At 40.5% G+C, this 288,358-nt stretch overlaps 18 protein-coding genes and 1 pseudogene across 24 annotated transcripts; 9 read left to right on the top strand and 10 right to left on the bottom strand.

The window, feature by feature from the left end:
- Nucleotides 1-15,467: 15,467 nt before the first annotated feature.
- LOC310949093 (N-acetyllactosaminide beta-1,3-N-acetylglucosaminyltransferase 2-like) lies at nt 15,468-16,357 on the top strand (annotated as a pseudogene). Its single transcript has one exon. The product of its transcript is annotated as an N-acetyllactosaminide beta-1,3-N-acetylglucosaminyltransferase 2-like (transcript).
- Nucleotides 16,358-36,490: 20,133 nt separating this feature from the next.
- Nucleotides 36,491-56,148, top strand: otud7a (OTU deubiquitinase 7A; the record flags this gene model as incomplete). The annotated part of the gene is made up of 12 exons (XM_083917021.1): nt 36,491-36,560; nt 39,400-39,553; nt 41,988-42,173; nt 42,281-42,499; nt 44,619-44,720; nt 45,211-45,338; nt 46,121-46,233; nt 47,632-47,759; nt 47,840-47,989; nt 53,458-53,572; nt 54,197-54,281; nt 54,604-56,148. The coding sequence occupies exons 2-12, from the start codon at nt 39,469-39,471 to the stop codon at nt 56,146-56,148; spliced, it is 2,856 nt and encodes a 951-aa protein (XP_083773147.1). The 5' UTR covers nt 36,491-36,560; nt 39,400-39,468.
- A 14,371-nt stretch (nt 56,149-70,519) lies between these two features.
- Nucleotides 70,520-84,223, bottom strand: klf13 (Kruppel like factor 13). The gene is made up of 2 exons (XM_083916871.1): nt 83,456-84,223; nt 70,520-72,460 (listed from the first exon to the last, which is right to left on the bottom strand). The coding sequence occupies exons 1-2, from the start codon at nt 83,934-83,936 to the stop codon at nt 72,144-72,146; spliced, it is 798 nt and encodes a 265-aa protein (XP_083772997.1). The 5' UTR covers nt 83,937-84,223; the 3' UTR covers nt 70,520-72,143.
- Nucleotides 84,224-99,277: 15,054 nt separating this feature from the next.
- Nucleotides 99,278-113,636, top strand: LOC310948733 (transient receptor potential cation channel subfamily M member 1-like). The gene is made up of 8 exons (XM_083915959.1): nt 99,278-99,410; nt 110,842-110,918; nt 111,695-111,890; nt 111,982-112,195; nt 112,504-112,628; nt 112,706-112,877; nt 113,223-113,397; nt 113,482-113,636. The coding sequence occupies exons 1-8, from the start codon at nt 99,408-99,410 to the stop codon at nt 113,621-113,623; spliced, it is 1,104 nt and encodes a 367-aa protein (XP_083772085.1). The 5' UTR covers nt 99,278-99,407; the 3' UTR covers nt 113,624-113,636.
- Nucleotides 113,637-116,617: 2,981 nt separating this feature from the next.
- Nucleotides 116,618-122,501, top strand: LOC310949094 (transient receptor potential cation channel subfamily M member 1-like; the record flags this gene model as incomplete). The annotated part of the gene is made up of 15 exons (XM_083916427.1): nt 116,618-116,776; nt 116,893-117,027; nt 117,159-117,209; nt 117,310-117,450; nt 117,654-117,946; nt 118,187-118,415; nt 118,574-118,705; nt 118,797-118,928; nt 119,023-119,151; nt 119,253-119,504; nt 119,597-119,771; nt 120,402-120,546; nt 120,643-120,848; nt 120,949-121,081; nt 121,175-122,501. 15 exons carry the CDS (start codon nt 116,618-116,620, stop codon nt 122,499-122,501), a joined length of 3,639 nt encoding a protein of 1,212 aa, XP_083772553.1.
- A 1,095-nt stretch (nt 122,502-123,596) lies between these two features.
- On the bottom strand, nt 123,597-126,035 carry LOC310949697 (ras-related protein Rab-8B). Its single transcript, XM_083917210.1, has 8 exons — nt 125,884-126,035; nt 125,245-125,305; nt 125,096-125,156; nt 124,933-125,010; nt 124,710-124,799; nt 124,549-124,614; nt 124,404-124,454; nt 123,597-123,910 (listed from the first exon to the last, which is right to left on the bottom strand). Exons 1-8 carry the CDS (start codon nt 126,005-126,007, stop codon nt 123,821-123,823), a joined length of 621 nt encoding a protein of 206 aa, XP_083773336.1. The 5' UTR covers nt 126,008-126,035; the 3' UTR covers nt 123,597-123,820.
- Nucleotides 126,036-126,999: 964 nt separating this feature from the next.
- rps27l (ribosomal protein S27 like) lies at nt 127,000-130,279 on the top strand. Its single transcript, XM_083916915.1, has 4 exons — nt 127,000-127,119; nt 127,759-127,867; nt 129,768-129,878; nt 130,018-130,279. Exons 1-4 carry the CDS (start codon nt 127,024-127,026, stop codon nt 130,044-130,046), a joined length of 345 nt encoding a protein of 114 aa, XP_083773041.1. The 5' UTR covers nt 127,000-127,023; the 3' UTR covers nt 130,047-130,279.
- A 3-nt stretch (nt 130,280-130,282) lies between these two features.
- dnaja (DnaJ heat shock protein family (Hsp40) member A) lies at nt 130,283-133,992 on the bottom strand. 2 transcript variants are annotated; one of them, XM_083916913.1, is made up of 8 exons: nt 133,866-133,992; nt 133,417-133,557; nt 132,050-132,224; nt 131,846-131,950; nt 131,526-131,753; nt 131,202-131,432; nt 131,005-131,105; nt 130,283-130,900 (listed from the first exon to the last, which is right to left on the bottom strand). In XM_083916913.1, the coding sequence occupies exons 2-8, from the start codon at nt 133,546-133,548 to the stop codon at nt 130,688-130,690; spliced, it is 1,185 nt and encodes a 394-aa protein (XP_083773039.1). In that variant the 5' UTR covers nt 133,549-133,557; nt 133,866-133,992; the 3' UTR covers nt 130,283-130,687. The 2 variants fall into 2 exon arrangements, with proteins under 2 accessions (XP_083773039.1, XP_083773040.1); XM_083916914.1 differs by having other exon boundaries at nt 133,843-133,979.
- Nucleotides 133,993-136,974: 2,982 nt separating this feature from the next.
- acsbg1 (acyl-CoA synthetase bubblegum family member 1) lies at nt 136,975-141,512 on the top strand (the record flags this gene model as incomplete). The annotated part of the gene is made up of 13 exons (XM_083916428.1): nt 136,975-137,008; nt 137,838-138,106; nt 138,207-138,295; nt 138,457-138,577; nt 138,658-138,738; nt 138,822-138,971; nt 139,115-139,291; nt 139,610-139,791; nt 139,925-140,158; nt 140,276-140,493; nt 140,644-140,783; nt 141,063-141,309; nt 141,436-141,512. The coding sequence occupies 13 exons, from the start codon at nt 136,975-136,977 to the stop codon at nt 141,510-141,512; spliced, it is 2,019 nt and encodes a 672-aa protein (XP_083772554.1).
- Nucleotides 141,513-142,144: 632 nt separating this feature from the next.
- On the bottom strand, nt 142,145-147,190 carry idh3a (isocitrate dehydrogenase (NAD(+)) 3 catalytic subunit alpha). 2 transcript variants are annotated; one of them, XM_083917302.1, is made up of 12 exons: nt 147,104-147,152; nt 146,732-146,797; nt 145,776-145,838; nt 145,556-145,639; nt 145,227-145,341; nt 144,831-145,018; nt 144,469-144,602; nt 144,281-144,383; nt 144,075-144,139; nt 143,174-143,258; nt 142,818-142,970; nt 142,145-142,732 (listed from the first exon to the last, which is right to left on the bottom strand). In XM_083917302.1, the coding sequence occupies exons 1-12, from the start codon at nt 147,128-147,130 to the stop codon at nt 142,649-142,651; spliced, it is 1,167 nt and encodes a 388-aa protein (XP_083773428.1). In that variant the 5' UTR covers nt 147,131-147,152; the 3' UTR covers nt 142,145-142,648. The 2 variants fall into 2 exon arrangements, with proteins under 2 accessions (XP_083773428.1, XP_083773429.1); XM_083917303.1 differs by lacking the exon at nt 146,732-146,797 and having other exon boundaries at nt 147,104-147,190.
- A 1,438-nt stretch (nt 147,191-148,628) lies between these two features.
- On the bottom strand, nt 148,629-151,544 carry lrrc61 (leucine rich repeat containing 61; the record flags this gene model as incomplete). The annotated part of the gene is made up of 9 exons (XM_083917152.1): nt 148,629-148,735; nt 148,879-149,004; nt 149,178-149,246; nt 149,336-149,401; nt 149,486-149,571; nt 149,782-149,842; nt 149,966-150,112; nt 150,200-150,295; nt 151,517-151,544. 9 exons carry the CDS (start codon nt 151,542-151,544, stop codon nt 148,629-148,631), a joined length of 786 nt encoding a protein of 261 aa, XP_083773278.1.
- A 1,851-nt stretch (nt 151,545-153,395) lies between these two features.
- On the top strand, nt 153,396-160,479 carry cib2 (calcium and integrin binding family member 2; the record flags this gene model as incomplete). Of its 2 annotated transcripts, XM_083917313.1 has the most annotated exons (6): nt 153,396-153,446; nt 154,875-154,909; nt 158,286-158,397; nt 159,603-159,750; nt 159,855-160,050; nt 160,458-160,479. In XM_083917313.1, the coding sequence occupies 6 exons, from the start codon at nt 153,396-153,398 to the stop codon at nt 160,477-160,479; spliced, it is 564 nt and encodes a 187-aa protein (XP_083773439.1). The 2 variants fall into 2 exon arrangements, with proteins under 2 accessions (XP_083773439.1, XP_083773440.1); XM_083917314.1 differs by lacking the exons at nt 154,875-154,909; nt 158,286-158,397.
- A 3,478-nt stretch (nt 160,480-163,957) lies between these two features.
- LOC310948949 (uncharacterized protein) lies at nt 163,958-168,919 on the bottom strand. Its single transcript, XM_083916257.1, has 8 exons — nt 168,806-168,919; nt 168,584-168,720; nt 167,958-168,124; nt 166,657-166,746; nt 166,047-166,212; nt 164,981-165,127; nt 164,190-164,894; nt 163,958-164,095 (listed from the first exon to the last, which is right to left on the bottom strand). The coding sequence occupies exons 1-8, from the start codon at nt 168,840-168,842 to the stop codon at nt 164,048-164,050; spliced, it is 1,497 nt and encodes a 498-aa protein (XP_083772383.1). The 5' UTR covers nt 168,843-168,919; the 3' UTR covers nt 163,958-164,047.
- Nucleotides 168,920-171,988: 3,069 nt separating this feature from the next.
- On the top strand, nt 171,989-186,463 carry tbc1d2b (TBC1 domain family, member 2B). The gene is made up of 13 exons (XM_083917178.1): nt 171,989-172,357; nt 173,084-173,234; nt 175,040-175,214; nt 176,346-176,500; nt 176,719-176,969; nt 178,822-179,244; nt 179,330-179,440; nt 180,081-180,277; nt 180,831-181,325; nt 181,409-181,526; nt 181,947-182,132; nt 183,585-183,706; nt 184,144-186,463. Exons 1-13 carry the CDS (start codon nt 172,016-172,018, stop codon nt 184,337-184,339), a joined length of 2,922 nt encoding a protein of 973 aa, XP_083773304.1. The 5' UTR covers nt 171,989-172,015; the 3' UTR covers nt 184,340-186,463.
- Nucleotides 186,464-186,825: 362 nt separating this feature from the next.
- Nucleotides 186,826-201,793, top strand: dapk2b (death-associated protein kinase 2b). 3 transcript variants are annotated; one of them, XM_083917525.1, is made up of 12 exons: nt 186,826-186,933; nt 187,499-187,656; nt 193,877-194,098; nt 194,742-194,880; nt 196,174-196,303; nt 196,414-196,462; nt 196,555-196,581; nt 196,680-196,832; nt 197,293-197,338; nt 200,166-200,255; nt 200,387-200,467; nt 200,970-201,793. In XM_083917525.1, the coding sequence occupies exons 2-12, from the start codon at nt 187,580-187,582 to the stop codon at nt 201,045-201,047; spliced, it is 1,092 nt and encodes a 363-aa protein (XP_083773651.1). In that variant the 5' UTR covers nt 186,826-186,933; nt 187,499-187,579; the 3' UTR covers nt 201,048-201,793. The 3 variants fall into 3 exon arrangements, with proteins under 3 accessions (XP_083773651.1, XP_083773653.1, XP_083773652.1); XM_083917526.1 differs by having other exon boundaries at nt 186,828-186,933; nt 187,496-187,656; XM_083917527.1 differs by lacking the exons at nt 200,387-200,467; nt 200,970-201,793 and having other exon boundaries at nt 198,030-200,182.
- An 8,251-nt stretch (nt 201,794-210,044) lies between these two features.
- Nucleotides 210,045-218,821, bottom strand: ciartb (circadian associated repressor of transcription b). The gene is made up of 6 exons (XM_083916912.1): nt 218,650-218,821; nt 215,965-216,415; nt 215,587-215,662; nt 214,833-214,911; nt 212,884-213,010; nt 210,045-211,648 (listed from the first exon to the last, which is right to left on the bottom strand). Exons 2-6 carry the CDS (start codon nt 216,373-216,375, stop codon nt 211,265-211,267), a joined length of 1,077 nt encoding a protein of 358 aa, XP_083773038.1. The 5' UTR covers nt 216,376-216,415; nt 218,650-218,821; the 3' UTR covers nt 210,045-211,264.
- Nucleotides 218,822-245,846: 27,025 nt separating this feature from the next.
- On the bottom strand, nt 245,847-251,374 carry fbxl22 (F-box and leucine-rich repeat protein 22; the record flags this gene model as incomplete). The annotated part of the gene is given in 3 exon segments (XM_083916167.1): nt 245,847-246,545; nt 250,801-251,327; nt 251,330-251,374. Coding segments are annotated over 3 exon segments (921 nt in total). The 3' UTR covers nt 245,847-246,196.
- Nucleotides 251,375-253,895: 2,521 nt separating this feature from the next.
- usp3 (ubiquitin specific peptidase 3) lies at nt 253,896-264,523 on the bottom strand. The gene is made up of 15 exons (XM_083917193.1): nt 264,230-264,523; nt 263,661-263,721; nt 262,372-262,509; nt 261,880-261,963; nt 261,560-261,641; nt 261,198-261,277; nt 259,792-259,905; nt 259,433-259,546; nt 259,109-259,258; nt 258,549-258,655; nt 258,336-258,416; nt 258,101-258,219; nt 257,868-257,981; nt 255,535-255,602; nt 253,896-254,951 (listed from the first exon to the last, which is right to left on the bottom strand). The coding sequence occupies exons 1-15, from the start codon at nt 264,318-264,320 to the stop codon at nt 254,510-254,512; spliced, it is 1,845 nt and encodes a 614-aa protein (XP_083773319.1). The 5' UTR covers nt 264,321-264,523; the 3' UTR covers nt 253,896-254,509.
- A 2,713-nt stretch (nt 264,524-267,236) lies between these two features.
- LOC310949096 (inter-alpha-trypsin inhibitor) lies at nt 267,237-270,016 on the bottom strand (the record flags this gene model as incomplete). Its single annotated transcript, XM_083916429.1, has 6 exons — nt 267,237-267,327; nt 267,443-267,521; nt 267,665-267,709; nt 267,844-268,020; nt 268,677-268,868; nt 269,950-270,016. 6 exons carry the CDS (start codon nt 270,014-270,016, stop codon nt 267,237-267,239), a joined length of 651 nt encoding a protein of 216 aa, XP_083772555.1.
- Nucleotides 270,017-288,358: the final 18,342 nt, after the last annotated feature.

Genomic DNA, 288,358 nt, shown 5'->3' on the forward strand with positions numbered 1-288,358 from the left:
GGCCCTTTTTTTTTTTTTTTTTTACCTAATTATGAATTTAAAATGCATAAAAAGGACATCAGCAGCATCTCAGTTGTGTATAAACCACAGTGCAGCCATTAAAGCTATGCATGGTTTGACACTGATTTATTGAGAAATTAAATGTGACTGATTTGCACTTTGTGTTAGATGACAGCATTTATCTTTTGACTTTAAATATCATGATTATAATAATTAAACCAATATTGTACATGGCTCGTAGATATGAGCGCACCTTTTCTGAAAAGTATCTCCCCTCCTCACAACGTGGGTAGCAGACTTTATCCTTTAAAGTGCTGCCCCAGTCGCACGTCATACATCCCTGAGGCGAGGCGTCTGCAAACACACATACTCAGGATCTGAGAACTTGCTCAACAATAAGTGTTCAATATTGACACATTGGAAGTAGGTGAGTAATTTATTGTAGGTATTGTAGTTCTAGCTTATTTATCTGTACCTGTGCATGTCTGACAGCTGGTGTGGCACTGTTTGCAAATGTCGTTAACCCGATAGAAGCGGTGTGGGCAGAGCTCAACACAGAGCTTGGTACCACGCAGCTCCAGAAGAGGAGGTGGACAGACCCTGCAGGACTCAGGCCCCGGTCCTGTACACAGCTCACAGGACTGGTCACATTTCTCACAGTGGGAGCCCTCTTTGTAATACCTGAATAAATGCATGAAATCATCAATATTAACAAATCAGACATAGATCTTTTTTTATTCTTGCGGACGTTATTTAGGATTTCTAAGGAAGTCTCTGTCTACTGAATTGAGAAGGGAGGAAGAAGGAAAGAAATGCCATGCACTTTGTTCAGTCACATTGGATTAAGGGTGGGGAGAAAGTCAACAGATCATTAACCGAGTTTATGTTTTATCACAGAGTAAATACTCTCCAAACAATGACAGAGCCCTCAGCTTTTACCCTGTTGGACAATTGGTGACACAGAGTTGAAGGAGACGCAGGTATCCTGGAGAGCAAGTGAGACAATCTTTATGTGAAGCTCCGGTGCAGGTGGAACAGGCATGATCACAAAGCAAACACAGTCCCAACGCTGTTCCTCCAGCATCCTGCTTTGTGTCGTATGTACCAGCCGGACACTCACTCACACAGGTACTGTCTGGAAGATAGCACACAGACAAGAAGTTACATTCCATATTTGTTAGTACACACTCAAGCACTCAATTCCAGTTCTTTATTTTTCCGTCCTGTTCATCTGGACTGGCACCTCCTAACTAGTAGGGGTGAGGGGAGAACTGACTCACATCAGAATCGTTGTTCTTATCTTCAATGATTTTGACCTGATCCATGCCAAACAATTATTTTTGTAAGCAGTTGAACATTAGTGGAAAATGCTTACTATGAAGGTACTTGGGGATGGCACAGGTCTGGCATTCATCGTTGCCCGGCCCCTTGCAAGAGTAACAGTGCTGGTGGCAACCCATGCAGGTGAACTGGTCGTCGTGTAGGTAGGTCCTTGGTGGGCAGTCTGTATCACCTGTAACGCCACACAACAATGTGTTTGGATCCAGCACGAGTCCCTTTTCGCAGTGGGTGCACTGGTTTGCCTCTGGGCCAGAGCAGCTCATACAAGTCTGGTGGCACTCTGCAAATAGTCAAACAAATTCCACTGTGTACAATAGATGTCATACAAATGTACTGTATATACAAAAGACGGTGTGATCACAGGTGTCATATTAATGTATTAATAAAAGAAGGTGTGATCACCGACATGTTTTAGAGGTAAAGGATTATTATCCTATCCACTAAGCCAGGATATCCCTTACTGATACTTTAATACATGTTGCTGTTCTAGATACTATCTACTTAATATTGTAAATATTGTCTTTGTCAAAGGTGGTTTTTTAACCAGTTACCTTAAACCTTTACAAGCCAACGCACAATATTTATGCTGGATTCCAATTCAACCAAACTGTTTGCCAAAATCTCAGTGTGCTTTCCTTTAATATGTATCAGTTCAGATACTGTTTATTTAAAGACATTTCTCTTTCAGCACTTTTGCAACTTTAACACTATCCAGGATCTGAACTGTGGGCCACAACCCTGATGGATATATTTTGTACAACAATATGTTTGTGTTAATTTTGTTATGAGCCAAAAACACTTTCTATGTCTCAAAAGGGTGATACATAATGACTCATTTAATAAAGTTATAGGTGAGGTGCCCTGTACATAAACAATGTACAGGGCTAACATTTAAAAGGGTAGTGCCAGATAGTACATGATCAGAAAACTATTTTACCCTGCATATTTAATACTAAGGGGAAACACTACAGGGAAATAGGGTGCAATTCTTAACTTATATTTATCTGGATTAAACTTCCTCAGTTGATTACTTACATTCAGAAATATAAATTTTTTTGTATTACAAGTTTTCGTAAATGTTGTGTTTAAATGGACAAATGAGTGACTAACTTATGAAATATTTGCTAATTTACATACATTTCCAGAACAGAAATCTGAACACTGGTTCAAAAGTATTGTTTCATTATGTTGACATATTAGAGTCAGAGGGTTTTACATAGGGCATTTTGGATTTTCTTTTTTTATCACTTATTCACTCACATAAATCAGAAAATGCTGGCAAAAGCCTTTAAAAAGTACATTTTCGAGATTTCTGGCTCAGAACATGAGAAAAACGCATTTTGCGAAAACAGTTTTAAAGATTTGTTCTCTAAAATGACATAAATTTTGCAAAACACTACAGGTGAACTGGGTAAAAAAAATGAACTACTAAGATATCACCATGAAACTTCCCCAGTTCATTACTGACATTAAGACAAAATAAATAAATATTTTGTATTACATGTTTTCTGAAATGTTATGTTTCATTATCATTAGGCATTATCTGATGCTACCATTTGGTGAATTTAGGAGAAATCTACAGATGCAAATAGACAATGTGTAGTCAAATAAAAAGGTAAAGCAAAATAAAAATGAACATCAAGCCACGTCTATGCAGCGAGAGCCTCACCTTGACATTCCATAGCTTCATTTTCATAGTAAGTACCAGTGGGGCAGTCTTTGGAGCATACACCCTTAAAGAGTTTGGGGCTAAATGTCGAGCAGGTCTCACAGTCATCTGCCAGGGGCCCTGAGCAGCTGTCACAGGTCGGGTGGCACTGAGCACAGCGGCCCTCCTCCATGTCCTCATAGTAGCCCATGGGACAACTAGCCTTACACACACCGTTCAGCATCAGGTAAAGGAAACTGCATTCTGAAATATATAGAGAAGGGGTCATCAAGTTGTAACAAGATTTCAGGATGGGATAAAATGTCTTACAATTAATTTTAAAATTCCTTCCGATCGGAATATTTTTACTCTTAAAGCGTAGCTGCCCAAACAGCCAGTAACTCACTGAAACAGGTCCTGTCATCTGAGCAAACGTCACAGTGGGGAGAACATCGTCTGCAGGTACCATCATCTGCAGGGTATGTCCCCAGTGAGCAGTTGAGTCTACACATACCACTCTCCAAGTAGTGGCCATCAATGCAGGACAGACACTGGGACTTGATCCCATCACAAGACAAACAGGTGGTATCACAGGCTTCACATGACCCCTCTGCGGTCTCAAAGTAACCTCTGAAATTAGTCAGGAGATTTGTTAAGGCATAAAGAGGGAAATGCAGAGTCATTACAAAGTTCGTCTTTGTCTCATTCTATTACTTAGCTTATCCAACTGCTTACTCTGGGCAATTTGACCAGCACCTCCCCTGGTGGAGAAAAAGTTTATAGCTGCCTTTGTAACAGCTGATGCAGTTATCACTGGTGTCCACGCAGGCCTCACAGTTTGGCGAGCAGTCCTCACACAACTGACTGGCAGAGTTTGCATAGGAGCCAGATGGACACTGCACTACACAAGCACTGTCCTGCCCCAAAAAATATCCTGCAACACACAAACGTACTCACACAAAAGCACGAAAATAGCTGGGAGAATGTTTCAGCATATTTTGTTGACCTAAGACAGTAAATATTTGTACCTTTGAAACAAGAAGAACAATCCAGAGCTTGTGGGCCAAAGCAGGTCTTACAGGATGCATCACATGTGTTGCATTCACTATATTTCCCTAGAATTAAAACAATTAACAGAGTCATCATATTTCATACTAGACCAAATCCTGCTAAACTGAGCACTTGAGCCCATAAGAATGAGAACTGTCTGCTAAACCTACCGTTACCACAAGAGGGAAGCATAATAAGCTGAAAGTATAGTATAGTGTTGCTGAGACACAAATGATGGATGTGGTTGGTGTGTATGAAACCTGCAACATGATACCTGCTATTGTAGGAGTCTAACATCTCTTGGACTACTGTTACAACAAGTTAAAAGTGAAGTTTATTGTGAGAAATGTTTAATGTTTAATTTTCTAATGGCCATTTACATACATTTTGGAGAATTTACTGCTGAAGTAAGAACATTGTTCACAATGGGGAAGCCCCTGAGTGTTCCATTATTGCACGTAACTATTCATGCTTAAATGTAATTAACGCCCTGCATATGGCTAAAACTATATTCAGGGTATAAGGATTGCATGTAAGGCATGATCAAGCTTTCAAAACATACTCTGTATTGCAAATAAATGTAAACGATCTGCCTGATTGCCCTGTATGGTTGATAACAATGCTGTTGACACAGACGCCAAAGGGGAAGCAGTTGAAAAGCCTGGTGCTTGAGGCAGAGAAGCCTTTTGAAATAGCTCCACTAAAATGCCTCTTGAATGAAAGGTGAGGTAGTACATGTGTGGCAGGGTGACACACTGAGTTGTCCTTCAGCAGGGTTCAAGCCCCTGTCTAAGCGACAAGCATCCGCCGTGCTAATGTGTCCTTGAGCAAGATACTGAATTCCTCCAAACTCCTGGGACACTATACTGACATCCGCTCTAACCTCCCATAGGAGAAAAGAAATTGTTTCTATCTGGGAATCCACCAATCAAATATCATGTTATTCAGTATGATCACTGACTCCACTGTCACCTGATACTCATGTCATTCTGTCACTTAATCATTTCCTTTCACCTTGTCTTATCTCTGATAAGTTAAAGACAGTCCTTTTGAAAAAGATCACAAACATTAACAGCTTAAAAATGAGGCCTTATTATGGTTGTTCCTCTTACCGTCAAAGTATTGTCCCAATGGGCAGTTAACCAGAGGGCACTGCCCATGTAGAGCAGTGTTCCCACCAAGACACACGTCGCAGTCTGTTGACCGAGGTCCATGGCAGGTCTGGCAGGAGCTGTGGCAAGACTGGCAGAGCCATCCACTGGAGTCACTGAAGGTTTGTGGAGGGCACTGTTTAATACAATCACCTCCTGACAGGGCAGAGCAGTACAGAGAGGGAAAAAACATTATTTTTAGTTCAGCACATCAATTGCATCTGCATCAGCAAATAGTAGCAGAGACAATATAGCACGGCGATTGTCAAAGAGGGGTCTGTGGCGCTCCTCCAAGGGGTTTTCCTTCATTCAGATTATCATGATATAAAACGGGTTATGTACATTTGTAAGTATCTAATTCAAATGTTTACAAAAGGCTTCATAGTTCAACAAATATTATACTTTTTAAATCTATAATAGTTCATATAGATTACTTCTTATACTCCTAAGTTAAAGTGGACATTTGTGCCACATTTGAAGAAAATTCCTTTAGGGGTTCCTGAGATATAAGACAGACACAGGGACAACCTGAAAACATAAGGCCTCCAGTCACGGCTGTCAACAGGGCCAATAAAAACTAGCAAAGTGCTAGTGGCTCTGATGTGGTCTCAGGAAAGAGCTGCTCAACTCTTTAATTTAGTCCACAACTGTTTAAACTGGACCTTGTAGGTTCTGTCTGACACAATATACAATACCCATGAAATAAATACCTGTAAATGTTAAAATCATGTCGATAGCGTGGTTGTGTGCTTACTAATCTTTTGTTTAACACCACTGCCGGGTGGTTTTCACCCGAGCAAATAAATGTATGTGATTTTCATTATGCTGCGTTAATCTGAGTGTCATGGGTCTCTGGGTAGCTTCAGCATTGTCTTTGACATCTTTGATGGCATAGGTGTCTTCCTAATCCAAAACACACTTTTTCCTACAGGCACAGGTTTGTGTGATTTTCACCCAGCAATAGTGATAGAAGGTGAAGTAGGTTTTCGGTGGATTCTACCCAGGGAACGTGTTATTTGTGTGCCAAGGGCACTGAGCTTTCACCAGGAATGGGTGGACCAAAAAAACAAGTTTCCAAATTCTTTTTTTTTTTTTTTAGGATTTTTTTTGCTCCCAAATTCCTAATTTTCCAGTAATTTTGGAGCATTTTTATATGGTCCCCTCATGATGCTGTTCTTTCATTTTTTTTTAGACAAGACACAGTTTAAATTAAAAGAACACTTCTCAAATTTTTCAGATATTGTCATGTTTTGATATATTTTGATGACAAGTACTTTTTATTGGGTGTATTATTGGGTAAAAATCACCCGGCGTTAGTAATGGCGTTTTGAATTTGAGCGACAGTGTTCTAGGGTTAACTTCATCTACAGGCTTTACTTAAACTTTAAAAATCCCTACATATATATATATATATATATATATATATATATATATATATATATACACACACACAGAGAGAGAGAGAGAGAGAGAGTGTGAGAGAGAGAGAGAGAGAGAGAGGGAGGGAGAGAGAGAACACAATCTAACAACACAACCCTTATTCCTTGTTTGCATAAACCATGTTTGCATAGCTCATGTTACAGATTTGCTGACACGGACATGATTTGCAATTCAAATGAAGACTCAAGAGTGCCATCATTTGTCCTCAAGAAGAATGATTTAAATCACATGTGTATGTGGGAGTGATTAGAGGATATGAAATCAAAACTCTACTAGTACTGTGTTGGACAAAAGGGTCACCTGCATCTTTTAGTAAACAAACTACACACAGGGATGGTAATTCTTTGCTACTGGTACCATTAAGGAAGTAACCCGGCTGGCAGGCAAGGCAGCGCGTGTTACTCCTGCAATCTGTGCATGGTGCTGGACAGGACAGACACACACCCCTGCCCCAGTCCTCATAGGTGCTCCGGGGGCAATGCATGCGACACTGGTGTCTGAAACTGTGAAAGAAAAGGTTCATTAAAAACTAAAATCCAATACCATTTAAAGTATTCACTTATAATCAATTAACAAACCATTTGTCTAAAACTAGCATTGGTCAATGTGTTTGAAAGCGGCCAATAAATGTTTGACTAAATCTGTCGTCACAGCTGTTGAACAAAAGGAGGCTCTTTTTTTCTAAAGCAAACATGAAGAATAATGCTTTTGAAATATCAAAGACCTGATGAAAACTATTGTGATTTGATGGCACCTTCAAAGCCATACAGTTCATGAAGAATGATGTTGTTGCAGGCAGGTTTTGCTCACATGGAGGAGAACTGAAACTGGAGACACAACACGCACACCACATGCAAGAGGCAATCATGCACTGTGTCAGTCCACAGCACACCTGCAGCTGTATTGTTGACTTCAATAGTCCTCGGTCAAAAAGGTGCACTCAATCAAACATCAGTAAGGAAGGCAAACAGAGACCAAAACATAATGTAGGCTGCTTTTCTCCAAGCTTATCGTGGTTCTATTCTCTTCTTAAGTTAATTGGTGTTTTATTTGTAGCCCAGAGGCATGGGGAGATTTCTTTCATTAACCCGTCCTATGAACCCTCTGGGGCTTAACTGAGCTATTAAACATGAGACGGCTGTCCTCAAAAAATCTAGCCTTAAGGAGCTGAGATATTGAGTTGCAAAGATGTCACACATAATAGATTAAAGCAAGAATAACCTCTACTTTACGGACTTTACACTCTTAAGTAAATGAAAGAACCTAAACAGCAATAAGTCACCAACGTATAGAGCACATCCAGAGCAAAACATCCTCTTCTGCCTCTTCTGCCGCCTCCCTACATGAGAGAATCTGACCGCTGACAGCCTGAGCTGCACTTCCTGCTGCGTTGCCTTGGATGTGGTGCTAAGATGTGGTGGTTGTTTGAGAAGGAACAGCTGGAGGCGCCACACTGCATCCATCAACTCACTCACAATAGCAGCCGGTGCAGACCGGGCCCTGTCCCTGGCCTGGAAACAGTACACTACTTAAGAATCTGCTGGATGTTTAAGAAACCCTCTGTGCAAATATTAGACTATCCATTCCAGGACAGCACATCAGCATTTCCACGGCAACTTTTGTTTAGAGATTTTACTCCTTAAATTAGTTAGGAAAAGGTAAAAATCTGCTGCTGGTAGCCCCTTAAGTTAAGGAAGCTTGAGTGAATAAAGAGAAAAATCTATATTGACATTTGAAAGTGAACCACAGCAATTTATTGGTATAGCTGCACTTAGTTCCATAAAGAAGAAGATAAATGTCACTAAATACCAAGCATCCATCATGCTGTGACTCATTTCAATACGCAGTGTTTTATAGGAGAATAACATTGGCTACAAAGAGAGCCTTCTATATTTGTCATTACTACCAGCAAAAACCTCAGTAGTTAAATGTGTTTAAATGCTGAAAACTGTCACCATCTATCACAGGGAGGCTCTTCCTGCAGTTCATGTTCACCCCATTCTAAATGGAGTTTATTTTATGGGTGTTTGCCTCACACAACATGGTAGATGTGGTAGATGACTGAGACGACCTGTTGCCCTAAATCTCCTAAAACCGTTACTGTTAAAGTAAAAAGTCTGGATATCTCACTGAACCTATGTAACAGCAATAACAGGAGGAGAGTGCAGTGAAGTGGTGAATTTTCCTTCAACCCTCCTCCGCTGTGATTCACAGGAGCAGTCAATGAAGTCAAGATGGTGGACCCTATATAATCACCTGCACTATGCTTTCCACTCGTACTTGCTCTCTTTTTCTCTCTCCCTCTCCTTCACACACATAACATAAAAACACACTATTGAGTATCTCTGTGAAGAAGACCAGTCTTCTGTGCTCAAATCCAGGCTCAGGTAACAGTGTATGACTCGGAATGGAAGGTAACCCGACTCACACAATACCAGGAGGCCTAAACACAGGGGAGAAGTAGGAACACAATAGGAGGTCTGTTCTACCCCTGTAACCTGGTGTAAACAGATATACAGGTGAAATGTAGTTTCTCGTGGCGTGAAGAATAATTAACAGAATTTATGGAAAGGTATGGTATATCAACCCGCATACTGCATATTGATCTACCGACTCTTAATGTAGCATAGCAAAGGCAATGCAGATAGAAGTCAATTCCAAGGTCATTTTGGGGTTAATTATTCTTGTTGGAATATTTAATGTCCATCATTTAAAACCACTGAAAGAATGTATGAATAAATCATGGCATCATGCAAAATTATGTCAATGTTATGTCAAAAGGCAATGATGATTGATTTTACTGTATTAAATAGTACAGAAATGATAAGTTGTTCAATAAAATGGTTGTCTTAGTCTTTAATGATTGTTAAATTGAATATGTTTGGATTTTCGACTGAGGGTCAGACAAAACAAGTGATTTAAGTATACCAAATTAGGCTCTCGGACATTTCAATGAACATCTTTTAAAAACTATTTTTGGAAGATTTAGGATTCGCTGATTAATCAAAAACAATCATTAGTGGCAGCCTTGTATCAAATGTTAGTTATCTAAAAATAATACCTGAGAACGCATTTGATATTATAGCAGAAAATATGGGAGGACAGAAAAGTCCACTTATTAAAAGATAATCATAGAGCGAGAAAAAAAACTCACAGAAAGTAACCTTTCACACAGCTGTTGCAGATCTCAGGGTCCTCTGTGTTAGAAAAATTAGAAACGGAAATCTATTAGAATTCATAGGGAGAAGCAAATTGCATTTTGCACCGGTATAACCAGGGGTTGTTAAAACAAATCGTCAACCCACCTAACAGTAGGGAAGGAGCTGTATGGTGTTGTTAGCCTGATACAGCATACAGGTGTGACTTACCAGTAGAACATGTTTTGCAGCCCATCTCACAGTCAATGCACTCTCCTGTGTCAAGGTCCTGCACCTGCCCTGAAAAACAGACATCGGCATAATGAGACTTTCTCTTAAGCTGCAGCCAACTCAGAAACTCTGCTATACATTTACCTATCTCACAGGATGCCACTTGGCAGACCCCATTCTGGAGTTTGTAGTGCTCCCGACATTTGGCACATATGTTGCCATCTGTGCAGAGTTCACAATTGGCTATGCAGGGCAGACAGGAATAGTGACCCCTGTCCGGATAGAGTCCCCGGGGACAGTGTGTCCGACAGCGACCTTGGTGAAGGAAACGCTCCTGTCCATCTTCATCTGACGAGGGGGAGAAGGACACAGGGGACTTGTTAACATAAATCCCACATTTTCTCCTCTGATCAAAATGCCATTAGCCGTTCAGAACTCCTGCCAGGAAACACATTTTTTCAAAAAATCTAGGCTCTTCCGAAAGTGAAAATCAATGAGCTTCTCCTGATAAAAATAGAGAGCCAAATGGGCCCAACAATTACATGTGATAAAGGGAAAATGAAAGGGCATGTTGCCAACTGTGTAAAAAGTTCAGCACATTACTTCGTTAATACATATGGCAGGAATGAAAACTGAAAGGAGAGAGATGTCATGTGGCTTAACGAGTGAATTAGCGGCAACTGTGGAGGAAGTGAGGATTCATACATTTCAACATGCATGTATATTTAATAAAAACTGAAAACAGAGGCTGAACAAATGGATGTCAAAGCCACAAACAACATCATGGAGTGATGGCTGCAGCCCAGGATGTTGACTATAGGCCTGCAAATAACAGATCAGTCTGAGATCACTTCATGACTGATGATGCTCCAACTAATGTAAACAAGGGCAATCAGAGGCAGAGGAGAGATCAGAGCTGTGGGCAGTGACAGTGTCTTCTGTTGGCCCTAATGATGAATACTCTGCCACCTGCCACTAGCCTGTGGCACCTGAGGCATCTCTGAAAGCATCTGAGTTACAGCACTGTCTCATCTGCTCAGTGCTGCACAGAAGACGTGTGAGACAGGGAGAGGAGGGGCCACGAACTGCTGCTGCCTTTCCACTTACCACAGACTCAACCTTCATATACACAGAGAAATGTGACTTCAACAAGCCACAGAGCATGACGAGAGGAGTTTTGGCTTCTGGTGTTTGTTCAGAGAGAACAGCACATATATATACACACTAGGATTAAAGGCTAACTACTTAATACTAAATGTACACAACAAAAACATCATACAGAAATGTGCATTTAAATACGGCTGGTAAAATCTGAAATATTGTGGCGATTGCCAAAAGGCATTTATCAAAAGTCAGGGGTGTTTGTGAGGTTATGAGAAAGAGAGACTTGCAGATTTTGCAGGTTAGGCCTAGTGATCTGTAACAGAAATACTTCTAGCCCAAGGGGATATTTTTTTCCATTCCCTCTGATTAACAAAGGCCCCATTCTGACATGATCAAATTACACTGTGAAAGCTCAGGAGAAAAATGATCACACCTTTATTTTCTTACCTATTTCAAAGGCACCCCTGAGACAAAAAAAAGTTCTCCTACTTCTGTTAAACAAGGTTAAATGGTAAACCAGAGCTCAATGCTCCTCCTCTAATTCAAACGCCTTTAAACAACTTTGCTTTGGTAACCATTAAATAGTGCTGCATTGAAAAGGAAAACTCCACCTCCCCTTCAGATGGAGATTAAGGTGCCTGTGACATGGCTTTGTTTTTAATCAGGCATCTGTAGAGCCACATAAAAAAAAGTATCAGAATCAGATCAGAATCAGAGGAAACAAAAAAACTATTTAGGCTACTGATCATATTTGCACAGCTCATGTAGAAATTATGAGGAATGCCGACGTGAAATGTGTCATATTATAACAACTTCGGTGAAGCCTTTGTTTAGCTGGTAGGGATTTATTGTTGTTCTTGCAGAACTAGGTATTACAAAACAATACATTATATTATGAGGAAACCCCATAGGGAAAAACATATATACATATATTTTAAAGTAAAATGTAAGACATAAATAATTCGCCTCTTTCATTTGGAAATGGCATCCATTACTGTATGCTTGGTTAAGAGCAGGTGTAGGCTACAGGGGAATTCACTTACCAACTCCACAGGTAGTGCATTCAAACAGCTCATGCCCGTCGCACTCAGAGCAGGTGGGATGACAGAGGACACACTGATTCTTCAGCATGAACTGTCCGCTCGGACAGGGCGACGAGGGATTGCATCCAATAAATCCGGCACTGTAGAGAAAGATCAGAAACGCGGCTGCGAACGACCACATGGCTGTTCCCGAGGTCTCTGACTGGAAGTGAGAGAAACAACAACCAGTCGGGAGTGTATCCAAAGACGCAGTGTCCGTGCGGCAGCAGGTACGCTATCGATACGGAGGACCAGTTCGCGCAAGTGAAGCACTGGACAATGAACGTTGACTGCAGTCAGCATTTAGTGGATCCTAAACTGAAAGAGAGAGAGAGAGAAATAAACCCAGCCTAGATATAGCCTACTACGGTGAATTAGTAAAGCATCACACATAAATTATTCCACAAAATAAATGTTTTTGGAATTGAGTGTTGGTCTGTTTGCCTGAGTTAGGAGCTTTTTTCGGCTGAAGGGTGAAATTAAGCTAAGAAGAAAAAGGAAAACAATTCATATACACTTTTGTAGTTAAAGGCATTTTTTATATATGCCTTAGATTTATTATTCTTTATTTTTCTGAAGAATAACGTTAGTTTCAACATCAATATAGTTTAAAATTCATTGCATAGCCCTAAATGTGAATTGCAGTAGGCCCTAACTACAAATAATCTATAACAATGGCTTTGTTTAGTGTCCCAACAAATGAATAGTTGGCACATTTATAATGAGTTACTAGTTTTCCATGATGTCGTTTTTATCCAAATCGATCCTAACCTCCATACTTTCAGGTCCAAAACTGTACAGCACTCATGTGATCGGTGATTTTGTAGTTACTGTACTTAGGCTTTGTAGGGCATAGTTATTAACTTTATGTAAAACAACATTTACATGACACAGTTTGTCCTGCTGGTGGGTGGAGCTGGGTTCGGCTTGACTTGACAGCTAAACAGTACACTAAAATATGTTTCTGAAAACACTTTACGTGAGGAATAGGCAATACGGTGACTTCATTTTGATTTAGATTTTTTTCAGTGATGCCTAGTTTCTCAGTTTCTATTTTTATTTCTTTACAAATTCCAATTGTTTTCATTGCTTCACTATTTTTAAGTCCATGTAATGTTTGAATATAATGTCCAAATTGTTTTTTAAATTGTTGTATTTGTGGTTTATTTTTTAGTACATTTGTAAAGGATGAATGTTCCATAAAAAATAAATAGGTTGACATTTTTTTTTCTACAATCAAAGTCATTCTTATATTATCAATTACAATATCTCTTTAAAATATTCCATAACTAACCAAAATAATTTAACACAAACATTCATAAAATAAGTGGCATATAGTCTCAATTTCAGTAATGACAAACACTTGTCGGACTTTAGAGCAGTCAGGTTATGGGGGCTTCTCATCAATGAATCCACCAGTCGGATTCATGATTATACAAACGGTGACTACACAATGGTTTCAGGATTTCAAGCTCTGGAGTCGCCCTCTCACACTCCCTGCTCAGTGTATGGCTTAGGGGGATGAGACAGAGAAATCACTGCCAGTCTCACCTGTCAGCAGGCCAGATGACTTTAGGCTTGACAAGGGAACGAATCTTGACTCACCGTTAAAGTGACTTTCTGGATCATATAATCTGAGAGAGCTTCTTTATTTTTTCTGTGAAATAAGCTGAAAATAGGGCCATCGGATAACTAGCTTTGCTCATCAAAACAGATGAGTCTCCACTTATAACAGGTAGGGAAAGAAAGCTGCTCACTCTTTATATTTCAGCGCTATAGACCTTTTAAAAAAAAACATAAACATTTTAAATGTGTCCTAGTTTATTTTATGTCCCAGTGTATGTGAATGACAACAGCTGACAGGAAGGTAACAAGGACCAAGGCTGTTGCCTAGCAATGGAATCTCATTAAAAAGGTCTATAAGAGATGATCTCTTCTCTTCAAATGATTTAGTGTAAATAAGTAACATATTGGTCATAACTTCAAGTAGCAATATCATACAGTAAGATTATTATTATCAACATGCAGGTTTTGTTGACTGCAGTGATTGCTTTATAATTCATCATTTGAAAATGTATTCTTGGCCGTCAGAGCAGTAGTTGACGAGAAGATATAAGATTTTATTTAAAACTGTGATAAAAACACACACAATAAGTTGATTGTTGTGAATTTCCGTTATTGGGGTAATTGGGAACATCATGAAAATCTTCACAGGTGCCTTTACCAGTGAATTACAATTGGTTTTTTTTTCAAATCAAAACATTAATTGGGTCACAACCCATAAGAAAATGTTCAAATCAAGTAGAATTCATTTTATTTTACAGAAAATCCATCGTCTCAGTTCATGAAGCCTATTAAAAAAGGTGTAGAAAGTAAAAGTGTTTGTTACATGTACGACGTACAGTACATTGCTGTGTTTGTATTTGTCATCATCAACAACAACAACAACAACAAATGTAGGTTTGATTATTGAATAGGCTGCATGCATGTAGAAATTACCATTCATTTTTACTGTGTTTCTCTGTGAATACTTTCTGTTATCACTGCAAGTTTTCCATGACATATTATATTATGGCTTCTTTATTTTTTAATAACAGAGCCCTTTGATTTATGATTTCCTACCGTAGACATTATGGTTATGGTTATTCATCAGATTATATTTCATCCTATTTTTTTATAAGTTACATATTTAATCTCAATTTATCTCTACAGTGAGATGTATCTTATCTTCCACTCAGATCACCTCACTTCCTGAAAGTAGCCCCCACGCTGTTCTCATTGCTTTCTTTTTCTTCACTCTTGCCTGTATTCTTTCTCCCTCATACACTTTGTTTTACGCTCTGTCCATGTCATTTACTCTGGGCTTTCATGGTACGTTTACTATATTTTGACAGATTTAAAATTTTTCCAAACTGACATTCTGTTTGTGTTTTTGCAGTTGAATGGTGTGGTGCTGCCGTTGCAGTCGTGTCAATCTGTGCGTGCACAGCATTCATCTCTGTGGCCCTGCTGGTCAGTTACATTTCTGCCATATTGAGTGTGACCATGAATAGCCCATCAGTGCAGGGAACAGAAGTCCACAACCAGCAAACTGTTCGCTTCGCCCCACACACTAAAAAATTCTCTGAGCTCTTCCTACCTGAAAGCCCCCTTTGGAACTGCAGTTGACCATTGACTAGCATTTAAACACTATCCTGAACCCCAACACCATCAAGAGATAATTTCAGTATTGTACTTTTAATGATAATCAACAAGGTTTCTCTGAAGTAACTAACTTGACAGCATGAGAAGATTTGACAAACTACCACAGCAGATGCAAGACTTTATAAACCCCGTGCAAACAATAGACTGACCGATCCTCCTCCAGCCAAATGGAGTATGTGGAGCTGGGGCAAAGGATGAGAGAGAGCCCCCTCTCCTTCTCCTGGCCATCAAGCCATTCGACAGACCTGGGGCCAGACGGGATGGGTAGCAGGACAGACGTCCAAGAGCAATGTCGTAGGAGAAGTTGGAGGATACGTCCGCAGGGTGTTCCTGCTAGGCAAAGAAGAAGATTGTGAGTTACTGCAGATGGAGGGTAATACGGAGACATTCTGCAGTGGGACTTCAGGGACACATATTTCAACCTCACCTTGAAAAATGTGCTCTTTTGGAGCTGGTTCTCAAGCTTGTGCAGCCGGACTCGCTTCGTCTTTAAGGGAGACGATGGCATCCTTGTCAACACCCCAAAAATGAACACCTACCCTTATAGAACAGCTGAAGAAGTGACAGGCAAACATGACCATAAAAGACTTCATAGTTGGAAATGTCTTAAATGCAGTTGGACCGTTCCGAGAAAAAGATTCCAAGTACTACATCCCATACAGCTTCTACAGGGGCCTCTATCCGATGGGTGCTAGCGGTGAAGGGATGATGTACTCTGGCCTGTTGACCAAACGCCTGTACAATGTGTCTAAAAGGGTTAAACTTTTCCCCTTCGAGGACATTTATCTGGGGATGTGTTTGTTTAGACGTAACACTCAACCGGTCCACCACCCTGGCTTTCTCATGTTTGACTCTCCCAGCAAGGTGGAGCTGTGTTCATATCATAAAATCCTGATGGTCCACAAACGAAGCCCCGAACAGATAGTTCAACTGTGGGCTGACACGGAAAAGACAGAGGAACAGTGTTAGGATGTGCCCCAGAGGTAAAAAGATGAACTAAAAGACTAATCAAAGTTTCTCTAGTGAACGATTTTACCAGCCGAATTTGGTGGCACTATATTAACTATACTGTATATACTAGGGTGAGGGGTGGATTAGGGTAATGTGGTACACTTAGCTCCAGTGTATTTATCTATTTTTCTACAACATGAACATAATTAGCGTTGAATCAAAGAAGGGGGGGTCATGTAGTTGACGTCACATGACTTTGCAGATGAGATGTCGCAGTTGTGGGCGGGAAAATCGTCAACCAGGAAGTACCTCTTGTGAAGTCCCTTCTCTTAATAGAGGGCTGCAGGGATGATGTATGTGAAGTTGATTGTATTTTGGATCAATGCATTAAATAAACTCTGTGACCAACGGATGTTTATAATACTTAATCCCACAAATGACGCTTGTAGTCTCATTTAGCTTCTTAGCAACTGCCTTTCTAACGACATGTAGCAGCTTCAAATTCACAAGTGACTCATAAGCGGATGTATTTTATCTTGTAGAACGAAAGGCTTAAATCTCTCAAGCCTGTTTTAACGGAACTGTACTGAAAATGTTGCCACCACATTGCCAGCCTGTCAGATATGCAACTGGAAAATATTGGCTGCAGGCATATGTGCAGATCCCGGGGGGAACTGGGGAGCTAGTCCCATACACTGGGAGAAAAGGAAGATAGTGAGAAGAATGGGGGTGAGTAGACATTAAATGCAAGAGACCCTTAAAATTTTGATTTACTAATATAACAGTTAAGTAATCAGTGATACGCTCTGTTGGCTGTTAAGGACAAATAAACAAGAAAAGTAAGGACAGTAAATGATTCCATGTGCAGTACTTTTTGTTAAAACTAGGTGCAGTAAGATGAAAAGTGCCACAGGAAGGGGAAGTTACAGAGTAGGGAGTGTTCTTTCTACAGGAACTGGCGGTTCATTGGAGGAACTGTGTGACCAGGGGGCAGAGGATTCAACTCGGGAACGAAAGAGAGCCTGTCTGAGAGTGAAACATATTCCAAAGTTTCAACCAGGGACTGTTTCAGCAACATTCTGAACCAATCACAACAACCCGGTGAACTTTATTGCTGTATAAATGCTTTGTGAAGGGAGGGCTCAGCGCCTTTTCTGGCTCATTGGTTGCAGCAACAGCTTGACTAAAAGCCAGGATGACTGCAATTTCTGACCCCAGAGAGAACCCTTCTGTCAAGCAGAAAAATATTTGGTGTTTTTATAATAAACTTTTTATACCTTAAGTAGTAGTACGGCTTTCCGTATAAAAAGAACACAACACATGGTATGAGTTGCATATGGGGAAAAAATCCCCAAAGCAATTTCAGTCAAAAGCAACTGGACTTGGTTATTTGTCTAGGAAGACGTTTCACCTCTCATCCAAGAGGCTTCATCAGATCATGTACGCATCTGACCAGGCTGGGACTGGTACAACTATCTGGTGTGGTGATCCAGGTATTTAACCTTTCACAAGGCCGATGATGTCACTGGAACCCTCTGTGCTCCAAGTGCCAACGACCGTGGTTGGAGTGACAGTTGTTGGTGGGAAGTTGGTTTCGACTTTGTTAGTGCTCTACTTGGTCTTAACGACAGTCGTTGGAGTCATAGGAGGCCATTTGTGATAAGTTGTTCTTTGAGGTTAGATTAAATACCTGGATCTGCACGCCAGATAGTTGGACCGGTCCCAGCCTGGTCAGATGCGTACATGAACTGATGAAGCCTCTTGGATGAGAGGGGAAACGTCTTCCTAGACAAATAACCAAGTCCAGTTGCTTTTGATTGAAATTGCTCTGGGACAAATGAGAATATTTACAGGCATAAAAAAAAAAAAATCACTGTTGTCCCCCCCAATACTGGCATCAGATCTGCGCCCCTGTGTCATTGACTTCAGAGACTAGCTTGGCTGTGATTGGTTGTTTCTCTTGGGGCGGTGGAAGGTAGCAGATGTCATTAGTAGAACACAGAGAGGGCTCTGGGAGCAGACAGGAACAGGAGGTGGAGTATATAAATACAATACCTTTTCTTTGTAATGTCTGTCTCATTGTGCTGTCAGGAGCAAATATAACAAAATAAATAACTGAAGCTTTAAAATGTATAAATATATAGTGTTAAGCCATAGGACACCATATATGACTCAGACCAGGGGTGCCCAATCCTGCTCCTGGAGAGCCAGTGCCCTGCATGTTTTAGGTTTCTCCCTGCTCCAACACACCTTACTCTGGGGCGGTAGTAGTGGTGGCTGGAGAGGTGCCAGTTCATCTCCTGGGCACTGCCGAAGTGCTGTTGAGCAAGGCACCGAACCCCCAACTGCTCGGGGCGCCGGTCACTGGCAGCCCCCTCGCTCTAACATCTCTCCATTGGTTGCATGTATATAGGTCTATAGGTGTGTGTGTAAAATGAAAAATAATAGAGTGAAAATTGAATTTCCCCATTCGTGGGACTAATAAAGGAATTCTTCTTCTAATGATTATCAAACCTGTGACAAGCTTCAGCTGCTGTCTTCGACGAGCACATCAATAGACTCAGGTGTGTTAGAGCAGGGAGAAACCTAAAACATGCAGGGCAGTGGCTCTCCAGGAGCAGGATTGGGCACCCCTGACTCAGACTTTGGTAGAAAATCTCATCCGAAGTGACTTGTTTTTGTTAAGGCACAGCGGCCTCTCGTGGCTGCCTCCCGGATGTGTATCCGAGGGCGTGAGCGTCGACTGTACACGTCACGCGCGGCAGCGGCTGTCGGAGGAGGCGTGGCTTTGTTCTGCTGCAGCGGAGAAATATGACATGGGGATGAGCGAGGGAGAGAGGGAGAGTGAGACAGCCTGATAGGAATTAACGGTTCGTCAGAGGTCTGGACGGAAAACCTGAGGATGGGGAGTAATGACTGAAATCAGAACGGTAAGAGACAGACCTGTTTTTTGTTTTTATTTCCCACATATAGCGCGACAGGACGAGCCACGGCTCATTTGATAGTGAACACAATAGGCTACCACTGCAGACAGGTGCACCTGCCTTTATGTGAGTACGTGCTTCGATGCATTCAACTTCAGGTTTCGTGCTAATACCTTTTTATTTTAGGTCGGAGGCATATGCATTGAGGCCACACATCTCATCGACGGTTCGGGTTGCGATGTTAGCAGGGGTCTGAGAGGTAAATGCTGTAAACATGGATGTGGTGGTAAATCTGTATGCTTAGTCACAGACCTTTGTGATGTAGGAACATACAGTAGCTATGTAATATATATAAATATCTGAGACAGCTGAGTGTATTTTAGGATGGTGGCTTATCCTAAAATAGATAGCCTATTGTTTTTTTTTGATGGTTCTTTTTACAGACATGGTATAGCAATCATCACAGTGTATTTAGGGCCAGATGGCTTAAAAATGTACTAGATTGTAATGAAATACATAACAGCTTAATGTTGCATATAGTAAATCACATCAGTTTCACTCTTGGCTATCTGTTTATGTTAAAGAAAAATAGGAAAACTTACACTAACTGCAAATACTACTGTCTGTCTTACCCATTTACTGTACGTTTATTTTACTGTTGGCCTGATTCACAACATCTACCAACTACGCTAGCCTGTAAAGACAAGGCCTCTAATTCATTGCTGTGGTATTTCTAAAACTATGTACATGTCCCCTGACAAAGACCTACATAATAAGACCTTTAATCTATCAGATTATTATTTAAGCCGGGTACAACACTAGTGAAATTAACTCTGCCACAGTTTGCTCCTGGTCATTCGGAAGATCATGATTGACATCAAATTAACTTGTTTGCTGTTCTACCGTTAGGCTACAACTTAGTCTGCCACCTATTAACCCTGTCCCAAGGCTTCACTTGGGCATGTGAGATGGGCAGTTGACACTAGTCGAGTCTGATTTGGAGACAGCTTGAATAGATGGGGCAGAGATACAAAGCAGGGCCCGTAGCTGCCAGGCCAAGCCGTGCCATGCCAGCCCCACAGAGGGCTTCGGTGCAGCAGGGCACTAGGGAGAGGGCGCTTGGCACCTGATCAGTTACCACAGTGAATTCTGTTCCTGTCACTGGCATTTAGCTACAAAAAAGCAGAGCAGAGATGACGGTTGTTGTTGAACCCAGTTGGGCTTTCATGTCACTGTGGCACGGCTGCTTTATCAAAGCGCTTCTTGACTGATACAAAATGACATTCCTTTGCAAACATCTGTGCCAGCTGCCCACTTCCTACTTCAAACACCTAGGATGAAAACACTTCATGTAAAAAAAAAACTAAAAAAAACACTGGTTGCAGTCTTAGAATAACACTTCAAGTTTCAATTTATATGTATTTTGCACCAGATGTGAGCAGTGATGGTGTGTTTTTCCCCTGGTGTCGTTAGGCAGGAATCTAAAAGAACGATCAAAATAAAAACACCTGCAGAGGGGACTTTAATCTCCTGTTTCCTTTGAGAAAAAAAATTCATGTCTCCATGCCTGATTCCCCCAAAGTTTAGTCCTTCAGAGGACATGAAATGAGTCAAGTGCCTATGGTAATCATGGCCCAATCACTGCACAGCTTTGAAGTGGGCCCTGTTCTTCAGACATCTCTACAGGTGGGGTAGCAATGTTAAGTGTTTTGTCTGCAGGCAGAGAGAGGTCAGCTAGAGGCCATGGAGGCAGGCACAGGGGCTCCTCTCACACATGAAACTAGGAGAGGCAGGACGACCACTCGAGTACCTGATACTTTTGTCTCCAACCCTTTCTCAAATGTGTTTGTGAATATATGGAAACACATAATATACTTCTAAATCGCAGGCAAATAAAATCGTAAGCCTTGTGCCATCAAGCTGTAATAAATCATTACACCACAATTCCCTGACATTTCTGTGGTAAAGGTGTCAGCCACATAAGTGTTGTAATAACTTCGGTACACACCATTCAACCAGGATTTGTGAGCTTCAAAAGGGGGTACTATGGGGTACTTAGGAGGTACATAGGATGTTTGGAATCCTGGAGTTTAGCCTGTTTTCATACTGGAGCCAGAAAATACAAATTTGAGCCAAGCAAATGTTTCATTTGCTCTTGCAGATATGCCCGTTTAGACAAATTTCCAGCCAACCTGGCCCTGTGCAGACCAATCACGACTGTTAATCTCATGTGGGTCGGGTTTAAGACTATGGCTGGCAGTTGTCAGATATGGTTACTGAAGATCAGATCAAACTGTGAAACTCGGTGGTGCTGATCAAATATGAAAGAGGATTCTGTTACTGTATTGCCTATGTTTCGCCTAAAATGTTTACAGCAACACATTTTAGTGTAGTGTTTAAGTTACTTGTTTGTGTTCAAGTTGATTTGAGAATGTTTGTGACTCGGTGACCTTTTTTTTTCCTGCTTCAAAACAGACATGGCACAAAGTTTTGAGTAGAGCTGGTATTTAATAATTTTTACACTTGCACACGTTTGTCTGAGATTGAACTATCATCACCAATGAGATGTAAGCAAGACAAGAGTGACACCGTCAGACAGAAAGAGACCACCGTTTGTGTGTTTACGTGTGACTAACAGAGCTTGTCTTTATTCAAATGTGACACAGGCAGAAACAGGAGTTGGATGTTTTGCCAGGAAGATGTCCTCTGTGACAGACATAGCTTGTGTATGTGTGCATATACACGTGTACGTCTGTGCCTCCTGCAGCTAATTGCATTTGTGTGGCTTCACTTGTCTGGTGCTGAGTATGGGAGCAGGCTGGCTGCTGGAAACGTCTGTCATTGTAACATTCTCCCCACAAGGCCCGAAGGGCACAGCCATCCTCTGTCCTGCCTTCAATCAGCAAGGGAGCAGTTTCTAAATCAAACAGAACACTGTTGCACAGGATACCCTTGGTGACTCGATTTAGATTCATGCAGGCCCACAGCGTAGGTCATTTTCATTCATTCAGAAAAAGAGGTCAGGCCTCTCCAACCCAGCTGCATGCGTTTGAAAATTAGTGTATCTCCATTTTGTCTTATTTCCAGTAAAGGAGATATTAAAAGGGAAATGCAGGTTTGATTCCACCCTGAGAAAAGAAGAACAGTTGCACTCTTTTTTTTCCTGACATAAAGAAAAACATGTCTGCTCTCTGTCAGTGTCTCTGCCCCTGCTTTCACTTTTACTCAATGAGATGCAGCACAACTCATCAAATGTTTAACATTTGATGATATTTCATTTCACAGTTGCACATACTGTACATACATTCTGAGTTGCGTTGTTTCCTCATAAATATGTTGTGGGATGTCTCCTTTGTGATAATTTACCCCGCAGCTACTTTCCTCCCACTGCTTTTTCTCTCCCACACACCCTCATAAGCTTATTGGTCATCCCCAAACCCACATGTAGGCTACTTCCTCAACTGTGGGGTCTGGACTTCCTGTGAGGTCACTTGACATGTAAATCCGGTTATTGGAAATGTCTTAACTTGACTTGTTATTTGTTATAAGGATGTTATTATTATTATTATTATTATTATTATTATTGTTGTTGTTATGCAATCTATTTGCATCCCCATGATGCTTTTTGGCATAGAATGCATGTGTGCCATCTTCAGCACCACAAATCTGTAGCTTAATGTTTTGGTAACTTAACATAAGTTCCGGTCGATTTAGAGACACCAATGGTTACTAATAACAGTATTTTGGTTAGTACTACAGGTCCCAGAATTTTGGAGGCTGCCCATATTCCTTGAGCACCTGTAATGGCTGATTCTGCCACTAACAGTAAAACTACGAGAGTTGTAATTACAGAATGTAAAGACAATGAATGTTTATTGCTGGAAAAACTTCTACCCATTAATAGTGTCAAAAGCAGGGGTTGATTTTATGAAAATCTGAAAACTTCTGTTTTGGGGGCTGAATGAGGTTTAGCTATAAGAAGGTAACATGTGTTTAGCGGTTTAGGGTTTGTTTGACAACTAAACAATGATTGTTTAATGTCATATCAAGTTATTCCAATCAAATAGCTAGAAAATAAACAAAAAGCAGGATAATATCTGAAATTATAAAATGATCAATAATCCAAAATGTGCCATATGTTACACTTTTGGCTAGCTCATTAAACCCAAGATGCTTTAAACTAGCCAATTAAAGGTGTATATTGAATAACAAAAATCATCTTCAAAATCAGACCATTGGCCATACCAGTTAACTTAAAAAACATCTCTGTTGGTTCGACAATACTTTGCTTTTTGTGAAAAACCATTTAAACTATACAAGCGAAAACTCATTTTGCATTTCATCATCAGTCTCTACAACATAATAAAGATCAGTTACTGATGCTGGCTTTAGTATGACACATCTTTTCTCTGCAATGCACCCACACCCACTGAATGCCCTCTCTGTGGGTGCACTTGAGGACAGTTTTGAGAACAAACACAAGACAAAATTACTAAATCCAAGATTTTATTTTCAAGAGGCAAATGTAAAAGTTTAGATCAAAGATTTTGTGGAGCAGGCTTAGATCCAGTCACATTTCATTGATAATTTAGGTTTTTCACTTCTTTTTGGGGACTCAAAGTCAATCTTGGTCCGAATGGGAGTTAATGCCACATGCATCAGATTCATCGTTCCATTAACTGTTGTCTTGTGCTCTGGTCAAGTATTCACAGTCGGCATAATTTGGGTGTCAGATAAATATGCATGTTGCAGTTAGCATCAGTTCCATTTGGATAGCTAATTGTTGTTCCTTCAGCCAAACAATAAAGTACTGAAAGCATTTGGGGCCCTGTAGTTGAATTCAGGGTCACATCTAGCTTAATTTAACAGGTTTACAAATGTCAGACCATAAGAGTAAATAGTGCGTTCAGTCCTGTTCCTCTTCGTTGGTAAAACACAGATTTATATTGTAGCGCAGTGCTCAGATCATCATTCAAATTCAATTCTATCTGTCTGAGCAAAGTTTAATTTACTGACTAGATTGTTCGAGTCTTAACAATTCCTAGCTTCAGAGCATTTTTCTATTTCCTTTGATTAAAATACTCTTACCATAGTTAGATCCAAATTATGTGTTGTAGGTCAGATTCTTGAATACTCACAGGTTTCTGGTGGTGCAATTTAAGCTTCTTTTACTGTATATGTATAATGCATTTAGCAGGAATGTTGTCTAACCTTTAGTCAAAGTGCACAACTGTGCAACCGTGCATGCCTAATAAACCCAGGGGCAGTGTCAAACGGCCAGTGGTCTGCATGAAACAATTCAATGGATGTTAAAATTGTTTCCTTAGGCATTTCTTTTCAGAATTGCAAATAGATTTTTCTCTTTAGCCAGTAAACATGCATCTCCCAAAACATGAGGAAAAACTTTAGCGTGCAATGATTCATTGACATTGTACATTAAACAAAGAATGGCTAAAATTGGCTTCTCTCATACACTTCCAGCCCACCACTGACAAGAGCCTGATCAAATCACAAATAGTCAGGCATTCCAGTTAGGAAAAGAGGCTTGACAGGGTGTGTATGCATATGTGTGTGGTTTAATTCAATGGATGCACACATAGTGCTGGGCAATATGGCCAAAACCTATGCCAATATCATTTCATATCTTTATAACAATCACTATATAACATGTTTTTGAGTAATTAAATAAATAAATAGTCTTTATGAAATAACCACATAGAAAATACTTTTTTGTATACTGTGTGAATTAAACAGTTGACAAATGAAAAGCAGCAGAGTATTTTATCTTTAACAACTTTAGTGCAAAATGAACATTTGCAAAAAACTTAAAGTTTTGTGCAATTCATGTAAACATAACATGCCATAATGCATTTCAGTCACTGTTTTTTCATCATCATCATGGCCTCATCAAGAAATGATTTAGAAAAATATATTCAATAGACATTTTTATATCGTTTTAATGATATATCGTCATATGGTCAAGCCCGAGATGCACACAACAGTCAAAAGCAAAGCAATGACATCAATATTGGAACCATAGACTGTATATTTCATTTATACAGTCTATGATTTGATCTTTATTTCCTCAATACTAACTCAGAAACTGATTAGCTAAGAAATTCTTCGTCAACTAACAATTATACGATTTTGTCAACTAACCTTAGTCAGATCTTCAGATCTTTAAATCTGAGTTCCACAAAGAATCATGCGAAAGCTCCACCCAAAGAAGTAATCAAAGGTTTGTTGGAAACAAGTCTTCAGCATGAAAACAGCATAAAAATGAACTTAATCGTCTAGAGAAATCTTTGTTCAACCAAAACGACCAATCAGTCGACTAAGCGGTGTCAGCTATAGTGTGGTTGTATTTTGGTTTGGCTGAGGTAACCTTGACCATACATTTTAACAATGCCACAATAATACTGACAATTGATTATTTTGGTCACTATAATAATAATATTATCATAACATGTTCATACTGTTTCATCTCTACTATTGAGTATCTGTCTTAATTGGTAACTAGGTCAAAAGTGGTGAAAGATCACCACAATATTCTTGTGGAATAGCCACAAAACACTTCTTTTTATCCAGGAACCTATGGATTTATTGATTTTCATGTCTTCCTCTTTAGATACTAAATTAAGAACAAGGTTATGTGATATGCCCTCTCCACCTACTTGAGGACACCCACGCACACAGTCAATTCAACACTGTACAATACAGGTATTGTGAGAGATGTAGAGTCTGAGCTATAACAGGTGTCTAAGCTATATATATATAAAATATTTGATAACTATTTGATAACCATCTCTAGTGTTTCTTTTTTTTTACTGGATCTGTGGAGATTATGCACAGGATTATATGGAAATTTCATGTCACGATTATCCTGGCCAAAACAATTGTGATTCATGATATTATCCCGATAATCAGAAAAATATGCTTAAAACTCTTGCAATGCCACTTAAACACACTGGAATCACTTTTCCGTACATTTTGCTAAACAGATATTTTTTATTGCTTCACAGATAGGACAGTGAACATCATTTTTAGTGCTTATTCAATTTAGTCTTATTTATAGTGTCACATCTGAACAATTTTCTTGTTTTTTTTTTAAATAAAAAAGAAAGGTACCTTTTTTAAATAAGGTAATCATACATCAAGATGTCCCCTGATTAGAAATGTAATAAAACAGTCACAGTAGGCCTATTTTTTAAAAGACTGCCGTGGAACGGCCTATTAAGTGATCTAACTTGCATTTGTTGCTATTGTGGTCGGTAAATACATGCACTGCGATGTTAATTGTATGCCATTTCTTTTAAAAGGTTACATCAAGCGAGAAGATGGAATTTCTGTAAAATAAATTCTCCTTGAATGGAACTGTTACTTATGGGCTGTGGCCAAGTTAATGTTACAGTTAAAAGAAAAATTGTCTATTCACTGGGAAAGTAACTATGCTATAATATTCATAATTGTCCCTGTTATGGAATAATGGAATGGGATTGTCTCATCCCTAGTGAAGATCATGAAATTCTTTTATCTGGGGGAAATGCATTTAGTTCCTTGGTATCTCTGTGCATCTCAGATGCTTGTTTAAAAAAAAAAAAACAGCTGTTAGTGATATAACCAACCTGACAGTGTGCTCTGCTGCCTTGCAGTAAATGCTGTTTTTTTCATGGTACCAAAATGAAATAATCAGGTTGACAAGAGAACATTAAGTACTCTGTGTGCGTGTGCGTGTGCGTGTGCGTGTGCGTGTGCGTGTGTGTGTGTGTGTGTGTGTGTGTGTGTGTGTGTGTGTGTGCGTGCGTCAATTCTGAAATAGAAAATGTGGATTCTGAGGAGACATCATTCATCCTGATACCGTATACATCCTTTGGGCTTAGATGCAAAAATATATATTGTACTGTGATACACCCTTAATTATGACTGTTAATAATAAACATCTCTACAGACTGAGCCTATCTATTTACTATTGTACAGATATCTTCAAGCGACATATAGGTCTTTGAGCTGGTGAGGCCAGTGGAAGCAAACAAAAGATTCTGTGAGAGGACACCCTCTTTCAGCACAAACTCAAATAGGAAAGACCAGCTGGCTTCAGCTAGTTGGTCTGTTTATCTGACGTGGGACTAGAAGATAAGTATTGAGATAGCAAGCAGTTCTTTATGTCTCCTCTGTGTATATGTAATGTCCTACAGCTTCCATCCAGCTTGAAACCCCCTTTTCCTTCATATCATTAATACACCTGACACTGGTTAAGTGTGTGATTTATATCCACAGCAAGCTTTTTCCTTTTCTATGGCGTCTTTTCAAAGTAACAGAAAGGCTTCTTCTTTGGTGAGCCTTTGGTCTCTAGTCACAGCTGTCTGCTTGTGGCATTCTGTTGTAAAGGGCCCGGTCGGGAAAATAGGTATTGGTTGCTGTGGTTGGAGGGCTGGAGGGACTGACATTTTAAGGGGTTACAATCTTGTTCTGTGCCCCTCAGCAACCAGCTCTTTGTTTGGGTGCATGCTGCTGCACACACAGCTGAGCTGCGGATCTGCTGGAACTGATGGTTTGACTTAACTGTAAGGTCAGCTAGAAGAATGATCAGTTGATTTGTTACATCGATTTACTGCGTGTAATGTAATATTGAACATTGCTTATAGAAAATACGATCTGTTTTATATCTGGAAATAATCAAAAATGTATACTTTTGATGGCAAATTCATTGCATGAGCATTTAAACGTTTGGTCTTTCTAGATTTGGCTTTTCTAGGAACACTTAGTCCCTCAGGTATGTACACAGTGAAGTGTTCATGCTGTCCACTGCAGCATTAATCAAAATGAACCTCTAATATTAATGCGATGATGCGTTTAGTGCAAATTGACAACAACTCTCCCCCCATGCATATGCTGTGCTGGCAGTGTGCAGCGCAGCAATGAGATGCAAAGTGACATTATTGCTTCCAGCAGCATCTTTCTCGCAGCATGTGAGGGGCCGCTGCACAGACGTCTGGCTTTTCTTTAAGTTTTGAGAAGAATTAAGAAAGAAGGTTTTAGTGTGAGTGTTTGTGCATGGCTTTAATACAAACTGTGTCTAGAGGTCAGAACTTTGGAGTGTTATGCTCTCTTTCTACCTCATCAAGGGGGTGGTTAGTGTGACTGACATGCAACCGAGTCTGTCCCTCCACCCTCTTGTCTTTCTTGCTGTTGGTCTCTTCATCTTCTTTCCATCAGAAACTGGGCAGCAGCTGATTTCTTAGGGTGTCAGAGGGCTCTGAGGTAGGGCAGGGCGATCTAGCCAAAATCTTCTATCCCGATTTAGGTAATTTTATATTTTGATAACAATAAATATCACCTCAAAAAATGTTTTTTCCGGTAAAGTCATGAATAAATAGTTTATATGAAACCACATAGTAAAGCCTATTTTTTATACTGATTTAAATACAAAATGAAAAACCCTCATTAAAAACTTGAGTCCAAAATAACCATTTTTTAAATTTCAGGTGAAATGATTCCAGCTATACACTATGTTTACATGCATGACAATAGTGTGAGTGTGTAATCTTCAAGTGCCTCTTATTTTCTGAGAAATTTGAGTTAGTATGTGCTATTGTTATTGTTATTATCCATTTAAATGACATATTGCATATCACAATATCTCAATATATGATTTCATCATCATACGATTCCATTAAAAGACAATAAATTATGATTTTGAATTATTGCCCAGCCCTACTCAGAGGTCAAAGCAAATAAATGCCGTCTGTGGATCCTGAAGGCAGGGGAAGTCCAGCTAGTGAATCGAGCATAATGAAGTAATAAGGAGGGACTCTACTGCTCACCCCCAGGTAGTGACTGGAGAGAAAGACGGACATAGATGAAGCTCTCACAAATCAAGGCTTAGCTTCATGAGCTAGTGCAGGGTAAGAGCCTTCCCTTAAATATGTCGTCCCAGGCACTGACTGAAACGCGTCATACATTCCACTATGATATCTTCTAGATGGCAGCATATAAGTATGTACATGCTAGGGCTGCACAATATAAGGGTAATATGCAATAACACTATTAATAACTTGTGCTGCAGTTATAGATTATAAATCTGTAGCGCACATTGATAACGCAATGAGGATAAAAAAATGTATTGTTCAACCCTGGTACATGCACACGTTTGCTGCCCTGAGCACTGGTGGGGCACATACACAATCACAAGTGCCAGGAGGAGGAGGAGGAGGAGGAGGAGGAGGAGGAGGAGGAGACTGACTGACTGACTGACTGACTGACTGACTGACTGACTGACTGACTGATATGAAGGCTGAATAGCAAGTGGTGCTTCCAGTCTGCATTGAAATTTACTGATTGAATCTTGTGCTCTCAAGCAAGGACTTTGAAATAGTGGAAGTGCTTAGTTTGTAGTTTGGTGAGACATTATAATATCCCATTACATGAATTTTCCATGCCAGTTAAGTGTGCTGTGTTACGAAGCATGCTAATGGATTGTGTTGATTATTCAGTAGTGATGCAAGGTGGAAATGATCTGTTTCCCTGGAATTGGGCTCATTTGTTTCTCCAACATACAGTTACCCCAAGTCTGATGTAACAGTGTTTTACATTGCTCTATTTCTGCCTTCATGCATTGACTGACATCAATAATAGCTGTGCAACAACAACAACACCAATTTAAGACTGTGGTTTTAATGCTTCCATCTTGTAGAATATTAAAATAGCAAATAGCCATTGTTTTAGGAAAAAAACTGACATTTTTCTTCTGACCATAACTGAGAGGGCAGCTTGACATTTTGCTGTGCACAGGCATGTGAATAAGTACTGGATAAGAATGAATGCCATCTTTTATTAGCTGTCTTCTGTGTTTTGGCAGCCCTTTGGGGAAGCACTTGCTCTGTTTGCTTTGAGATTGGTAAACAGTAACACACCAAGGGCACCATGAGTAGCAAACATGCATTAGTGTTTTTGCACACAGGCGTACTCACACACTCATGCACTCTAGAGACGGGGATCATAGGGTGTTTATCTACCAGTGTTGAGCACAGCAGTTTGAGCCTGTTGGTGCTTGGCCCTGCTAACTGCAGCTCAGCTCACACACTGGTGATGAAGCCACAGTTGGCCCGACAGAGCCCTGTTTCTGAGCCAGAATGTAAGATTTTGTTCCCTGCCTGCCTTGAAGAATCCAAAATATTCTGTCCAACAGAGGAGGGATAGGACTCACTTGAGGTTTGAGTAACTTAATTTGTGTTTAACCAACAAGCCCACATCGTATGTCCAATCCTTGCCGGACAGGTCTCTTGGCACTATTTTGTAGATCCTGCTCAGGTTTCAGGTTTCAAAGGCTTTTTGACTCTCTGGATTAATGCCAACTACTATACTGTGGAGTGAGCTAGTCCTCTGCAAGAAGGATGCATCGAACCAGTCACTCAAATCAACTGTCTCATTCATAAATGTCATTTGATATTGTTTGATTTTTATGGGTCAAAGACCCGTCCTACGTGTTGTATTCTACAGACTTAAGAAAGATTATTTTTTAGGCCCTAACAAAAATTAGAATACGACCATTTAAATATATATCTCAATGAAAATGAGAATAACAACGCAAAATTATTATTCTCAAATATCGTGAATCATATCGCAATGGCAACATCAGTCGAAATAACTGCAGTTAGATATTTTCCTCATATCGTGAACCCCTAACCTGAAGTTCAACAAATTGTTTCTTTCACACAGATCAATTAACTCAACAAAGACATAGGGCTAAAAGACTGAATGAAGAATGATTAAAACATGTTTGTTTTATGTGAAAAATGCCTATTACTAGCTGCTCCTCCATAAATTGGTCATTTAATTAGGTCACAGAGCCCCACTTGATAATATTTCACTTCAGGGATCTCCATCTGAAGACATTTTGGTTGTCAGATATGATTAAGACCAGAATTCTATAACAATATCAATATTTGTTTACAGAAACTGCTGGGCAGAAAACCCTAGCGTCCTGTACAAACCATTCAACTGTGCTGTTACAACTACATATTCTCATCTCTAAAGTATATGTTTTATGCCTTATAAAGAAGTGAAACCTGTGATTAGAATAATCTTATGACTTATGACTGAGGCTTATGAGTCTTACTCACACTTGGCTCACTTCTTAAATAGTGAAAATGAACTATTCCCTATTTTTCCGGGGTTTCCCTGGAACTCCCTCGAGGACCTCAGGGGTCCAAAGACCCTTGGTGCAGTACCACTTCCCTAGATGATGTCTTGAAAACCCAAAGCTATCCAATATCCAATTATATGGAGAGAAAGAGAAAGAAGAGAATGTTTATTTTGCAGATCAGTTTTTAAGAATGATAAAAATCTGGAGAACCCTCAGAGACTGACACCAGATGTTCTGCCACTGGCAGGTTCGGCAGCAGCTCGTCAATGTGTGACATCCGGCCTTTTATAAAAAGGTGCAATTCATCTTCACTCATCCCACCAAACAATTCAGGCTGGTCTCGCAGCAGGGTAGGGGATGATGACAAGGCTTACTTTGTGTTCAGTCCATTTTGTTTGTTTGGTAATATACATTTACAGATATTTCTTTAGGCTAAACCTTTCAATGTTTCAATTTTCAAGTGATTGTGAGTTTCAGTGTGCCAGACTTCATTTTTCTTATTGGCTGATTGAGTAACTGCAGTAACTACGGACGTTTGTCCTCTGTGGTAATGTACAAAGGAATTTTTTTATTTATTGTTGATTTTATTTGAGATTGTTTCCCAACTTTCTCAAGGTATCTCGTGCTACACTGTATGTCAGAATTCGAAAACCCTCATTGCATTTTATAAATTACAATTACATTTCACCTTTTACAACAAGGGTTGTAAAATTATACGTTAGAAGAACTTTATCTACCCCAGGGGGTAAATTGGTCTCCATCACTTTGTAATTTAAAGGAAAAGGCTCTTCAGCAACTAATCCTAAGTATTGGTTGATGTCATGATGGAGACCTGTCCTTGAAAGAAGACATTGACATCCAACACTTAAACACTAAACAGCTTATATTGATTAAATATCTTGCATTAATGGGCCTGTTTCTATTCAGTGTTCAGGAAATCAGAAATCTAAGTAGAAGCAGACAAGGTAGGTATGTGGAAATTGGAATCGAAGCTTATTATAAGACTCTTGGAATGCAATGAGCATGAAAGAATGATACCTAACAGTGTGTAAAGAATGGATTTTTCTTTGACAGCATCAGTATTAAATACTGTATTATACAGTCCTACTTATCTGAGAGGGAGGGAGTGGGGGAATTTACTATCTGAAATTTATTCAAAATGGGATTTTACACATACAGATTCTAAAAAAAGGTGTACATCTATGTAAACTCTGATTTGCAAACTATAACATCTGTAAAATAGAAGCTGCCTTTTAAAAGCTTATTTAAGAGAATAACTGATCTAAAAACATAAACAAATGTATGCACACTGGTGTGCATGTGTAGGGTTTGCAGCCAGACCATATTCCAGTTACAGAGGAGATGCATAGAGTATAAGTGTGTGTACAGTATGTTCACCTCCCACCTGATGTGTATCTGCCTTGCATGTGGGCGATCATGGCTCACTATGGAGACAATTATCTCAGTTATAACTCATCCTGTTACTGTAAAATGACTGACTATGTGTGGAAAAGTAGCCTGTTGCACATTTGCATGTAGCAGTGGATGTTATGGAAAAGAAAAATCTGTTTTAAATGACAAACAAGTGTGGGATGATGGAAACCAATCATGCATCATTTTCCCTGTGTATCGTCTGTATCGTACTCTGAAGCATTCACGGAGTAAAGGCTCCAAGTTTTCATTGTTGAGTTCTGTAGATCCACTCACAGTAAGTCTTTTTACACCCTCTAATCAGCCAGTTGATTTACTGTATGTTTTAGTGATGCGTCAAATAATGTTAAACATAAAACAGGGGAGTAGTGGGTGGGGATCTGTTGTACAGCATTAAAATGCAAAGTGTAGGCTGTTTTTGCATTTAATTATTCAAGTCAAAAGCAGCTTTTTAAAAAATGGTTTTACAAGTTTCACAAGAGATCTCTGAGTAAAGGTCAATTAGATTCAAACACCCTGCAGCAGATGATTCACACCGGTAGGTTCATTGTCTTGTGGCGTAAAGTGTAGCCTACTTATAAAACCTGATTGACTGTTGCTAATGATTGATTTATTGTGGTGGTAATAGTTGACTTGTCTCTCGGTCCTTAAATTCTAAACATCAGTGGCGTAGGGCTCTTAGCGGGGTACATCCAACAGCTCCTCCAGGGTCTCATTTTTTATAGTCGGTTCTGCTTTTGTGCTTGTATCCAAATTATGGCTGTTATTTATGAAAACATGTATTTGAGCTGCATGTGTTAAGTAGGTGTTTCAATTAAGTCATGTCTGATGCTTAAGGCTTCATCCGACTGAAATATGGCGGGGCTGCGGCTAGAATGCCCAAATGTCAGTGGGCCATAAAATATATAGTGTGTGTGACTGCTGTTGTGAATACAATAAGGAGAATACACACCTTGACTCTGCTCTAGCAGTAGCTGGTGGCAAGGCCACACTTTTCCTCCCGTGGTCTAAAACGAAAGTGTTTGTATTGACACCATAAGATCAAAGCACTCAATAGTGAACATTGTTCATGTCCGGCCCAAATGTATTAGCATACACACTCTGAATAATTGTGGACTGTGGAAATATACCGTGTGTATTCTCAGTATTATCACTGAGCAGCAGTGATGGGAGTAAGTGATCATACCTTTATATATAATAAAGATTATTATTTAAATACATTTTAAGTCACTATCTATTGCTATCACCCACTGATGAAAGTATTGCAATATTTATATATCTGCGTTATTATGAACTCGGACTGTGGTGACATTACCTGGGGGAAAAACATCTGTATTACAGTCTTTCTCTTGCCTGGGTCCAGAGTGACCTTTGAATCCACCAGTAAATAATGAAATTACAGTATGCACACAATTCTGAAAGCTCATGTATCAACAGCAAGACTCCAGATTGCTAAACTCTGAGCACAAGAATATTATTTTCTCTCAATGAAGAATTCCAAATCACACGGTATAAAATACTTTATTAGACTAGTATTGCATTAAAAACTTCCCTCAAGTACATTTACAAAGGGTAAAGCAATAAAATGTATTGAAAGGAGTCCGTTTTTTTAATCATCTTACTGGATAAGTATGAGTATAATCTATAGCAATTATCTGTATTTTGTAATTGGATCACATGTTTTACATTTTAAATCTAAAAAGTAACTACAACTGTTAGATACATGCATTCATTCATTCATCTTCAACCGCTTATCCCGGGGGCCGGGGTCGCGGGGGGGCTGGAGCCGATCCCAGCTGACATCGGGCGTGAGGCGGAGTAGACCCTGGACAGGACGCCAGTCTATCATAGTACATACATGCAGTGGAGTAAAAAGTACAAGTTTTCTCTCTGAAATATAGTGAAGTAAAAGTATAAACAAACATTAAACATTAAATGGAAATAGTCAAGTAAAGTACAAGTGCTTCAGGGGTGTTCTCAAGTACAATACTTAGGTAAATGTACTTAAATACTTTCCATCAATGAAAGAAGTACATAGAAGCTGGCAGTATAGTTATTATGACACAATGAGGAGAATTTGAGGTCATACGGGTGGCAGTCATTCAGCCATTAACCGTAAGGTTTGTGGTCTGATCCCCAGCTCCTCCTCATGTGTTCAAGTGTCCTGAGCAATAACAAAAAGTCCCTCTGCCAGGTGTAATAAGACATAATAACTGTTACCCAGACAAGCTTTCCTTTTTGAACTTCTGCTTGAGTATTTTTTAACACAAATAATCCCACTCTGTATTGCTGGCAATACTGAGTTAAGTAACCTTTGCTTGGGTGGAATATTCTGGTATTATCTCCAGCTCTGCTAATTACATTATTTATAGCCATCACACATGGTGGCGTAGCATCAGTGGTTGAAGTAGTTGTAGTTGTTCTTCCATTTCAAACTAAATAAGATAATATCAACAATAAATCCATGAGATTCTAGTTCAAACTCCATATATCTCATAGATAAGAGTCAGCGTCCACTGTTGTGAAATTTACACTATTGTTTGCACGACCTGCTGTCATTTTAAGTGAGGAGTTGCTCTGATTTCAAAGGTAGCAGCGCTGTAAAGTTGTTAAAGTTGCTGTGATAGATTGCACCAACAAACAGAGGACACATAGAGTATATGAACATTTTTACTGTTCATGTGAATTATGCATGACACTGAAGGATATTTCAGTACCACTTAAGAGGGCTTTAACGCTAAGTCCTCAGCACTTTCCAATGTTCTGCTGAAAGGGATGAGAGAGGCGTCGGCCGGTGGGATCCACCAGGGACAGTGGCAGAATATCCTCTGAGTCTCCACTGTTGCTCTGTGTGGCTGCTCTCACACTCCTCTATCACTGTTTCCATGCTTGTTTGTCTCTCTGTGCACTTTATCATGCAGGATCATCCTGGAACACAACAACACCAACAGTGACCTTCTCCAACTTTACCAGCATCAGCATGTTTGCGTTAAGTTACATAAAAGCAAAGATTGGGGCTAGCGCTGCACTTTCTTTACCACGTCGGTGTTGTTGTCACATAAACACCTGCATCTTCGTGTGAGAAGCTAAAAATGTGATTACGGTGGGGTCTTAGAAAAAAACGGCGCTGCGTTTAAGAGCTGCTGATATCGAAGCTTCAAGCTGTTTGAGCGGAAATGTTAATGAAGAAGAAAAGAAACAGAATATAGCTGACAGGTGTAGTTACACACATCACAAGGCAGATTAAAAGTATTCAAGCATGACATCAAGTGATGTAATTTCACATTTTAGTAAAAAGGATGTGAAAATAAGAAACAAGTCTTTAATTTTCAATCAATCATTTAATGTTGGCCGGCTGTTCAAGGGAAATACTCGGTCAGTTTGATGAATAGTCAGTAGACCAAGTGTTTTCTTAATGACACGTGATAAAAGTAATGGCTTGAGTGGTAATTTTACATATTAACACTGATGTCAAAGGTGTGTTTCGGTCGGGTGTTTTACAGCAGCTTCAAATTGAACTCAGTTAATCAGAACTAAGGGCCGCAACTTTCTGTTTCAGGGTGATCACTTTCAATCCGTATGTGTTTGTTTCAGGGTTCTCTGCATCCCCGGCGTCTTCCTCTCCTCTGCTGCCTCCTCTGAAGCCATGGACTAGAGCTGGTTCTGACAGTCCCGTGGTCATCAGATGGCTTCTCAACAAACCTCAGCAAAAATACAGAAAGTATGTGCAATAGCTAACAGAAGGAAGCTGAATCATCCACATTGTCGATGGCAGCTGCTAAATCATTTTAAAAGGATAAGGCTGTTCTGTATTTTTCTTATTGAAAACAAATCAAATGAAAGGACCAAAACAATTATCTTACTATATACTGAAGTTAAAAAATTCTCCAAATGCACTGAAAGTATAAAGAGTAAAAGTTTTTGTTATGCAGACAAGCGGTCCCTGTGATTGTTATGCTGTTAAACACAGTATTACATTATTGGATTATTGTTAATAATGCATTAATATAATCGCATTTTACTGCTGTACTGTAGTTGGTCAAGCTGGAGGTAATTTGAACTACATTTTATACTGTTAGGTTGTTGTATATGCCTTGTGTCTATATTATATTAATCAGCTAAATATGTAGTAGCATAGCTGTCGACAATAAATGTAGTGTGCGTATTGCCCTCCAAAATATAGTGGAGCAAAAGTATAAACTCTTACACAATGACAATAAAGTAAAGTACAAGTGTCTGTGTATATAAGTACAGCACTTGATAAATACTCTTAGTTTTATTCCACTGCCCCTGGTGCCAGGAATATTCACTACGTACATGTCTATTAATTCACAATTGCAGATTTTACTCCTATTTTGATAATATGTGTGGAAAACTACATTTCCCAGTTGTTTTAGGAGATAATTTAACCCCAAAAATATATATTAAAGAAAGAATTAATATATTTTTTAAAAGATATATAAAGATTTACTTTCATTTGGAACAAAGATTTGTTAAAGATAAGGAAAATAAAGACAATTGGCCAGCCTTTTTCTTCAAATGAGATCTGTTTCCAGTTCACGGTGGTGCTATAATGGCTTCATATGTTGCAGAAGCTTGATACATCATCTGTGGGACAAATATGCAAATTGTTATTATTATTCAAGGGAAGCTGGGCAGTCCCAGGCTTTATGTCAGGTTAAAAAAAACATGCATTGCACATTAGGGTTTTCTGAGTCATAACTACCTCCCACATAGAAAGTGATCTGAAAATGGCCGGTCTTAAGGGGAAAGATGAGGTCATGCCTTTATAATATTTAGCTATTTATGTGTCTCACTCAACACCACTTCACACTCAAGGCTTTTTTATCGCCCTGCAAAGCAATACTGTGATTCTCACTTGATGGGCAGCCTATTATTCTGTACTGAGTTAAGTGTCTTCCTCTAGAGAATGTAATTATATGCACATATGTTGTCTCTGGGGTCCTCAGAGGAGACGAAATACATCACAGGCTGACTTTCAAGCGTTTTGAATTTCTAGTAAGAGGTGTTGGCTCACCTTTTGGTATCATAAACATCTAGTCGATGTCTAAGAAAGAAGTGCCAACCGAAATGACCTTCTCCCCCAACTATACATTTTAGGTCACCTTCTTTCTGATAACATAATGCACCGTTAACTGTAATCTTGTGATCCCTGACAAACCTTTGGCTGTTACTGTTACTGCTGACCATCCTGTGTTTCCTGTAGTTTACATGCAACGTGCTTTGATTCTCACAGTAAAATAATGCACATGCTACACAATGCAAATGGCTGACAGTAAGTAGGTCAGCTAAACTACAGCTTAAGTGCAGCTTTGACTCATTAATAATGCATATGATAAAGACTAAAGTTGCTGGGTCTTGAACAAAGATATTTTTCTCTCCGATACCAACAATCAAGCAGTTCTCAGCTGTCTTTGTTTTTTTCAAGCTTTTTTTTTATTTTCACGTGATGATAAGACTGGCTGGGAGGATGTTTCTAAGATTGCTCTGTCATGGTCAGTTAAAGATATGCCATGACGTTCCTACCCACTAATATTACTCAGCCTCAGAAGCAGTAAACAACAGCATTTGTTTTGCATCAGCTCCATTTCCAGATCAGGGTGACAGTCTGTTGGTTCCTAGCACCGAGCCAAGACCTGATGGACGCTCATGCTATGTGGCACGCTGAGAGTTGGAGCCTCTGCTTACTGCTCAGAGGCGTTGGCAGAGTATCTGAATGTCTTCAGCGTGCTCTCACTCCTCGTTAGGTCAGAGCCCCAGACCTGAGCAGCCTTCAAACCTCCAGTCCGCGCACACAGAGGCCCCATGTCAGTGCTGCAAACCTGTGGGCGTTTGTTTCTTCACTGACAATGCTCTGAACTCTGTTCCTCAGTCACCCACACATCCTCAAGTGGAATGAAAGCTATGCACGGGCTCATTTATTCCAATGGGCCGAGGGAGTGAACACTTGTGCGTCTTAGAAGTGTTGTTTATGACTTAACAAGGCAACTGCTTGTTTATCATTAGAGCTGTGATGTTGACATGTCCCACCAACTATGATCTTATTAAATAACATCACACTGAATCGCTCCACAAACAATCGCGAAGGCATCCTTCCTTGCTGTCCAGCTCAGATATGGTATAAGATACTGGATCATACCCAGAAACCCCTAGTTGACACTCAGTGGCAGGAAGAGTGTTGTTATGATCATGGGCGTCGGGCCAAAGGCTTTGGAGATAGGCAGGTGTGTCCTGGATACGACCGCTGGCTGTGTTGTTGATATTACATCTGTGCTGCTGAATATCATGTTATGACTGTTAGCAAGAGCTGGGAGGAGCACTGGGAGTGGAGAGCTGTTCCCAGTTCTATGAAGTAACATCTCTATGAAGCATTGCACGTCAGTACAAGCAGGCTGACACTGCTGGCTGGGTTTAGAAAAAGAGAGAGGGGCCTCACAGTATATGTTTTCTCCTAGGGGTCAGTGAGTGATGTTTTTTTTTTTTTGTTTTAAATGTGTCGCTCAGATGGATTTACGTGTAAAAATGGTGTGTTATTCCAGATGAGAACGTGAAGGCTGGCGTCCACCAAGGCCACCGCTGCACCGTGGGCAGCGCACACGCATGATCACATGACTCTGGACATGGACGCGGTCCTGTCAGACTTTGTTCGGTCCACAGGGGCAGAACCGGGTCTGGCAAGAGACCTGCTGGAAGGTAAGTGACCGACACTTTCCTGCACCTAGAGGTCATCAATCAAACTATTTTTATATATATATGTAGAAGATCCAGTGCGTGGGAATTTGTGTTTTGGTCAGCTGCTCCCTGTTGTGCTGTGTTTGCACTGGAGCGAGCAGAGGAGAGGGAAGGAGGCAGGAGGAGAGGAAATGAAGGGAAGGAAAAGAAAGGAAACAAAGGTGGGGAGGAGATGAGTGGGGCCTGCAACAGTGAGCCAGCTTGCTGATTTAGAGGCCAGTGTGACGGTTTTACGAGTGCACTCCCCAGAGAGATCTTTGTGCCCATTCATTGAAACTCATTGAAGAGCAGAGTGCTACTGGCACTTGTATGGCTTACATACAGGGCCAGGGAAGAAAGAGCAAAGGTGCACACGGCAACAGAAAGCTGGTCGATGGTCAGTTGAATTGGCTTTTATATCTGCAGACAGTAAAAAGTTGTGCTTGTGTGTTTATTTTTGTGTGTTTAAATATGTAGCAATTTCAGTCTCAGACAATTTCACGTTGCAGTCCAGCAGCTGGTCAAGTTGCAGTAAAGAAATGCTGAACGCTAAATGCAGACAGAGTTTTGTCTACTTTACAGGAATAAAAGCATGCTCCACAAAAATCAGCCTTCCATTAAGGGATGAAATTCTTGTAGAGTGTGTTCCGCAAATGTCTTTTTTTTGTCTCTGCATGTGTATTATGCAGCTGGTGCCTAGTCTGATAAAAGAATTAAAGTGTTGTGTGTCTATCTCTCCCTTCCCCTCAGTCCCTTTTTCCTGATTCTGCTTTGGAACAGAGCCACAGGGGTATACTTGTGACACTAACAGACAGCAAACAAGACACTGCACTCAGACTAGACAGACGTGGGCCTAGATGTCCTATTTCAGTGTCACGACTTTTAAGCCTTCCAGACCTGCACCAATCAGCTGCTCTGTGACCCTCTGGTCTGAGTCAGTGTGAGGAGCAGAAATATGACAGTGCCATATGTGGTGCTTCCCCCTAGAGGCTGGTTTATATACTGAGGAATTTGTTCTGACCTTTGTTGAGTTCTGGGGTGAGTTTTTTTTAATTGTCACAAAATAAGAAAAGAGGTAAACCTAATTTTGTTGGTTTTGTTTAAATATAGAAACCAGTTAGATACTAAAGTTTGCCCATAAAAATCTTCTTCTAAGTTCTCTGTAGTGTATGGGAAATCTTACTATGCACCTGGTTTAATTCAAAGTCCTTTAATGAGAAAAAAAAGGAGTGCAGTGAAGCTGCTGTGTTTTTAATAGATGGGGATCATGCATGTTCATACTGCAGAGGAATTTTTCAGTGTTCCTTTTGCTGACGACAGCCATTACAAATGAAGGAGTTGAAACGATACCTTCCATGCCACAGGAATAGTAGGTTAATGTGGAAGCCAAAAGACCATGCATTAGTTGCTAAGTGGCTGTGCTCCTAGACCTTAAGTTATATTCCTGGATTTGTGCAGACCAGTGAAGTAGAATCAGTTTTGCATTGATCGGCATGTGAGACAGTGATTAGTGGTGCCAGGTCTCATGTTCAGAGTGCCGAGAATCATCATGTCTGGATGTCAGGAAGAGGACAACTTCCTCCAGGTCTTTTACACAGGGAGTCCATGAATGGACCCTGTCTCGCAAACATGCTCAGATTACATGCAGGCACCCTCTGAATGTTTGCAATTGTCTGGAGTTTTATAATGACTGTTTTGCAGAAAATTCCTGTGGCATCACAACAAGGCACACTGAGTTAATAGGAGTGAGGCTGGACTTGTGTTTCTTAAACCTGGAAGGGATTTCTGTTAGACAGACAGGACCCAGAGGAGACGTGCGTGTGTGTGTGTGTGCGTGTGTGCGTGTGCGTGTGTGTTCGTGTGCGCGTGTGTGTGTGTGTGTGTGTGTGTGTGTGTGTGTGTGCGTGTGCGTGTGTGCGCGTGTGCGTGTTTGTGTGTGTGCGCGTGTGTGTGTGTGTGTGTGTGTGTGTGTGTGTGTGTGTGTGTGTGTGTGTGTGTGTGTGTGTGTGTGTGTGTGCATGTGCGTGTGTGTGTGCATACACCATTATTGTTGGGGCTCATTATTTAAACTCAGAATTTTGTATGTATTTTTTTCAAATGTTAGAAAAGTCAGAAATCACATAATCTGCAGATGCAAAGATCTTTTGCATTTGGTAGCATAATATGTGGTATTCACCATGACATAACCTTGTTTACTGTAAACTGCAGTAAACAGTGTCCTGTTGCACTAGAGGAACAACTGTTTTATGCGTGGGAACATAATATTGGTGTTCAGAAATTCTGGATATCTTCAAGTGAAAATCTGAAAAAATCAAGACGACACCCTTTAATTATTGTACACTGGTTTTTACTTGATATTTATAATCAGTGTTTATTTGCAGTCAACCAGACCTTTCTTCTTCTTTGTGTCCCGTAGGTAAAAACTGGGACCTCAGTGCTGCTCTAAATGATTATGAGGAGCTCAGGCAGGTCCATACTGCCAACCTGCCGCAGGTCTTCAACGAGGGCCGTTACTACAAGCAGCCAGAGACACGTGACACGCCCACCCATGTCAACAAGATCGACAGGCCGTGTGCACAGAAGCAGGAAGACAATGCACAAGGTATGCCTCAGCACCGTATTGCCACCGCTTATGATCTCACCAGGTTTTGTCTTTCTTCACTTGCTTCCCACTCATCCAGTCAATTCTCGCTTCTTCTCCCCTTCTAGAGAAGCGTCTGTCCCGCGGGATCTCCCATGCCAGCTCTGCTATCGTCTCCTTGGCACGGCTGCAGGTGGCCAATGAGTGTACCAACGAGCAGTTCCCTCTTGAGATGCCCATTTACACATTCCAGCTACCAGACCTCAGTGTGTACAGCGAGGATTTCAGGAGCTTCATAGAGAGAGACCTGATTGAGCAGTCCACCATGATGGCGCTCGAGCAGGCCGGTGAGTACTACAGGGTATATTATGATACATTCTTGTATTGTGCTTCTTGTACTATGGATATGAGATATGTACATATGCATTTCAGTGTATTCATTATTTAGATTACGCTGAAATGCAGGAAGCCCACAAAGCAGCAGAAATGATAAATGCCAGTGGAAGTCAATAAGACAGAGACGTTGAGGGTGAGACTGAGAGTTGAGAGACAGAGCAGATCAGAGACGCAGCATCATCTGGGAGCAAGACGACAACAACTAATTCAAAGCATCCGGGATCCCAACGGATTCATCTCCCAGCTGTAGCTTTGAACTAACGGAGAGAAAGTAGTTAGTGAAGTTTCAAATCTTCCTGCAGATTTTCCCACACAGAGGCTGCAGAGATAGGAAAGCCTTTCTCACCTAATTCTTTTCAAAAACTGGGAACAGTCACCGGAGAAGAACATTTGGATAATTAAATGTATTGACCTTCATATTTCTGTATTTAAATAGTTAGTGATAATTGAAGGATTTATCTCAGCACTGTCACAAATACAATCCAAACTATATGCATGACAAATCGTCCTATAAAATATGCATCCCTGCATTAAGAAAAGGTACAACAACCAGCTGTGTATTAGCTTCACTCTAATGTTGATTATTTTATGAATAATTATTGGCTATAACAACATGTAATAGTATTAGTCCTTGTTTCCAGAAAATGAACCTCAATATCTAACAAGTAATAATAAAAAAAAAAAAGGAAACATTTCAAAAACATCTGCATTTTGAGCCCATCCACACTGAGGGGTAAATCATTCATAGCCTCTTCTGTGTTTACTGTTGTTAAATAAATGATGCAGTCAGATCACCCCAGGCTCAGAGCGGTGAGGCTGCCTGCAGTAAAGCAGTGTGCCTTGCCCAGGGCTGTGAAGCAGTCGTCTCTCCCTCAGGGACACTGGCAGGGCGGTGATGGAGCAAAAACTGGAGATACTGTTAAAGTCAGGCTGAGGAGGAAGGTATTCTTTTTGAAAGATTGCTGGGTAATTGAGGCTGTGTACAAAGCATATGGTCAGTGCTAATCATTGCCTTCAGATTGCAGCTATTGAAGCTTTTTGGCCAATTTTTCTCAACGGGTACCTGCTTCAGGAGTACTGTGAGATGGGAAGACAATAAGTTACCTTTGAATGTCATGATGACAAACAGTTAAGACACACAACTGAATTCTTCTGCCAATATCTGTCAGAGTAGTGGTGACATTTCTAATAATAATAACAGATGTTTTTTTGTTTTTTTTACTGAATCTGATGGATAATGAGTCATGATTTAACATCACAGAAAGCAGGGGGGGTTGTCTTTCCATAAGATGTTTTGTCTAAAATAATAAAATTAGGACATAAACTAAACTCAAAATGACACTTGCTTTATTATAAATAAAGTCACACCTAAGAAAATAACAAAAAAATAGAAAATTAAGAAATAATGTTGAATAGAGCTTTTTCATGGACTTATTCATGACTTGGATTTACCTGAGACTTATCTATACAGAGTTATTCTATTGCTCTTATAGCCTCACTATAATCTATTGTTGTTGTATTTCTATTGTTGATAAATATACAGTTTTGATTTATTTTGCCTTTTACCCCACCTATGGTTCCCAACACTCGTAGAATAAACATCTCTCTTTGAAATGCCCCTCCCAATGTACATTGTATTCTCCTCTTCACAGATGTTGGGCTGGCTGAGGAATAAATGTTACTGTCAGCCAATGAGACATTATATTGGACTATGCAAATAAATTTGACTCGGGATCTGCTCACCGTGTGTGTGTGTGTGTGTGTGTGTGTGTGTGTGTGTGTGTGTGTGTGTGTGTGTGTGTGTGTGTGTGTGTGTGTGTGTGTGTGTGTGTGTGTGTGTGTGTGTGTGTGTGTGTGTGTGTGTGTGTGTGTGTGTGTGTGTGTGTGTGTGTGTGTGTGTGTGCGTGCGTGCGTGCGTGCGTGCGTGCGTGAATTTGATTAAATCAAGAGTACATTGAATTAAAAATGGATTGAAACCAAAAACTCTGACTCCCTTCTGTTGGTTAGTTTTGTACAGAATTCATATATAAAGTATGTATATATAAAGATATATATCATACGTCTGTGCAGGTCGTCTGAACTGGTGGTCCACCATGTGCACCAGCTGTAAGAAGCTGCTCCCTCTAGCCACCACAGGGGACGGGAACTGCCTTCTGCACGCTGCCTCTTTAGGTGAGCTACTAATGTACACCACAGCATATCTAACATATGATGTGACCATATCATCCATGACAACTGTGTAAGCTGGTGTCTGTTATTAAAAGTGTCAGTGCTGCGTCACAGCTACTGAATGGAGAGGAGGGAGGGAATGAGTGAATGAAGCAAGGAAGGGAGGGAGATGACTGACCTATACGTTGCTGGAAACTGTCAGCTGCAGGGTTCAGGGGGTTGACAGCGTACTCAAGTCTGTGCCGAAGGAAATTGTTGACTCCCCAGTGTGAGGACTGCTGGAGCAGGAGCTGTCGGGGTTAGAGGCACCAGAGCTAATTTAATCTACACTGACAACTAAGGCCTTTTGATGAGTGATGGAATACATTTTTAGACAGGAAGTTAAAAGCTAAAGTTACCTCAGAATGATTATGTAGCTTGGTATAATGGCTGTGTTGTTTGAAGTCCTCAGTTTTAACTGACAGTAACAGTGTTGTGCGTCTTTGTTGGTCAGGGATGTGGGGCTTCCACGACAGAGACCTGATGCTGAGGAAATCCCTGTATACCATGATGAAGAGCGGAGCGGAAAGAGACGCTCTGAAGAGGAGATGGAGGTGGCAGCAAACCCAACAGAACAAGGAGGTCGGTAGAGTAAATGCATCACATCCTCTTTCATAAATGACACATTAAAAGCAATCCATACGAGCGCGCGAAGGGATGAGCCTCCCATAAACCTCTGTTAATAAGCGCTGATTTGAACTTCCTCGCTGGGTCGCACATTTGGATTTTTATGCTGCGAGGAAAATAGTTTTTCTATAATACCGAGTGTGCATTAGTAGCAGTGTTAATACTGTCAAATCCTCTGCACTTCCTCTCCCTTCTCTTGATGTTCATGGATTAAAGTATTTGCCAATCTATTAGAAAAATTGTGTCACCAAAGATAGCTCAGGCAAAGAAGTAGTCCAGATGCTCATGTTTTAAAAATACCTGGGGCGTCCTGGTGGCCCAGTGATGTAAGACGCATCCCAAGTAAACGCAGCACTCTGGTTTGTTGCATGACAGCCACCTTTCTCTAATTACCCATGACCCTGTCAGTTTCTTTTACCAAATCATCCATAACCAGTGAAAAAATGGCAATAAATATCTATGTGTATGTGCATAAAGCTTCAGGAGACAACCTTGTAGATGCAGATGAAAATAGTGAAAATGAATAATAATGAATGATTGTGTGGGTGTGCATCAGCACTTGCTCATCAGAATTTGTGTGTGTGTGTGTGTGTGTGTGTGTGTGTGTGTGTGTGTGTGTGTGTGTGTGTGTGTGTGTGTGTGTGTGTGTGTGTGTGTGTGTGTGTGTGTGTGTGTGTGTGTGTGTGTGTGTGTGTGTGTGTGTGTGTGTGTGTGTGTGTGTGTGTGTGTGCGTGCAGTCGGGACTGGTGTACACTGAGGAGGAGTGGGAGAGAGAGTGGAACGAGCTGCTGAAGTTGGCCTCCAGTGAGCCTCGCACTCACCTCAGCAAAAACGGCAACTGCAGTGGAGGGTAAGCCTGCAACCATACACACTTTGAAATCCCAAGACGCCAACGCATATTACATTCTTTACACCAGAACCCAGCAATGTTTGCTCCGTAGTATAAGACGGAGAATGGAACAAAACAGAGCGCTGCAAGTTGTTGTTGCTCCCCTGCTGTGTTTGAATGCCTTTTTTTGCATCGTTGAAACACTGCAGGAGGGCCCACAGTTAAAGCAAAAGTGACCTTCTCACTGAGATGGATTTGTCAGGGAAGCTCATTGTCCCCACTCGCACTCGTTACTCTTTTCAAATTGCTTCCTTGATTTAATAATAACATTGCTGAAGCTCTTGGGTGAGACTGTGCCATCTACTGGCTGCTATCAGTATTTATTACTTCTGCTGAAACAGCCTCCCCTGAGCTGTGAGTTGCTTTAAGCTGCAGCAGGTGATGTGATTCGTGCACCGCCACTCCCCCCACCCCCCACCCCCACCCCGCCCATTGCATAAACAAGCGTAAGAGTGGGTTTATCTCAGGCTACAGAGGCAGATTGGAATCTAACTCTAGTTTCCTCCTCCTACGCATAGAAACCTTGTGGTTCTGCGTTCTCTTGTTTCCATTTTCACTGAAATAAACATACGTAGTTTCTCATGTACATGCAGCTGATCTGATGGAGAGAAAAAAAAAGAACAGAAACAACTCATTAAGGTGTCTTCTGTTGATTAATAGTAGATGAAAAGCAGGTTGTGGTTGTCTGTGCCCAGTGCTGAGGTAGATAAATGTAAAAACCGTGCAGATACCGTTTCCATGACAGCAGCATCTGAAAACAACAGCGTCTCCCTGCATTGTCTTTTTACGTTCATCCACACCAGTGTCGTCCAGTATGAAGCCCTCTATCACTGAAAATATCCCATTAAAGAGCCTAAATTACTCACTTACTATGGTGGTTTGAAACCTCTCATTGAGTTTGACTGTAATACACTAATCAGGTTAGGAATGTTTGATGGTCCTAGTGTGAGAAGCGCCCCTAAATAGGATGAGTGGGATTCACATATTAAGAGGCTCTTTATTAGAGTGAATTTGGCAGCGTGGCTGTTTGTGTGGCTGACAACTTAATTGTTACACATCCTCCGGTTCCCTGGTGGTTGCATGCCTGAGAGCTGTGCCTCTGCTTTTTCTCTCTGTCTCGCCCTCCCTCCTGCTCTCTCTTTCATTCAAACACATGTACGAACAGATGGATCTTTGAACATGTCTATTAAAGGTAGCCAGAGGGCAAAAGATTAGATTAGATTACGCGGGCACATGATTAGCACCAACATTTACTGTTCTGGCAGATGTTTGATGATGTCAGTCAATACCAATTCAGGATTGTTATAGTATCCCATGATCCCACTGTGGTACATGTGTTATTTCATTTTTTTTTTGCAGGGTGGATAACTCTGAGGATCCGGTCTATGAGAGTCTGGAGGAGTTCCATGTGTTTGTGCTTGCCCATGTGTTACGCAGGCCTATTGTTGTGGTGGCTGACACTATGCTCAGAGACTCAGGAGGAGAAGGTAGGCTGACCGCATCTTGCCATGATCATCTACAATTCAGTAGCACAAGCAGTGGCCTGATGCTAGATATGGTGTTCCAGCGTTTGCTCCCATCCCATTTGGAGGGCTCTATCTGCCTCTGGAGGTGCCTCCGAGCCGCTGTCACTGCTCCCCTCTGGTCTTAGCCTACGATCAGGCTCACTTCTCTGCACTGGTGTCCATGGAGCAGAGAGACCAGCAGCGAGAGCAAGGTAAGCAATGGTTCATCATCACAAAACCACTTTCATACTCTGGACGCAAAAACATGGTGGCATCCGCAGATTGAGGTGTGGAATACCGACCTTTTCTTAACTTTTTGTTCTTAAAAATCCAAAGTGTTGCCTGCTGTAATGTGCATTAGTTGAGTTAACTTTTAAGTGGGTAGATTACGAGAATGAGGGCAAGTGGTCTGCCTGTCCCACTAGAGGTGAATAATATATGAGACAGCAGTCTAATTACCTGTGATCCATTATTAAAACAGGCCAGTTGGCTGCAGGAACCAGGGCGTGGCCAACATGGAGGGAACAAGGACAGCAGGCCCTTCTTCAGACTTATGTTAGCCTGTATGTTTTGTATGTCTACTTTTCTCTCTCTGAAGTCACTATTTAAATTGAGGTTGTTACAGTGGGTGTGTCTGTTTATGCGTTTGCCTCTTTCACAGGAATCTGTGATGTGGTGCTGAGTAGAGTGTATTGATTGTGTTATGTTTTGGCGAGGCAGTGTTGATTTTCCGTTTTGTTTGAGTGACGCTTGCTTTTGTATTGTTTTGCTTGTTCAGATGCCAGTGCTCCCACCCCGGAAGGGGGGTTTTCGAGGTCAGAGTAGTCCTCACGCGGAGTTCCTTTAATTGACAAATAGAGTGGATCTCCTTGACAACCAGTCTTAGTAGTCACGGCACTCTTCTGTATCTGACTCAGTGGGTGGAACTCACTTGTCATTTGCGTGGGCTTCCGGCCAACTCCGTCTCTCTGACTCTTTTTCTCACCCTCAAACACAGATACACTTGACACAAACTGTGTCTTTCTTCCTCTCTGTCTTCCTCCTTCACTTGTGCTTTTCTGAGCATTGAAGCTTCCTATTCTCGGCATGTTAACACCAACCTAGTTATTAGGTCTGGGTACGACCACTGCAGACTTAGCAGACAGACATGATTACTAACCTGCAATCCCTGCCCTGAAGTCATTGCCTTCAATGCCAGCAGCACATCAAAGCCAGCCTCCTCCACAGCACATAACTATTCAGCACTCTCTCTTTGATTGGGGTGTTTTAAGTCTCTGTAGTGCAGAGGGGCTTCTCTTTTCGTCCACCAGATGGTGCATATGTCCAAAGAACCCACTGTAGCTCCATCACAACACCACTGCATGACTCTACTTTTTCATTCTGGTACACTGTGTCCTGTGATACGATCAGAGTGCGTTTTGTCTGCAGTCTCTCTCACCAGGATGTTATGAAAACACTTGTACGCTTAGCTTGGTGCATTTATACGTCATGGGGTGAATCATATTTTACATCATTGATATAAATGTTTTTCCTGCATTGTAATGTACATTGGAGGTATAGTTGTATGCTCTTGTATAATATTATTAGTAATGGGTGTTTCCATTTTCTTATAATTTCTGCATTTTAAGAAATGTTACAATGCTGCCCTACTGGCTTATATCTCTGAACAGATGCCAGACAGACAGGCGGAGGGTCAGACAGACAGACAGGCAGACCTAATCTTCCATTGCCAATTAGGGCAGAGTAGCCCCAGCAAGCCCCTAAGCCCTCACTGCATCACCACATATGGGCAGGGTCCCGGGCTGGGGCCCTAACTAACCAATCCTCTCTCCTGACAGACAGTCAGGCCAATGTGTGGACATCTCAGGTGGAGTGTTGGTCTCAGTTTTCCCCAGCACAGGGAAGAGTATCTGAGAGGCAGTTGGCTCTGTGTGTGTTCAGGTGCCAGAGGCTGAGCTAGAATACTGGCTCTTTTCTTCAGCCGTCTGTATGGAAGGTTATAGTAGAGCCCTCCCCTCCCCTCAGTAACCTGATTCTAAATCACACTGACACAGCACGCTACTGACCCTTTTATGGCCTGCTTGCACGGCTGCTGGGGCTATATTGATGGTGAATAGTGAAAATAACAACAACAAGGGAGGGGGGGACTGAAGGTCAGAGGTTATTGCTAAGTATCGAAACTTTCTTTTATTTATTTCTTTTTCTTCTCTGAGCACATCCCAAAAGAGCAGTCAAGTTTTTTTTTCTGAGTAAGGTAGTCATGTGAACTCAGAGTCCTGTGCACATGGGTATGTTTTCTATCCGCCCACTGCTGCTCACCTGCTGTGTGATAATGACTGGCTCCTCAGAAGGTGCTGTTGGCCACGTCTTTTATCAGCTTGTTTGTGCTCCTGTGGTTAAACTATGTATGAATGGAACTGGCCCTCCAAAAAACTCTGGAGCTATTTCAAGCTCTGGTCCCAGTACCAAAACACTTCCAGGTTTTCTTTGGCATCCCATCATCAACCCCCTAACACCCAAATGAATGAAGTAAATGGTCGTCTTTTACACAAAGACCACCTACATAACAGTTCGGTGTAACCATTCAGCTCTGGCCAGGTTTCACCTCTCTTTCTATTAAAGAAACCCAGTGTATTAGTCCCTCTGCAGTCTGTGTAACTAAATCAATACTGCAGTCAGAATTAAAATGCCATTTGTTGTGGTTTTAAGTGATGCTCTTGTAATTGTCACCATGGTTCCACTGTTAAAATCTGTAGCACATAAAGCACAGGCTTGTTTATATGCATGACTGCTGTTTACTCTGGTGAATTGGGCCCTTTAAATCTGCAGCTGTGCAGAGTGACCAAAGTCAAGAATTCAAATTTGTGCATTTTCCAGTGAGTACAAATTGTTCTTGAATTGCAAACAGAGGAAACATTGGCTCCATTGGCTCAGTGTCAGTGCTGTGAAGGAAAACTTGTAATGGGTGACTTTGTCCTTTTGACGGGGTAAAAGAGCAGAAGGAATCCTCTCTCTTTCTGCTCAAGTGACACACAGCATGCTATACTTGATGTGTTCAATTATACACGGACTAAAAAAAGACAATGCAAAAATGTTTATGTCCAATCGAATCATGTGAATTCATGCTTATAAAGGTTATCTGCCCCATTTCAAACAACTGTTTCCTCACAGTCTACACCCAAGTTTCCTCCACATTCTCCCTGTCTGTATCCCCCCTGAATCAAAGATGCAAACTGAGCAAGGCGAGGCAGGCTAGCAGCTTTGTTGCTGAGTGCACAGCATCACCTTCCACAGAGGGCTATGACGTCACCCATGCACAAGCTATGGGAATCGGTCATTCAAGGACAACATAGCGGCACAGAGGCTGCCAGCGGATATAGTAAATACATTACAGCACACTTTAGTCCCCCAGAGCTCAATTGGCAGTGCTCAATCTCTGAATCTGGACCAGGCCCAAGCGGGAACAACAGCACACACAGCACATTGGAATGGTGAGAACAGGGGGACAGCTGCATCGTGGGAGCCAGGACGTCACCTTACAGACCTCCGCTAACTGCTGCATGACCTGAGTGGGAACTGAGTGGGAGCTGGTCCACTGCCTTCTGTCTGTCTGTGTGTGTTTGTGATTATGACAGGATTTTTTCTGGGCAAGAGTGTTCTAGGAAAGACCCTTCTTTAAGAAAACCACTTGTTTTTTTTCCCAGTTTTCAGTGCTGCCATGCCACTACTCTCATTACTGTTACTGTCTCTGTGGCTACAGGCAGTATTAGTCATGGCTGTGTATTTGTAAGGTAGACTGTGTAAAAATACACTGTAATTTGCAGGTATGATGCAAAGGCAACCATGACATTTTAGCACAGGTCTCTGGCATCCCTAGTTCGTCAGCAGCGCTATTAGTGGTGCATTTACTCAGCTGATGGAATTTGTTTGCTTTGCGACTAATGGTGCCGGATATAAATAAATGATCATGTTCACAGTGTTAAGTCCTGTGTCATGGGTGTGGCCACATCACATCTTTTTCAAGAACTTAAAGCATCATCACTATGCATGTTCTCCACTGTTCTGACACGTTGTGGTTCGTAATGAGACACAAGGGGGAAAGAGTTTTTGACCTGGAGTTCCATCGGGGACACGGGAGGGGCCGATTTTGGCGGTGTCTGCGTCTCTATGAAGCATGCAGCGTAGAGCAGCCCATTGGCAGTGGAAGAACTGATGAGGCAGGGAGGAGACTGTGTCTTCAATCTGGAGCTAACAGTGAAGGCTGGAATGTCCTCGGCCTGAACAGCCTGCCTCACTCTGCTGTCGTGTGGTCAACAGCCCCCACACTAAGCAGCCTGAGGAGAGCTGTCATGTGGGCCAGTGGGGTCTAGCTAGTCCTCCTCACACTTTTGTTTTTGAAAGGCAGCCATGCACTCACACACAAACATGTGCACGTCTGTACACTGTGCACATGCTGAAAGCACACCTCCCACGAGAGGAAGCCCAGGTGGGTGTCTGTTTTATGTGCTGTGTCCAGTGATTAATGTTGAAAACCTCTCCCTGCTTGTAAGTAGCTGATCATATCAGTGGGGTATGAATGAAATTATTTCAGCACTCCTTGTTTTCTGGTGTTTGATTGAGCTCTATTATTAAACTAAATCATGCTGTACAGTTGTGATCAACTGTAGAGCAACTTGGTTCAGTGTAAATCCTAGCAGCAGTTTCATCACGCCATGGTCAGACTACCATGTCCTCTAGTATTAGCTAAGGAATGGTTCTAGTTTGTCACAACCTGGGTCCTATTTTCTAGGGCTGCACCCTCTAAACTTTTGTTTGCACCAAACAGTCCAGTTCAGTTCAATTCGTTTGGATTTACTTTCAAATAAAATGATTTATACAGAATAATCTGGCTAAACAGTTGGTGTGTTTACAACCTGTCATTTTGTTTAAATGTTAATTTATGTTTCCCCATTGGACTTCATGTAGCAATGTCGCTGTGACAACAGATCTCACTAATATCTCTGGAGAGTGCAGTGTTATTATTGCTAGTAAAGATAGTAAAGATAGTAAAGATAGTAAAGATAGTAAAGATGGCCATGAAAATAAGGCCCACTTTGACAATTAATAATTAATTCTTGACCTTGAAAACAGTACTTCAAAACAGTCCCACCGCATATGTCCAGTTGTAATATTTTTGTAATTTATTTTTTTTATACTTTAAGGACATTTCATAGACGTTCAAAAGTTAGGATAGAAAGTTCATTCCGCACCTTAGAAACAAAACAATTAAAAAAGATTAAAAAAGATTTTTCCTTTAAAGTTCTTTCTAATGGAAAAGCTAGATAGACTGGTTACACTAAACTAGAAGGGCCAAAACAGTAGCGCAGAGAACCAGGATGGGGGCCAGTCTGTGTTATAAGAGGAGCAACCAATAGAAATTAAAGAAGCTGAGTCAGCGTGAATGACACTTACTGGTCATGGTCACTTCTCTGCCTAAAAAATGGATGGCAGATAGTATGCATCCCATAGTATACTTTACCCCAGGCTGACAGGCAACTGGATAATTAACACGGTGTGTCATTATGGTGTCACTCTAGCTCTGACACCACGGTGGCCTTGTGAAAGAATGGGTTGCGTGCGATGTAGTCTCCGGTGGTAAAGCTAGACCAAACTAACCTTCTGATAATCTCTTCTCTTCCAGCTGTTATTCCTCTGACTGACTCGGAGCACAAGCTGCTGGCACTCCATTTTGCCGTGGACCCTGGCAGGGACTGGGAGTGGGGGAGGGACGACAATGATAATACCAAGCTAGCCAAGTAAGTCTAGTATAGTATATCACAGGGTGTTGATGCTTATCAACAAAGCACACAGAGGCGCTGACTACGAAAGCAGTCCCATGAAGGGTGAGAGAGTAAAAACTGCAGGCCAAGCCAGTTCTGTTAGTCTACCCGCAAGTCTGTATGTGGGGGATTTAACTCTGGCTATGGGCTCCGGGATCAGGTCACTTCAAAGAGTGAGCAGAGAGAGAACAAATTGTGAGTCACGTCAGTCATCCATAGGGTTTCCCAGGAATGGCCTCACTAAAGCAGCAACACCCTCTCTGAGTTTAGCAAAGAGTTTATGTAAGGGTTTCTGTTTCACATTCCTGCCAGTCAGGGGGTTAGCTTATCCATAAAATAAGCTGCAGTATCAACAATGCAGATATATACAGAGAAAGGATGCTCAAACCACTTCCTAATACTGCCTCTTTATATTAACCTGCATTAAATGCATTGCTGACATTCATAGAGTTTTTAAATTCAGTAGCTTGTTAAAGTGTCATACTCAGACCCATAAATATGCTATATATGCCATTAGGTTCTAGTAAAGAAATGCTTGTCAAATGTCAGCTGTGTTATAACACTGCTTGTTGTTAACTGTGGATACATGTTCTCCTACAGTCTCATCTTGTCTCTTGAGGCCAAACTCAACCTGCTGCACAACTACATGAATGTAACATGGATCCGAATTCCATCTGAAACAAGGGTAACTTTTCTCACATGTGTTTCTGGTTCGTCGTGGATAATTTAGCTCTAGAGAGAGGCTCCTCTGTACCAGATGTTCTTAAAACCACATAGTTCAATCAATCAGTTTTATTTACTGTCAGAATGCAATAATCTCAAGCATCCATCAAGCATCCATGTGTTTATACTGATTATGAATCACTGCAAGCATGCAACAAAGTCATTTTTTAATACTTTTTCAGGCAATTTGTCTAGAATACATTCGTCCCTGTGAAATCATTGCTTGTGTTAGGTTCTATGTTTTCTTCATTGCTGTGTGTTTGTGTGCATTTCTGTGTGTGCAGGCTCCCCTGGCTCAGCCAGAGTCTCCCACAGCCTCCGCAGGTGAGGATGTCCAGTCTCTAGCCGAGTCCATGGACTCTGACCGCGAGTCTGTCGGCAGCAACTCTAACGTCAACAACGGCAAGCCCAGCAAGGAGAAGGACAAAGACAAGCAGCGCAAGGACAAAGACAAGAGCCGGGCTGATTCTGTAGCCAACAAGCTGGGTAGCTTCAGCAAAACCTTGGGAATCAAGCTGAAGAAGAACATGGGAGGTCTGGGTGGCCTTGTGCATGGCAAAATGAACAAATCTAACTCTGGCTCAGGTCGTAGTGGGGAGAACGGAGGGGAAAAGGCAAAGAAGAAGGAGTCTAAAACAACTAAGGGAAACAAGGAGGAGTCGGGCCAGTCAGCCAGCTCCACTTCTTCTGAGAAGGCCACAAGTCCATCCCCCACAGACAGACCCACCAGCTCCTCCCCCACCGAGAGACAGGACAGTGCAGGGAGAGACAAGACCCTAGAAAACTGGAAATACAGCACTGATGTCAAGCTTAGCCTCAACATTCTGCGGGCTGCCATGCAGGGGGAGCGCAAGTTCATTTTTGCAGGCCTCCTGCTCACAAGCCATCGGCACCAGTTTCACGAGGAGATGATCAGCTATTACCTGACCAACGCCCAGGAGCGCTTCAGCCAGGAGCAGGAGCAGAAGAGGAAAGAGGCAGAGAAGAAGCCGCCCGAGGTGGCCGTGAAGAAGCCTGAGCATGAGAGTGTCTTCCAGAGGGAGAGGTCGGACAGCTCACCTCCAGAGAGCTGCTCTCCCGTCCTGCCCCACCACACCCACACCTACAACCACAACTCACAGCCCCCACTGGGACTCAAGATGCAGGGCAGGAACAGTCCCACTCCTGCAGCCCCTCTTGTCTCTGTCCCAGTCACTCCTCTCACCCCGCCAACAGCCTCCCACCATGTCTCCCACCCAGCCCCAGCCCCTGCGCCTTACTCCTCCCCCAGTATTGGTGCTAAGAGACCTGGGCCCGTTCCTGTGTCTGCCCACTACAGCCATACACCGCCCATCCAGAGGCACAGCGTGATTCACTTACAAGATGTCAACATGCAATCCTCCATCTTCCAAGATGACCCCTATAAGCCTGTGGTGGGCACCCTAAAGACATGCGCCACCTACCCCCAGCAGAACCGCACACTCTCATCCCAGAGTTACAGCCCTGCTCGGCTGTCAGGGGTCCGCACTGTTAACACCATAGAGACCATGTCCTACAACATGCCTGGCGAACACAAGTCCCACACCTACACCAATGGATTCAATGCGGGAGACATTCAGGACTGCCTGGAGTTTGCTGATGAGGACAACTCATCTCATACCTGGCTCAACCAAGACAAAACCAAAGGGCGGAGCTCTGGAAGCCCTTTGTACTGCTTTCAGCAGCGCCGCTGCAAGAGGGAGAACTGCTCCTTCTATGGCAGGCCAGAGACAGACAACTACTGCTCCTACTGCTACAGGGAGGAGCTGAAACGCAGGGATAGAGAGAGTAAAGTGCAGAGGCCTGCATAGCCATCACAGCCACTTCAGCCACTTGTCAGCAAGGCCACAGGAGACTTGAGGGAATGACACCATCTGCACTCTGCATTTAGAATAACATGATGGCAAACATTTTCCTATTTTGTTGAAGAATGCTCTTGTATTCCTGTCACCCTTCCCTTGTTAGTAAAGATGATTACTTTATGATGGGGGAAGCAGAACTTGAAACAGTGAGCAGCTTTGGCCAGAAATTGTGCTATTTTGTTTTGGGTTGGTTTTTCTGTCTCATTGAAGTTAGTCTTTTACTTGTTTTAGAGTAAAAGTCATCTCTTTGTGATGTAACTTTCTGTATGTGAGGGAAAGGTCTTTATTTGTCAAAGTACAAAAGATTTGCATTTCATCAGGAGGGAACATTTAGCTATTTTAATCAGTTTGAATGCAATACCTCTGCTTGGTTCTTCAAAAATCTCTGTGGACAATTTGTAGTTGTTTTGCAATCAAAATAAATTTAATGGGAGATAATTATTAGACTTTCAAGCAATAAATTGGTGATTTTTGCTACACCCTCTCCCAATTTTGTCTATGCACCAATACTATAGTTACTGTAGGTTAACTGTGTCTTGTAAATTGTAAAGGATTGTCACAGTGTGCTTTTGTAAACAAATTTGAACTACAGGAATTAAAATGTGTAAGCATTATAGATTGTAATGTTGGATTAGGATGAAAATGTAAACCTATCTCATTTGTTGAGTGTACCTTTGTTCTTATCACAGTGCAAGGGTTTCCTGTGTCAGAATCAGACTCAAAATAATGTGTAAGATATCATTTCGCATATTTGCCCGTAGTCGACCTCCTTAATACCACAAGCACTGCCAAACTGGCTTCCTTCAAGAAAAAAAAATGATTCAAATTTTCAATTGTTGTCTGTGGCAAACACCAAACAATGTGCATAGGTTGAATTGCTTCTCAAATATGCAGTGTTTATGGTGTGTTTCTCTCAGTCGCCTGTTAACTACTCTATTCGGTCAGTGTGTTAGATGAGAAGCATTGTTGGTAGTGAGAGCAGGCCGATGCGTATTTGTCTGAAGTGTGATTACGTGTCTCTTCCCCTCTTCACACACAACACAATGTGCAATCATGCTATTAGCACTATTAGACCTGCAGTATAGACGTGTCACCGGTCCAGTGTGAGATTGTTTGTTCTTCTTCCATATCTAGAGGCCGTTAAAAGAAGCACCTGCTGCTAAGAGCACCTCAAGCCTTTGTGATCATCAGTGCTTTAACCAATCAGTGGGTTTGTAAAACCCCGGGCCTCCAAGTGCTTTCTGCTCATTCAACATGACAACTGTAAAGACGCAGTGTTTGTGTTTTGCTGTTTGTTCTGGTGATGCTTGGATAATGTACCATGCTGTCCTTAACTTAAGTGTGTCCTGGCCAAGGATGTCCACTGCTCCCTGGGTTCGCTTCTGTGTGTGTGTGAGTCTCTCTCTCTCTCTCTCTCTCTCTCTCTCTCTCTCTCTCTCTCTCTCTCTCTCTTGCTCTCTCTCCTGTACACACTGCAGTGTCGCTCCTCTTTGTTTCTATGTGACAAGTTCATGGACTCTCACCATGTTAGGACTGTAAGATATGATTTTGTATTCCTTTAAGAGTTTTACACTACTTTAAATTATTAATTTGCACATTAGGTACAGATGTAAATATGAAAAAAATAGTTTATTGTTACAAACATGGTGTGTCTGAGTCATTTTTGTTTTTCTTTAAGGAGGTAATCCTGAAACATTTAGAGAATATAGATTTAATTTTTAGGCTGATGATTTCTTTTTCAATCAATACTATGTTTTGACAGTTTTAAGTTCCATTATAAGAAACTGTGGAGATCATGTTGTTCAGGTTTCTCTTGATCCACATGCACTATAATACACTTTTTGTTGCTATCTATTTGATTTTCTGTTTGCTAGTGCGGTCCAAAAAACAGACGATAACAGGTTTTACACAATGACTACTGAGGCTGATTATTTTAACCGCCCCACTTTTTCCTGAAAAGTGTAATTGGTGATTAGCAGAGTTTAGCATCATTAAAGGAGTACTAAAGCAGTTTAACATTGCTCTTTCAGTTAAAATGAATGCAGCAGAGACCGTAAACATCTTGACTATTTTGATGTGAGTGTGGGTCAAGTTAAAAATAGACTGGATCCATATGATTCCCATGATGCAACTCGACAGTTACCATAATAAAACCCTTATGCCTTCTGTAGTCTTTTAAACTCCGTGCCCCAAAATTGTTGACCGATTTACCTTTTTTTTTTTTAAAGTTGGAAGTCTTCCAGCTGAAGCTGAGATGACCCTGATGATTCTCCCAGAGCTTTAGGAGACATACAACTGTACAGTACTCCCCCGTGAACTCCATATGTAAAATCAGTGCAGTGCCCTTAAGAGGATATTTGAGTTTCTAGAACTTTCCATGTCTATTTAGAGACTCAGCATTCATGGAAAAAGTTAATCTTGTGTCTGCTTTTTGAATTATTCAAACAAAACAGAATGAGAGGTAAATTTCTACCAGAATCAGTCTGAGGTTGCAATTCTGAGAGTCTTAGGAGCGAACTCAAGTAGGGCAGCACTCCAGACTGAGATCTGTCACTGTGCCTCGTTGCTCCAGAGATGCTCCTACATTGGCAGGAAGGTCGGTGCCACACAGCGAAACAGGCATTCGAAAAGCAGCAAAAAATCTGCAAGTGCATTCATGTGAGAATGTCCTCCAAGCCTGCCATGGTTAAATCTGGTGAGGGCCTGTTGCAAGTGAGCATTAGTCACACACATCAAGACAAATGGTATCAAACAGACAAAAAAAATCACTCAGAGGAAATTCAAAGAGATGATTAATAATGTATTTGTCATTGTAGATATGTAAGGATGAATTTAATTACAGCTTAATTTAATCTTTAAATGCAGAGAAAAGCAGCTTGTGAAAATGAGGGTTTTATTCTAGCAAGTAAAAAGCTGCGACCAAAGGCTTCCAGTCCGATTATCATTGGATTTACTCAAGCAGACGTGATTAAGAAAATATAGAATATATGTAGGGTTGTTTTGTTTTTAGATTTCAATCTATGCTAGACTTAAATATCTCAGCTACTGAATATATTATATATCATGAATAATAATTGTGAATTTTGTACAGACGGTCCCCAAAGGATGCATTCTTATTACTTTAGTGAGCCTTTGACTTTACATCTAGCGCTAGCAGGTCAGAGATTTCACTTATCTCAATATTTCAATATCTCAAAATCTACCGGATGGATTGGTACGAAAAAAGTACAGGGCAATATTAAGGAAACATCCCCAGAGGATATATTTCCTTTCAATGGTTTTTCATAAAATGTGACACAGATATTCATTTCCCCCTCGGGATGAAATGTAGTAACTTTGATGTTCCCTTAACTTCTCTTCTAGCACCATAATCAGGTCAAAATACTAATTTGTCCAACACTTTGCTTTTTGTCTAAATTACGGCAAAACCAATGACATTTCCATCAGCATCAGCTGTACTTGCATAAGTTGCTAATTAGCACATTAGCAAGCTAATCTAAGCTGATGAACCAGGTAAACATTTTAGCATGTTAGCATTGAGCTCAAAGTAATACTGTGCTAAGTAGAGCCTCACAAAATTGCTGGCATGGCTGAAGACTCTTAGGTATCATTAAATTAAATTATAATCCCCCAACAGAGAAACAACCTGTAGGAGAGAGCGGGGTAAGTTGAGCCCTTTTTTACTTGAGACGTCTTTAAAGTGGGGACATAGTCATGTCTCCAACTAAAATATAAACATTTTTCAGGATGTTGTGCATATCTGGGGATCATCATAGTTTTCAAAATATGACTTTCCAAAAACAAATAGTGGTCTCTTGGTTCGTGTCACGTCGAGCCACATGGTGAATCGTGCCAAGGAAGCTTAAAGCAAATGCAGAATTAGTCCGTTTATGTTGTAAGCCTAGTCCTTTTGTGGATCCTTCTCTACATGCTAGCCAAGGTGATGGTAGGCATTTCCTAGGAGAATAATTATTAAAGCTGAATTCGGCAAGACTTTTTTAATCATATTCACTGAAACCGAGCATATGCTTCTATAGATCAACAAAATCCAGTTATCAGTCATCCAGTTAAAAAAAAAAAAAGCACCATAAACTGTAAAAAAAAAAAAAAAAAAAAAAAATGGACTGCCCGGGATCCATTCTCTGAACTTGATCCAATCGGACTCGCCTCAGGGAGTTTCCATCTTGTCAGACTTTGACTCCGCCTCATTTCCTCTTACCAAAAAAGGGAATTGATGTGACGTTGGGGAAAGGGAGATACGCCCATCTGGCTGACGTATACTGAATTAGCCACATAAGCTTCAACGCCCGGGGGCTAGGCTAAAAGAACACGCTGCTAGATAAACTGGAGTGGGAGTCAGTGTTGAGATTTATTTTTTTATTTTGTAATTTTTAATTTTTAATTTTTTTTGTAAAAAATTTTTTAAGGGTAAAGACTGACACGGTACTCTGTGTCTCGAGCAAAGATTACAGCGGCTCAGCGAGTCGAGTGCAGGCACTCCCGTGTCAGTCTAGTGGAAACGACACCAGCTCTGGGAGTGAAGTGCAGGCAGCCAGCATGTATGATATATGATTTAAACTGATATTCAACACAGTACCATGACCATAGACTGTAAAACACCAACCCTCACGGCCCGAATCCCCCCGATGCTCCAGATTAGCATCTAGTGACTTAGCCATAGATAGTAGGCTATATTCAAGTCATGGTTTGAGTGCGGTTATTAAATTAGCATAACAGAGCGAATCAGCTTGTCACTTATGGTAAGACCAAAACAAAAATGACCGCAGTCCAGGTCGAGATGACGGAGTTAGCATGCTAATCCTGACATCTAGGTGAGGTGAGGGCCAGTGGCTAACTGTCACTCAAGAGGCTGTGCCCCTAATTCATAAACTTTGACCTACAATAAAATAAAAACTAGCCTGGTACAAAAAAATCAACCAGTGTTGTCACGGAGATATGACCTAAACATACAGACTAGAATGTTTTTTTGTACAAGGCCTTAGATAGGTTCAATTATGCTGTGAAAATGGCCTGTTTAACATGGGGGTCAATGAGACACTGCTCTATTGTGCAAACTACTCCTAGTGGACACTCGATGAACTGCAGTTTTTGGCACTTCCGTATTGGATCAACTAGGAAGTCGCTGTGGTGGGGGGCTTGGCCTCTACATGCACCCAGAGCCTGTTATTTGTTTTACAAAAATCAACCGCCCCCATATCCTCCTTTCCACTCAGCGCAGGGCTGTGTGAGAGCTCACTGTCAGTCACATTTCATGCACATGGCAAAGATCCCCCCACTTCCCTCATGCATGTTATAATATCACATGCACACGCCTCAAGCTAGGCATAAGCTAAATGACGTAAGCAACTGCTATCTATGAGTAAGTTAGCCAGCCGACCTCTGTGTAGCGTGAGACGATGGGAGACACTCGACGGGAGGGAGCCTAGTAGCTTGTTATTAGTGGGGGAGGGGCATGAGAGTTGTAAACATTTAAAATTTCACTGAGTTAACTCGATCTGCCAGACTTGCCAACTGCAGCTTTAATATTCCCTATTTAAAGCTTAGACGAGACTGCTTTAGCTGTCTGCTCCAGCTTACATGTTGGTTTTAGTCTACAATTCATATCAATCATCAGTATCACATCATTTCAGTGATACAATTTAATGTAATAATGCAATGTAGAAATACAGTAAAGCAATACTTCAATAATAATTATATTCAATTGAGCCGTTAAACTTCCCCCAGGCATTTTGGCTGAAATTATCCCACCCCACCATTTTAATGAACTTGTGTCATCCAGCAGGTTAAAGCCAATGTCAAGCTAAGAGTATAGCCTCATGTTTTAACTTCATAAAGCACAAACACACGTGAGATGTTTGTCAAACATGTCTGTAAATGTTCAGGCACAAGAATTGTGACTCCTTGAACATAAAAAATAACTTTGACAAAAGACTTTGGCTGAAATTTACTCACCACTTATTCTATGGGCATCTCTCCATCACAGGTTGAGTAAAATTGATGACTCTTCAAAAATGTGTGGTGTCACCAATTTTGTGTATGTTTGCCTAGAAGCAAGGGGTGGCTCATCTTCCCCACAGGTTCACATCACCCTGCTCTCCCCTACAGCAACTAGAAATGGACAGAGTAAAAAATAAATCACTGGACCACCTCAAATGCTCAAAGCTCTTGACGTTTTTTTAAAAATCTTTTTCAATAAAAAACAGTCGGCACAGTGGCAGCTGGTTGGTTGAGGTGGACTGAGGGTGACGAGAAGCAGCCTTTAATGTGTGGGATGAATTGCATACTTCTGGCTCAGCGTAGTTAAAGTCTCGTGACTGGGTGGCTAAAGACAACGCTGTGGGTTAGACTCACTTCCCCAACTGTTTCCCCGTGCTTCAGGTCACGTCTGTGGCCTGCAGCTGCTAATAATACTGAATGACTTGTTAAGTTTTGAAGATGAATTACATCTCCACGTGATGTCTAATGTTTGTCACACAATGGCACACGAGGGCTCCTTTCTTCCCAGCAATGCATCCCGAGCCCTTGAATCCTGCATCCTCCAAAACAAGTACTGAATGAGACAGAATGCATTGTCTTCCTTCTTGGATCTCCTTTTCTCAGAATTTCCTTTGAATTTGCATGAGGGACCTTCCTTTGCTCTATCAGGCATAGAGCAGTCGTTTGGCAGGCCTCTCATCCTCTCATCACAGCCTCCATGTTGTCACTTTCTCTCAACTCATTTTAAACCAAGACTCATAGAAAAACACCATAATGCTGACCTGCCTTTTATAGCCCTTTCAGATGCAGCCATCTCCTTCCTTCATTCCTTACATATAGGAACCCATTAGAGACTTTAATACAATAGCCCATAAATATTGATTTTCATGGTAAGCTGATGTCTCATTAAGATGGTGAAAATGAAAATGTGGGACAATTACGTGTATACTGAGATCCTCCCCTGCACTATTCTCATTAACTAGATTATAAGGCTCTACCTGACAGTATTTACAGTGCTGTTGTGTTTTAGCAGGTTGGTGCCTTTGATGCCTCTGCTGCAGTGAGTGGTAATGCCAACCCCCCACCCCCATCCCCACCCCACCTCCCATAGCTAAGCCTTGTTCTCAGCCAGTGCCAGCCTCCAATATCTGAGCTCATCCCACCCGCTCTGCAGGATCTAGCGCCAGCCCTGCCATGCACTGCACTCGAGAGTGGGTGGCATCACATGGCCCTTCAGCCTGCCTTCTGGGTCTTGGCATGGAGGAAGAAGGACGTATACACACACACATTAAGACCACTGCTGCTGCTACTGTTGACCACATCTCTCCCTCTTTTTCTGTGGAGTAATTCGTCTGAGTGTCAAAGTCACCGATACCCACACACCTCAGTGGAGCATAGACCCTATCAAGCCCACAAAGCCTCCCACGCTCTAGACTTTAGAGTGTGTCTACGTTGGGTCCACCAATCAGCAGCGGGTAACACCACCCACCCACCTACCTACCCCCTCATCCTTATCTTCCATCTCTAGCACACAATGTGCTGTACTCAGACAATGCATTCAAAATAAGTCATGGATGAGGTTCTCGCAATACTGTAAAATACCTGAGTTTATTCTGCATGCAGAATTCCACCTGGAGACTGGGTGCTCAGGAGCTGATAATCCAAAGAAAAAGGTGTGACTGAAGAGATAAATCAGTCAAACTGAAACCACCTTCGCCCCCACATCCTATCTTGCAGGGTGATACCAGCAGAGATGTGCTCTCACTGCTCATAGAACTGTCTGTACTTTGCCCTGCATCCACAGCAATATAACTCACTACAGAGGAGAAAATGTGTCATCCTGAGAATAAACACGTGATTGAAAGATGTGCAGCACAGAGAAAATGTGCCTCACCCACACAACCAGCAAAACCTGAGATATTTCTTGTAATACAGCAAGATATGTGTGAACAAGCTCAGTCAGCGGCCTGCAGAGGGACTGTATAGTGAGACTCTGCTGTTGCATGACCAGAACCTCCACTATCACACCGAAGAAATATACAAGATTTGTATATTTTACGAGCTGAATTTTCCTTAGCAACAGCTCCCTGCCAAGATTCAAAGCTTAAGAAGACAATGAAAAAATGAGATGAATATAAACACATGAAAACGAACTATGCAGAAGTCCCATATGTTGGCAAACCAAAATCAAGCTCTGGGAACATGCTGGCTGTGATGGCACACCAAGTTGTGTGGTGGTGCCAGGGGTGGCAGCTTGTCTGTTCGTGTAGCATGGTGTGTTGGTAGCTCCAACCTGCCTGGAGACAGGAGGTGTACAGAGAACACCAGGCTCTTCATCGAGAATTTTAATGGCTTCGTTCTTTCTTTTCCTCCCTGTCTCGCTCCACATGGCATGATTCGTTGTGGAGCAGGAGAGGCCATCTCTGCCGGCGTTGGTGGGCACGCTATGCTTAAGAGAGAGATAAAGGCATGTTAGCTGGGATTTTGCAGAGCAGCAAATGCAGATGGAGTGAGAAACTCTTCCTTTGTGTGTCACATGGAGTTAAAAGTAAACATTGCTCAAGGGGGCGGTTGCAGTTTGTAGTGAATCATCCGTTCCTCTGGAGTTGTAAGTGCACTGTGTATAAAGGAAATATCACACAATTAATCAGTCTATACAGCTTAAAAAAACAATGAGGAAGGAAGGAGTCCCCAGCTCTTGGTGCCCCACCCATTGTTGATACCCCAAGCAGTTACTGTAAATATTTGCATGGGTGAAATGAAGGAACAAGGTGTACTTCCTGTTGCAAGAATAATGTTGCAGCACATAACACGCTTGTGAGGAAAGGCTGTCTAACCGGGGAATATCACTCAACTCATTTCTACAGTTCTCTGCTGTAATTCTGCTTTAAAATACTTTACAGTGATAAATTAGATACTTAGGACTGATACAGATCTGACATTTAAGAGAATCTTTATAACTTAAAAAAAAAAGAAAAACACACCCTTCACACTCTATTGCTTCACTTGGTATAGGGAGGCAAAGTCTCACCCCTTCAAGTGTCCTCCATGGAAACATATTCAACAAATTGATGTAATTCATGGCACAATTTCGGGATATTTTTGGTACTCGCTGTTGAGTACCATACACATTTTTCAGAAAGAATTTATTTGTTATTTTAATTCTATTATAATAATTCTACTATTTTAATTCTTTACCATTATATAATATGCTAGTCAATAACATTCTGTGTCACTGTTTTAGTCGATACTCTCTTGTAACTATGGAGTGAGAGCATGAGTACGAGCAACAGGATGCTGACTGCAGTTCACTTAATGGCCACCATTGTCGCATATAACAAGGGTTTTCTGAAAGCCTGAAAGGTCACAAAATCTGCCTACCAGCAACTCTGAAGCTCACCAATTGACATGTATGTTGTATCTTGTTCTTCCGTGCAACATGTTTTAATGACTCTTCTCTTTTTATACTACTAGCCTATATCATAATGCCATAACGGGTTAATTGTGGCCACGTGGCCGTGATCACAGGGTCACTTTAACAGAAAAGAAAAATGAGCACAAAACCATTGGTAGCTGCTTATTTTATGAATTTATTTCCAAATGTAAACTTCACTATTTCATGCATACAAGTTATGACAACATACATTATTCAACAATCTGTTATTTTTCATATTTGCATAGGACATGGTCACAATATATTGTCTAACATGTAAAAAATAATGCCATAAAAAGGTACAGCAGAGCAGCTAAGACCAGCACATTAAATGTGTGTGTAGAATCCGAGGAACTGTACAACTGTAATACTTGAATGTAGTGATTTTGGTTTGCTGAGAGAAAAAAAAAATGACACCTGAAGGTAAGAGCGAGGTCATAAGAGAATGTACTGGCCATAGCTGAGTCGAGAGTTATTTACAGATTAGATTATACTGGTGCTGAAAGGGAAAACAGCACCATGGACTCACTACAACAGGCAACTGATGGTGATGGGCAGAGGAGAAACACACAGAGGTAACCAGAGAGCAACATTACACTGAGGAGGTACACTGAGGACAAACAAGTACAGGGGACAGAACCAAAAGGCTGGTGAGAGGCTCTCTCTTTGTACTTAAAGGGAGTTAATTTAAAGCAGTGTGTGCTGCATAACTGGGCAAACAAGAATCCTTTAAGGGCAAAAATATCAAGAACTTAGGCAAAAGACATTTCATCAGCGTGCATTTCTGCAGTAAAAAGCAAATGCCACACAGTTTCAGTTCAGGCAGTCAAGCAAGACCACATGGTCAGTGAAGGGTACAGACAGATGTGGTCTGCTACTCTGAACGCTCCTACTCACTCAGTGTCTCTTGTTTCTCGTCAAAATTAGTTTACTCGTATAATTAAACAGGGTTTTGTTCATTCAAGTGATTTTCAAAAGGAAAACAAAGTTTCTTATTTGAGATGTAGAAAAAGGTCCATATCAAGCGCAACATCCGCGGATCAACACTTACAGCATATAAAGTTGAACCCAGGGGTCAATTGGGTTCAAAGTTACTGCAACATTCATCTTTCCCTTCAAAGCCTTTGGTAACAACTTGTAACTGTGGAGCTTCTGACAAGCTCCTCACTGCTCAAGAGCCACTCTCTCCTGTCATGGCTGCCTCTTAAAACATCATCCCCCAAGCCTCAGGCCTTTGTCATGAGGGCACATGCTTTGAATGTCCTTAACTTTTAAATATTATGTATTATAATACTTTAAAAATATTGCATGTATGTTGTTCATTACAATTGGCTTAGCCTAAACAAAGAGCCTGCAGAGGAGAGATTTAACCTGGGAAATGTTGACAATGAGAACGTACCTTGTGCACAACTCACAACGTGTAAAACCTCACAGTCAAGACAGACTTCTATTCATAACCTACAAAAATGCATTGGGTCCATGTAAGCAGCACATTTATAGCAAATGCAATGTTCAATCCTTTGGAATGGTCGGGCGTTCATCATCATTAAGATTGTTTATGTCAAAAAATACCTGTAATAAGCCATTATACATTACTTGAGTATTTGTACAGCAAAAAAAATGAAAAAGAAGTAAAAATTAAATAACAAATGAAAACAAAGCTACACAATCAAAAATGTTTACATAAAGCAGAAAAGAAATATTTAATTTAGAGCACTTGCATATCAAATATGCAGTTGCTTCATTAAATCCTGTACATTACATAAAAACATGTTGCACTTTATAAAACTGTACACGTTTGTTAAATGTATGATCTAGGTTTTTTTTTTTTTTTTTTTACTTTTGTATCTTTATGAAGTTACCATTATAGTTTTGGCACACAACTGCATCGATCATGCTTGTACGCTGAGACCATGAAGATGAGACGTCTGATCAGTGATATATTCATGTAATTAATGATTAATCTTTTTTTTAAATAAGATGTTAGTTCTTTACATACTAAGCAACAACCAATTCACTTTAATATATTTTTACAATTAGCAGAAAAAAAAATATTAACTACACTGTTAGCATCTTGTAGAAACCTTGTATTTCCATTTTGTCAAGTCCTTTTTTTTCTCTGACAGATGTCAAAAACTGTAATCTCACCGGGATTACAATCGTACAGTTGGATTTAAAAAATGCTGAAGTGGAGTTTCATAGTAATTTACAGCTGACATCATCTCTCACATAGAAAATGCTTAAACTAAGATAAATATATGGAGCTCAGTAGAGAAGGGGTGCTTTAAATATTTCTGTAACATAAAACAATGAAAATAAGGTTGTATTATTTCCTGAAAATATTACTTTTTCAATCTACAAGGATGTGCAGAACCCTGACGACATGGTGTAATTAAATAAAAGTAGCCTATTGATTTCTGTTGTTTCTTTCTTTCTTCATTCAAGAAGGGACAAATAAAAGAACTCCAGTTATTTGTGCTACTCATCAAGCAAACATAAGCTACATGATGGATGTTTCTGAAAAGATATGAAGGTACAACAAAAGTCAAATATTTCAAGAGGTATGATTTTTGAAAAATATACAAGTATTTCATATGAGACAAAAAAAGCAATAATAAAAATCATGACTACATTGCTAACTCACAATGCTGTGGTCTCTATTCTTATGGAAAACGTTTAAAGTAATCTAAATAATGAAAGAAAATGAGCACTCTTTCTGAAATTGTCAGTTGAACATAGAGGTTAGGAGGTTTCCTTTTCTTATCACCGCCCCCAAACAATCCTTTTGTTGTCTGACTTGAAGGAGTTCGTGGATAACAGGCTAACTGCAAAAAACCCGCATCCTGACATCAACAGACTATTAAGTGTTTCTGAATAAAGGGGTGAACCTCATTAACAGGGATGACATTATGCTTTTAAACAAAAATATGGTGCCTTTAAACAGCCCGACAAAAACAGTCAACCTTGATGCTGTGATATATTCAAAAGAGTTGCTGAAATGACCTGAAGACAATGGAAAATCTAGAGAAAAACTAAATAAAATCAAACAGACCATACACCTTTCTCCATAAAAGTTCATAATTATTTGACAACAAACACAAGTACAGTAAAAATGGACATGTACAAAACTGTGTTCAATGGCCTTTTGTGTTGAATTATTCAAGTAGATTTGGTACAGTGAGAATAAAAGTTATGAGACACCCATGCCTGTGAAGGCCTATATGTCACTGGAGCAGTCTGGATGGATGGATGGATAGACTGGGATTGTTTACACTGTCACAGTCAAATGGTAGGAGCTTCCTGTTGCCTACTGTAAGTCCACTGACACTAAGGGTCAAAGGTGTTTAAAGGGGCGTTTCACTTAAAAGAGCTCCAGAGTGCCCAGTGCTTACTAAGGCGCATGGCAGAACTGCAGGATGTTATGAAGACTTTATAGGCGGGAGGGCCCCGTACGGAGGTGTTCCTGTGTTTCCAGTGTGGTCGGACACTGACCAGCAGTGAGCACAGAGCACCCAGGAACACAGGTGGGTTGGGGGGGGCTGGCAGACATTTCTGTGCAGCAACTGATGTCATAACAAAAACCACAAACTGTTCTTTAACTGCTTTGCAGATGTAGACCCTGAGGTAAATGTGCAGATTATGGATTATGAAGTGATTCGTGAAAACCTTCTTGAGGGTGAGCTACTCAAATGTTTTTGCAAGACAAAGGTTACACCAAGTCAAAAATGTAATATAATAATGATTAAAAAAAAGTATGAGAGTAAGGATAGTTACCACAAAAGGCTGCTCAACAGCCATTTGAAGAATTTGTTTGTGAAAAGTGTCGTTTTTCTTCAGAAATGGTAATGTAAAACCCTTTCAGTGCTTCTTTCACGAAGAGCTGCTGATCAGTGGCATTCAAAGTGTCATCTCGCAGCCTGGAAACTATTTTAACATTTTACAGAGGATTGTTTTTGTTTTTAAATTTAAAAAAAACGTGGTGTTTTGAGGAAAGTACTGCCTTTAATCTAAATAAGGGATGGTTTCTCTCTGGAGGATGTGACAGAGCTGATTCTTCACAACTTTAAAAAGAGAGATGGCTGCTGTGGAGAGTGAGGGACAAGGACGGCCATTCATGATCTTACACCTGCCAGACCGCCTCAAAAAACCCTCCGCGCTTCCAAGGCGCACTTGTTAACATGCTCACAGTGTGAAGCACGGGACTGCAGGGCAAGAGCCGTTGGTGGAATGAAGCGAGCACATGCGATTCATGATGACAACAGTCCGGTGGGGTCTGACAGGGAGTAAATTCATGGATGTAAGCCGTAGTGCTGAAGCATTCAAAGAAAAATGTAGGCATAACACAGACTGGCGGGGCTGCAGCAGTTTTGATAGTGGTGCCCGCTTCCATGGAAGGTTTACTGTGCCTTTTGCCTGACTTATTGAGGCATGTCTGTCTAGAAACACAAGTCAGCTTTCTCACAGGACATCTGAGCTTCACAGGGAGGACGACGTGAGGCTGGTGAGCACTGCACTTTGCTGATATGTTCGTTTTGGTTCAAATGTTTTTACAACAGTTTAAAAGCCCCTCTACCCTCTTGGTCGTGAGAGAGAAGTTTGAAAGCAGCTGTTTGTTTGAGCTCTGAGTTTAATCAGTACAAATTTGGAGAGACATTTTCCTTGGCATTGTGAAATTTGACTCTCCAGCAGTAGTAGAGGATTTCTCCCTGTGCTTACGATGGAGTTGAGTACGTCCCACCCACACTGCTAGGTAGTATGTTGTTCATACATTTCTCTTTCTGCTCTTATCCTACAGGTTGGATCAACCCACTAATTACAGCCATTCGTCTGCTCATGATTTCTACGGTTGGAGGGAAGGAAGAGGAGGTGTGTGTGTGTGTGTGTGTGTGGGGGGGGGGGGGGGTCTGCGACTGGGTGTCTCCTCCTCTGTGCTGCTCAACTCATGATAAACCTCTCTTCTTTTATCAGGACCTGCGCTCTCTTGGCTGTCTTATGCAGATAGCTGCATCGTTTGCTCTGTGCTCCACCATGTCACAGCCCAACACTCTTGACTACATTTGACCCCCCCCTCCCGCCGAATTAGGCCACCTCATGCAATTTGGCAGAGTAGAAACTCTCTCTGACAGGACAGGTAGAGCCAGATGGGTGAGGGAGGACTCCCCAGGACTGGCATGTTAGCACTCCTCCTGTGGGCTGTGAATAGCTTCTTCTGGGATGCAGCTGTTTCCTCAAGGGAGGCCACAAAAAGGCAGAGCCAGGAGGAGGGAAGTGAGCGGGCTGTCTAGTTCTACCTGTGATACTGCCAAACACCAGCCCCAAGGCCTCAATGAAGGGCGGCTTACAAGACTGAGTAGAAAGCTTTCATTCACTCTTGTCTTTGGTACTGTTTCCTATGTGCTTCAGAGAGGGATAAACATTGTTTCAACTAAAGTCCCTTTGTGTCCATTTTGTGTGAAATACTAGCTGATGATACAGCACTTTAAAAAAAAAACAGCTGCTTTGAAACTTAAACGTCTCCATTTAAAGGTTCTAAAGTTTCTTCGACTGAGTATACTTATAAAAATTGTTAACCTAGTATAATCCTGATCCTCCTGCAGTGCAGATTTACACAGTATATACTGCACACCGCTTTTTAATAAAATACATACTGTATTTAACCCAGTGTAATGGCAACTGAACATTAACGTTGCAGTGGAGGAGCTGATGTATTTTGTTTACTGAGGTGATGGTTTGGGGCTTGGTTTGTCAACACACAACATTACATATGAACCCAACCGAATACACGAGTTCTGTGTGCAACGGCCGTGTGATGGCCGGGCTAGTTTCCTCGACATGTGAAAACCAACAAAAAAACAAAGAGTGCAAATTGTGTTGAGTGTAAGGCTGCTATATACTGTATGTACTGTATGTTTCTCTTCACCGTGGTCATTCTTTCAAGCTAACAAGGCCATCCCTGAGCAGGGCGTAAAATTCAACCTCTGTTGAATTTCAGAGTAAAGTGATGAGTATATTGTGCAGTCAATGTGAGTACTGTGAAGTACTGTGGTAATCCAGAAATAGCAACTGTCTTCAATCCTGAGGTGTGTATGTGTGTGTGTGTATGTGTTTGAGTGTACGCCTTCTCCTCACCCGTTCAAAAAAACAACAAAGAAAACCCCATTTTGATAAGACTTGTCAGGGTGTCTGTTTTTTTTCTTCTTCTTCTAAATCTTGTTTAGCCAACTGCGAACATACATTGGACAACTAGCCATGATCAGAAGCTAAAAAAATACAGACATATGGTACAGAATGTAAATATTGCCATCTGGGAAAGGCATTACCTTCTTTTAGGATCACACAAGTAATTGCACTACAATAAGCAGTTATGTACAGTATGGTACACCACAGCAAGCGCAGGAATAGCAAAGGGGGTGGGGGTGGGGGGGGGATGTTGCTGACAACTGTGCAACAAACGTGTTATGAGAAAAACACAGGCCTCGCAGGTCAGAGGCAGAAAGTGCGACTGGATTTCAGTTTAAGGCGAGTTGGCGGGGCTGAGGGCAGGGCTGAGGGTGGGGCTGGAGGCGTCTGAACGGCTGTAGTCGCTGAGGGAGCTGGGACGTGTGATGCTGCCGCCGCTGCCGCCATGGGGCCTCTTCAGCATGCCCGGCTGGAAGTCTGAGTGACGCCGAGCGTGCTTCATGAGGTGGTCGCTGCGCATGAAGCGCTTGTCACAAAGAGGGCACCCGAACTTCTTCTCCCCCGTGTGGGTGCGATAGTGGCGGGCCAGCTCATCAGAGCGGGCGAACTTCTTACTGCAGTCGGGCCAGGTACATGGGAACGGTCGTTCTCCTGTCACACACAGGGAGAAGAAGAAATGCCATTGGTAAATCACACAAGAAGATGGCAACATGGCATTTAGAACAATAGCTTATTTAGTTTTTACCATTTACTCATTGTTGACCATTTTCCATGTACAGGAAGAATGGAAGGGGCCTGGTGTGATCCCATTGCAAGATGCTTTCTAGTTTTCACATCTTTAATATAATTTTTAACCCTAATTGATGAAATTTTTAGTCTTGCATAATTTTAGGTGTATATTATGTGTTTTTATTTATTCATTTTGTTGTGGCTATGTTTGTATGAAAGATGCTATATTTGAGTTGAGGTAAAATCTATTTTTTAAACCGTTCTTGGTGGAATGGTGAGCAGGAATGTAAAATATGTCTTAATTGGAGTAAATGGACCAATACGGGTGAAATACACCCTTAAATGCTTTAGGTTGTAGGACGGTGTACAGTCACTTATATACAATGAGCCTTTGTGAGATAACTTTTGTTATGATTTGGCACTATAAATAAAATTGAATTGAATTGAATTGAAGAGTGAGTGTAAAATGAAACATGATGCACCCTGGTGCTCACCAATGATCTGAATGGCTCACCACGGTGAGAGTAGTGACTCATTGTAAGGTGTTTACAGGTGAACAAGTCCAAAAGACTGTCTAGCAAAGCTAACAGCCCCTTTTTCAGGCCTGCTGAACAAATATGTGTTGTTTTAGACAATGATTCATTAAGGAATAATGATCACAAGGTTATTGCTAGGTCTGATGAGTCAGTAAAGGAAAAGACATCAAAACCACCCATGAGATCTTCAAAATGTAAAAAGCTGTAGTAAGAAGTGGGACTTTGGGGTAAATCACCTAAAAAATGGCACAATGCTGGAGGAGCAGACAAATAATTATCTAAGCTCCAGATGCTAATCACTCTCACAATGGTTACCCAGCCCATTTTCCAACATGCAACTATCTGTGACTCGGCACATGGGAAATTACACCCTTCCCCCCTACATCAGGCAATAAAAGTGGGCTTTGACACAAATCTACTCAAAGCCAGATGGTACTATATATCTTGTGGTTTCCTTCCATTCTGATGTGGAAACCGTGCGTATGGAGCCTAAATGCAGCATTGTGCATCTACTGGCCAATATCTCTAATACTGTATTCCATTTAGTTCCATTTCAGTGAGTTTCTGCCTGACAATAGCTACATCCAGCATTCTAATTTTACCACCGCGACCTTGCAGTACTGTGGTGAAGGGCAGCATGTCTTTTAATGTTATGCTCCTTTCCTGAGAATAATATTCAGTCATCATGTACACGCCTATGACGGGGATTTGAGGTTTGACAATGAATAGACATGAGATGCGAGAGTGTTTATAGGTGGCACGATAAATGCGTACATAAGAACAGGCCTACCAAATGCTTTCTTTGTTCTGTGGGTTCCCTCAGGGCACAGTGCTGTTGAGCATCAAACACTCATATGCTACCTGATGCCAGTGAGTCTCAAAAACAAGAACTTGGTGCACTACTAGTCTGGGTCCCTCCCCCCTATACTGCATGGTTACAAAACATGCAGACAGACAGAGCAAGTCTAGACAGCCCCGTCTGTGTTCCTGCCCCTGACGCCTCACCTCAGCTCCAGACAAAACTAAGTCAGCCCTGCCCACTACATTTCCTGCAGGTATGTAAACTCTGTAACTGACATATTTGCATATGGACACACTAGCGCACAGCCATGTCTCATTTTCTCTAAAAACGTCAATAGCATTCTCAAGCTGCTGCAAGAGTTAACACAAAGAAACACTCCATCTGCCCTACATTAGTTACAAATCGTAAAAACAAGGAGGCTGTGGTTGTGGTGTGGCCCTATTTACACATCCTGGGTTAAACCCTGGAGAAAAGGACGCGGTTTAACTTTTAAGAAACTAATCTGGTTGAAGAGACTCATGATTTTATACCTTTTTAGCAAGAGAAGCAGCCTGTGCTGCCACCTGGCACTGCAAAATGAGTTATTGGCTAAAAAGTAGAGCTAAGCTCTGCGGGCTGCTTAAGGCTCAATAACCAGTGTAACGGATCCAACTGCATTAATATTTAACCAGACACCAGAGAGCTAGGCTGAGATATCCAGTCTAACTGCCTTGATACAGTAATGCGGTCATAGTCGAAGCATCAGGTATCCATCAGCAACTCACGTGCATTTGTGCATCAAATTATTTAGGGCTCCATGACTTCTTAGAAAATGCAGAAATAAAAGTTACAGTGCCCATTTTCACTGTACGCCAAATTGCTTTTGAAATTTAGGTCAACAATATGAATATGCATGAAAATTCCACATTAATGTCAGCCTTGAAAGGTTCATATACTTAAAAAACATGCAATGCCCCAATGAATTGCGCCTTTTCATAACATGAGGATTGAAATTTCCACTAGGGCAGTAAAAGCCAATTTTCTGATAACAATGAGGAGGTTTAGGGAACAATGGCTTTGAATCAGAGTGGAAACGATGATAGGGGTTATTACCCTGTGTGATAGGACGATGTCCCTCTCCAAGATAGTTCAAGACACTGCAGATATTACTCAGCATCTCTTTTGACAGAAGAATGCTGCAAGCTACTCCCCTTAACCTGTTCTCATCCTCATCTAGTCCCAGTGTTCTCACAGCAGGGCACCGTTGCTAGCGTGACGCCAGGTCCCACCAATTGGTTATTCCATCCCTGGCATATCCACATCCAGGGTGTGGTTTGTATTTCTCAGAATGTGTCAGTTGCAGAGGGCAAAAGGGGGGGTAATGAGGGACGCGTTTCCCTAACGAACACAATGACCCGGTTACCCATAAAGTGAGTTACATCATGCACGCACACAGTATCTCTACTAAGCGCTTGTGTCCCCCCTCCAAGGCGATGCAATTATGTCACAGGTACTGTTGTTATATAACTGTTCTCTCTGAGGCCACTAGGTCAGTAAATAAACAGTTCATCTCTGCTTCTCTCCTCCTATCTTTCTCTCATTCATATCCAAGAATCTTTGGCTCCTTGTTTTCTGCATAAATGTCAAAGAGAAATGGAATCTGAGTTTCCCAGGGATGCTGTCTGCAAAAGGCGTAATCAAATCTCTTTTTGACGTGAGCAACGGCGCAAGAACCCAACTCTGTCACCTGCTCCAACAACAGCTACCAGCATTTCAAGCAAGAGTAGATAACATTCCTGGTGTGTGCTCAGGCATGGGCCAAACTCCAAAGTGTACAGCTGAAACCTTCATGTGAGCCTGCCATAAGAGAGTTAGAGTAAATAGCTCTGCAGGGTGGGGGGGGGGGGGGGGGGGGGGGTAGTTCCTGTGGATACATCAGCGATCACCTTGAAGTTGACTTTGTTCTGCCTGCACAGTAAGAATTAGAACAGCAAATATCTTTAACAGCACTCAGACCAAAAAACAAGGGCCCCGCTAAACCAGCCTGGACTTTTTTACAAGCAAACACAGAAAGTAAAACTGTGGATCACAGCTCATTAGAGGTGGAGCTATACCTCAGTTTGGACTTAGTGGCACAGTCAGCTTGGCAGAATAAGATTTGAGGAACACCACTGACTCCAGTGGTAGGTCTCATTACGGTCCTATAATTCGGCTGCATGTTCACAACAGACTATGACCTGTAACCAACCAGAAGCCAGCAGAGAACCATCCATGGGATTATGGGTAACTAATAAGTATGGGTAAAATGACTACGGAGTCCCTCATCAGCATAAACAACTGGAGAAGACAGGGTTAACCCAACTGTACCCAGCGTCTCCCGTGACCCTCGGCATGACGTGCCAAGATGATCTGAACAAACATGTGCAAAACTATGAATTTACATTGAGGCTTTTGCAGCTCCTCTTTTCCTTGTTCACACAGAAGTATACACAGGGTTTGCGTGTGCAAAAATAACAACAAAGACTTACAAAGTTCTGCGGTCTGTCAAAGGGGTGGGGGCGGGAGGGTGCTTGATTTGAAACATATCTGAGATCTGAAGTGTTTTTGTGGCTGCTCGTCTCTGAAAAATGTCCTCAGTTACAAAGAAAATCACTCGGTCAAAACATGTTTTCTCAGGAGCTCCATTCAGAGTTTGAGGCAACCAGCGTAAGTCGTCTCTGCAGGAGGAATAAACACGCCTTGGGTGGGTCAGGTGCGTGTGAGGAGAAGCTCAGAAAAACAGGGAGGTTTTGATCTATTATCATCTTTTGTCTTTATTGAGAGGGAACCTTGCTTGTCGTTCAATAGCATGCCTCCCCTTGTGGGCCTATGGCTGTCAGGTTGTGAACAATAGCAGCAGCACTGCTCCCAGCAGGAGAGCCACTCCTGTAATGTATTTCAATCAGACAGGCTGTGCGTAGTAACCATAACTCACTCCCCTTGGTCTGCACTGCACAGGGCTATCGACATTCACCCAGAGACATGCGGCGGGGTCGTGTGTGACCGTCTGATTCCTGCACACACTTAGTGATACATTACTTCATCCCCTTAACTCTTTAAGGGAAAGGTAGGGGAAGCTCGCCTGCATTGACCAGCTCATCACATTTGCCTCAATTAGTCAGAGTGGGCACTCTCTTTCAGCCTTGAGTGCATGCTAAAACAACTTGCAACCTTGACGTGTTGCAAGCAGTCTCCTTATCTTTTAAATCCCAGTTAACTAAGGACAAACAGCTGCAGACATTAATGGGTGTTTAGAGTTGGTCTGCAGAAGCAGGTGGGAGCAGAGATGACCCATCATCCGTGACTCTCACTCACGCAACAGTACAATGCCAGCTCATTCAACTGATGTAGTCTGTCACTATAGCTCAAATGTGATGGACATCCCTACTAACCAGCACCAAACAAAGAGCCATAGCCCTGCTAGATCGTGAGAGGCCTCACCACACTGCAAATAGATAGTGGATGGAGGATGGAGAGGATGTAGATTGAGCCAATTGTCCAATGTCATATCTGTGAGTGGGAAAGAAACAGTTTTGTGTCTCACAGACAAAATGATTATGCCTTCCTTCCCCCAAGACTCCACAAAATACTCATCATCTGGTGCCGTGGGCCACACCCCTGTGTGTCGTGGTCTGCCACAGTCTGATTTATCATGCAGAGAAAGGAGACACACCTTACATACTGTAGGGAACATAAACGGCCCCAGCCAGTGAAAACACTACATCTGACATTAGCTCCACGGCTATGCCTCTCTTATTCAAGCTAAGCTGTACGCAATACAGTGGATACAGTCAGAGTCAAACTCTCAGATGGGACCCTGGAAGTGCTGGGCTGACAGGGGGTATTCTCTGCTGCAGAGGTCATAGCCCTTCAAACGTTAATCAGATTAGCTGCAGATGCAGCTGAATAAATGACCTACATCAATGGAGGGCATTGACAGTGAATATCCTGGTGTCTAACCCCACCCCCACCCTGCCTGCTGCACTGTATATTCTCCGTCTTTGTACTGCAGATCCCTCCCTTGCATGCAAGATGCGGTTGGCGGTTTTTGAACAGGAGCGGTGAAAAAATGCAGTGTTCTACAGGTCTGTATCCCTCTCTTCCTGCTGCTGGTAATCAACACCACGCCACAAGCCGTGGCCAGGGCTCGGCCTCGCAACACAACACGCTTCAGCACCTATTTTGCTTTGCAGAATAGAGAAGGGTGGGAGGGGCTGGTGGGGGAATAGACAGAGCAGCTTTTATAGAACTGCTCCTGAGCTGACTAAAGAATACATGAACCCTGTGGGTCACTGAAAGCAACGCAGCCGGGGAACTGCCTGACAGGGGCCTTTCAGTATTAGGAGTATCCACCATGCATGCATGGCTGCTTAATCAAAGTTAAATCAGCTTTACATTCCAACATTAGTGAGGAACTAACCTACTGTGAGCTTTATGTGTCCATATAGGATAGAATAAGGACAGTATGTGCACAAGCACATGCCTCAGAAATGTCTTTCATGGAGTAGGAACACTGCACCAGAGGATTAGAACAGGCAAGATGGTGGCTCCACTCTGGTTTTATTTACACCCCGAGGATCAAGTGGATTTAACTAATACCGTGTTTCCACTGGACACATACTGTACCGCTACAAGTTACCTTCACACGCCAACTGGATTTCATTCACAAGGAAAAGGCCTTATCTCACAGCAGTAGACAACGCTTCAGTAAATTAATAACCACACAAAGAGCCTACAGTCATACTCACAGTTCTGTGGGGGTGCTTTGGGATGAATGCTAATGTCAGCATGCTAACATGCTCACAGTGACAATGTTTACATGCTGGTGTGTAGCAGGAAATGCTTGACACATTAACCATTTTAGGTTAGCATGTTTGCGTGCTACAATTTGCTAATTAACGCTGAATACAAAGTAAAGTTGAGGTTGTTGGGAATGTCATTAGTCATAAACCAAAGTACTGGGCAAATTTACATTTTGACCTGATGGTGGTGCTAGATGAAAAAGTCAGGGGGATCCCCCAAGTTATTACAATTCAGCCAGAAGGGGACATGTACAAACTTTTATAGCATTCCATCAATTAGTTGTTGAGACATTTCTCTTATGTCAACCTCAAAGTCATTAGGATTTATAATCTGTGAACCATGGATGGCTGTACCCAAATTTGGTCATAATTCATCTATTAGGTGTTGAGATAATTCACTGGGTATCCGAAAACTAGCGTGCTAGTGGTGCTAGTAGAAAAGTCAGGTGATCACCAAAGTTAATGAGATCCATCCTCTGTGGATCATAAATGTCTGTACAAAATGTATTAAAAATACAAGACAGCTGCAGCCTGGACCACAATGGTGGACTCAACGACCGACACATCGTTAGCATGGCTAATAGCAAGTCACCAGAACAGACACAGATGGAAAATGTGAGCATCTGACAGAGGAGTCGTCATTTTATTACACACAGGAGAAATGTGGCTCAACTGGGTGGGATTGTGGAAATCCTGCCGTGTGGCAGGTAGACAGACTGACCTCTTGTGCCCCAGTGGAATTTGTACCCATAGCTGTGCCAAGGTCAGGCTCAAGCAAGAGCAGGAAAACCCCATCTCCACCCTGCTACCTCGTCATTGCCACCAGCCACACAGGAACACTGTGCTCTGTGTAGCAGTAAAGCCAAATATAAAACCACTGGCAGTGATGCAGTATATATAATCAGAGACTCCCGCTTTTTTTTCCAAGTGGAATTTGGAATAATTTCACGTTTTAAAAAGTGTCATTAACCACACTTATCCAGCTGAAAATAGAAAGCATGCTTGAGTAACTGGGTCTGCATGGCAGTGGAACTGAGCGGCCAGGTGGTGCCACTTATTTTTCAGACAGAAGAGGGGTTTACAGCCATCTCGCAGTATTAGAGGTACCCCCAGCAGAACACAAAAGAGGTCCAGACAAAATGTCAAACCAACTGTAAAATATGTCATTAGGGCTCTTTGTCTTTGTGAAATATTGACCCGCTTCGTCCTGGTGATTCAAATAGTTTTCAAATAGGTCCTGGACACTGACAAGATGGCCTTTTGTGAGGCCTAGCCGTGGGGGGCACAGAAGGCCCAGGCTGTTCTTTCTGAAGAAGACATGACTTGTAATGAGCTTGTCAGGGGCCATATCTCCTTAAGAGATGGCAGTATGAATGGCACGACCGCAGCAGAGTAATGAGGCTTCACAGAGAACACCGTGTACTTCATGACCACGAGACACCTCTTGAGAAAGTGGGTCTTCATCGTTAGTGTCGGTTATGCTCCTTAAGACAAAGCGTTGACAAAGAATGAATGACAAAAAAAGGCTGGTGCTGAGAAAAATACTCAAAAAGTTCCATTTATATGTCTTTCATTCAATCCATTGAAAACTTAGTTGATATACGTTACATGACTGCATTTTTAATAGTGCAAGATAAGTATATGTGTCAGGAAAAAAGCCCCACCTCCCACACCAGGAGCTCAGACAAAAGCTGTCTGGTAACCTTAGACCCCTAAACTGTGGAGGATTCCTCGCCATCAAACTCAATGCAGTATAATGAGTGATTTAAATTCAGCGTGTTCCCTCATGTCTGCTACATCCTGGTCTCCCTCTTACACTGAAGAAGACAAGTGTGAAAACACTTTAAATGAAACAACTTAGTCTCCACTAAAAGGTGTACCTAAAACAGGAACAGTTTAATACCTTTAAAAGAGACAGTTCTCAGTTACTCTGGATAATACACATTATCATATTTTTATTATTAGAATCACATCTAGTTCCTTTTTTTCAAATGAAAGGTATTTGCAGTGTCAGGAAAAAACTGGTACTGGCCAGACAACAAATTAAGCTGAAACTTTCCTCATGGCTAAGGTCATTTGTAATTTAGAAGAACTGACCCCTTTAAAAATATTTCAGTGTTGTGCAAAAATGATACAACTGATACTGATTCTGAATCTGACAAAACACCCTCCTTGATATCGAATGTCACCAAACAGCAACATAACAAACTAAAAAAAACATTCTTGCAAGAAGGCTAAAAACTGTCATTTTGATGCCTCTCATAAGACATTTCTAGTGGGTGAAGCTAATTTTGAGCTAGTAACAGGATTGATGTTCATATGTGCTCCTATGTGCATTGCATAAAAAAATACAGTGTAGCTCAGGTTTCAACTCCCCTTACACTCAAATCACATACACAACAATTGCAGAGGCTGGGATGATGAGGCTCTGGGCGTCACAGAAGTCAAGTGAGGATGCCTTGTCCCTGGCTCTTTGTTTAGAGTCTATAATAGCCCCCCCAATTAGATAGCAGTGTTTGGCTGGGCTGAAATCTATGCTCTCCTGATTCTGCTAGTAGGGGCTGAAGGGAAGCACACTGCGAGAGTCTGGCTATGTGAAAGCACTGCAAGGTTGGCTGAGGCAGCCCGGCTGAACTCAGATGACCCACATTCTGGGACTATCCAATCAAATAAGCTGAAAGAGCCACTATTATCAGAATTTATGGGACACAAACCAATAGTGAAGCCAGACGCCGGAGCATATCCAAGCAGAAGGCAGGAGAAAGGAAACGCTTAACAGGCAAAGAGACAAGGGCAGGGCTTATACGGAGCAATAAAACTGCACTGAAAACACATGGTCAGGGCTGAAGGGGAGCACAGTGAGAGCTGGAGGCTGGCTCTCTGAGAGAAAGAGAGAGAGAGAGAGACCACTGCTGCAAGACGAGGCAGCTGAACTGAGATGACTCACGTTCTGTGACTATCCAATGAAATAAGCAGAACCTGTCGTTATTTTCCGAAATTACAGAACATAAACCAAACACAAAGCCAGACACAGGAGTGTATCCCAAAAGAAAGGAACTAGGCAAAGACACCAGTACGGGGATGATAGACAGTAATAAAACTGTAGGAGACACAGAGATTTAATTCCCTTTAGGATGCCATTTAAGTAATGATGCTGGAATATTATGGACCTCTATTTTATGTACATGCATAAGTCAAATCAGTGTCTCATCCCTGTTGTTGACTGATTATGCATCACTGCACCAAACTGCAGCTGATGAAAAAAGGCAATGTGTATTTAATTCTCAATAAAAATGCATTAACTTTGACTAAAATACAACAATACCAATACAGGATTATCCACCATCTATAAGGAAAATCCCCATATAAAAGTCTATGGTCTCTGATTGTGTGTACTTAGTTTTATAGTTATGCTTTGTTTTCCTTTCTTAACCACACATGGCATCCATACGAAAGTCTTCTAGAGGATAAAAAATCTAGTGATATGAGGACACACACCAATCACCATGCAAGCAAATGGAGTGTATCTTGATACAAAAGACAGGCGCATAGGAAAAGAACAGGCAATGAGACAAGAATTCAACCCTGTAAGGATGGGTCACAGATTTTTAATATTGAGACAAATGAGGTGCGATGTCAAGAAGACATCTCCTGTATTTATTAACTATGTGTGTTTTTCTTGCACATGTTTTATTTCACGTGACTCAAATATGGGTCAAGTTCACATGAGGTGATTCTTATGTGATCCAGGGAGATGTGTCTGCGTGTAGAATGGAGGATAGCGGTGGGAAGGGGGAGTGTGAGCTGCAGTCTACAGAACAGCAGAGGGAAGGAGAGGCTCCTCAGTCGAGGCTCTGCTAGCTGAGTCTGTTGCTGGCCAGATCAGCTGGCAGTCTGTCTAGCGGGGGTGTGGCACATCACAACAAAGGGCTTTGGGTAGACAGGCGACTGCACAGCTCTTATCAACCCCCTCAATTTGAGTCGATCTACATCTTAACCCCCCACAGTCAATAGCCTATCCTGTGGAATGCAAAGAGCAAATACGGAGGTACGGTGGTCCTTCAGGGAAAGACAAACGCAGCTGATCTGGAGCGCGTTTAGCCCCTCCACTGTGCGGGGGGGCGATTCGCAAACTTTTTGCATGCCCATGCATAGGCTAAGTGGCTTATTTCCATGATTTACGCATTAACATCTTGTTGTTTTTCTTTCTCCTGTCGCCAAAGTTGATTTTAATTAACGCGCGCATGAAGGAATCATGGAACCTGATCTGTGTAATGTAATTTTGCGCTGCATTTTCACTGCAGTTACGGTTTGCAGGCTACATACTGTCCAATGGGGGGGGGGGGGGGGCGCTTAAGAGGAGGAAAGCAGTGACAAAGCTCGGAGACTTGAGTGGGAGTGGCACTATTTTTGACTCGCTCCCTCCCTCCACTGAAATTAAAAGGACATTTCGGAAAGTCCACACAACTTAAAGGAACAATGCAATCATAAACTATGCACCAAATGCTGCCTTTTTAACCGTGCTTTGTCCCGATTATTCCCATAATAGGGTGGATCCGTGAATGTTTACACATATGCCTGAAGGAAACGCGTCAGTCAAATCACCCTCCTCTGCACAAACCTCGGGCTGAACGCAAGAGAAACCACACTTCTTATCAGTATTCTCAGTTTTAATCACCCATTCTCATAAAGGCAAAAGGCACGAGCCTACAGCAAGTCATGTTCACAGCAACAAACATTTGCATCCAACGAAACTGACCTGTATGTGTCCTTAGATGGGCTTTGAGGTGGGATGATTTGCCATAAACTTTTTCACAACCTGAATAGTGGCATTTGTGCTTTTTCTGAGGTGATTCTTGCTCGGTTCGACCTCGCGATCTTTTGCCTCTTTGTTTGAGCGAAGGATCGGAGATGGTGGTAGGTGTGGCAGAGTTTCCATCATCTATGAGGTTCGGCATGCTCTCATCCTTTATTTTTGCCTGCTCGGCAACATTGTTGGGAGCCGTCTGCTGGTTAAAATCCGCCAGAATCCGCGCCACCACAAAAAGCGAGGAGTTATCTTTCACCAAAGGTTCTTTCATTTCCTCTCCGTTCTTGGAGGAGGACGGGATCTCTGGTTTAATCTCCCTATTCCCTTTAGGAGCGTGAACAATTGCACGACTGGACATTGAAACAAGGCACTCTGCTGCAAAGTGATCCATTTTGTCTTTGAAACAGCCCCCTCTGCTTCTTAATGACATTCAAAAAATAAAACCGATGGCGTGAGAAAAACTTGTTCCGTGGTTCCCTTTGTGTGGCTGTGGTGGTGTGGAGGCGGAGGTCGTTCTCATCAGTGAGAACTGACTTTATGATCTTACCCGGCTTTCCAATATCATCAACATCCTGTGAGAGAAACGCCTCGGACAAAATGCAGACAAGCCCCCTCAGATAGAAAAAAAAATGAAACAAACCGAAAGTCTTTGTTTAGTGCAACGACGCTGGTGACAGGACCTCTACAAACTTGGATGTGTTAACTCCCATCGCGCCTTCAAACACTCTCCAGCATAGTGAGTGTGTCTCCTGAGCGCCTGTTCCTGCTGGTTGTATCCATGCTGGGGGCGTGTCGACCGGCAGCATCGTCAGAGTAGCCGCTCATCTATTGGGTGCAGCGTGTCCCTAAATGCACCGAACAACACGAGTTACTTGGAAGTTTCACCACAGGTTGCCTCCATGCATTCAGATGATGTATCTCACAGGCGACATGGTTATGCGCTGCAGAGACCTTTAGGAATAACACATGCAATATTATAGGAGTTGTGGGTGGGGCGGATCATTCTGCAGCATCCTGTCCAAGCCTGCATGCATGCACCGAAATCATCTCCATCAACTTATAGTTACTGTACAATGATGTTTATAAACTTAAAAAGCAAGCAAGTTTGCTTTCTATTATGATGTGATATGATTGTGATATTATTTGATGAAAAATAGAATAGAGTTTCTTCTTTCTAAGCTGAATGTGCAAAAGGTTTCCCGTAAAATGTGAATCTCAATAAAAAGTCCTTATGCCATATTGACTTCACCTGTTCCATATAGCAACGCAACACGGGAAATAATGTAAAGCACAGAGGCAAGTGAGTTGTTGCAAAAATGGTCATCAGCAGTTCATCATCAGCAAGAGCTCCCAGATACTTTGCATATTATTGTGTCACCTTCTTGGAGCTATCAGCACACTCTGGGGCCTCTTACCAACGAGTCCATGCAGCAGCAAACATTTCAACTGCCAAATTATTAGTTTAGCCTGCTCCACAAAGGCCAAAAAAACCCTAAATGTTCTTCACAATCTCTCGAGGGCTTTTGATTCTAATGAAGGGATAGTAGTGAAAACATGGCTAGTTGACACAATGGTCCAAATCCCCTTCTTGTTAATTGACGCCTCTACATTTGCTTGTATTGCAGTCTACGTGAGTGCAATTTTGTTTTGTAATGCTCAATTATTTTTGATTGAATACATATATAACAAGAGAAATAAAAAAGTAACATCATATTTGACAACTGAGAAATATTCTGCTCAATGTAACATTAACATTGTACATTCAAAAAAACAAAGATGGCTGCTTCCTTTCAGCGAACTAGCAGTTACCTCAAAACCCTCCTCTGAGTAACTCTGTGGTCTCTGCCAATTGAAAACCGGCCAGCCACCACAGGCAATGTCTTCTTCAATTTATCCTCCTGCAAGAGACAAGTGACACCATTGTGGGAAGGAAAGAGTCAAAACTGTGTGATATGGAGGTTTTGTCAATATTAGACAATCATTGATTTCGTAGTGTGAGTTTTACAGCTGGTTTTGTGTGAAAACACCTGGAATTAAATCCAATAACAAAGTCAACTTTTCGGGGGTGTAAAATAGCACGTCACCAGCTACAAAGTCCCAGCAGAAAACAAACCAGCTGATGCTATTGATTATTAGCAAAGGACACACTTTAATGTCCCTGTTAACCCCATGCACTCAAATTGACCTCACTGTTTCCAGGAAAAAACAAGATACATTGTCTCAGATTAGAACATAACAAATTATTACAATGTACATAATGTTTTCCGTGATCAATCTCTACTTATTTATCCAGATCGAAGTCCAATTAACAATAAAAAGCACATTTACTAAGAATAAGAATAAACTTGCACTCTACAGAATCAGACCTGCTTTCCTGCTGCAGCTGATACTCTCCTGTGAGAATGAATGCACACTTTCAGCAGTGTGCAGTGTGCACAAAAGCCCGCACTAGAAAGTTCCCAGTGTTCAGTGTGAGCAAGGCGATGTGGCATTCAGGAGGCCATCTGGCTGTATTATTTTACATATTCTTTCACCACAAAAATGTGGTGTTCTTGTGTTTCATGTCGTGCTTTGGCGATCTTTTCTAACAAGAGCACGACAAGAGGGCACGGTTCCTCTTTCAGGGTTATTTCCCAGAGCTGTGTAGAAACTGCGAGTGTTTATCAACTCCCATTGGGTGTCAAGCACAAGAAGGCCAAAAGAGACCTTGAGGAAATCAGCTGCAGCTTATACAACTGAACGTCTCCAAAGGTAATAAGCAGCTGGAGAAAAGAAATCTCACTCAGAGGGAAATGGTGAAATGTCTCTCTAGCTGCAGCAACAATGTGATGATTCAAGAGACCTTTTGTATGTTCCTAAATCCCAGCACCAACCCCCAGTGCACAGTGTCCAAACAGTACACTGTCTGCCACTGACATAACGTTCTCAGGCAGGAACAGTGCTGTGATTGGCCTCTTCACTTCTGTTTGTAATGGGAGAAATCCTCTTTAAGAACAGGGCAGCCTGACCACTATAACAATCTGGCTGGGATGTTGTGTCAAGGCCAGGCTCTCAAGGCAGAGAAGAAAACAAAATAAAGAATTATAAAAGCATGAAACATAAATTGTTGACAGAGTTTTCTGTTCTCTGAAACAGGTGGTGGTGTTCAGACCTCTGGTTTATGACCTGAGCTTGACCCCCACATTTGGCTAGAGCATTGTTAACTTTAGGCAGTTTATTGTTGTTGCAGACTTCCTTTCATATTCAAAACAAAATGGTGCATATTTTAACAAGACTTTAGCCATGACGCTTTACTGAGGCAGAGTGGTGCTTTGAGCTAAATGCTAACATCAGCATGCTAACATGCTCACAGAAACAATGCTAACATGCTGATATTTATATTACCGTGTTCATCAGAGTTTAGTGTATTAGCATGCTAACATTTGCTAAAATTCACTCAACACAAAGTACATCTCATTATATGTCATTAGTTTTGCTGGTCAAATGCGATACGACGTGATAACAGTGATATTTGGATGTGTTGGCAGGCATATTTTATATACTTCTGGACAGATCCAGGCTCATGGTTTCCAGTCTTTGTGCTAACCTCTGCGCTTGCTGCTGTAGGTTACCTTCATATTTACTGTACAGACATTAGAGTGGTATTTTTTCTCATCTAGTTCTTGGGAGGAAAGCATTTAAGGTTATGGTGTTAAGAAGTGTATTCCCCAAAATGTGGAACTATTTTTTCAAGTAGCTATGACAAAAAGCAGTTTCCAAGCACATATTTTCATCCTTAACTATTTTCACGTACATTTGTAAAAACTTTTTAGTGTGTTCTTGTGAAAGTTTGTTCCCTGCTGCAGAATATTGGTGTGGTGGGAAAAATATTCAGACGGACCTTGATTCCAGTAGATTTCCGCCTGCGTTAATATTTGTTTGACCACTGAATCAAACAGTCAATGTTTTGATAAGACTAATGTTATAGACATGCTAGCGAGCTTTATTTAGGCAAAAAGTGATTTGAGCTAAATGCTAACATGGTCACAATGACAATGCAACATGCTGACATCAAACATGTTTAATGTTTCCCATCATCTTATTTAGGTGTGTTAGCATGCTTTTGCTAATTAGCACTAAACACAAAGTAGCCTACAGCTGAGTTTGAAGGGAGCATATCCTTGTTCCCAGGGTCCTATATCGTCTCCAGTGCAATATCCTTTTAATATGACACATTAAGGAGATCTTTCCAAAGGTTTTATGTTCTCAACGTTTTTTGCCTAGGTCAAATGTTCAGTGTATGTTCCCCAGGGTCAATGAAACCACCCACCTACAATTTATAGCTTATTGATGACTCGTTGAAACCATTTACTGTTAAAAACCTATGCACTCAAATTTGCGGACCGGCAGTTTTCGTGACTTCAAACATTGATATCTCCACAGTAGCAGAATGGATTTTTACCAATTAAAACTACATTTGAAACATTCATATCCATTCAATCTTTTGCAATTGAACTGTGAAGAAAAATTAAAGCTCTTAATATGTTAGTTTATATCAAGTTTTTTGCAGGTAGTTGGTCATTACCTATTATTGAACAAACTGAAATTTGGACCTCATGATAGCTCTTGCTTAAATTTTAAAGGATTACCATTAGCAATGGAAAAAAAATGCAACTTTACTCATAAACCAAGCTCATTTATTGACTAAGAACTTTCTTGTGGGATTAATCTAGTGCTGACATTGCAAGGGCACTCCGACTTGTTAAACTTCCCTGAAACGAAAATGAACCAACGCTTATCAGAATAGAAGAAGTAATAAACCAGTTCAGGGTGTTTTACTTGAAATGTCACGTGTCCTATCTGTTATTGAATTATGAGAGAATAATACGGATTGAATTTGTGGTTTCATAAAAATCAGATACACATTCACTGATTAAAATCAACTCAATTCATTTGAGTGGTACCAACCGAGAGAATAAATGGTGCTATAGTGTGGTCCCTTATCAGTAGTATGGTGTGTCTTTTTGTTGTTGATCTACAAATCTTACTCATCCTCAGTGACACATCAACAGTTGGACCCCATGACTAATGATGACGAAACCGTTTGCAGTTTCACCTGTATAGAAAAAGAGGATTCGTCAGACTGAAGACGTTGTACAGGTGTTAAAGAGAAAACGTGTCTGTCTAACGCCTACTCTCTTTAACAATGTGGCTCACATGTTCTGGTGTTTCAATAGGCCTCAGGTCAAATAGTGTTCCTTGTTTCTTTGCTTTGACTGAAGAGGGAAAAGAACAAGTACAGCATGCAGTAATCACATAAGGTCAATGAGTCAGTCAGGCGTAGCTGAGACGGGTAAACAAGTCCAAACTACCTGTTATTGTAACAAAGTGTGACCTGGCTGCTGCTGAGCAGGATATACTTGTTACAGTGTTATTCGGTCCTTATCATCAGGACTCTACTGTGATAACATTTCTGACATACAGAGTGCAAATATGAAATATAGAATACTGGCTGCTCAGGATATGAGTGAGAGCCAAGTATAATTACCTGGCACATGAACAGATAAGATCACATGTCCCTGCTCCTGCTCCATGCTAGTCTCAAACTGTAAAAAAATTTTGTTTGATATTTGGTTTTAGCCAAAAAAGGACAGGGTGTTGTTTTTTAGATGAAGGACACGATCTCGCACAGAAAAGATACACCATGATGCATTGAACAGGAACGTTCCCTTTCTAGTTTGATTCCCAGAGATGTGGACTTGTTTTGATGACTTGCAACTTGACTTGACTTGGACTTAGAAGTTAAAGACTTGTGACATGATATGAAACATGATGACTCAAATGGTTTATCTGTGTTTTATGGTTTCAGTTGAGATATTAAACGTTGTCAATGTTTACGTTAAAGTAGTCTGATGCTAACGTTAGCCAGATACAATTTTTTCCCTCATGACTCCGTAGCTAGTTTACTTTAGCCTGATAACAATTGATATTACTAATCAACTGCCAGAATAAAACATTTACTGTAAAAGAAATTAAGAAATAATAAGTTTAGGATTTTTGTTTGATTACTTCTAATCTGGCTGTTTTCACCATTTAAGTGATGGTGGGTGGGGGTATTTTTAAGGTGACTAAGAAATAAATAAACTTGTCTACAGTGATTTGTTTTTGTTTGATTACATGTATTTACTTGAATATTAATAATTCTAATACAAATTTAATTAATTGTCATACTTTTTGAACAGGTTAGATAAACTGTCCAGTATTATTATTATACAGGTACTAATACCTTGTCTTTTCTCTTTAAAAAGACAAGGTATTGCAGTCTGAGCGCTGACTTGGGCCTTGATTTGACATAATCAATCAGTCAATAAGATGACTAGACTTGCCCTAGAAAAAACTTGCTTGTGACTTACCATCAAAAAAGTGCTGTTTGCTGAACAATTCAGCCATGAGGTTTTTGAGAGGAGCCTTACATTTAAAATAAATGTTTGACATTTTAGGACAGATGTTTAATGTCTTTCTTGCTGTGAGCTAGATAAGGAGATCAGGGCAGTTTGTACATCTGCATGGTAAATACACGGCTATAGCCAGGAGCTACCTCTAGTGAGAAACTTTACACCGATCCTTCGAGTCAGTATAGTCTAGGTCAAACAGTTTAGGGGACTTAAAACACACATTTTTAAGTGGACGGGATCTTTAACAGACACATATGGGAGTGGCATTGGGAGTTTGTATAGATGGTGTCATGCAGGTGTCCTTCTTCAGCAATGTAAATTTAGACTCAAAGAAAGACTGATGTCCCAAAAGAGCCCTAAAAGGTGCTCTGTGTGGCACCTTGCATGAAGGGAGTGGATGCTGAAAGGGGGAGTCCCTGCATCAGTTCACGGAAGGGTGGGAGGTTTTGTTTAAGCTTGAGTTCAATTTGGTCGTCATCCTCCCTCTGCCTGTGCCTCCAGGCTGTCCATGTTCAGCCTCACAACAGAGGCAGTCTTTTTTCACCAGTATGTTAATCCTGCCTGCCACCCCCGCCTTGGTGCTGCCTCTCCAGCACACCACCACCACCAACACCACCACAGAACAGAGCGCTGCCCAGCTCTCATTGATGGAACATGTTGAATTGTTGCATAATTTGAAAGCATTAGATCCTTCTCAAGACAGCTCCTCTATCCTGTGACGTTAAAGTGACGACCATCATGCATGCAGAGATGAGTACATAATCACAAGCTAAAATCAGTGTCACTCACTTGACCTTAGAGTGACGCTGAGCCATGACTATGTACTGCCATCATTGTTCTTTCACATCACAGCATGGTGGCTTTGTCCTCTCCGCACAATACAGCTCAAAAGAGCAAAGTGAAGCGGACACCGTTTTGTGTTTGCACCCATTTGCTGGTCAGTAGTGGCCCTATTCAGAATGCATTGATCAGTGCAGTGGCTGGGGAGGGTTGTGCCTCGCATGCAGTGGTGAGGGGACCTGACTCTCAAATACACCATTCAGCTGGGCGGTGTGTCCGCAGGCGCTGCATTAACTTGCCATGCTGACGCTATAGAGATGAGGGTCTATTTTCTAAGGTCATTCACCGGAGGCACTTCTATGGCACGTCATCCACGAGGAATAAATCGGCACCATGCTCGAGTGAGTCTATGCAACACCGAGCAACAACACATTGAAAATTCATTGAGACATTGTTATAATTACATCAACTTGAAACATAAGTGCTGCAACAGATTCTTATTTTCTCGATTATTCGTTTTAGTCAATACAATGTCAAAAAATGAAATGAATGAAATGCATAACATTATTTCCCTGAACCCAAGCTTATTTCTTCACAGAACTCCATTTTTTTCAATATAAAACAATAAAACTAAGTAGGTCCTCATATTGGAGAAGCTGAAATCTTTTGCTTGGGAAATGACTGGAATCATCGATTGATTATAGAAGCCAATTAAGTTAGTGTGTTGATCAACTCATTGATTAAAGGACTAATTGTTTGGAATCACCAAAGCATGCCATATACAGTAGACACAAATCCACTATACAGACAGTCTGACCTCCATTGCTAAAAACTGCTTGGTCTTCTGGGAAAATGCGTCACTATGAGTCTGTACTTTATGCTAGACTACCAATTAGTCCATGGCTGACAAAATAAATATGCATGCATGACTTTTTGTGTTGGATTTGTCCTTACTCAACCTTTGCAAGTTATTTTCCCCCCACTGACTTGTGCACATCGAAGTGTTTGATGCAAATCCTGACATTTCCACATCGGTTTTGGTTCAATTTTTTCGATTGCATTGACAAACTGTAATTTGGGTACTGTCTACTTAAATCCTATGCGGTGCAGAGAGAGTTCAAAAAGGAAAATGGCGGGGGTTGAATTTCAAAACATACGATTTCCAAAGGGGTACTGTTGCATCACATGGTTGTTTTCACCGCTTCAACCAGAATGAGCTCTCGTGTCACCGGGTTCACAAGTGGGCGAGGCTCCGCACAGACTGAAGCGGTGCGCAACCCCTCGGCTCAGCGCGGTGCATGAACCAGGCTGACCGCGGGGATGTGCCCGGGCACGAGGGGGGGTGTGTTGACTGAAACGCGAGAAGTTGCAGCGTCTCCCTTAAAACATCTCGGCGTACGTCGTTCCGTAGCGCCCGCCGTAACGACTCCGTTCACGAGGGACGCACATTGTTTATCCTCGAATGACCCCAATGCTGAAGTGAGAACATCCCGTTCCTGAGATATTAATAGCTCCCCTTGCGTCACCAAACTGGCGGAGCGCTTTGCTAGACACGCAATGGAGCCACAAACAGTGCCAGCAACACATTTTCCTCCTAAAGCAAACATGGTTATAAAACAGAGAGTCATCACTCTCTACCAGCTGTCTGCGGGTGTTACAGCCAATGTGATTACTACTTGTAAGTGTTACACACTTTGTTATTAAGGTGGTGGTGGGAGCTGTGACTCCTCGCCAGTAAGCCAGCCAGTGCACATTTAGGGGAGTTTAGTGTCAAACTGAAGGGCATTTACTCGCGTAAACAAAACATGGGTCACTCATGGGTTATCAGAAAACAAATATGTGTTTACTAGCCACTTCACAAAATCTGCAGAGGCAATTTTACAGCTCAGCAATCCATTTTGAGCCAGGAGGAGAGCCAATGTTGATGAGCAGTATAGTGTATAGCCCACAATGCACAATAAGCCATATGTTAACCCAGTCCCTTCCCCCAATCTTGGAGCCAAGTGAGGCAAGAGCTACAGTGCCTGGCCTGCATAGCTCCAGAGGGAGGGAGGGGAGAGAGGTGGGAGGAGAGTTTCTGTTGCTATGTTCTCTGGGAGTCTCCTGTCTGGAGGATCTATGGGCTGGCTGATTTTGAGGGCTGACATGGCAATGTTGTATGTAGGTCAGCAACAGTGAAACAACTTAGGCAGCCCCAAAAGCACACTGAAGGAAAAGCATCTACTGTACTGTAAATCTTTACATTGCCTGTTACTGGTATGCATAATCCTCCTGACTGACGGATTGTGTCTCACACAGTCTGTGCCGTTTTTTATTTCATCTGTACGCTGTGGCTGCATAGCTCTTCAACACCTGCATCCACAAGCACAAGAGTTGAGGCGTTCCATCCTGGATGATGCATGTTTTGCAGATGCCAAAAAAGAAACTGGATCCAACTCACTTTTGGATCCCACTCACTTTTTACATTCCTCATTAGAGATATGAGTTTGAGTCCTCAAATTGCCATTCAAATGCAGATGTTCAAACTTTGAATTTCCCCCCATGTTCACTTAGAAGATTTGCTTGACAGTTTATTCTTGACCTCGGAAACAAACTAAATCTGCTGATGACCTTGAGCCAAGATTGTTGATCTGCTGTTTTCAAGGTCAAAGGTGAAGTGAGCTTAAACAACCGATTGTGCCCTGAGCTTCATTTAACCTACTAGTTTCAGCTGCTTATTTTGAGAAACTGTCGTAAATCTTTTTCATGATCCCTTTATGAAGTTATAAGTGCTTCATAATCATCAAGGTACATGCTTTGCTGCAGGGAGTTTCTGTATTACGTCAGCATTGTCTCAGCCAAACCCTACTTCCTGTGAGTATGAGGAAACCGTTTGTATTTAAGGGAAATGATCTACACAGATTTAAAAAAAAACCTCAGCAGAAACATACAGACCAAAAGACTCAGGTGAAACCGATTGGATTAAACACCCGTAGCCTACATGAAGCAGAATGGTCCTTTTTTTCTTTTTTGTTAAAAACCTAGAATAACTATGGGGTCCTGATGAAATTCCTTGGCTTTGAATGAAGCCTGGATGCATAACATGTGCATGAATGATGGTTGAGTTCAGTGAGGTTGACGATGTTAATGAATACCAAGAGGACATTGCTTTGTGTGATCCATTAGGCGTTGGCTTTATTTGATAAACTGCATTTCACATTTAATTTAATTTCAGGTCCATCAGACTGCAAACACATCTATCTAACTATAAAGTGAGGAATCTGTGTGTGTGTGTGTGTGTGTGTGTGTGTGTGTGTGTGTGTGTGTGTGTGTGTCTGTGTGTGTGTGTGTGTGTGTGTGTGTGTGTGTGTGTGTGTGTGTGTGTGTGTGTGTGTGTGTGTTCATCTGATCTACTTCACACTTAGTGATGTGGGTTGTCTTTTTTAATGCGGTTTGGCCAGATGGTGGCGCTATAACAACAAACTTGTGGCCTGTAACTTTTGAACCATATGTTTCAGAAACAAAATGTTTCTTTTTCCTTGATGCTGTGGTTCCAGGCACATCTATCCATATCTCTCTGTGTGTGTGTGTGTGTGTGTGTGTGTGTGTGTGTGTGTACAGTATGTATGTGTGACTATCCTTCACATAACTCAAGAACCATTCATCCAATGGACTTCACACGACCAAAGGGAGTTGAGTGTGAAGTTGATTGGATGAGTGGTTCTCGTGAACGCTGCGAGCAGTGCTTTCGGGGGTCAAGCAATCACCTCGCTCGAAAGGGACATGCATTCTGATCAGTCACGTGCTCCGAACAGACGTACTGCACTAGTCACCGTAACACAGCTGAAGAGGTTTTTCTTGACAATATGTCTATGGAATTCAGAAGCTGCAGTAAATGTGTATTGGATAGTCTTGAATAGATTGAATGATTCAAGAGTTTAGCCTCAAACAGATCTGGTCTTTAAAGATTTGTCTGCTCCAACAGGACCAGCCGATTACCTTACTGCTGCTGCTTGCTTAGTCTCCTACCACCATCTGTGTTTCAGATCATCCAAGGCGGTTCTAATTACAGTCACAGGCAAGAGCCAATAGATAATGACAATGCTGCTATGATCAGCAGGATTAGACAGGTGCTTGTCGACTTGCTCTGACTGGGGCTTTTATGGTCTCAAACATACCCTGGACAATCAATGAGGAGACACGAAGCCCCGCTCAGAAACCCTAACAGAGCAATTTTATTTTCCATGTCACAGTTGTAGAGCTTTGTGTTGTGGCACACACAGACATCATGATTAGTGTGGCAATTTGATTGTATTTGGTGTTTATAGTTTTGCCTGTGATATATTCACTGGCGGTTGTTAGTCGCTCATTGTAATTATTCGCTCAGTAAATTAGAATTATCAAAGCTGTTGAAGTATGTCTCAGCATCTATGCACTGTAATGTTTTCTCTTTGTCATTGTAAAAACATTTTTTTACATACTATTTAAATAGATAAAGTTTTGTTGCAAGTTAAGGATCTTTATTTTCCTAGTCGCATGTGCATCTGTCAGTCGATATACTTATGCCCTTTACTTTGACCATGACACATTCAAGAGGATGATTCCTAATGACCCCCCCCCCCCCAAAAAAAAATGAAATTGGCATAGACATAAAGGTAAAAATTCCTCTTGACACCTCTAGCACTTAACTGTCTTGAAAAGTAATATCAGGATTTCCATGAAATTTCCTGTAGATGCTCCCCAGATGATGCATCCATATTTATGGTTATTTGACCCTGATCTATGTTTAGAAGCAACATAAACAATTTCACTTGTTCAGAAGAAATATTGACTTATAAAGGCCAGTGGCGTTATCAGACTTTTTTGACTGGGGTGGCCCGAGTGGGGCACTATATGGGCATGTACATTTACCATTTCTGTCGTCACCACACCCCATATCTACTTTAACCCGTAGAGACCAGACAAAATTTTGTCTTTTTAGGGGGTGCACATGTAACCATTTTTTATCATTGAAGAATTAATAAAAATAGTCAAGAATCCCTCTAAAACACCGTATTAAAACAAGACCATGAGGAACAAAAACCTAAACTGCATGAGATTAGCATAAAGTGAACGTGCCTGGGAGGCTAATCTTAATTATTTAGTTCCATCACTAGTGAGGCCCTAAGAAGAACCAAACTCATAATGTGATGTTTGTTACATCCAACGGTTTTGTACTGTGGGCTGTAATACATATGCCATCATCATCTTCATTTTTTATTTATTTTTTTCAATTATAGCCTTAAACCGCATTGTGGCCATGGTTATCAACAGCATTTTGTTTGGACACATCAAAAGAGAGCTCATGACTTTCTAATGCCAGATGATACTGTGTTATATGAATGACCCGGTCATAGAAACATCTCTCTGGATTACACAGAGCGAGCATGGCGCTAACACCAGTTAGCCTGTGGCTCAGATGAAGCATTGAAAATATTGACTGTTTTTGGCTCGTAATCCCGCTCACAGCAGCTCTTTGGCCGCAGAGGTAATCAAACAAGCACAGCCAATGGCTATTGATTTTGCTTGTTTACATCCGATTCTGACATTCATTTACATCTATTAAACTGTGGTCGTGGTGTCACACAAAGACAACTTTATCATGTGGCTTTGGTTCCTGGTGCAAAAGTGCTGATCAGCAGTTCTGTGCTTGTTGTCTGTCTAGCTGTCTGTTCCCGCCTCACATCTCTAGAGTGTGTTACTGCAGGGCAACTAAAATCTTCCGCTGCACAAATTCATGTCAGTCCCTTAAAAGGTCAGGAAAAGTGTAGGGGAAATAAGGCTTTTGAGTGCGAATCCCACATCTGGTTGTTTGGATGTTGGACAACGAGTTGATTCTGGAAGTTTACGCAGCTGAGCGCAAGACTCAACACCCCCTCCTCCAGTGAGAAAGATCTGCCTCACTGCTCCATGGGAAAGGCTTATGTGCTTCCCCCTCTGACAGCACAGCCACTGTAATCACAAACATGGAGGTTTATGAAACTCCTCTGATCAAAGGAAGGAGCCACTGTTCACTTCAGTATGAAATTGTGAAATGGAGTCACTGGTTGGAGTAACTTCCTGCGAGGTCAAGAGAGCGGCTGTTTTACAGCCCCACTGCAGCATATGGATTCCCTGTTAACCTTTTTTGTAGGCCCCGGGTCAATTCTGGAAATGACTTACTCCAGCATGTACTAACTGAGGAGCAGAATAGAGATACTTACGCCGGCTGTCCGCTTAGCAGCGCCACGCAGGAGATTCATGGAATGCATTTCTCCCGGGGGGCGGGTTTTCAGGAACAGATTTGCTCTAGTGGTGTGTAATGAACCAGTCCGCGAGCAGACGCAGACAGCTGGGAGTGTACAAGCCTGCCCTGCACGGTGTTCACCAGTGAAGCTGTTGGCCACAAGTAGACCTATAGTCTGCCACGCCTACTTCCCTAAAATCCATTTTGTGCTGACAGCAGAGCTCAGAGGAACCACTCCTATAAACAACGTCAGTGTTATCCACATACGTTGTAACTTAAGGCTCAACATTACTGTCTATTTACCATCACCACATTTCATCGGATTCTAATTATGTTATGTACTGTACAAAGTGAACACTGAGCATGTATGTATGTATGTATATGTACTGTGTTAAAGAAAACGTACTTATTCTATTATAAGTAAAAGCCCTGCATTCAGTGCATATACATTATTAAATATGACACTATTATACTGTTAATACTGCATTTCATTGATGGTTGAGGTTGAGCTAGTTTAATATAGTTTATATACTGTAAACTTAAATAGTTTAGTCCCGTTATATTTTTGTTATGTAAAATCTCAATCTGTAGAGTCACTTTACTGTAGCTGTCAGAGAAATGCAGTGGAGTAGAAGTTCAAGGTAGCATTAAATGTATACTCAAGTAAAGTATAATTAACTCAAATGGGTACCGTCTAGAACTTCAGCAAATTTACTTTCCACCACTGCCAACATGTACACTTGAATTTGGCAAGAAACAATTTGAAGAATCATTTAGAAAAGAGGAAAACAAATAATCTGAGATTTTTAATTCAATAAACACAAGAATAATTGAATATATATCCTTGTAAGACATCAGCTAGCAGAAATGTGGATAACTTATGAGCAGTGTAACCCAGAAAATAGACACAAGGCCCTTTTTTTCAACTTATTTCATATGTTCATATGTTCCCCCAAGAACCACAACACAAATGTTGACTTCATAATAGTAAAGGCTATATACCGTAATATAAAGTACATTTTTGATTGATATCCATGACTCTGTTCCACACTTCTTTAATATATCCTTTTGTTGGGTTTAAGACATACAAATTAATCTTTTACTGTGTCACGCCTAATAAGTGGTTATTATGTGGGTAGCACAAGGTGCTTCCATAGAAATGCAGAGAGCAGAGGGAACATGTGCTAACATGACCCACTAAAGACAAACCACTAACGACCATTTCCTGCCCTTAAGTTCAGACAGTGTGTTTGGCCTGTGGGGAGAGATGAAATGTCAGCACAGATACGTCATCCCTGTTATGTTATAACCCTCTACACTTGTAACACAGTGTTTTATTTGTCCAACTGTGTCCATTTTATTATCAGCTGAATGTGTTTGAATGTGTCCTGTTGTGAATATGCCCTCCGTGCAGAGGGACTGAAAGCACCTGAGGCACCAAGGTCTCAGGTGAGGGTGTTGACTGTTGCCTTAACAACCAGGAGAAACATTGGCTGCTCACTGCGTCACAAACACACAACTTTTATTGTTTTGTTACTGTAGGTCAAGGCAGATCACCTTGATTAAAACCAGCACACACAAGAAGACCTAATGCCTTTGTTTGGTGTTTTTCACCTGCAGGTTTCTGCTGTACTTGTGTTCCATGTATTTAAATGTTTGGGTTTTCTTGCCAGGGGTGGTGCCTGTAAGCACTCCACAGGTTCACGAGGAACAAAGAAGGACTTCCACAGCACAATTCTTCCCCTTCCTTGAACGGTGTCTTCTTCCAGACTATTACATGTGGAATTCGTTTCACTGTAACCTGATTTCCAGCTGCTGGCTTTGTCCCATCTGGATTAGGTGATGACATTAGTCACACAAGACATTTACAAATTATCATGTAAAACAAGGTAAATTGAGCTTGTCTGAAATAAAGGGGGAAGTAAAGGGAACCAGTCCGCCTTTTCTTTTTGTGTTGAGTATGCTCATGGTTCTGGCTGTACTAGTGAATGTGACATACACATGACCTCTGAGATAACCTGAGAGTATTAAAGCACAAAGTGTTTTGTACACTGTGGCCTCATGGCCAGAGATAATGCACACTGCCCATAGCGATACCATAAGTTAGAGTGCCCTCTCGTGGTTGAAGTTGGGAATTCTCTGCTCTCAGGACACCTGTGCCCTTTCATATGTTTCAAGTAGTCAGGTGTTTGTACATTGTGTACTAGAAGCTAATTGCTGCTGTGAATCCTGGCAGATGTTGTATTCACCTTACACAAAGCTGTCACATTAATTCTGACTAATGAATAATAAAATGTTGGTTATTTGAATGAACTGATTTCAAAATCACTCTGCAAGGCTTCATTTTCTATAACATATATTTGGGCACCAGGGAGATGTATTTCCTGAGTACTGACTGGAAGGCACCTTCTCTGCAGACAATAACCGCTTCAATGATGCGTTCATGGTAGGTTGGATTTACTTTAACTCAACTCATCATTGCCTGCTGCCTGTGAAAAGAGATTTTGTCAACATCCTGTTGTATTTTTTGTCCTTTCCATTATCTCCTGTTCTGTATTACAAGTTGCCAAATATGTCAATTCTACAACTGATGTCAGCAGTATAAAACCAACATAATTAAAACTACAGATCACATTTGCAGCAATAGAAAGTACTATCAAGTGTGGCTCTTTGAATTACAAGACTCAACATACTTTATTGCTTTCTTAGGGAAAATGCATCACTGCATTACAGAACCTCTCCAGACATATAAGATCATATAGAACTTTATTTATCCCAAAGAAAATGAAATGACAATTAAAGAATAAAAATAATAGAGTAATAAACATACGTGTATAAGGTGTAATGCTCACACCAGTGCCTAATATAATTATACGTAAGTAAGTAAGATACATTTAGTAAAATAGGTTAACTACAATATAATGTTGAAAAATAAATATTGCACATGATATGGATTCTCAGTGTCCGATGCTCAGCAGCATATTTAGAATCACTCATATATTAAAATAAAGTTGCACATGTAGTTATCTCTGTCATGTTGTTTTGGTCTGGGCACACTTTTCAAATCCATATTTGTCCTTGCTTCTGCACCATTCAGTGCTCTTCTCCCTGAGACAAATAATCTCCTCCACTGATACATGCAAAGCCCCCAACAGATGATGAGGCTCATTTGTGTCTGCTTAGTAGGAGAAATTACGCATTAGAGGCATTCTCAGAGGCAGACGACACGGAGACACAAGCCTGGAGTGGTGTAGAAAAAACATAACCTTTATTCATGAACATGACTCTCTGCCAAGTTTGAGATAAAGACAAAAAGGAAGTCATCCAACTTTCCTCAGTGACCAAAACAGGTAAGGCTTTATCTCACTCGTGCTGACAACAGCCCAGCAAATACCTGTGATTTGATACTGTGGAATAGTTTGATGGTTAACTCTTTGCTGCTCTTCCATATGCTTCTGCTGCACTTTAATGGTGTGCCGGAATGTGTTTCTGCCAGCTTCAATTTTGTACAGGAGGATTTTGTCTTTCCTCATAAACCATGCTGTCCCACCGGTGTGTCAGTCATTAAACAGCCATGCTGTGAAGCCAGACTTCGTTCACATCCACAGAACTGTACTCGCAAGTCTAGTGCATATCCAAATGTTTATAAAGATATGAAATGTGCAGCTATAAATAAGCGTCTTAGGTTTGTATATTTCACACAGTGTAAATATCATATACGATGGCCTCAACAGAGCGCTGGAAGAGCTCTATGTTATCATAATAAATACATTTTCAATGTTAAAATGGGAAAGGTTGGTGTTATCCTAATATTGACAAAGTCTGTGTGGGGGATCAACTCAGCACATTACTTATGTTTTCCCCTCATAACCATTCTACTTAGTATCCAGCAGGGGGAGTAGCTGCATATCTTTTCTCTGTCTATGGACTGGAACTTGAATCTTTTTTTTTTGTGCATCTGTAGCTCTGAGATTTTTCATTTGATCAGAAGATATAGACAAATCTATCTACATAAAAACATATGCACTGTGTTCCTTTTATGTATGCAACACCCTGTAACAGATCTGCCGTAATAGCAGACAATTAAGATTTAGAAGTTGAGGCGCATCACATTTTCGGTTCAGCTAAACATTTATAATGCCATGAAGATGTTGCGTAAGAGGTTTCAGTTGATGTAGAAGTGAAAAATTTGGCATTAAAGTAATACAATTCATTACCACTAATGTTCCCATTGCAAGCTCTGTTAATGAATAGCAAAAATAGTTGCTCTTATTCGTCAGGATAGGCCAAATGGAACGTGGTATTAAGCCTTAATAGTTTTGTTTTCCATCAGTTTTGTTGGTATTATATAAGAGGTCAAACTCTTAACAATACTTAACATCAAGCTGCTCTGCATCTGCATTGTGACTGTGAGACTACTTTATGTGGAACAAAACAAAATGTCAAATGATGCCATCAAATGGGAACGAGAGAGATTAAATCCAACATGCGTTAAATTCTGCTACATTCTAATGGTAACGTAACTATAGCCATCATTTTTCCGACGGAGTTTAACAACATGAAGGTGTGCAGTTTTAAATAATTGGTGAAAATATTCCTGGTGTGTTTCTCCCAGAGTACTGCCTTCTAGCCTTCGTTCATGTTACTGTGTGTTAATTCTGACTCCAACTCTGTATCTGTGCATACCTTTCTGTGTGTGCACCCTGATGGGACACTCCTGTCTTCCCTGTCAGACACATTGAGTCTCATCTGGTGGGAAAACCTTTGGCTTTCTGCCGGCTACCTTTAGCCTCACAGCTTGCATGGTCTCTCTAAGCCTGTTTTGGGGTTGTGGTGTGCCAAAGTAGATTTACCTTCAATAACCATTTATTAAATCTCTATCCATTAGACTCTGAGGCTTCATAAGAGCCAGCTGCATTAAGCCTGATTATGGGATGCCCAGCAGAGGAAAAGGGTCTATGTGTCAAGTGTGTCATCGAGTGATTTATATTCCTGGCTGGGATCTGAGTCTTGTCAGTCGGGAGTAAGCTGCAGAGAGGAGAGAGAAGCGCTGAAACCTTTATTGATGTGAAATCTAGATCATTTTTTAGAGTTTGAATCCAGGGGTTGCAGTCATGCCTTGGTACTGTAGCGGGTATCTATGGTTTCTGTCCGTTTCTGACATTGACATAGCTGCTGAACCCTGATCTGTCGCCAGTCTTGAAAGGATCCATCTCAAAGTCAGTTTGACTTAAATTCTTTAAGTCTTCAACATGGACTCCAAGGGCCCGGGTGGCAACTTTAAACGGTCCTCCCTCAAACGCACCACATCTGGCTCACAGAAGGTAAGATGAAGCCTGTTCTGTCACATTCAACAGATGATTCTACATTACCTTGATGAGTTGGATCTAATCTGGACTGTTTTAATTTGTCTTGAAAAAAAGTTTATAACAGTTTAATAGTGTTTTTCTTGAAATGTACACTCCCCGGCCTTTTTCTTGGGTACACCCTTCTAGTACCAGGTCGGACCTGTTGCTCTCAGAACTGCTTTAATTTGTGGCATGGCTTCAACAAGGTGGAAACATTTCTCAGAGATTTGTGTCCATTTTGACATGACAGCATTACACAGTCGCTGCAGATTTGTCGGCTGCACATCCATGATGCGAATCTCCCATTCCACCACATCTCAAAGGTGCCCTATTGAATAAAGATCTGTGAATGTGGGGGCCGTTTGAGTACAGTGAACTCATTGTCATGTATAAGGAAACCAGTTTGAGATTAATTTGAGCTTTGTGACATGCCACATTATCCTGCTTTAATTAACAATTAGAAGATGTGGTCATAACGGGGTGGCATCAGCAACAATACTCTGTGCTCTGATGTATAAATGATACTGATTTGGTACAAAAGGTCCTAAAATGTACCAAGAAAATATCCCCAACACCATTACACCACCAGCAACCTGAACTGTTGACACAAGGTAGGATCGATTATGGTTCATGTTGTTACTGACAAATTCTGATTCTACATCTGAGTGCCGCAGCAGAAATCAAGACTCATCAGTCCAGGAAATGTTTTTCCAATCTCCTATTGTCCAATTTTGGAGAGCCGGTCCCAAATGTAGCCCCAGTTTCCTGTTATTAGCTGACAGGAGTGGTCTGCTGCTGCTGTAGCCCATCTGCTTCAAGGCTTGACATGTGCATTCAGTTGTAACAAGTTTTCCCAAAGCAATTTCAGTCAAAAGCAACTGGACTTGGTTATTTGTCTAGGAAGACGTTTTACCTCTCATCCAAGAGGCTTCATCAGTTCATGTACGCAACTGACCAGGTTGGGACTGGTCCAACTAACTGGTGTGGAGATCCAGGTATTTAACCTTTCACAAGGCCAATTATGTCACTGGAACCCTTTGTGCTCCAAGTGCCAACGACGTTGTTAGAGTGACAGTCGTTGGTGGGAAGTAGGTTTTGACTTCGTTAGTGCTATATTGAGTCTTAACGGCAGTCGTTGAAGTAACAGGAGGCCATTTGTGAACAGTTGTTTTTTGAGGTTAGATGGTTGAATCTCTTGGGAAGGGATGAGAGGGCAGCATTGTAAATTGGAGATAAGAGGTGTCCCTGACCTCCTCCTCTGTTTAGGGATGGTTTCTCTACTTTTGCATAGATGGCTTCTTTTACTCCTCTTTCAAACCATCTGTCCTCTCTGTCCAGGATGTGGAAATTGTTGTTATCAAAGAAGTGGGCTTTCTCCTTGAGATGTAAGTGGACAGCAGAATCCAGGTCTGAGGAGTTAGCTCTCCTGTGTTGGGCCATGCGCTTATGGTACTTGGCACTTGAAGCACAAAGGGTTCCAGTGACATCATTGGCCTTGTGAAAGGTAAAATACCTGGATCTCCACACCAGTTAGTTGGACCAGTCCCCGCCTGGTCAGATGCGTACATGAACTGATGAAGCCTCTTGGATGAGAGATGAAACGCCTTCCTAGACAAATAACCAAGTCCAGTTACTTTTGACTGAAATGGCTTTTGGGATAACGATGACCTGGACAAACGAGAACATTCACAGGCTTATTGTAACAAGTTGTTACTTGAATTACTGTTGCCTTTAGCTCGAAACTGTCTGGCAATTCTCCTCTAACCTCTACTATCAAGAATGCATTTATGCCCAGAGAACTGCCGCTTGTTGAGTATTTTCTCTTTTTCAGAGCATTGTCTGTAAACCCTAGAGATGGTTGTGCTTTAAAATCCCAGTAGAACAGCAGAAATTAAATACTCAAAACAATCTGGCACCAGCAACCACGTTAAATTCAAAGTCGCTTAAATCACCCTTTTCTGATGATAGGTCTGAACGTCAGCAGCTCGCCTCGACAATGTATACGTGCCTAAATGCACTGAGTTGCTGTCACATGATTGGCTGATAACATATTTGCGTCAATGAGCAGTCGTACAGGTGTACAGTGTGTATCTGTGGAATTCATTCTGAAAGTAAAAATTTGATGTTATTTTATAAACGTTATCTTTAAATGAAGGACGACTGCCCTTTATCCTTTATCTAGTTTTTTTTTTTACTTGTTGAAACCAGAAACCATCTGACTATTCAGGGAAGGACTTGTGTTACACATCATGTCACATGAAACCATATGAGCTGGCCACATTGGATCCTGACCAATCATTTCAGAGCCAGCATAATGACAGGCACCATTCAGGAGAGTGGGTTGTATATTGGTGTGCACGTGGTCTGCACTCCAAGCCTAGCAAACTTACTGCTAAGTGGTGTCTGAAGCTGAGCAGGCTCCAAGAGCCGCTCACTCCAGTGCTGCAGTTTAATCCTTCATAATGGCCCAGTATGGACCACTATGGCCATGACAGATTAAGGACTTTTATATATTTCTAAAGTCTGCTTTCATGTGATTAACACACCCCTGTTAACATGTCCTTGAAAGCAAGAAAGATGTGATTTGTTTTATATGCATACATGCTTCTGCTCCCAATCCAATGAGCGGTGCATGCTGGGATTAAAGCATGCACACTGCAAACTGAGTTTACTGTATGTTGTTCTTGCGGATGCACGAAGGCACAGGACAGTGGTGGGTCAAAGAACCAAAACACTTTCTTATCTTAGAAAGAGAAAATAGAGAGTGCTGCAAAGAAACGTGTGTTAAAAAATAAATCTTCAAGGAAAGGGGAAGTTGTAAGGTAGGATTTAAAAAAAAAAAAAAAAAAAAGGATTGTACATCTAATGGAACTTCATGGTATTGGATGACAATGCATTTATACTCAAAGGGTCTTCATGCAGATCATGTGTTAATATAGGATTTCTAACTTACTATCAAGAGGGCCTTGGGTGCTCGTCTTTATTGTTTATTCTTATTTACTTATTTAAATATTTTAAATAAACCAGAAAAAAAGATCAATGTGGAAAATAAACTGTGAAGAAAGTCTTGAAAAATGAATCTCTTGTACATCTAGTATATATTCATAACAATCCAAAACCTCACAATGTTCCAGTAAATATGCATGTTTCTTTTAGAAAAATACTGGTTGATCATGTGGTTAAATCAGCCCAACTTGTAATGCACTGTATATATCAACAATATATCTGACACAGACATCATAAACACTAAAATAATTTAGTGTGATGGGTTTCTATAAACTACAGCGGGCATTATTTGGTGGGCTTAATATACTTTGCATAATCCATAGCCTTTTTTGATATGAGGTTTTACTCTGTAAAGCAATCAGCACTGGCGTGGCCCTCAGATACACTTTTAATGAGATCCGATATGTTGCTAAATATAAACTCATTGGCTGCACAGACCACACTGCTGAGAGATAACACTGTTCTTTTTGTTCATGTTGTTACAATGGTCTTTAATCATGGATTTATCTGCTTTATTCAAATGATAGGCATATATTTCATCATTTACAGTGGGTTATGGTATGAAGAAGGATTTATTTTTCATCCACAGTATAATGCATCAGAAATAAAGTAAAGGCGATATCTCTTTGACTGTGGGAGGATGACACATGATTAGAAATGAGGGAGAACTCGCTGGGTCCTCCAACAGAGAGCGCATTCAGTTAAATGCGTTCACATGATATTACCTTGTTGCCATAAATGAACCGCGTCTACTGACCTTTGACCTATTTTACTGAGAATTAGTAGCTTGAGGCTCAATAGTTAGGAAGGGAATGGCTTGAAAGCATCTGTAGCCTGATGTGTTTAAATAACTACTTGTGAGGTTTGTGCTCAAAACAAATAAAGCACATTTTCTTTATCAATAAAAAGCAACAAAATCTATTTAAGTTGGACTAACAAATCCAACTATTATCACTCGGGTTGTGGGGTCATATGACCGTGTGATGTAAGCATCAGGCTCTGGTCAGGTGAGGCTTTAAGGCTCAGGGTCAGGGGTTGGACTGGAGCCGACCCTGAAGGTCAAAGTTTGCAAAGCTTCTAAAAAAAAAATAATACCAGTAAGATCTTAGTAAAGTTCAGTTAAATTAGTTAAATTACGTAAGTGCAAGCTTAGCTGGGTTGTTGTACCTAAATTATCAGTCAAACCAAATATATTTTTATAAAAGATGTAGTCAAAGCAAAGGGAAATTGCCTTGAAGATTTATGGAAATCCTTACACGTACAATTAAATCAAGTAAGAAAGTGATATATTTGCTACTTAATCGGTTAAATAACTACTTTCAAACTTTTATGACTGTGGCCTGTGGTCATACCTTATAAAATAGTTTGAGAGGATTTCACTTAAATCTGTTTCAGTGCCGGGGAATGCTTCTCTTCCACTAAAGATTTTATATCTGTTTTTACAGAAACTTATACCTTCATTCTGATCCCCTGACTTTATGTCAAATTTAATTTGCTATCTTTTTCAGTGAGACTTTCCTTCGTGTTAAACTAGCTGAATTAAAACATGTCTTATGACTCCCTCAACTCTTGGGGATAATCAGTGACATGTTGGACTCGTGATGGCTAACTGGATTTTCAAACCCAGGAGGAACAATGAGTGCATTTACAAACAGGGCGGACTGAAAACAGTTAGGGTCACAGTTATTGCAAATTTGCCTATAACTCGAGTGCGTCTCTTTGTCCAACTATCTTTCCCCTCAAGTGATAATATGTAAATGGAAGCTTTTTATTCGGTCCACGTGGGATCGACCATGAGTCTGGAATATTTCTTTTTCTTTTTTTTAGACAGTAGGCTAGAGGAGTATACATGGGCTTCCTTCCTGTCACACTGCATCAAGCTCTAACTACATCGCCATTCAATACCAAAGCAGAGCAATTAGTTGCTTTTATCTTCAACTCTGGTGACATTCCATTAGGACCCCCAAATCCTTTCTGATCCATTTCACTTGTGCTGATGAGGCTTTTGTTGTGTGAAGGCCATCGTGACGACAATATTCAGAATAAATCACACATATAGCTTTTACTCAGGCTTAAAAAGTCACCGACTGTAAACAATTATGTGTTCAAAATTGCACTGAAATTGACCAGGTGGATGTCAACATGCACACATACAGCCATCATTATACCTTTTCCTTATGACTGTTGGGAGCTGAACCGTCCGTGTAATTGTAGCAGCACTGGAACAAATTTGCCGTGATCTGGTTGCTCAGTAAGCTGTGGGTCAGGAGACCTGGCCCATGTGATTTCAGTGCAAAAAGGCATGATTGTATGGCATGTATCTCAGCATTATGAAACTAGTAGAAGTACCTATTCTTAGAGAAAATCAGGATCGGAAAACGAGAGCAATATACTGTGTTTGGAGGAGAGACATCATTGCATCCGTACAGCCAATAAAATAGGTCATACATATATTGTACACCTTTTCTGTGGCCTTTCAGCAAATAAAGAGATAACTATAATTTCCATTTCACACAATTGTCTTTTGTTATTAACGGCCATTTCTCTGAAAATGCGGCTTGTTGGAATGAATGTTGTTTACTGTTCCGAGGCTTGTCTTAAGTCTTGTTAATTTGCTCGGTGTGACACAATCTGATCCTGCAGTATCCAAATCTTCAAGGTTTTTCTTGTTAAGTGCTCAAAAGGCAGCTCTTAACGAGGCAGCTGGTTGCTGAATGGATTTTGGTTTTAATTGCTGCGGTTAATGAGTTTAAGTAGGCTGAAATAACTGCGACATGCTCACCAAACCCTTCTGGAAATGCGCTTTGTTTTCTTCGGCTATAATTAACAGCGGCCCACGTGCGTTTTTACCGGAGCAGGACCAGAAGGGGGAAGTTGGCGGAGATGTTAGGCTTCTCTCTCTGTCTTTCTGTGTCATCAACCACCAACCTCCCTTGTCTTTTTCACTCAGAGTTACAGTCAGACTCAAACTGCTCACTTCAACCATAAAAGGAGAGCTTATTAAACCATTTCACATGAGGAAGGTTTTAAATGGATGTCTACAACTTTGTGCTTGTTAAATCCATCTCAGCTTCTAGCTCGCCTAATGCCTTCCTCTAGTTATTAAAGCATGCTCCTGAAAGCCCTTAATGACTTTAAATAGTTTTAATTGAATAACTCCATTAAGTCCAGCATGTACAATAACGATTCATTTCAAACTAATCTAAATAGGTCATATTTTATTTTTCCCTACCCAAACAGAGGCCTATTGATATTCCAATGATCTGTTTTAGCCCACAGTTTAAACTTTTGTCAAACAGTAACACCCCTTTTCAGCCTGCTGGGAAGTTATTTAATATACAAACGCATAGAAGGTTTTTAAAATGCAAATCCACTTAACATGAGCAAAAATGAAAAAGCAAGAGCGTATTGAATAGCTGGTCTGTTGAGTTTTCATTTCTTTCATAAAAACACCGTGGATAGAAATAGAGATTAACTGCAATTAGCATTGACTGACCTTGCCCCCAACTGGAGACCAGTCATGTCTTAACAAGGCGCCTTCCAAAAGAATGCCTGCATCCAATTCTCTCAATTATGCAAATTGGGTTGAAATCAAAGTAGTTGGAGGGGGTGAAAAACTTTCAAATGAAATGTTGGGGAGCCTCTGAACGAGACTGCAGTGCTTTTAGGTTAGCAAGTCTGCTCCGTCTTCTCACACAAGCTAAGATCTTCCACACTGTGAAGTGAACACAAAGAAAGGAGTTTCAACAAATTGGGAGATTAGGGGCCGGTTATCAAAGTAGATTTATTGTGCCTTGTTCAAGCGAAGGATGAAAATACCCTGTGGGCATGGAGAAGGGGTCATGGGACTTCCAAAAGGATTACCTTGAACTGGAGTCATGAGACTTGGGCGAACAAAGACCCTGCTCACATGCTCATCATATTAACCAGCCCTCATAAAGTGAAGAAGTTCCATGTCCTGTGGGATTCAATCAGAGCACTTGACTGGGAGCACAGCACCAGGATAAGGCTCTGGTAGAGGAGCAGCGGACTTCCTCTCTACTCTCTAGGCTTAACTTCCAGCAGCACTAGAGATAGGACTCTGCAGCTCGGACAGAAGATTGTATGTAAGTGTATCTACATTCTGTAACTTCTACTCTTTTAAAACTTTGCATCACTTTATTTTACTGAATTAGTTAGATATTACGGACACGTGGAACAACTTATGGATCATGGAAAGTGAATTCAGATGTGGGGGAAAGAAAACAGGCAGTACTGTGTGAGTTCTGGGTGCTTAGTGATGCATGATTACACTGAGATGGAAAACTGTCCAGACAAGACAGACAGCAACAACCAAGTTATGCCTTGGATGTTTTGGAAATACAAGGTGGTCATTTATTTATTTATTTTGTTTTTGAAAAAAAGCTGCCTAGGTAAAAAAAAAGTTATAAGGAAGAATGCAAAAATGCCAATGCAATTAAATAGTTAGAATTTGTTGTTTTTTTTTGTACGTAGTGATTTTATCTACTCAACCGATGACTCTTTAATGGGTCTGGTGGATAAAATCAGGTCATTGCAGTTGCAAACAATAGGGGTGCAAAAAAAAGAAAACGTTTTATTTATATTTGTATCAAGGCGAAACTCAATAAGACCAGCACATATCATCATATATGTATTTACAAGCCACGAATGTGTATTCATAGTGTGTAGAGAGGTTTAAATAAAAAGTATAGACCTGATTTGTTTTTTTTTTAATGCAGAACTTAACAGGGACAGTTTGTGGTTTTTGCAGCCGCCCTGCTGCTGCTCCTCTTAGTTGGCTGAGGACACTTGTGCAGATAAAGAGAGAACAGTACAGCAACTGTACTGTTATTTATTGTTCACAAGAGAAGACTCACAAGTCTTTCACTCAGACTTTAGACTCATAGGTGAAATTAAAATAAAGATCGTTTTACTATGTGTGTTATATATAATGATTTTTTTTTTTCATTTAACTTCCAAGTGTTTTCTTGAAAAGATTTGCCTCCAGTGCTTCAGTTTTAATTGGGCCTCCACCATCAACAATGGCCCTCAGAGAAACTGTGAACTAGGGTTATTTTTGCTCAGCACTGGAAAAACATCAGACAGCAGTCAGAGCCGGATTTGACAAAGTGTGTGGGCATAGTACTTTTGTGTGGTGCTTTTCACTGGCTGCTTATCAAGATCACGTAGACAATGCAAGGTGTTAGTCAACATTTACTGCGCTCTAATAATCTCAGGAATAATAGAAAATGCTCAACCTTACTGTGTACAGTGTCTTTGCCTGTTGATACCAGTCCCCATTATAAACTGTATTTCAAAGTCCAAAGTCACATGGATTTATATTTTCTCCTCTCTCACCGGGTTTCTATGCAGGATGCATATAGTCCTCATCTTTTAGCTGGGATTACTACGAAGAGGATTTTGAAATTTAAACTCAAATATATGCATAGATTATCTCCCTGTGACTTTGGTTTGACATCGTGTGAGCTGACACCTTTTTCCTCTCATCTTTTCTCTTTACAGGCACAAAGAGCCTGGATTGAACGGACCTTTTTAAAAAGAGAATGTGTTCACAAATTTCCTACCAAGGATCCAACCAGGTAATTACTCTCGATTTATTACTTGTAATAAACAAATGGCATAAGGTTTCAACAGCGGCTATTTCATTATAATTTTTAACATGACTCCACAACTCATGAAAACAACACAGATATATCACTACATTTGTTTAAATTCCACTGACATACTTATATTGAGTTTATAATTTTCATTTCACTCAAAATAATTTAAAATGTGAATACTATGCAACTCTATAAAAAAGGTTGCTTTAAAAAAAACCAACAACAACAACTAGCAAGCAGACTGGTAAAAACTTGTCAATTGGGCTCTCTTTGATGTAACTCAAGATTAATTATATAAATTCAGTCCCATGTTCACTATGAGTAATGTTATAAATATATTATAAATACTTTCTCTGGGTTTATTCATTAATTTAAGAAATCATAGCACCTATGACTACAGGTTGGCAGACATTTATCAAGATTAAAACAGAGTTTATTGTCGGACACGCTTACTATCTTGGGTTACCGAGAGCAGCCATGCAGAGCAGGCCTTTGTTCGCGGAGGCACACATTTCCCAGAAATGGGCACAGTCATGAAAGAGACTGTGCGATGTGTGCTTCGAGGAAAAGGCATGGCCTTCGTGAGCAGATTAAATAACACTTGGCTCAGATGCTTCTAGTCATGGTTCAACATTGGATAATATACTGCTCTTGAATTTCTATAAATAATCAACTCAGGTTTTTAAATTTAGAAATTTCATAGGGCCCGGGACTGACATGTTAACTAAGCAATGCTTGTTCTGTGGTCTATGTAGATGTGCCTGTGGTCAGCTGACAACGCAGCATGTGGCCATCCCTGCTGGTGCCAACTCACTGGAGGAAGCGAACCAGCTGGTGCAGATTGACACCCCAAAGGATAAATGGAGTGTGATCAAGCACACCAGGACCTACCCAACAGACGCCTTTGGCTTAATCGAGTTCCAGGGTGGAGGATTCATCAACAAGGCCATGGTGAGTCTCACCCACTAAAAAAGTACTGCAAAGTATGGTTTGATGAGAACTACGTCACAACAATGTTCTTGTCCCTTCTTTTCTTTCCCAGTATATTCGAGTCTCCTATGACACCAAACCTGACAACCTCCTGCACTTGATGGTAAAGGACTGGCAGTTGGAGCTGCCCACCTTGCTCATCTCCGTACACGGGGGTCTCCAAAACTTCGACCTCCAGCCCAAACTTAAGCAAGTGTTTGGCAAAGGCCTGATCAAAGCCGCTGTCACCACCGGGGCTTGGATCTTCACGGGTGGAGTCAACACGGGTAGGACAGTTCAGGATAATGCTTTTAACATTCACTTAACAAAATAACAATTCGTGACATTAGAAGATTACCTTTGGTCTAAATTGTGATTACATAATACCTGTTCTGAAATTTCCTGGGAGAGATTTGACCAACCCATTGTCACAGGTTTAAGCACTGTAATTAGAGCTTTTATTCGGACAATTCATCACAAATGAGATTCTGTGTAGATTTTTCACCCAGTAACCACAGTGTGTCCTATGATGCAGCCCCATTAGGCAGTTGAGAGAGGCATTGTTCAAGTTGCTATGTTTTGCTCTACACCTTAGGGGTGATGCGTCATGTGGGAGACGCCTTAAAGGACCATTCCTCTAAGTCACGAGGGAAGGTCTGCGCTATAGGAATAGCTCCTTGGGGCATCCTGGAAAACAAAGAGGATCTCATCGGAAAAGATGTGAGAACATTTGCTGCGTTTAGTTTCCAAAAAAAAAAGAACCTTTCTTAGTATTATAATTTTTCTCCCTTTTCCAGGTAAACAAACCCTATCAGACGATGGCAAACCCACTGAGCAAGCTGGCAGTGCTCAACAACAGCCACTCCCACTTCATCCTCACTGACAATGGCACCTGTGGGAAGTATGGCTCTGAGGTCAAACTCCGCCGGCTGCTGGAGAAGCACATCTCCCTGCAGAAGATCAACACGCGTAAGTCACAAGGCGCTCCGCAGAGCAGACGTCATAAGACATCCTCCATGGTCTGAGAGTGTGAGCCAGGGTACCGTTGGACATGTGGATGGAGAGCTCCTCTGTGGCCTGTGGGCTTCCCTTTGTCATCCTATGCCTGGAGCTCGGATAAGGCAGGGACAGCAAAGGGATGCTCAACTGTCACTACTGTCTTCACTCCCTCCATCCTCTGGTTTTGTCTGTTCACACATCACATCAATGTGTTCTGCTCCAGCATTTCATTCTCAAATTTCTGTTATTATCAGGTGACACTTTAGTGATAAACAGATGGATCGAAGGACTGAGGTTTTTTTTGTTGTGTTCCAGGTCTGGGTCAGGGGGTTCCTCTTGTGTGTCTGATAGTGGAGGGAGGTCCCAACGTCATCTCCATCGCACTGGAGAGTCTGAGAGACGAGCCTCCCATCCCCGTGGTGGTGTGTGACGGCAGTGGCCGAGCTTCCGACATCATTTCCTTCGCACACAAGTTCTCGGAGGATGGCGGGTGAGATTTTAGATGGCTTCTCCATTACTGTACTTGGATAATATTCCTCTGGTTAAAATGTCATCCTTGAATCTCCTCTCTCAGCCTGGTTAACGATGATGTCAGAGAGCAACTCTTGGTTACTATTCAGAAGACTTTCAATTATAGCAAAAGCCAATCGCAGCAGATCCTGCTCATGGTTATGGAGTGCATGAAGAAAAGGGAACTGGTGAGTGGATTAAAGTGAAAAATAAGGTGTCAATATCTTCAAGCTATTCCTTAATTGTCTTGTATTTGAAAATAACATGCCTGTGTCAATCAATAAATATTTCTGAGTTGTGAAGCATCTGGTCTCCATCGTCATTCATCCATTCCACTCATCTGTGTATTTCCATTAACATATTGAATAAACATAATCCCCACAACGTGCTTGCCATTTCTCCTTGTGTGGTGTGTTCATGTAATCTGGGGCAGACATCGTCAGCCCTCATGTATAAGCACACATCTGTAAAGTCTAATTCTGCAGCGTTAAACTGGTTACTTCAATGTAAACAATACCGCTCACGGCTCCATGATGAAGCTCACACCCCGGTGAGAGTCTCCACAGATAGCAGATTAATCCCTGAGCTGAGAGTGTTTCTCAAAAGTGTTCACTGGAGACCTTGGCATATAAACACTGGCAGCATTTGTGCGTCTCCATCAGATTTTCCATAAGTGATGTGATTAATAGTTTATAATGTCCAGCGCATATAATCTCCAGACTCTATACATTTGGGTAGGGAAAGATCAGCGCACACTACCACCTGCTTAGCAGAGGCTCTTACTTCATCCATTCACAGTAAGCATGCAGCACACAGATGGAGTAGAGGATCCATCTCCCTAATCCTCAGCCAGGTTCCTCTCTCTCTCTCTCTCTCTCTCTCTCTCTCCCCAGAGTGCTATCACTTCTACAGGGACTGCATCCTCTATCCCCAGATAAGCAACTTAAACTGCTTTTTTAAAGATCATACAGCTGTGGGCATTTAGTTTTCACTGATACCCGACTCAGACAATGTGAAAGAGCCGCCAAGTTATTTGAGGGCTTTATATGCAACTAAGAGGCTACATTGCCTGCTCTTAATCTAAAGTGCCATGACTAACCTACAGGTGTTATAGTCTATTCCCCAAGCAATCCTTTCATCCTAAGTGCATCCCCCGTGGACAGCTGGGTCAGACAAATAAAAACAGATTTAAAGGGCTGACATTTGCTCTGATTTAACACTGGGATACAAAATTGAACCAAATTAGGAGTATATTTGTAAAAAAAAAAAAAATCCCGATTTGCAATCAGCACACAGTTCACCCTGCAACTGTTTGAAAGAGCAACATGAGATTTGAAGTGGTCATACTGCTGCTCATTATCAACGCATCCCAAGACCAGCCTTGAAATCTTTGGCACTGTGCCACATATTCATGCCAACCTAATCCCATTTGCCATGGGTGCACATGTGACAGACCAGTCAGCGTAAATTCATTTGATATAGTCAAGTCTATAACAAGTAAAGCACTATCACGCTGTCTGACAAGTCAGCTGCTAGTGCTGTATCAGTTTATCACAACATGTTTACAGCTGCAATGAGGGTAGAATACAAATTAACGTGTTCATTCATTCATCCATTCATTTATGTGGTTTGTTATCAACTAGTTCAACCATTACGGCATAAGGCTTCACGTCCACCATCGTTTCTTTCTCACATGTAGATCACAGTTTTTCGGATGGGTTCAGAGGGACAACAAGATATTGAAATGGCCATTCTTACTGCTTTGTTAAAAGGTATTATCTGGCTGCATCACACTTAGACATCTCAACAGAATGTGTTATTGGGTACTATTAAACTATTTTTCTTGCAATTGACCACATACCTCTCTCTCTCTCTCTCTCTCTCTCTCTCTCTCTCTCTCTCTCTCTCTCTCTCACTCTCTCTCTCTCTCTCTCTGTTCTTCTGTTTCTTTTGCGTCAGGCACGAACGCTTCAGCAGCTGACCAGCTTAGCTTGGCTCTGGCCTGGAACAGAGTGGATATTGCTCGAAATCACATCTTTGTTTATGGACACAATTTACCAGTGAGTGGTGCTCACATCAGAATAACAAAAATGAATCCACATGTTTGCACTACAGTTGCAAAGTTGGCAAGGATGTTATTTAGTACAGAAGGAAAGGTTTTGGTTTTTAAATAAGACGTGCAGAAAACAACTTGTATGGCTTACTGTTACTTTGTGGAAAAAAACTATATCAGATAAAACTTATTATTCAAAGCAGTGTGTCCTCTACATATAGCAGAAAAGAAATATCTCCTTTGAACTGTGTTGTGTTTCTCAGATGTACAAAATTCCAATAAATCTTACGTAATCATGTAATACTAATTGCAGAGAAGAGACTGCTATGCTGATATGTTGTTATGGTTAAAGCTGAAGTTGGTCACTTTCTATATCCTTACAGCACTACGAGACAGACGCTCTGTAAAGAAAATGATGTAGCTCTGCTTCCACCTGCTGCTCTCTGTGTGCTCCTAATGGCATCTGCAAGATTCCTCCATGACCGACCCAAAATAACCTATCACAGCCGAGGAGTCTTTGACACAGTGTCAATGACTGCTTGTGATCTCCAATCAAACTGTGAAACTAGGCATTCATCAATATGAATCAGGATTCTGTAACCGTATTGCCTATTTCTCACATAAAGTGTTTTCAGAAACATGGTTGAATGTACTGTTTAGCTGTAAAATGAGAAAGCTTGCGACCAAGTCAGTCACTGATACTGCATCAGAGACTCCTTAACTCTGATTATTTTAGGTCAGTTACAGCAGAATCTTTCAGATGCCATTAAGAGCACTCAGCAGGTCGAAGTAAAGGTAAATTACTTTTTCACGGATCGTCTGTCTCATAGTGCTGTCAGGATATAGAAAGTGACCTACTTCAGCTTTAACCATAACAACATATCAGCATAGCAGTCTCTTTTCTGCAATTAGTATTACATGATTACATAAAATGTATTGGAATTTTGTACATCTGAGAAACACAACACAGTTCAAAGATATTTATTTCCAGCATATGTAGAGGACACACTGCTTTGAATAAGAAGTTATATCTGATATAGTTTTTCCAAGCAAATATGAAGAAGAAGAAATTCACCGAAAGTTACCATTTTCACATTTAAGCTTTAATTATTTACCTTATTCCCTGCTTGGTAAGCCTGCCGGTGCCATGGCCAGCACTGCAACCTCTGCAGCTCCAGCCCAGGAGAAGCAAAAGAGTCCTGCCAGCGCTCCTCGAAACAAAGCCCGGGGAAAGAAGGGGAAGGGGAAGGCAAAGCCTGAACCTCCAGAGGAAACAGACCCAAGGAAGCTGGAGATGAATCGTTGGGTGAGAGTGGGGTTTATGACAAAAACTCTAAGTTCAATGTCAAATATGAGAATATAATGACAGCTGTGATGAGTAAATAACAAGTCATCTTTGTCTTATGTATTACTTTCTCTTAGGTGAACTCTCTGGAGCAGGCTATGATGGATGCTCTGGTGCTGGACAGAGTGGACTTTGTCAAACTGCTCCTTGAGAATGGGGTCAATATTCACCACTTTCTCACCATTCCCAGACTGGAGGAGTTATACAACACGGTGGGCCGGACACACTGCAGCAAATGAAAATGAGACCAAGTTTGAATCCCTAAAAATATAGATGGGACAAATAAGAAAAACACCAATAACAAACCTCCTTCTTCTTTCTCTCCGCTCTGCTCTTCTCTCAGAAACTTGGTCCTGCTAACTCACTGAATGCTGTGGTTAGGGACATCAAGAAGGTAAACATTTCCCACTGTCTAATGAGAGAAAATAATATATCAAGTTATGTATCATCTTGTGACATTTGCTATGTTATAAATTACTCTGATGGTTTTGCAGGGAAACCTTCCTCCAGATTATCAGATCACTTTGATTGATATTGGTCTAGTGCTGGAGTGCTTCATGGGTGGAGCTTACAGGAGCAATTACACCAGGAAGGTTTTCCGCAACCTCTACAATAATTTGTATGGCCTAAAAAGGGTAGGCATGAGAAGGAAAAATCGATAATGGCTCGTTCATCATATTAAGTAATAATATTTCTGTATTATTGATAATGTTTTGTTCTCTTCTTGCAGCCAAAGGCTCTGAAGCTTCTAGGAATGGAGGTGGGGTATCCTTATACTGTCAAGTAGCTGAAACAATACAACCCACACAGCAGAATAATCATGTTTTCATTTTGTTAGGATGATGAACCAAGGTCAAAAGGCAAGAAAAAGCCAAAAAAGAAGAAAGAGGAAGAGGTGGAAATTGATGTGGATGACCCAGAAGTCTGTCGATTCAAGTTTCCCTTCCATGAGCTGATGCTGTGGGCGGTCCTGATGAAGCGCCAGAAGATGGCGCTGTTTCTCTGGCAGCGTGGAGAAGAAGCTATGGCGAAAGCCCTGGTGGCCTGTAAATTGTATAAAGCCATGGCCCATGAGTGCTCTGAGAGTGAACTGGTGGATGACATTTCCCAAGACCTGGAGAACAACTCCAAGTCAGTACATATAACCTCTCTCACACAGGTTTTACTTGTAGTGTCACATGGTGTTTTCTCAAGAGGAAACACAAGTGCGTATTACTTTGATAATAGCACCTTGACCATTGGTTTCCTGTCCTATACTCTCACTTTTTAATTGTTACATAAATATTGTAATTAACTTCTCTTTTGTGTCTTTTTTTAATCTTTTGAGAAGTGCAATATAGAAATTAATATTATTGTTACCTCTCTTTCTAGGGAATTTGGCCAGCTGGCCTACGAGCTGTTGGACCAGTCCTACAAGCATGACGAACAGGTAGCCATGAAACTCTTAACATATGAGCTGGTCAACTGGAGTAACTCTACCTGCCTGAAGCTGGCTGTGGCTGCTAAGCAACGTGACTTCATTGCTCACACCTGCAGTCAGATGTTGCTCACCGACATGTGGATGGGCTGCTTAAGGATCGGCAAAAATCCCGGCCTCAAGGTTGACATCACAAAATGTTTTCTTTTAGGCATCCTTAAATAAGATTTCCCAATAATAATAATATCAATAGTTGTAATACTTGTTGCCTTTACAGTATAATGTTTAAAATAACTAACTGTAACTAAACAACAAACTCGCTGTGTCATTTTCTCACATAGGTTATTCTGGGAATCATCTTTCCTCCTCTGATCCTACTGCTGGATTTCCGTGTTGCAGATGATGCAGCCTATAATGCACCTGGAGGCAAAGAACAGGGAAAAGACAAGGATGATGACACAAAATCCAGCAAGGTTCACACAGACCTTGTCTGATATATTAAACTATTTATATACCTCTCTTTGCCAAGAGCTAAAAATGAAACAGTTTGCTGTTATGTTGTAGGACCCTAATAATGATGCAACTTCCCGAAAGGGGGACGAAGAGGAAGGCAGCACTAATGTCCGTAAAATCCCCATTGGCAAAAGGTTCTTTGAGTTTTACGATGCGCCATTCACCAAATTCTGGTTCAACACTGTAAGTTTCCTTCATGTAAACAAGAATGATATATTCTTATTCTTTACTTTACTTGACAATGCACTGTCATTTTCGTATTTTCTTCTCCAAATAGATTTGCTATCTGGGCTATTTGATGTTGTACAACTACATAATCCTGGTGAAAATGGAGCGATGGCCATCCTTACAAGAGTGGACTGTTATTGCATACATCCTCACACTTGGCTCTGAAAAAGTCAGACAGGTAGGAGGCATTGAATATGATCAACTTGATCTGATTTGAGTCATTACATATGTAAGAGATATTTTGTGGTATCTGCATGACCTTTAAACCCTGGTGTTCAGATTCTGATGTCAGAGCCGGGTAAGCTGAAACAGAAGATAAGTGTGTGGCTAGAGGAGTACTGGAACATCACAGACGTGGCTGCCATTTGCACCTTCCTTCTTGGGCTAATGCTACGGCTGCAGCATGAACCATACATGGGCTACGGCAGAGTCATCTACTGCATAGACATTATCTTCTGGTACATTCGTGTACTGGACATCTTTGGAGTCAACAAATACCTGGGACCCTATGTGATGATGATAGGGAAGATGGTAATAACATTTAGTGTTTCACTAATCATGTGAAAATCACACGACAGACATGCATACTAGGTTCAAATGTATGTTTTTTTCTTGTCCTTCAGATGATAGATATGATGTACTTTGTGGTAATCATGCTGGTGGTGCTTATGAGCTTCGGGGTGGCTCGACAAGCCATCCTTCACCCCGATGAGGAGCCAACATGGCGCCTGGCCCGAAACATTTTCTACATGCCCTATTGGATGATCTACGGAGAGGTTTTTGCGGACTCGATAGACCGTAAGACTAGAATTCATAGTAAGATTCTGTTTCCTGGTTCTGGGCAGATGATCAGTGTTACATTCTTTTTTGTCGTGTCGGTGTGTGTAACAATATATTACACTGTAAGCGCTCAATACTTTTTGTCCCTTTACTGCCATATTTCTAATAGCCTTAAATACATGCTAATCATTTTTGAATTGAGGAAGAGCAGATAGGTATTATTATCTAATCTCCTCAATCATGATCATCTGCCTTCAAGATTTATGTTTTCTCTCAGTGTTTCTTCTGTCAGGGTGAAGGCAACAAGCAGCTCTTGAAAAAGCCTAAATTAGCAGGACTGATTCCTCTGCTTGTTTTAATATACTGAAAATGAGAGCGCGATAAAGTACAGTTATTATCTTAAGGTTTGATTATTGAAGACAAAATTTGATTACACCACTCCACTCTTTCATGGACATCAGCTTGACCTTGACAGAAGTATGATATAAAAATTCTATGTTTATCGATTTTAATGCCATCTCCATGTTTCTTCAAGTCTATGCAATGGAAATCAACCGTGAGTATTCTTCAAGCCAAGAATGCAATTCTAATCAGTTAGCTAAAGCGCTCAGAATAAATTCTTTAGCTATAACTTTTCTTTCCCTGCAGCTCCATGTGGTGAACATTTATATGATGAGGATGGGAAGAAACTGCCTCCATGCATCCCTGGTGCCTGGCTCACACCTGCCATTATGGCCTGTTACCTTCTTGTGGCAAACATTCTCCTGGTCAACTTGCTTATTGCAGTGTTCAAGTAAGTATATGCCCCGATGTCTAACTGCTCTATTATTTTTTACAAGAAACATCTATTACAGTGTGTACTCAATGGTCTTGGTTTCCTGTCCCACAGCAACACTTTCTTTGAGGTCAAGTCCATTTCCAACCAGGTGTGGAAGTTCCAGAGATATCAGCTAATCATGACGTTCCACGACCGCCCTATCCTGCCACCCCCTCTCATCATCTTCAGCCACCTCTACATCCTCTTCAACAGGCTGTTTCGGCGGTGTGCCAGGAAAAGACAAGAGGGAGAGCTGGATGAGAAGGACCGCGGACTTAGTTAGTAACCTTTAATGAACAAATACACAAAATATACTGATTAATTTAGTCCTTAATGAAATGCACTGGCTGATACTGTGTCATGATTTGTTTCAATCAGAGCTTAGACTGAATCCAGAGGAGCTAAAAAGTCTGTATGAGTTTGAAGAACAGTGTGTGGAGGAATATTTCCGTGAGAAAGAAGATGAGCAGCAGTCATCCAGTGACGAACGCATCAAGGTTACCTCAGAAAGGTGAACACCCTTTTAATGTGTGGCATAGACCTAAGTATTTTGATTACAGTTTATTCTCAAAATAAACTTTTGTTTCTATGCTGCTCTTGGCAGAGTTGAGAATATGTCCATGCGTCTGGAGGAGGTAAACGAGAGGGAGAATACTATGAAGGCCTCCCTGCAGACGGTGGATCTGCGCCTGGCACAGCTGGAGGAGATCCACGGACGAATGGCAGTCGCCCTGGAAAAGCTGGCAGGGGTGGACAGACTGGAACTGACCAGAACCTATTCACGAAACTCCTCTGTGTGTGACCCCTCTGCTCTACATCGCCAGGGCAGTATTAACAGTGCTGATGGTTACAGTCTTTACCGCTTCCACATGGACCTGGAGGAGTTTGCAGCCAAGCAGAACACTGATGAGGCAACTAAAGCTGGTGTAGAAAGACAGAAGAGTCTGCGGCAAGCCTCCAGTATATGTAATGTCAATGCAAAGGAAGGTGGTCAGACGTTAGAAGTCAGTGGTTTGGAGAGATCGCGACCAAGTTCCTGTGTAGACATTCTCATATCTCCATGTGAACAAAAGCCTTCCGTAGCATCAAGTCAAGAGACCCTATCAACCAAAGGCAGCACAGTGATGCTGGATAGACTAAAGCCTTCTTCCCCACCAAAAAGGACTAAATCCTTGAGATACTATCCAGTCGAAGACCAACCCACCACTGACAACCCTTTGACAAAGAGGAGGGCTATGAGCACCATCATTATCAGCCCGCCTGATGAACCAGAGGAAGCAGATGAACCCGCAAAGAAAGTCGAACTGCCGCCGCGGACCTCCTCTTCCCCAAAAAGGACTAAATCATTGAGATATATCCCTACTGAAATCGAGAGCCAGACTTCTCCTATCACAAAGAAGAGAGCTATGAGCAGCATTATCTACAACCCAGCCGAGGCAGGTGATGATGCGCAAACTGCAGACTACAAGTCAGTAGTGGAGCAGATCACTGAAAAACCAAATCAGTGGCCAGCAAACTTGGAGTACCAGGTGCACCCCAGCACTACTGGTCACATCCCCAAAGTCTCAACGGTCAGAAGTCTCGCCCAGCAATTTCAAGCTAACACTGGACTTATAGAGGAGAATCAGACTTTAGAAGGTAAAGGAGCTCTTCCAGCCGCAGAACCTGCAGCAGACCAAACAAAGATGAAGGCCAAGAGAAACCTCTCAGACTCTACAGAGTATCTCACTGTAGCCGCTGCAAAGTATTTGCCATCTCAAAGGTCACAGAGCTTCAACGTCAGTGAAAAGAAAGCAAAGATGGCGAGCAAAGAGCAAACAGCCTCCGGCAGCGAGAGAAACCTCACTGAAGCCTGCAGGGCGGCAGGGGAAGATACGAAGAATAAGATGGAGACAGAGAATAATGAAAGTGATGCACAGGAAGAGAAATGAGAGCCACAAAGAGTGGGGATTTAAAAGAATGAGGAATATATAAAAAGAGGAACTGAATTTTACCAGCGAGGCAGAGAACTAGGTCGCCATCACCTGGAAATCACTATTGACTGAGGTTATGATTTCACAATAATGATAAAAATAGAATGACAGCAATGAAAAATCATTACCCATCTCTTTAACATTCTCGGTCATGTGGTTAATGTTAGTTGGCAGTGCAGAGTCGTGAAACAAAACAACATAACTCGCTCTTTCAAAGATCCACTTTCATTACTGTCTCGGTGTAATGTACAGTAGCTCACAATCATTCACATTACAGCTTTCTCCAGTCCTTGTGTTTTCATGTTGGATGTCTACATTTTAAAGTGAAAATAAAGTATATACATATCAGATACAGTAGTTGTGCTGACATTATGACACTGAAATCAAAAACATGAACTTCCTAAATACGATTCACACTTTAAAATACTGTCTGTAAACATTTTCTTTTCAAACGCTGTAAAATGTGCTTAATACTGACACACTCAGAGGTATCCCTATAGCTTTCATGCAAATACTGACAATCGCATCACAATATGTAGTTAGGTAAAACTCCCAAGAAACAAACAACCTCTCACAGTTTCATTTTGACACAGGAACCTGTATGAATAAAAGTTTCCTTAAAAAGACAGTAGGTTATATTAATACATATTTCGTCTTTTCTATCACAATACTGACTCCTTCGAGGCACTCATGAACAAATAGAAATGATGCCAGTGCAACAGGAGACTAATAGGTATATTCGAACACATGAATTTACACAACACAATCAATGCTGAGACTTGATATGTCTGTGACAGCATCATCATAGTAAATATGACAATAGGTAGTGTGTATAAAACAATGCTACATTTATGAACGAATATGAATGTTTTCTTTTTTTTCTCCCCCATTTATAATACAACTATGTGGAACTTTATTATACTTAATAAAGTCTACTTTCATGAGATCCAACAGAGGTATTATAAATGGCAACACAATCACTGCCTCCTGTGAGCAGTCACTGCAGGGGGAAGCTACAAACCAATGCTGACGATCGCGATGCTGACAAGTCTTTTGCATGAGTGGATATACAGTATCAGGCCTCATTCCTCATTGATCCTCTTCTGGACAGCAGATCAGGATGGCATCTCAACCACTCATGAACCTGTGAGCTTCAGCTGGCAGTAAGGCCCTCTGATTATTACCACTGCTGCTGCTGCCGTGAGGGACGCCCGGGAGGCCGGAGCCAACCAAAAAACAGCAAAGTCACGCTAGAGCTGTGAACACTAGAGCTGAGCCTAGAGGAGCGAGCATTTGAAGAATTTGATCCTCTTCGACTTTTTCTCTGTGATCTTGATTGGCTTTCCTGATCCTCCATTGTTGTCAGTCTAGCAAGGATAGATATGATAGGTGAGATATGCAAGTAGGGCTTCACGTTAAGTGTAGCAAGGGCGTAGGTTTAGTTCCTGCATTTATAATTATATCAATCTAACAAATAATTATTCATATTATTATGGAACTGTTTATCACTGTGGGCATTCAAAAATATAGAAATACTATGTTTGTTGTTGTGCTATTAATAAACTAATGTCAATTAAAACATTTATTTTTCCTTAAAAGAGCGCTTACACTAAATTAAAAATACTGTATTTACATCTTTACAACAAAGAGCACTGTCAGGTTCAAACATCCACTTTTCAAAGACAGAATACAAACACTCGCAACTGCTCTATGAAATCTTAATTGCTGTGAGTGAGGGGCTTATTTAAAGCGACCCAGGTGAGCATATCAACATTTAATCAGCTCCTGTTATCTGAAAAATGGCAACTGGACAATAAGAAGATTGTTTCAAGAGATTTCAGTGAATACATTTGAACTTACTGTCTTTGAGCTTAGATTGTGTAATATGTCCCTCCCCATGTTATAAAAAGCCTAGAACAAAAACAAAAACAACAACAACAGGTTAAATGTACATAGGTATTGTCCATGTTACACAGTACTCTCAGGGTTATAAAAATCTACTTACCTCTTCGACATTTAGGCCAGACTTTGCACTGGTTTCCAAGAACTTAACTCCATAATCAATAGCCAGCTAAGTGAGAGAAACATACTATGTTAGTGTTAGTGTCACTCAAAAGTGCACATCATTTCACTGCTTGTAAGTACCGACTGGCTTCAAGGACTCACTTTTTCCCCTCTGTCTTTGGACACCTGTCTCCTGTCAGTCATGTCACATTTGTTGCCCAGGATCATCTTCTCCACATCAGATGAGGCATGCTGGGAGAAGTTAAAAAGACTCATTATGCAAAGTTAAGCGTATGTCGCTCTTGGTACACAATGACAATTCTACTATTATATAAATTAATTAAACACAAAATCTACTACAAACAAGTTTCGATTCAGAGCTCACCTCTTCAATATTTCTAATCCAGTTTTTTATGTTTTCAAATGACTTCTCATTGCAGATGTCATAGACCAACATTATGCCCTGTGAAGAAAAAACAATATCTCAGATCCTGTGGTATGTAAGACAAACCCATAGGGGAGAATTTTACGAAGAAGTGCAGACTTACCATTGCTCCTCTGTAGTAAGCTGTGGTGATGGTGCGAAACCTCTCCTGCCCTGCAGTGTCCCTAAAAACAGGCAATCAAAACATGAAGATTCATATATCACTCACATTTTTTTTTTAAAGAGAGAAAAGCCTCTTCAAATAACACTTACCAGATTTGAAGTTTGACTCTTTTTCCGTCCAGCTCGATTGTTCTTATTTTGAAGTCTATTCCTGCATTGGAATAAACAAACACAGACAGGGCGGTATAGGCATATGCTTGTAACTATAAAATATTTTGCTCATCCCGAAGATGCACCACAAACCGGGCAATTCTGCAATAAGCAGTGGCCCTTTTTGGACTGTAGCAACTTTTTCACGCCTGTTCATCCTATGTCAAGTTGTAGGATGACATCATCCAATGTCACTGTAAATAACTGCTGCAGGAATCGTGCAGAGCATTATAGAGGATGTGTCAATATTTTAACACGACTCTTTAAAAAGCATCACATTTCAGTAAGGTTTCCAAAAGGTCAAGCGTCATATAGTTTTGATCTCATTCAATATTTAACCTCACTGATGCCTTTGAGCCATCAAGGAAAGGATATCATCATGTGGCCCATTGTCTTGCTCCTGTGCAGTTACTGCCCCTTTTAAACAATGTGGGACTGTATAATAGGCTATAATAAAAATAGGTATTAATGTGACTATATGCTGATGTCCCCTAGTGCACTGCAGTAATTCATTGTAGTCTGTTGATATGGGCATGCATTAGTCAGATGTATCTTCAGGGGCGGCTGCAGGGTACTCACCTATTGTGGATATGAAGGTGGTATTGAAGGAGTCCTCGCTGAATCTGAACAGCAGACATGTCTTGCCGACTCCGCTGTCTCCGATGAGCAACAGTTTGAACAGATAATCGTACGTTTTCGCCATTGAAACACACTGTAGACTCCAACGTTTCGGTATTATAAAGGCCGTACTGAGCCGGGGTCCCCGGTCTGGAAATCCTCAGCTGTCTGTGGCAGCAGACTGGCAGAAGACCGGTGCCGAGGTGGGTGACGTCACGTTCCGCTTTGCATTATGGTCCATGTAGTTTAAATAGATAGGGTTGAGACAGGGCTACATGTCTCTATCTTTTTTATTTTTTTTTTATTAAATATAATTTTATAAATCTATTCATAAATTGACAAAATACAAACATGGCAATTGAGTCGAAAACATACATTTTTGATACATAGCCTATTTAAGAAGTGAGTTGACTGCATCCTCATAATTATGGGATGAAAGAAACAATTTCAGATATCTACAATCCAATTGATACTAGTCATGTTAAGAATTTCAGAAATCCCAAATTAAAAACCATTCCGGGTATCCATAATGTCATTTTGACTATCCCAAATGCACCTGACTAGAGGAAATGTGATTAAGGATATGTACAAATGCAACTTTATTAGTAAGAATTACTTTACAGATTTCCAGAATGTTTATTCTACATATCTAAAATGTAATTGAGGATATCTAGAATTGAAAGTCCAATACACATGAATAGCAAGAGTGACGTCGTTTGTAATAAGGAGGTCATTGTGAATATCTGAAATTCTCATTCTAACTAGTGAAAAAATCAGTTTTCACTGGAAAAAATGGTAATATGGATATCTGAAATGTAATAACAAATATGAGTGTGATTGGATTAAATGTTAAAACCCTTGCTGTGCTCTCAGCGGTCTATCTATAGGTATTTCTTCCTGAAGAAAGTCCTGCATAAACACGAATATGCTGCGTTATCAACTGCATCAAACACAGCTATAAACATGGGATGCAAGTGCCAGATTAAATGTTCAAATATGCAGTTGAATCCCCGCCAAGACAATTTCTTGGAATAAAACCCAACTTTTTATTACAAAGTTTAATTTAAAGCCCTTGAAAAGGTTCACCGTGTCCCCTCAGTGATGTCGCAGGGTCTGGCAACCACAGTTCCTGTAAGATCCTGTTTGTGTCCGTCGAGCCTGCGCAGGAAAAACGAGCCTACCACGTTGAACATGCCTGTAAGTTGCAATGTGTTGTTTTGTGTGTAATTTCTTCGATTTGAGTTCAAATACGTTGTTGTCAACTGTCAGAGCTTCTTGTCGAGTTCCACCGCTACACGTTGCAGTTGTTTTCTGCGGATGAAACCTCGAAGTTGTGTAATTAAAACGTAACACTTGGAGCAGCACATGGAGTGAAAGTTAGCATTAGCTCTGACTGCCACGGGAGGCGACTACTTGCTGGAACGCAGTGGTATCAAACGTGTATATCATTGCCTGTTGCGGAGTAAATTCGAACCCAAGGAACAGTCTGTACCAAGGCCCATCCTACGGCTACTCTCGCCAGATGGAGTTGGCAAACACAAAGTTAATGTGCCTCACTGAAGAGTATTTATGTTAAGTGTTTTTCTACCGTCCGTGTTTTTGCTAAAATGTTAGCAGGCTAACGTTTGGACTTATTTGCCGTGTTGTCTGCAGATTCAGAAACCTTGTTTGTCACGAGTATCGTTATTAAACGCTTATTCCAAGTTATGGTAAAATAATGCACCTAAATGATATTGACCGCTGTTGTTGCACGAAATTATCTTTACTGAATCTGGCTGATAGTTTCTAAAAACTGTCAAATGAAATGCCACCTCTGATTTGTATTTTTCACTCCAGCTGGCTAGAGACCTCCTCCACCCGTCTATTGACCATGAGAGAAGACAACATAAGAAGAAAAGGCTGGTTCAGAGTCCTAACTCCTACTTCATGGACGTGAAGTGCCCAGGTATAACCATGGATTAAAGCAAAAAAATAAATTCTTCTGACTGAATTGGTTTTTTCCTGCCAAGTTATATTCTCTATCTGTGTATTTTTTAAACTGTTTTAAAATGTATCTGCAAGATCCACATTCCCACAAAAACATCTAAAAAACAAAGGAAGATTCCTCTCCACTCACCTTTTATTGTTATATATAGTTATATCAGTGTATGTACAGGCGATAAATGTATTGATAATATAATCAAAAGGCATCGCAGGGTTGTATTTTTTGTTTTCTATGAGCAAACAATGAACAAACACTAAGGATCTGAAATAAACTTAAAGTGAAATTCCGCTGTAAAATCATCCCAGGGTCTTTTGAGGCAAATTGGGCCATCAAATAATCAATCGAGACAATTTTTTTGTGCATGGACTATTGACGTAGATTTTCCAGAGAGACACTAACATGTCCCGGCTAACAGTGATTAGCTCAGGCGGCAAGTCGAAGCAGCTTTTTTAACCACTAATGCTGCTCCAAATAACACCAAACCTCTGCGGTACCATGATAAGAGTCCTGACACATTAACTGAAACACCAACAACATAGTATGTGAACACAAAGTTTATTAAAAGGAGTATTTTGAAAGACTTATCTACTGGCCCCGGTACCTGCTGCTCCATTCAAGTCAATTACCAAATGCAATCCAAAAGGAAGGAGCCTATTGATTATTTATTCCAGAAAACACGTAAACGTGGTTTGTGGCGGACGCGGTAATCCCTCTGCCTAGGCGTCTCCATCGGCGTCTCAATGTCCAGATTCAAAACAATAAGCCACTGGTTTATCAGAGCACGGTCATCGTACCGCAATGGCAGCCCCTGAAAAGTTTCTGGGTATTAAGCTTTCATTTTTGTTTTGCAAAGATACAAACAGGAACCATTCTGTCTCTCTTCACTTGAAGTGGCAGGCTTGCTGGCTCTACCTGTGTTTGCACTCCCATAGCTGTAGTTCCTTCAGGCAACACACGCCTGCCCTGCCCTGAGATCTCGCGTAATGTTTCGATGCTGCAGGGAAAGGTGCTGTGTGAGACTTTTCCAAACCTTTTACCATCTATTATGAACAAATATTTCACCAAACTGGCACAAACCACAACGGTTACGTGTTCTGCTGTAAAAAATCCATTAATGGGCTCCTTCTCTTTGGATTGCATTTGGTAATTGACTTGAAAGGACATTATTAGGAGCAGCTGGAAGTCTTTTAATACACGCCATGTTCACATAGTATGTTGTTGGTGCTTCAGTTCATGTGTCATGCTACTGTAGAGGTTTGGTGTTATTTGGAGCTGTAATAGTGGTTAAAAAAACTGCTTGAATGCGTTCGACTTGCCGCCCCGAGCTAATCAATGTTAGCTGCGACATGCTTGTTAGCGTCTCCCCGGAAAATCTATGTTAATAGTCCATACACAAAAAAAAATGTCTTGATGACCCCCTTTGCCTAAAAAAGACCCTGGGATGATTTTACATCGGAATTTCACTTTAACCATTTTTATGTTTTACTATCCACCTAACACAATACAATGCTTTATGCATGCATCCGTTTTTCTCTGCGATTATTGTCTTTCCCTAGAAACTATCAGGCAGCACAGAATGCTTTAACAGTATTCAGTATGTCTAAGGCTTCACTTTTCTTTCTTCTCTTTAACAATAATCTTTAAGGTGATTAAACCTCCACAGAAATGGGAAAGATGTGTTTATTTCTTTTAAATATCCAACACCTAGGGAGCCAGTCAGAGGGGAGCTCACGACATATCTATACAGTATTGTTTTACATTACAAGTGATAATACTTTTTTGCACTGAGTTAAGCCACCTTCAGAACTTCGATTTATGTGTATTTATAATAGTTTTACAGTTTGATTATGTTTCTTTGCAGGCTGCTACAAAATCACCACAGTGTTCAGCCATGCACAGACAGTGGTTCTCTGTGTGGGATGCTCAACTGTGCTGTGCCAGTCCAAAGGAGGAAAGGCCAGACTGACAGAGGGTAAATACCCCCATATGTTGAATTATTGCTTGTTCTATACTTTTTTTGAAGAGTATTAAGCAAAGTTATTCCCTTTTGAAATACGTATTCAAGTTTTAAGTAGAATGCAATCCAACTCATTTTCATTTTTCCTTTACAGGTTGCTCTTTCAGGAGGAAGCAACATTAAAAGGGATTGCAGGCCTAATCATGTCTGTAGTTAAGCCATGCCGTTAATAAATGCCATGTTTTCCCATTGATTACAATGCGGTTGCGCATTCACAAATGGCAGGTTCTGTCACTGTACAAAAGTCCAACTTTTATGATGAATTTCTAAACTAGAGACAGTTTTAATATGCAAGATGATACAAGTCAAATCTCAGTAATCTCACTACCAATAAAGAAATTTGTTCAAAAGTTGAAGCACTCTGGGACTTTTATTGAGAAATAACCAAAAATGTTTGTCATGACTGAAATTACCTTCACAGAAAGCATAAAAGTAGTCCTTTCAGCTTATGAAAAGAAAACAAATGTGCCATATATTTCTTAAGAAACATATACATGAACATAAAGACATGCATCTTCATAGAGAACTTATAAGCCGGTGACAATAAAATACAGTTAATAACTTAAGGAGCACAAATGAAACAAATCAGTACTCCACTTGCATATTTGTGCTGCACAAAAAAATTAAAAAATGACATTGGCGACTGTTTTAAATCTAATGATACATATTTGCATTACTTTATGAAAATCAGGACTAAAGGCATGTCCACACAAGAGAAAACAAAAACCCCACATGCTCCTATACATATTTTTTAAACAGACTGATCACTGCGTCTGACATTGCACTCCACTTCTGGGACCCTCCTCGTCTTCCTCATAAGCTTCCCCTCCTCTTGTGCTCTGTCTTTGCACATCCACCTCGCAGAGCTGCACCTCCTCCATGTCATCAGTAATCATCACGTCCTCCCTGGGAGGAAGCAGTCTTTCCAGCTGGAACATGAGATGCTCTGGGAGCCAGTCTTTCTCTGGAAACTCCACCTGCAGAAGGATTTACAATTAGCTGAAATTAATATTTTCTCTACAACATCAGAATTTGAGGTGGGTCACACTGGTGAAATGATTTAGTGTTCTTTGTACCTTACCTGGAAATTAATAAAAAGCTGTCCCTTTTCAAAAGGCTCCTTGTAAATCGGCATGCCCTCGTTCTGAACACACTTGACATCACCGTGTTTGATAACTTCACCTGTTGATTAAAAAAAAAAAGAAATGTTTGTGTAATCTGAATTACAAATAACGTCTACAAGACAGCACTGGAGACCAGCTGATACCAGTCAATTACCTGGCTGTGCACTGATGATTAGCATTCTGTCATCTAGTGTTTGAATGGTCTTCTTGAAGCCACACAAGGCCTCAGCAAGTTTTATGTTCATCTTCATTGTCAAATTATCGTCTTTTCTCTGGAACACAGGGTGCTCCTTCTGATCCAGAACAATGATTACATCCCCAGGCTCCAGTCCAGGTTCGTGGTCGCCTTCTCCGTTGAATGTAATCTTCTGGCCGTCTCTCATACCTGCACGACGCATTTAATCTTCCGTTTAGTTTGCGTTGCAACATTTACTACATTTATTTTGTATGAGTATCTCAAATGGGGAAAATAACATACCTTTGTCAATGTGAACTTCAAGAATTTTCTTCTTGCGTTCTACTTTGCGCCCATTGCAGTTTTTGCAGCGGTCCTTAGAGTTAAATTTCTCGCCCTGTCCCTGGCAGTCTGCACACATGCTTTGGATCTGCTGAATCATGCCTGGTCCAATCTGTTGCACTCTGACTTGTACTCCTCTTCCTTTGCAAGTTGAGCACTTCTCCAAGGCACCTTTCTTACCACCATAACCTGCATCCAACAGGATAATGTCACTTACTGAACTTTAACATTTTTATTGTGTATGGGTTTTTAAATAAATATATGTTTACATCTCCACATACCTTCACATTTTTCACAAATAACACTCTTTTGAAGTCCAAGTTTCCGAGTGTTGCCTTTGTACAGCTCATCCAGTGTAACACTAAGCTGGTGGACAACATTCTTCCCTACAGGAAAAACACAAGCAAGTTAACCAGTTATGTCAATTGTGGGTATTTAATATAGAAACAGACTGCTACCATTACAATATTTATATAAAATATTACCTCTTCTCTCTCTCTGCATCCTTCCTCCACCTCCAAAGAACATGTTGAACATGTCCATTGGGGAAGTTCCTCCACCCATGCCTCCCTCTTTGATTGCTTGTTCTCCTCCTTGGTCATACAAGTCTCTCTTCTCTGGATTTGACAGCACCTCATATGCTTGAGATATAAGCTTGAACTGTGGCAATAAAAAACAAAGACACCATAAATAAATAAGTGGTAATGAGTTATGTAAACTTTGTCAATTTCTGCCATAAGTGCCAGACATACAGAGAATCAAAAATATGTTACTTAGTTCCACAGGGAACTAAGTAGAAAAGATAATATATTCATTCATTCATCTTCAACCGCTTGTCCCTGTCGGGGTTGCTGGGGGGCTGGAGCCGATCCAATGCAATAAATAAATTCTAAATAGTGCAAAAATACGTGCAGTATGACTGATATTAGTTTCATGTTTCTTGACCTATTACTTGGTGTACATGTTCATCATGTTTTATGATAATGACACGTACAGATGTCTGGTATCTGGTGTGTCAGACCCAGAGTTCTTGCCAAATTCAACAACCTAACGAGCGCTGGAGTGTTAAGATATTGACAGTGAAGAACCAGTTCACCAATTTTATTTCAGACATTTATTTCACAACCTCTTGACATTATGGCATGATAATTGATTTCCAGGCTGTACCTCAAACGTAGCTCATATTACTCAAGTCTTCAGCTCTTAACACTGGCTTCCTATCTGTCAATTTATTTCAAAATACTAATGTTGGCTTACAAAGCGCTGAATGGTTTAGGACCAAAATACAGTTATGATATTCTGCGTTGCTATGAATTATGGATCTGCTCTGTGTCCCCAGAGTCAGGACTAAACATGGAGAGGCAGCAATCATTTTTTATGAACTATATATCTGGAACAAAGTCCCAGAAAACTGCTTCAATTCTTAGCTCTTTTAAAATCAGACTGAAGACTTTTCTGTTTACCAATGCCTTTCCGGTAAACAACACAATTTATTAAGTGCTTATACTGCACTGTCACTTCCATTACTATGATTGTATTTGCTTGTTTTTATTTTTTTTATATTATTTTATCTGAATGTCATTTTGTGTTTCTTTTACACGCTTTAAAAATGTCATGTAAAGTACTTTTATCCAATTGGCCATTTAAAATACCTTGTTGCTGAAAAAGGTGCTATACAAAGAAACTTGCTTTACCTAGAAAACAGGAACTGCGAGATCATTCCAGAAAGTTCCGTGTGCAACAAGGCGTGCGGTTAAAATTAGAAAGGGCATTTCTCTATCCATAAACGGCTGCAGGGACACCGTACAGGTCTCTGCATAACGTTGTGTCACCATTACTAACGCTAACTTACCTTCTCTCCTTCATTTGGGTTCTTGTCGGGGTGATACTTCAATGCCAATTTTCTGTAGGCTTTTTTGAGTTCCTCTTGGGAGGCTTTGGGGCTCACACCCAATAAATCGTAGAAACCGGTTTCGTGAACCATAGTGACAACCTAAAACAAAATGAAGCACAAACACACTAGCAACGTTAGCGTTATTATCCAAACCAAAGGTCACATTAGCCAGCATGTCCGCTTAACTTGTGCTTAAACGCGTTAAATTAAAAAAAAACGACGCCTTAACGATAACGTGAGGGACGCTACCATAGCAGCACGTGTGTTTAAATGTCAATTCCTGTCAACCAAGCTAGCTTAATGCTTCGAGCTTTGAATGAAACCGTTAGCATGTATTAGCCGTATGGCGAAATAGTCTTCCGAAGTACAGTGTATGGCAGTTACCTGTTTGTCAGATGATTACTCGCCTTGCTTTTGCTCGCGTTGTGCCGAGGCTGGGGAAGGAAGATGGCTGGTTCTTATAGTCGCTCCGCGGTACAGAAGTTTCTGGAGAGCTCTGGATGAAGAGTGGCCGGATGTGTCGTGTTGGACTGCGAAGGCTTGAAAGGAGGAGGAGGGAGTGAGGGGGAGAAGGCTCCACGACTAACGTTAGCGGTTTGACCTCGATTGTCTACGTAAGGCTACTGGGACACATCCATAGTATCTTGTTGTTGATAGAAGTGCAGCGATACAAGTCCAATGGTGGAAGATGTACCCAGAAATACTCTTAGAAGTAAAGGTGCTGCATTTAAAAATGGACTCCCCAAGGCCACTACACCCACTAAAACAGGGGTCTTCAACAAGGACCCCTTAGCTGAAAGAGACGAAGCAGGGACCACCTACTACAAATATTATATTAAAGCTGATTTTGCTATGATTAATTGCGCTGCTGTAGGCCTAGCCTGCCATGGGATAATACTGTTCCTGATCCCCTGAGATTCTCTCCTCTCTATCTGTATCACTCACGTCTCATCAATGGATGTAACTACTTCAACTTCTGTTTCTGTTTGTGCTTTGTCGTCTCGCAGGTCTCTTGTGATCGTGGTGGTGCCTGCTGCCGTGGTCCTGCTGCAATTATCACTATCACACATATAGACTATCATTAGTTTTATAAATTATAAAATGTGTAGCATCAGCAGTAATCAATCTCATTGTATCACCATTGATCATGTTTACCAGCATAATTACCATTGTCATATTCTATCAACTTAGCTGTACTTAATAAATAATAATAAATTACATATGCATAGGCTACATAAGTCATACAATACTATAGATATTAATTATATCAACTGTTACTGGTTGCTTGCATCTCCGGGAATCTCTCTGTCCATCTGTCTGTCTCTTCTCTCTTTCTCTCTCCTTTCTTCCTCCCCAACCTGTTAAGACAGATGTCTGTCTTTGTAAATCATAAATAAGTCATAGAGTGTGATCTTTATCTACTCTGTAAAGTGTCCTGAGATAACTTTTGATATGATTTGGCACTATAAATAATATTGAATTGAATTGAACTGAGTTGCATATTAAATTGGGCCTACCAGCTAGGGTAGCCTTAAACCTATACACACAGCTTTTATGTTCAATCATCAATACTAAGATATTACAATGATCGCTGTTAACATATTCATAGTTAGCTACTTTATTTTATATATGACATTTTTGTGCTGATCTGTTTCAAATGTTAATATGTAAAGTAACCAGTGGCTACAGCTGTCAGATAAATGCTTGGGCTAAAACATACTTACTGATTATACGATACTTGAGTAAATGTAAACTTTTTGGCTACTGGCGCCTTTATATGGGTATTAATCTCTCAACAAATTGAGTGAAAGACAACATTTCAGTTGCTACAGTCAATATTTTTTAGGTAACAATGTAGCCTGAAATGACAATGTGAAAACTGTGTCAATGTAAAAGGTGTTTTTGGTGAACCTACAGAAAATCATCAGTTGAATCTGCTTCCCCCTAGTGGCCAAAATAAATACAGTATTGCAGGTTAAGTGTTTTATAAGTTAAAAAAAAAACAGTTCAAGGTATCTTTATTATGCCTTACAGGGAAATTGTTTTTTGGCCAGGATTCATACATAAGTAATACAAAACACTGATGAACAACGAGAAACAACAGGACACAGTTTACAGAATGGTTCATTAGGAGGTTCCCCAGCGCCAAGAAGATCATAAGTAGGCTACATGTAAACAATGAAAGCAATGTGTGCAAATGAGCAATCTGAAAGAAAAAAACAATCATGCAAAACACCAATCTGTGCAAATTGCAACCAGACAACAGTTACTATCATATCATCATGTCATATCTTTGTCAACATTATATTGATGTATCACCCAGTCCTAAATATGCGTGATAGTTATTGTTGTGACTCCCTTCATGACAGATTTGGATAATACCAGACACTAAACAGTGCTATGTGCGGTTAATGTTATCGATCCAACTACAGTTATGGACAGTGAGAAAAAATCCTACTGTATGTATCATCAACATCAACTTAGATATAGACCAAACCGAAATTCAATAACTCCAATCAGTGTTTTCGTTATGTGAACATGATTGTTTCTTTTATATGCTACAGGATATATCATGAGCGATATAAACAGTCAACGCTATGGCTGAGCATTTCAGTCTTGGAACTGCATTGCACCAATGACAGTCTCAACTACAGACCATCTTGCAATGGGATAACACCAACCCCGACACCAAATCAGGGCGTCACAGCTGGAGATCCCAAATACAAACTGGTCTCTAGTTTGAATTCATAATGTACTCTACCTACAATGGAACTACCGAGATCAAATAAGACAAAAAACTGAAAATGTAGGCTACAATATTTTCCTCTAATTTGTATAAAGGCTTTTCAAATGAAACAGTTACTTCACAACAAAAATAGAAGTCCTACTTATAGAATATGTCTACAGAGTTTGAGACGCTTATCAAAAGTATGTCATTGTAAATTTGAATGAAGTACAAGTAGTATCAACATGCTTTAAAAACATGCCTTCTTTCAAAAATGGTCTGTCAGGTAGGGAGTGGACTATGTATGAGTAGGGCTTAACATAAGGCACCTCACATACAGTAGAGCCACATATAAACTCTACTGATCAACCTTTAGAATACCAAACTCAAATATTGGGCTATAATATTATTGGGTTTTACTTTTCTGAGTGTAATTTAAAATGACAATCACACCGTTTTACATATGAAAGACTAAGCTAATTTAAATTCTGGACATGGTCTTGAGTGAGCTGGCACATGCAGCGCACAGACACGTGGACCATCTGATTTGTTTCACAGCCATTAACAACTTGATGATGCTTGCTGAACCACATGTCTTTTTACTTTACCAATTCCTCAAAAATACTCGTGATACTAGTTAAGGGTGTGCTTGTCCAACAAGAAAAGATTTGCTGTTTCACACCAGTCAGATTTTGAAAAGTTTCTCCTTTGAGCAAATCAAAAGGCTTGACCTTACATAATCTGGAGACACACTACCAAAAGATCTACAAGTAACGATATGGAGTTTCCCGATGAGGAGAAGGGACATGATCAACTTGAGAACAGGTAAGAAACCTAAAATTAACTTTTTTGTATCTAGAGGATGGGGTGATAGTCTCATCAGACGTCACTAATACTCTTATGCAGAAGTTCAGTTTAGCTGTGGGATAGGTTATAATACAATTAAGGCTGAATGAACCAGATTCACCAGTTGTCATGCAAATTTTCTTCAATGCAAAATTAGAAGTGTGAGGAAAGTTGCACTATATTTTGTCACTGAACATTACTTTTGTTTCTCCCTATTCTTTGGTATCAACACTTTTGCCCAAGCTGTTGAATGAGTGTTCCTGTCCACTTTGTCCTAAAATGTCCCTCTGCCACCCCTCTATGAATATAGATAAGGAAATGAAGCCAAAAGTCTTATTTAGAGACTTATTTTGTGATGTAGCCAATTGCAATCTTTCCAAATTCTTTGCATAAATCAGATAACTTATCTAAAAAAATGTATTGTTTAATGAGCAAGAGTGAACAGACTTTCAGCTTTCATTGAACATATTCTGTCAAACAAAGCAAGGGGGCTTTAGCGCTGCCAAAAGCCTGACATTGTGTTGGGTAAATGGCGCAGCTGAATCTAAGACCCATGTGATGACAGGGGAAACAGTGGTCCAATAGCCACAATGTGAGGTGGAGTGAGCTGCATGGAGTCCATATTTCATCTATGTTTTGCAGTGTTCAGGAGTCTATGGCACACGCGCAGACAGAAGAACATGCCTCTGTAGGTAAGTTATGAGCACATAAGTCTGCTGAATGAGAATATTAGTAGGACAACAGACACAGCTGTTATTCCTCTGTGGGAAGGATTTTTTTTTAAGATTTGCTTTCGTTTTCATGCCAGGAAAGCAAAACATAGAAGAGGAATTTACTGGCACACCTCTTGCTCAAGCTCATTCCCTTTGGACCACTGATGCTACAGGCTCAGTAAAACTGAGAATAGAAGAAGGATGTCCGGAGGAACCTGTCACAGTTCACCAAATGTTCAAAGCCTCAGTTGAGAAATATGGGAACATGTATGCACTCGCCAGCAAGAAGGACAACAAATGGGAAAAGATAACTTTCTTAGAGTATTATCAATTCTGCCGGAGAGCAGCCAAGGGTTTTATAAAGGTATGTAATACAAATAGAGAACTGTCTGTAATACATCCGAATGATCACTACTAAATACTATCAATGAGCAGATTTGTAAAAAGTTTGTTAATGTGTTCAGATTGGTTTAGAGCGATTCCATGGAGTGGCAATACTAGGATTCAATTCAGCAGAATGGTTCTTCTCTGCAGTCGGTGCCATCATGGCAGGGTGAGAAAGACACATCCTGCTACAACAGCGCTGACCCGAATCGTATATAACATATCTGTACCCAAATACTGTATACGGTGTAGTTGTTATTGTGCTGTTATCATTATGACATTCACTAACTTATCTCCTGTGTCTATAATAGTCCTGTTTTCTTCCTACAGGGGGATAATGACAGGAATTTATGTCACAAACTCACCAGAAGCGTGCCAGTATGTGGCTAGTGACTCCAAAGCGAACATTATTGTGGTGGAAAACCAAAAGCAGTTGGATAAAATCCTGCAGGTACTGTCACTTAAATATATGACGGTCTTTACCCACATACAAAACATACCGTGGTAAAATTCTCCCTCTTGATACGTTAGATACGGGACACACTGCCCCATCTGAAAGCCATAGTGCAGTACAGTGGAGACCCCCTGCAGAATATCTCCAGTCTTTACTCTGTGAGTTCTCCTGACACCACATAGAAGATCAAAGTGACTGTTGAGCTCAGGTTATGATGCTGCATGTTACTGTTTTGGGGTAGTGGGAGGAGTTCATGGAGTTGGGCCTGGATGTTTCTGAGAAAGAGCTGGATGACATCATTAGCAGCCAGAGGGCCAACCAATGCTGCGTCCTGATCTACACCTCTGGCACCACGGGCAAGCCGAAGGGAGTCATGCTCAGTCATGATAATGTAAGCTCTTTTTTGTGACTATTGTTATTCTGTACTTGCTATTTTAACTACATGTTTTAACTTCATGTCACATTATTACATGGAAGGCAAAAGCACAAAAAAGGTAAACAAGGTTTCTATTTTAATCTTTGATGAATACTCAGATCACATGGACTGCCAATCATGCCAGCAGGGCCGGGGACATGCAGCCCGCCGACACTAAACAGGAGTCACTAGTGAGCTACCTGCCTCTCAGCCACATCGCCGCTCAGATCTATGATCTCTGGACGGGCATCCAGTGGGGTGAGCTGGTGTACTTTGCACAGCCAGATGCCTTAAAGGTACATAAAGATGCCTATAGCAAACACATGTTGGTTTAAACATTGTTTCCACTTTACAGGTCTGACATCGGGCCTTTAAAGTGAAAATCATTTGTTTAAGAATAAACTGTTTTTTTCATCAAACTTTGACTCAATTTAAGGTAAAAGCAATGGCTCTCGTCTGGGTACAGCTGCTAGTTTTTGTAAATAAATAATACAAATAAAATGCAAACTAAATTTTAGTTTTGCAAGAGATGAGCAGGATATAGTCAATACAAAAATGACAACTGACTGAGTATATGTGGTTTTTAAGCTCTTTGTGTACTTAATTTATTGTAGGGAAGCCTGATAACAACTCTGCGAGAAGTTTGTCCTACATCCCACATGGGTGTCCCGCGGGTGTGGGAAAAAATGATGGAGAAAATAAAACAGGCAATTAGTGAGTGTGGCTTTGTGAAAAAGAAGCTGGTGACATGGGCGATGTCAGTCAGCCTGGAAGCCAATCAGAAGTGTACGCAAAAGTAAGTGCAGATGAAACTTTGATACTTTATTGGTACTGATACTGATGGGATTTTAATGACCCATCAAATAGCATACATGCATTCTAAGAGAAATATGATGAAATTATATATATATATATGGTTTATTTTTCAGGGATGATGAGAAACCATTCCTCTTTACCCTGGCTGACAGTCTTGTGCTGCAGAGGCTTCGGGCTGAACTGGGCCTTTCTTGCTGTCAGAAGTTCTTCTCGGGAGCAGCACCGATCGGTAGTGAAACGGTGCAGTTTTTCCTGGGTCTGAATATCTGGTTGTATGAGGCATATGGCATGAGTGAGAGCACAGGACCTCACTTTATGTCAGGTCCCAAAGCTTACAAACTACCAAGGTATTAAACAAAATTAAGATTAAATATCGTAACAATTGTATGTACAATCTGTCATGCTTAACTCTTGTAATTTCATGGATATTAAATAACATAATTTATTTTTATTTTTACACAAAGCTGTGGTAAGGTGGTGCCTGGCTGTCGCTACAAAATGGCCAACATAGACTCTGAGGGGACAGGCGAAATTTGCTTCTGGGGACGAAACATTTTCATGGGTTTCCTCAACATGGAAGACAAAACGAGAGAAGCTTTAGATGAAAATGGATGGCTGCACTCCGGAGACCTGGGGAAGATAGACGATGAGGGTTTCTTGTACATCACGGGGAGAATAAAAGGTAGAGCAATTTGTGCAAATAAAGCCATTATATGAAAATTGCTTGTCTTACATCACCCAAACCTGAGTGTTGTTCTGGTCCTTGTTATGAGTCATGTAATGTCAGGGTGCCCTTTTTTTTTTTTCTCTCTCTCTCTCTCTCTCTACTCAGAGCTGATCATCACAGCTGGAGGAGAGAATGTCCCTCCTCTTCCCATAGAAGAAGCAGTGAAGAAGGAGCTACCTATTATCAGCAACGCCATGCTCATAGGGGACAAGAGGAAGTTCTTGTCAATGTTTCTAACACTGAAGGTGGTTTACCACTACTTATTATTCAGATAATGGAAAGTGGTATTCTGTATTCTTGACATTAACCCTATCTTATGTAAAGTCACGTTATCTGTATCTTTGCAAATAAACAAAACATTAACATTAACTAGTAGATTTCTACGGAAGCCCTGAAAGGCAAGGTGGAAATAAACAGTTTATATTGGTGACGCAATCAAAATAGCCGGTTTCACATATTAACGCAATTAGTCATGATTTATATCGAAATATATATGATTCGAGTCATTTAATTCTGTGTTCCAGTGTTGCAGCAATACAGAAACCATGGAGCCAACGGAGGAGCTAAGTATGGAGGCTGTGGAGCTTTGCCGACAGCTAGGCAGCCAAGCAGCCAAGGTATCTGACATCATTGGCGGAAAAGACAAAGAAGTGTACCGGACCATTCAAGAAGGAATCAACAGAGTCAACTCCGCAGCCACCTCTAATGCCCAACGCATACAAAAGTGGACTATTCTAAGAAAGGACTTCTCTGTTTCTGGAGGAGAGCTGGGTAAATTGCACACATTGACCAGTAGATAATTATATACTAAAAAACTTCTGCTTTATGTACTTTTAAGGCCATGCAATTTTGAGACAGCAGTGAACAATTTCTCATTATATTGCTGTCTCGTTTCAGGTCCCACAATGAAGCTCCGGCGCCCTGTTGTGTTGGAAATGTACCACGAGGTCATAGAGAGCCTCTATCAAGAGTAGTGTTATGTTCCCAGAGAAATGACTGTGTATCTGATAGTATGAAGATCATGTGTCACTTGCGTATCCCATCATTCTTGTGGATATGCATGGAATTGAATTATATACTAAGTTCAGAATGTATCAATAATACAGGAATCATATTTAATTTATATTTAAGATGAAACAGATTAAGTTATAAATAGCGAGTAATACTGAGAATTTTACAAAGTTGCACCATTTTGATGCATCTTCTCATTGGTTGAAATATTTGTTTTTAATTCATATTTGTCTCTGGTCAACAATTTATCTTTACATCTTTGAAATCGTACCAGTTACTTGCATGACATGATCTTAACTGGTATTTTGTATGTACTAGTATGTGGTTTATCAGTTTAATGGCATACCAGTTTGGATAAAAACTCATATAAACATGGACATAACTTCCCCCAGAAATGTAATCAAAGCGGTCTTCATCATAGCAGCTGAGAGGTCGTATGACACCTACATGTAATTTGCATAACACAGAATAAAAAAGTCTGGCATTTCTGATATCAGTGTTATTTATTTTCCTTTATACATTCATGATATTTGCAGCAAAGGAAACCGAATGGCATGCAAAACATCTGATCATGTTTAAATAATTTAAGCTTCAATCCATTTTGTTTTCCATGCACTTATTCATTTGTATAGGTAGTTGTTCCCGCATGGCACTAGGCCTGCCGCGCCTCCCCCCGGTGCCTACTTTGGTTAGCTGTAGGGTCATCAGCTGGAGGCCAGCGCTTAAGGATGTTTTGCAAACATAACTGATGACAACATGTTTTCTCAAGTGATCATGGAGGTTACGGATTTTGTCTTTTATGTCAAAATACAAGTTTCAATTACACTGCACAAGAGGCTAATTTCAGCCAATAAATAGACAATATCCACCATATATTAAACAGTTTAGGAATAAAATGCGTATCACATATACGTACAATAACTGTTAAAGAGTTTTAAGACAGTGCTTTGGAGTGTGCATAATAAAATAATAAAACATTCAGGAACTCTAACTCCTGAGTCTTTTTAAAATACATACTTTGATTTGGTGTGCAGATAAAGCATGGCATGATTAAGTACAGATATCCTAACAATTAACTTGTGTTGTTAGTAACATCATTTTAGTCGAGATCCCGCACTCGTTGACATATTGCTTCTGTGAATTCGGAGCACTTTGAGTTTCCTCCCAGGTCTTTTGTTAGAACCTTGAAGATGGACGATACGATTGTTATAAATCAGAACAGGAACAAACAACCCAAAACTCTCTTAATTTCTTGTAAAGTAGCTTACCTTTTTGTCACGAATGACATCAAAGCAGGCAGCTTTAATCTTCTTGCCGTGGTCATGCAGACCCATGTGCCGCAGCATCATGACCGCACTGAGCAGCAAGGCAGTGGGGTTGGCCATGTCTAGTCCTGCTATATCTGGGGCAGTTCCATGAACCTGACAAGGGAAATGAATCACAATATATCTTCATGTTTGACATTTCTATAAACATCAAATTTATGAAATAGATAAGTATAAAGCAGCCAAACTTTAATGTGCCGTAACTAGTTCATCCCATCCCATGACATGACCCTCTTCTACTGTGCAACATGTACTTTGATCAAAAAAAAGTCTGACAAATGAGAATAAATAGAACATACCGACTCAAATATGGCAACACCATTGGCGCCAATGTTACCACTCGGAGTCACTCCAAGACCTCCGATTAGTCCGGCACAAAGATCACTGCAACGGTAAACACATACAGTTACCTTTAGATCTATTGTTGTGCATACACACGGCTAATGAGTGTAATAGAAATGTACTGTATCATCGCATAATACTGTATGTCATCGCATAATCTAAATACTGAATATTATCGCATAGACTAGACACTGAGTGTCCTCGCATAGTCTTAATACTGATAGCATGACTCCTGTACACACTGTACACTTGGCATTTCTGTTATGCATACTATCATGTTGTCTGCTGTTTTAAAAACTCTCTGTTCTATAAAACATATTGCGGCTCAGTACGCGTTATCAGATGCTCACAGACCGCATGGTGATTTGTTTGCAGCTGGTCCTTTCTGCAGAAAATATTATATTTAAACTCACTAAAGACATTTTGTGTATTGGACCCTTTATTTTCAGATTTCCGCCATATTAGATTTCAGGTAGATACTAATCACATAATTTGCAACTGATGCAGATCTTGACATCATCACCACTACAGTAATTAGTTCAGATTTCAGTTAATCTTTCTTTGACTGATATTAAATTGCAATAATATTATAATATACATTTTTGTAATTGTTAGAATATTTATGGTTGAATCAACACAGTTCGCACAACTTTATTGATTCCAACTCCTTTCTACATTAAAACAGATTTCTGTTATTTACAATGGTTTGTAAATACATGTTCATGTATAGAGGATTTTCTGTGCGTTAACTGTACTGTATGTGCTGTCTAAACAATTAAATTTGTAAATATGTGCTTTTTTTCATCCGCCTTATCTCTCATCAATATAGCAGGTTCAGTGTGCCTGAGCTTCACTTACCTCAAGATGTCCCCATATAAATTTGGCATCACTAATACATCAAACTGCGTGGGATCCTGTACCATCTATAAGAACAAATATATATAAACAATGACATTATTAATTTGGGATGTTAAAAATGCAAAACTGAAAAAACAACGACTTTATATCTATCTAACACATTACACACACTGAAATAATGCGTAACAAACGCTGTTGGGACTTACATTAAGGCACACAGTATCCAAGTACATCTCAGTGAATTTCACATCTTTGTGCTTTTCAGCAGCCTCTCTGCATTTTCGTAGGAAAAGCCCATCAGACATGCGCCTAAAAATGTAAACAGAGGACAACGATTTAATATGAACAAATTATGACAAATTACTTCAAGTAATTTGTACTGAATACAACTTACATAATATTGGCCTTGTGCACCGCAGTAACACTGGCCCTCTGATTATTTCTAGCATATTCAAAAGCATACTCTGCGATGCGTTGGCTGGCTTGCTCTGTAATGAGCTTAATACTCTGTACAACTCCATCAACAATCTGAAAATACACAAAGAGAGATTTATTTAAAATATGTAAAGTATAAATAGTGTTAGAATGATTTCAAAGACAAAATGCTAACAGCTCAATTCCTCATATGTGCATACTCTGGGGGAGCAAATAAAGACGATAAGATACAATGTTTTGATCTGAAAAAAATGAAATAGTCAAAACGTCAAAAGAACAATAACCGCGAACAATGTCACTGGACAAGTAATGTGTTATTACCACATGTTCGATCCCACTGTATTCTCCCTCAGTGTTCTCCCTGATGGTGACCAAGTTCACATCAGTGTAAGGGGTCTTGTAGCCCTCAATGGACACACAAGGGCGCACATTGGCATAGAGGTCAAAGGTTTTCCTCAGCAGCAGGTTCATAGAAGGATGGCCAGCAGCTATTGGTGTCTTCAAAGGACCTGTTGTTGTTAAGTAATTCAAAAGTATTTACCAGTTCATCTACCAAAATAAAAATAAAACTCATTTTCGGATGGATAAGATCTAAACCAACCAACCAACGTGTCATATTTGTAATAAACAATGATGCCCTAGTCACTTATTGGTAAAACACAAAGGACATAATTATTTTATTGATCTTGTAGTTTCTTTGTGTATAAAGCAGTTTACCTTTTAAACCAATTTTGTTCCTGTCCATCGATTCTTTGGCATCAGGAGGGATCATCCACTTGCCACCAGGTCCTTGGATGGCTGTAACATTTCTCTCCTCCCACTGAATAGGTGCCTTGATATAAAGTTTGTGTACAACAAAATCACTATATCGTTTACATCATGCAGCCTTTTTAAGACTAATTGTGTTATTGACTGTATTTGATGTGTCTCTTAAGTATCAGTGCTGAATTAATTTAAAGAAAGTGTCATCTATTGCAACCTTGAAAATGTATTTTGCTGGATAATGTTCCGTGTAAAAGTTTTATCTTGCTCCTTCCAGTACTTACTTTAGCTGCTTCAAATATCTTCATGACAGCAGCGGAGATCTCTGGACCAATTCCATCACCAGGGATTAAAGTAACAGTTTGAATCTGTGAGGCCGAACACGAAGACACGTGACATTCAATGATACAATAATAACTAAGCATGCCACAGTTGAATACAAGCAATAAGTTACATCATCATTTTCAAATTTTTTTTGTGTAGCTCCAGAGTTTAGATACATACCCCACGCATGAACGTCCTGGGTTGTGGAGGCTCTTTTTTCAAAGCTCCAACTACCCGTGACACCTGGTAATCAGAATCGACAAGGTTTGTACAGGCAAAAATGAAACACACCCCTCCCCTCCCCCCAATATAAGATGTTTCAATTCGATTAAAAAAACAAACAAACCGATGTAACATGAAGTGAACAAAGCATAAAGGTGTAGTGAATGCTCTGGGAACAGAGTGCCCAAGAATTGTGCACTCTCATGTTTGGCAGTACAGAAAACTTGATCTGGGTAACCATTCATCTGTAATAAGGCACTCTTTTTGACCAACAAGTATGTCATGCCAATCCTTGGTCACAGTACATCTATCTGAACATGAAAAGCTGTACAATCACATGAAACACACAAGCAATTAATATCTAGATATACAGATAGATAGATGGATAGATAGATAGATAGATAGATAGATAGATAGATAGATAGATAGATAGATAGATAGATAGATAGATAGATAGATAGATAGATAGATGGATGGAGAAGTATGGCTTGGGAGCAATCTGCAAAGGACATTCTGGGAGAGACTTGATCCAGTTCACAGCAGGAGTTATGAACTGTTAAATAGCACGTTAGCTGCTGTCTTGTTTAGTATAAATGACTCTAAACAAATTAGTTAGCCTTGGTTGATGATAAAGGAGGTAAAGTCTGAACGACAACGTTAACGTTAGATCATCAATAGAAAAAGCGAGGCAAGAGGACGCCTTTAACTTTGAAACACAACAGCTTACGGTAAGACGTTAAGCTGAATAGCAGAAAGTTCAGCTGTAGAATAGGAACAAATGGCAGAACAAAATGCTCATTGCAGAAACAGAATAACATTACCCCTGTCTGTGGGAGATTGCTAGTTAGCAGTAGCGTTTTCAAAACGCAGCAAGGATAGTCAACGTTTTAAAATAATACGTAGGCTTAACTTACTTCCTGTGCCTGGATTTTATCCTTGCCATTGAGCGATAAACCCCACTGATTTAGTAGATTAAGAATCTGTAGATGAGGGACATTTCATTGACATTTGTTCAATTTAGGCACTCAGCTAATAGGTTACCCTTTACAAGAATGTATGATAAGTCTAAATGCTGCTAGCGAACTAGCTAGCTAGATAACGTTAGCTGTCAATAGCCCGGTTGCTATAGTAACTACATGTAGCGGTAGCGCCTAGCTAACGTGAGTTCAATGTCTCTGTGTGGTTTCTGTCTCTGCGTGAACGATAGTCAACGTTGATTCATTTACACACAATGCCATGCGGTTGGTGCAATACTTTACAATTTATATATTTCCCCCCGTACATACCGCTGACCTCCATGCCTTCCCTGCCATCTTCAACTAGCCAAGGTCGATGCAGCACCGCAGAAGCACTAGTCACCCTCACCCACCACAGTACAAAGCGGATTTCCGTCCTTAAGTTTTTCCCCTTCAAAATAAACCCCTATTTTTAATAAATTCACTCATTAGATTCAATGTCTAATCACGTCATGATTCATGAGAATTTTGTAGCGGGAAAATAGTGAATAATATTTTATAATGCTTTTTGAGGCTGTGCAATAATGTCAAAGTGTTCCGGTCATGTAATGTGTAATCCATTTTGCCTGTGGCCCTCATTAATTTGCACTTGTTTATGTGGATTGTTGTTTTTATTTTTCTCTATTTATTTCTGTTTTATTGTTTATCTATTGATTTGTTTTTATTGCTTCTATTTATTATCTCTATTGTAAGTCCAGCTAAAGTTGTCAGCGCAAGTCCAAGAAAAGCTTCCCCAAGGGGACAATAAAGTATAATTTAATTGAACTGAATGGGAGAATAGTAGCAATGTTTAGTTATGCACTCTTTTCATTTCTTCCATATTGTTGACCAATTTTACACTGCAGTCGCAGCGTTAAATACAGGATTGATTCCTTTATATTCCTTTGCTTTTACTCTGGATATCTTCCAGGTATAGCTTTGAGATAGGCCGTCTATGGATTTAAGGAAGAGATTTTATGTGTAATATTTTGAGTAATACTACACAATTAAAAAACTAAAGTGAAGACGAATTGCTGGATGGACTGCAATTTACAATGCTGCAGTGTTGCTTGACCACCAGCAAGTAGCGCCAGTGGACTGCTTCTGAGCGTCCACATCACATCATTAATATCAGACTAGATGCAGTCGCTGATTATTACGCATTCTTTGGCTCTGGATGTGCACACAGTGATAGTACACACATATAGTACAAGCTGTCCAAAAGTATACTTTTTATTTATGAGTAGTAATCAAAGATGGGAAGTACACCTTTGTAAGCATTGTATTTTCGACACGTTGGTTGTACACATAATAAACTTTATGGTATAAAACAAGTAGAAACAGCTGAAACAATCATCCAATCACTTTTTTGAAAAAGTTCAACTTACAAAGAAAGCATACAGCATGGGACACATTAACTCCCAAGATTAGTCAGCAATGCAACATGGGAAAAAAAGCTCTTGATTACTTAAAACCTATAGAAATTCTTAAGCAGCTTATCTCTCAGCATAAATGCAGGCTAGACAACAAGTTACAAAATGCACACTGTGCAAGTAAAGACATCTTTGAACCAAACTGAGGGGTGTCAGTATGGATAGGGGTTTTCAAACCACTTACATGTATCGTCCGATACACAATGCATAGGATGAGATAGAATTTCAATAATTCAACACTGCAACACAAAGCATGTGTGTCTGGCAATGACACTGATCAAGCGTTTGGATACAGCTTAGTAATTTGAAAAACCTACAGTACGTTAGCCATGGTATATCACACAACAAAAACTTGCACACCGATGTGGCCAAAGTAGCCCGGCTCAGATAGCATACTGCTTTGGCTGCTTCTTTAGGCTCATAGATCTTTCAGTTTGCGAAATCACATGAGTGGCTCTGTTGTTGAGGAGTCTGCATTCATGAAGCACATCTGCAGAAAAAGAAATGTAGGGAAAGGATTATATAGGATACCATATTGTACACACAATATAGTTGAGTTAACTGTTTACTGTATATGAAATGCAACACTTTACTTTAAAAAGACAAGAAAAAGCCCCGCATAGCACCTCTTACCGTTAAACTGTTTGTAGGCTTCTTCAATAATGGCATTGTTGGATCTTTTTATCTCCCAGTAATTATCCTCCACCCATGGTTTGCAATCAGCATGTTCAACGAGCTGTCCATTCTTGTATAAACCAGCTAGACATTTTTAGAAAGAAAAACAGTTCAGTCCTATTTTAGTTGAATAAGGAAACTTAAGGTCAAGCAAGGGCGAAGATAAATTATTCATTCAACACCTGAACATATCATGCTGAATGAAATGTAATATTTTACCAGTTATGATACAATAACACACGTATTATCAAATGTACCTTTGATGGTATCATCAATGTCTTTGCATAATTGGTACAATTCACTCCCACGTCCAACCACCCTTTCACCTACAATTCAAAAGCAGAATAAAAAAATGTAACATAACCTAAGAGTTTATGTCACGCAAAAGACTAAAAAAAAAAAAAAGATATCTTACCATCCAGCACCTTGATGTTGGGGAACATCTCAAGAACTATGTTTCTATATGCTGCGTTTCTGCACACTGATATAGAGAAAGTTATTATGAGTTCACTTATCAAGATTTTCCATCACTGGATTATTGTCAAATAATGTCACTAGAAATTACCTGGATTAGAGTAATTGTAAGTGTTGTCTTTAAGACGTATATTTTCTAGTTTTCTCAAAGGCTGAAGGCAGTGTAGGCTCTCAATGCTGTTGAGAAACAAAACAGATTAGAGTGGATTTTACACGACCAATTCAGAATACCGCTCTTAAAAATACAAGTCGCAAAATACATTTATGTTTAACATCAAGGACAGGTTCAACAGATTGTATACTATGTAAGTAACATTGTAGTAAGTGACATATTCAATTTATTTTTCATTTAGGGTAAGCATTTCATCAGTGGTCAAATAGTGATACCTGGATATGATATTACCAGCCAAGTTTAAGTTCTGTAAACCGTCACAACTGCGCAGGGGCTCTGAAAGTACAACAGCAATACAAATGTATTTAAAAATATATATTTCTTTTCATGACTGAGACTTCTTCGATGAGCGAACATAAAGCCTCGAAATAAGGAATATATATCTCATGAAAATCTTACCTAAATTGGAAATCCTGTTAGCAGACAAACAGAGTACAGAAAGAAGCCGAAGAGAGGCTAGAGGAGCTAAATTTGTGATGTTATTTCCAGAGAGATCCAGTTTCTCTAAATTCATACACTCCCCGATGCAGCCAAGATCATGGATTCCTGTAAGACATACAATTAGTCTAACCATTATAAACAACAATGCATTTTGAATTCTTAAATAGTAAACATATATGAATTAAATCTTACCAAGACCTCTCAATTTGAGAAACAGTATTGACTCCAAATCAAATTCTCCTGTACGTGACTTGAGCAGCACAGCCGTTATCTTCTCACAGTCTGCATCTGAAAGGATCAGAGAAATAAGACTGCAGCATAACACACCAATTTCTATTCTTATATATGCAGCACACAGTCCTTATTCGTGAGTCAGCTCTGCAAAAGCAGAATGCTGGAAGCATTGTGTGTGTGCTCTGTTTACGATGGAACAACCCAACAACCCATGCAGTCCTTCTCTAAATGTAAATAGCAGTTCAGCAGACCATGAATTCATCATATCTGGCAGCACAGAGCATATAATCTGCCAGCTCCAGAGGAAAGGGAACACAAACAGGCAGATGTGCTGTCCTTTGTGTTGCCCGTGACGGTATTAGCTCACCAGTCCAGTTGCATGCATGAATAACAACTGAAGTTATATGTGGTTTCATTTCCTCAGGCTGACTCTTAGTGAGGTGGTTTCATTGGGCGCATTTAAAGCGATGCTCAAATACTTGGTAGCTGTCACATCTGGCTGTACATGTTTTGAATGTTGAATGTTTTTTATATCTTAGATGTTTTTTCTTACTTATTTCCATTTCATTGATATATGTTTGTGAGTCTGAAACTGTGTTATCTGTGCTACTGCCTGTCTTGGCCAGGACCCCCGTGGATATTTAATCTCAATGAGTCTTTTCCTGGTTAAATAAAATAGAATCAGTCTCCAACTACATGAATACACTTGCATGAGTCTGCACGAATGCAACACTGATTAACCAGAGATAATGATGCCTGGGACTATTTTGTTCATTTCATCCTGTTTTATTTTCAGATTAACATCACTGCAGATTTTTATTTATTTATTTTTTAATTTATACGGTGTCAGACAGGGTACTACAACACCGAGACCAAATGAGGGGGAGGGGAAAAGGCGTGGGTGGGAAATTAGGGACCACCAAACACATCTAACATATGTCAACACGCGCAGAAATAAAGGTTACGGTGTTTAGCTTAGCTTGACACCGGTAGCGTTACATGTTGTTAGCTTATGTTAGTAGCTACCTGTTATCTTAGCGGTGAGGCAGTGGTTGCGTGATTTCATGAAGGTGATTCAGCTGGATGAAAGTGGGTGGCTTATTTGATGAAATGGTAATTTATATTTTTTTTTTTCCTCTGGTGATGACACACGTAACATGTTGTGTAACGAGCGATACGTTGTAAGCTAAATCTTAGCTGAAGCCGCAGCTAGCTAGCAGAAACCGCTAGTGGCTAGCATGGCTGCCTAGCAACAAGCTATCCATCACAACTTACCTTGGTCTTTCTCTCGCTTAGAGTCCATCGTGCGCAACTTTGCTACTTAGAAAAGCTACCTACTGAAATGAAAAGCGGCAGTTTTAACCAATGCAGCGGAAAGACAAGTAAACTAAGTGGTTGTTGTGGGGGAAGTGTTGAAATTGGCATCTGTCCTGGGGTGCCGTCAGGACACGCTCACTGTACTGCTGCTGTGCTGCAGTAGCACGCAGGTGGATGAGATGGACAGTGTCTGCAGACCAGCAGCGGAGCATAAGGAAACAGGCGGAGGCTGCAGTACACTGTGTAGGGGGAAGATGGCTAGGATGTGACAGGGGGAGATGGTTGCAGTAGGCTGTTTATTAGATGTTGTTTCTGTGCAACAGGTCCTGTATCAATTAAAAGTTTTGATATTATTATAGAACTAATGATGATAATAATGAAAAAGAGTCGATGCTAGAGTCTGTTGGGGCCCTGGGGAAGAAATCACAGGGGGCCCCTTGAACCAGCATTCATTGCCATAAGGTTATAAATAATCTGACACCAACGAAATAATTGCGAAAAATGTAATAAACTTTATTTATTTCTAAAGTGCATATTTTCGTAATTTAAATATAGATATTAAAAAAAACCTCTTGATTCATATAGTAATATGAAGAACAATAAAAAAAAGGGGGATAAAACACAACAATAGAACCAGAACAACAAAAACCTGGGTGGAGACAGGTGCGGGCGCCTTCGGGGAGGTCAGGTCTCCTACTGTCACTTGTGCAGTTTAAAGTTAGTCAGCCCTTGGGGGCCCCCTACTGGCCTGGGGCCCCAAGTAATTGCCTGCCCTGGCAAGCAGCACCTCTGAAGAAAGTATTCCTCAATGGGATGTTTGGAGCTTTGTGGTAATGTTAGTTAATTCTGAATAAAAAGTAGGCTATAATTAAGTGTCCTCATTACATTGAAAAGAGAAACAAGTAATGAGTACGCAGAGTCTAATATAACCAGGGGTTCTAGTTAATTCATTTTGGGGGATTAAAAGACAAATATGCAAGATTGATCATTTTTGCCTGAATCATTTTTTGGGGGGTTGCGTTTATTTACTAGGCTACTGTAAACCAGCACAAAATAAATACTTGCACACTTTGAGTATTTCCATCTGATGCTGCTTTATGTTTCCACTCCACTAAAATTATGTGTGGAAATTATTATAGGCCTAGGCTTCTCACTTGCAGACTAAGAGTTTATGAATAAAAGGATCAGTTTTTAAGAAAAATAGTATACGTGGCAAAAAATAAGGCACATTTTAAAATCATAGCTTCACCTTCAGCAGTTGAAGCATTACAGTAGCATGCTGTGCTGGTTAAATATTAAAGTGGTTGGCCTATAATAAGGCTACACAATAGAGCTGGAGCATTACATTAGCCTAACACATGACATAGGGCTATCCGGTTTTATCAGCATTAAGCAGCTCCACAATCTGCAGGTTCTGGTTCACAGTATTCATCTTTGCATTTATTTATTTATTTAGGCTACCTGAGGTCCTATTGGCTAGCCTCGGCTCCGGTGGACAGCAGCTGGGTGCTTAAAAAGAGACGCAGATCCGTTTGCAGCTCTTGGACTCCGCAGACAACCTCCACTGGCTCCGACACAACTGGACACTGGTCTTCTGCTTTTCATTTTTCACGTTTTCGTGCGCCCTACGTTATACAGTCATGGCGGGCGTCTCATGTGAGGAGGACAACAACAACAACAACAACAACCTGTTTTAAGAGTTCGCAACGTAGTCGGTCCATCCTGTGCGGAGACTTTGTCTTTGCCGCGGTTGGAGCCCCTAAATGCCTTTCATTGAGAAAAGGCTCAGGACGTTCAGTGTTGGGAATGTCTACAAGCAACAAACAACTTGATTAAGATGGGTAATAAGCAAACAATATTTACCGACGAGCAACTTGATGCCTACCAGGTAAGCTGCGTGTGTGTGTGTGTGTGTGTGTGCCCGCGTGCGTGCGTGTGTGTGTAATGCTCTATGCCCAAAGCATAAATAAGACTATAATAAGGATAAATTGTGATTATAAAACGTTGTGATTCTCATACTTATATACTGTCAGTGTTTAAAGGCTTAATTGCATGTATATCTATGCGTTTTTTATCCACAGCTCTTATTGTAACACATCACTATGTCTTTATTTCATGATAATGACCAAGTCACCCCTGGCAGTGGAGCCCTATGTGTCTTGGATTTAGTAGTAAAGCTAATAATATGATTGAACATTTTATGAAAAGTAAATGGATGTGTTCAATGTCGATCACTAATACACGGTGGCCACATCAATGATTTAAAGGCAATAGTCAATTTCCTGTTAAAGTTTGGTCAGTTATGTCTCTGCTGTTTAAATATTTACAGTCGATAGGCGAGAATGAAGAAGGTTTTGATTTCATCGCAAACCGGAGGATCTTGTGTTCATTCTGCTCCTATCTAAAGATCTGACCTGCCGTTCCCTGTAACAATAATCCAGCTTTTCCTGGGAAGAAACTCACCTCCTTATGTGCACAGGTTTATCATGTGATTAGATGTGGACTTAATAATTGATGCCAAGCCGGTGTGACATGCTGTGAAACTCTACTCTCAGGAGACAGTTTAGTTCTCAAGAGCCTCTCTGGTTACTCCTGCTACTTTTTTAAAAAGCCCTTATGAGCGTGTTGTTGCTTTCTGGTTGCGCCAGTTTCTGTCTTGGACACAGTTTTTTTCTTATTTTCCTAGGATCAAATCTTTAAGCTATAACAACCTATTCGACATCAATTGTCGGAACTTGTTTGTTTTGTTGTTCACAACACTTCTTTACTACCTTTTCTACGCTTTACTTACAGTGTAATCTAACATGGCGGAGACAAGTATGTCATGATGAATAGTCAGATATTGATTTACATATACAATAATCATTAATGAACCCAAATATCTTCAGTGGTTTTGACTTGATTATATAGATCTGTCAATAGAGTTCAGCTGGCCTGACTCTGTTTTTCACAGCTCAGACAGAGTGAATACAAGGGAAAATGTAAAGTGAGGTGCCTCCTGTAGGGCTGTTGGATTATGTGAGTGCCAACACGTGCATGTCAGACAACAGCAGCTCATGTTCCCCTTGCCACATCATTTCCAATGCAAGTGGCAGGTGACAACACTCACGCACGTCATCATTTAAGAGACACCAGACACTTCAAAGGAACCCTATTGTTATTTTATGTGACTCACAGTGTGTCACTGAGAGTGTTATACAAAAGATGTAAATATTACCGACATCATAAAAAAATGACCATACACCACAATCCTTTATCAAACTTCCCCATTTCTATATATTTTGTGTTTTGATACACTGTTTTTCTCTTGTTGCAGGACTGTACGTTTTTCACCCGCAAAGAAATTTTACGGTAAGAGTTTTATCAGCTGTACGTGATTCTGATGCATTGCCCACAGGTGCACTGTAAATCAAATACAGCCATAGGATTATACACATAATGGTCTTACCAAAATGTACAAAAGACTGTCTTTTATTACCCCATGCTCCTCTGCTTGGTTGTTGTTATCATGTGCTTTAAGTGGACACTGGGCAATAGTGTATGTAGGGTACGATAAAATCACAAACCATAGCTTCATTACGAGGGACTGTTTAAAAAAATTACCTCTCAAGACTGCATTTGGCTCCTTTTGGAGGATTTCAAAGTGTCTCACAAGTGTGAACCATGCCAAGTCCTCACACACACTGCTTTAATCTTGGCAAACTCAATGCTGAAGTTGATGACATTGGCAGCTGTGATGTGTTCATGTTTGGGCGCCGTTGTAATTCTGTTAATATCAGCTGACTTAAGATAACCGTAGACTTGTAAAAGTAATGAATGCATGTAAATGAAATATACAGTACATCATTTACAGTAGCTTTGTCATAATTGGAGTAGCACAATTACATATTTGATTGAGAGTGCAGTTTGTGTGACACAGAATGATTTAAAACAGTGAATTTGAAATGAGAATCAATCATTAAATTACATTACACTTCATTTAGCTGACGCTTTTATCCAAAGGGACTTCCAATAAGTGAATTCAACTGTGAGGGTACAAACCCAGAACAGCAATAATCAAAAGTGGTTATAATAAAACAACCCTTTATTGAGCACAAATTTGTCATTTTAGGTGGTATATGTACTGTGGAGGATTGTACATTTGTACATCTGTTGTTCCGTGTAGAAAAGAACATGCTTTTTGCCATATAGGCACAATATATTTTATATATATATATATGTATATATAAGATTATTTTATACATAATTTAGAGTCCATGTACATGCAATTTTTGAAGAAAAGATTAAATAACATGTGAAAATGTGTCAATATCATCAAACGATCACTCAGAAAGGAAATAATGCAAATTATGCCATTCAAAATAAAAGAATACGGTAATTAATTTAGAATTATTATTATGTATAGTATGTGTAGAGTAGTGGCTACTTAATTTCCTTTTACAGACTGACATCCTAAATGACCTGTGAATGTTCTCATTTGTCCAGGTCATCGTTATACCCAAAGCAATTTCAGTCAAAAGCAACAGGACTTGGTTATTTGTCTAGGAGGACGTTTCAGTCCCAGCCTGGTCAGATGCGTACATGAACTGATGAAGCCTCTTGGATGAGAGGTGAAACATCTTCCTAGATAAATAACCAAGTCCAGTTACTTTTGACTGAAATTGCTTTGGGCGTCCTAAATGACCTTACGGATACATTTACAAGTAAACATCAGAAAATACAAACAGTCTGTAGCATAAGAGCCAATCCAAATGCATGTAATTACATGTATGAACGTCACAGTATGTGCATTTATTGTTCATGGAGCAAAGTAGAGATCTTCAGGTGTTTGTCACTGAAGATCTAGAAGCTTCTGTCCTGTAGCTGCATCAGTATGTTACCTAAACCTTTGAAAGTCATGTTGACCTCTTGACTGTGGTGTTGTTTTCAGTGTCACATTTCTACCTCTTTCAACATGTGCAGCAGCAACACATACAAAAATGAAATAAATATCAATCTCCTCGGGGTATCACGACTCATAGGGCAGCATCATTTCTCTCTTCCTGTCACTTCATGACAGGCCCAAATTAAACAAATAGCTTGCTTTTCTTTTTTTAATGGAACTGACCAATGTTGCTCACGTTTCAGTATCTTTCATCAGCGGTTCTAGATGTTGGGAGATAAATAGATAGTAATTAAATGCTGATAGTCAAGAATGTTGCAGTGTAACAATAGAAAAGAATGAAAGTTGTTTTTTTAAATAATTTCTATAACAAGACATTGCAGGTGTTTGTGTCCTTTGGCTTTACCTTATGTAAATAGTGAGGCAAGAATTTCTTCTACACAGGAATTATATTATGGAATAGCTTTCCAGTAAATATTAAAATGTCAGAGACGAAATGGGGTTAAAAATAAAAAGTTAGGGTCTACTTTTGGAATAAAGTGGATAATTGGAAAGAATAGACTCATGATTGGGGCCTGGGTAATTTATTGCATTATAGCACATGGGATTTTATCTGGTATTTTGATCTGTGTTTTTGTTGTTGGTGTTGTTGTTTACCCTTAGAAGGGCTGTATGTATTTGCATGTGTTCTATGTCCTGTCCTTTTCCATCAGGGATCATGTTGGAAAAAAGTGTTCATTGCTTTCACATCGTTATATCCCTTTTGTCCCAAATCAAACTAAATCTGAATGAAGGTTTACAATTCAACAGATTACACAACACGCTTGTTTGATCCTACTAAGTATTTGTATTTTGTCCATTCATGTACTTATTCCTTGTCAGTGACACTGGCCCGACTTTAATTCCAAGGCCATCAGTGGACAGGAAACAAAATTGACAATCAGCAGAGGCGTAATTGTGTCCTTCCCTTTATGTCCCTCATAAAACACTCCTTGTTTTTGTCTCCAGCTGCGACGGTTAAAGACAGTTATGTAGCATTGAAGAAAACAGGTTATCACTGATGGTCATCAGGTCATAAGGATTTGAACCATTCAGCCTTATGCTATATCTTAGCATTAACACCAGATTATAGCATTTCAGTATTTTTGTTCTTTGTGTAAAACCCAATGTTAATAGGCCGGATTGGAATTTTTATGGTCCAAACACTTTTCAGGGTCATGGTACATTAGAACTGCAGGATTACCCGTTTATTTTTTTTGGAGTGTACCAGTGACACTCCATCATTTTGACAGGTTTAGCTGCTTTAATTTGAGTGATTTTGTCCTCTAAGACCATTGTCCCTGCTGATAGGGCTGTGCTCTGGCCACATAGGTACGCCGCCATGACAGGAGTAGTCAGAGGACAGAGTGAAAAGGGGGCTGTAGATAAGCACCCGACATCAGTGTTTATCATTCACACAGGCACTGACATTACTCTCAATAATAAATGACATAAAATTCAAGGTTTTCCCAGCTCGAAAAAAGAGAAGGACACAAGAGAGGACGAGCACAACATTTTCCCTCAGGAAAAATACGGTTTTATCTTATCTTGAGGTTCAGGTGTTTGAAAAATTAAAGTTTGTTTTGTTAGTAGCAGGAACCATGCCTGATTTCAGACATTGGACAGTTTTAAATTAATATATAATATGCAATCCAGTTTTCCTCCTGGACAACTTTTCAGGCTCAAAACATGTTTAACCATTGTTCTAGTTGGTATATTGATTTGTTTTTTTCCTAAACGTAAACCAGAAATATAAAAAGAAATACTGTAGAATTATTCAAAAGGTGTTTTTGATTTTTATTCTAGGTTGCACGGCAGATATCATGAGTTGGCTCCACATCTTGTACCAATGGACTACACCAATGATCCTGACTGCAAGATACCTTTAGCCTTAATAGTCAACATGCCAGAGTTAAAGGTAATAAAAAAACAACCTTCTTCACATAACCTCAGTAAGTCCTGTGTGATAATTGTTTCCTAATGAATGAGCCATACTTTGTGTATACCTGTTGTGTGTTTTCTTATTTTGGATTGTGCTATAACGACACTAAAACAAAGCATCAACCACTACTCATGTGGGCAGACACCTAATCAATACACACTCTCGTTCAGAGGACAGAATTGATTTTTAGCCATCATCATCACTGATCTGATTGCATGACACCACATTCTGTGAGCTTGTGAAAGTTAATGTGCCATGAAATGCTCAGCCTCTCTATCCTGACTGATGCATTACCTCCTATTTTTAAGCACCTGCCATTTGAAAAGAACATCCAGGCATTTTAGAAATGCCATGTTGCATAACATCACAGACACATTTACCTCCATCTTTCTCCTGCGCACCAGACATGAGTACCACACAATTTTATATGGAGTCCCTATCCACCAAGGGTTTTAGCACAGCGGCTCATAATGTGTCCTTCCTCTGGGCATTATAAACCCTTGGCTGTAAAACTGTCACATGATTGCAGGGCCTGTAAGGATCGGGAGGAGGTAGATGGAGACCACTCAGGGCAGGATTGATTAGACCCAGACAATATGTGATCTCCCAGAGTGCTCTACAGCTTTATAACCATAAACGCATTCATACTGTATACTGCTGAGTTTCAATGAGCTGTGCTGAGTCGACTCAGACTGAAAAGACAGCAAAAAACAGCATTGCTTCAGATGACCGATGACTGTTTTTTTTTTTACGGAGCTTGTATTGAGCTCAAACATGCTAACCGTCCTCTGGACAACATCTGTATGCATATTGCAAGCCTCTTCTGATTGCCGCCCCTTCAGTGTGAATTTATGGCAAGTTGTGTCAAATCAGCTAATTACCTGGAATATAAAATCTTTAGTAGCAACTTATTGTTGCGCAACGGAGGAGAAAATATTGGCTTTACAACACCAGCAAAGAGAGGGAGTCAGCTTTTTCCACTTGAACCTTGTGTTTAGCAGAAAACACCACTTTATAACTCTGCATGTAAAAACAAATGGTCACGAAACAATCGGTTCTTTAGGACATTTTTAGTATGTTTTTTTTTTATCCCCACCATATGGTATGTATTACAGTGAATCTTCCGTACTTAATTGCGTACTTTAATGGTCGTGAATGTATGTCAACCCCTTCACCTGTAGGAAAACCCGTTCCGCAACAGGATCGTAGAGTCTTTCTCAGAGGACGGGATGGGGAATCTCAGCTTCAATGAATTTGTGGACATGTTCTCAGTCCTCAGTGAAATGGCTCCTAGAGAACTCAAGGCCATATATGCCTTCAAAATATACGGTAATTATATAATAATATATTCCATTTTAATTTTTTTTATTTCTCAGAACATGCTAAAATAAAATTTGGTGTTTTTTTTTTTCATAAATATCTGTTGCCTACAGATTTCAATGTGGACAATTATCTGTGCAAAGAGGACCTGGAAAAGACTCTAAATAGGCTGACGAAGGAGGAGTTGACTCCTGAAGAAGTGGAGCTAGTGTGTGAGAAAGCCATCGAGGAGGCGGATTTAGACGGAGACAACAAACTCTCCTATGCTGACTTTGAAAATATGATTACTAGGGCTCCTGACTTTTTAAGGTGATTGAATGTACCTCACTGAATATAAATAATGTTTTAATATGATTCATTTGTCAATATATTGTACACCCCCACATTATATATGACAAGTAGTGGCCCTTAAAATCAGGAAATGCATGCATTAGCCCTCATGCTGCAGTGCTGTGAGCTGTGTGTCCCTGTTTACTTACAGTTTTAATTCCCCAGATGGCTGGTAATCACTGTCATCATTTAACTGCCAGCCTAACAACATCACTTTAATCCTGAGCCACCATTATGCACCTTCATTTATATGCAAATGTTGTTCCCCACTGAAATGCTGCTATTTCTGATTTCTGTGTGTTTTACTCTCGTATACAGTAACTCAGTATGCTTACATGCACGATGACTAATCCTGGTCCCTGATGTTGTCTCTTTCGTCACTCCAGTACCTTTCATATAAGAATCTGAGAGGGCACCGTGGAAGGTTTCCAAGATCAGCAGCGTGGCAAGCCTCAGGACTCTACCTGCACCCGTCCTGGCCACAGCACAATGCCTGTCTCCCACTCCCAATCGTCAAAAAGAAAAGGCAGACATCTCTTGCTTCAGTAAGAGTAAGGAAGCAAAATAGTGGGAAAAAGCTGTATTCCAAGGACTGAAATGTGTTTACTGCAGATAAGAATACATTTTCACTTTGCCTACAAAAGGGCTTGACCTGGATTGGTCTCTTTTTGGGAGAAAATACTATTCTTTACACATGTTAAGGTTGAGAATGGTCAACGAAAAAAGTCTGAAATGAGCCAGACTCCGGATTGCTGCATACAATGCTCATCTACCTATATTGCACATGAGCTACCCCCAGTGAAGTCTTCCTACAATGACACAGTAGATATTTAGTATTTATAAAGCTTAGAAGAGCTTGAAGTGAATGAAAGCACAGCATTGGTATTAAGGGCATACAGATATTTTATATGAGCTATGCAATATTTGTACATGCAGTGTATAATTGCTTTTAAACATTTTGGGCTGTGTTTTATTTGCTTGTGGAACTGATGATGACAATCACATCTTACTGGTCTCCAGTGACATGAAGGGCTTTGTCGTCAAATGTCGGTAGCTTTCTCCTGCCTCAGCCATTATCATGAGATATTAAATACAGCCATTTTTTGGATATTACATTTTATGTGACTTCAGGTATTTGTCTTACTTTGAATAAATGTTTATTTCTGTCTTGATTTTCTTTTTTTTAATGTAATGCATTTATGCATTTATTTATTGTTGTCAATGAAAAACATGGAATAATCCTCCGACACAGGATATGTCACCATCAACCAAATCATTTCAAGTGAATGATTTGACCTACAACTTTAACGAGCTAACTAATATGCCTTTTTTATAAGCAGTTCACCTCAACCCACCCACCCGTGATGATCAAGGAGCGTGCAGAGTAAAGATCAGGAAACGACTGCGCCTCTGCATAGCCCATCATATGTGCTGTAATAACTTGTCAAGCAGGATGCGATCATTAGGAGTGAGCTGCCTCAGCACTCACAAGCATGATTATATCCTGCACACACAGTTAATCTATTGGAAAGCTGCAAGAAATGGCCTTGGTCATGTTGGTTCATTAATCCTGGTCTCTGGGATTAATCAACCACTATGTTGTTTTTGTACAGCATGTTTTCAGCTCAGGTTGTACTAGTGAGTCATACTGTGCAAGTGGATGTTGGGTAACCATACATGCAGAACATCTGCTAAAAGTCGAATCCGAGATATCTTTATGTTTTTGTGCAACGGCTGCAAAATAAACGTGACCTGGTTAATTGGTGCTGAGTCTGACAAATACGGAACAGTAGAAATTGGGACACAGAGTAAAGCAACATAACAAGCCACCAAGCATAGATAGATCATTTAAATCTCAAGTGTGTTGTGAGGCAAGAGCCTTTCCTGTTAGCTATTGCAACAGGTTTTACTGTATACTGGCACTGTGATGGTGAAATGTTCAGGCTGGATCTTGCGTGTGACAGAGGACAAAAAAATACACATGTGCTGATCGACACCAAAATATGAGTGTACGAAACAGAGCCACATTGATGAATGGTGTGATTATCCTCAAGTGTACTGCCAGCTATGAAAAAATGAGGAAAAGATTATAAGGAATGTTTGAATTCGCCTGAAAGGAGAGGATGTTGAAGTCAGTTAAACAGTGTGCGGTCATCAGAGCAGCCGGTTAATTCTTCCATTATCTCCAGTTCCCTTTATGAGGGCAGCATCAAATATTCATCGCAATACAGTGCTGATTGTGTGGCTTCATTAATTACTGGTCTCGCGGTGAACATCTGTTTAATTATGATCCTAGCAGAGAAGCTTCTGGTGCAATGTGATACTGCGGCTGTAAAGTGTAAGCAACTGTTTCTGTGGTAGAGAGGGGGCCAAACAGTGTGCGAAATTCCTACTGATGTCACTCCACGGGACCTTGTCTGTTTTAATTTGATGTGATTTTAAAGGGTGCCTCAGGCTTTCACAACATGACGATAGTGGAGGTCTGACAAACTGCTGTGTGTGCAGCTGTGTACTGTATTATACTTCCTTCATTTTCACTTATTCTTTAAAATATGTGATTTTTTTTAACCCCACCCTGTTAAGCATTCATAGCAAGTGGTTTACAACATGCTGCGATACACTAAAGTTGCATACAGACAATAGAGACACTGTTTAACGTGTTTTGCAATAACTCTTCCTGTGAACTGGTGCATAAACTAATAATGCTGATATAATATAACACAGTTGCCATCAAACATCCCATTCTATATGAATTTTAAATATTAAGTAATTATTTCTGCAAAAAAAGTTTTTTTTATTCTATTATTATTTTAGCAATGAGGTATTTATTTAAATGTATGACTACTACTACTGAGCAAACTCAATCCGCTGATGACGGCCATGAGGCTGAAAGCACCAGAAGAAATAAGTCAACCTTTTTTTCCATTTATGTATATGAAATGTTTGTGTTTTATCACCACTGTAAAATGTATTTATAGAGCGTTATCAATCAATCAAAGTATTTATGGCTAATTCACAAATAAGTACATTTATAAATACTAATACATTATAAACAATTTATTAAGTTTGTATGTAATGCTTATACTTGCTAAATAGGGCTTTAAAGAAAATTGTTAGATTTATGTTTGTTGCTGTTATAATAATATAAAATTAAGATATGTTTTCTCTTATTTTGCATATACTGAAACTAGTACATCCTGTTTCAAAGGTGCAGACACCCACTGATACATAGGCACTTATGCCATCTTGTCTCTGTTTTAGGAGGGGACACAAGTCTTTCTGTTTTACAGTGACACTTTATCATCTTTATCAAAGTTGTGAAAGCCGAGCTGCATCATTTAATATTTTAGTGGGTTAACTTAACATATCTTGGTTTGCATTACATCTACTGCAGGGGAAACATCTTATTTCCATATATCTGACACCCGAGCTCTACAGAAAACAGTACTGCAGCTGTTGTAATCACTTATAAACATAACTGTGATCATGGAAAGCATTCATGTACGCATAAAAGGTTATACTGTCGTTTTAGTGACTACCACAAAATCTATAATTAGAGGGTAAAAGCAGCAGATGATAGAAGATAATAAATTACATGTCAGCATTTTTGACACACTTCCTCATTGCTGTTGTATACAGACGTTTGAAATATGTATGCAAATAAAGTTTCATGTGAATGTAGTGCAGCATTGATGGTAGCAGCCTGTAGTCAAATATATTTTTAAAGGTCAGTAAACACAGCACACATTTTTTTTCCCAAAGAAAACATTTCCTTTTTGAATCTCATTTTTTTTAATTGTGTAAATAATTTTTAAATAAATACGTTAAAAAGAAAAAATACACACATGTCATTTTAATAGCTATGAACATGTAAGCTCATGTTGAATATACTTTATAAAAGCACCTTTCAAGGAGGGCAGAATAGGCAGCCCCACTGTAGTGTCAGAATATTTTCATCAGTAGCTGGCAAACTTCATCACCATTTCCTCTTGCCCTCAGGGAACAGCCATTTCCATTTATCGTTCTTCAGGAGATTAAAAAAAATGAATCAGTAAATAAATACAGTAGGATGAACATTAAATACAACTTTTCAAGTGTTTAAATGAAAGCATGCTAACCTTTAATCCCCAGGAAGATTGGTTATGTTTGGGTCTGACGTCCTGCAGAGGCTCATAAGTGTTGCTGTTGAGTTCAGGTGCGTCTGTGTCCTCGTGGCCAGGAATCACCTCATATGTATTGTCGTGAGGGAAACGGCCAACAACGGCTTCATTGGGGACCTCGGCGTACACTGAACCGCTGTGCTGCCCTGGTGCTGATGATCTGGTCCCAGAGGATGTACTGTGTGGGCTACCAGAACTGCCTGCCAGGTGATAGACGCCACTGTCGCTCATGTTTTCCACGCTACCACTCACTCTGCTCCATGAGTCTGTCCTCTGATGCAGTGGGTTAAGGCTAGTGGCTTGTCTGACTGGTCTGGGGGAGAGTCTCGGTAGCATGTAAGGGGGTGCACTCAACCTGTAAGACTGCTCTCCATCAGAGCTGTTGTCCAGAAGCGGCAGAGACCTGCTCTTGCTTTCCAGCAGGCCTAGCTCAGAGTAAACAGACTCCGGTCCAGATGGAGGACTGCACCTGCTCTGATCCTGGATTGTGGATATCTCGGCTCTCCCCGGATTATTTCCATGGAAATTATCTTGACAGATATGTTGGAATCTCGGTATCTCCCTGGGTGAATGCTTTCTGAGCTGAGCATACAAAACCCTGTCAGGGTCATTCAGGGGGCCAATATCAAGGTGCCTGCTCCTCCGAGGCAAAGGTGGTACTTCCTGTTTAACAGAACAAGCCAGGCTCTTAAAGCTATCTTAAAGGTACAGCAAACATTTCGGTGTAACATATGAATTACTGTACTCACCTCTAGTGTCCTGTTGCTCTTTGGTGGCCGTGCAGGCGGCTGATCTGAGTTCATCTGTGGTTTTGGCATGTTCACAGGTCTGACACTGGCTACTGGCTTTTCTTTAGGGCTAACCTGGATTATATCATAAAGCTCTTTATCCAGTGCCTGCAAGAACAAAACATCAGTTAGACCCTCATTCTCGATTAATGGCTCTACAGACAAAGAAGCAATAAACAGACAGATTTTCTCTTATTTTTGTCCGTATCCGCAATTTGTTCTTTTTTTGTTAGTACCCACTGATTTTGGGGATTCACCAATGTTTTCTTATTTTTGCTTTGCTCTTAGGTAAGAGAACATTTTACGAGTGTTTGGTGTTAGGAAGAATTTATTGTGATGCCAGAAAAAAAGACAAAGTGCCAGAGTCCCGTATGTCTCATGCTGAAGGAGTTTATTTATACTTGATCAAGGAGAACAGAGGAGTCGTCAACACAAAGTCGTGCGTGAAGCCACCTCAATTCTAAGGCTCAGACAGCAAAAGCCAAGATTCTTATACTAGAAGGTGGACCCAGACAGCAAGAGGAGAAGTGCTAACATCTCATTGGCTATAATGCATAAACACGACAGTAAGGATTCACACCAGCTAGGAAATGCAAAGTGTTACCCCAGTGACAGTGGGCGTTATTGTCTAACCCTGCAGCTGTATCTTGCAGCCTGCAGAGAGTGAGATTGAAGGCGCCAAGAGAAAAATATGGCCTTGGCTTGTGTATAAAGCATTTAAATGCCCACAGAAGTAATCTAACAGAAAGTCCTGCTATTATAGCTCTCTACTATAATACAGATGGATTGATTCATAAACTGTCTAGGGGATTGAAATTGTACCTAACAGTTGGGAGCACTCTTACCAAGATAAGAAAAAAAACAGTCCACAAATTGTTTGTCCAATACAAACAAGTTTAGGCTCAACATTCATCATTTGCCACTTTACCTTTGCTTATATAGTTAAAATTAAGAGAAAATGTAAGATACTATAGCTGCATGAGGCCCAGTGTTACCTAAAGAAAGGGACTGAGAAGTTTTGTCTTACCTCAAAACACGAAAACGTCAGGTACTCTCCAAATGGCTGAATGGAGCTCGTCTTATAGTACTCTATGAGATCAGAAACCGAGTCGTGCTCTTCGGTGTCTCCACAGACTACAAAATGCCCTGATTCATTTTGGTTGATCACAAAATGTCGACACCGATCTCTGCCTCTGCAACAGGAAATAATATAAATTAAAATGTATTAGGTTAAAAAAACAAAACACAAAGCAACCCTGGGTTCATTTGGCTGAAAGGTGAGGACAATTTGAAGTTTGGTTAAAATGACTTAAATAATATCCGTGGTTAATATAAAACAAAAACATCCCATTTATGACTTTTGGAGCTTAGTTGTCCACTGAAAAAGTGATCTGCTTAAAAATAGTTTAGAAGTAAAAACTATAACAACAGCAGATTTGGCACAAAATCCTCGCATTATGAGCTCTTTATTCTTTATTGATTACATATATACTGTACAATTACATGTAGAACAAGTATTTATCTGTGAAGATATAATAACACACGAATATTAGAAGCATTAAATAGAGAGGCGCAAATAGTAATAATAATAAGCTCAGTAAAAACACAATCAGTATACGACTCTAATAAAAACTCACTTATAAGACAGTATGTATCCGATGGCCTTATCACTGAGGCGGATCAGGTAACAGCCCAGCTCCTTTTCGCTGAGTATTTCTTCAGCCTCCCTGTAGATAGACCACAAAAAACATTAAAACCCAGACAAAAAAACTGTTTCCCAAAAGCCCAATTTGGCCTGAGTTTACAGGAACAGTGAGTCAGATTTTGAGCAGAGTAAGGAAGGCGGATCACGTAATTCACCTTGGAAATTACGCTGCATCAAAGGAAAATCCATTGGGCTTCAGGTCTTTTCTCTTAACCCGTCATTTACCAACACAGGTTCTGACAAAACTGTCCCTTGTGATCGTAATGTAGGTGTCTGCTGTATGTCTGTCAGCGATAGGTGGCTTGACTTAAATGTCACTGCACCTGATGTACACTCTGACCTATACAGTATATTTATGAGGTTGGTAAGAAAAGATTGGCCTTTATTGATCCCAAGCGGGAGAAATTTTGGTATTTCAGAAGCTTAAAGACAAAAATAAGTACAGATAAATAAAGTTAAAAGAAAAGAAAAGTAAAAAAGACAAATAAATTAAGTAGAAGGTATATACACCTAGTATAAGAGAATAAGTAAATAAAAAAAAGTTAATATGACACGTATGATAAATAGCAGCGTGTCTATGAAAACAGCACACACCAGAAAAATAAAGTATATTGTGATTAATTAGTGATACTTAGTGTTATAACACTAGGAAAGAAAAATAGAAATATATAGTACGTGATATGCTAAGACAGCATAATATATTATCAAAGTATACAGTAGGATGATTTAGTACAGTTTAGTATCAGGTATAAGATATAGTATACGGTGCAATGTAGTAGTAACAGTAATAATGTTATACTATAATAATAATATATAATACATAATGTATAATATAGGATAGTGTAACAATCATATGTAATATTGTATGTAGTATGTGTCATAGTGTAATATATAATAATAATAAATTGATTTACTAATTCTCACTTAAAATAATAGAACTTAAGTAATAATCCATATACATTTATTTGCTTAAGAAATAAAAAAAAACCCTCCTCTGTATAATATTGAATTAAAAGTTGGAGTAGTTATATACTGTATAGTTCTGTATAAAAACAGGAAATAGTACATCAAAGAACGGGATATCTTCGTTGTGACAAACTAATTGTTCTAAAATTGAGCGAAGTTCGTTTTTAACCCACAAAATAATAATGTGACAGAGACTAATATTGGCTCATAGCCCACTTAAGATCTATTTTGTCCATACGATGAAATGTTTCCCTAGTGAATACTTACTTTCTTGTGATGAAGCCCAGGAACCAAGTGGGAAAGAAGCCATTGTGGACGATGAGTGGCACTTGAGTCTCGATGAACCACTTTGAAGCCAGTTCCCTGAATCTTCCTTCAGTCCCTTCAACATGAGAATCCACCGGTGGTTCACTTCTCTCCATCTTCGCCTGTTCCTGATCAATGCCACACAGACAGCAGATGAACACAACCGGCATTCACTTCCCAAACGTATGCAGTGAGGGTGCATTTGCACTCTCTAATTTGCCTATTTTCCAGGAGGTGTCAACCAGACACTAAGTAGCTCAGTATTGTCATTGTTGCAGGAAATACCAGTTGTTAAATATGTTAAACTTCAATTTGAACATATACTGTGCAATATTTCTTTACAATATGTAATAATTTAATTGGTTAACATAAACTGTTCAGAATCCACAGTTATTTAAATTCCATTTTCACTCTACAATAATAAGGCTGTTTTCATCCAACAATACATTTATTTACACTGACCTCCTGCAGTTATGTCACACTGGCGGTAAGCAAACTGTTACTTTGCACGGAGATATATGGTTAATAAGTTAGTCATTAAAGCAGTAAGTGCCGTGTTCTTGTGGTGATCTAGTAACAGTACATACCTTGAAGCAAAGTGTCAGGCAGGTCCTGAGGCAGGAGGACTGTTTGTGATCCTTTGTCCTCGACCCTGAGAAGTGGCAGATCTTCTCAGATCTGGGTTTCTGTTGTCTGTACAGTACGCAGCAATTTCTGTCAATCCCTAGAAAAAAGATTGGAAGGCTTTATACTCAGTTGAATGTGAAGCTCAGAAAACTGTTATCATAAGGTTAGTGATGTGTACATACCTGTCCTTGAGAGTGTGTGGTTTGAACCTGGTGTCATTTCAGCAAGCGTTAAAATGCCTCTCAACTTCTGAACAGTCTGTAACCTCCAACTGAAGGTGTACTGAGGGAGTGTGACCCTACATGGGAGATATAGACAGATGACATTTACAGTTACACACATTTTTCCCCCTGGCTTGGAAAGCAGTGCTGCTCGGCAACGGCACAGCAGAGTTCATGCAGCTCATTTGCATGACAGAGACGTCTATGGGTAGCAGAACAAAGCAGAAGCTTCCTGAAGAGAAATGGAAAGTAAGCCGCACACAGCTATAACTGTGGTTTGTGTGCACACGAGTGTGTCGGTTTGCAAGAGTCTGATTACTGTAGCAGTGGGTGATCTGTTGCGTCAGCAGTTGATCTCCCATGTCTTTTGAACTGTGTTTGCTATGAGTTTAGATCACAGCTCACAAGGGAGGAGCGAATGCATGAATGAATGGAAACGTTTGGGAAGATTCACTGAGATTTTAGAGGGCATAACTAATAAGATGAGATATTTCCTAGCCCTGTTTTAAGGTTGTCATAAATAATGGCTAACTCATTCCCCCCGTGGCTTGAGACAGTCCTAATGAATCATCTCTCTGTTGGTTTCTGCTCAGTGGGGAACAGTAGGAAGTCCCACTGGGGGAGAGACAATAACCAGATAGAGCCTCTGTGTCATACTGAGCGGGGTGAGACTTTATATCAGCATTCCCCCAAGGATAACATTGCTCTAATGTTGATACAAGAAGACGCACTGCTACTTTTCCCCATACGCAGCTGATTGAACAAAGTGTATTCTTCCTCTAATATACATATAATAGAAATGATAGGCCTGTTATCCATCTACACATCCACCCAATATCTGCACTGTTATGTTCCATGTATGACTAAGTAATGCTACAGTGTCATACTCTCAACAGTGCTGTCTGTCAGTCTTATAAACATCCTTGTGAGTCATGATGAGCTCCTCTGGAGGTGTTAGGAGGATCGGGGTGCAATGTTATCACTGTTTCCATGTTTGTAAAGATTCAATACATGCATAGCATTATACTACAATGACCGCCTTGAACAATATAGAACTGATCTTTTCTACAGCAGCTGTGAGGTAACCGGATATATAAAAGGAAGTAAAGTTATCAGACAGTTGCCAGACAAGAGGCTCTTTTTTCAGTCTTGGCGACATACCTATGAGGGGGATGTGCGTCTTTTAAAAGGTCACAAGTCAGTTGACGTCTGTAAAATGTCATCACAACAAAAGTACATCACATCACTTTTATGTCTGTGGGTGAAAAAAAAGCATCTTCACAAACAACTTACGGTAAATCTCCCAGAAAGCCAAAGTTCAATCGGACTAAAATAATAATGTGACTTGTAACAAAACACAAGTCACAGCTATCTCAGCTGTTGGATGGGTTACGTTTCAATGGGAGAAATAATAGGCTTTTATATAAGCATAAGATCAGCCATGTACCGTTTACTGCCCCACATGCATCATGTCATAGCATGTTCACGTCTACAACCATCAATCAACATGAAGCAGGTTGAGCAGATGTTCCTTTCTGCAGCTCCAGAATGAACTCTGAGCCCAGTAGGAAATACTCCAACAGGCTGAACTCTGTTCTGTTATATACTTTCGTTTCACTGTATGAGTCACACTGAATAACATATAGGTAAGTCACCATCACAGATGATTAAACAGCTGTAGACTAGATTGATTTATTGAAAATATAATATAGCTCCTACAAAGTGCAGACAGACTACAACTAATTTCATTTTCTTAAACTGCACACACAGTGTTGTAGGGGCTTATCTTGTATTTCAGTGTATCCACGTTTTATTTTCATACTGCATAACATGTCAAAATTTTTATGATTTGTGTTTATTTTTTATTTTATTATTGCTTTTATTGGATATATCGATTTGTTGAAAGTGTGCCAACTACAGATACAGCTTGGTTCCTCTAAATAAGATATGGGGGGGTCTCTGAAATATTGACATTTTTGTCATGTATTGCAATGCCACTGCATATTTGATAACATTCACACCATCTGCTGATATATATATATATATATATATATATATATATATATATATTATTATTATTATTATTATTATTATTTTAACTATTTCTTTTACTATTTAACTTGCACTCCACACATCTTAGGAACAGCCTTCTTGAAGACCTGAGGGCAACAGAGAGTGCCGATTACAAATAGTTATTACATTTTAACCTGGCTTATAATTAAGATTTATTTACTTATCCGTCTAATTATTTATTGTATTTTACCTTTTTTAGCCGGGATTTTTATTGTTTGTAGTTATACATGTATTTAGTGATCTTTTTTTCTTTGACTATTGATTTATGTACTCTAGTATGTTTATTTATTTTATTTACTTGTTAATTATTTATTTTTAATCTCTCATGTTTCCTCACAGTAAATTGATGCAATAAAGCATAGCATTTTCTCAGTTCCTGTTTATGTTAATGATGGCTGCTATGTACATGTGTGTATATGTTTATGCTGTATTTATGTTCATAGAATAGAATAGAAATACTTATTACTACTTATACTTATTAATACTTATTATTGATTTGTTGATTGATTAATAAGCATATTGGCTCTGGGGCTTTGTTGAGCTGTATAAATGTTTGTGTTTCTGTATATAGTGTTATTTATGTTGCACATTGATCCCAGGGAAATGCACCCTCGCTCCGCCTTACATTGAGATGTGGAGTAAAAGGACAATACACTTTTATATGTCATATAATATAATATAGCCTAATATGATATAATATAACATATCATTATGGCTCATGCGAAAGATTGGAAAGTTATGTAATACACACATTGAATGTGCCATGTTCACCTGACAAATTTAGATATTTCTAGTTTGTTTTATATCTTACTGTATATCAACCATATTTATTATTATTATTATTATTATTATTATTATTATTATTATTATTATTATATTATATTTTCTTATAATTTTGGCAGCGGGAGTATCTCTGGTAGCAGATCTGGTCAAACACCACCACCCAACGGTACTGCATGCACACCTCGCACACCACGTCACCGTTGAAAACAAAACTACATCTCCCATGGTCCCCTTACCCGAGAGGCAGGCAGTCATGCGGATGGAAACAGGAGTGGGCATCCGCTGCGCTGCGCGAAGAAGAAACTTCGAGGAACGATGCACGAAGAGGAGGATGGCAGCGCAGCAAAGTCCTGCACAGCCTCGCGGGTCCTGGCCTCCAGGTCCGTGGATGTGGCCGAGGTCGAGGGAGCGAAGGAGCAGGCCTCCAAGCTGTGCGGCTACTTGAACAAACTGTCCGGAAAGGGGCCTCTGAGGGGGTACAAGCCGAGGTGGTTCGTGTACGATCCGAGGAAATGTTATTTGTATTACTTCAAGACTCCCCAAGATGCCCTGCCGCTCGGGCACATCGAGATCGGTGATGCGTGCTTCAGCTACGACGTGGAGGGGGAAGAGGGTCAGTTTGAGATCCGCACGACCGGGAAGGAGTTTCTCCTGAAGGTAGAAACTTTTCAGCATGTGTTGCACTGCTTGGCTGTCATTTGTCCACTTCCTTTCTTCTGAAGAAAGGCAGACACACCCATCCCAGCTTCATTTATTCTCAGCTTTGATTTTAGTCGGACGTGCAAATATCTCTGCAGACAGTCAGGAGTGAGCTGACAGAAGAAGAAGAAGAAAAGAAGCTGTCTAAAAATAAAAATACATTCTGACAAGAGCTTAATCAGCACATTACTCAGCTGATTGCCCCAAACACAACCAGCCCACTGTTTGTTTACATGTAGAGATAATCGTATGCACTGATTTGCAGGCATATATGAGCTCATCAGCCCTCATGACACCTCTGCTTTGCAAAGGGTCATCTCATGTGATGATTGTGTCTTCTTTGCTGTCATGTGACTGTGACGGGTTTCAGGTGCTTCTGGTCTCACTCAGCCTGGCTGCCCTTTTCAGCAGATGGTGTGAATGTTTAATACCAAACAGCTTGCACGGCCCAAGGCTGGAACTGAGACTGAAACCAGCGTCTGGGCTCATTCACATGACAAATCCTAATAGTAACCTGCTATTTAAAGTGCTCCTGGGCTGTTTCACATGCTTTATTTAATTCCACAGCTGTTATCGTTTTTCCTAGCCAAGATTTCATTTCATTATTTTTGTTGTCTTTTAACCGTTTTTAGCTTTAAAATATGATTCACTCGTGAGTAAGCTGGTGTATGTGTGTGTCCGTAGGCCCCCAGCAGGCAGGTGATGCATTACTGGCTGCAGCAGTTACAGCAGAAACGTTGGGAGTACAGCAACACACGAGGCTCCGGTCAGAGAGACAGCTGGAGCTCCCCGACCCTGGCCTATCCTCCCACGGGACTCGTAGGCAAGGACAATGGTAGGCAGGTACACACACATGCACATGTGCGGTGTGTATGATCACTCATTTTCACTGCTCTGTTCCAGGTACCAGCTGAAAGTAAACACCTGTATCTGATGGATTAATATTTACACAAGTGCCACAAACTAAAGTGGAGTTGTTTTGTTGCCAGGTTCCCAAGTTCCTACAGAACAAGCATGTAGGAGTGGTTATGTCAAGTACAGAGTGAATGAGAAATAAATGGCCAAAGAAAGGAGTTCACACATCAATTTTATCTAGGGTGTGTTTAATTGAATGCACACAACCAAATTCTCATTGTGTGAACTGCCTACTGTTCTCAATTGTTCTCACAGGCATCTGCCACTGTAAGATGACAGAATGAGTGCAGCTCCACAGCAAAAACATTGTAAAGAAGAGCATGTTTGTTCACACAGTAGAATATAATTCACTTTATCAATCCCAGCATAGTGTCTTATGGCAATCCTAGTAATGTGTGAACATCAAAGTTAAATGCAATTCATTTTAAGTCAATGTTCTTAAGTTCTTTATTTGCGCAAATAAAAAGAATAAAGAAGAAATAGAAATATACAATATCATAAGAAAATGCACAGGTTGTATGAAAAAAAGGGTTTTAAAAGAACCCTCCTAACATTACAATTAAAGCTGTACAGGCTTGCCAGCAATTTACAAATGAACATAAATGTCTCAAATATCTCAAAGGAAGAAAAATAATACAATGTCCAAACAAGAAATGCTAAAAATATGAACAAGGATTACAGCACATCTATTTGTACTGCTTTCATACACTGTATCATAACTAACTATAACACACAACTCATTTTTTTTCTTTTAAAAAAGGTCGCACAAATACCTATGTTAACTGTAACGCAATACCAATAAAGATGTATTCAGTAAACCATATTGTAACACTTGATTTTGTAAACGATGCTTAGCCCCAAACAACAGTCCTACGAAAAATAGCCGTTTCTGAATGTAAAGATATAGAAAACAAAAGTGCTTTGAAGTGCTCTAATTTCAGTTTTCATACATTTTTTTTTACCACCCTGTGTTGTCTCAGTCTCAAACTTCCTCGACCTTTTGTCAGCGAGTTGTGATGAAATGTGTGGGTGTAGGAAAGACATGTGCAATCAGCAATGTCTCCTTAACTAGAACTTTCCCTCGAGCTGTGCACAGGACATTAAATGTTTTATGTTGTCCTTTTTGCATGGCTAGTGAACGATTAACATGCCTCAGCTTATCTACACTATATCACCAAGTTTCTAGACTATCTGGTAAAAGCTGCTGTATAAAGATTAAGATATAAAGACATTGTGTTGTAACACGTGAGACCAATTTGCTGGCACAGGTGCAGAGGATAACAACATAGTTTTTTTTCTTGTCTGGAGATGTCAGTTCAATTGTTGATCCGAGTAAAATGAGTTTAATCATTGTAATACATGAAATGCAGTTTACTATGTGGTTGAAACTAGTTGCCCTCTATGGGTGTGACAGCATAACTTTGGAGCTGTTTGGCCTGTTATCAAATGTTCCCACACTTTCCCAGATCATTTTATATAAAGGACATTTTATATTTAGCCTTCTTGGCTCAGAAATGCTACATACTGTATTTTCTGATGGTTAGAGAGCTGCTCATGAAACCACAGACATCCACCCTGCTGTGCTGTAAATGGAATTCTGGGTTACTATAAATATTGCTTCACTTTTCTCTGGAAACCATTCAGGGTCATGGCCATCTCATTTATATGGTGATATTATTATTATTATTGTTATTACAGTACGTTGTTCTAATGGACTTATTTCAGATGCGCCTGTCTTTGAGAAGCTAAGTGACAGCATGGAGAAGGTTCGCAGCGACTTTGCCATGGAGACGGAAACAGATGGCGGGGGAATGGTGGGGATCCAGTCAGCCAGAGGGCCTTCTGGTGCGTCCGCAAACCCCCTCAACTTCTCCCTCAAAAACTTCGGTACAGAACTCAGGTAAGGCTGAATGAAAGCTGTGCAGCCCATCAGGATGATATACCCGAATTTAAAAAAAGAAATACAGAAGTGTGTTTGTTTTGAGTCCCTGCCAAACTGGCACAACTAGTTTGTCCCGATCGAGTTGTACCGAGGAAAGAAGATACCTCTTCAGTGTTTCCTCGCCTTGACTGCAATGGAGGAAATGGTTACATCCATAGTTCACTAGTTGGTCTAGTATGCAGCAATCAATAGTTCCCCTTCTGGAGCATACAATACGTCTATTCAAATGATTAAAAAAAACACTAAAATTATAAAAATGTGACATGGTTTTGGAATTTACTATGTATCCATAATGGAAAGAGAGTTCACATTTAAAGGTGCACAGTAATCTGCTACTCCTTCCAGCATGTCACCTTGCCAGTCCTTATCTTGACCATTTATCTGCTCATATTTTGAAATGCATAGAGTTTTTAAGGGTTTCTGCAGTTATATCTCGAGCTCAAGAATGCAAACACCAAAAATGTGATATTAAAAAGATGGTTTTGCTTTGCAGCTATGCTCATAAAGCGTGCTTCAATGCGTTACGGATCAGCTGTAGGCAGATGTATTGATTCAGTCTTTTCCGTCACATAGAGCGAAACGACTGAAAGAATGTGGCTGAAACACGTCCAGTATATGAGGTGTGGGGAAAGCAAGAATTACATTCTGCTGCACATAAATAGTGATGTGGTTATAACGATCTCACGTTTAGAAGTGTGAAAAACACAAGTCTTTATGAGCTTATGCATGACCCTGTTAATTTTACATTCAACAATGCCTTCCATTTATGTTAGTTATTAAGTGACCCTTTATTTGTAAATTATGCTCTCCCATTGAGAGTAAGTTGGACTCATCAAGCTGCAGCGTGGGTTGCTTTTTACTTGTATGCAGCAGCAGTTCTGTTACCAAGTGCCTTTTGGGATAACAGGCTGTTTGTGCTCATGTTACCATTTACAAAGTAACAGAACATCAGGCTTCCCTGCAGTTTGCCCTTGATCCCTGTGGATTTTAAAAGCTTTCACATAATAGCAGTTCCTTCATGTCCAGCATGACACCGGAGCTCCAGTCTTGGTCTTACTCACCCGCTCGCCTGATTTTTTGTTCTGTCAGGAACTCCATGTCTTATCTGCGGCCAGGCAGAGGAGGTGAGAGCAGACGCAGCGTCTTTTATACCAACAGCAACAACAGCACAGAGGAGTGGGAGCTTGTGGACGCTCCACCCAAGGACTTCCCTGAACAGAAACATCAGCCAGACACACACAGACGTACGTTCACTCCCTGGTGCCTTATTCTCCCTCCGGCCAGGGTTTGATACTCACACTCAAGTTATATTCTCCAGAGAAGAATTGTCTTTTGTTGCTCAACTCATTTGCTCAATACTATGACAAACATAGTTACAATGCATTTTTCTCAAATGTCTCCGCTTGCTCTGGCCCCCTAACTTTTACTCACTTTTCTTACATATTTATCTCTTCTCTCTCAGATTCCTTTGGATCATCGTTTACTTTTGACTTTGTGCGCAACTCGGCACGGCCTAAGAAGCCTCTTCGAGATATGATGGCTTCTGGGAGGTTTGGGCGCAATGCTGAGACGCGCAGTGCCGAGAACTCCCCAGTGGAGTGTAACGGCAGCAAACCTTGGGAGATGCAACTTCGCCTCCAGAGTCAACAAGAGGAACTAAGCCGCATGCAGCAGGAACAGGCTGCACTCAGAGAAGAGCTGGCCAGTCAGAAGGTGCAGTTATCTCATTATTATACACATATATAGATCCCATGAAAACGTGTATGTTGTTATCACTTAAAGAATACATTTATTTACATCTTTAGCGTTTTCAGAGTCCTGTTATGTGCCTGAAAGCTCCACTGTCCATATAGTCTGTTGTTGTCGGCTGTTATCTCATATCTTTGAATAATGTCCGATGACTCAGGTGTGGACATTGTCCAGAGTTTCCCTTTCACACATGTAGCACACAGCATGAGTTTGTCCTCTTCAGACACGTTCTCAGTAGGCGAGGGGTGTCACCTGGGTAGACGTGCAGGAGGCAGGACGTAGTCTAGTCTGATGAGGTCAGCGTCGGCTCTTACTGACAGTTTTGTTGCCATCTTCATGTCAATCATCCCTCTTCTTCACCCTCTGATGTTTGTTTTCTTCTGGATTTGCTAGCCGCATGACAGTACGTCATCAACACGCCCACTCGCTTGTTGTAAATTCTTATATATGGTCTCAATTGGTGATTTAACAGACTTTCAACATGGGAGCTGACAGGGCCCTTATGATGTCTGATAAAGCCGATTCAAACATTTGCCTTCTCACATGCTCCGCTGGGTAATGTCTAGATAATTTCAGATTTGCACTGCTTCTGTGAAAAGGGCTTTTTTTATCTTACCAGTGGTCTTGTTTACAGTGATTGTAATCTGTCGAAATGCATGTAGCAAAGACTTGATGGTTTTCACAGTTAACTACAAAGCACCAGGATTGACTTAATGTGTGAACTATCCACATTAGTCGAAATGCCAGGCTTTCCACTATCATTTTAGTAAAGCACAAGCCTGAGGTTGTGGCGTCTGACTGAGTGGTTTGGTGTAATCCTGATGCCATCACTAACACAGGAAGACAGAAAATGATTAGTCATGCTTGAGCAAGAAACGAGGAAACGACAGTTCTCCCAACAACAATCGCAGCTGTGTCGTTCTTTCCCATAACTCTCTGTTCTTGTTTTAGGGTTTTGAGACCAGCTGATTGGTCACAATGGCTGCGACACTAGCTGGATGGCTTTACAATGTGTGTGTGAAGTGTTTTACTGCCAGCCCAAACCTCAACAAGAATTAACTGAGTAACTCTAAGTAACTGTCTCAGCTTGCTGCATCTGTGTCACTGTTGTTGGAAATATTCAGTCATTCCTGGTACAGTTCAGCTCAAGCAGACCGAAGCTGACATTGTTTTGTTAATCATGACCTCAAGGTAATGTCGGGCCTATATTGAATTGGTTAGCAACATTGCAAAGAAAGATATAATTAGTGTGTTTTTAATGCAAATGCGTGCCAAGTATGTGCACATTGGTCACAGTGTATACTTAATGATATGCATAGCTATGGTAAAATGTTCTTATTGAATTTCATGCTCTGTCATTACATGAACTTGGACATAGTGGTGGCTGTGTGCTGTGTTGCTGCTTAAGTCAGCCTGACTGTTGCCTCTGTCAAACAGTGTGAACCTGCAGGGTTTCTCCGGGAAAATGATATAGCCAAGGTGGTAGGCCACCCAGATCTTGAAACTTCCCTATGCATGCGATTTATATGGTACATAAGGGCTTAAACAACTAAACAACACTAAATATAGTGGTGTCTGTTAGGAATGGTGTGACTGATGCCTATATTTGTTTCCATGAAGTATAATGTGAAAATCTGCTAATTTCTTAACGTTTTTTTTTTATATTTTATGATATTGAGAGGTCTCCCTTTTTAGCGAACACAAAATGAACATTGTACTCAACATATCAATGCTTCTTGGCGAACCTGGCGACTATTGATGAGCCTTACCCTCCAAGACGCTATGTTGACAAAATAAATCCTCTATATTCAAACAGGAGCTGGTGAGACTTCTGCAGCAGACTCTGAGAACCTCCCAGTGTGATAGGCAGCCAGCACGCCGTCCAGCCCCCGCTCCAGATTCATCTGAGGATTCAGACCAGACTCAAAGTTCAGCGGTAACTCAGGAAGAGACTGTCCAGTCGGAGGCCCTGCTTCTAGAAAGAGATGGACAGATCCAGTCCCTGTGTGGCCACATGGAGCGTCTCGCCTTGGAGAAGGAGAGTCTGCAGCAAGAGCTGAAGGGCCTGAAGATAAAGGTGGGGGAGATGAACGACCAGCTGGGGATGCTGATGGAGACCATCCAAGCCAAGGATGAAGTCATCATCAAGCTGTCGCAGGATAGCTCAGAGCAGGGCTGCAATCCCAACGACGGTTCGCCACCTCCCAACAAAGATCAGCAGGAGGTGGACATCCTCAAGGCCAGTTTAAAATTTTGTCATGGTTTTGATAATGCTCTGGTTGAGTTTGTACTCTGATTAACTTAACATGTTTCTCCAATTACAGGACAGTCTTCAAGGCTACAAATCCCAGAACAAGTTCCTGAACAAAGAGATCCTGGAGCTGACAGTATTACGTAGAAACGCAGAGAGTAGAGAAAAGACTTTAGAGGCAAAGGTAATGTCTTGTGTTTGTCACTAAATGGAGCATTAGGGCGCACTCACACTGTCCTTCCGCACCGCGACCCGGGCTTTAGGGTACTTGTCCCCCCTCCCACTCCCCCCGCGCCCAAGCCTCGTTTGTACTCACACTGCCTGGGCCTCGGCCAATGCTTCTTGCTGTCCATACATCATCACGCCGTAACACGTCACACGTCACACGCATTGATCGCGTGTGTGTGGCTTTGTTTACAAATCTTTCCGTAGACCTCGGAGTTTTTGTGCGTCTTGTCGACTGTTTTTGAATATTTTCATCCGACCAAATCTGCAGTAAACACTCCACCTCGCATCACACCAACGTGAACCTTTCACCGCCATTGTTGTTGTTGTTAAATGTCCGCGCATGGTCCGTCCTTCTATTTTCTATGTCCGAACAGGCGCACATATGGCCCGGGACAGAAGGACAGTGTGAGTGCGCCCTTACTCTGTTAATAGAAACAGGAAGTCTGAGTAGCATGTAGGGGAAGTCCAGTATTGACCCTAGCTCATGCCCCCTAAACCTAAAATTCCAAGTAGGAACAAGGAATAGCACACTATTAGCTCGCTTCTGCCTGCCTAACAAAGTTACTGATTACATTTCTCCTGTATCTCTGCTGCAGTATACGGCCCTGGAGGCCAAGCTGTGTCAGGTGGAGAGCAAGTATCTGGTGCTGCTTCAAGAAGTAAAGAACCCAGTGTGTTCGTCTTCAGAGCAGAGCCCAGCCCGAGAGGTCATCTCCAGATTATTAGAGGATGCGCTGCAGGCAGAGAGCTCTGACCAGCAAGAGCACCACATCTTTAAACCAAATACTGTCAGGTATGGACTGGGCCAAAAAGCCTTTTAAAAAATGTTTCGTTCGTATTATAAGGTATGTTAAATGTATCTCCAATTTCTTAATTTAAACTCATTTATTTAAATATTGTTGCAGTACGCTTTAAATAAAACAGGCCGCATTTTAACATTTATACACTTTTTGCAACGATAAGCAGGTAAATGTAGATGATACCACATGGTAGTTCAATAAGAAAAAACCCCACAAAACTTCAGTTCCCCCCAAAATCTAACAACAAATCTAGAAAAATCTATTGAAGGGGAGAAAGAGACACTGGTGTTGCCTCAGTAGCTTTCATATTTCTTGACTGGAAAAACTAGCTCTGCTAATTGGTATTTCATTCACTATTGCTATTGCTCTGACATCTGTGCAAGCTCAGGCATGTCCTTTGGGGCTCATCAGAATGTATTTTTAAAAGTTCACACTGTCCCTAAGTAATGTAGAACCCCTAAAAATGTTATAAATTTTGGGAAAATGAAACATCATTAATTGGTAATCATTTTTCTACATTTTCTCTCCACCTTGCTTTGATATCAGTGAGTATGACACATTTGGCTTCAAGACGGTCCCTGAGGAGGAAGAAGAGGAGGAGAGGCTGGTTGCGAAGGTGAGAGCTCTGGAGCTGAAGTCCCTATCCATGACGGATCAGGAGGTGTCCGTCGGGGTGAAGTGGGAGAACTTTCTGGCCAGCACCATGAACAGAGACCTGGTGCGCTCACCTGAGCTCAAGGCCCTGTTTCGCTACGGCGTTCCCCATGAACACCGGTCCCAGGTGTGGCGCTGGTGTGTCTCCTTCCATGTCAAGAAGTTTCGGGACCACTTGGCGCCCGACTACTATGAGACCTTATTAAATGTGGCCCGGGACAAGCCCAACCCAGCCTCGAAGCAGATTGAGCTGGACTTGCTGCGTACTTTGCCCAACAACAAGCACTATTCCTCCCCGAGTGCAGGTGGCATCCAGAAACTCAGGAACGTCTTGATGGCTTTCTCCTGGAGGAACCCAGATATCGGCTACTGTCAGGGGTTAAACAGGTACAGGAGGGGTTCTGGTGGCTCTCCGTCTCTCCTTTTATAACCTGTAACCACTTTTCTTTTATCGCATGTCATTTCTTCAGGCTGGCAGCTATTGCCTTGCTCTATCTGGACCAAGAGGATGCCTTCTGGAGCCTTATAGCCATTGTGGAGGTCTTCATGCCAAGAGACTATTACACCAAGACTCTGCTTGGCTCACAGGTAAACAAGCTTAAAGGTTATATTCTAGCATCGGAAGAAACAAGATTGCCGCCTCTTTACCAGAGTTTATAGGTTTCCCTGGTGTCAGTGATGTCATATTCATGTGACGTGCAGCTCGTGACTGATCGTGGAAAAATGCAGCATAGGGATCAGCACTGTTTGCTTTTTTTCTCTCTGGTGGATTTGACCCTGTGTTTTCTCCTGCTGTAAAAATAAATGATTCTGTAAAAGTCTGGTCAACGCCCACATGAAATTGTGATTTGTTTTGATCTTTTTGCTGTTTTGTGTTGTTGTTTTTATCGTGTTTTACGTTTGATATTTGTTGTTTGCTGTGCCTCTTTTTACTGCTGGCTGTACACCACATTGCCCCTCAGGGATAATAAAGATACCTTGAACCCTGAATGTTTGTTGTGTCTGCAGGTTGACCAGCGTGTGTTCAAGGACCTGATGAGTGAGAAGCTCCCCCGGCTTCATGCCCACTTTGAGCAGTACAAGGTGGACTTCTCCCTCATCACCTTCAACTGGTTCCTGGTGGTGTTTGTGGACAGTGTGGTGAGCGACATCCTTTTCAAGATCTGGGACGCCTTCCTATATGAAGGTCCAAAGGTGAGAGGTAGACGAAGAAGTAAAACAATGATCCTCTAACCTCACATATCTGTGTGGATATGCTGATGGGCTTCTATAGAAACTAAAAAATGAGATAAGGAGACCTTTAAAAGTAATCAGTTGGCTGAGTTTAAATTTGTGTCCTACAGATAATTTTAAGAGTTACTTTTCTTTTTGGGTGTAAACAAGTTCCCACATGGTTTGACATATCAACCTATCTTTTTCTCCAGATCTCTTTTACTCTGAAGGGTTATAGCTATACAAATGTAAAGCTTCACTATTTATTTAGTTTTATTTATTCATTTATTTATCAAACGCTTATGTGTTATATCACCACATGACATGCAAGTTCTTCTTCCGCTTTACAAGAGCTTTTTAGCTTGTTGTCTTGCTACCCAATTAGGCAAATAGCCAATTGTTTGCTAACATGTTAGCCAAAACAACTTTTAACCAATAATATATTTGTAGTTTTACTTCTAGAGGAGCTCTGCACCTCAGTTGCCAAAACAAAAAAGTTAATGCTGCATTAAACCTGCAGTGACTGATTTGTGTCCACTTGGGGGCAGCGGAAACAAACGGTATTACCTATCACCTTTTAACACAGACTGTTATTATGGACTCAGTTCTGATCATAGACTTTGGAGAAGCATTTTAAAATCAATATTTTGTATCAAATTATTGATTAGTAAGAAGTCGCTCTACATTACCCCCTACATGGTGAACTTGGAACATGATGAACCCTACTGAGTTTTCCATTTACATATATAGAGCAAACACATTTGTCAACATTATTCATTCATGCATTTATAGAGAGGCTTGTTTGTGAGGAAGTCCAGTATTTAGTCTCATTATATTTTTGTCTTAAGTCTCCTGAGGGGAACATCTGGCTCTTAAAGCTTCTAAACGCTCCATTATGTTCACCAGCTAGTTGCTACCTTCGTCTGCTGTTTGGTGCTGTGGTGCTGGGTAGGTGGATTGAACCGAGGTCTTTAGAGCTTTTTCATGGAAAACAACTGCCTGCTGTGGCTGAAAACAGTGCAATTAGAGTGATGAGATTCAACCATTACAGTAAAGAGGCGGGCCAGAAAAAGCCAAAACAATGAGTTAAAAGACGTTCTAAAGCCGAGTGGAACTGCAGAGCCTGGTGATACTTCTCTGTGGGTTCATCTCAACAAGCGACCACTTTAACGACAGTCAAATATAGAAATATTGATTTTAGCCTCTCTCTTTTTTTTAAATGTAGACGCTATGTAAAGGTCTGTGTTGTGAATCACCATTTTATTCAGCTGTTAACTCTGTAAATAAATAGCAATAAAACAAGACAGTAAGACTTTGCTGGTTGCTGAGACGCTCCTCTAAAAGGATGATGTGTTGGTACAGTATGGTAAATGGTCAGTCCTAAGAGGAGAGTCATGAGGTAGATTTCACAGCTATAATAATTTTTCTCCACAGATCATATTTCGCTTCGCCCTCGCTCTCTTCAAGTACAAAGAGGAAGAGTTTTTGAAGCTGCAGGATTCCACCGCCATCTTCAAATATCTTAGATACTTCACACGCACGATCCTGGATTCAAGGTAGAGCAACTGTAATTTGTTTTGGTATTTCTAAAGGGACTGTGTGTCTGCAGTAATGGAGCCAGATAATTCATTTTGGAATAGCTTATCATGTCTCCTTGCTATGAGGCCAGTGAAAAAACAAACCGGTTATCTGCAGTGCATGAGTTTGCATGAGTTGCATCTGTAGACATTGCAATATGCATTCTTGCAACTGATTGGTAATGATGAATCTTAACCAGGTCTGGATCAGTTCATTTACTGATCAAAATAGTCATCATAGCTCTACAAAAATGACTCTGGGAGATATTGGTGAGAAAAACACAGTAACCTTAAACAAATGTATAAAACAGGGACAATAGGATGTAAAATCTGCACAGCACAGAGTCTGCAGAACAATAGAAAACCATCCCAGACTGATAGGACTGTCTTTTTTCCTTTTCCTTTTTTTTTTACAGGAAGCTGATGAACATCGCATTTGGCGACATGAACCCGTTCCCAATGCGACAAATCCAGAACCGCCGCGCCTTCCACCTGGAGAAAGTCCGTCTTGAGCTGACCGAACTGGAGGCGATCAGACAGACTTTCCTCAGGGAAAGAGAGACGACTCAGGACAGACGGAGCTTCGTCAGCGATGATGAGGAGGATGCGTGACGTGTCGCAACTGTAAAGGGAATTTTCGTAAAGGATTGTTAAGACTGGGTCTACATAATCAGAGCCGGACCAATCAATTTACAATCTATTTTTAGTGAAATCGCATCAAAAGACCAAAACATTACAGGCCAAGTAGGCTCTCTATCAGTATTCCTGCCTTTTTTTTTTTTTAAATGCTTATTTGTTGTATGCTTTTGTGTTTATGTGACAGCCAAAACAATATGCTTTATTCACTGCTCTTCAACCTCAAATGCCAAGCTAAACTCTTGCAGTCCGAATCAGTATTTTTTTAAAAGATGGCTGTAATCTTTTCATAGTTGGCTATTTTATGCCTGTCGAAGGAATGATTGTATTTTTGTTTTTTCTCATTTTAAGTTTGGCTTTCTTTTTTTTTCCTTTCCTACATCTCTTAAAATTGTTTACTAATTATTACTATTATTCTTTCATACATTTCCCACGTTGCCACTCAGCAACATATGTTTGATCCATGTGTCTCTCAATACACTTGAATCACTTATGCTGAAATTCAAATTTTGCTGAAACTTAAAAAGTAAAAGTCTTAGAGCTTTCTCGTCACTTAAGTCGTTCCAAAAATCATCATTCCAGCCTCCAGGGGCGACACAAAGATTTACCATCAAACATAGGGTCAAAAAGTAAATCTTCCCACGTATTATGGCTTAACACACAGCATGTGGAAGATTTTGGGGAAGACTGTATTGTCTTTTATTATCTCAGGATTCAAATTAAGCCAAGATACAAACAGGCTCTGGCAGTGTTTTCTTTTAAGTAATGTTGGTCAGGCCAGTTTATCTGACCATGTCTGGGTGATTGTTTTTCCAAGAGTATGATTTTTAAGGTGTTATTTTATACTTGAGTGCCACTTAATTACTTTTTTTCCAACAACATGTCTGAAAAGTCCAACGAGTTTTGCACATTTGTGCTTAAACTAAAAACAATTGTGTAACGGCCACTGGTTTTGGAGAATATTTTAAATTGGCAGGGACTTCGAATGTATTGCCTTGTTTTAGTAATGTTCTTCATTTCCCCAAACATTAGTTGGGGTTGTTAGGTGTTTAAAGGATTAAATTTTCCTATTTGCTATTTTGCAAGATATACAGTACAGGCTGGGATTACTTTTCTTATGTATTTGCATTCATTGTCCTCAGTGTGGCAGTACAACATTTGTCTACCCAGTGTTTACACTAGTTCACTGTATGATTTTGGAAAATATTGGAGAAGTCCGTCAACATGATAGAAAATGGAAATATGATTTGTAATCTATGAGGGAAGTGTTTCAGGAGATTTCTGTGTGTAGCAAAATCTTTCCACATCCAGGTACTTACACAAGACAGTTTACTCTTTAGCACTGTGACCATATTCTCTATTTCACCAGTTTTACACTTTCTACTGTTAAAACAGAACAGTATGAAAAAGTCGATAAACCATGTCTATATTTGCTTTTTCAACAGCGTAAAACTGTTGTTTGAATGGGAATCTACAAGAGAGGAAGACATGTTTCTTGCATAGCCCCTTAACTTGTGCTGATATATTGTTTACAGTTTGTTATAGCTTTAAATGTCCTTATTTTTATATTACTTTGTGCTTTTGACAGATTTTTCATCGCTGTTTGCTACACAATTGACTTTTCTCTGCTGCAGTATCGTCAGCTACAGCACCATGCCTTAACTGTTGTATTGGATCACCCGGACTTGTGAACAAATGGCAGGATTGTGGTTGTTTCATGATGGAAATGTGAAAGAAAAAAGACCCGTAGAAGTAGAGATTTAATATGTCCGTCCTCATGAGAGCAGGTCTCTCTAGAGATTGATTGGTTTAAGACAGAGTTTTCTTCGGTCCACTCATTTTGTCAAATGGCTCATATTGTTGGTTTGCTCATATTTGAATACACATCTGTTCTAAGGATAGTTTGCATGGCATTTGTTGTTTTCTGTCACTTTCATTGTCACATGGAATAAGCTCCATTTAATGTCATCTCCTATTTTTCTCTCTTTCTTAAGCTTTTACCAGCAATTTATTGCACAAATGTTATAGCAAGATGACTGCTGAATATTATAGGGCACTTCACTTTTTTGTATGTACATCTATAGTATCTTGTTCATTGTTATTCCGTATCATTTAATAATGAAAAATGCAAAGCTCTTATGTTACAGAATTACTTTTACGCCACTGTTTGTTTTTGTAATAGCAGTTACAAGACAAATTCAATAAACAATGGCTGACTGAGTATGATCTGCAGGTCTTCATTAAAATTAAAAAAAAAAGAAAAGCAAAGAAAAAAACAGCTTGCTTCTGGTAGTTAATCCTCAATTCCTTAAATATTCCTGGTTCAGAATAAACACCACACGTTGGTCATCTTTATTGATAGCCGTCCTCTCATATTCATGCAGTTTCATAATAGAGCCATCAGGGGGAGGGACTTCTGCAGCCACAAAAGCCTGATGGTGCTGCCATAAGTGACAGAAAACAACAGAGACACAAAAGGAGCCTGAGCTGCAGCCATGAGGAGAGCAGACCGGCTGTAGGAAACTTGGGAGCCGATGCAAGTTTATCATCAGATCTGCTTCAGACATAAGGTCAGTTTGTGGAGCTGCTTCAAGTGTGATATGAAACTTATCAGATGGGAAGTCATTGTTTCAGTTTTTTTGTCGTCACATTTTTGTATGTACATGAGAGCTCACTCTTATAGTGGGGAATGAATGACAATCCTGTTTTTAAATTGTAATTCATAGCAGTTTATATGTGTTTTTCTTAAAATCTTTAAAGCATATGTTGCTGCCAATGTCAGCTTTTTTGCCAGACAAAAGGTTTCACAACAGGAGCAAATTGCCCTAATTACCCAAAATGCTCTTTTCTTTTAATTTTTAATCCTGTTATAATCACAAGAACGAACCACTGTTGCACTGCCCAGCTTTGGCACAGTTGCATGAGTTGTGCTTGTTATTTTTTTTAAAGCCTATAATCAGTATTTAGACAAGTGAAAGAATAAGTGTAGCAATCTTATAGTGTTTAGACTTTCTCAACAAGCAGGTGAAAGCAGGTACAACTCTGAGATGGAATGCTATAGAGCAAGCTGGGACATGTGAACATTTTCATCACTCCAGTCGGAAATCAACAGGAACACCTTTTTTCTATCAGCAGGGTTGAACTTGTGGAAAAAGGGAAGAAGACTTCTGGATAGACGGGTTTTAGTGGTGCACATCGAGGAGATAAACTACATCAATGAAGACACCTGGCATGGCGGTATTCAAGCAACAAAATGTGGACGATTTCTATGAAATTGGAGAAGAACTAGGAAGGTGAGTATCTTTCAGATATGTACAGCTGGAAATGTTTAATTCTGCTCATAAAAAAATGATCCTCCTCACTTTGTGTGAGTCAGAGTGATTCATTTCTCCACTGCATGCCTCTTGACACAGTGGTCTTCATGCGTAGGCCTACCACAGTCTATGGTGTGTACTTATGCAAACAGCTGGCCTGTTTAAGCTTGAAATGAGGAGTGTCCGCCTGTGTTTAAGTAGGTTGAAGTTTACAGCGAGAGATAACGTTCCAAAAGTAAATACACTCTGAGAAAACAAGCTCTGTTTATGCATGATCTGTCCAGTACAGGAAACCGAATAAAATGTAATTTACTGCTTTTGCAAGAGCTGATTCGGGGTGTTTGATCAATGTGTTGAAGTTGAATGTTGAAGAGGAGTGTTAATCGAGACAGACATCGAGGAAATTGTGTCCCATGGGGGAAATAGATTAAAGGAAGTTGGTGGGGGTGCAGGAGTGGATTGAGGAAGCTACAAATCCACACTGCACGGAAGGATGGCTTGGGTATGTGCACCACTTGCTAACAGATAGAAAGGGTGTGAAAGGAAAGTGTCCGACCTTTAACCTTTCACGAGTCAAAATATTAATTTACTGCACAGCTTCTTTGACACACCCTGACAGGACAACCCAACCCAAGCTTTCAAAATGGGTGCTCGAGCTGCATTTTCATATACTGTATTTTACACTTTACACACCCCTGCATGAGTATGTGCCCCACTTGGGCCACCCCGGATAATAAAAACCTTTGATGCGCCACTGGCCATCAGGACTTCCATACGTTTGTGGTTCAATGCAATGACAGAGCAGAGACACAGAGAGGGCAGACCCAGAAACGCTGACCAATCAGAGCAGCAGACTGGGCTTTTTTCTAAAACGGAGCGTTTCAGACAAAGAGTGAATACAGGTGTATTCAGACAGATAGTATGAGAAAAATAATCTGTTTTTTAACATTAAAGCATGTAAACATGTTCCCGTAGAAACCCAAAAGACAAAGTTTGAAAATGAGAATACTATCGGACCTTTAAAAATCCTTTTTTAAAGCATTTGTAAAGTTAAGGTTAATAAAGAGTGTCTTATTTATCAGAGAGTAATACTGGTAAATGGAAGGCGTGGAAATGTGTTGTTTAAAGACTGACAATATCACTGAGTTGTGTTTGGGGGCTGGAAACATGTTGCTTGATAAGACGACTCTGTTGCTGTGAGCTGAGTTGAGCACATGTTCAGCACTACTGCCATGGGATATAGAAAGCTGATGTGGTTAAAAGCCACAGCCTGCAACTGAAAACGAGAAATGCTCTTTCAGTCACAGAATGAGTCTGAGAATTGTATCACCAATTCAGCTGCCGGAATGTTTTTGCTTATTGGTCTTCTGGCTTGTTTTGACAACGTTGTAGTGAGTGTTGGATGATGCAGCCCACCCTGCCCACAGTGTGTGGGAGCCTCATGGGTTCAGACCTCTCCACTTTACGCCACTGTGGAACTGTTACTCAATCGTCCTCTCGAGAGGTTGGGGAAATTTGATGATGGGAGCCAAAAACAGATCTGTGTTTTATTATTTAAAATGTTCTGTGCTCTATGGAATTGTTGAGCCATTCGTTACAGGAAAATAAATGAATCATACTGCCCCCCTATTGACAGATTTTAATGTCAAAGGGCCCCACGCAGTTGTTTCTTTACACTACTGACGTGAGTTTTTGGTAAACCAAGCTGTAAAACAACCCCTTGCTTGAGATGTGAGGCATTTACTGACCTGTCTTACCATTTGAGTGATGACACTGATGATGAAATACAGTAGGAAGTGTCACAGTGTGATCCCACACCTGCCACCGGCCGTCCCACCAGACTGGTGAGACTGTTGTTAGCTGTTATACAAGTGACCGTCATTCTTCTCCATGTTTGGTCAAAACACCCGAGAATTTGTATTTCTTTACTACTGCCTTGCTAGATGCAATATACTGTGGCTGCCATTAATGAAAAAAAAACAACATCTTTGATAGAAAAATTCACAGGATGCATCACTGGATAGGAAGTGCCATTGTCTTTGCATGCCTGAACAAAAATAAAAGGCTTGTAAACTTCCTCCTCATTTTAAAAATCTGTCAATACTGCACTTACATCATAGTGGAGTTTGTGGTTTGTGTTTTAAGCCTCATGAGCGGCATGGCTCTAGAGATAGCAATGTCAGCCTGTCAGTCTTAGGGCTAGATATCATTTAAACAATTATGATACTATGACCGGTACGAGTGATACCGAAACCAAAAAAGTACTTCATTTGAAATAATCTTTCTGCATTTTATCCATTCATTTTTATCAGACACCACAGGCCTGTAGTATCTAGGCAAACTTTTGAACGTTCCGGTGACATCTCTACATGCTGAACTGCCCACTCTGTCATACACACCAAATTCACCACACCACAGACTGTATGGGTTGTCCATGCTGCGGTAGTGGATCAATCCAGTGTCATTAAATTGAAGAAAGCTATCGGTCGATACTTTAAAGGTATCGAGTAATGATACACAGCCCTAGTCAGTCGATCCAACACTTTGGTCCAAACTGAAATATCTTGATGACTATTGGATTGCAATTACATTTTGTAATTTTGTTTGACATTCATGGTCCCCAAAGGATGAATCCTACTGACTTAAATATGTGATTTACCACTAAATACTTGCAAAACGAACATTCCCCTTCTATCTCAACTGAACTTTGTGTTTAGTGCTACTTAGCAAATGGCAGCATGCTAAAATGCTAGACTGAGATGGTGAACATGGTACAAAAAGTATACCTGCTAAACGTCAACATGTTAGCATTGTCAGTGTGAGCATGTCAGCATGCCAAAGTTAGTATTTACATGACAGCCCCATTGTTTAAGTACAGTCTCACAGAGCTGTCGGCCGTCTCATTATTGTACTGCGCAAATTTCTAGTTCCAACTGAATGCAGGAACACTGAAAAGGTCACATCACACCACACTTGATATGCAAAGTGTTTCTCAATTTGTCTCTGAGTTGTGTCTCTATTTGTTATTTCTGGAAATACTTGCCACGTTTTTGCAGAAGGAAATTAATTAGAGAAATGTTTTCAGGTTGCAGAAGTCTTTTGTCTTTGGAGAGAATGCAGGGAGGGCAGCGATGCACACTTAAAGCCACAGCCATCACAGAGTAGATGTGTTGAAGTGAAAAGAGCCGACAGTCGTGAGGCACACAGGTGCTGCTGATGAACACGGTAAAGAGCTAGAATTTCCTCTAAAGGGATTTACTGTACATGATGTATCTATAGCACGGACAAGGAGCGGGACAAGAGTGTGTGTGTATTCAGCTCTGAGGAACAGACATTCCTGCTGTTCAGTGGGTGAGAAATAGCGTTTATTCAGTGCAGCCTGACACAGGGAACTCCACGTTGACCTCTTCCTGGAATTCCCATTTTGACACCCCATTACTGTCAGCAGACACTCATAGAGCCCCGCTACTCCACAGATGCATTGTCGACATTAGACCACTTCAAAACAAGTGGGAATCTAGAGTGTCGTGAACACTTCATGGGCATAAATGTTGAGATATTTCATGATAATAGCAGATAAAGGGTTTTCAAAAGTGACACGTTTTAGACCTTCAAGCTGCTTCTCCTCCACATTCGAGATCACAGATGGTCGGGTGGTTAGGGACAGGGCTTGGTCAATTATGAATCTGGCTGTCTTTGTCACGCCGCCCCAGAGGTTCAGTTGAGAAATGTGTTTAAATATTGGGCCGGCGCCACTTGTCCGAGCAGTACTCCAACCTTGTCTGAGGATAATGACCTTCAGCTGTTGGAAGTGGAAACTCTCCGGGGAGATGGTACTTTCAGCCCCACTGGCCCGGCTTAGAACTAAGACAGCCGGCACGCCTGGCCCGTTGTGGAATACCACTCCCCAGCATCACTGCTCTCACTGTTACTCTGCACCTCATAACAACACCAAAGTAAAGCCCTGTGCACTGACAGTTGTGCTGTGTACATCCTCACATTCTGTTCGGTCTTGTTTAACAGGCAAATCAAGGACGCTGTTACTGCTTCGGCCATGTGACACTTCCTCCCCTCAGAGCGCTTGATGTTTGTTTTTGCAAGTGGAATTTGTTGAGCGACTTACCCTCCTCCTCAGTTCACACATAAACGGAGTCATCTCGAACAGGGGTCGGCCTTTCAGGGATGTCTCAGGGGTGGAAATATCCTCTGAATAGAACAGATGGAGGGAGCCTTTGAGAATCCACACTGCTGCTCTGCTTCAGCACCCCACCCACCCTGTTTTTTTATTTTTCCTTTGTGGCAGGTGTGTGACACTTTGAAGACCATTGTTACACTGTACACCCCCTCCTCTGTTGGGTCATATTCACACCAACATCTGATCTTGTCAGTGCCTTTGTTGCCTTGCAGTAAATGAGAGAGGTCCTGGAAGCTACTGGGGAATTAAATGAATATTTTTCAATACAGTCCAATACATGCGCCCTTCAACTAATACTAATGTGTGTTTGTGACACTTATAATCTAGTTTTCTTTCCAGAATGTGTCAAAGAAATGTGGATTAAGATATTTGAGGCCACAGTTTGCAGTGTTGCTGCCCTCGATTGCATAACAATATTGGACATTCCATCAAATATTTTGTCCTCCCAGTGTTATAGTCAATGAAAATCTGGGTGTGCATGGTCAAAGTACACCTCAGTAACTGTTTGTTTTTTTTCTTTGTACTAACATAACTTTTAAAAATAAAAGTCTTCAGTGAAGCAGCTCCCAGATGTAATTGTTGAGCTGCACAGGACAGGGTGTGCCTCAAAAAAGAGCATACTGGCTCAACCGTCCCACACTAATGTGTAAAGGAAAGGTGACTTTTACTTTTGTGTCCCATCCCAAATTTGTTTAGTGACGAGCTAGAGCAAATTTCTGTGTGGAATGAGTGTGGCAGGACCACAGCGTGTATCCATATGTTTTTGGTGAGCCTTTTTTCCTTCACCCCAGCAGCAGCAGAGATGTGGCAGGTGGAGTGTGGGCCTGTGGGCCAGGCTATTCTTAGCCCACTAGACATAATGATGATAGTGGACACAGACTGAACAGCCTCTCACAGGCACCCTGGAATCTCTGTGTGGACAGTTATTTCCAAAACATATGCCTGCCAGTCATTATCTGTGTCCTCACTCTGTGTGTTCTTTTACAACCTCTAAAAATACAATGGGTTGAATAATTTGCAAAGGTATGCCGTAAACACTTCCGTCCACAGGTTTTACTATGTTTTATCCAATCACTAGTCACTTCTCTGTATGCATTCTTGACTGAATGTTCCTCTTCTATCTTGTCAAAGTTAACATTCATCGTCCCCACAACACTCGCCCTTGTGTCTTTCTGTGGCTTGTTACTGACTGATCAGTGACAGAGAGGCTTGTTTTCAGAGTCTGAATGTATAGAGTGGGCAGGTCAGCCCACAGCAGCAGGAGTGGCAGCAGGCTAAGATTACAAGTGCTGATAATAAAGTCATGGAGACTCACACATATATTTAACGGGGCGACAGTGCTGGAAGATGTTTTCACTCTTCTCATTCAGTCTGTCAGTGGGTCAATTAGGAGTGAAATGACTGTGCAGTTATGTTAGGGGAGAGTAACAATAAAGTTTACTGGAGGAGTCGCTCCTGTCTGTAAGCTGAAATGCCCGTTTTTGGGTGAGTAAAGCTCAGGCTTTAAACTCTTTATCGAGATGCCATAATCACATGTCCACGGGCTGTAGCATGCAATACAAGAGCACAATGAAAAGTGAACAATAATCCACTGAGAGATGGTCTCTAAGCCATACCTCTGTTGTGAAATAGTCTGAGTTTTGGGGATTTTTTTCAGTGGAATGATCTCTCAATGGTGGCTAGAAATTTGGCAGGAAGGTCGCTGGAGTGGGAGGATAGCAGCTCCCTTCACACTGCCGGCCTGTCTGATTGTTCTCTGTCTGGCAGGGAAACAGGAAGTGATGGACTGTACCTAAATATTTCAGCTGGTTTTGACATGCAGCTTCCTCCCTGACGTCTGTCTTCACCCGTAGCTACATCCTGTTGTTAATTGTTGAATTTCATTAGAAATTCGTCTTGAAAAATTCTACCTATAGTACCCTCAACACCAGAGACAAACAAAACGGTAATTAAGTAATTAAGATTAAGTAACACCTTCTTTTTTTCATTCTTTTGTGTCTGCAGTGGGCAGTTTGCAATTGTCAAACGCTGTATAGAGAAAAGTACAGGCATTGAATATGCAGCCAAGTTCATCAAGAAGCGCCAGAGTCGGGCCAGCAGACGTGGCGTAAAAAGAGAGGAGATCGAGAGGGAGGTGGACATCCTGCAGCAGCTCCAGCACAACAACGTTGTGTCGCTGCATGATGTCTACGAGAACCGCACGGACGTGGTGCTCGTCCTCGAACTGTGAGTCACTAATGCATCACCATATCCGTACAATTAAATAATAGGTTTTGTTCCCGCTTGCCAAATTAAACTAGCGTTACACCCTTGGAACATCTGAACATCTACACAGAATTGTTCTTGTCCATGTCCTCATCTGTGCGTCCTACATAGATTGTTTGTTGAATTTGCGTTTTGCTAGGATCACGTGTGCCAGATAGAAACCAATGCCAATGAGTCAATAAGGCTTGTGTTGTAAAAGAGGGCCCCGTTTGGGTCCAATGAGTGCCTGGCAACGTGAAGGGCTCAATTAGTTACTAAAAGAAAGCTCAGTTCAATCGAAGCAGGAGTGAACTGACTGACAGAACAGTTCCTGATAGATGCAGGATGAGACATAGTGCGTCATTCAGTCTGTTGTGTTTTCTTTGTGTGAATATAAAAGAACATTATCATGTTTACGGCTGCCAGCTGGTCAAAGGATGCTTTATACCACTTTTCAGCAGCTTTTCAAGTATTTTCAAGTAACTGTTACCACAAACAAACATATCTAAGGCATCCTGAACCAGTGCATCCAAATCCTGAGAAGTCACTTTAGATAACTAGAGAGCCCTCATTCCAGATTATCTAAGCCCCCCAGGATGTGTCTCTGAGTGTGTGTTTGTTACAGGGTGTCTGGAGGAGAGCTGTTTGATTTCTTGGCTCAGAAGGAGTCTCTCAGCGAAGAGGAAGCAACTCGGTTTATCAAACAGATCCTAGATGGAGTCCAGTATCTCCACTCCAAGAGGATCGCACATTTTGATCTGAAGGTACAACAGTCTCCATCTGTGCATCGCATGTCAATCTATACTTGTCTCGTGTTGAAGATGATATTCTTTACCTTCACGCAAGTACACTTAAGGTTGAGCGGGACATAATGTCAAATATATATAGCAGGTGTCTAATGACGACTACGTGGCGTTAGAGTTTCACTATTCTGAATCACACATCCTTCCTGTTTTCTGTGGCTGAAGTCCAGACTCTCAGATACAGACACCACAAGGTTATCTCTTTGCTTTCAGACAGCAGTGTCGCCCACGCTGCTGATAGTTCACTGTCCTGTTTTTCTGCAGCTGCAGCTCCGCCTCACATTTAACACTTTTAATTTGGCTTATTAAGGAAAAAGAACACTCAGTGAAGAGCCTGAATCAAACCTGACTTTGACCTTCACTTCACAATGACAGATCTGTGTACTCATCTGTGCATAGCATTTGCTGTAAAATCAGGGTAAATCATTTGAGGAAAATGTTCAAACTTCTGTCCAGTCAGAACTTGCAACCTTTATATTGATTTGTTGGAATCCAAAGCAGCACAGTTTCTAAGGTCATGAATTAACAACTTGAGTCTTGTTTGTCTAATCCATCCAAAAAAACTAACAGAAATGTGTGCTGAACTATTTCCCCTAAAACCCATAAACATCGATTTGTCTGTTTTTACACTATTGCTTTTATATATGGAATCTAAGGGGCTGTCATAAAACAAAATAAATCCGTAAAGGAGATAAATAAAGTATAATAAATAAAATAATGAATAAGTAAATAAGTGATTTATATCCAAAAATATATTAGTATATATTTTTTTAAAATATGTAAACAACTGAACAAATACATATGGAAATTGATAAAATGTATTTATTAATTAATTATATATATATGTATATATATATATATATATATATATACATATATGTCCACATTTTTTGTATTTACTTTATTTACATTTTTTATGTCACTCCTGTACCTCCATTATGCTAGCTGTTTTCTACTGTTTCCATTTTTTGTGCTAAGCTAGAGCAAGTTAGCCAGCTGCAAGCAGAAGCTTCTTAGTTAGAACTAACCCTTAATGTAAAATGTCCAAGTTGAACTGTTGAACTTTTCCTTTAATAGTTTATTACTTTACACTGACAAGTGACTGTAACTGCTGCAATGTTTTTCTTTAATGCTAACGTGAAAGGCTTTAACCAGGTAACTTGTTTTACTCAGTGTTGTTTATGAATCGCCAAGTCTTGCTATAAGTAGAAATCTGCTAACGAATGTGGGTGTTTTGTTCTTTTTGCACTTCAGCCTGAAAACATAATGCTGCTGGACAGAAATGTTCCTCTACCCCGCATCAAACTCATAGACTTTGGACTGGCACACAAAATAGAAGCTGGGGCAGATTTCAAAAACATTTTCGGAACCCCTGAATTTGTTGGTAAGTGTTTTTATATGAGATGTGTTTGCAATGTAGGAGAGTTTAAGAGGAGGCTTGGTTTTTGGCCTGGCACTGGTTGTTATGCAGGAGTTTTTGCTGTCTATTTTCAGCTCCAGAGATAGTCAACTATGAGCAACTGGGATTGGAGGCAGACATGTGGTAAGAGCTTTTAATTACCTCTGACTCTGTTGCCTTCCACACAACACGCTGCAGTGCATACCTTTGGATTAACCTTGTGCTGTTTTTCACAGGAGCATTGGAGTCATCACATATATACTGTAAGTTGGGAAGCTTCGTGATTATAATAAGAGAATCTTAATGCGCCGAGGAGAGATTATCGAGGACTATTTAAGTGAGTGTGTGAATGTTGTTTCAGTCTGAGCGGCGCTTCACCTTTCCTCGGGGACACGAAGCAGGAAACGCTGGGAAACATCTCGGCGATGGACTACGAGTTTGACGAAGAGCTCTTCAGCAATACGAGCGAGCTGGCCAAGAGCTTCATCAGTCAGCTCCTGGTGAAGGACACGAGGTATAAGAACTGACAAACAGCTGAAGGCCAAAGGTCAAGTCTTGACGATTCCAATACAAAGCCCAGAATTAGAGGTTTCACTGCATTAAATCCCCAGTGCGGATAATGTGCAGACCTGATCCAAATGAGAATGAAAGGCCAGGCAGTCCACAGAAATCTAGAGCAAGGATTTAGGCACCTTTTGTTTTTGGTACACAATGATACACTGAATAAAACTAAATGAACATTATCTATACTGTAAACTAATCCCAAGAAAAGCACTGTATGTCTTTCTCTGCACTGTGTGATCTTGCTCTTGTTGCTTAACATGTGTTTCCATTAAAATGCACCTCCAGGAAACCAAATAGTCTTGTATTCCTGAGAGATTCACATCCCAAAGCATGACTGCTCAACATGTTCTGTGCGTCCAGTTGTTCTGGTGTATTTACTTAGCTGCATTTACTTGCTCTCATCACTTTAGAAAACGGATGACCATACAAGACGCCCTCAACCATCATTGGATTAAGGTATGCGCTTGATTTGTGTGTTTTATGGCATGTATTTGTTCTCTCAATAACTACTGTGTTGAGCTTGTTTTTAACAGTTGATTTCAAAGGTAACATATGGGTAAGAGGTTCGTTTCTTATCAGAAAGGAAAGTCCATCTTTAAATATGCCAAATACCTATTGAGTTAATGCTCAAAAAGTCCACACTGACTAATTTTCTGTATGTTCTGGCTTGTTGCCGAAACACATCACTGCACATCATTACACCACACCCCATCTCTGAGGATATTATTTTCACCCTTCACCTCAACACAAAACTTGGCTGCACAGATCTGGTATAGCTAGCTTTTGCAGTTTTAAGAGACCGAGCTGAAGACGTCACTAATTTTGTTTTTAATGGCATGGACATTTAACAACCTGTAATGTTGAAGAAGTCCAACATTAGCTGTTGAGATGCATGTAAACGGTGTTTCGCTGTGGAGACTTCGTCCTGTTTGGATACAAGCATGAAGCCAGGAAACATAACACCCTGAACGAGAATGTCTGTTGTTTTTGTGGCGCTCTTACCTGCCATGGCTTTGCGCTGTAGGGTCACACACTAATCCTACAGAGCCACATCTGCTGGGATATTCACCACTGTGTGTGTTTTCAAGATGCAACAATGAGACAGCCTCTCACTCAGTGTTCCCCCCCTCCACCCTTCTGTCTGAAGTCCTGTGGCGACATGGAAGAGGATATCGCTGCCCTTGAGGCTGAGAACAAATTGGAGCAGCTGAAGACGAAGCGTCTAAAGGAGTACACCATCCAGTCCCACTCCAGCATGCCCCAGAACAACACGTATGCCAACTTTGAGCGTTTTGCCCATGTGGTGGAAGACGTCAATCTGATGGAGACAGGGTTGTCAGAGGTGGCGGGAGCCCGCCACACTCTGCAGGGTGATATAGAAGCACTGTTCTCCATCTACAACGATAAGGAGGCCTGGTACAAGGAGGAGAGTGAGACTGCGAGGAAGCAGCTTTCCCAGGTCCGCTATGAGTTCCGTAAAGTGGAGGCCACAAGGAGGCTTCTGCAGGAGGACATAAGGTCTATAGATGCCAGCCTGGAGAGCATCAGTGGGAAGTACAGCCAGAGGGAGGGTCAGCTGGACGCTCTGAGGCAGGAGCTGAACTCTGAGCTGCAGTGGCTGCAGGAGGTGATGAGCTCTCTGCATCCAGAAGGAGCCAATGGCAGCATCCACAGCAGTAGTCTGAATACGGACGTGAAGCAGGCGCTGAAGGAGCTGCTGCTTCCGGCCTGCAGGAGGGAACTGTGCCCTGAGGCCAAACAGCCACTCACAGAGTCTGGCTTACACAAATAAAGACACACTTTCATTGATCTTAAACATCTTTTCTAAAAAATGAGGTGGTTTGAATTCAACACATTGATTTATTTTTTTAACAGCACAAACCTTTGAGTGTATCATTGTTACATTTTCTTTGTTTCAATTTTTTTATTTTCTTGTGTGAGCTCTGTAGTACGATACTTTTCGGTTAAAGTAAGAGTAGGAATAGAAATTTCGGGAGATGCGCTTATGTGCGTTCTTCCTGAAAGTTAGATGAGATGGATTTCACTTTCATATCTATATGGTAAATGTGAAGCTACAGGCAGGAGACAGTTAGCTTAGCTTCGCACCAAGACTGGAAATAGTTAGCCCTATCTGAATGTTAAAACAAAATCTGCCTACCAGCCCCTTTGAAGCTCACTGTCAAGTCTTGTTTGACTAAGCCGCGCCTGTAAAGTATACCCCCGGGCTTCCCCGTCCAAAAGGGCCCCACCCCACTTGTCAACATACAGTCCAGTGGCACAAAGAGAGCATGTTTAAAAGTGTTCGTGATAGCCGCCAGTCGTACGTTTCCATTTTATTAAATGTATCGACCCACCATGGATGCAGATCCTGGGGGGGAAGCAGGGGACACATTCCCCTCAATGTTGAAAGCGTGTGCCTTTGTCCCCCTCGCAGTAAAAACATGAAAATAGTAGAAGACTTTGATTATAAAGATATGCTAGAATGCAACTCATAGACAATTCCTCTGGTAAATAGTAACAGTATGCAACCGCAAAAGCAATGGTTGCAAACTGCCATAAAACAGAAAGAAGAAGCGATGTTGAGGCTACGCTTCTGTAGATGAATAAACACAGAAAAAGTTTGTTTGTTTCATGAAGTTATGATAATGAAGATAAATTGTTATGAATGTTTTTACTGTGTTACTGCCAGAAGAAGACTTTTCAATGGAATGTATCAGAAGTTCAAATTGATTTATTGATTTTTTTATTCCATTCTATTTTTAATACTGTATCTTGTTTTTACATAAAGGTTATCCATTTGTAAAGTTAAATATGTACTTATGAATGTATTGTTGATTATTTTTAATAGATTCAAATGAGCACTTTTACTGAATGTATTTATTTATTTTAAAAACCTTTCTTATTTCTTTCTTGGAGATGTTTTATCAGCCGACAGGAAACAACAACATCTATAATAAGACCACGAAAAGTGTCACCTCCTTATCAGTGTTTGTAGCACCTCAAGAGATCTTCTTGTACACGCCTCTCACTTTTTTGACTTTATGTACACTTTTGACATTTTCCACTGTCGTCTAAACACTGAAATAAATGTTCATCATTTATTGTGTATCCCATTTACAAATTCTTGTGATTTGTGATTTCAAAATAATTCCTGTTGTAGCTCAGAGTATAGTGTCAAATTAGACTAGCAGCTTGGCATAAGGTTTTTGAATTTGTTTGAACATTTCACATTAACGAGAAAGATACTGCCTCCGTCATTTCATTCCTCATTGTGTCTCTGCAGCCTCTGAATACCAGACAAGCCATGGTGAAGAGGTTATCAGTGGTCAACTTGGAGAACTTTAAGAGACAGTACGCCAGACGCAGGTGGAGGGTAAAGTACACAGATGATTTACTTACAGCTATCAGGGTTATATGTATATAGATTTTTTATTTTTATTTTTTTTTAAAGTTGCTCTTGATTGCTTTCTTGACTCATTCTCTTTGCTCTCATCTGTTCAACAGCTTACATTCAGAATTGTGGCTCTGTGCAATCACTTAACACGGATCATGAAGAAGGGCCACAAGCTGCCTGCGCAGGACGGGGTAAGAACTGTTGTATAGATAACAGCAATGGCTCAGTCTGGACAATTTGGGGATTTTACACATTTGCTTTCTTGCCTACAGTTAGATGGGAAAAACGTGTGTACAGTGATTATGAAGCTTAGCAAAAGGACTGGAAAACAAGATGCAACTAGCCTGGTCCTGTCCTTGATTTCCATGAGCAGTAACTTCCTTGCCAATGCAGACTTTAGGAAATCACTCCTCCCGCCGAATAAATAGTTCTGCACACAACCCCTCATTAAAATGCAAATTGTCTTTTTTACTCCTTAGTTTTTGTAGGGGTAAAACAATCAAGAAAAAAAGGTTGCTAACAGGGAGCTTTGGAGGTCTCTGTTACCTTCAGACAGAGCCAGGCTGGCTGTTTAGCTAAGCTAGCTACATTGATTCTTCACACATGTTTAAGCTGTCGTAGAACTGTCATCACCTGTCACTACACAAACAATTTCACAGCTGTTTCTCAAACATTTGGTTTGGATTATTTCAGAGGGATTGTGAAAGTGACCAAGAAGAAGATGTCCTGAAGAGGAGGCCGCGGAGCAGAAAGAGAAGCAGCACTTCCTGAGGGCAACAAGTTACAAAATAGTGACTCTGCACCTTTTTGACGCACACTTTGCAGCTGTTACTTCAGAAGTCATCTGACAGTGTCTGTTTGAGTGACTGCTGTTTCATCGACGAAGGCCTTTTTTTTTTTCATCTCTTGTGTGTTAGATAGTATTCTGCAATTTCTAAATTCAAGCATAAGAATAACTGGATTATCGTTGACAGGAACTAAGAGGCCAATGTTAGCACTTCCACAACTGCAACTGCAGTCTTAAAAGTCCCTCAGCTGCTGTTTAACATCCGAGTAGAGACAGAGTTAGAACATTTTATTTTTAGTGTGCAGGCTGCAGTTTGGATTAACAAGAGGTATATTGTCCAAAGCACTGACAGATAAATAAGATGGGAGCAGATCTTCATAACCAAATGTTTACATGTTGTTCTGCCTAACCTCTACATTTGCCACATCAATTTACTGTATTTAACATAGGATATTTTGAATGACTTACATCCGATGGGGCAATAATTGCATTTCATCTTATGCATGCATAAAGACAGTATATAGACATTTCACTGTTTAATATTTTTAAAGCAATGGTTAGGTTCTGATGTATTTATGGTGTAAATATACATAAATATCATCCAAATGTCTTAATTTCACTGTTACCTGTATCTCATTGCTCATTAAAAGAAGCATACACTGTTTTAAACATGCATACATATTTTTCTGTTCACTTGTATGTATTGTAAATTGTAATTTTGTTTAATAAATTAATGATAAAAAGTTTGTTTTCTATGTGAGTTTCTATGTCAAAAAACAATGTAATTGTAACATCCCATGACTCTACCCACTAAAATGGTCTCTGTAACTGGGATTATGACTATACTGTATGTTGGTCTAGAGGTGTGAAAAGTGTATCGGCATCCTGATCCCCAAAGACATCGCACAGCACATCCCACAAGACAATTATGAATGTGCTACAAACAATGCCCTGAGCTATAAAAGGTACACCAACACTAGTGGCTCTAAGACATTATGAATTCTCTGAACATCAATGAGCACTAATTGTGATAGTGCACTCTTACTGATTTTTCCTTCAGCCACTGGTCAATTCTTTAGTCTCACAACAGAAATGTTGTTTGAGCCTAGTTGGGCTGAAAGAGATTGGAGGAACAATGTGTGAACTAAATACATTTCTGGCTGTGACACTATGTAGGCCAATTACACACTAATGTTAAGAAAGTAATCAACAAGTGGGTCAGTCTAAAATCTGTAAGCCTGTTTGTGCTTCAGTATCCCATTACAGAATTACAGCACCAGGAACACAAGACATTTTATTCAGAGAACTGCGTATTAAACTATGAGGGGTTTAAAGAGACATTTAGTTGCACTTCGATACAGTTGGGTGGCTCACAAGAGACACATAACAAAGAGAATGGTCCAAATAAAGCGACAGAGGCTTTAGGCTTTTAGTGTGGGTCGAGTTCCAAAACCACTGGGTCTTCGGTTTCACATAATGCCACCAGAAACATCCGTTCATTTGACCCTCCCTGCCTGATAAACACCCACGTCTTTCAAACTTCATGACCCCAGTTTGTAACTGAGGCTCTCTGTAAAAAATGTTTTGTCTCCCAGCCCATCCAGCGACAACCCTGTCAACATCATTGTGTTCTTTTTTACTTTATTGACAAAACAGAAAAATAAAGATACAGAGAAAATATGCAATTCAATGCAGACATCAAAATGATTAGAAATGGTTATGGTAAATCCAGACTGTGTATAATAATTGGCTTTAAGTCTTCCCAGTAAACAAAGTGAAAAACTGTTTTGATCTACATGAAAAAATTGGGATTTTATCTTTACATGTTATGTGTAAATAAATATAATCAGATAGCAGGAAACATGTCATGTTATATACATTATCCACAGTACTATACTAGATTAGGAAAAGTCTGTCAATATGAATACATTTGGCACGTACTGGCATCTTTCTTCTCTAAATATTCTACAAGGTGAAATATTTAAAGGCTTCGTTAATTCATAAGTTTAGTTTACTTCCGCCTGCATTACTCAAGTAAAAAAGTGTTCAAGCTGCTGTCATTCAGAGCAAAGAGCTTAATTTACAGTATATAACTTTCAATAGTCACACTGTTGACTTTGTACATCTCAAGGCCTTAATAAAGTGTACACCTACAGTGACTCAAATTCTTCTATACAGTAGTATGTTTCTGTTCAATGACAACCTGTGAGTTACTGGCATAAGATGAGATAAGAGAAAACATTTTAAGCACGCTCAGGTCACTCGTCTGTATGGAGACTCTCCTCAGGCTGATGACTGTAAATATTTCATCAATGTCTCACTGAAATATGACCTGAGTCCTTTGTAGCTTTGTCATTGATAGAGAGTGAAATGGCATGGCTTCCAGTCAGCCGTTACAGTTAGAGCTGAAGCATCTCATGTGACAGAGTCACAGCTAGTATATTGGGATCAATTCTGTGGTCGACCAGCGACGGGGTTCTGGGATCATGGGATTCCAGCAGACTTAGGGCGGGATGATCTGATGCATGGGTCTTTTACAGAGACAAATAAGGAGTGCTGTCAGAAATCGTATGCTGCATATGTGTAACACAAAACCACGTCCATCAAAAGAGATACAGATGTCTTTGAGGCAGTTCTCGACTCAGTGGTGTGTCTGGAGGCCAGACTGTAATATGTAATGTGGTTTTCAATAAGCAGGCATAATCCAATGACTCTCCTCAATAAGAATGTTACTGTAAATTACCTGCAGGGGACTCTTAACATCATATCATAGGCATCTGACACTAAAAGGCACACTGATGCAGGCACACTCATAATAACATCTTAATGATGTGTGCATTATAGTAAACATATATAGCTTTAATAGCAATGTTGGACCTCTGCTGAAAGTAAATATGTATAATCCCACCCTGTTGGGACTTTGAGATCATTGCATTGGCTAGTGACACGTAACCTTTCTGTTGATCAGAGAAGTAGCTTTCCAGTGATCATTTCCTTTCACAATGGTGCCACCTAGTGGGCATAACAAAGGAGTATCTGGAGTAAGATCAATAGTAAAAGTATGATTTGTTACAAGAAAATAATGCAGATACTAAAGCATAATGTGCATAAAGTAAAGATGTGCAAAAAAACAAACATGATCATTAAACATTCATGGACAAATAATGGTTAATACTATTGTGTGGCTTACAAAGATAAGAAAAAAAATCTCATTAATGAAGCATATGCAAAAGAAACAAAAGGAACTGACAAAAATGATATGTGAGCATATTCATTGATAAATTGTAAGCCTTCATCATTAATTTACGGTATAAACATATCTCTTCTTAGAATATTAATTGAACAGACTTGTTACATATTTGAAATCAACTATATGTCACCTGAAAATTCAAATCCCTTTTTTTAATGTTGAAGCAGACTCTTCTGTGTGTACATGCTTTGTTTAATGATGTTCTGATTGTAACTTTATTTATATTTCCTCTGTTGTTTCTAAACTTTTGTCTGTAATTGTGGAACTGTGTTGCTGCCTGTCTTGGCCAGTACACTCTTGTAACAGAGATTTTTAATCTCAATGAGACTTTTACTGGTTAAATAAAGGTTTAAAAAATCTTCTAACTAGAGTGATTTGTATCGGGGTTTTTTATTTTATTTTCTGCAAGCGTGTGTCGATGACAGAGCCGTCCGAAGATCTGACATAGGAGGCTGTGTAACTCTAGAAACAGACCTGAGGACATTAATCACGAATGCCAGCCTCTCACTTTATCTGTGTGATCATTAGGGCATACTTTAGCATGACAATTACTCTCTGGAAATGAGCTCCAGGAGGCTGCTTTCATTATTCATACCTACAAGAGCACGGTCTGCCCCCTATTCTTGGAAATGTGGCCTAATGAAGGGTGGCCATATTTAGGCTCTGCGCTCTTGATATGTCACTGAGTGGCATGTCTTTGTTAGTGGTCTCGACACCGCCCCCGTGCTTCATCCTTGCAATCTACATCCCCAGTACCTGCATGATTAGACCCAAGAGACGTGGCAGGTGTTGCTCATTAGGATACAGAGGTTCACTTGTAAACATGAGAGACCTTACATTTGATTGGTTGACCTTTTCATCAAAGTTGGGTTTTGCTGCCATAAGAGCAACTGCTGATCTGACAAAGCCTTAAAGTGGACAACTGTTTCATGTGGCAGACAGTTACCCCCTCAGGCCTACATGTTATCGACAGCAATGTAAGTATTCTTAAAGGGGACATATTATTCTCAGGTTCATACTTTGTTTATACTTTTTTGGGATTACTAGAACATGTTTACATGTTTTAATGTTCAAAAAACACATTACTTTCCACACACTGTCTGTCACCAAAAGCCTCTTTTATCCCTCCCTCCTAAAAAAAAACCCCAGTCTGCTCAGATTGGTCAGCCCCCAGGAAGTGTGATTGATTTGTGTTTCATAATTTCACAGAATGTATTTACCACCTCGGCCTGCTTTACGACCAAAAAGGAAACCTGGAAATCTCACTTTTTTACAATACAGGACCGTTAATTGTACCGCATGATCAATCTTTGTATAGTTAATTACAATTTATTTTGAATTCAGAACCTTTCTTACAAGCTTTTTCATGCTTCTTGTTAGGAAAGAATTGTCTAAATGTTTTGAAGTGGTTCAAACATCCCCACTGGTATAATGCTATAATGTACAGTCTGTCCCTTCTGTCACACATGTAGGTTCATGTTTTGGGAGTATATATACACGCTCAAGGGGATGTGTCAGTTCCCAAATGTACTGCCTGTGCTTAAACGCTTCTTTGTTGTTCTTATAAAGCATGAGTTTGTGTCTTCCTGGAAGATCAAAAGCCCACAAGAGTTCACAGTGCTTGTGTGCCACAAGAGTAGGTGCAGGTAATTAACTGGCAATATGTGGATGGTTGGGGTGTGAGGGCTTGATGATGCCTCGCTCACATAATTGGTCTCTGAGGCAGCATCGGTCCACATCTCGGAACACTGCACAAATTAACCCCTGATAAACGCAGCTTGTGTAAGAAAGTCTGCGGTGATGTCAAATCCATGACAACTGATCACATTGTGAGAACTTACAATAGAGCAAGTGCTCAGAAATGAATCATTTGTTTAAAAAGTCAGTGGCTATCATTTGTGAAGTCACTCATTCACTTGGATTAAATGTTTAATTATCTCATTAATGGCCCTCATCATTTCTGCGTACTCTGTGCAGCGTTTATCATCCATCTCTCCTCTTATATCGATTATGTATGATTTAGCTTTTACATCATGTCTACACTTTTCACATGTCATTCGTTTCATTTTCCTGTCCACATGCTGGTTATTTGCTTTTTGAAATATCTAAAAAACATGGCATCTGAAGAAATGTCCAAAATCAATGCCGCTAATACATCTCCTGCAGAATGGTAATGGTGCTCTTTGAACATTGTTCTTCCTATTAAAAGAGCTGGGGATAACCTATTGGAGACAGCAAAATCAATTGCACTATGCTGAATTGCAGAGTCCACAGACTGCCATCTGTATTAGTGATCAATGCGCTTGGTGGTCGTTTGGCTCTGGAGACCAGAATATTCCCACTGCAATATCAGGAAGAAAACAGCAGCCTCCCTTATGTAGCATTGATTTATCCATATCAGTATACAGCGTAATTAAAGTATAAATAATAGATAATAAGCTACGACAATGTGTCTTATTTCTGTGATGAACCAAAGCTCAGACAATGACAGTTTTCACTGAATTTCCACAGTGAACAGCAACTACTTTGTATTGCTGTGGCTGATTTATAATTTGTGTAACCCACTCTGCGAATAATTGAGCAGGTGACATTTTGGGTTCACAGGTCTCTTAATTAAAAGTGTTCAGTCCTCTGACAGATGAGACTATTATCTCTGTAGGGTGTGAATGAATCCGCTGTACAGTTCATAATAACGTAATGAGTCCATTACTTGCTTCACAGGAATCTGATCAAAATGTGCATCCGTCTCTTGCAGAATGTTCTGAAACCTGCTGTTCTGCCTTGCAACTCCTGCCGATCTGACACCCTGTAAATTATAGAGGAAACAGGTGGGTTTATTTTGTTTTTGATGGACTCCTCAGCAAAAGAGCAGGCTTTGATTCTGTTACAATTTGCTGATAGCAAATCAGTTTTGGTCGCAGCATGTAATTGATGTGATATTTGAGACACTGGCCGTGTCTGCCTTTTAAAGGGGACATATTGTGCTAATTTTCATGTTCATACTCGTATTTTGTGTTTATACTAGAACATGTTTACATGCTTTAATGTTTAAAAAAAACATTATTTTACTCATACTCTCCGTCTGAATATACCTGTATTCGCCCTCTGTCTAAAACGCTCCGTTTTAGTGCCTGTCTTCTTTAAAACCCCTCCTGAAAAAGCCAAGTCTGCTCTGATTGGTCAGTGTTTCCATGTCTTCCGCATCTGCGCTTTTGGCGTCTCTTCGTCGCCATTGCAGCTTGGGAAGGACTGTAATGGGACTGCAGCACTTTCTACTTAGATATAGTATAGTTGTGACAGAAGTCCTCGTTTAAAGGCACAGTTTCCGAATACTGGCTGTGTGCATTTCTCTGAGGATTGAGCATTTTTGGTGCTTTCACAGTATTTATATTGCACCTCGACCTGCTTTTTAATACAAAAAGATATGGAAATCTATTTACAATATGGGACCTTTAACAGACTGCATCTAACTGTTGCATCATATCTGATTATTTGAATTTCACAGCTCAGTTTAGTTTGCAGTTATCCACCCTTTTTTTCACAAACTTTGACTGAGGTAATTAGACGTTTTTAGACCCCCTATAGTCTTCCTCTAGACTTGAGAAATGAATTACATAGAAACGACACATATAAATAACTGCAGCAGAGTGAAGCGCCACCACCTTGGCTCTGATTCAACACCACACCGCTTTGTCATTTCACACTCAGCTGGAGCTCAAATCAAGGCCAATTTAGAATGAAAGGGTAGCTGGAGAGAATGAAGCTGTATGTATTATTCCTTCCACCATTTTGCAACTGGAACCATGAACCTGTCCTCCCTCCCTTTTTTCCCTCTCCCACTCGCCTTTGAATGCCTCAAACAAAAGGATCCCATCTCTGCTCCTCCAGTAATCATTAGTCTTTGTAGTTTTGCCTACATAGCCTGGACAAAAAACTCTGACATCAATCAGTTTTATAAAGCATAACCTCTATGAACCTTTAAAATGGAAAGCAATACGAGTGCTTGTCCATGGTAATATCTCTCTATAATGTTACCAGGTATTTCTGGTACCACTTATATCGTTGAACACATAATTGAGAAAAGGAACATCTAGTTCATTATCACTTATGGGAATTGGACTTGTTGGTTTTTCTGCGCACTTGTGAATTTCCTTTTTTAGTTTTTGTTTTGTAATAAACACAAATAAAGTATCTTTATCTCCTTTTTTGATTACATTTATATTTCTTGTTTTTTTTAATGTGCAATTTCCCAGCACACACGTTCCTCGTTGGTAGCCTGATCACTGCAAAATGTGATTTTGGTCCAACTCCGTGAGAGAAAGAGAGCTCTATGAGAAAGGTGCCTTTTTGTTGCTGCAGCTCTTCCTTACATTCATAACAACTTCCCTTTTCTGGGCGAGTGCAAGGCAGATCTGTGCCAGCTGTCTTTGGATACGGAGGCTGTCAGGTCGTCTGTGCACGTGAGCCCAGACCATTAGCCTTGCCCTGGGAGATGGAATCTGGGGCGTTAACACTGAAACAATGCAGTCTGGGTAATGGACCCCTCTACCTCCTGCCAATCAACCCTTTTAATCTGGAAAAAGAGACACGTGACTATACTGTGTAATTTAGAGAAAGACAGGGCCAAAAAAAAAAAAAAGGTAGACCTCTCCCATTTTTAATCTCCTTGATTTTCTCACAGATTGTTTTCGCGGGCCACAAACTTCTGTTTTCACCCTCTGTGAATGTTCTTACTGAAGAGAATAAAATGTCTCTGGCAAAAGCTGACTGAAACAGAATCCAGTGGTTTCAATATAAAATGTTCAAATTCATGGTTTAAGGTTGGCTTCAAAAATCGACTCCAAAGCAGGATTGCATTGCGGTTTTTAAGCATTTTCCAAATGAGAGTAAGGAAAAAAAGAAAATTGCTCTTAGGGCATGATGTGTTAACCACTGAGCTAATGGGTTAACTCATGTTTACCTTTTCACCTAAAGATGGCAGCATTTAGATTTAGGGACACCGTTTTTGTATTTGAATTCTAGCAAGCACTTATAATCTTCTCATTTTATAGAGCAGGTGGCTCAATAACTTTCTCTGGCCGTTCCTGTAAAGTGCAATGGCGTTGCTATTACAATTGTATTTCTGTTTGTTTTTTTACTGAAAGCTCCTATATCTATCATTATCATTACATGAGTTGCCTTTGTTTGCATTGTAAGGGCATGTCTCTGGTTCATCAGCAGGCCTGTGAAAGTGTATGTTGGGGGGGGGGGGGCACAGCATAAGTGATACTGAGCTGGTACATTTCAATTTTTTTCTGTACAGCAGAACTGAAGCACTGAAAATTACATTCTGCCTTACAAACAAATCTCATTATTCCTTCAGGAAGTGAGCTCCCTTTGAGTGCTCTCGGTCGATTCAGCCTATAATTGGTCTAACTGGGATATAAATCTGATTTTTGACACTTACAATAAACTATGTCATAGATTAATTTTACTGACATACCTCCTGTGCCTTACCCTTTAAAATAAGCCTTTTTGTTACTGCAAAGCCGTGCTGGATATTTCACTCAACATAAAGGTTAAAGAGCATAAGAGAGTGAGACATTAGAGAAAATGTATATACTATAATTGTGACAAATTTAATGTGGAAAATGTGCCTAACATTAAAGCTCATCGCGGATTCGTTACCATTGAGGTAACTTCTACGAGCCACAATAAAAAATCACAATAAAACAAACTGTAGCCATTTTGCATCAAACAAATATAACCACATTTATTTTGAAAGTATAAAATTTCACACTATAAAGGCCACTTTTCAGGGTAAATCGACAACCTTTCTGTAAGATTTACACAGAGAAATACCATGTCCCTCTCTGCTGGTCTAACATACTGTCCAGTTCTGTGGCAAAATAAAAGAATTGTTCTACTCCACCACAGAAAGTAGTTGGCAAAATCTGAATAATTTACTCGATACAGGAAAATGGCAGGAGAGTGAGAATTCCTGATTTGTACATCCCACAGAGGAGCAGGTATTCTGAACGGTTCTCTCTCTTTATCAAACTGGCTTCCAGGCACAGCTTGACGTTACAGGCACTGTTTGCCTTCTACTGGGAGACTCGAAAAAGAAATCTGAAGTTGACATTCTTTACAATGGCACCAGTCAGGGCTCGAGAGCATCCCCGTGGAGAGAGCATCCTCTGTTTGTACGAGCACAACGACTCGCACTGCAGACCGCGCTGCCAGAGGCCGTTTGGCTCACTGCAGATCTGGTGAGGAGTTCAGACTTTGAGTTTAGCGTTCACATTCCTACTCACCAACTGTGACGTGGTGCCCACTGAGGTAGAACAGTTGTACCAAAAGACTTATTAATAAAGTATAGAAATGAGTAACAGTCACATCAATAAACTTAAGAATGGAGTCATGAGCGGAGGGGGAGGGGAAGGGGGGGTAACATCACATTTCACCCACGTTTTCAGCACAAAAATATGTAGACCACTGACATGTCTGGATATCTGACAAAAATCCCTTCCAGCACAAAATACTCCTGCAATTATTTCCCTTTCAGGCATAATGGCGGTTTCACAGATACTCAAACTGTATTATTGCGTCTACAAGCCAGTGGGAACTGTTCAGTTGTGAAATCACTAGCTCCGGTGATCTCGGGCATGTGAAATCTATCCTTCCCACTCTCACACACACTATTCAAGAGTGCAAACAAAAAACAAAGAGGAGTCAACAAAATGGAACTAAAGCAGACACTTGTCAGAAGGGCACATTCCCATACAGAGAGTACAACATGTTCGTCAACACTCCTTCCACATTAAAGTGGAATCTGTGACGTCCCTTTTGAAGGTTCCCGTCTCCCCTGAAGGCTGGAATGGGCGAAGCGAGCTGACTGGCTCCCGGCAGGCTGGGCAAGGCTAGGCTGGGTAGTGCGGTGCTTACAGCTGGACACCCAGCCGTTTGTGTGGACTAGGACCAGCTGCTGTCCATCAAACCTCCCGTTCCCTTGCGGGTAATGATGCTTTCTGTCGACTTAAGGAGCCTTTCTAGACAGGGTGCATTAATTTTGCCCGGCGGCGGGCCTCTGGGCACAGAGTCTGTCTTAGTGTGGCTGTCTGTGCTGGAGGATACAGCGTCGTCCTGCGTTAGGTCTCTGGGGGACAGCAGGTGCCTGGGGCCAGCCTGGGCCTGCTCTGCTATCGGGGAGCAGATGGGTGATGTGTGGAGCCATTTCAGGTTACTGGCGAAATAGGCTCCAGGAGGAGTGAGGTCGGTGACTCTCAGGGTTTTGACGGCTGGCGGATCACTGACAGTGACAGGGCTCACAACTGCAGTGACGGTCACTTGGGATAACTGTTGGGAAAGAAGGAAACACAAATGAATTACAAACAATGCAGAGAGGGACAGGGATCTGTGAGCCACAGTTCACCTAGAATGTTAATTTTGCTGCCAGATATGAATAGGTACCTTAAAAAAAACAAAATATACACTGTATAACATAAAAAAATAACTTGTAACTCTTAGGCCTAGGAGAAGGGTTTAAAAATTCCCCGGTGGTAGTATGTGACCCACGAGCACGAAAATGAAAAGGCTGAACCACTGCAGCAATTTACACTGTGATTCTCTCCTTTTCTTACAGACAAGTAGTCTGTGATCAGAAAATATAGTAAAGATGTAGTAATCGCATCAATATTCAACACACTGTGGCCTTAAAACCTGCAAAAATGTATTTTTAGAAAACGGCTAATTTATTAGTAGTTGATAGTGCAGCAGACACAGAGCAACACTAGTATTCATTTCAATGTGTGTTTTCTTTTAAGCTTTGGTTTGGTCACTGATAACTTGGCTGGCTAGATGCTCCCACTTAACTATATGTTCTCTAGCTAGTTGTTACCTTAATCTGTCTGCTGTTTCGTGCTGGGCACGTAGTTTACGCTGGATTTATCAGAGCTTTATCACTGAAAGGGGATGCCTGTTGTGGCTAAACACAAGGCTGGTGAGAGCAATGAAACTGATCCAATGCAGTGAAGTTGGGGGTCATAACAAAAACAATGATCTGAAGAACTGCAGAATCAGATGATCCATTTTTCTCTCATTCACGCAATGACCAACTCCCTCTCACATTACAACTAGTTGAATCCATTGTTAATAGAAATATACTGAATATGCTTTAAAGTTACTGTGTTGCTTCAGCAAACAGTATGATCAGTTACGAAATGCAAAAGAAAAAAAAATTTAGCCTACATGAAATTCCTGTTTATGGGAGGGTGTGTCAGGAGGATTAACCACAGAAATAAATCCCAACCAATTAAATGCAAAGGAATGTTCTGACCTTTCTTATCCCTTCAGGAACACTCCTCCAAAATTACCTTTTCTCCTCGGTCATTGTTCTTAGCGAACCTGAGACCGCGGTAATACCTCAGTAAAAATAGCTTTTAATCCCCTCCCCTGTCCAAGACCTGTGATTAAATAATAATAGATATTTTAGTCCTTAGTCTTTCATTGCGTCATCACCATACGTTCTTGCCAGCAGGCCTTCTCTTACCAAAGAGCTCTTACACAACTATTCTGCTTTTGCACAACTTTACCTTCGGTTTCTTGGTAGGGACAGCTTCCTCTGCCTGGGTGACAGTGAGTTGGTCTCGGAGTTTTACGTCAGGGAACCAGCTCTTCAGCATTTCCTCCATTTTAAGAATGATATTAACGTATTTCTCCCTGAAAAAAGGAAGGAAGGAGAGAGAGTAACATTAGAAATATTTACTTAAACCTATCATGCATGAATCTGACTAATCTACCAGTATTCGTGCCATGCCTTTTCTGAATTCTTATCTCTCCATCAAGCTCACACAGGAAACAGCCAATCTCGAACAGCGGGTGAACAGTTGCACTCACTAAGCAAAGCCTGTACTGTGTTGCGTGTGTGTGTGTGTGTGTGTGTGTGTGTGTGTGTGTGTGTGTGTGTGTGTGTGTGTGTGTGTGTGTGTGTGTGTGTGTGTGTGTGTGTGTGATTGTCTTAAGAACATTTCTCACATGTTTTGAGCTTGCACGTGGCCTGATGTATAATAGTTCCACTCGCCTCTAAATATAAAACACCAAAGCCACAACGGCTCCAATAGCGTCATTGTTAAAATAAACTAATCATGGTGACGCAGTTTGCGTTAAGAGGTGAGTAGCAGAGCACAGCACCCCATTAACTCCCAGCCGTCAAAAACAGATGGTGGGTAGGGGATTAGCCTGTGTCATATGATCAGGACGTTCCTGCTATACTCCATTCAGGACATGTTAAATTCATGTGAAAGATTATCTGCAACAGTGACTGCTAAAAAAGTCACTTTGATCCTATCTACCATTGTGTTGCTGCAGGGGCTGCCAGCTGGCAAAACAGAGCAGGCACAGGGAGTGACGGAGAGGGTGGGGGGGGTTTAGTCCACCTTCCAGCCTCTGTCCCGGCTGTCTGCAGGGAGGCTGCCACACCCACTCTTTGTTTCCCATATGAGGGCAGCAGCTGGTGGGTGAGGGCTCCAATTAGTCTGTGCCAAACTCTGCAGCACTTTATCTGATATCAGTATACCTCGATGCTTCACAGGTACCGGTAGTGCTGCTCTAAATTCAGAGTCAGATGGCACATGGAGCTGCTATTTAATTTATAGAATTTTGGTGTAATCAAACTGTGTTGATAGGATCATAACGTGCAATTATTCTATAACATTTTGTTGTCCAATTAAAACAATTGTTCTCATTGATTGGTTACTCAAACAGAAAATAGCACGACAATTTGGATAATTGATAATCACTGCATCCAGCTTCTCCAATATAATCTGCTTTTATATGATTTGTAAATCCTGTTATTCATATAATTATTTGTTCCAGCCCGAGTCGAAATTAATGATTTAATGGATAATTGATATTAAATTAAAATAATTAAATTAGTTATGGAAGGTTCAGCTTTACACATGAAGAGTTTTCAGTCAGAATCTTATCGTATACTGACTTCAACCATATTACATTGTGCTGAAGTACAAAATGAGATGCTAAAGAGCCTGAGAATGGCATAAATGTGCTACTTTATGATGTAAAACAAATGTAAGACGTTTAAACATTATCGTATTACAGGGACTAAGACTTTCTCCTTCAAAGGGGTGATCTCATACTCCATTATACCGTCTGGCCAGTGGAGAGCTAATCAAGCAGACACAAGTGTGCTGCTCCCACAGTGGAGCGTGTTACATTTTTAACAAGATGCCCAGCTATAGCGAGACACAGCCATCACTGCAGTACATTTATCCTGAATGTGTGGGGGTAGCGGCTCCTTGCAGGGCTACCTGCTGTGAGCCATGTGTCACAGACATCTTGTAGAGCTCTTTGAGCCCTGTTTCTAGCTATTCTAATTTTGTACTGTAGATGGGATTGTGATCAGATTTCAGGAAAAGCAAAATACTTGCTACAAAAACATACAGGAGATAAACTGAATATTGTAAGAAGATAACATTCATTGTGTCAAGTATAACAGTATGTGGGTCACACTGAAGACACTTACCCCATGCAGGGGTTCTGCAGGACACCCATGATCCTCTGAATCCTGTCCATGGCCACACTCTCTTGGAAACTGCTGAGTCCTGGAAAAGAAGAAAGTTGTACCATGAGTCGCATGAACTGAGTTGACAGCAGGGCTGAGTCTGCGGAGCAGATGGATTATGTGAAATGTATGTGTGTGGGGGGGAAGAGACTCCCTGCCTCTGTGACCGGGAAGTGTTGGGTCACACAAAGTTTGACAAAGATCCCAAATTAAGCAGTTTTCTGTCTGTCTGAACATGGCGCTATCCTCCAGATCCCTGTATAATGCCTATCAGACAGTTCACATAAAGAAGCTGGTGGTACATGTTCTCGCTCCCCTCAGCCAAGCAGATCATTTACAAGGAGGTCTGAAGTGTGAAATTCTTCCCAACTGGCAAAAAAAACCCAAAAAGTCTAAGTGTGTTTATTTAACTTTACAAAAATTTTAAATTGTGCAGTGGCTAAGAAGCTTTATCCAAAATGAGCTCCATTATAAAAGATAGGCACACACGCGCACACACACAGGAAATGCTTTTGGTTACTTGATAGCCCAACAACAATACATGTTTCAGACATCTTGCTCTCAAATTTCAGGGACACATATTCGGAAAAAGAGTGGCACGTTGTCTATCCAGTCTATTGTTTTTCTCAGAGACAGGAAACACAGGAGCAGAGACAGACAGACAAGAGATTTTTCTACAGAGAAACACCTAAACGTTGTTAAATGGCTGACTTACGTTCTCTATATCTCCCCGAGCGAAGGCCATTCAAGATGGATGACAGCGGATGAATGTAGCATTGTAGCTCCATGCACTGAAAACAAAAAATACAGATTCATTTGTAGATGATATCCAACTGGCTTCCACAAACTGTTCACTTTAATACAAAAGCTGCTGAGATAGCTAGATTAGACATTTGACTTATGATAGAACGACTCTAGTTCTTTAGGAAAGCATGAATAATTCTGCCTAGAGTTATAGGGTCATCTTGACTGGAAGTTTGATGCATGAGATACTCCAGCAGGGGAGTCAATCTAGGCGATAGGGCACGCTCTAGTTTTGCTGACACTGTCAACCACCTCCTGTGGGAAACAGGCACGTGTGAAAGGTACTCACCTTTCGGCTGAAAATTCGGTTTTTCTCTGACACATTGGAAATGAGCTGCCGTTCCTTGCACCTCTCCTCTGTGGAGCTGTGAGGTCTCTTCAGTGCTTGCTGAGTGTTTTTGCCATTCGTTTTTTCTCCTTGTTGTGTTTTACACAGTCCAATGGTGCCGCCCCATGTATCCGTGCAGCCGGGGGGAAATCCCCGCCTGGAGGCCTCCCTGACCTCACTCCAGTTACTGTTGCCCTCCTTCACCTCGCTACTCCGGTGGCAGCTGCTGTCAGATAGGCCCAGGTGTGGCGGGGTGCTGGGGGATGAAGGAGCCTCTGTCTGGCTGGTAAAGTCAGACTCCTGTTCGCTATCATTGTTCTCATTGTCGCTAGCCAGCCAGTCAATAGAGCTGTCTGAATCTGTAGCAGACATCCTCGGCTGCAGGCTCTAACTAGCACTGACCATCACTGACCTGAGAGACACATGGAGAAAAGCCATGGTTACTATAATTCAACAATACAGAAAAGCATTAAAGCCACAGGCAGCTGGAGAAGATGAGATACTGTAGCTAAAAAGTAATAAATCAAGCCATATAAAAGCTTTAATATATGCAGTGTCCTTGGGCAAACACTGCAGGTTAGTCTGGATAAATAAATTATTTTAAAAAACCTGCACCTTCAACCGAGCAGACATGAATAAAGGCGTGCCTGTGCCTTTATTCATGTCTGCTTGAACACTCCGAGCAGATGGTGGCAGTGAGACCTCAGTTGTTGAGGCCACAATGACCTGTTTGTTTTGCAGATGCAACACCTGAGCCAGTAAACACAGACTAGCCACCATCGAGAGCAAACACCAAACATCCCACAATGATTGTGCGAAGCCCTCGTGTTTGAATTCCAGATCATGACTCCAACAAATACGGACAATCAACATTTTACGAATTGCCAGCTTGAGTATTTTTCCCCATTCTGGCTCTGTCAGCTGGCCTGCCAGCTGCTACCACCACAATCATTCATAAACATTGTTAGATTGTTTATTCAAAGGGGGCAGGGGTCTGCCACCATGACGACCAGCGTCTCAGGCTGCAGACCTCCCATCAACACAAGTGGCACTTGTGCGGGGAGCAAAAGGATTTTACAAAATGAGAGACTGGCACTGTTTGGTCACAACATGAAGAATGCGTTGTGAATAAAAACTCCCGTGAACAAATCTTTCATTTGTTTGTGGGCTCTTTAGATCTCTCCAACATGTTTCCTCAGTTATCAGTAGATAAAAGGAAGTGAGAAAAGCACTTTCAGTACAGGGATTATTTGGTTTTTTTTTTAGAAGTTAACGCATGCCTCTTGCCTCCTGTGAAATTTGAGGGTAGGAGAGGTAATTGTCCCCTAGGTCTCTGCCATAGGACGACCACCTTCTGATCTTATTGTCACAGACGAGGGTGGAGCAGAGATTTACTGATTTTACAAGCTCCAACAAGACAGAGAAGACCAAAAAAACATCTTCAGATGTTTACGACTACAGGTTATAATGTGGAGGACCACTGTTGCAACCACACAATGAGGGGAACAGCTGTAAAAAAAAAAAAAAAAAATGTTACGTGTGTTCCATATCCACTAGAGAGCTTGTAATTATAACGTATCAAGATTCAAGATGCCCAGCATCACAGATCAAAGACTAAAGATAGAAGATATTTGTATACAGGCTACATACTAAACTCACATCTCCTCAAATGAACTGTGCAGAATATTAAATTCATTCTAAATGCAGTGTATTTTAACTTAACCTTGATCAAGAAAGAGTATTGTTATCTAATTAAAGCTTGGGACATCGGTGCTAATGCAAAGCATCCGTGAGCTTGTGGAATATTCTACTTTAATAGCCTAGATTACCTATACTATAGCTACTATACAAATCATCTTCTCAGTGACACGTTTGTGCTTTATTGCCCTGCAACGCACCAACACAATACCAGGGAAAGATCCAACACAAATATTCTTTAAGCAGATAAATATTACATTACACGTATTTATTCATTAGGATGTTATATTTTATTGTGTCTTGTGTGTGTGTCATTGTGTCATTATCCTACCACACTTTGAACAAACCACACAGGCCTGCAGAGTTTCAGACAAATATTCAAATTGCTTACTGATAACTGCTTCTACTTAAAACGTCTTTATGGAAACACGCATTTCTCTGATAAAATACACACACAGTTGTCCTTTATGATATCCATGTCGACCATGTACCTGTGTAGGTGGGGCACGTGTATAGAGATGCCCAGCACTATAGCCTACACTCACATTTAATGGTGAAAAATGGTGACAAACATGAATCACATGACAATAAACCCCTCATCCGGAGATCAAACATCATATATTTGCCTGAGAGAAAATACAAAATGATAAAGTGAATGATCCTATCTGTCCGCCTAAATGCAGGATCCAAATCAGTTGGGTAACAGACACAATAGACTTCCTCATCAGGCATAGTAGCCTGAATTTGGCAGCAGTTCACTGTTTAGGATTGTATAAAAACCAGAATAGAGGACTAATTATCATTGTCACATATTGTATCTGTGATCTGTGATCTGTAACAGTGGCCAATTAATCCTTCACCACAAAACAAAACAAAAATGTTTGCTATTTGCATGTCTGCGCCAAATTCCTGTGGATGCTTTTTAAAGATAAAATAAAAATTCCTCACCTGCACACACAGAGAGATAACCAGAGATGTTCGTCAGGATGTGGATGAGAGATGGCACGCACCTTTCCCAGGATGGAGCGGCTGGTCCCAACTCTAACGTTGTTCGGCGATTAAATCCAGCAGCAGTGTCAGGGCTTTAAGCAGCTGATGTGTTGGACGTGCGGTGTGTGAGTGAGCTTGTGGAGACGGTACATCCAGCGATCGGCCCCGTGTTGCTTCTCCCAAGGCAACGTGTCTGGGAGGGCGGGATTAGCGGGGACCGGCTCTCCTATTTGTTCCTCAAACTACCCCCGACCGACAAATCGGCTTCGTTTCTCCGTGCAGCCGCGGAGCGATAGGCGAAGCCGGTTTACATATGCAAATGACATGGAAATGACACAAACACGTGGACACGCGGATCGGTTTCATTTCAGCAGCTGGGGCGAAAAGTCAACCCAGGGCTAGTTTTGGTCATTCTGCAGGCATTCTTCCCCATTATATCACCCGGATGATGATGCCTGGCTTGTGGCATGTCAGTAAACTGAGCACGGCCCTGGTAAAGAAAGGCACAGTCAGCAGTTTCAGGGACATTTCACGTGAGAGCTTGCCCAAGGACACTTCAGCAGTAGACTGTGTTTGAACACGGATTGTGCTTGGTCTAGACAGTTATTTTTTGGAATTAGTTTAGAAAACAATTAGCAGTGGTAATGGGATGTTTACATCATTTAGTGTTAAAAGTAGCAATACCATACTAAAAAAATACTCAAGAAAAAGTGCTTAAAGTAACAAAAGTATGAATCTATATCAATGCATCATCATTTACAAACTGATCCTGTGTTTAGTATGTATAATTTTAATCTGCAAAGTATAGTTATGGGGTAGAAAAAAAATACAGGCCTAGTGGAGTAAAAATGACAATACCTCCGACTGCAAAGTACTAAAATATGAAAAAGCATAAAATAGAGATACTCAAGCACTGTAATTATCTCATAAAGCAAACGTCCTTACTTTCCACCACTCAAACCATGATCAAATGAATAAGTAATTATTTCATGTTATTCATCTTTAAAGCGCCGGGCTTTAAACTCTAATAGGCTGAGTAAATCCTCACAAGCAAAACGGACTGTTATTGAGGTGATTGACTTTTCTTTATTGACGTTGGACGCAGTGACGGTAAAGGTGTGACTCACAGGACCTCTGTTTGACTGCCTGAGAGGGTGGGATTACGAGCACTCTGTCAGAGGCCAGACGAGCATCCTGAGCCTGGAGCCAGTGAGTCATGAACCCTCTCTCTGCAAACGTGATCACGTGCGCTTGGGGAAGACACCCACCCACAAAAAGCATAACCGACCTCCTCTCTTTTCGTCGCCCTCAATTGACAACGAGGACATGCAGAATTTAAACAACACATCAGTGAACAGGTCACGTGAAAAAGCACTGTGAGATGTTTACACAGGCAAACTCGCTGTCCAGACCGTTTTAACAACTTGATGCAAATCTGTCTGACATAAAATGCAGAAGGTCTCCTTGGACTGTCTTCTGTGCTCTCTAAAAATGAGCTTGCATCATAGTAATTAGATTCTTGGAGCGTTTTGTGGTCAGGTGATCTTAGAAAAGGCTATACTTTTGTGTTGGCTGCTTTCAAAGTTAGGAGCAGGCAGGCAGGACAAGGGCACCAGCTGCCTAGTCTCCTAAAGGTGTACTCTTTCAACTCTTTACTCTGTGCCTTAAATCACATCCTGCTGTGAAGAATGCACCACCACCAGACAACAGAGCACCATAAAGCCGGTTGAGGAGACAAGCCTGCTGGCACAGTGAGCCCCTCATGTTGAATTTCAATTGTCCCGTAAACTGCTGCAATCTATGAAACATTCCATAAACAGTCTCCTGTCATGCTCCCAAGACCCGGATCCTCCAGCGACCCCAGACTTTGTGACGGCCGAGAGCTTCCTACAGATTCCCAGCAAACTCTCATTTCCCTTTTTTGTCTTTGAGGCTCCCATGTCACTGCGGCGTACACCACATCCACTTCAAAGAAACAGGAAACAGACATCTATATTTTTTTTAAGGGATCAAAGAGATATTTCACGCACATGCATGCATGCAGCACTTTAAAGGGGTAGTTCGGATTTTTTGGAAGTGGGGTCATATGAGGTACTTGTCCATATCAGTGTTGGGATGTTGTGATATAAGATTCCCCGGTTTCCACGATTATTAATCAGGGGATTTATTATTCGACACTATGGAAAGAAAAAGACACACAAGCATTCTCTTGGTCCGGCTCTGCACATAAAACATTTCAGCCTAGCTAAGTTTACATTGAAAATAGAGAATTCTGCAATCCGCACACTCATAAAACAGGTGTTGCATTCAGGTAACTATCCCCGCAGTATCCTGATAGTAAGCTTATGTAAAGGGGTGGATGATTATCTCGACGATATTCAAAGTTGCTGGACCTCTTTGCAGTCACCTTTTCAATGGAACGCTTTGCAAATTGGATACCCATCTTCTACAATAACTTCCTGGTCATTTTACATTTTTAGACATCCAAAATGCTCCCACGCTGCCAATTTAAGGCACTGTTTTGGCAGATATAAGGTGGGAATGTAAGTTTCTTCTGACATTTTTACAGCTCTTCTTCTCAACGCTTCAGGGGAATGGCAAAACGACTCTCACACACAAAACGAACCAGCATACACACACTTTTTACAAGACTCGCAAGATTTGTTTTCACCGGGCAACAATGCTAGAATCTGAACACCATAGATATCGCAGCTTCTACAATTATTACAGTTATGAAACCGTGATGTTACATAACCAAGATTATGGCAAAAATTGGTTACCCCCGACATCCCAAGTCAGTGTGCAGTAGAAGGCGGCCAGCATGCTCCCAGTTTGGAGAAGCAGGCAGGAGATCAGTCATAAAAGCTACAGTAATTTTACCTCACAGCACAAAATAATTGCTGGTCCACCGCTGCCTCGATCAATACGTTTTTTGTTAGTTTTTTTAATTTCTAACAGCGATGGCGAACAAACACAATCTCTGATCGAGGCAGTTGTAGACCAGCAACTCCTGTGTTCTGTAAAGGTAAAATTACTGTTTTTGTCAGTGGAGTCTGAAGACTTTGATGAGAGCATGAAGGGCTTAAGTTCCCTCTGTGTAAATTTAAACAGAGCTGTTTGATGGCAAGGTGAAGTGATGAAAAATATACCGTACAATTAAACTGATGTTGGTTTTTTTTAGGCAGGCCTTTTTAAGTGGTTAAAATGTGTTTATCTGCTGCAGCAGAAAGCATACATTCCTGAGCTCCAAAGACTCCTCCCTGCTACTCCAAACTAGGAACGTGGCGACTACCATTCACTGTAGACAACACTGACTATGGATAAGTACCTCATACAACCCCACCTCAATCAAATCTGAACTATCCCTTTAAACTGCAGACACACAGAGAAAACAGTGTCTGTATTTATAGAGGTAGCCTAGCAGATTAGCACAGCTACTCAATTCTCTTTTGTTGCAAGTGTATTTCAGTGTTCAGAATGTTTAATTCAATCTTATGTGTGATCTGCGGGAACATTTAGGAATTTACAGTAAACCGGTTTCATTCAGTTGCTGCAATTTGTTATCCACATAAAGAACAACAGCAGCAATTTGCAATCTCCTCACAAAGGGAAGTCTTTTATCTGTGCATTCTCCTGTCAGGATCCAGGATGAGTCACACAGCACAAACTGGCACTGTGATTTTCAATTTGTCAGAGAGGCTGGCTGATTCTGTATCCCACAGAGGCTGGATGTCTCTCGCTCTCATTCATAAAAAATAAAAGCCAAATCAGAGCCCCACGCCCTCTTTATTATAGGGCATACATTGAACATCTGTCCTAACACACCCTTTTATAAAAACGCAGCTTGTATGCTTGGTTGAGCATCGGTGCCACATCTCACCCCATGGACCTAGAAAGTTTGGAAGCCCTGTGGCCTGTCGAGGGTTTCATGCATGTGTGTAAACTTTCCAGTGTTGCAAAATCTGTTTCTCATTTTCAAACAGGGCAACGTGTATGACGCAATAGCTACCCACTGAAAACTGGAGTTTCACTAGACTGGTGTGCTTGCTGATAGCCTCAGTTGACCCTGCACGCTGTATCGCGAGAGAAGAACGTGTCCTCACCTGCAAGTATGCTGCAAGTGGATATGGGTAAATATGGGTGAGTATTAATGATATATGAGTGTTTGGGTGCTGCTGGCACGGGGAGCATGTTTGTATGTGTCTTGTATTACTAACAGCTGTCCCCTGCAATGAGCTGTGCATATGACTCAGCTTGGTGGACCCTGGCTTTGGGCCATAAGCTCTCCTTTGCCCAAATCTGGACCTATAGTGACGTGTGTGTGTGAGCCTGTGTGTGCAGGCTGTACACCATACAGTGCATCTCTAAATTGGTACACCAGTCAGAGAGCTTTCCACAGAATTGTTGACATTATAACAGCTCCCCACTAATAGTTGGTGTGTTAACCAGGCTCGGGTTTTGGTTTGAGCTCGGAGGTAGGAGAAGACTGACTGGAATGTTCATAACTTTGTGAACGACAATTCAGGGAACACGGACGTAAACACAAACATGTGAGCCATGACAGTCTGGATCAGACCTTCAATACGCAGAATAGTTAGTCCTTGCATAAATTCATAGCTTTGACAAGATGACATAATTTTTCCCTTAAAGTTTAAGACCTTAAAGCAGCTGCTTCAAGTCTCCTCTCTTCTTTTAAAATAAATTGAGCATGTCTGCCTTTTATAATAGATTAGAAACTTATTGCACTCATAAATCTAGTGGACACAGAAACCTGCAATCATTGCGGACTGAATCTTACAAATGAAAAAGGTGTGCTTCTTGCATAATTTGGAATCTGAATTTGGTCAGAACATGTGTCTTCCACTTCTCGCTAGTGCAGCTTACTCCTCCCGATATGTCATCCTGTTACAGTAAATGCTAGTTCAGCCGAGTTAACCCCACCCACACACCAGAAATGTGACTGCATGTAGTGTGGGCATGCTGCAGCAGTGAGAGGGGGGTGGATGGGGTGCCAGTTGTGTTTGGCAAGGCACAGCCAATAGCATTTAGAGTTGGTGTTAGAGGTTATGTAGTCAGAGAAGTGATACTGGGCACATTTTTGTGACTTTAAAGGGCTGGACTTCCGGCATCCTATCGTGTACCCTCCCCTCTCCCTTTGTGGCTTCTTCCCGGTTCAACTCCTCTCAGTCACATGCACTTCACTTAGAGAGAAAGCTCCTACTATTTTCTACACACAGTTCACATGCAGGCAGTTGAGAATGTCTGGCAGCGAGTCAGCGTCAAACCTTTTTTTGTGGCTCCCCGTGTGTGTGTGTTTATACACTCTCTAATGTCTGAACAGCTGCCAGAGCAGTTCAAGCGACAGTCAGATATCTATCTGCAGGACTGAACGTTACATGTGACTGGGGTATATTTTAACTGGGTTATGTAAGTGCTCCAGTCTGCGCTCTCCACGCACAGATGAGGAGGGCTACACATGATGCAGAGGACTGTGAGCTCGCCATGAGCATTACCTTCGCACTTTGAATAATTCCTTCACTCGGCTAAAACTTTTCACAGAAACTATTTTTTCAGTATTGGTTTCCAGGCCTTTTAAGACAGAATGTACTATCTTGTGATTCATAGTTATTACAGCTTATCTTTGCTGTAAGGAAATGTGTTCATATTGATTTCAGATGATGCAACATTTTAGCCAGCAGCAGTATAATAAAATCTTAATGTCAAGGTTACGTAAGGGGAAGACAAATAAATCCTCACACAAGTGCTGACTGCTACACTCACTTTCTGCCATTGTTAGATTTATCTGAGGGTTGTGATCACATGGCGGCAGATAATTGGGTAGTCATTATATGTAGACATGAGACAGACACTTCTTGATATGTTGACCCGAGGCTTTACTTGAGGCTCCCTGTGGAGAGCTGTTGAGAGTGCTGACAACAGGCTAGCTGCCAAATCTATGTCCAATGTAGAACTGCCCACGCTCCCTCTGCTTGCACTTTATGGGATCATTATGTGGGCGTTTTAGTGCGAGATCCTATCTAGAAGTGATGCGATATGGGCTGATAATTTCTTAGTAGGCACCCATCCAACCTCACTTGGAGAGGAGCTGATGGTTATAGTGCTTTCATAGCAGAGTTTTGACCCGAAACTTCATCACAGGTCTGCTGCTCAGACAGACAGACAGACATTGTCACAGATGTGGGCTTTCAGAGGTTTAAAGAGATGTTTGAATGATAAAATCCATTATAGGATTATTGTAAACCTCAAATGCAAACCAAATGGTAACCTTAGACACCTTTTGTTCTATCTTTTAATTCTGTCTACATGACTTCACTTGACCAATGTCACAAACAAGTCAAATTTAGGTTTGATGAACTTGTTTGCCCCATGAATTACAATACTCCCAGATTACATAATGTCTGCTTGTGCTTGGTTGTGAACCTTAGTAATATAACACCACATGTTTGGCTTTGCAGGCAGTTTTATCTAAATTTGTTTTGGAAATAAGTGAAAGCAAAATGATCATGCTAAAGATTTTTAAAAATCCTCACATGATCATTTGTTGAGTGGTTGACTGTTAATAAATTGTGGACTTGCTGTAGATCATTTTCACAGCAGACATTTTGACTTGTTAAAGCAAAAAAAAAAAACACATCTGAAATTACTAATAATAATGACGACTGCATCCCATTTAGGAAGCCAGTGCCAGAACTCTGGTATTGTGCATGCTCGCTCACTGGCATGGCTTACTGGGACACTTACTAGAATGGAGTCATTGTTAATGAGATTATTTCAACCTGTGCTTTTCCAGCTTTGACAGGCCAAAATATCTGCTGTGGAAAGGTTCTATTAGGGCACAACTAATATTTTGACAATCAATTAATCTGCTGATTATTTTCTCGAGTAACTGATGTCTATAAAACATCAGAAAATCATATAAATTGGTTATCAGAAGCCAATGTATGTAATTTTTGCTTTAAAAATTCTACAATTTTTTGTTGTAACTCTTAGGACACTGATGGCCTTTAGTGAACTGCAGTTGCTCGAGCCCCCGTGCTCGCACACTCCATAGCCGCGTGCAAGTAGCAACCAAAACAGTGAGACTGAACATAATTGACCGGCATCATGTTGGTATAATGCTGTAAAATGAATTACAATCACATTTTCAACAACACTAGCTTGCTGTTTGCAAATCACTCTATCAGCCAGCGTTCCTGAGCAACCGACGGCAGATCTATGCAGTGCTGCCGAGCTTCAGCCAGCTCACCAGCCGTTTTTCAATGCTGAGTGAAACACTCCAATTCAACGAAGAAGAAGAAGAAGAAGAAGAAGAAGAAGAAGAAGAAGAAGAAGAAGAAGAAGAAGAAGAATTCTGTTTACATTAGCCAGCTAAAACCACAATATATTTCCCATGTAAGTGTTTCCTCTAGGATTTTTATCAGAATCGGGGGTAACTGGTTTTGTTGTACTACCGCAGTCCACACATGCTGTGCCTCTACTACACACATTCTGCAGTGACCAGAAGCCCCCAGACCCTCAGCTAGCCTAAACCTCAGCACCACAAGTTTGATCAAGGACTGCCCTGACTACCCAGTAGTCACTAAGACGTTACACACAGGACCTTTAAATAGTGTGTACATAAAAATATGTAGCTGTGAAAGCACATTTCACTTACTTTACTCAATTCTGCCAAATAAAATATATCTGAGAATCTTTTGATGTTGATCAAAAAAAAAGGGAGCTACGTGCATTTTGGAGCCAGAATGTCAGAGTGCAGTTTCACCTTGAGATGCCTCATATAGTCACACATCACTGCTGTAGCAGAGCAGCAGACATACATTAGTCACCCATTCAGAGTTACTTTACAGTTTTGAGTCAGACCTCAGAAATTTCCATCCAGAATAGATCTTTAATAGTGTTTGTGGCTAACACGTGTCCTTGGCCCTGCCCCAGGTGTGAGGTTTCTTCTTTCCTCACCAATAGGAACAGAAAAGCAACGTGGGCTTTATGCATTTTTTTGTATTATTATGCTGCTGCAGTCATACACTTGCATAACATTGTGAGGCCCACATTAGAACTACAGCTCTTTTGTTTGGATGTCATTCCAACCTTTTCAAGTGAAAAAAGGTACCTGGCATCCCTCCAGCCTTCTTCAGAAGAGCAGTGCTGTGATTCAACAAGGGCGAGGAGCTTGCTTCCCCTCCACTTCCCCTCCATTACATGCTTTGAAACAGGAACACCAAGATGGCACATTAAGTGACGATTTTAACCTATACTTAGCTCACCTACTCCTGCTCTTATTCACAAGTCGAAACGAGGCAGCACATGTGAAATGACTTTTAAATGTCAACAACATGCATTTACAGTAAAGTCATGCGTACTGAGTATGCAGAGATGAAGTCATTCAGAATCCTCCACCGCACAACAGAAAAGCCCTGGGGGGTGAGGTTAGATAAGGCGAGGGGGAGGACAGGTGTCAAAGAGTGGCTGTTACAGAAGGCGCATGAAGGTCCTGCGGGACTGAGGGTCTGACTTGCTGCTGCTGTGTCTAGAGATCGCCCCTGTGCAACTCTGTGCTTATTCTGGGATACACGTGACACTCTCTCTCTCCCCTGCCCCCAACTTTGTTTCACACACACACACACACACACACACACCTTCTATCTCTCTACATACATAACTAATCCTGTTCCTGCCCCCTCACTGCCCTTTCTCACATTTTTGCACTCCATTTCCTAATTCCTTCAGTGATCTTCCAGTCAGTCACCTTAGCAAATTCTGCCCCCAACCCCTCCATCTCTTCCTCGTGTTATCACATCATGTCCACAAGAAAACACATGTGCAAACATCCGCGTCCTCCCTCTATGTGGTCTTTAGCATGATGACTTCATAGATTAAAGCCTCTGCTCTTAGTACTCTATAAGTATTTGAATATTCAGCATGCACACGAATGCATGATTCATCAACGATTCACAACCGTTCTTGCTACAGGCAAGTTTGGGTACATTTTGTACAGCTTAACTTTAAAAAAAAAAGTCAAGTGAGAATCGCCTGTTTTAAAGTAAAGTCACTATGAGGCTGATGAAGAGAACACATTTAATGTGAGACGCAGTGTGCCACATGTTTTTTTCTGTCAATACAGTGTGTGCTTTAGGAAGCAGTCCTTATTAAGGAGAAGAAAGGGCTGGATGATTCAGACAGACAGTTTTGCCTCCACTGGCATCGTAGTTAATATCCTAATATAACATTTTTCTGTCATCGTTATTTAGACCCATATTTAGACAATAAATGTCTTGTGACCTGAGAATTTATGACCCCAGAAAAGACATTTTTACACCTACAAAATCAATGGCAATGGGTATAAAATGATTAATAAAGTACTGCACACTATGATCACAGCTCCCTTTATTAGCGGCATATCATACAGCTACAGTTCTTCCTTTTGACACTGCCTAGACCTTTCTCACACATACACTTTGATTTCTCACAGCAGGTAAAGCAAAGGGGTAATGGTGGCTTTGTTCCATTGAAGTAAGCCATTGACTGCATTTTTATATAGCATTTTTCTAGTCTCAGCGACCACTCACGATGATTTACAAAACAAGCCAGCATTTACTCATTTATGGGGTTCAATGAGACCAGGACGTTCTGATTAGTGGACGACCCCTCCACCTCCAGAGCCACAGTCGCTCCCCTCATTACAGTGAGCCAATGTGCACAAATGGTAAATGGACTGCATTTATATAGTGCATTTCTACCTTACTGGACAAGGCGCTTTACAATTTACCTCTCATTCACCCATTCACAAACGCATCGGTGGTGGCGGAGCTGCCATGCAGGTACTGGGCTGCCCATTGGAAGCAACTTGAGGTTCAGTGGCTTCCTCAAGGATGCTTTGACACATACTGTCCAGAGCCAGGGTTCAGACCACCAAACTGCATGCCATGCAGGTACTGGGCTGCCCATTGGAAGCAACTTGAGGTTCAGTGGCTTGCTCAAGGATGCTTTGACACATACTGTCCAGAGCCAGGGTTCAGACCACCAAACTTGTGATTAAGATTTGCGTGCACATTTGGGTGTGAGTGTGAAACGTATGCACTATTGTGCCCTTAAAAGATCCCACAATGGACCAAATATATATATAAATAAATAGGTGCAACAACATACGCATATGGATCCACATGCCTCATACATTCAAAAACACGCAACCTCAAAAACACTTGGTCTCCATGGCAAATTTCAGCCTCATAGAAAGTTGCCGAGTTGAATAAGAGTGCACAACAACTGGTTCATGAATTATAAAAGGAACATGGCTAAAGTATGGGGTGAGGCAAGCCATAACCCCATGAAAATGGAACTCTGCTTAGTCCAATAATGCCTACCACAAATATCTATGACAACTGGTTAATGAATTATGAAAGGGGACATGGTGAAATTGTTTGTGTGTGCGTGTGCGTGTGTGTGTGCGTGTGCGTGTGCGTGTGCGTGTGCGTGTGCGTGCGTGTGCGTGTGTGTGTGTGTGTGTGTGTGTGTGTGTATGTGTGTCTTTTATAGAAGGTTTGGTCATGCTACTCAAATCTGTTAAGAAGTTATGTGCCTTTTTGTTATAGTTATAAGCCCATTTTTGCCAATTGGCACAAACACAAACACACACACACACACACACACACATTTTAGCCTCTCCTAAGGCAAGAACTGTGGCCGCCAAAGTGTGTGGAAATGATTGTGGAAAAACTGACCGAAAATGCATTACATTTTCTAGATGCCTAAATCACTGGTCAAAGATTACGTAAACTGACCATTTATAAGAGTCCAATATGTCCCTTTACTGCTCACTATAACTGGGTGTGTATTATACTGTTAATGGATTAGTGAATGAGTTCATGGAGGAAGTGATTTCAGACACAGCTCAGGATCCTGAAACAGGTCCAACCAATGGAAAGCTTTACATCTGTCATGACACTACTACATTAACAATGGCTCCATTAAGTGCCAGCCATGATTTTCTATTTTCTGTTGACTTTCTACAAAAACTTTAATAACATGAATGTATTCATTTCTAACTATCATCTGTATATCTAATATAAGTACAAAATGATGAATGGATAGGACAACTAAACATTCTTTATTTAATCACAGGGACACCCAGAATCCTCATACTTTAATGACAATGTAAATCTTTGAGCGGATGTTGGGCACTATATTGATAATATACAGTCTACACCAGACACAATGCTATATTTATATATATATATATATATATATATATATATATATATATATATATATATATATATGTATATATATATTATATTATATTAGGCTGTATTTATTGATTTATTGTTACTTTTAGTGAAACATAGCTATGACCTTGCTTTAAACATTTTAACCCAAGAACTATTTTGCTTTCTGGCCGTTCTTCCTTTTGTCAATTTATGGCTATTTTACATTTGAATGATGGAACAAGCAGGTCTGCACGGTGGAGTGGTGGTTAACACTGTTGCCTCACAGCAAGAGGGTTCCTGGTTTGAATCTCGGCTGGGGCCCTTCTGTCCTTCTGTGTGGAATTTTTATGTTCTCCGTTCTCTGTGAAAACCCGTTTTCTCCGGGTTTTCCGGACTCCTCCCACAGTCCCTGCGATAGACTGGTGTCCTGTCAAGGGTGTACCACGCCTCACGCCCGATGTCAGCTGCGATCGGCTCCAGGAACCCCCCTGCCCCCCATGATCCAGATGGACAAGCAGTTAAAGATGTATGGATGATGGAACATGTTGCAAAGTTGCAGTCAGTGTATGGCCTACGATATTTCATCTCAGTGAAACTGGCAACACAATGCAGTGAAAAGATACTTCTTGCTTTTTGCCTTTTTAGACATGTCACAAATATCATGATGAAGGCCTATCCTTGCTAATTGTCAATGTATCAAGTTTTGCAGTTTTGATTACAACCCCTATTTAAAAAGAAGATAACGAAAGGTATTAAAACAAAAGAACAGGATTAAAAAAAAACTGGTGTGTAAAGTATGGAAAATTCCAGGTTTTCTGGAGAGGAACAGTTGCATGTTTACTCCTCCATCTCCTTAGAGACATTAACTAGGTCAAGCGCAAATGAATCTGCCAACAGCCTAAAGAGTAGTGGTGACAGGGGGAGGGATGTGGTGGCGGGGGGATTCTGTGGACTTTGGGCACAAATCTCATAGTCACGATGAAACTCAGTTACCTAATTTTAGCTCAAGCCTCCCACATGGCCCATTAACTTCCCAAGGAGGTCTGAATTCATGCAGCATTGGTTGGCGCTCAGCTCAGCGAGATCTTGGTTAAACAGTTTAATGGTCACATAGCTAATTATGTACAGCCACAAACTTAGCCAGGCAGGGACACTCAACATCATAACCATTTATCCTGCATTAATTCTTCCTTGGCTGTAAGACCAGAGTCTTTAGAATGACGCATTTTGTCCCCATATAGCACTAAAATTTCGTAATATATGTAACTCTACCTCTGCTCATGATTTCATACAGCGTTGGCTGGAGTACGTACACCCGAGTTAAGCCCATCCTCCCTTTGGTATTTTCATTTTGTCAATAAAATCGGACCATGTTGTCAGACTGGGTTATTTTTTCCAGATACAACTTCTTCCAAGATAAAAATCTGTGAGATTGTATTTCCACTTTGTAAATAACTAGACCATGAATTAGCAATACAAATTTTTAAACAATAGAGAAAAACATGTGTCATTTATGCAAAGGAGAACAGCAGCATGTTGTATAACAAAATAATGAAGAGCCGGTAGAGAAAACTCTCTAATTATGTAAGGATGATACATGCCGTAATGGAAACTTACATAAATGTAGTTTTTTACGGAAGGGATCAACTCTCAGACACACGCGTATGATGGTAAAGAGGTGTGAACGGAGTGGAAATAGCCTCAAAGCATAGCTCAGCACATTGAGTTTGACATCTGATCCCCAGGGGGACAGGTTTCAACCAAATGTTTTAGGCTAATTTGCAGGTCGGCTGTTCCACAAGGTCAGTAGGTTCAAAGTGTCACAGATGGTTGAGTCCAAGAGCGTAGGAGCTGGTCTTTCTTAGTTAAGGGAAAGAGAGAGTAGGGGGATGGGCTCTCAGCAGGTCAATAGGTTTGTGTACATTTGTGTGTGGATGTGTGGAGCCATGTGCATTAGTGTGTTTGTCTTGTCCTCCCATTTTTTTTAAAGAGCAACCAATTAGTGGATTAGTGTGTATTTCTGGATGGAAACAAAGACGAACAACTGAACCGGAAATGACGTAACTATATACAGTGTAACTCCTATTAAAGGCATCTCATTTACAGACTTAGTGGAAGTTGACAGCATCCAAATTCAACAGTTTAAAAATTAATGCAAGAAGCACAGCCAAAATCACCAGTTGTAGCCGAAATAACAACTGACGCTGTGTATCTTAACAACTTCTCTCTTGTACAGAAGCCCTAAATGGTCATACATTACATACATTTTATTTCCTCTGTTTTCCTGTGATAACAAGATAATATCTCCGTTTTCTCGTGATAACGAGATCATTTTCCTCCTTTTTCTTGTGATAATGAGATGATAAATTTAATAGAAATTAATGAAAAGTGATAGGCATGAGATTTCCATCCAACTGACATGACATGCCTTGTAAAGACTTCTTATAGCTTGAGAAGATTTTTTTTTTTTTTTTGGTCTCTCTAGGACTCATTATACTTCGGACTTGTTCTACTTTTGTTCACGTACTGTACTGTAAACATCTGTATCCTTACTTGTGCATGCAAGCAAATGTATTTATGTAGGTATGTAAATGTATGCTTTTGTGTACAAAGGCCTACCTCTATTTTTGAAGAGGGCTGGTGGGGAAAAAGTGAGGGGGGGAGTAGCTTTGGGTAGCATTGTTGGAGTGTGAGTGTGAATGTACGAGTATGTATGTCCTTGTGCTTATATGTTTTATATTATGTTTAGTATTTACTTTTATTTAGTTTGTGTTATTTTGTTTGTGTTTGTTATTTGTAAGGACCCCTCTCAAAAATGAAATGGTACCTCTCAAGGGGCTATCCTAAACTGTAATCTGCATATTTATGTGCACAGTGTAAAACTCCTCCCATTACTGGTATTTATGTTTTTGTAATATAATATTGTTGACAATAAAGTTTTGTTTGTTCATCAGGCTAACTCACGCCTCTGATAAAGCTGAAGCCTTGCTAACGTCTTCTTGGATGACGCACACTAACATGACGCTGTTTCAGCCTGTGTCAGGCCTTAATTGAAGAGATATGTGACGGTGATCTCATTATCACGAGAAAACGGAGGGAAATTATCTCATTAATAAAATAAAAAAACATAAAATGTATGTGATGTATGACCTTTTAGGGCTTCTGTACTCTTGCACCTGAAACGGAAACACTTGAAAAGTAAAGTGGCCCTGCACTTGCTGGTGCTTAACACGCAGTGACCTCTCATTGTCCTTGGCCTCAGTAGCAATTTTTCTGTTCTGTGTTATGAAAACATGAACTCTGGTCTGAGCTGCCTATAGAATGACTGACATTTCCACCCTCTGCTGTGACTTAACTCAATCCACATACATGAGTACTCAAGCTGACCAATTGTATATTGTTGTTTGTCACTTTCAATCTACTGTTCACTCAACATGGTTTTCACAGGCAGCTTTGATGAAGATTGATAGCAGAGCGGTTCAATTAATTCCCTGAGAACAGCAGTATGAGCAAAGTCGGCTGACAGCGGCGAAAGAGCCCAGATGTTCAAGGCTCTACCCGCTCTCTAAAAACTGACGAATGAATCAACTTTTGGAGAGCTGTAGCCAATAAGAGGGCAGACTTGTACATACACATATGCTGCGTTATATTTAAAATGCTGCTGGAAATTGAAAGAAAAACATGAAAAATTGAAGACTACAGGGATATTAGTAGAAGACGGCTAGCTTATATATTTATATATTATTTAGTATTAGCATTTCAGAAGCATTTTAACAATAGCAGCTAGCTAGTTGTTAGCAAACATATCTTTCTACAATCCATGATGTGCGAAGAAATGAGAGAAAACACTGCATGCAAATAACAAAACACAACTTTTTAACCAGCAAATTATGTGATTGGAGTGATTGGCCAAAAAGAAAGTGTGAAAGTCCACAGCAAATTTTGTAGGAGAAAAAAAGTGTATGTCCGGTGAAAATACATCAAATAAGCCATCGAGACAGTTTATTTTCCATGATCAACCATGTGTAGATAATGCCCGGGAGAGACGCTAACAGCCCAAAAGTTCTAACACTGATTAGCTCAGGGCGGTGCGCTGAACGCATCCAAAATGGCATTTTTTAACCACCAATATTGCTCAGAATAGCACCAAACCTCTGCAGTAGCATGATTAGGGTCCCTACACTTACAACATAGTTATCCAACGCAGAGTTTGACAGTTTCCAGGTATTCATTTTATTTAGAGGAATATTTCAACATTTAATTTGCTTTCTTGCTGTGAGTTCAGTGAGAAGATTGATAACACTTTAATGTCTACATGGTAAATATGTACAGCTGCCGCAAGTAGCTGGTTAGCTTAGTTTAGCATTAAGACTGAAAACAGGTGGAAACAGCTAGCCCGACTCCGTCCAAAGGACGAAAATCTGCCTTCAAGTTATGGCCTAGAACAGTTGCCAGGCAACCTGCAGAAACTCAAGGGAGTCACTGCTCCTGGCCAAATAACAGTCCAGCACATAACGGTCCATAAACGTACAAATTGATATTTAAGTTTTTGTACCGATTAAACAAACAAGATACAACATGTCAATTAGTGGCAGCTGGTAAGCAGCTTTTGTTATCCAGGCAAACAACTGAAACAGATAGAGTTTCCAGTATTTGTGCTAATATTAAAGTGACCAGATTTCTGAGACAAAATCCGGGGCAAGACAGACACACTTCCAGAGATGCAAGCAATGTAAGCGTAAAGACTAATATTCCTCAAACATCACAAGGATTGTTTTTGAATATATATTTTTTCTGATTTTCTATGATTTCTTTACTAAATTTTTATCTATTATCCTTCCTTATCTTCTGACCTGGAGATGTCAAACCACTTTGGCTTTAGACTGTGAGTAGTAGGGTGCGCAACTATACGTGTCATTTGGTCAACATTTACGTTTTTCATTTTTTTCTATATTCCATTTTCAGATCTTTCAGTCACAGTGAAAACCGGGGACATTTCCTGGGACAGGAGTAGCTGGGGACAGGTCCCTGAAAACAGGGACGTCTGGTCACCCTAGCTAATAAAGGTTAATTGGCTGGGGCTGTAGCCTTACATTTAACAAACAAATATGAAAATGATGTCAATCTCCTTATTTAATTGTTGCATGTTGCGCCCCAACCATTGCATTCAAAATACAGTTATATGGACCACTTTGTACCAGTGAAGACTACAACGCTTTCATCAGTTAAAGATACATTAATTAATCTGTGGAAAAAAACTTTCAGTGCGACTACACATTTGTTTATTGAACCCATTGTCCCCAATTCACTTAGTGAATAATTCTATGCCAGAAAAAAACTTTTGAATGTCAACACCAAATGTCTGTACAATTTCATTCAGACCACAAGGAAAGCTCAAGTGCCATAGTCAGTTTTCGAACATGTTTTTCCATCCTGCCATTGGTGAACAATTATTGAAATGCTGCTGAATTTGCATCATAAATTAGTCCTTTTTTCATTACCTTGAACTTCTGCAGGAAGGTAGTGACAAGACCTCCTAGCTATTCTTACAGTGTCTGACCTGACCTTTGACTTCGCCTTTTGAACAGAATGTAACAAGACACAATGTGAAATGTGAAGTCTAAGTCTGACCTGCCAGAAAACATTCACAGAGAGCCAGCTAAAATGTCACAGCTGAGTCACATATCATGCAGGAACTCATGTGAATGAGGTCAGAGGTCCCAGGGTTCACCATATTGTAAAGTGATGACCAGTGGTGGAAAGTGACTAAGGAGGTTCAATAAAAGTTCTTAAGTACATTTCTGAGGTACTTGTTCTATTGATTACTTCCATCTAATGCTACTTTTTTCCTTTTATTCCACTACATTTCAGATGATTATCTCCCAAACGACGATGCATTGTTCATTGACAAAAATCTTTTCAATATGACGGAGCTTTGCAAAGGTAGTTCTCAAGCCTTAGATGGGGGTGGTACACATTAATTAGCCTGCAAGTTATAGCCCTCAACTAAACACAGAGTGAAAAGAGACAATACAAACATTAACAGTATTCAATAAATGTTCTTTTAAGTTTGGCAATTTTGTTAATATTATTACGTTGTTGTTGTTTTATTCTATCAGATGCAAAAACAAACAAACAAACATGATATCATCCTTTTACATTGGCTGTTGGCTGTCCTGCTCACTAAATTTCAACATCTGCCATTAAAAGACCCATACCGGTTGACCACTAATATACTAATATACCATATGTGCAAATAGAAATCAGAATAATGCATTGTAAATACAGATGGAAACAAATGGATATGTGAAATATGTATTCACACTACAATATGTAAAACATGAAAACAGTGCTGAAAATGAACATGTACTATTGTGCAGTATAAATGCAGTATTAATGTCAGTACACCAGAGTACAGTGGAGAAAACATTGGTCAATATTTGCACAGTTGAAGATATAAATAATGAGGGTTAAGGGTTAAGAAAGGGGTGAAATAGGTCCAGGGGCCAGTCTATTGCCTGAACAGTTTGATGGCCTTTCCGGCAGGAATGACTTCCTGTGATGCTCTGTGGTACATTTTAGTGGGATGAGTCTAGCACTGACTGTGCTCCTGCATTTGACCAGTGTGGTCATGAAGTGGGTGGGTGACATTGTCTAAGATGACAGGTAATTTGAACAGCATCCTCCTATTTGACACTGCCTCCAAAGAGTCAAGCTCCACCCCAACAACGCCCCTAGCCTTTAGTATCAGTTTGCTGAGTCTGTTGGTGTCCGCTGCCCTCAGCCTGCTTCCCAAGCACATGACAGCGATCAAGATAGCCCTGGCCACACCAGACTCATAAAACATCTTCAGCATTGTCCGGTAAATGTTGAAGGACCTCAGGTACCTCAGAAAAAAGAGATTCTCCTTTTTGTAGAGGGCTAAAGCGTTCTTAGTCCAGTCTAGTTTATTATAAATGTGCACTCCCAGGCACTTGTTGTCCCACTGAGGCTTCATTCACGTAGTTTTGGTTTGGACAGTTTGCATAAAACATGTGGAATTATTCGACATTTGTCACATAACAGTGAGCACATGTTCAACACTGCCCTGAACATATTAGAGACAGTGAGGTGGCAGATTAGCCTGATGCTGCTGTATTCACCAAGGTTAGAAACCCATTACCACTCTGTGTTTTTAATCCTTTCCACCCATATTTCCGCTGCAACTTGAGCACTGACAACAAAAGAGTGAACACATTTTGAACTCAAATTGAAAGCCTGTCATTATAAGTAGCGTGCTCATGTGCCCGTGCTGTGACTCACGAGTGTGCTTCATTCAGCCTCCCACTCCTATTTGCACATGTCATCTGCTGCTCTGTCCTCCATCCATGCTAACGTCAGAGGGGGGCTGGCTTTCCTCCTACATACCCTACAGAGCGCGACCAGTTGGATAGCAAGCCTGGTCCAAATATGCAACCTCTCTGTAGAGGCTGTGATCGACAGCAGACACAGAGGGCCCTCATACTGCCTGTCTAATTACCAGGCTACACGAGGGAAAAGTCAAACAGCACATGGTGTACAATATCAGCTCAGTGTACGCCTTTACATCCTGCTCTGCTTTTGATTCTGTCCTTGCCTGAAGCCCAGCCAAGAAGCATCCTCAGTGTCTTCTCTGTCTTCCCCTTTAGTGCTCCTGTAACTCACTCAAATGCGCTCTGGCCGGCACTCTGCAACGTTTGTGGATGCTCTGACAGACGGAAACAGAAATAGCTCCACAAATAGACCCATCATCTGGCTCACATGGGAGCAGTAGCCCCACTTCTGTGTGCTCTTGCCTCCTATTTCACGTGTGCCTCAGGCCAAAACAAGTGAGCTAAGAACCACAGGGAAATCAAATTTAGAATTATTAGATCATACCGAAGGTATCGAGGGAGAAAGAGAAATGTGGGCATAAATACATATTGTTGTGAGAATAGGTTGAGTTATGTAGCTTTTTTGCTGTCTGTCAATAACAATCTGGAACAGTTTAATTTGAATAGCTGTATTTACCTCCTGTAACAAATTTCCAATAACCTGTGGGTCTATTTTAATCTGCAGCATAATAATTGAAAGACAAACTAGCTCTGAATATAGTCAATGAGAAAATGAAAGCCTCCATTTATCTCTGGATGCCATTAATGTGGCGATCAGATTACTTAAGGCCTCCCTTTTTAGTCCGACATGTTATATGATGCTTTCTGGGTGATGGGAAGGAAGCAGCACAAAAATAGTGGAAACTGAGTATGCACAATGCCAGCAGACTTTGGAAGAGAAACAACATCTGCAATAAACATTTAATTCACTCATTTTCCTCCATCATCAGCAAACGTTTCAAATTTAACTTTAGGAGAGAGCATACATTCAGTAAAACTAAAAATCTTGATGTCGTTTCACAGCGTGGGAAAGTGGGAGGTGCGAGACTGTCAACAGCTCAGTCACACCACCGACTGTGATGCGGCTCCAGAGCCTGTTTTGTTCTCTTCTTTTTTTTGTTGTCACGTTGTGACAGACGTAAACATTGTCTCTTCCTTGAACTCCATGTGTCCTTGAGCAGGTCTTCCGCTTCCCACTGCAACCATATTGCTCTGCATCTCCTTCTCTGCTGCATGACCAATCTCATTTCAAACCCTTGCACAATATCAGTGTGGAGATGAAGTATGAAGAACGCTCAGTTTTAAAATACAAATATAAACCTGTGTACATTTAACTTAGAAAGACTACAGCTTTCTTAATAACTCACAACTGAGTTACCCCTGCAGGACATATGGAGAATAAAGTATCCTATTGGCAAGAGAAGGGCTTCAAAGCTCTGCTACAGTGTCAAAATGCTTCTCCATCTGCAGAGTGGCTCAGAGGACAGACTCACACCTGCCAGAGTAGGTGCAAGATGGCACATACAAGCATTGACGTACATACTGTACATCCAACAAGTTTAGAACATGTCACTTAAAATGAAAGTATTTCTTGTCAAACTCTGATCTGAACTGACGTTGGCAGTCGCCACTTTCGGCGTCTGTTATCGAGAAAAGATTTTTTCTTTCTACATTCCATGTTAATGTGGGCATGTCAAAACAATTAGAAACTATTTTTATTATAATTTCATCGTAAAGTATATCCTGATTTTATCTGAGCTGCTCGCTTGTTTCATTGTTTTTAGTTTCTTGTGTATATAATGTTTTCCCTTCATGTATTTTAGACTTCTAGTTCATTTTATTATACTTTTGTTTTGAATGTGTTCGGTTTTTATTGTAAAGCACTTTGTAACTGTGTTTTGACAGATGCTATATAAATAAAGTGTATTATCAATATTAATAATATTAATATTATTTTTGTCATTATTATTATTATTATTATTATCACCAGCTGCACCATCACTGACATTCTGTAAAATAAAAAATAAAAAATAAAAATAAAGAGCTGGTTGGAGAAAGAAGTTAGATCATTTATTCAAGTAAAGTAGCAATAACACAAAAATGCTTAGTTTTGCATTTGATCATATTGAAAGAATTTTCAGCAACAAGTTCTTGAAATATAGAAAACTACCCCTAGGATTGTTTGTATTATATATATTCATTTTATTTAGTTATTTTATTTAGTTAGCATTGATGTCTGAGTGACAAAGCTGGATTTAAAGTACCTTATGTAATCTGGGGTAGTTTAACCTGGAACGATTCAGCATACTTTACATTAAATGATAATATATGTTCTTGTACTAAATCTTTATCTGCAATGTAATAACAGCTTTCAAAAAACTGTGGTGGAGTAAAAAGAACAATATTTCACTCTGAAATGTAGATAAGTAGAAGAAGAGACTTAGAGACTTAGACTTAGACTTAGACTTCTTCTTATTGATCCCTTTGGAATGATTCCCGCAATGAAAATAAGTTTCCAGGAGCATTTAAAAACACAAGGGAGGTTTAAAAAAAAGATAATAAAAAAAATACAGTACAAGATAAACAATAAACTCTTAGCTAAATAAATATAGAAAGTAAAACAATAAACAGTAAGCAATAAACTCTTAGTTAAATATATACAGTATATAAAGTAAAGATATATATGAATACAGGTCAAATAAAATTCACGGAAAATTAATTAGAAATGAAAGTTAAGTGTCGAGACAGTGTAAAAGATAAATGTATGTATGACTGTATATGGCAGAAATGAGCAGTAAGATTAAATTATTGCACTTAAGTGGTGGATTAAGTTATTGCACAAAGAAGAAGATAAGCGTCCAGGTATGTAAGAGTAGTTTATTAATTAACTGGAAATAGCAAGCAAAGTATAGTCTTAGTTTCTTTAAATAGAGAAATTACATTCCATCACTTTAACATAAAGATACAGAAGAGACAAACTATTTACAATTGCAAAGCGGCAGCAAAAAGAGAAAACCATTTGAGTCTATAGTCCCAACATGTCTTATTTGCTTTTACACTTTAGTTTTGCAGTTTACTGTCATAAGGAGGAAAGAAACCTAAAAACGAACTCTCTACTATTACTCTACTCTACTATTACTATATTTCACCGTGTTTGATGCAGCAGAAAATAACACCTGCTTCCACAGTGGAGAGTTTTAGCTTACAGCCTAGAACCCAGACTTCTATGAACTAAAGTTTTGGGCTGTAAAAAGTTACTGAATAGCTGCTTCAGGCAAATGACTCTGTATGTGATAGGTCCTCTGAATGAGGTGTGATCAGCAGAGCCTCTCCCCGAGACTCCAAAGTACTCCAAAAACCAAAAAACACACACCCTCCTTCTTTTCCTCCCTCCCTCCCTTCTGCTGTAGCACACACAAACACCCCTCCATGGGTGAGTATCAGTGGGTGGATACTGGAAAAGCTTCCTATGGTTGACCTTATAAGGGTGTCAGGAAACTGCTGATTTCAGGTTTCAGGGCTCAAATGGCTACCCCCACTCCCTGTTACCTCAGTTCCCCTCCCTCTGTTACAGCCAAGCATCCTGTCTTTATCAGCTCATATTTCACACAGCAGAAAGGCCAGTGCTACTAGATCCACAAAGGCCTTCTCGCAGCATGACTCCTCAAGATAACATGCTGGATTCTTTGCCTACTGTCATCCTGAGAGCATCTATATATTATCTGGGGCATCTGCCCTGCTAATGGCAGGATGCAGACTATATCTTGTTCTTTTCCCACCAAAATAACATGAACTCTGTTGACATTTTACTATACGAGACTGCTGCAACTTTTCAATCCAGCCAGTTAAAATGTTTACCATCATTTAAAGTTGATACATGTAGTAAAACCTATAATAGCCAACCAACTAGTGCAGCCTTTTAATGAGCCTTTGTATTCTCAAAAAAAAATCTGCTTTTTGGTTCAGCAGTAGCTCAGTCCATCAAGGTTAATAACAGACCAAGTATGGAGCGAGGAAAGGTAGCTGTGGAGGTGCAAGTTCACCTCCTGGACACTGCTGCGGTGCCCTTGAGCAAGGAAGGCACCAAGCCCACAGCTGCTCGGGGCAACCTGCCACGGGCAGCCCCCTCCCCATGACAACTCTCCATTAATGCATGTGTATCCTGTTTGTGCATGTATGTATAATATTACTCTCTATAATATTAATCTTTAACCGCTTATCTGGGGTCGGATAGCAGGGCCAGCAGCTCTAGCAGGGGACCCCAAACTTCCCTTTCCCGGGCCACATTCCAGAGGCGTTCCCAGGCCAGTGTGGAGATATAATCTCTCCACCTAGTCCTGGGTCTTCCCCGAGGTCTCCTCCCAGCTGGACGTGCCTGGAACACCTCCCTAGGGAGGCGCCCAGGGGGCATCCTTACTAGATGCCCGTACCACCTCAACTGGCTCCTTTCAACGCAAAGGAGCAGCGGCTCTACTCGGAGTTCCTCACGAATGGCTGAACTTCTCACCCTATCTCTAAGGGAGACTCCAGCCACCATCCTGAGAAAACCCCTTTCGGCTGCTTGTACCTCATTCTTTCGGTCATTTTCATGACCATAGGTGAGGGTAGGAACGAAGATTGACCTGTAGATCCAGAGCTTTGTTTTCCTCAGCTCTCTTTGCGTCAAAACGGTGCGATAAAGCGACTGCAACTTTGCCCCCGCTGCTCCAATTCTCCGGCCAAACTCATGCTCCATCGTCCCCTCACTCGTAAGCAAGATCCCTAGGTACTTGAACTCCTTCACTTGGGGTAAGGACTCATATTGTGTATATGTGCGTATATACAGTATATGTAAAAGTTAATTACGTTAGCCGTGATTGGCATAACACAACTGTCAAGTTGCATTGTGGGTAATGTAACTTTGTAAATGGCTTCTGATAAATACAAAATATGTGATACTGTCACCTGCTAGAACCCTGGTTTAGCATAATACATTTCAAAATACAAATTATACAACTTGATTAATTCAAATTAAAATAAAGACTTTTTTGTCTTTTGTGATTCACATTTTAACAGAATAATAACTCCTCCAAAATTTCCACATCATTAACTCATCGTTCCACATGAAGCCGCTTGTCAAGAGAACAGCAGCTGATTAAAATGATTAGAGATAGCAAGACTTTCCTTCGGCTCAATATTGTAATGAAATTTGTTATTCTAATTGAGCAAGGGTAACACATTTAATCAGCCCCTTACAATTAGCATTTTACACAATTTTCTGTCAGGAGAACAGAATTTAAATGCTTGCTGTTCAGTTCGCTCACATGGGTCTAGCCACGTGTCAGTGAAGGCCCAGAGTATGGGCTCCTATTAAAGGTACTTGTTATTTACTTGAGCTCCTTGAAGCTATTTTCATTCTGCTCTATACTTCTGCTTCACTTCATTTCATAGACAGCTATTGTACGTTCTGCTCCACTAAATTTATTGGACAGCTATATACTTTGCAAATTAAGGTTTTAACATAACACAAGATAGGAGTTCATCAAATACATTTATACAGATCATACTACCCAAACATATACAAAACAGCCTCAACCAGTTGCAAAATGAAAATGATGCTTTTACATTAATGCACCAGTGATAAGAATCCAATAATATATAATATAAATGACATTGACTAAGGCCATGCTGAGCCGTCTAACATTTGATACTTTGAATACAATTCATGGTTTTTAGATGTGACTACTTCTTTCACCACTGATGATGTACCTCTTTCAGAGAATTGAACCTGTTGGGTTGGTTATTTGGCTGTAGTATTACTATGGAAAGCACATCAGCAAACAGGCAAAAGGGATGCATAATTTAAACAATCATGTCTCTCGTTTACATAATAAAATAAAATAAAAAGAAGAAAACAGGCAGTGTCCCCTGTTCCAACTGAAACACTCCTCAGGCAATTAAAACGAGTCAGTAAAATGTTTCATCTGGCTCAAACCAGGAATCTGTTGGCACAATATTCCACTTAAGCACTTTTAAAACATGAAACATAGAGCAGACTTTTCTCATAAAGGAAGGATATAATTGCAAAGTGTGGTCTGTTTGAAGACATAGTTAGCCCCAACCCCCCGCTCCCAACCCAGTCTGTTCCACCTCAGGCATGTTGCTTAAACAAGTTTGAACCCCTTTGCAGTCTATGATGGACACGCGTGTGGGTGTCAGTTTTGATCTTAGAGGATTTATATCACCAACTCTCTCATGAGCTATCCTTCGTATAGCAAAAAATAACCAACTGTGGCCGAGGATTGTAAATTAAAAACTGACCAATACAAGACACAATTTATCTGAATGTGCCAGTAGAAATTGAAAAATACAAAACGGTAAAAAAAAAAACTTTTTCATTCTATGAAACGATTGAGATCTGAATAGCAGATATTGAATTGAGTATGTGGTGCTGCACAATAATTCAAATATCAAATCACACACACAGAAAGCAGTGTATGACTTTCTCTCAGAGTATAATAGCATGCTATTCAACATATTAGCCACTCTTTACAGACACAAATTGCCCTTTTGTTCATCACTTTTCCCTGGAATCCATGAGAGTGAATGCTGGACTTTATTCACAATTCAGATAAAGTGAGGGAGCTGCATAAATGGCGCGTCATACAATGTTACTGACATTGGTATTGGTGAAGTAACAAAACGCTGCAGCTGCCTCGAACTGAATAGTTCGCACAGCAGTGCTTTCAAGGGCATGTATCTGGGCAACAGGTCTTTCAAGATTGTCATCTTTTCATTTTATAAAAACCTGCACGTATCGGAAACAAGCAGAGGAGTTACCCTTTGATACGGTTGTGTTGTTACAGTACATGTCTGGAGCTGAGTATTGTATACAGCCAAATGTGCCTCAGGAGTCTCCCCACCTGGAACTCGTAAATTTTATTGGTCTATCCTGGCAAGCACTTTGCTATTAAGGCATATATCTTTATAGAAAATAATATACCATTTGATGTCTGGCCTCTCAACAGTGAGCCCCTTTCTCTTTGTGCAACAGCAGTTATATTTATCAAGTTGGTTTGGGGCATTCTTTGTATATCAAGACAACATATGCATTCCTCACCCAGCCTGTGGGCCTTCTTTTGTCACCACTGTGTTATCAACTCAATATGCAAATGATAGGTTTCACTGGAACTGGGAATGTACTCTAAATGCTTGTCTAACGACTTAAAAGCCAAATGAAATTTTTGAAATTGATCCTGTAGCTGAAACCACCCAAACAGCATTTTCTCAGCTCATTCTGTTTCATGTAAACCAAGCACGCAGTCTGTTCACAGGGTTGGGAGGGCCACAAAAAGATTTCATACAAAAATGCAAAACCTGTTAATGTTTGTTTCATTACATATCACAAATCAGGTCAACGATGGGACACAGTTTATGCAGATATAACTTTTACTTTATTGTCAATCGCAAAGCAGGTAAATGTGTTTTTGACACATTTAATAGATTAGTTAAAAAAAACCACACAAAGTAAGAAAACACAGTTAATAGAAAAGAAATGGTATTATCGCGTTTCAAAGGGAAGAAATTAAATTGCTTCATCATCTTCATTACTTCATAAGAACAACATGAGTACACATCTTGGTGGGCCTGAAAAAAAAGCTTGTTTATTGAGTCGACCCTGTGAGAAAACCCATGCTTATTCTTCAGAGATGCACACAGGACAGGAGGACCCAGCAGCAGCAGCCTGCAATACATTTGTCACATGGCATTTACAGACAGACACACTCCCCTAATCAACCTACTTTCATAAGTCTCACAGCCTTATATAACATGATTCCAATCCGAGGCACAGCGCCACTTTGCCCTTGGAGAACCTTTCCTCTCGGCTCTGACATGTCTTATCATAACAGAGGCAGAGCAGAGAGAGCTCTTTAGTACTGTGTAGGTGTGCGTCGTGCCTCAGGGGGAGTTGTGTGATATTTAAACACTATCAAATGCTATTAAAGGAATAGTTTGACATTTTGGGAAAAACAACATTACCTTTCTTGTTGAGCGTTTGAGGAAAAGGAATCGATACCACTTTTGCTTTAGAATGGTCACTATGTAGCTGGAGCCAGCAGCATTTTAGCATGGCTTAAAGATGAGTGAAACAGCTGCTTCGTATTTACCATACTAGATGTGATAGATCGAAATTGTGATTAAAAGCCCTTCTAGGGACGGTTGATGAAAACTAGCATCTGCTATAAACACATAAGATACTTTGGATTGGATAACTGTTTTCAGTCTGTCTATTTATATTGTATCTGTCCCTATCAAATAAAGCACAAATAAAAAAGTAATGGTATTGATCATCTCATCAACTCTGCATGAAAGTGAATGAGCATATTTCCAAAAACTATTCCTTCAAGAATGGAATCATATACAGTAAATGCACCATTCCTGTTTCTAGTTTCTAGTTTATGGATTAGAAATCCCCCCCTTCCCCTGTTTACACTATAGGACTTTATTACCTCTGCTAAGTTTTGTTTTGTTTTATTTTTGTTCTTTGTCTGCAGGATAACAGAAAAACTATTGGTCTGATTTCAAACTTAGTGGAAGGCTGCAGCATGGTGCCAAGAAACAACTCATTTAATGTTGGAGGAGATCCACATCATGGGGCAGGTACTTATTACTTACTTATCTTTCACTTTCATTAACACAGCAAGATAGGGCATGGCCTTCTAGTAGTGAGCATGTCTGGAATTCTGGTTAGGATTACATGGAATAGAGACAGCTTAAAAAACACGTCTTTACAAGGAAGACTCTATTTCAGCATGTTTGTGTAAAAAATGATGTACAACCTCTTAACAATCGAGTCATTAAAAATCCAAAAGTTACAGCAATGCCCATTCTTGTGGTCTGGCATTCCCATCAGGAGAACTGCAGGACTTTCTGCAGTGTCCTTCTGAGCGGCACCCTCTCCTCAGGCTTACTGTCTGGGATCATATCAGCACTCCTCACTGCACTCAGCTGGATCCCCGGCCTCTTCTCCCTGACAGCCTGCAGCCCTGCCTGAGAGATGTTCCTGCAGAAGTCCACTTTTACCTCCTCCAGACTGTCTCCATGAGCCGCCACACCCTCCAGGCTGCAGTCGGTGATGCGCACGCAGTTCTCCAGGTGCAGGCAGCGCAGCTTCCTGCAACTTCGCAGCAGGGAGATCACATCCTGGTCAGTGATGTGTCCACAGCCAGACAGGGTCAGCCAGAGCAGGTTGGGACACCTGTAGCACACACAGCAGTCAGTCACATCATTAACCAATGACAGGTTTCCGTAAACGTGATAGAGTATAAGCCTGTTCTGTGTCATCTTTAGTCATCACGCCTTAGGACATATTGTATAGTACGGAGGGATTAGTTTGTTTGCAGATGGACTAGTCTTATGTAAGCAATGCTGTTTGGCGTGTGTGCTTATTTTCAGATGAATACTCTTCAGGTCTCTTGAATAGAATCAGATAACAGAGAACATAGAGATCAGGGGCTTGATCTGAGCCGTGTGTGACAGAGATGTAAACAACACCACTGTGAGGCAGCAACATGATCTGTTTAACGATAGAGCAGTTTGATATGTAGACCAGGCTATCTTTTCTTTACACGCTGTCCCAATGGGCATGTGTTTCCGTCCTCCAAAAAGCTTTTGTGAATAAATGGGAGAATGGTGAACAATGACAGGATGTTTGATGAATTAAGAGCATAACAAAAATGCATTTTCCCATGCTTAATTTTTACAAGAATTACTTCTAAAAAATTAATGTGAACTGTTCCTGTGAAATGCATGCTTACTAGGTATCAGGAGTGCACTGCTACCTACTGGCAGGCCAGCAGTACAGAGCTGGCAGACCCTCTGATGGCAACGGATTGAGGATGTCATTCACGTTCACTGATGCAGCTTACATAAAGACTTACATAATCTTACCACTTTACCACATGTGAGCCAAACATATCCCAGTTGCCTGCAAGTGTTGAGGGAGCTGTCCCAGTAACCTCTGAACATGGGATAGCACAGTCGAGCCACGTGCCATGTTACATTGCTACATGGGGCCAATGTGGGGCTTTATCAGCCGATGTGACTGCACATATTTAGATTAACCATTAAAAAAAAAAAAATTAAAATAGTAGGTGGGGTAGAGCTCAAACCAAGCTCAAAAGATTGTTGAGACAGTTGGTGTGTAATAAATGGAGGTAATCATGACATAGATAAAAACTGAATCAACTTTTGTTATATAATCCACCCTCTCATGGCACCTCCCCTCACTGTGCAGATATTTTTTATCATTATTTTCTCGATCAAAGCATATAACTCACTGCATGCCACCTTGTCTTTATCTGACCTCATCAAATTCCCCACTTACTCTCTCAGTCACAAATGCACACTTGCCGTAAAGTTTTAGGCACATTAAAGGGAAACAAAATGTATACATGTTACTTTTCTGGTCTAAGAAAGTCCAAAAACATTAGTAAACATGAGCAACATGTGTGATGTCATTAAGTATAAAGTCTGGAAGTGCTCCATATGAATGAATGAATTGGGAGAGATGTTACAGATGAAAATAAGAGGAATGTGCTGAGTATATGGCTACATTTTCGGTTTCAGAGCTGAGAGCACTAGGTATAAAAAAGAAAACAAACAAAATCAGTCTCCCATTCATTGTCTATGGAACAGCTCCAGACCTTATACATGAAGATCACAAGTTTGCGACTCATTTCTCTGGTCTCTGGCTTTGAGAGAGAGAGAGGGAGTAGCTCATGTACACAACTATTGATTTAACTTCCCTAGGCCATGGAAATAACATATTGAAACTGTTTTTCTCCTTTAGGGATCTGATCACGTCTTGTGGTGGTAAACTGATCTGTGTGTTGACCATTATTAGTTTGCAAAATTGTTTTACTTCACCATTTCCTACCTTTCATTAACTACAAAAACACCAATTAAAAGAATAAATTCCACAATTAAGGCCTTGCGTATAAAAATCTTTTTTAAAGCTGGTTATCAGAGAACACAACCACCTCTATTCTTTTTTAACCTAACTACCATACAGTATATGAAAGGGATTTAGCTGGAGTTAAAATCATTTCCCCCTGGAATTATTAAAGTATTTCTGATTCTGATTCTGATTTCCTATTAGGTCTGTTTATTGTTTATCAAGTTTTTCCCCACAGCAGGTTTATTCCACTTACGTCCTCTGTGCCTTTGTTTTGATCTAATACAGTTGCAGCTCTTTGAATGTGAGATGAAATAAAACAAATAACGATGTGGCATTAACAACACAAGGATATTCTGGTGTGCTGTGGGGAAAAGCAAGTGATATCATCCAATTTGTCTTCAGGTCCTTATCAGTGTTTATACATTTTTGCACATATTCATAAATATAAATGTGTGTGTATGTACGTATACCTATCTACCTACTTACATCTCTCTCTCTCTCTCTTCTTTCCATGATGTTGTTTACATTAAAACAAACTGCATGGAGGGCAGTCAGCTCTAAGCTAAGCACAAGCAGAACCACACACTGCCAACCTATAATCATCTCTCTAATGATCGGCTTGGTTTTCTAAGAGTTATTTTGTCTGGTCAAATTATCCAGTGGACTCGAAACAGGAACTAAGACATACATTTAGCATTCAGCTGCTTTTGGTCTCTCAAGTGGAGGGGTTTGTTTCAAATATGCTGAACAGATTTCTGACCCTTTTTTACGGTCTAAATTCAATCAAGAATATTTTCAAAAGCAGGTGTACTTTGCAAGCAGAAGTCATGACTTATAACTTAAATATTAGCCCAAGACTGACCCTTGTTGGAATTAAACTACTTGTAAATATGTGACCATAAATGCCCCATGCCAAAGCTTTTTGTGCCACACACACACACACACACACATACGGCATGTTAATTCATGTTGTATAACTCTAATACTGTGACCCAAGATCGACAAAATCTGAGTTCTCGATCACTGATTTAACATCAGAGTGTAAACTAGACCATAAAGAGGCCCAAAGACATGCTATGTTTTATAGTTTTTTTCCATGATGAAAAAAAAAAAAGATAGACATGAGCTTGGCGTCAGAGTTTGCGTGGAGTCTTATTTATCCAGGAAGAGGCAGGCAGAGACAGACGCACATGTTCATTCCTCTGACAGCAACAAAGAGCCAATTGTAGGCTCCACCTGCCTGCGTAAACCTCCAGGCTGCAGCTGACTGGGAGGGTCTGTGGCCAAATCACTCTTTATCACCCCCACAGCTTCTCTGTGTCCCCTCCCACTTTGTCACGTGCACTTGCTCTCTATTCCCTAAGACAATTTGGGAGGGTTTATCAGTATGCAGTGAGTGTGGCTTATGGGCGTTGAGATACAGCACCCAGACAAAGTAGGTGGTTCTAGTTTTGACTGGTCTCACAGCTCTCGTGTCTTGCGTCTCCAATTTCACAATACAGGAAATCCTCACAGGGTCATACACTGAGCCAATGAGCCAGCCCCTCTTCCCTCCTCTCGTCCTGTCCAGCTGTGGTGGCCAGTCTGTCTCAGATCAACGGTTATTACTGGCTCCCTTGAAGAAATTATCCAGAGACCTCATTATGGCTCTCCAGGCTGAGTCCTGCATGCAGCCAGCCACGCACACAAAAGCCAATACAGCTACGTTTCAGTGACCTATCAAATCCAACTCACATCATTCAATAAATATAATTAGATATTTGACCACAGTTATGTTAGTTAATAGAATCAGTCTTATTTCCCACAGATTTGTCACTTTTCTGTCTCTATAGCCAGCTCCGGATCCACCATCTGTTTCTAATGATTTTCTTCCCTGCTGCCTACAGCTAAACATGGCAGTTTCAGTAAGCCATGTGCCTCTAAATGAAAAACGATTTTGTTTCCTGTGGTGGGTGTGAATGACCCTGAAAAACCGGGAAGTTATGTGATCATCCCCAAGACACATCTGATCCACAAAATGTTAAGACAAAAGTTTGGACATTCATTTGTAACGGAAAACTTAAACTTCAGGCCCTTGTGAAAAGCAGCTATAGGAGTGGACAAAATGACAGGAATAACTTAAACAGTACATCCAAAATAACTTAATTCTAATCATGTTCGGTTTTGATTGAAGATGTGATTTTAAATCAGCTCTATGGTCATGTTGAAAAATAGTAACTAAAGCTGTCAGACAAATGTAGTGGGTTAAAATGTATTATATTTACCTCTGAGGTGTAGGCCTAGTGGATTTAATATAATACATAAAAAATAGACTTAAAAAATTGTGAATTAGAGCATTATTTTACTTCTTGGGGACTTTTCAAATAAAGTTAGGTAAATAACTCTTGAATCCCTCTCTTAACTTATGTTGATTACATGTTGTTTTGTTTGTTTTGGCTAAAAAGCCACTGCTTTTAATATATTACACTGTACTGTAAAGTAATGCTGGTTTGTCCACCCTATGTTGGTCTGTTTTATCACAAAATACAAAAAAAAGCACACACAAAACACTCACATGTGACAGACACGGGCCAGGAAAGTGCTGACCAGGCTCTCATGTTTACTGCAGATATCCTTCTGAAACGAGCTCTTTAACCAGTCCTCTATGTTGCACACTTGTAGGACCCTGCTGGAATACCAGCTAACTGTCAAGTAGCGCAATGAGGGTCCCAGCACAAAGTTGTCCCTTGTCAGCTCACACGGGGAGCAGAAGTGAAGTAGAGTCCAGAGGCAGGGGTCCAGAAAGACCTCACAAAGCTGATGACAGGTCAGGGACAAACTCCTGCGGCTGTCCTTGTCTAGGAAAGAGAAAAGGTGAAGGAGACATTCACGGTTGAGCTGGGTGAGATGCATGGTGAGCCGTCCCAAGACAGAAAGAGAGGCCTCGTCTCTGTGGCGGTGATAGGCCTGCTGGTAAGCAGCAACAATGCTCCCGCAGACTGTATTGTGTGGCCCAGATACATGATGCCTCCTCAGGCACATGCTGGAGGCCTGCACATATAAGGTTGGGGAGTGCAGGCTATTTTTGGAAGACAACTGGTGTATACTGTCAAAGATGGAAGTGTTAGTGCCATACTCTCCCTTTCCATCTGTCGTGGCTCTCAATAGGCGGCAAGGGCTGGACTGAGCCAGATGTTTACACTGCCCTGGCCTAGTTCTCAGATACAGAAACACTGAGTGACACAAAAAAAGAGAAACAACTCCAGAATGTACTGCAAAACAACCGCCCTGCAATAAGCATTTGACCTTTACAGAGTGATGTGCAGTCTGACAATAGAATGTTTTCACATTCATTATTTTATAATCTGGAAACAAATTTACAGGGATCTTTAAGCTATGGTTTGTGTGCCACTTCAAATTCTATAATACATTTTTAAAGACCAATATTTTGTCTGCTTTATATGTAGGAAAAAGGAAGACTATGAGAATCAAATTAAAACATAATGCAACTGTAATTACACACTTAAGACCTTTCTATATCATTATCAAGATAATTACAGATTTACAGATTAATCATTTAATAACATAATCCTAGCAAACCCTTCACGTGAGTTAAAGTCACATGCACAAACAGTGTTATGTAGGTTTGCCTTAAGGAACACAGTGAACTTTGACTCAGTTTGGTTTTGAAATTGCTCAATTGGAGCGCAGCGGACATACTGAGATGGCAAAAAGGAAACATACCATTAAATCTGTGTCATCATTCCATGTTTTTACTTGTTATCCCCAATCTCTAAAGAAAAATGCAGGACATTGGGAAATGCCACTGTTGGGGAAGCTGATTACAGTCTGTACTGTGACTCACTGTGTCATGATGTTCTTAACCAGAACTCTGATCTGACAAACACAATACAATGTGAGCTTATTATTAGCAGCTGTGATCCAGCTTCTCCATGAGGAAAAGAAAAAGGAGGGGGGGCAACATGTGTGTCATTATTGGGGACAGAGTAGCGAGCCCAAAGCCACCTGTGAGCAGGCGAGGAAGAGCAGCTGTTCATCATCATACAGGAGTGCTTGTTCCTGCCGGAGCCATGAGGCTGATTGGCTGGCACGTGTCCCGAGGGAGCTCTTTTGTGTGTGTGTGTGGAAATATTCGCTAGAGGGAAGAGAACATTAAAAAAAAAGGCTTGCTAAAAATGTTGCTCCGTCTCCTTTACTTCTAGTCCTTGGATATATCGAAGGATGTTTTCTATTACAAGAATTAATAAGGGAGTTGGGGACAATAATATAAAACACAATGTCGGCTTACCTTCTGGTGTGCACGTGTTCAATTATTCGTATATGACATTTGATATCGAAGTTTCTTTTGATGTCTTTAATTTAGAGTTGCAACTAATGATAATTTTCATCATTAATGAATTTGCTAATTACTTCCCAGACTGAATGATTGTAGTAAAAAATGTCCATTGCAATTTATTAGAGCCTAAGATAAAGACACAATTAAAACATTCCACTTACAAGAAGCAAGTCAAGTACAAACAGTAAATGCGCACATTTGGGAAGAAACTTCTCTAATTTCTACCCCCTACTTCACCCTTGCTCAGACCACACCCATCTTTGAACTCAGCTTTAACTTTGAGCTTATCTGCACACCGGTAACATTTCGTAACTGTATCTTGCACGGTTGTGACGCTAATACTAACAAAATCTGCCCACAGACATATCAATACCTAGAAAAGTACTCAAAACCTCCGCTGTGGTAGTTTCAGGGACAGTAGGTGTCTCCAGGACGTCACATTTTGCCATGATGGCGCATACAGACTCACAAGGTGAAAACAATACCAGTGTTGCTGTGGCAGCTGGTAATAGGGAGCTTCCGCCATTTAAAGGACTAGAGCTGTGTCCATTCGGAGTGCATGTCCAGTATCTCAGCTTGCAGCGTTGTTAGGGGACATGAAGGATGGCTTTCTTTCCTTCTTTCCCAAAAATCTACCTAGATGCAATTGGGCATGGCTTAGAAGTATAGATTAATTTGGACCCACAGAATCCAAGAAAAAATTATTTTGTTGCTGAAACTTAAGGTTCAAAACTTAGCGTTTCAGGCCAAAACTGTGAGTTTGTTGATATGCCACCATTTGGCCAAATTGCACCAAATTCTACACTACACTCCCGTTTCCCAAGCAATACACCGGCCAACTGTGAAGTAGCTCTTAAGATATGCAAATTCCAGACACATTTTTCCTTGCTTTAAAGTTAGATTAATAGAAGATAGGGCTCCTCGTTAGCTCAACTGGTGGAGTGTGTGTACCATGCAACAAGTCTGAGTCCTTATCGCAGCAGCCCTTTAATGCATGTCATTCCCTCTCTCTCCCCTTCCTTTCCTCTCACTCTCAAAGCTATCACTATCCAATATAGCAGATATGCTATCTAAGAAAAAAAAAAGAGACGGCATTAGTACACAGTGGCTACAAAGACTAACTGCTTAAAAGAGTAATGGCAGAATAACAACCTTGTCTTGCTGTGGGGGTTACTACAGAGTGGTGTTCATAAAAGGTTGAAGATTTTTTTCTTTAGAAAAACACATCAAACATTTTAAAAAGATTCTTCATTGTATTTTTTCATGTTCACTTTGTCTGATACATGGTTTTTAAAAGATCATTTTATCAGGGTTTCATAACCTCTTTTAAATCAATGTAAAAGCTTAAATTATACTCCAGCGTCAATACAGACAAAAAAATAAAAATTGAGAATGATCATTTCTTTCACATTGGTTCTGGTCAAGAAGTTAAAACGACTTTCTAAAGCCCTAATGAGCACTTGCAGGTCAAATGCATTGCATTTTATACCCTAAAATCTACCCTAATAACTGGAAAACAGAAGTATGAGGTCCTCAAGAGGCAGAAAATACAAGATCAGACATTTTAAAACAATAGAAACTCTGAATATTGTTACAATGACAGTGTCATGACACAATCAATCTCTTCAGTCTAGGCTAAACATTGGACCAACTGAGGTTTTCCAAGGCTACAACAGTCACCTTTGGAATCCATTACATACAGAGAAGTGTACCTCAAATGAGGAATACAACATCAAGGAAATAAACGCAAAGTCATACTAAACAAAACTCGAGCAGCAAAATATACATGATGCTGTCATGCAGGCCATGAAAACATAATAGTTGCACATACATGGAAATTAACTATTTAAAATCAAGCACTGTGAGAAATGTGATTGAGGTGAAGCCAAAATGGAGTGAGAAGCTGGTGTGAGGCAGTCTAACAGAATCATTGTGCAATGGCTTGTATAGCTTGGCTGGCTTCCTCTGTTGCAGCCTTTTTTGAGGTATCCCTATCTGACACAGCCTCCAATGTATCAGCTTTAAGCAGTTCAGCCTCATCTTCGCCCACATTTTCCGATGCAGCTGGGGCTGCCACGTCCTGGGTATTCATATGTGAGGCTGGCACATCCATCAAAACCATGTCTGCTGCCACCTTGTCCTGAGCAACGGCTTCTGAAGGACCACTGTCTGTGGCTGCTTTGTCCACATCAGGCATGTTTGTGGCAGTATTGTCTGAAGCAACCTTTTCACTCCTCTCCACGTAGAAGAGGATGTAGGCCTTGGCCTTCCTCACTGTGTCCTCATTGGTCAGAGTCACTGTGCTGTCATTGAAGTGGTACCAACGGCCCTCATGGCTGCCATATGCTGTATAATGGCCTGATCCAACCCTGTGAACACACACGTATATCACGTTCTTCTGTCTGGCTTCTTACAAGGCTGCATTTATTGCTGCTGAATTGAGAGGAACATATTCAGCTAAGCAATGCAACATCACCACTTAGAGGCCAAAAGTAAAACAGCAGCACGTTAATGAACAGTTCTTGGCATATCTTCACAAATTCTCAAGGACTCTCAGCTTAATGCCTTTCAGCATTTAGTGGAGGCATGAATTTTTAAATAGCTGCTGTCCACAAGGCTTTTCAACAAAATTGGTTATACAACAAGTGTGTGACTGAACTGGGTGGCAGATTATGTTTAGATTTTATAGTTGAGCTGGGTTTTTGTTAATTGTGCCACCATGGTGACAAATTTACACCTTGCAAGCATCTGAACATATGATAATATTTCAGCTGGAGGGGAAAAACACCTATTGCCCCAAACAAGTCTGATATATGCAAAATGCTGAAGCAGTCTAGATGCCGTTTGTGCTCATTAAAACAGCAAATTATAATCAAACAGATGAGGCTTGAACAAATATTCATTTCAACTTCTCCATTTGCATGTTTAAACAGGGATACTTCATCTACTCACCCAGATCCATGATGCACTACGACAGCAACAAGGTCATACAGGCAGCTTTCTGGTAATGAATTCTCTGGCTGCAAACATACAAAAAAAAATACCCAGAACATCATGCCTCAAAGATTTACAACTTTACAAGGAGATACTTGGCATCTGGACATGTATGCAGACCAGGGGTCTCACACATAAGTCTGAAAGGTTTCATCTGAAAATGATGGCACTCTCAAATTCCTAAAAACCTTGGTGGTTACAGTGTCAGCTCGACAGAGGTTCACAGGTGTTTTATACAAGGACAAGAGGCTAACTAAAAAATGATACAACTTACATAAGAACAACATGGAATACTCTGAAGGGAAATTCGCCCTGGAGGAAACGGTTTAGACATTCAGAGGGTGAACACTTACCTACAGTGCTTATAGAAAATCATGATACCCTTTTGAAACAGTCACTTTTTTTGTCAGCCTAAAATGAAAATAAACACATTTACACTATCCCTCTGAGTACCGTTCAGAGTATTGTCCAGAAGTGGAAGGCACATGGCACCACCCAGACCTTGCCTAGACGGGCCGCCCCTCCAAACTGGTGGACCGAGCCAGGAAAAGATTGATCAGGGAAACTACCAAGAGGCCCATGGTGACCTTGACCCTAAATGGTAGATGTGTCACACAGTCTCGTTTACAGTATGCCAAAAAACATATTGAAGATTCTGATGCCATGTGGCAAAAGGTTATATGGAGAGGTGAGACCAAAATTAAACTTTTTGGGCTGAACTCCAAGCACCCGGTTTGGCAGAAACCACACACATCACACCGCCCACAACACATTTTACCTACAGTGAAGCATGGTGGTGGCAGTATTATGTTGTGGGCTTGTTTCTCTTCAGCAGGGACTGGGCAGTTTGTCAGGATTGAAGGGGAAATGGATGCCGCAAAGTACACCCAAATTCTTGAGGGGAAAACCTACGGCCCTCTGTTAGACACTCTGTTAGACACTTGGTGGTTCACCTTCCAGCATGACAATGACCCAAAACACCCACCACCAAAATAAATAAAATAAAATACACTGGCTAAAGGAGAGGAGGGTGAATGTCCTATAGTGGCCTAGTCAGAGCCCTGACCTGAGTCAGACAGAACATCTCTGGATGGACTTGAAGAGTGCAGTCTATCGCCGCTCACCACCAAATCAAAAAAGTGACTATTTCAAAAGGGTATCATGACTTTCTATAGGCACTGCACATTACATGCGCTACACAATAATAGAATCAAAACTGCATTAGTAGCGAGAGAGCCATGCACAGTCATGGCAAGTGCCGGCCTTCCACATGGCTTGCTGCAGATCTGTCTGCATTAGGTGACCAGGCGATCGAAATAATAAATACACTACAGATGATGGTACTGTAACAACACAGTTCATTGTCCATTACAGTTAATCCTGAATTTATTTAACAATTAGATTTCTTTCTTGCTTATTTAAATCTTAAGATTAATCTATAAATACCCCAAATCAATAATCATAAAACAGTAAGAGAATCAGCAAATCCATACATTTGACACCCTGAATTTGAATTTTTCCAAAGCAAAATAACTAAAATGACTAATGAACTATCAAAAAATAGCTGCCAACCAATTTGATGCTAATCATTATCTGATCATGATGTTTTCATCATTTTCCAGATGTAGTGCCTCTGGTCACAATAGCAACATTCATCTCTTCTGGTTGTCAACTGCTGTAAAACATGTTTTTCTCTGTTGATATAAAACCCATCATCCGCTGACTAAAAGGAAACTTCAGTTTGACTTAATCGCCAGTTTAGCAAAGGAGCTATTGTAATTGTTGTGTATAAAAAGACCTGTGTCTGTATTTTAAATAGTCTATTCTTCATCCTGTCTGCAGCTCCTCTGTGCCCAACTTTCTCTGCAGCCATTTTAGTTCATCATATTTCACATGTATTTCTAAGTCGGTTGTCTAGCATTTCGCCTGATCGGTTGTTCCATGGTGTGACTAGTGTCTTGACCCTATTTTGAGTTACCAAACCATACCCCTTCTTCACAAAAGTTTCAATTTGGCACAATTATTCTAAGTTGTTGTGGTATTGTGTTATTCCCAACAAGTATGACTGAGGTAATACCAATATAAATTTCACATGACCACTTTGCGAAACTTGTATTTATCTTTGAATCTTTCATAAGAGGCAGACATAAAAACAGATTTTAAATATATTTGTAAAAGTCCCTGAATTGCCATGGATTTATACCATTTCCTTCTATGCGATGTATGAAATATCAATTAAAAAACTATATTGTGAAATTCCATGATCAGCATTTCTTCTGTTTTGCACTCACCTCAAGTAAGTAGCCCCTCATGTCCAGACCTTTCAGTGGAAACTCCACATAGGTGTCCACCTTGTTTCTCAAAAAGGCCGTCCAGTGGAACCTTTTTAGGTGCAGACACAAAACCTACAATTGGAAATAAAATCTCCAATTAAATCTAAACATACACTTTTTCTAATTACTTTATTTTCATGGAACAAACTTTCAAATTCGTAGATTATGAATAAAATAGCTTTGGTCTCTACTTTTGGCAGCTTCTCAATCCAGAACTTCTTTGTGGATTTCTGTCGTTTTTTGCACTTGTGGCAATAGTACAGCTCAGTTTCATCAAGTTCTTCCAGGTCAGTGAAGCTACGTACGCAGTCTAAAACACACAGAAAAGGCTGTCATTAATATCGGCAGTTCACAATCAGAAATAATGTTAAACTAGTGGCACATATCTGTCCAAAGAGCCATTACCTCTAACAAGGGGAAACTTACCACGTAAGGTGCAGGTCGGCCCTGACTCCTGGTCCTTACTTTTCTTTTGTCTGAACTGGCTGGGAATGTCCAAAGACAGATCTGAGTGAAAGAGAATGGAATAAATACATCAGTGCTTTAATTAAATACCCCTAATACTTGTGTTTACAAGAAAATACTGAGCTTTTCTCCAACGTGTAGTATTTGGCTATTCACTGACAAAAGTTGTCTTACCAAGAAATGGATCAAACTTCCGAGATTCTGTTCCACATATCAGGCAGTTGACTTCATTCTGCAGTATGCCACCAAAATTGGATGTGACAACACTGGAAGTCCCATTTCTGCAAAGAATCAAAAAGCAAATACATGAAGTTTTAATCAACAAATGTATATCAACATTTCTGGTGTTTAATCAATGAATAAGCAAAAAAATATTGCAAACATAAAACATTTACACTGGACCAGTGAATGTTTACTTACTGGTCAATGCTACATGAAAGCATGTTCTGACATGATCATTAAAACTTCTAAAAGGCCAAGAGTACAAAGCTAAAACTAGACTACTTTCAAAATGAAAATGGGTAAAAAAAATAAAATAAAATAAATGCAGCATACCAACATCCTAGTGAAAAATGGACTATTGAAACAAAAAACCCCAGAAAAAACCAAACACTTTTTTTAAGCCATGTCATGGGGATGGAAGCATGTCTACAATGCTAAATGTGTCTCCTTTGGCAATATAAAATCTATTTAAAAACATTAGATACTATGTACAAAATATATGTACGGCTTACATGAAGCATTTGCCCTCAGCAGTGGAGAGTCTGACCCCATCCTGAGGTGAGACTGGGTGAGATGCCCCGTTGCGACTGTACTGGAGCTCCCTGTGGAGGTGGTCCAGCAGGTAGCGCATGAACTCATGCGCATCCTGCTGCTGATAGCCCCTGGATACAAAAACACAGATTTAAATGTCATCACTGTAATATCACAACAGACTGTTCCAGTCTGTGATGCATTAAGCATCTTGAGCAAATAGTAAACAAAACTTAAAAGGATATAGTTTACTGCTCAGCATGTTGAGTTGAATTATTGTAAATTCTCTGTACATGGTCACATACCTGAAACTTGGCATGATTTTCCATATAGCATAAAATAAGGAGTCTGGACTGAAGGCCGTCTGGCTTCCTTGCCACAGGGAACAAAGGGTTTTCCTAAACTCCTCCACCAAAGACCTGTTCAACATAAAGCAACTGTTACCCCGCTGCACAACCTGGAACAACCAACATCTAAAGCCTGTCAATACTCTATGGGACAAAAAAGTTTACAGAAGCCACTAACACTGATCAATACTTGACACACAGCACATTGCATTACAGTATATAGTGTTTCTGAGGTCGTCTTCTATACTTGCTGAAATTAATTGTTAGATCAATACACTGTGCCCATAAATCCTCCCTCCCACAGAAGAGGACCTTACACACTGTTGTCCCCTTGGCTTCGGGTGTGGTACATCCTTCTTCCTGCCGTCTTACCACTGCGTAGAGCTACTGCAGGTAACTCCTTGAAATAACAGCTGAACTGCTCGATGTTGCTGTCAAAGAAATGCATGTTTTGTTATAACATTTTGAACATCTGAGATTTACAAAATTAGCAAAAAATAGACAGTAACAATGATTGATCTAAGAACTCTGTGTTAGAGAAGACATACAACAGGCAGGGACACACCCAGCTGAAGGTCGACCAAAGTCGAGCAGATGGTGAGCGACAATCACCCTAGTTCTGGGCGTGCTTTGCGCACTGTTCGGCTGACTCAGCATGTTGAATCAGGCAAGAAGCGGCTCCTGAGATAAATTTCTCCCATTGTGCGGTCAAGGAATAAGAAGAGAGCGGAAACAAACGGCTAAAGTCAAGAGGCCATAAGGTTGAAAATGAACTGGTTATATCAGAAGATTGTTTTTTTTTAGCCATTGAGCTCTTTATCAGAAAAAAGTTTGTAATTGTTTGCTTTTATTGTTCATTTGTACTTTCACCATCATGCTAACTGGCTAATTAGCATATTGAGCCATCCTCTTGATCCCTTTTTGAATGAGGAATACGGTCTACCGCCGCTTGCTGATATAGACACTTATTTCCTCTCACGCAGGCATGGAACAGAGGTGATAGTTTGCCGTCGACTGTAGTATTTGCAGTTTGGCAATTAAAGTTTGTTTAATTGCCACTTTTCGGGCGAGAGACAGGCGACGCAACAGTCGGCCTTCGTCGCCACTTGTTCTTTGAAGTCGGCTTGGTGTGTGTCCCTGCGTTAAGATGTTAGGTTGCTTTGTTACCTTATTGCTGAGCCTCTTCCAAATCATGTCTTTTTTTTAAGATTTACTAATAATTTAGATTATTTATTGACTATAAGGGGGAAGCAGCGTTGCCATGCAAAGATAATATAAATACAACTATACATTAACCTACAAATTATACACAGAACTAGAAATTCACAGCCATTATTTAGCTTCAGACATATTCTGAGATTCTGCAAATTGATTTTAATACAGTACTGAAATGAATGGAAACGAATGGAAGTCTGGGAAGAAAAAAAATGTATCTATGGCATGCTTTGAAACTGGTCAGGAGTAACTAAATGTACTTGTTATTAAGTATATGGTAAAACGTCCCAGTCCTTTGGTAACCAGGGAAAATGTTTTAGCAAGAAAATCTTTCCTTTGACTGTGTCTTGTTTCCAAGCAGCCTGTATAATTCCCCTGACTGTGCCCCAGACTGTATTAATAAAGGATGACTGATTGTGGGGCCCTGGGTCTACTCGGGCTGAGCTACTGAACCATGCTGCAAACTAGTTTACTACCAACATACTTCATCTTCAGTGCAGAGCCTTACCTGAGGGACTGCAGAATGGCATTCATGAAGCATGTGTTGCCCAAGTTCCGCAGGCCTGTAGCACCTAAAGTCACCCCATCCTGACAGAGACAAGTGAAATACATAAAGATATTTAAGGAAAAGCACATTTTAAGCCAACAAGCTAAATATTTTTGTGAAAATAAGCAGCAGCTCTATAAAGGCTGTTGTTACTCATTTAATTGGAGCCCTGTCCCCCAGTGAGAATAAAGATTTGTAAAGAACCATTTTGAGAAAAGCTTAGCAGCAGTAGAGTCTACTGTGCGAGCACACAAGTGTGGAGTGGCAGCTCACAGCCTCTTGTTTCGAAACAAAAACAATCATTAATATTTTCAGCCACTTACATCATCTTTCAACAACTTGCTGTCTAGAGCTGGGCTTTCCTGAAATTTTCTTTTCCTTGGTCGGTCACCCATCATTGCTGAGCTGTAAGAGGCAAAACATTTAGTCGTGCACACTGATGTATTGTATGTATTAAGTATCGTTCTGATTAGGCAGACTTTTGGGGGGTAGAGTCATCTTAACTTGGCTTTTAAACACCTAACAATGTAAACTATAAATCTGAGGCTACATTTGTTATTAATATCATTTGGCGGTGTGTAATGCTGAGTACAAATATGAGACAAAAACGTGTTGTTTTTTTTTATTCTTGATGTGTACTTACTTTTCTAAGCTCTGCAGATGTTCCCTCACCTTCTGCACCTGCCCGAGTTTGGTGTCATTTACAACAAAGTCATCACATCTGTAACTGTAAAATCCACATTTGTCAAGACACAACCATATTTGAAAATACAGTGAACATGAGACTTTAAACCATCAGTACTACAAAAGAAACAGGGTGTCATACACATATTGCGTAGTGTTTCACTGTGGAAGCGTGCAACGTTTAATCACATGCAAGTGTGGCAGGAGTGATTTTCATCAAATTGTTCATAAATTTGGATCACTGTGTTAGCTTGTAATTAACAAACATGATCATTTTTGGCAGAATGTTGGATGTTGACCTGATTAGCTTCAATCATTTAATGATGTCGCTATAAAGAAACATTTGGTTCTGGTAACCCCGCCATAAAAATACTTGTTCTGACTGTTTTATGACTGTACTTTTGCAGGGCCCCACAGTGGCTTCAGATTGTAGACATAGATAGACACTCACCAAAATACGCTGAAGTTGCTGCAGTCCATGCAGACAGAATGATGGGATTTGTCTTTCTCCTGTTTCTCGCCTTTCTTTTGACTAATACCAACGACTTGGCTCTCTTCAAAATGTTTCTTTGCATGTCCATTGACATATCTAAAAATAAAGAGATGACTTTATACAAACAAGATCTGGAACTACAAGATAATAATCTAATACAAACAATGACAAAGAATAACTACAGTGCTCATCAACCAGAGCATCTGTTTTTATCAAAGAAAATCCATGATGATCTTTGAAAACCCCAGGTGTTAAACACCTCATGCTAATGTTTTGATAGTATTTCAAGAATTATCAAATCTGGAAAAAAAACTGTCTGCCTGTTGCACAGTAAACAAAATGTGCCTGGCGCAAATATGGTAACTGGAAATGACACTAGAGGCCGAGACTGGACAGCACTGACATGACGTGGTTTGTATACAATGAAGGAAAATGTTGTCTGTGTGCAAGTATTACTGTCAGAGAACGGCCCGCGATAAAAATTGGCCCCAGCCAGACTTCTTGATAACCACAGCATTTGAGAAAGAGGGAAAATTCCCCATGGACAGTGCCAAAGCTAAAGGGATTACTAACAAGGTCATGGAGTCCATTGCATTAGATGACAAACCTTTCTCCATTGGATGACATTGGGAGGCCAAAACACTGTTCACCAGATAACAATGCCATGACACAGACCTGGATTAAAATTGTTAAAATGTCCCTTTGAATATAAATTCTCTCATGTACACTGACCATGGAACCTCCATGCAAAACAGTGATGTAGGCTACGTCCCAGCAAGACTGGCAGAGGCTACGTAACCATTAGACGCTATTGGAGCCCAGTTCAGTTCATAACGATACTTTATAAAACGTTCTATCGGTGCCGAAGAATCAGCTGAACGGATTAATTGTTCTTGTTCTTAGCTCTGTCACATGAATGAAGGTATAATACACAAGATATAGAAGTGGGCTAACCAGACTTATAATAAAGCAAACTTATGGCAGCTCTAGGTGAATGCTTTGAGCAAATACATAACATTTATATTATTAACCTCAGGTTTTAGGGCATATATTTATATACAGCCATCTCAGTGACCACAGACTGACTTAAAAAAAAAACATTAATTTATGTATTATAGACATTACATGGTGGGTCAAAATGGTCACCAAAAGCAAAAGGACTGAGACACAACAGAGTAGGTTACTGGTGTGGTTTGTTTGCTACTCTGAGCACAGCTTTAGTTGCCAGCAAAACTACAAGAACTTACCTTCCACAATGGACCATCAGACAGGTAAGACAAATCCATGGACTTTTATTGGACCTGCAAACTGGAGATGAAAGATGAAGTCTTCGTTAAGAAGTGTAGAGTTTAATATGACCATGTTATGTAGCTGTGGTTTTCTATTGAATAGGCCATTCCTTCATGTGTTCATTGTGATCTGCCATTCTTGTGATAGCGGTTTATGGAGGACTAAACATGACTTAAGTCTCAATAAATAAATACATAAATGCAGAAATAAATCAATAAATACATGGATAAATAAATGAATGCATGATTAAATGTAAATATAAATAAATGCTTTACATTTATTCATTAATTTATTTCTGTATTGATTCCCTTTTTTAAATGCAGATACTTTATTGATTGAGACTAAAGTCATGTTTAGTCTTCCAAAACAGTTGTGCTACATTATCTATCTAGCTGGAACAAATGTGGCAGTATAGGCGCCAGCAAAAGCTGGGATCTAAATTACTGCACAGACACCGGTCACGTATGAATCCATTAATGTAGAATTTAGTAACGTTAAGTGAAAGGATGACAAATACTTCTCTCACCGTTGCAACACCATGAGGACGGAGTACCGTTAGGGAACCTGGCGGTATCGGTAAGATAGCTCACGTTTGAGTTCAGATGAGGGCACTCCATCAGTTCACAGTTGTGAATCGAGTCAGCTAACGTTAGCCAACACTACAACACCAACGGTACCAGGAGCAAAGCAGCTAACAATAGTGAGCCAATTAACCGATAACGTTGTACCAGCTAAAGCTAACGTTAGCTGACCAACTACTTCTGCTCGCGAATGCACGTTGCTCACGCTAACACGTTTGGTAGCTCTACTTCTTGCATAATTTCAGGGTACAAAAACAGTTTACAGAAAATAAAGGTAACACCGTTTCCATCCTGACATATTGTTATTATAAATAGTAATGTTATCTTTGGTGTATAAGGTACTAGATAGCTGCTGGCGCTTGCCACAAACAAATGGAAATAACTTGAGGAAGTGACGCAGTGTCTGCCGGCTCGGCTGTTTGCCAACTACGAAACAAAGATGAAAAACCTTCAGGGAGCTACATTTTACTACTTCCTTCTTCGCTTACAGTACCCGGGCCGCTTAGAGATGCAGTTGCTGCTGGGGTCGGCGGTCTATTTCTATTGTATTTATACCCAAAGACATATTGAAGCGGCTAATATTTAACCTAATCAAGCCGTGTTGCGAGGCAACTTGATTAGAAGTGTCACGCATGCGTACTAGTGAGCCACTACCTCGCTCTACCGGAGCTTTATATAGGAAGGTCCCTTTTTGAGTATAAAAACAAATAATGATGTATAAATGAATTAATAATTAATATTAAAGATGCACAATTAGTAATCCTGCTTCTATATATTCTGGAGTAATGAGTATTTTGATATAGAATGGGAAAAACAAGGTTATTACCCAGGAAGTTTCGTTTTTTTTTAAATCTCAAATAAGGTGCGGGGAAATGATTGCACAGATGTTATCCTGTTAATTCTGTTATTGTAAGGTTTATGTTAATGTTGATCCTTTCTGTTCCTTGTACACATCACAGATGAAACAACACAACATCTTTTTTGGGAATGCTCTTTCAGTCAAACACTGTGGCATGAAATGGCCCTCTTTTTAAACAGAAAGATGGGTATACAGCTCAAACTCAATTTTTTTTTTTGTTTTTTTGTATTTTTGAAAATATCTTTCCTGTCATGTTATTAATCTTTTCTTATTATTAGCTAAATTCTTTATGACACCACCAAATTTGCAAACCAGAAAACTAATTTTATTGTTTTCATTTCTTACTTTAACTCCTACCTGGACACACTAAAGTATTGAACTAACTGAAAAGCTGTGGAAACCAAGCGATATTGTTATTGTTACTATTATTATATATGTATATATTGTTTGAAGATTGCACAGTAATAAAGTTTGTAAGTCTATTTGTTTCTGGAACACTTGAACCTCTGAGTGTCGTGATGCTAACACTTTATTTCACAAAACGCCATGAATCGTTTTTAATGTTGTTGTGATTAGTTGCACCAAAGATTCTCTATCTCTGGTTGCACACATTAGAAAGTTAGGCTACTTCAATATTCCTATGTTTTCAGTTCTTTTGGCATAATGACAGTAGCAAACGACTGACATATTTATTTGTGTAGCTGCAGGTTATAGTGGTTTCCTTGAATATGTTGCACGTACGGATCTAAATGAGCATTTTGTGATGAGAGAGCCAGTGACTACAAACAATGTAGGCCTAATGCATTTTGATTATGATAAACCTTTATTTTCCTCAGATATGATGGCTGCTAAGAGGATTGAGTGGACAGATGCCACTCTTGTACTTATAAGCTATTGATTTAGGCATAACAAATATTACTCTAAAGGCTATTTCAAGGCTACATGAAATCTAGACCTCCAGGGTAAGAAAGTCCTCTTTTTATGTACTAAAAGAGGAACATTTTACAGAGTGCCATTCTTTTAATCCTCAGGTCAATGAAGATAATGCAATATTTAATTAAATACTTAGGCTACACCACCTACACTGGAAAAAAAAACCACATAAAAAAACTCCACCAGAAAATGAGACAATCCTGTGATCCTTTTACAAAACTGTTTAATATCCCAAATACAAAGCATGAGCATTTTATATTACAGTCGTTGTTGTTTTTGACACTTTTATGTTGAGATGTTTACAGCCTAGAACAAAATATTCACAGATGCTGAGCAGGAAAACATAATAACAGAGAGAGTTCAGTGGGCATCGTTTCACAAAAACAGCTCTAAATATATGTGTTGGGTTTTGAATTGGCACGTGTTCGGAAGTCTTTGAGCCAGGTGATGATGCAGTTTTATTTTGGAAACATTGAAATGGTTATGAGACCAAATTGTTAAGTGCACAAGCAGAGTAGGCTACCTGAACATGCAATGATGTAGTTCAGCTCCTGTTTATGTTTGTCATAAAAAACAACAACACTGACTTTCTTCGACTGGAAATATCCTCATACGTTTTGATGATGGGTTCGATTTTGGGCAGCACTTAAGAATTCATTTCATTAATAGCTGATGTGCTGACTGTTCTCTCAATAAATCATTTGGTCAATAAAACTTGTTTATCACAAGTTCTTGGATCCCAACTTGTTTTGTCCGAAAAGAACAGTCCAAAACCCAAATATATTTAAAGAAAGGCGGGAAATCCTCACAACTGAGAAGCTAGAACGAAGAAAACAATACATCAATTATCAAAACCGTTGCCGATCAACTCATCATTTAATGGACAAATAGTTTTAGCTCTGGTTTCTTTGGGTTACACTTTGACTAATCAGATTTATTTTGAATTGCTGAATGAAAGAACAAGATGAAACTCAAAGGGGGAAAAAAACAACTCAAGAAACATCACCACACAAACTTGAACAAAATTGTAATGGCTATTACATGTCAGTAAAAAAAAAATGTAAATTGAACTTAAATGTTAAATGGTATCAAGATCGGTAGACTTATAATACAAAACCAAGATGGTAATAACTTGGTGCTATCGAGGTGACATGATTTTTTTATGCCATTTCAATCCCCCTCTCCTGAAGAGGTGCGCCCGACTGGGGGTCTTTACTTTTCTCCGCTGCCTTCTTCTTGGGGCTCTTTTTCCTAAAGAAGTACAATAAATATTAAGATAATTAAATGAGTAGTCATTAACTGCAAGTATTGCTTTGAGTTTTCATTTTTTATGTAAAACTATAAAGAAAAAGATAAATATTCTTACTTTGACTGAATGGTCAAGACAATTACAGTTATGAAAATAGCTGCAATAATGACCCCAAGCAGAACTCCACAGATGATCGCTGTTAAAGACAAGTTTAACAGATGAGAAAGGTTCATGTACATAGATTTAATATTAACATTCAAACAAAAGTATATACCAACATATATGCATTAAACCAAAAGAGGGATCTGTCCTGCTTGAGTTTATTGTTTGACTACTGACCAATAGGAGTGTCTGGCTCGTCCTCCTCCTCTTCGTCACCATCATCTTAGAACCAAAACAATTTACATCATGTTAAAAAACACAGTGTTGTATCATATTTTTAATAGTTTCATCACTGACTGATTACCTTTAAATCACATGTATGCATTATCAGACGCAAGAGAGAGATTAGTGCTCACCGTGGATGCCAGCACATGTGGCGTTGCAGCTGCCCTGGTCAAAGAATCTGTTTCCGTTTCCGATGCATCCAGACCAAAGGAATTTTTTGCATTTGTCATGAACAGAATCGTAGTAGTATCTCAAATACTGTCCACTGCAATCACCTATGGCCTTTTTAAAGTGGCAAGCTTGGGACACTGCAGGGGAATCATAATCCTCATTAGAAGAAGTCATCGTAGTGGTTGCAGTATGTTAATAGTACTAATATAAAAACACAACAAAAATATGATTGATTATGTCTAAACTGCTCAGCCGATGATATAAACGGGTATACAAAAATGATTTGAGATGTTTTAAACATTTGCTAAATCAACTAGTAAGTCAGGTGTATTCTTTTTTTTTTTTTGCATCTGTCATGAGTAGTCCTGCTCTTTCACCACTTGGTGGCGTCTTGCTAACACTAATACTGACATGTGTTACCTCTGAGGAAATAAGTAATAAAACAGGTGGAAAAAGATAAAATTCAAAAAATTTATGTGGTGATATTATGAATATGCTCCTCTTCAGACATAAAAATAATGTAGTTGAGGTATAGATCTCAAGAAGGCCCCTCTCTCTCTCTCAGTTATCGATGAGGCTTGATGATGATGTATACTTTCATGGTCCTTTAGACCATAAAACTCTACCTCGTTAGCCAGTTCATGTTCCAAAGTCCGCAGACAACAGTCAGGGAGAAGGGCCGCTTCTTTAGACTGGGTTCATCTACTTTTCACTAACAGAGCTAGTGGTGAATCAATATAAATTGTTGTTTGGGTTGATATTCTTTCAACGTTAGGCTTTAAAACCATCTTACCATCCATGGGGTACAGATTCTCTGCATTGATGGAACAGTTTCTTATGCACTCTCTTTCATTTTGAAAACGGTTGGCATTTCCTCCTTCGCCTTTGTATAGGAAAGGTTTGCATTTATCGTCGATGGGGTCGTAATACAAAGAAAAGGTGTAGACAGAGCCTTGACCTTCATCATGTTCCAATTTACAGAATTCTGTTGGATGATGATAAAAAAAAAGACTGTTAGACAAGTTTTATCTGCAAAAGCTCAACTTTAAAGTACAGTTCTGTGGTCCGATCTATTGGTTACAGAGTAAGACTAACAAGATTACCATTGACATCGTTGTTTCAGTGAAACTCATCAGCACATAAGTAATGTTTAACTAATCTCATCACCAGATACCCACTCCCTCTTTTTATGACAGCAATAAAAAGTGTCATTTATGGTACATTTTCAGTCCTCCCGCCCTTCATAGATTTCACAGAAGGGAAGTGATCACAAACGATTCTTTTAAGATCAAGCTTTCAACCCAAAACACATTTTATTTTGGAGAGAAACTAAGTAACTGGTTATTAAGCGATGCTCAAAATGTGAGCCTCTCCTAACCTTTTTTACAGCTTCGAGATTAGATGAAGTTGCAGGTTGACATATAGTTTCAGCCCATCATGTTCAGACTCAGACAGAAATGATCTCAGTGTTTAAAAGTTTGGAATTATAGAGGGAGGAATTGTCCAGTCAGCTTAGCACAATCGTTAGCAACGTGTAAATAACATTTCCAGGTACATAAACTACCATCTGTTCTTTTTTTAGTCACAGCTTAAGATAATCATTGTGGGCTTCAGTTGCAAGTTACAACGTGAACATGAAGTCAGTAAATAAAAAAGGTAAAATACAATGTCCTGTTAAGATATGCATTTTAGACTTGTATAATATATCAAAATGTTTTTTTTCCTATCAAGTCTAGCGGTTTCTGATTGAACGAATCAAATGATTATTGCAGGCATCACTTATACTGTATATGATTCAGCCTACTTAGTCTTCCACCAATGCAACCGCCATGTTGCTCTGAGAGGACTGACGGTGAAACTTTTGTGAAACGGAAACATTACATTTAGGTAATAATATATTTACAGTTATGTTTACAAAAAGCAGCAATACACAAATCTAACATTTGACAATGTTTTACTAAAGATTAGCCTGTGTGCTAGTAGCCCGGCCTGTTCTGAAAAGTAAACCTCTAGTCTATACATTTTTGCTTACGGTTTGAAAATAAGAAGAAAAAAGTTAAATGTACCTGGAGGATTCGAATGGCTGATGCAGAACGCAGCAAATGCAATCCCCAAAAACAACAGGTGCTTCATCTCGCTGCTTGTCTGAGAGCTGTCTTTGTTGGAGTGAGTGAAGGCTGTAAACTACAGTGGGAGTGGGTTGTCATCACTGAACTTTGGACATTTCCTTAACGGTGAACGCTGACAGCAATTGAAACAAAAGTTAATGGCAGGCAAAGATCTTCCTCTTTTTTACTCCCTTTATTATACAGTAGTTAAAAGTATATTAGAGCATAACCAGGTATAATAGTTCCATATACAGATAAATATGCAAGAGCGTGTGATAGTGTTGCCATTGTTGGGTGTTCTGACAGTAGGTATTATCAGCATATTTCTCTCCAGGGATCTGAGAGGTCTAACAGGTGCATGCTGTTGAAACATATCTGAGAGGTATTTTGGTACTGCCCCAAAGTGATTCATAAACAAGCAACAGTGCTTTAAAGTCACTTCTGTGGCTTACCGGAAGCCAATTTAAGGACTTAAATATCAGACTTATGCGGTCAGTTCTTTTGGTTTTTGTAAGAACTCTCGCAGCTGCTTTTTGTTCAAGCTGAAGCTGTTAAATGGTCTTTTTAGGAAGGCGTGTGAAAAGACCATTGCAGTGGTCAACCCTGCTGGAAATAAATAATTGAAGGAACATTGTGGCTCCAGTTAAGCATGATACCTGCTACACAACAGCAACATTCACAAATAAGCATGGATTAGTATATCGAAAAACAGAACACTGTAGATTATGTTTGTCAGGGTTGGGCGATAATTCAAAATAATAATTTATCGTCTTTCATTCATTCATTCATTCATCTTCAACTGCTTGTCCCTGTCGGGGTCGCAGGGGGGGGGCTGGAGCCGATCCCAGCTGACATCGGGCGTGAGGCAGGGTACACCCTGGACAGGACGCCAGTCTATCGCAGGGCACATAGAGACGAACAGAGACAGACAACCATTCACACGTACGGGCAATTTTTTCATCAGAGTCATCAGTTTATCGTCTTTCAGATTAATCTTATTGTGATAAAATCATCAGGATATCGTGATACACAATTAAGTCATCTAAATTGATAATAAAGTGCACATATAAATTCAGATTTCTCAGAAAATCTCATGTCCATGCATCCATCTATCCATTTTCTTCTGCTTATCTGGGGCTGGGATACGAAGGCAGCGGGCTAAGCAGAGTATTCCAAACTCCTCCTGGGGGACCCCAAGACGATCCCAGGCCAGACAAGATATATAACCTCTCTAGCGTGTTCTGGATTGTACGCCAGGGCTTGTCCCAATTGAACCCACCCAGAAAACCTCTAACGGGAGGCACCGGCACCCTGATCAAATGCCCAAACCACCTCAAAGGGCCCTTTCGACACAAATTACCCTCACCTACGGAGGAAACCGTAGGGTTTGGATGGTAAATTAGAGTGACTGGTAAATTGAGAGATTTGCCTTTCTTCTCAGCTCCCTCTTCACCACAATGGCACAATACAACGCCTGTATCACTGCTGACTTTGCACCAAACCACCTGTCCATCTCCCGCCCCATTTTACCTTCACTTGTGAACAAAACCCCAAGATACTTAAACTCCTTCTGTTGGGGCAGTACCTCACTCCCAACCAAAAGGGAGTAATGCAATCCACCATTTTCCGCCAGAAAACCATGGCCTCAGACTCGGAGGTGCTGACTCTCTTCCCAGCTACCTCAGGGTTCGACACCTGGTCAGAGCCGGTACTGTTCCAAACCTGCACGCAACACTTTAGAGGCATGAAAGCCAAAACATGTCCAGAGCCTTCAGTATCTCAGGGCAAATCTCCTCCACCCCCGTGAACCTTGTCACTGAGGAGCTTGGAAATCGTTGTCCATAGTCTCCCATAAACGCCTCCCATTTTTCTTTTGTTACATATTTTATTCACAAAGGAGTTCACAAAATAGACTTACCATGTGGTTATTTCATATAGCCTTGACTGTTTGTTTATTTATTTATTCATTGAATTGCCAGAGAGCATGCCATATGTGATATATATATCATTATTTAGGTATGCAAAGACCTTCAGATAAAAGATTTTGGCCATATTGTCCAGCCCCCAATTAAACACCAAATCCTCAACCTGCAAAAAAGACGAGACAAAGTGCTAACCCATTTGACATGCATTTCGCCATGTGGGGGCGAAACTTTATGCCTGCCAGACTTTTATCAAACATGATGACTCCTTATTATTTGGAACACATTTTGACAGTTTCAGGACAAGTTGGTAGCCTAGTAGTGTGCAGGTCTATAGAGCCTTCACACCTCACCTGTCAACATTGATTTGTGTTCTTTTTCTTTTAAAAACCTCCACTGTCACAGAAACCGAAGGATCGCACATTTTTTTTGTATCACACCGGCGCACGTGCATGCCGCTCTCGACACAACGCTGTGGAGATGGCGGTCTGGCAACGCGAGACCAGTCCGCCGGCAGCTCGAACTCTAATGAGTGACTTCGCTTGGATGCGGTCGCGGCCGTCGAGCTGTCACTCTCCGGTGACATGATGACTCTCTGGAGGCTGGTTTTGTTGTTGGTCTGACGTCAGCGCGAGCTACAATGGAGCTGACAACATGAGTATAAAAGCCGGTTTGAAGAGTGCGGCTCCAAGCTCCTGCTCTGCACCGGGTTAACATCACGCTACTGCACGAGGGAGGGCTGAGGGGATCAAGATGCACTTTCTGAGTTTCACACCCATCGTTTTATTACAGCTGACTTCTCTCGCTGTACTGCATGGTAAGGTCTTTGATGAGTGCAAAATTGTAGGATGCGAATGTTTGGATGCACTTTTAGATGTTATGTGAAGTAGAAAAGAAGAAAAGATTTGGGGGGTTTAGCATTGTGCAGGGTGCAGAAGAGATGCTTCACGGCAGGTGTCTCCATCCACCTGCACACGCTCTTTCTGAGGAATGAGCGTGCCACTTTATATTTGGTTTTGTTTTATTGTATAAAATGACTATCATGCTGCATCCTTAAAAACGTGTAAGAAAAGTTAATATAGCCTCTTTTAATGTACAGTAGGACAATTATTATTCTCTGTCTGTTTCAGGTGCCAAATGGACATACAATGGTAAGTCTGTTAAAATGTTCATATTTTCCTCACAATTTGTCAATGGTTCAATAGTTGTATAAATGATAGCCTATGTCTTGATCACTCACAATAAATTGTAGTTTAGTCTAGTAGCATTAACCAATTGAGTGTTTGAATTCAATGTGATGCAACTCTCTGACTCTCTGGCAATAACTCTGAGTCAGTGAAGATGTCACTGTTGTTTGGCCCCACCGCAGTGCTTAGAGCTGACAATGGCACATAAAGTGATAACAGTATCGAATGCGCTCTGATTAAGAGGGGGAAAAAACTGTGACCCTTCTTTGACCTCCAGACACAACCAACACTGACAGCCCCCCCCTGTCATGCATGTAACTGTAGGGTTCATTACAGACTATGCAATTACTACATTTCATGAGTGCCTGACTGCCTTTGTCTCATGCCTCAAGGTCTATGGGCAGCCTTGACGATCTCTTACATAAACTGTGCTCAGAGCGTCACCTCTTGTCATTGTGTCACTGCTTCTCAAAAGTTTGTTGCATTCAGGGACTAATTGTTAAAACCTTAATGTAGGCAGGTAAATAATTTTTCATAACTAACTCTTTGGACAAATTTTAAACACACTTTTGTCCACTAGCATCATTGAACCTACTGTACTTTTTTATTTATTTTTAGATAACTATAGTGTTCAAATCCTCTCACAGGCAGTGGCTAAGGGGTTTGAGTGGGTCTTCACCATACCAAAGATCAGTTGTTCGATCCTTGGCTCCCCTGGTCCACATATCGAAGTGTCCTTGGGCAAGACACCAAACCCCCAAATTGCTCCCTGTGTTGTGCATGGGTGTGAATGGAAGTCACTTTGGATAAAAGCATCAGCTTAATGTAATGTAACATAAGGGATGAATAAGAAAAGGGCTACTTCTCTGTTCAGCAGTTTATGGTCAAATAATTATAGTTTGAGAGGAAATTATACTTGTTTAATTCGGACATCTGAGAGAGGCTGATCCACTGTTATTTACAGTACAGGGAAGTACCTTAATATGTTGAAAAATTCACCCTATGCTGTACTTGGGCCAAAGTTATATACATGTGTGCATGTAAATACTTGGATTCTTCTAAAAAAAAAAACATCCCGTACATTGTACTTAATAAAATGCAATAATCAAACTATCAGAAACCAGGGTCAAATTGGAAAGGTTTGTGATTGCTGCTGAGGAAAGATGTAATAGGCACTACAGTATATAAAAAAAAAGAACTCGCCTCCTTCAAAGTGCAGTGTGGTGGATTTCATCCTCGGTTACAGTCAAACCCTCAAGAGGCCTTGTCATAGTAGTCAGTAGTCTTGAGAGCTGGTAGCATTTTCTGTTGACGGGGCAGCGCTGAGTCATAAGATTTATCTCCAACTCGACACCCCACCCTCTGGCAGAGGACAAAACAGTGAACCTTGACATGGAAGTCAAATTAATTATGTTGATGACTGTCGTATTCACACCATGCTTTGTTTGTTTTTCTTCTTACCATTGATGTTATGTCCAACACTTATAATCTTCTTATTTAACATTCTTTTGACATAGGAAAGGTTCCATATTAAAAAATAACAAAGGCCACTCAAGGCCATTATTAAAGGGCAGTCTGGATCTAATTAAAACAGCAAATGAAGTGGACACTGAGTAATTATAGCTGTAAGACTAACTTTCTGCCTTATTACAGGGAGGGTTTGCCCAGATTGAACTTTGCTTCAAACCAGTATTCAGTGATTTCACAGCTTCACTTGATGCCTTTTGATATGTCTCGTACAATCAATCCACATTGGTCTGGGAACTGGCTTTCAGAATGGGGCCAGGCCCCGCCTCAAGCTGCATCATTCTTATTTAACCACGGATAGCTGGCATATGGTGAATGGTGAATGTTGTGATGCATTCTGAATAGATAATGAATCAGTGGCAACTATGCAGAAGGGATGAGTACATTCAGGGCCTGATCAGGGATTGATTATACTGAGCACCATGGTTGAAAAGCTCAACGTGGTTCCTTACACTTCAGTCAATACACTGAATGAAAATATTAGAAATCAAGAACTTCCTCCATCATTGCTTATCAACATTTTTTTCTCTTACATTATCTCAAAGGCCAGTGTGCCTCATGCCTCTGCAGACATGCCATTGACAGACACCCTCATGCAGCTGAGGTCACTTTGTCAACTGCTTGACCTTGTCTGCAAACCTTGTCGTTTTCTGTGTCCTGATCTTTATAGAAACCTCTCATTTGGAGAGAGCCAACGTTCATACTCTCCCCGCAAACAACGGCCTGGTTCTCACTCCCGCTGCTTTAGAAAGGGCCAAGAGTAAAGCCAAGGGCCTCTCCCATGCCGCCTTGTGTACAGATAATAATACTTCACTTTGATTACAGATAAAATGTGCAGTAGGCCAAGCACAAGCCCTAGCCCTCTTTGAAGCCATCTCTATTCAACTTCACACTGAGGCACGCTTTGCTCCTTTGCCCTTTGAGCAGTTTAACTTTTGAAAAGACACGCAGTGTATCCCTGCTAGTGTTCTGGGGAGTTAGGCTTTATGGTTGAAGGATGCGAATATATGTAGTAACATTGTACAGCATATTCAAATAGTGAAATTTATATTTGGGTTATATTAAGGTGTTTCATTGGTTTTTATTTACGTTGCAGGACCAGAAGGACAGCACTACTGGCCCAGGTATTATCCATACTGTGGTGGAGCGTTCCAGTCTCCAATAGACATTACACCAGAGCTGCAAAGGTTCGACCCATCTTTACGTCCAGTTGAGATTCAAAACTACAACCTCTCGCCCTATGAACAGCTTACACTCGGAAATAATGGACATTCTGGTAATTATAAATCATCCTTTTCAGCAACATAATACATATATAAGATACAAAATAAAAAATTTAAATAAATGAATTTGTAATTTAAGATAATTTCATGCCATGTAACAAAGCTATTAAGTGCACACTATGTTTATTTGTCTTGTGATTTAGAAATGCACTGGTTAACGTCTTCATTGGAAATGGTCCCACATAAACGTGGTGGAGTGTGTTCTCTCTGTAGAGACCTACTTTCTGGATCAACATAAAGAAAATGATAGGAGGATCTTCTTTCTACATCTATAATTTTCCATAATCACTCTCTTATTATCTTAGCTGCCTTTTCAGCCAAAGACAGCTCCATGTTTTGTCTGGGGGAAAATATGAGCAGAGATTAGTCATCTGTTCTGCCTCTGCTGGGTCTGATACATCTTAACAAAAGAAACCAGCTGCAGTGTAATGTAAGATATCTATACATAACACAGCTTTACATAGACAACCATGCCCATGTGCCACAGAAAAAAATATTTGGATGATTTTGGCAGAAGCTCGCCAAATTATAGTTTGTTGAATGATTCTGTTTTGTTTGAGTAAGAAACAGTTTCAGTCAGAGAAAAGTGAGGTTGTGTGAACTGGGGCACTAATCAGTATGCTGCAGAACTGAGTCATTTATTTCATACATTACGCATGGTGTAGAAATTGCTGAAGAATTTCAGTGGCAAACTCTGTACAGCCAAAATTGCATGTAATGTCTGCCCCATTTAACTATACAGTTAAAAAGACGACCAGACAAATGCTTATGTGTGCATGCCTGATAGGCCACAACGCCACAAGCTGAGTGGCATCATCAGCGTGACGTGTGTCTGAAATAAGCTGACGGAGGTTTTTCGCATGTAAACATTCGTCACACGCTGACGAACATGCGGAAAGTGCCCTGCTCCACTCCAATATAAAGTAAACATGCCTACGCAGCTCTTGTTGAAGGACAGCGCAGAACGGGCCACACAGACTTCCTCAGTTTAATTAAGGTTTCTTGATTCCCTGAACCCCTGAGGTAACCACCTTTTCCCTGCTCCATTATCTGTGGCGGGCTGTCATCTTTCTTGACCCACAGTGCAAATATCATTGCCCCCTAAGATGTACATCTCCAGCCTGCCTAATCGTTACACCGCAGCTCAACTTCATCTCCACTGGGGCTCCGCCGGCAGACCTGCAGGCTCTGAACACACCGTGAACAGCAGACAGTATGCAGCAGAGGTAAGCAAACCAAACAGCACTTCTAACTACCCACTACTGAAAAAATGCAGGTGGAAAGTAACTAAGTACATTCACTCTAGTGTACTGCATTTAGCAGACAGTTATAGTTAACAGTTAGTTTGCAGATTAAGATTTGACATGTAAAACAGTTCATACAATATCATTCATTACCAGCCGCGACAGTGATCCTAGTATTGTTTTCACCTTGTGAGACTGTACCTGTGTGTCATTATGTGTCCCTGAGGCATCTACTTTAGCGAGCTACCACAAAATACTGTTCGAGTATTTTGTCAGACTGTGTTCAACTGTCTGTCTGTCTGTCTGTCTGTCTGTCTGTCTGTCTGTCTGTCTGTCTGTCTGTCTGTCTGCCTGTCTGTCTGTCTGCGGACATATTTTGTCACCATGATAGCGTCCCAGCTGTGCATAGATAGTCGCAAAAAAGGTGTGTAATTTAGATCAAAATAAAGGAAAAGGTAATTATATATCTATATGATCTGACTATGAATGGTCCCATTTTTTAGTAAGTTCTCTTACTTTCAATCCTGTCAGTAAATTTTGCCAAAAATAGATGACTTACTGTCTTTTTATGTAAAAATTTGAATGCAGAGCTTACTTATTGGGGTGTATTTTATACTGTAGTGCGCTACTTTAACTTAAGTATAAGATCTCAATATTTCGGTAAAAGGCCAATGTGCGGTTAGTTATCAATGATTAAACAGGTTCCACTTAACTGCAGTGTCCGGCCTCTGGCATCAAACAAATTATTTAACATGTTATGGCTTAAATGTGTGACATCTGATTGGCAGAGGAATCTGAGACAGTGATTCCCTTCAAAGCTTACAGACGCTGCTCAAGCTTAAAAGCTCTGCGTCTGCATATAACAGTTCCAGCTTCTTGACACCGTGGCACTGGCAGACACTGAGTTGACATCCACTTGCCAGTCAGACAGTTACAGAAAAGGCTTGTACAGCTGCTATAAGCAACTACTGCTTGTATAAAACACATTCTAAATTAAGAGGCCTACATGTCTGGAGCAGTGAATAAGTTGCATGTCTTTAACATCTCGACTGGTAGGGTTATTATAAAGAGGACAGTTAAGGTCATGATTGTTTTGTTTTTTTGTTTTTTCAAAATAAATCATAGATATAAAATTAGCACATTTCATCGCTTAGTTGCACACCCTTAAAGGCAAAGACTCAATTCCAGTCAGCCTCGGGATGAACAGTATGACAACATGTCTTATTTCTGCAGGGTTTGAGGGGATTAGAGTGCCAGACTATTATATGCTTTGGTTTTCAACCACCTCTGGAAAAGAGTGGCTGTCTGAGCTATTAAATGTGTCAAGCTCCGTAAGCAGTTTTCACACAAGTTTGCTCTATTTACATGAAGTAAAGCAGATAGTAAAGTTTAAAAGTAAAAGTCCATTTCATGATATAAACCAAAGTAGGAGACTTTTAAAATATAATTTGGTTTCATTTGAATTACAGTGGGTAGACGCTGACATGGTTACAACCTGTGTGCTTTTATGTGACCATACTCCAGCTGCAGCACAGCCACATGTAAGGTGCTGCGGTTTGACCTGAGTGGACACGTACATGCATCTTTTAAAGTCTCTCCAGACTCCAGAACCACAGTTCCTTGATGACATGTTTGTTTGTTTTGGAGGGATGGAATGATGGGAAATTGAACATTTCCCCAAAATAGTGCAAATGTCCAATTTTATTTCCAAATACAGAACAAAGTGTGTAAATGCAATTTTGTCATAATTGGACAGGATGACTAACGTGTTTGTATTGCACCAAATACAAACGATACCATCACCAAAACAACTGGCAGTCTGGTATTTATTTGCTGTAATAGACCACCCACTGTAATACAACTCCAGCGTTACTTGTGTGCTTATCCCATAGACTTCCCACAAAAATGACATCGCCTGAACAAGACTTGCTATTTACAGTCCAATTAACATCTGCCGTGCATGGAGCAGGTACAGCCCCCTGAAACTACACTGCATGGTGTAAAATGTTTAAAAGAAATAAAGACAGATGCCCAAGACATTTATTTTGAAAATAGAAAAAAATAGAATATTTGCTTGAGATCTCCAACATAATTAATGAAAGAAAAGAAATGTGTTCACATTTGTAGCTTTGTTTCAATGTCACAGTTTTAAGTTGTGTGTGTCGATTTTTTCCATAATCCGCACACCTGTTTTTTTTGTTGTCTCAACAACACATTCACATTCAAAACATTCTATTTTTGTAATTTGTATATTATTGTTATTATTATTATTATTATTATTATTATTATTGCTATTGTTATTATTATTATTATTTTAGTCTTGACTCATTTTTCTTTTCATTCACAGATTCATATAGTACACTACAATTCAGACAAGTATCCCAGTATGTCCTCAGCCATAGACAAATCTGACGGCCTGGCTGTGCTCGGTGTCCTGATTGAGGTGAGACGATCAGATAAAACTGGAACTGAAATTTTCCTTGTACCACATGCTAGAATATTGACTACGCTATACATCCTTCATCCAAACATCTCATATATTATGTTGTTGTAGTGGGGACTGAGGAGGGACAGCGATGTGTGAATTTCTGTGGAGCAGATCATCATAATCAGAACATCTAATTATGTTTGTCATACAGATTGGGGAGTTCAATCCGGCCTTTGAGCAGTTTCTGAAGTTCATCAATGGTATCAGGTACACAGGTAAGTCTAATTTTCTTTGTAGTTTTGCCACACTATATAAATTCAGTATGTGTACTGAGATATCTTTTTGGGGGGATTTCAGGGTAAGTAAAGTCCTCTTCGGCTCATTCATGTGGCCATGCTGGATTTTTTACCTTCATAGATGTCAGGTGGTTACTAATTACTTCTGTTCTTGCAGATCAGAAAGTGCAGGTTCCCGGTTTCAACATCAGAGCGCTGCTACCCGTACGTTTGGATGAGTATTACCGCTACGATGGGTCACTATCGACTCCTCCCTGCTATCCCAGTGTCCTGTGGACAGTGTTCAGGAATCCCATCACAATATCTCACAAACAGGTGCGCCTAAATAGATATTTTTTTTAAATAGGTCCGCCCCTTTACATTTAACCTTAGTTTGTATGGAAAAATCTCTGTGCATAACATGCGTTTGTCTTGTTGTGTCTTCTTAGTTTCTGGTCCTGGCAACATCCCTCTACTCCTCCCATGCTCAGGACTCAGCCCCTGTGCCTCTGAATACTAATTACAGGAGACCGCAGCCCATTGATAGCCGAGTTGTGCTGGTATCTTTTAAGGACGGTAAGTATGGTCTTCAAATGGGCACGCTTCATTTTTGAGCATGAATGCAAAGGTCATATAAATGACACAACAACTGCGCTGCTTTAAAGAATGGCAAAAGGACAGGTTTTACTGATGCATGTATGTGTGGGCATTTTTCAGAGCTGTCACACTTGTTTGCCATAACCTGCTCGTTGTCGAGTTTTCACGTTGATGTCTTTCTTAATCATCTTTATAGTTGATTGACTTTGATGAGCTTGTTGAAAAGTAGGCCATCTGACAATATGAACTGTCTCTCTGACATACTGAGAGAGTCTGCCGCCCTTAAATTAGTCTTTGAGGCTGACTTTTACACGGTTGACTGGTTTACCACGCTGTATGGTATTTAGCTCCATATAGTGTGGTATGAATGCGCATGCTTTCCTCATTTTCAAAGCTTCCCTGTCAGAGCTAAGCTTTTGTAATGGCCCGTGTGTTGTGACACTGCAGCGTGGAACCCTCTGCTTTTAGCTTCTATGAGCGGCAGTTAGCTGGCGATGGTGATGTGCTTTTAGTTTATCGCTACAGGCCGTGCTGTTGCATGCTGGCTGTGAAGACCAAAAGTTGCTCCAAGAAATATCCCGAAGGCTTGGATGTTTAACGAGCTGTGATTGGCTGTATGTCCGATGCAGGCAGAGGACTGCAAGGTACTCTTACAGTCACATCTCCACTCACAAGAAGGAAAATCGTTGAGCAGCTGCTGGTTGGTGACCTAGCAGACTTGGCTGATGAAGGGCTGGATCAGCTCCTACCAAGTGGCTCAAAGAACCTTCATGCTAAAAATGAGGACCTTAAGGAGCAGCAGAGAGAAGCTGTGGCCAAATACAAACAACAAACACTGACTCCATCCATGTGGAAGAAGAGCCAGACCAACCTCTCTGTGGGAAAGTTTGGTCTGGCTCAAGAGGCACTGTGCTTTGTCTCACTGGAGCAGAGAGTTCACCATCAGCTCAAACAGTCTCACGCTGAGAACGAGCTGGTTCAGGCTCTCAGAGATGCAGCTTTCCCTGAGCTCAACCTCCATAGCTACCTGGACTGTAAGTCAGATTTAGCCCTTCCCACTATCAGACATATTCTCAGTGGACGGCCAATCGATGAGGCTTTTGAGTTGGATCGCTCCCTAACAAAAGCCTTGATGAAAAGGGGGAAGATTTCCACAGCAACCAAGCAAAGCCTGCCAGTGACAAAATATGAAGGTTTCTACCCTGCTGCTGTTCCCATAAGCCCACACAGGCAGGGTTATCCACATCCTTGGCTTTTGCCAATGGAGTGGGAAGACTAGAGAGATTCCTGACATAGTTGCGACACATTATGTCACTTTCTGTAGCAGTTGTATGTCCCACTTTGAAAAGACTAATTTTCAAGCCACGCCATGCATTCCTTTTTCACAAATGTATTTAACTTTAAATTATTTTCCAGTATGTGCACATAATTATAATACAATGTCTAGCAGAAAAATGTGTATGAGTTAAAGATACACCAATGTATAACCAGCTATCGCTAGTGACTGTACTCAGTGTTTTAAACAGATTCTGAAAGGTTAGGCCAACATCAATATGTAGATTTTTGTCATGAAAATCTGAAATAATGAGAAACATTAACTTATCGACAATGGGCTTCAAGTCTGTTTCTATAATTTTGCCTTGCCATAACATGCTTCAAAATAAACAGCTACAATGCACTTATTCCATGCTTTAAAATCTATATGCATCAAGCCACATAAAGTACACGAAATATCACGTTATGTTCTATACAGTAGTATGGTAATTGTGGAGTTATAGTAATTACTGTCTAGCACAATATAGAGATGCAGCTAAACCAAAAGAATTTGCAAAGGCTTAAGAGCTTTACATCACATCCTGTCTTCTGTTACAATTTGTTCTTCTGTTCAACGTGCCATTTATAACAAGTAAAGAACCAGCTACTTTACAAAGCAAACTATTTTCAATAAAAGCATTTCCCATGAAGAGATATACTGCAAATGTCTTTCCTGCTGCGTTTGCACCTTTCACTGTGTATTTGCATTTAAGAGTTTTTTCTGGAACACAGCACTGAAGTCTCTGCCAACACTGTGCCGAACTGCAAATAGACTCACTGTCTCATTTAAACATCATCATAGTCTTTCTGAATGTTCAGTCACATGTCAAGACAATATGAGTCTGAGTGGCAGAAACCAAGTTTTAAACAACAGATGTTACAAGAGAGCAGATAAAATAATCACAGAAAAAAATGTTTAAACAACACGTGGAAAAAGATAAAAAAAAAGAAGAGCGAAAGTTCAGCTAAAAAACATAGAAAATAGTTTTGTATTTGATCAGTTAAACAGAAAGCATCTGAGAGAGAACAGTTGGGTTTAAGTCTAAATGTGAAGCCGTCTACAAAGTTGGTTCTAGGGCATAGCAGCTAAAGCTACTTCAACATGTTTAGTTTTGACGATAGGTTTTACCAACATATGTCTCTCCAGGGATCTGAGAGATCGAGCAGGTGTTTTCTGCTGAAACATGTCTGAGAGATATTTTGATACTCCCCCACTTAGTGATTTATGAACCAGCAGCAGTGCTTTACAGTAAATTCTGTGACTTACTGGAAGCCAATGTAAGGACTTAAAGGGATGATTTGAACTTTTTTGAAGTGGGGTTGTATGAGGTACTTTTTCATAGTCAGTGTATTTAATTACCTACAGTAGATGGCGGTTGGCACTCCCCCCAGTTTGGAGAAGCAGGCAGGATGATAGCACGAACGCTAAGCAACCTAAAAACAGGTCCCCCTAAAAAAGTCAATATCAGTTTTCTGTATGCTATATTTTGAATATTTTTACCACTTTGCAATCAAACAGCCCTGTTTAAGTTTACATAGGGAGAACTGAAGCCATATGCTGTAGTCAAACACACCTGTAGACTGTATTGACAAAAACTGTAATTTTACCTTATAGAAGACGGCAGTTGCTGGTTTACTCCTGCAGGCCCACCAAGGGGGGCAGCGAGGCTCTGTGTTGACTTTGTGTCGAACACACACCATGACAGTGACTGTTCTAGTTCTACTGCATGCAGCCAGGCCTGGTTCTACGCACACAAAAGCATTCATTGCACCCTCAGTTCAAATTTTAATACTAAATGCCAGGTGCTGTTGTACGAACTGTGTGCATCTCCACGGCACCTTTTATTTTGCAGAGTTATGTGCAAAAGGGCTGAGTGAAGATAAATAAAGATCAGCAGGTGTGATGATTATTAAATACAGTCTCACCAAGGCACACCACTGGCCTCATAGCTTTAAAACACCTTTGCCAATTACAGTTAAACAACAGCTCAGCAAAAAGAAAACTGTTCCTCAGGAAATGTCTGGATGGTTCAGAGTGCCACAGAATGACCCAAAGACAGATGGGAGTAAGATTTTCCATCATGTAGTTACTATAATAACAATAGATATAAAGAAACTATTTGGTATAATATTGGACAGACTCTAAATTAGGAATTAATGTAACCAAGCAGCATACGATGGCTTTCAAGAAAAAAAAACATTAGACAGGTACTTTTGCTAAAACGAAAGTTGGAAAAGGGGTTGTGATGAGCCCTGGTAAGCAGATGTTCATTTAATAATCAGAATATCAAATGATATATATATAGGTCTGTATGGTTTTACTGTAGCAGATTCTGTTTTTTCAGGCAGTTAAATAAAGGTAAAAAGAGTGACCACTGGCTGCGGCTGTGAAGTTATCAACACATCAGTCATTTTGCTTCCAGATAATGTAAAGATTTATGGAACTGAAGGAGAAGATTTTCATACTGTATAAAGCAGAGGAATTTCATTTTGGGTTAAGAACAATCTCTGCAGGATTGCAGGCCAGACACTAGAGCCCTAGAGGCAGGAGGCCCTGGTCAAGTAAGTTATTTGTGTCAGTTCCTAACCCTTTTAAAACACCAAAGTCACATCGTCACATAATAATATAAACTAATATACTCAATCGAAGCAGCTGTAGACCAGCAGGACCACCTCCTGTGTTCTGTGAAGAAAAACTACTGTTTTTGTCAACAAAGCTTGGTGGCTTTGAGGAGAACATAGTTTATTTTTTAGGTGGGCCTTTTTTAGGTGTCCAAAATACATTTAGCTGCCAACCCGGACCACAGTAGTTAATTGCTTAGCTTCCGTGCTGGAGAACCATCTACTGTAAGTAATACACTGACTATGGAACAATACCTCATACAATCCCACTTCAAAAAATCTGACTTATCCCTTTAGACATCAGAATAACGTGGTTAGTGCCTTTGGTTTTCGTAAGAACTCTAGCAGCTGCATTTTGTACAAACTGAAGCTGTTTGATGGTCTTTTCAGGGAAGGCACGTGAAAAGACCGTTGACAGAAATAAAAGCACAAATGACTTTTTCTAGATCAGGTTTTGACATAAGGCCTCTAAGTTTGTTTGTTCGTATATTTGTTCATTGCATGTGATTCTAGGAGACCAAAGTTGTTAGGTGAAAAATATATTTAGTTATCATCAGCATAGCTATGGAGCATATAAAGGTTGACTAATAATAATAATATTAATCTAATAGTAATAAAGGCCCTAAAATCGACCCCTGAGGGACACCACAGGTCAAGACATTGATGTTAAATTGTGTGTGTGTGTGTGTGTGTCTGTGAGTGTGTGTGTGTGTGTGTCTGTGTGTGTGTGTGTGTGTGTGTGTGTGTGTGTGTGTGTGTGTGTGTGTGTGTGTGTGTGTGTGTGTGTGTGTGTGTGTGTGTGTGTGTGTGTGTGTGTGTGTGTGTGTGTGTGTGTGTGTGTGTGTGTGTGTGTGCTACATGACAGTATTACCAATCCAGTGATGTCTTAGGACTGATTATTCTACTGGCATCATGTTAAAGCAAGAACAGAATGTTGACATTAACTTTTTCCTTTTTAATGGTACCACATCTGAGCTGCTATTCTTCTGTGGATTTCTTTTTCACCTTCTTTTCTCTCCTCTCTTTTACCTTCTTTTTCTCTGTTACTCAGCTGACCATTCTTGGATAAACATGGGTATGTTGCTTTTGTATATTTTGTGCTTTTTTTTCTTCTTGTATGTCTTCAATTTCATACGTAGCATCAAGGGATCTTCCCTTTGTAGGCCCCCTAACAAATAAGACAACAAAATAGTTAAAATTGCTTTTTTTTCTCTGAATTAATTAACTACTTATTAAAGGAAAAAGATGTCAGAAATCATGTCAGCAAAATTAAAGCTAATAGATAACCAAACTAAACCATTAATGGAATAGAGACGCCTATTATACATCAGAGTGGAATATAACAACATAACAAAAAATTATTTATTTCCACTTTAAAATGTTTCAACTAGACACACATATACACACACGTACCAAATGAAAACATGGAGAAGAGTGTGTGACCCTAATTATCACATAATCTTTTTCTGCTTCTGTTGCCTCATGCTCTGTAGGTTTACTGATTCCCTTACTGGTGGGATCTGCACTGGGACTTGTTCTCATTGTCTCTTTAATGTGCTGTCTATTAAGGCAAAAAAGGTAAGTAAAGGGCCAAAACAACAAAACAAGACTACATTTACGCTGATTAAAATTAGAGGGATCACTTCACACTGTTTGAAGACATTTGTGTGCCTGAATCCAAGAGAATAAACTCAGACCTTTCAATTATTTAATTAAGGTGATGATAGACACCAACACCCACACCCAAACACACACACACACACACACACACACACACACACACAAACACACACATATTAAATGGACAATTGCAAAGGGCACAAAACACATATACCTGTTTTCAATATAATTGAACTTCTGATTATTATAAAACAGATGCACTCTGTCTGGTTTCCGCCAGTCTGTGTCTGCTAGAAAACTTGCGTTAGATCCCATGATGCTCTTTGTTGACCTTTTGACACATGCTGCTGGCCTTTCAACGTCTATATAAGCTATGGCTTTTCTTCTAAGCTCACTTGCAGACAGACTCTTGTGACTCTGTGATTTTGTTATTCCTTCTTGGAAGAATAAGACTAAACAAAGACACTTTATTTCAATTCTCGAGAAGTCTTTATTTCAACATTACGATAGACTCAGCGGTAGAATTTCCACCACATATCTTTGTTAAAAAAAAGAATCAAAGACTTTATAGGGGTGGTGTCCTCATTAGTTGAGATTTTTGGGAATGTACACCCACTTGTGCAGCTCTTAGTCATCCTGGAGTCGGCAGTTTGACGTCGCATAAATTATGAGCCCATTTTGTCTCATTGTGGTTTTCTATAAAAGACTAGTAGTGCCCTGAAGAATATTTTTCTTGGCTTCTATCCTTCTTTGCATTACTGTGTGACTTTTTCGCGGCGTATAGTTAAGAATGCATTTAAATTGGAGAAAACTTTGAAAGAAAGTATTGTAGTTACCGTAACTGTAGCTGTTCATGGCAGTAAACATGAAATGAATGACAATTTTGTTTTTTACAGGACTGTCAGACAACTGCACAAACAAGATGATACACCTACTAATCTTTTCAGGTTTTAGCACACCGCCAGTGTTAGTGCTATAATAACCATTAGTAACTTCTACATGCAGGAGGAAACAAGAATGGAGAGGATTACAATATAAATATGTTATAAAACTTTAATGACTCAACTGCTTATTTGAGAAACAATGTAAATTTAATATAAAAGACATATATGACTTTCTCTCCATGTGGGGAAAACACTGAAATAATGCAATTTATGTGAAATACATCTTTATACATCATATACAACAAGTACCTCTGGTTTCACAATTTCATATATATATAGGGAAAAGGAAAATGTCTTTGAGATAAAATTTGTAAAGAGTCACTGCAGAGGCAAAATGTACTTTGAAGCTTTCTCCTCGTCTGTGGATATCACTTCCCTCTTTTATGGCTTTATGCTAATGATGCAAAATCCACTTTTGGAGGTATAAGGCTGCGTAACAGTCTCATCACAGATGGGTTGGTGTCGGACTGTCTGCATTAAACACTGTCGATTGTTCCCCATGTCTTCAAATGTTCCTTCTCCGTCTCTTTCTTCCAGCTTTCAAAAGTAATTATTATTTGATTTCATACACCAACAAAATCCTCATCAGCGATTCTCTATTTATAGATGGATAACCCTTTGCTCATATGGAACTAAATGGCAAATATCATCTTTGGCGACAAAACAAACCTCAGCAAGAGACGCTTGATGAAATAAATCATCAGCTTAAGCTAATTTAAAACTGCAAATTGCATGTATTTAAAGATATAATCAAATTCTGAATGCATTGTGGTTTTTTATTCCCTAGAGCTAGTGCTGAACAGGACAAAGGCAAAGACGTTGGATACAACATTGGAGAGAGAGACGAGTACGGCTCGAGGGTAAAGCCCAAAGTTCTGGACCTCGCCTCAAACGAACTCAATTAAACTTCAACACGACCATTGCCCTTTTGCATCCCTTGTCCTGTATTTGTGTCCCATCGGTCAGTTGTGGAAGCATGAAAGGTTTACGTAATTCACACGATAAAGTTTGCATGCAGCTCTGGGGTTTTGGGAAGGACTCTTTTTTTTCTCAAGCCACAGTCTGGACTTCCTTTGCTGTGTTGTGGCGGCCAGAACATGACAGGCCACCGTGCTGTGTGTTTTCTGTTGTGTATGACTACTTCCTTAGAGCAAAAGGAACAGCTGTCCACTCTAATCCCCCTATTATTTATCTGGCATTATGTGGTGACTTCTTTAAGGAGAGCTCCACACATGCTTCCAGGCAAACCCAGTAAGGCCAGAGCTGAACTGGTGAGAATCGCAGGTCAAGGCTGACCGTGGCACCCGTTCCTTCGGGCTGTCCCGACATGGTGGAAAGCCCAACCACAGTCCAAACAATAGGGGGATAGGAGTCGACAGACATCACTGATGGTAGGGTGGCCTG

The sequence above is a fragment of the Echiichthys vipera genome (genome assembly GCF_963691815.1).
Source record: "Echiichthys vipera genome assembly, chromosome: 7".
In the NCBI taxonomy this organism is placed as follows: Eukaryota; Metazoa; Chordata; class Actinopteri; order Perciformes; family Trachinidae; genus Echiichthys; species Echiichthys vipera.

Coding starts and splice junctions, on each gene's coding strand:
- dnaja (XM_083916913.1), bottom strand. CDS start 133,548: ATGGTTCACGAAACCGGTTTCTACGATTTATTGGGTGTGAGCCCCAAA. Junction 132,225..133,416: donor ACCCAAATGAAGGAGAGAAG/GTAAGTTAGCGT, acceptor TTATTGCCACAG/TTCAAGCTTATATCTCAAGC. Junction 131,433..131,525: donor TGAAGTTCACATTGACAAAG/GTATGTTATTTT, acceptor TGCGTCGTGCAG/GTATGAGAGACGGCCAGAAG.
- LOC310948949 (XM_083916257.1), bottom strand. CDS start 168,842: ATGACACCAGGTTCAAACCACACACTCTCAAGGACAG. Junction 168,721..168,805: donor CCACACACTCTCAAGGACAG/GTATGTACACAT, acceptor TCTTTTTTCTAG/GGATTGACAGAAATTGCTGC. Junction 168,125..168,583: donor GCCTGACACTTTGCTTCAAG/GTATGTACTGTT, acceptor GGCATTGATCAG/GAACAGGCGAAGATGGAGAG.
- klf13 (XM_083916871.1), bottom strand. CDS start 83,936: ATGTCATTAAGAAGCAGAGGGGGCTGTTTCAAAGACAAAATGGATCAC. Junction 72,461..83,455: donor CCATCTAAGGACACATACAG/GTCAGTTTCGTT, acceptor TGTGTGTGACAG/GAGAACGACCGTTCCCATGT.
- LOC310948733 (XM_083915959.1), top strand. Junction 111,891..111,981: donor GATTCATCAACAAGGCCATG/GTGAGTCTCACC, acceptor TTTCTTTCCCAG/TATATTCGAGTCTCCTATGA. Junction 113,398..113,481: donor AAGTTCTCGGAGGATGGCGG/GTGAGATTTTAG, acceptor CTCCTCTCTCAG/CCTGGTTAACGATGATGTCA.
- rps27l (XM_083916915.1), top strand. CDS start 127,024: ATGTCGCAGGGTCTGGCAACCACAGTTCCTGTAAGATCCTGTTTGTGT. Junction 127,120..127,758: donor CTACCACGTTGAACATGCCT/GTAAGTTGCAAT, acceptor TTTTCACTCCAG/CTGGCTAGAGACCTCCTCCA. Junction 129,879..130,017: donor AAAGGCCAGACTGACAGAGG/GTAAATACCCCC, acceptor TTTCCTTTACAG/GTTGCTCTTTCAGGAGGAAG.
- usp3 (XM_083917193.1), bottom strand. CDS start 264,320: ATGGAGTGCCCTCATCTGAACTCAAACGTGAGCTATCTTACCGATACC. Junction 262,510..263,660: donor CTGATGGTCCATTGTGGAAG/GTAAGTTCTTGT, acceptor CTTTATTTTTAG/ATATGTCAATGGACATGCAA. Junction 259,259..259,432: donor AAAATCATGCCAAGTTTCAG/GTATGTGACCAT, acceptor TTTTGTATCCAG/GGGCTATCAGCAGCAGGATG.
- idh3a (XM_083917302.1), bottom strand. CDS start 147,130: ATGGCAGGGAAGGCATGGAGGTCAGCG. Junction 146,798..147,103: donor GGAAGGCATGGAGGTCAGCG/GTATGTACGGGG, acceptor CCTCATCTACAG/ATTCTTAATCTACTAAATCA. Junction 145,342..145,555: donor AGATATTTGAAGCAGCTAAA/GTAAGTACTGGA, acceptor CTTTATATCAAG/GCACCTATTCAGTGGGAGGA.
- tbc1d2b (XM_083917178.1), top strand. CDS start 172,016: ATGCACGAAGAGGAGGATGGCAGCGCAGCAAAGTCCTGCACAGCCTCG. Junction 179,245..179,329: donor AGGAGGTGGACATCCTCAAG/GCCAGTTTAAAA, acceptor CTCCAATTACAG/GACAGTCTTCAAGGCTACAA. Junction 180,278..180,830: donor TTTAAACCAAATACTGTCAG/GTATGGACTGGG, acceptor CTTTGATATCAG/TGAGTATGACACATTTGGCT.
- ciartb (XM_083916912.1), bottom strand. CDS start 216,375: ATGTCTGCTACAGATTCAGACAGCTCTATTGACTGGCTGGCTAGCGAC. Junction 215,663..215,964: donor ACCGAATTTTCAGCCGAAAG/GTGAGTACCTTT, acceptor TTTTGTTTTCAG/TGCATGGAGCTACAATGCTA. Junction 211,649..212,883: donor TCCCTACCAAGAAACCGAAG/GTAAAGTTGTGC, acceptor CTTTCCCAACAG/TTATCCCAAGTGACCGTCAC.
- dapk2b (XM_083917527.1), top strand. CDS start 187,580: ATGAAGACACCTGGCATGGCGGTATTCAAGCAACAAAATGTGGACGAT. Junction 187,657..193,876: donor ATTGGAGAAGAACTAGGAAG/GTGAGTATCTTT, acceptor TTGTGTCTGCAG/TGGGCAGTTTGCAATTGTCA. Junction 194,099..194,741: donor GTGGTGCTCGTCCTCGAACT/GTGAGTCACTAA, acceptor TGTTTGTTACAG/GGTGTCTGGAGGAGAGCTGT.
- LOC310949697 (XM_083917210.1), bottom strand. CDS start 126,007: ATGGCGAAAACGTACGATTATCTGTTCAAACTGTTGCTCATCGGAGAC. Junction 125,157..125,244: donor AGAGTCAAACTTCAAATCTG/GTAAGTGTTATT, acceptor GCCTGTTTTTAG/GGACACTGCAGGGCAGGAGA. Junction 123,911..124,403: donor ACAATCTAAGCTCAAAGACA/GTAAGTTCAAAT, acceptor TATCCTTGCTAG/ACTGACAACAATGGAGGATC.